Here is a 252549-nt window from a genome sequence, read left to right on the forward strand (position 1 = left end):
GATAACCAAGACGCTTACTTCTTAAAAAAAAAATATAATAAATGGTGCCTATAAACCATCCTGGAAGTTTACATTACATCAAAGTTCAGAAGAATGCATAACCATTTCATTCTGCTTCCAGTCTCTCGTGCACAGTTCTAGGTTATCCTTTCTATTTTAGGAAAACCTTTAAATATGATTCGGGGTGACATAAAACAACCTCGCTGACAGTGTGACAAAGATAGTGCCCCCTTTCAGAAAAATCATTGTGTCTATTTAAATATTAGGCTTCAGCTTGTTAGTGAAAAATGTGTCACACACAGCTTTTTCGGTGTGGGAAAATACAGTACAGATTTTGAAGTTTAAAAAGTCTGGCAAATTACAAATTAGGATAATAATTCATGGGGGTAATAAAATATCAGACTTTTATTGCACTATTGAGCAGGGCATTAAAAAGCATCTGGGAACTTGAGGTTTGGAAGGATGGGCTTTGAAAGAATTGGTGGGTTAAATATTAATGTAGAAAATATGGCATCTGTAAATGCCTGAAAATATGCTAATAGGGCTGGATTCAGCGAAGGATCGAGCATTCCTTTGGGGTGCAACAGCAGCCCTGGCGTCTCCAGCGAGCTGCAGGAGTGCTGGCCAGAAACACTGCTGGGCCCAGCCTGGTGGGACGGGGACACCTTTTCATCTGGGCCAGCAGGGCTGAAGCAGGACACCATCATGTGCTCCCCGTGTCCCCTCACTCTGGGTAGCAGCTATGGCAATCCTCTCATAATGTCGTGTTCTCTTTTTACCTTAATTCCAGCCAAATTTTTCAGTCTGTGATTGGTTTAGATGCGCTGGTCTCGGGGGAACTGAAGTCCTCACTTGGCAGCCTTTTATTGTTTGTGCTGAGGAAACCAGCCCTTGTTAGCAGTGGAAACCTCCAGAGACATGCGCTTTTCATGCTGGTTTTCAACGCGAAGAACCAGTCTGTGCAACTCACTGTCCTTTTGAAGATGCTGTGAGTGGAGGAGGACTGGTGAACTGGGACAAGACACCTTTCTGCTTCAGCCACCAGTGCCTGCCTGCAGTGGGCTGTCCTGGCCCCTCGCTTTGCTCCAGCAGTGGCGGGTTGGCAACCCCTGCTCTTGAAACACCTTGGTTTTATTTACATTATTATGTTCAACACCCAATTCTTTCTCTCTCCATGTTCCAACAGAGTTGGGGTTCAACCTAGAGAAAATAAGGCTTTGGGGAGACCTGATGGCAGCCTTTCTGTACTTACAAGGGGACTATAAGAACGATGGGGACAGACTTGTGCTAGGATAAGGGGTGATGGTTTTAAGCTAAAGGAGGGGAGATTCAGGCCGGGCATGGTTCTATGGTTTTTAGACTGCTGGAGGAGTTACTGCACCGTGTGCTCCACGTCATCTGCGTGTGGCAGCGGAGCGGTCGGTGGTGGTCGCAATGGTGACAGGTCCTGAGGCTCCACTGGTCACCGAGGAACCCTCAGGGCGTGCAGTGACACCAGGGGTGCCAGCACCGTCAGTGCAAGGTGCCGGGGAAGCCTTGGCGGTGCCATGGGCCTTTGTTAGCACTTGTCAGGGAGCGGAGCTGTGAGGGGGCTGCGGATTGCGTTTCCTGAGACAAAATGAATACGTCTCAGCTTTCTGGCATTGATTTTTGACAAAGGATTCAAGAAGCTGCAGCTGTGCCGGCTCCCTCATCCCTTCCCCCACTTTATTACAATGCGTGTTGTTCTGAAATACTCAATTCAGCTATAAACAATCTACTCTATCAACAACATGCTTTTGCACTTTTTGAAATGGTGCTTTGAGGCAGATAAATGAAAGTAAGTATGGCAGCTTGCCAGTAAAAATCCTGCAAACTGTATCATCACAGGGGCACTGACTAAGACAGCACATTATTTTATTTACTGTGGAAACTGAAAATCCATTTCTGCCCATACAATAGCTGTTTATTTCATCTTTGCTTGATGTTTGTTCTAATCTTTCTTGACACTTCTAGATAGTAATGGTTCACAAGCTGTTCACATCAGTGCTCGTAGGGCTCCATCAGCCAACGCTTCTTTCTGGTTTTGGAAGTCCAGCACGCTCTTTGCTGCCGTTCGGCCTCCAGCCGACAGCAGGGGCACCTGCGCAAGCCCTGGACACAGGCGAGGTGTTGGGGGGGTCCTGCAGCTCCCCGCGTCCACCCGCTGCTTAAATTAGCGCATTCACCTCTATGAGCCAAGATGTGCGCAGAAGCTTGTATTGTCCGTGCGTTGCAGTGGGCTGATCCCCCAGGACAAGGGGTGATGGTTTAAACTAAAGGAGGGAGGTTCAGGCCGGACGTGAGGAAGGAATTGTTGCCCTGAGGGTGGTGAGAGCCTGGCCCAGGTACCCAGAGAGGTGGTGGATGAACCATCCCTGCAGACATCCCAGGCCAGGCTGGACGGGGCTCTGAGCACCCTGAGCTGGTGAAGATGTCCCTGTCATGGCAGGGGGGGCACTGGGGGAGTTTTAATAGTCCCTTCCCACCCAAACCATTCTGTAATTCAGTGATTCTGTGACCCAGACAACAGAGTTCCTCAGGTTTTGAGTTTTTCTTTCTAACCACTCAGCCCATTGGATGCTTACATTGATAGTTATCTAAGTTATATCGCACATCCCATATTAGATAAAACTGATTTTGAAGCGCAGGAAGATGAGGTGACAGTGGGCAGTGTGTTCCTGCTGAGACCTGCGGGATTCCGCCCAGCCCTGGTGGTCACACAGGGTCACAGAATGTTAGGGATTGGAAGGGACCTGGAAAGACGTCTGTATCCCGGCGCTGTGTCCTCCGCTGGCATGGTGCAGCGGCTCCTCCAGCACCGCTCGGCACCATGGCTCGGAGGTGCATGGGTCATACAAAATTAAATTCCTGCAGGGTATTCCTCCTCCTGTGCAGAAGACAGGGATATCGGCAAATTTGTACCAGACTAACAAGAGTGGGGGCTTCACGGTTTTAACTGGACGTATAGTTTTAAATCAGTACATCCTTTCAAATAAACACAGCCTTAGCCCTTGGAAACCCGTGCTGCTTAAAACCCGGGGTAGGCAGAATTACTGTCTTAAGACTTACCCTAATAGCCTGGGGCCCAGTCATTACATGAGTTTATTCCAAAATGACTGGTAATGTTTTGACCGCTGCAGAGCCCAGGGTAAAACTATTGTGCACACGCAACTGTTTTGACAGCGAATAGAAAATAATGGCATGAAAGTGTCTTGGTGAGTACAGCTTCTGTCTGCTTCAGAAAGTGAAACAAGCCATGCCAGGCAAATACCAGCATGGAAGGAGTCGTCACCCTCGGAGCAGCTCCCACCTGGATGCTGCTCTAGCACAGGGGTTGCTTGTTCCCAACCTGTGCAATGCTCAAGCGAGTTCAGAGCTGGGGGGACCAGACAAGAGGGGATAGGAAATAAAGTATTAAGGAAATCCTACTAAAAATGCTCCTGGGCCAGGAATGCCTTTGCTTGTTTTCTTACTGAAAAGCAAATGGTTTAGAAGATGTGTCTTCTGGCCTGATATATCAAATATAGCCGTATTTTATCCCGTCAAGTACTGATAGCATTGCCAGCTGCTTCCAGAGGCTCGGAGAGCTTCCGTGGCAACGTGAGGGGTATCACCTCCCAACGGGGTGACAGAAGGGGTGTGCTCTGGGTGCCCCCCAGAGGGGACGTCTGACATCCCCTGGGGAGAATGCCGGTCAGTGGCACCCGTTATTTCAAAACAGGGACCTAGGGAGAAGTTTTCTGGGGGAAAGCAAAGTAAATGTAACTCCTGACCCCCATTCCTCCAAGGAGTGATTGCTCCCTCTGCCTGCAGTGGGAGTTTGGTACTAAACAACAACAACAAAAAAAAGCGGGATTTTCCACGCAACAGATACCGAATGTAACTGCTGGAGGAGAAAGCAGGTGGAGAAATTAGACATGCCTGATGCTGACAGAAAGCATGTTTGTGCCTAATACATCAGAGAAATTGTTCAGGAGCAATTCAGCCATGTGCAAACGCGACCCTTACAGTATCGCCAAGGTCAGAGGAGCCTAAGGAGATGTGCTGAGTTAAGTGCTGGTCCTGCAAGGAAACGCCGTCCCAAGGCAGCACGGCCGTTTGCTGAGGAAGTTCCCACCGCGTCCCTGAGGGGCAGGGACATGAGCTCCTGCTGCTTTTCTCTGTTCTTTCCTCACAAGGAAAACTCCTATGTCGAGGTCCACACCTGCTCAAGGTCAGCTGGCCGTTGGGTCTTTAATCACTTCCAAGTTGACTCTAAACAATCAGTCTGGTCCAGAAAGGTTCATGACACCTGTGGGAGTTGAGACTCCTATGGGTCCTGTTCCATGCGGTCGTCTTTTCCTTTTGCTCTGTTCTGAAAATAATGAGGTTTAATAACCTGTTTCCTTCCCTCTTGTCAGAGCCAGCTTGGGAAAGAGAGGGAATGATGACTTTTCATACCTGAAAACATGTCCCTGCTGGGAAAGTCCCTCTGCAAACCCATAAGAGCAGTTCGGGGCAGTCATGGCTTGCAACTAGACATAGGCTTTTACAGAAAAATGGCAGACATAGAGGCAGGAATATTGCTCCTCTGAAGTCCTCTCTTTCACCTCCTTAACGTTTTATATTAAAAGACCAATTTCTTATCTGCTAGTAGATTTGAGCTGAAGGGAAGCAACAGCCAAATGCTCTTCCCAGGCAACTACAAAGTGCCGTGGGTTGGATCTGTGTCCTGCCCTGACCAAGGGAGCTGCGCACGGGCACAACGGGCCTCACAGCCTCGCCAGAGGGATGTGCAGGAGGCAAATAGTTTTGTGTTGGCGCAGGCGGTTTTCCCAGTGCCAGCTTGGCGCTCTGTCACTCTCTGGGTAGTGTCTGGGGAGATGTTTGCAGGGAGAGCAGCTCTGGAGATCGTCTGAGGCTCTGGGAAGGAGGGGAAAAAAAGATGAACTGGCAAAAAGTTAATTAAAACTCTTCTGATTATGAAGTGGAATTTAATACTTTTAAAAATGCAGTGTGACACAGTGCAGCACTGCAGCTGAATTAATCATGAATCAGGGTAGTAATTTTTAATTTTGGTGTGCACGAGAAAAAACACTCAACAGATTTGACAATTAGAGCAGGGTAACAGCATTGCATGGCACAATGTGCAGGAGTTTTTCCCAGTGGTTTTTGAGAGGGAGCTAAACAGATGTGCTCAAATATTTACAAGTGCACAATATTCACATGCTTTTCAAATGCTGACCCTGCTGATTCGCAAAAGTCTGCTTCAATCTGGAGACCAGCTACTGCGGTGACACAGGCTATTTATCACCGGTAACACAGCGGCGCTGCCGCCAGCTCCCGGTGCGCTCATGTGCGCAGTTACCTTCCACTCTACCCACCGTGTTCCGACACCTCAGCAGCTCACCTGCATCACCAGTTTGTCCCACTGCAGTCCTGGCAGCAAACTGGGCCCTCCCGGGGCTGCAGCCTGTGGGGTCGGAGGGGTCCCTGCACCACAGCGAAGAGAAACAGGTTTGATTTCAGCCACAGCAAGAAAAATCAGAGCTGGAGTGACACGAGGGCAAAGCAGTCCTGTACGGGTCTAATATTACATGTTTACACTGTGTAGTTCAACAGGGTGAGCCATCAATTATCTGCGTCCAAGTGACCACCCAGTGTCTTTGGGCTCATCTGTCACTTAGCTGTCCCCTGTCACGCTTCAGTTAGGAGCTGAGAATGCCGGCTAACGTTGTCCGTGTCACCAGCAGTGCTGAGTGTTTCGTTGCCTTGTTTTCCTCAAAAGCAGCCCAAAGAAAAGTCAGGTTTGTTCAGCACAGGCTGTAGCTGGGGAGGATTCAGGTAAGCCAGATGGCAATGGCAGTGATGGATGGTACAGAAACCGTAGGGCTGTGCCGGAATATCCAAACTGGGAAAGCCGCTCTGGGCTGCGCCTCACTGAAATATTGACTATTGCAGCAGTTGCTTTACACTGTTCAATTGGCTGTGTAATTGCTTTCACAAATTAAAGAAAAACAATGGTGAAAATATGTAAAATGTCACCTGGGCTGAATTGTGGTTCCGATCCCCGGTGACTGAGGTTGGCAGCCTCTTCTCACTTCTTACCTGTTCGAGTTGAGCTTGGATGCCTCTGCTCCTAAGCCCAGGTCGGCGTTGCAGGTCGGGCTTTAGCTGCGCTGTGGTTGCTGTGTGTGAGAAGCCCTGCTTACCTGGCTCAAGCCGGGGTGATCAGCACCCCATTTTTTCCGAGCCATCCCACCCGTTTCGCGCCTTGGATACTTTTCAGTTTGCAGTACCTGCTCTCCTGGGTTTCATTACCTGGAAGGGCAAACATGCAACGCTGCACACTTCTCTTGAGCTCACAGCTCTTTTCCGTTACCCCTGTGAATATGATAGTCATTCATTTAGTGAAAGCAGCTGAGGGAATGAGAAGGGGTCAGAAGAGTCAACAGGTCCCATGGGTGCTGACTGCTGCTGTCCAAGCCCAGTGGCACAGACACAGTGGACAGTACGCCCAGCTCCATCCTCTCCCTCCCCTCTCCACCGAACAGCGGGGAGGAGGAATTAACCAGCTGGGGTTCTCCTCATGCCAAAGGGTCTCAGGCACATATGCATGTCACCGCTTTCTGCTGCACATTTGTGGGGGCTGCACTTGCTCCATTTTCTTTCTCTCGTTTTTCAGCCCGATTGTGTTACTGGTGCAGTGGCCTGTGTTCAGGAGCAGCGTGGAGCTGCTGCATCCAAAGAGAGCATCCAGAGATGCTGCCACGGACCTGCAGACAGTAAACGTGACTGCTGTGATGCATCTCATGGATTTTCAGGAACCAGAGGTTAGTTCACCCACTCCTGAGTGAGGAGAATGGCAAACTCTGCGCTCTGTCCCCTTGGAAATTATGATTATTCTCACGTTGCCTTTACCCATGGCTGTGAAGACCCCTAGCCAGTGTTAACCACTGTCTGGTCCTGGAGCCACAGAATAGCTTAGTTTTCTCTTCTTTAAGCAATTTAAACTGCAGAGCTTTTTTAAAGTACCAAGAAAATGAGATGTCTGCATTCAGCCTGAGGAGCAGAGGAACCCGGGTACCTGTAGGACAGTCTTCACTCTGTGAAACAGGGGAAGTTTCTGTACCGGTGAGAATCTGCATTGCCACAGCTGGAATCACCATCAGGCAGGCACAGAGATACTGTGTTTTCTGTCAGGCTGGAGAAGCCCATGCTTCTCATCAGATACATGTAGAAGTGCTTTTTAATACTTTTTAATAGTTTACAAAATTATTATAAGCTCTGCAAGGCCATTTAAAATGGATAATCTTCAAGTGGTATTAAGGATTAAAATGGGTCTGCCTCGTATGCCTTAATGGGCCCCTCACAGGCTGTTCAACGTTATCAAAAGGTGATTTTAAGAGTTTGTAATAAATACATTCCTTTGGGGAAGATTAGGAAACAGGGTGGGATTTGCCATCCTTCTGCTACCTCCAAATTGCTGTGCTCTAACCGAATTAATGATGGTGGGTCTGTCTTGAACTCCAGAGTGCCAGCTCACTTCTAATCTTCTGTTCAGCAAAGAGGTTTGTCCTTAGGGGGAAATGTTTGCTCCAAGAGGCAGGGCTATTTAGTGTTTGATTATCAGCCTAGGAGAAAGTAGTCAAATAAGGCTCAGCTTTGTGAACACTTAGGTGCGTGTTTAACCTTCCGTTCCTGAAGGTTCCTTTATATTTCAAAGTGCGGTAAAATACAGTGTGCCAGCAGAAATCTTATGGGGACCAGGGACTAGAAGAGATATTTATTCTCAAACCAGAAGTGAATAACTTCATTCAGAAAGTTCTCCTTGAGCAAGCCCTGCTTGTCCCCTTTCAGTGTCCAACTCCTTGTCTGCATTGCAAACCCAGCCTCTGTCCGTGCCACTGGCAAGGGTTAGGCCTGAAATTACCAGTATGAGAGTGAAAACGGATACAATTACTGAAGGTACCCTCCCTAAGCGTTTATTTGTCGTTTCACGCTTTTCCATATTGACAAAATCCATGTCCTTGGGCAACCAAGTTGTTAGAGTGGTACAAAACCCACAATAATAATCCTTCTTTGTGAACTTTCCGAGCTTTCTTTTTATATATAAATTCCATTATACATCAGTTAAAGGGTTTAAAGTATGATTATGAAACTTTCATATTCCACAAGATTTTGAAGGTTCAGAAAGCTTCTCATAACACCTACTGCCAGTGTCCTGCCAGCAATGTGCCTACTGCTATTTTCATCTGCCTACACTCAACTTGAACACACTGGAATTTACTGATTTGTTGAAAATTAACAGCTTTGGAGGAGACAGAGGTTTCTTTTGGTTTTACCAAATCCATTTTTTCTTTCCTGTTCCCGAAGGAGGTTTTTACCCCCTTGGTTCCCATGTCCCCTAAGCTTTGTGCTTTGGAGCCAGCATTCCCAGAGCTTTCATATTATCTGACTTTCAATTATTCTCTATGCTGAGATACTGAAAACCCATTAGGATTGAGATGGTCTGTGTTTTCATGGAGCTTGAGTGTCGTTTGGCGGCCTCAGTTCAGTCAGAGTGCCTTCAAAAGTCACAATATTTGTACATCACTGAAGGATTTATTACTGGAAGCTTCCTGCAGTGATGTGTGTGTTTGTTAATGTCACCCAAATAGATGCTGCGCACAGGATGTTCAATTTCTTATTATAGTTTGCTTAACCATTTGATTGCAGAATAATGAGACGTAAAACAAGAGCAGAAAACGTTAATGTAATAATTTGTATTAACCGCACAATATGATGAGAAATTAGCATCTCTATCTTCAGCTCACACTGATTTTGACCAAAAAATACCATAACTAGAGGTTGAGGGCTAGAAAACGTATGAAATTGGGCTGGTGATGGTTAATCTGAAGGAGTGCCGTGTACATGGGGCTGCAGCCCTGCTGCCCCTGTGCTGGCGGCGTTCCCAGTTCACACAGCACCCCGTCCCAGCTCTGCCTGCGTTTGCTCCTTTTATTGTGACTCCTCCGAGGATGTCGCTCAGCTAACTCAGCCCGAACAGACACACTTCCTGACTTTCAGATTGTACTTTCTGAGTCTGTGATCAGCGCCTAAAATCTGTCTCAGGAGTTAAACTCTGAGTCAAGAAATTGCAGTGGGCAAGTGGTCCTCTTGCCTTCTGCATTTCACACCCTTAATCCTGTTTTTAGGCATCTTGGTGAATCAACCTAACACCCTACTAATGAAAATGCTAAAGCAGATATTTTACTTTGAGCACATGAATAATCCTGCACCAATATTTGAAGTCCAGGACCTTTTAGATCCAAGAATAAGCTGGAGAATGCCAGTGAGGCATGTACTGCTTTCACCTTTACCCTACGGGACAGTGGCATTCACGTATTTTTGCCTGCAGGACCATGCTGGAGGACTGAAAGCGTGTGTGGAATCTGGAACATTTATGGTGCAAACATCATTTCAGCATTCTCCTACGCAAAGAGATGATGAAACTTCCTAAGATGAGAGCCTATGTAAATATGTGTTATGCATCAGCTCAGCAAACAGATGAGGGAATGTTCTTTTTAGAAGCTCCAGATGATGGCCGTGATCCTGTAATGCGGTTATTGTGAGCAGAGACATACATCCCTCTGCAGAGCCACCCATACCAGCTGTGATTCAGGAGAACCCAGCAAAGCCAAAAAGGCTGAACCTGTCACCCTGAAAGAGGTGACAAGGCATCGGAAGAGCAGGAACCCTGCCATCCATGCAGAGACAATACTTGTTCAATTAAGCATCTTCTGACCCCAGGTGAAAAACCATTAGAGCTGCCACACTGAGATAGTTATTAACAAACCTGTTCTTTTGCAGCAGTAGTACTTGTATGTATATTTACATATATATATGTAAAAGAACATAAAAAAAGACTACCCTCCATAAATTGCAATGACTTCTGTATTCTCATTAATGCTGAATTTAAACTTTGATGTCTACTCTTCTCGAGAATTCTCGACTAGGGAAATTAATTTATAGTTTGTTCTGAAAGCATATCAGCAAATGGGCGTCAGTGCAGATAGCCATTTATTGCTCCAGCAGCGAGGCTAAACAGCTTGTGCTTTTAACCGCTTGGTACAAAAGACATGAAACTGTTTACTTGAGATATTAATCCAGGATGACCTGATATAATGTGACAGTAAAAGTGCTTTTCCCAGGAAAGGGAAGGGAAATAGTGCTCCGCTCAGTTCCTCCTGCTCCAGGTGGATCAACTGAATTGTCCCAGGCAGGTGTGACCCAGGACCAAGCTGGCAGCATATCTTGGTGTCTGCTGATGTCACTTCTGACTCACACAAGTGGCCCAGCAGCAGCTCCGCATTCAAAATGCTTGCTCTGTTTTCTCAAATATCAACACAGCACAAAAAAAATCACCTGATCTAAATCTCTAAGGACAAAGCACCATGGTTTATACTGATATACAATGAAGTATCACATGCAAGAAGTGGTGTTTCAGGACTCGGCCACTGTAGATGAAATGGAAGCAAAAAGGGAAATCTTGCATGAAGCAGACAATAAATAATCTTAATGACAACTTGCAAAGTCTAATCTCTATAAAACTGTAGTGATCTGAATGGGAAGGGCTTATGTTGAAACATCTCATCTGAACTAACCTGCTTCTCAGAACATGGGAGCCACACTCAGTCTACAGCTGCCAAACTGTCCAGCAGGTCAGGCAAGGAGAATTGCTTGCCGAGTCTAAATATTTGTCCTGTACTTTTGTGTCCCAAGTTTAGCTCTGTGCCTTTATCTTTGCTCAGAAAGAACACCAAACACAGTTAAACTCAGCCCAACAGCTCAGGCTGCAAGAACACATCAGCTCTGGACGGTAAGATGCACACCTGGATTGGAAGAAGTCAACCTTGGTATGGTAATAAGGGAAAAGAGGGTTAACAAAAGATGTGGTCATATACCTAAGGATAAGGGAAGCTGGCTGATAGGTACCAGTGTCTGAACAGTCTTTCACAGGACTCAGCTCTCACAAAATAGAGGAAAAATCAAGCAACCTCATGGTTAATTGTTGTAATGAGATCCTGATAGCTGCCATTGGCTGAGAAAGAATCCACACATTTGGGATCCTCTAATTCACTGTGATCCTTCGGCTGTTAAGCTCTGAAGCGTTGCTGAGTTTGGCAAAGCGAGGACAAAACCCCGTTCCTATTTGAAGCATGTTGCTTTAGCGACTAGCTTTCATTCAAGAGAGGGATTTGTTGACAGCAAAATTATTTTCTTAGAAAAACACCAAATGAGAAGATGACAAATGCTGTTGTGAATGTTCACATGACTCCAGGAGCAATCAGCCATGATTATTCAGACAGGGCTCCTGCAGGAATGGATAGAACTAAAGTCTTGAAATGTGGCAAGAATATGGTCCTCAATAACGAGTAGCACTTAGAGTTGCTCTGGAGAAAATCTAGGTTCATTAGCCAGATCTGTGCTGATTTGAATTGACCACGTGCAGTAGAATATCTTGTCTGTATGGATGCAATTAAGAGATGCACAGTGAATAGCTGCCCTGCAGTTAGTGTCACATATGCTCCAGAAGTTCCAGACGTGACTACTGAAGCTGGTAGCAGAATCCTGATGTCTTCAACAAGGCCTCGGTGTTGGTCATAAAAAAACCTGCTACATGTGAAAGCAGCTGGAGATCTCTCCCTTCTTCGGAAAAATGTGAGAAAGGGAAGAGAAACCTGTGCTGAGGAACTGACGGAGAGGCTGGATCGGCCGGCAGCTAAAGCCCTGGCTCGTAGCATTAGGAGACAGAACGATACTGCTACCCAGACTGTGACCCACTGTTTGCCTGCTGACAGGTGCTTTTATCTCTCTAAACTTCGCTTTGGGCATCTCAGTAACAAATCCTCAGCCCATGCCCTGCTAAAGGCATTGGAGCACCCTTCCTTGGTCTCCATAAGCGCTGATGTGATGTGCTTAACTTTTAAATCCCAGGGCCATGTTACTGTACTCTCAGGAAGAAGAAAGGCTCGATCACTGTCCTGGAACACTGTTACAGCATCTTGGCCTCAGGGACTGAGCCCACTTGGTGAGTCAAGGCCTGTTTGATACAGGAGAGGGAGAGGCTGCGCCCTAATGAGTCAATGATCTGAGGAGAAGCAATCTTAGTCCCAGCAGCACCTGTGGGTCTGAAGGCTCCCTAGGTCCGTGGTGCCAAATATCCAGGGCTAAACTCTGCAAATCTCACGTATTTCGCCAGTGCCGGTTCCAAGCAGCCCCTGGTGGAACGGTGTCCGGTTCCCCGCAGAATCTGGCTGACATGAGCCCGTCTCATCACAACCAGCCCCACGGGTGGTGCCCTGGCTCATCCGGCACGCCCGTCCATCACCAGCCCTGCCGGTATCAGGACCGTGCGGAACCTTTAGACAGAATCCCAGGATGTCAGGGACTGGAAGGGCCCTGGAAAGCTCACCCAGTGCAATCCCCCCATGGAGCAGGAACACCCAGATGAGGTTACACAGGAAGGTGTCCAGGCGGGTTGGAATGTCTGCAGAGAAGGAGACTCCACAACCCCCCTGGGCAGCCTGGGCCAGGCTCTGCCACCCTCACCAGGAACAAGTTTCTTCTCAGATTTAACTGGAACCTCCTGTGTTCCAGTTTGCACCCATTGCCCCTTGTCCTGTCACTGGTTGTCACCCAGAAGAGCCTGGCTCCATCCTCCTGACACTCACCCTTAATATATTTGTAAATATTAATAAGGTCACCCCTCAGTCTCCTGGGCAAACAATTTCAGGCAAGATAAGGACAGACTAGATTTTTGCCCAACCAGTACTTATTTATGTGAGGTTTCTAGTAGTTCAGTAGTTTGCACTCCACTGCTGTGTGCTTTACTGCTGATTTCTGGACTCAGGAGAGGAAGTAACAAATTAACACGTGGGAAAGTGTTCTTGCAGCAACACCACGGTGGGAAAAAAGTCAGAAACTGCTGGAAGTCCACCCAAAAACATTCCTCTGATCTTCCAAGATTTTTAATCCCTCTTCCAGATCCAAGAGGTCTCTGATGCAACAATTTTGGATAGGCCCTGATGCCAAATTTGAAAAGGCGTTTTTGATGCTCTCTCCTGACTAGTTTCCTTTTCCCAAGGCCAAGGGTTGGAAGATTTCCCTCTCCACTCTGGGAGCGGATCTCCTGCTTTTAGCTGGGCTCTCCAGAACTAATTTGAACATCTGCATTTGACAGACCCAAGTTACATGGTTTAAAAGCAGATTCAACCTGCTCAACCACAACAGCCAGCAGGTAATTCAAGTGCAAACCCACAGCCTAGGCCATGGATTTGTACATATCACAAAAATAAATGTGAGCACCCCCTCGTCCTCGCTCCCGGGAAGGTTACAGAGAGCACTGTCTGGCATCTCCTCCGTGCAGCAGTTGTTAAAGCATCGCTGCAAGGTCATGGACATCATTCCAGCTCATCAAAACTGCAGATAAACACACTTCCTTCCCAAAGAGGGTATGAAAACAGCTGTTCAGCATTATAGTGTATTGCAAATGGTTTCTTGTCTCTTCAAAGGCAGTTTGTAGCTAATCCAAAGGTGGCAGCCTGAGAAGCACCCATCACCTGCACTGGTGGGAAAGGAAGCTGGAGCAGAGGAAAGGTGGTGATACCTCAGACCTACTGGTTTGCATCCCACATTAACATACTTCTGTGAATTAAGTGGGGGGGAAAATAATCAGGTGTTTAATGACCAGACTTCTGAGGCAGGCAATATGTCAAACATCCTGCAGTCTTACAGTAACACTCATTTCGCTTTCCTTGCTTCAAGCATGTAGGCAGAGCTCAACCCTGCAAGATTTGGGGCAACATGGACCTTATGGTCAAAACCCCAGCCAAGGCAACCTGTCCTGCACGGACCTGCTGGGGAAGCAGCCGCCATGCCCTGCGGAACCCCCTGGCAAGAGGTAGGAAAATACATTTAAAAAGCTGTGTTCTGGTACCGTCCTTGTCCTTTCTTTAGTTGTAAAGCTACCCAGGATAGTGTTTGTTTATCATCCTCAGCTTGCATGTGTAAATGGAGTGCTGACTTGCTGTTTAAAAGCCTCCGCAGTAGGCAAGCTTTCTAAAGCCAAATTAAAACCATTAGTTTGCTGCATGATCAATTGGGACAACTGACAATTGATGAAAATGCTTTAGTACAGACAGAACCCTCAGAAAGAAATAACTCAGTTCTTCCAAAGCGAAGGCAGCCCTCCATCCCCCCAAAATGTTTCTGTTGAGATACTGTTTACACAGATTTAATCAATGTTGTCACTGGGGCACAGCAAAACCTGCAATGTGACCTGCTGAGATTTAGCACCAGATTGCGATTTACAGTCAAGGCACCCAGAGTCACTGAAGTGCATAGCTCCTGCCCCAATTACTAATTAATCAGACCAAAAGAGGTCTCCATAAAAGGCATAGCAGTCAGCTGTGAGCCCTATAAATTCAAAGGGCTTCTCCATCTTTTATGTAGGAAAGGTGACCTGGCAAGTTCTGTATTGAGGAGCTGGTCCTGGGAGAAAACAAACTTTGTAAGAGTATTTTTGGTTTTGCTTTTGTTGTTGTTCCTTACCAAGAATGTAGCTAGCTTGTTTTCACTAAAGCATTGTTAAAAAGGCAGCGTGAGATGCTGGGGTGAAATGAGTTGGCTAACTTTTTTTCTTGAAAGGGTGTGAATGCTCACATGCTTTTGGTTGGGGCTTTTTGTGTTTGTGTTAGTTTGTGTGCTTTTTGTTTGTTTGCTTTAGTTTAATTTCCTTAAAAGCACTAACAAAATGGCATGTGAGTCCTCGGAGAGCACAGCTGCCGTTGTGGGGCAGCAGCCTCCCCCTCCCAAAAGGGGCAACGGGGCTTTGCCGCTGTATTGGGCTCCACTGACACTGGTGTATGTTGGGCTCAATGGGCTCGGCACCTCCATCATTCCTCACCATAGCTTTCAATTATTTCAAAGTGAAAGGGATAGTTCTGACATTTAAAAAAAAAAAAAAAAAATTAGGGAAGGAAATAAGAAACTACGATTTAGATCTTCCCATTTTATGTTTTAGGTCACTTTCTTGTGCTCTCAAACCTTTTACGGTCAGGACAATGCTTCTTCATGCTGACAGTCCAAAATGGAAACTTATGGGTTTTAATATAAAAATAATACAAGCTTTAAGATGCAACCATGAGATACTGTGAAAACAGGAAGACCGGTGTGTCATTAAGTGGGTTATTTAAGTATAAATATTCTATTTTTTTAAGAGTTGTGTCTATGTTGTAGGACATGATATAGAATTATTTTTGAGAGCTAGAAATAATAGGGTAAAAGCGCGCTGGTGGTGTTTTTCTAGTCATTTTGTCAAATGTACGGCTGTGCACATTACATGGGGGAAAGAAAAAGCCATCCCTCTTCTCACCCCTCAGCAACAGAACAGGGAACAGAACCGCACATCTGTAAATAAATGCATCATTAGATTCTCATCAATTTGTAAGCTTCACTTGATGTATGGCTAAAATAATCCCACAAGGATAACTGAGGAAGCGTTCGCTTTCGAGCACACACAACGCAGACCAGCAGAAACACTATTTCAGTTGAGTGGGGTGGTTTTGTTCTTCTTATTGGCCATTTTTTAATTACTTACAACAGTCCACATTGAAGAAATATTTTAGATGTATTGCTACCGATATATTCATTAGCTGAGTATCTCTGGACATATTAAAAGAACACAATAAAACAACTAATGGTGCACTTGAGCAGTAACAGGTTGTCATTAGAGCAGCATCTGCTCTCATCAGAGTTAATTATTCAGTTGCTTTGTTTTCCAAGTAGGTGTCTGGTAGAATTTAGCAGAATCTTAATTAAAACACATTTTCAAACTCCATGGATGCTCATCTCATCTAAAGAAATCAAGACAATTTCCACCATAAACATCAAGCTTCAGTTGAGCCATCAAACAGCAGAAGGATCTCAGCCAAGGTGGGTTTTTGGCATTAACCATTGCAGCGCCAGTGGGATGCGGGTTCCTGTGAGCTCGGTGCCCTGATGAACTCCCCCGATAAACTCTTCTTGTACCGATAACCAACACAGGCACACGGGTAAGTATCCAGAATACTAGTGCTGTGTATTTACTTGTGCAGGGAACTGGACAAACCCACGGCCCTGTGCTCCGCTCAGCTAGAAACTCTCTAAAGGAAACATCCCCCTCAGCTACACCAGCTTAAATTCAACCTGCTTCACTCCAGTGTTGTTATCTGTGGTCTCCTCTTTATTAGATTTCAGCAAGCACATACCAAAAAAGTTCAGTCTGTGGGTAAAAACTTCATTTCCCAATGGTCAGCACAGCATATGAGAATTGAGTATTAAGCTTGGACCTGTTTGCTGCAGTGTATTGACTTACACTTGGAGCTGGTCAGGAATTTTCTGTCACAAAAATCCTGCTTCATCAAAAGAAAATGTTTTGTGGAAATATTATTAGTATTATAAACAGGCTGAGACAGCTGGATTCAGCCTGGTACATGGGGATGGGAATGTTCTGATTTTTCATGTTGAAACTGGTTTTATAAAAACATTTTTATTAGTAATCTTATGAAGAGTTTTTGGAAACTATAGATGAAAGAAAAAAAAAATGGGATGTCTCCAGGGATGGTTCATCCACCACGTCTCTGCTCAACCTGGGCCAGGCTCTCACCACCCTCTGTCAAAAGTTCCTTCCGACACGAGCTCTGCCTCTCTGCGTGAACGCTCTGTGCGGCAGGAGCGCGTTTCCATGCTGAGTGAGATCAGATGGGCTGCAATAGCGGAGCAGGCAGCGAGGGGGGCGCGTAGCGAGCCCAGATCTGTGAGCGGGGAGCTACAGTGATGCAAATAGCTCGTTCCCAGAACTCACACTTTCGGCTCAGCGATATGATCTGAGCAAATTCGCAGAAAATCCGTTTTGAAAACCAAGACGCTTGCTGTGCTCTACAGTGCGTTGTTGCTGCCAGGGTTTGACCCACTTCTGTGCTCAGCTGGGCCGGCTGGTTCTGGGAAACTCCCTCTCCCATACTCCATACAGCATCAGCTCAATTAATGGGGCTCCATGCAGTGAAGCACTGAATGCCAAAAAGTCCTCTGTGACATTTATCTCTGCCTTTGTTCCTGGGGGAAAAAACACAGGCACACAAACCCCTCCTAATGAAAATCAGACAGTGTGAGCAAGTGGCTCTGAAGCAAAGTTTTTCTGCTCCTAAACTGTACTTCAAGTCATTACAAGCTTTGCTTGCCAACGTTACAGTAGCTGAAGCAGTATGTACAGCCTGTGATACGCAGACTGGAGTAAAACCTTCTTCATGACATTTTGTTGTATGGGAAAGCTTGAGTTTTTGGAAGATGCTCTGATAACACAATATGGAAAGCATGCTATCTTAGCATTTCCTACGCCGACTTGGAATGCCTTCTGTTTGGAGAAGATCCACTGGCAAGTGAGGGAAGGTCTGAACAGTCAATTTAGATTTTTCTTTTAAATGTATTCTGTATGCATATACTGTGGTTATTTTGAGATTTTTGCCTTCTGGAATGATTACTGTCTGATACCAGATAGAAAAGTCATTATGCATAAAACATAGGTGTACAACGAGTTCAATAGCATAAGGAAGCTGTGGATGAAACCAATTAGGTTTCGTTAGGAAGTACAGGCCTTATTTGTCTTTAAAACCCTATTCCACACCTGCAAAGCCATTACGATTTCTGTTCAGAAGTGAATAAGAAACGCTGCAATGAGCTCATTGCATCTACTTTCTTGACCGTGGAAATTACCGGAAAAATACAGTTAAATTACAGTTGGTTGTAGAGGCTACCTTTTTCTTTTTCTTTGAAGTATGTTTTTGCTGAGGACATCTAGACACCCTAAGAGAGGAGGGACATACAGTCCTGTCCCTGGGTCAAATGTGTGATCTCTTTGTGTCTCAGTCCCTTCTGTGGTTATGTCTTTCCATGCCCAGCTCAGGTGGGCTTGATGTAATTTTGCGGGGGCTAGTCAGAGTCCTAAACTCATCAAGTTAGACTGATATCAGTTTCCTCTGGGCTGCAAGGCTTGCCCAGAGGGGAAGGCTTGTGACTTCTGTCTGTGTTTGAGCTCATGAGGCCAGCTCGTGCCCTGCGGGATGTCTCCAGTGTGCAACAGGAGCATCGTGCTTCTCTCCCAAGGAGCCTGCAGGGTGCAGCAGGGCCAGCACATGGCCTTAGCCTAAGCCTGGCTCAAGTAAGCCCTGAAGCTGTAGCTCCAGCAGCCTGATCCAGCTCTGTGCACATCTGGGCAACACATCAAAACCATGGGCTGCTCAACTCTGCGGCGGCTTTGCGGATCCCTTAGTCACAGCCCACGTGGGAAGGGGAGGCAGCGACTGCCAGCACAGCCGCCTTTCCCGTGGCAGCACCGTCCTCGCATTGCTGCTGCCCAGTCGCTGCTCTTCATCTCTGCTCAAAAAGGCATTTGCTGACCAGGCTGTGAATGTATGGGTGTCGTTGCAGTGCCAGCATGGGGGATGTGCACGCTGCAGGCTGCCCCTTGGCGCTGCAGAGCATCCGTCGTGGACAGGGCAATGTCCAGGCCTGTCACCGAGCTCCTGGTTCATGCTGGTTCATGCTGGGCTGCTTGCAGGCAGCAGCAGCTAAAACCTGAGGCTGTGAACTAGCAGGGAGAGCAGCTTTTCCTCCTTTCCTCTCTGTGCAGCCACCAAAGTATCTGCTGACGCCTGCTCAGCCCCTGGCACTCGTGGATGCTGTGCAGCACAAAGCCAATAACCTCTGTGCTGTGTGCAAGCAGCTAGTGGAAGGCAGTCCAAAAAGAGCATGCGAACAGAAGGCTGGAAAAAGAGCCACTTGATTATTCAGTTCTTAAGAGGGGAAAGAAAATTGCTGCAAGAGCAGCAAAGCCTATGAATCTCGTTTTTTCTCTGGCATTCTCTCCCATGGCTTGATTATCTTGCATTCATCCTGATTAAAGCTTTTCCTGTGGCTGGAGTATTCATAGGGTTGTTTCCCATGTAGGATCGGTGGTATCTAATAGCATGGGTAATTTCACACTGCAGTCTCGTTCCTCAGAGGGGACAGCAGTTCAACTCTCTCTGCGTGTTTTCTTGAGACTTGTAGGAATTCGGTACATCTGAGATTCCTCCACAAAATTAAATTTGGCTGAAATCAGTCATTGGAGCACAGTGGCAGCAGAAAGGACTGGGTAGTATATAGTGCGGTTGTGTAAATCTTGCCTCCTCAAGAAATCGGACTAGGAAAAAATACACACGCTGAGAACATACACTATGGAATACCAGGTCACCTCCTACATGCCCAGCTGAAGGTGTACAGGGGTGTTTTGAGCATACCTGTTCTCTTACTAAGCTCTAATCCTGCAAACACTTAGTTTTGCTGCCTTGATAAGTGCCCTGGAAGCTGCAGAGCTCTGGCAGGACCAAGAAGAGGCATTAGGCTCGTTTGTGGTGGAGGGGGAACAGCCCGCACTCCTGAACCCGGATGAGTTTTCACCAAGTCCTGCTGCCGGGTGGCTGAATGTGCCAAATCACCGTTTCCATGGGCAGAGGGATCCGCACCCTCCTGCGAGGTGACACCGTGTCCCTGGTCCTTGTGGGTGACAAGGACAGTGTCCTAAACCGGAGGGTGCCGCTGATGTTGGTGTCCTGGCACGAGCACTGGGGCTGGCAGGAAGGGAAAATGTTGGGGTTTTTTGCGGGAACTGTGGCTTTTGATGTGAGCTGACATAGAAAATGAGCTGCCCATGGAAGGCACTGAATCCCAGCTTTGTTTGGGGGGGGAGGAACTCGAAGTTTAGCCAAAATCCAAGGCGCAGCCCGTTTCCGAGCCCCCGCCATTGGTGCCTCAGCATGGCCAAGCGCTGCTGGCAGGCGCCGCGGCTGCTCGGCGCTGCCGCCAGCCAGAAACACACAGGCAAAGTGCCACGCCAAAGAAAAGGGAAACATCTTACTCCTTATTTAATCAATATCAACAGACATATTAACAATTGCATATCAACACGCGCTATTATTTGTAACCCACCAGTAAACATGCTCTTTAGGCCAAATCTGGTGGTCCCCTGCGGAGGCGAGAAGGCAGGAGTGTGTTTAGGGGTGCACTGTCTCCCCCGGAGATGGGGACACGGGTGCCGGCAGGAGGAGAGCTGGAGCCCCTGGAGCACATGTTCCAGGCTGCTGTGTGTGGGTGACAAGGGCAAAGTCATCTCCTCTGCCCAGACCTGCCTGCAGCGACCACCACCTCTGCTCTGCACCCCACGGGTGTTTACAGAAACACACAATGGTTAGGGTTGGAAGGGACCTCTGGAGATCATCTAGTCCTACTCACAAACCTTTCACCCTTGTGCAAACTTTGCACAAAAGCCTGGAGCTTCATTTTTGTATGGCGATTCTGCAGCTCCATGTTACATAGTGCCACAGGCTAGAAAAAAATGGTGGTGTCTAACAAATGCTGGAGGCCAGACCTTGGTCTTCTAGAGTGATGGTGGCCTCAGTGCTTGGTCCCTGTTGCAGCCTGTGGCAGTGGCAGGGTGGCTTGCACCAGGGCTCCTGGGAGCCCGTGGTTGGTAGCCCACCAGGCACAGGTGTGGACGGGGAAGGACTCGCTTCTGGAGCACCTGCGGGAAGGTTGATGATGATGGGTGAGCCAGAGCACACCTGGGCCTTCAGGTTCTCCTGAAGGGTGATGCTGTTCCTGTGGCATTGGTTTAAGAATAAACTAAGCCTCAGTCCTCCTTATCCATGCGAACTGCATCTCTAGCAGGTGAAATGCAGACAATGCCCAGTGCCAGGCTGCTGGCATTTTGTGAGTCCCATTGGCTGCAACAAGAGGCAAAAATACAATAATCATTTGCTTTACTGTGAGGAATGCAAGAGCCTTTCTCTGGCAGTTAAAGCCCCCCCAGGTGAACGTGCTGTCAATGAGAGTGTGTGCAGGCAGGAGAGGCAGCGCAGCCCATTTGGGTGGTGACTTGGTGGGACACATGCTGCCACCCCTCTCCTGTGGCCAAGGGCAGCATGGCCATCCCGCCTGGGTGACACCAGCGGTGCCTTTCCTCAGCCCTCTCCATGTCAGCTCCAGGACCTGCAATACTTACAAATATATCTGCCCCTAAAATCTGCCCAAGTTTATCAACGAAACGGGAATAGCATTACCGAGCTGTGCGCACACATGTTCTGCATTCCGCCGGCAATAATTCCTTCCTCCAGTTATGCTATGTATTTAGTGCATTCCTCCAGTATGGTAATCATAAACATGCTTTCAGGAAAAAAAAAGCTATCAAGGTCAAAACAAATGGAGAAGCTAGCCAGACAGTGGTCTTCTGCTTCCATGTCATCCTTGGGCTCAAAACCCGCTTTGCCACAGTTTACCCGTGAAGCAGCGAGTGGTGCACGGCTGTCACCTGTGTCACAGGCTTGTGTTTGTTTTCAAAACTGATTGGAAGGCTGATGCTCAGATAACAATGAAATATGCTTGGGTTTCTGTGGCTGGTCTCTCCCCTTCGGCTTCTCCTGAGCAGAAGGCTGCTTCTCATCTGGCCCCAGCACAAAGCAATCACTGCTCCTTTTCCTCCATCCCACCTGCTCAGGGACAAGCACCCTGCGAGCACTGATGGTCCGAGTTCTCTCTCCTCCCTTTGCCATCATCAGATGGTGACACGTTGGCCCCAGGTTTGTGTTCTGATGGCCTCTGGCCTGCAGTATTGCTGAGAATGCTTTGGGCAGCATCTTCCAAGGCCTGCCTTGGCCAGGACTGACAGACAGATCTTTTAGGGGGGAGAAAAGTGGCGACAAGTGCCCCGTGTCTGTTCGCTCTCTGGTGAAACGGATGCTCGAGCGTCCCGATGGCAGCACGCTCCCTTCAGCCTCAGCTCATCACCTGCTTGCTGGTAACGAGGAGGAGCATTAACCATGACTGATGGTAAATTGCTTCAAAGGTGGCTTTTCACAGAAGGGTTTTCCAGGGCAAGGGCTGCTGGCTTTGGGGAAAACAGCCCTTCCAGGGCATGGCAGTGCTGAATGCTTCCCCAGACTCCTTTTATTTTTTCCTCTAAAGGCGACAGAGGTGTTTGGGAAAGACAGCAACTTTCTGCTTCCATCTCTTCCCAGTGCGCAGGCACTGACACTATTTTTGCTGATTTTTTCCATCGCCCAGGACAGTTTAATCACAGCATTTCAGCCAGGCAGCCTGCGCAAGCCCTGCTTCCCGGGGCAGGCAGAGCTCCGGGTGTGTGATGGCGAGGAGCACACGAAGCGGGGTCAGACAGGGTCCGGGACGAGGAGGAGGAGCAGGAGGAAGCTTGGGTTTAATGCCTGAAGCGCAGAGACTTGGCGAGTAGCGCGCGTGGCAGCGCGACCGAGCGTGCCTCTGTGTCTGTGCTCGTCTTTCAGGCAGCGAGCGGCAGCACATTATCGGGTGTGCGAATACATATTTACTACGGTAGGCCCAGAAGGGCTTTTCAACAACTTTCCCTGCATGTGTTGCTAACAAGTCACTCTACAGATTTACCAAGTGAGCAGAATCGCAAATGTTTCTCTTTACAATGAGAAGTAATCAGAGAAGGTCTAAATGGCAAACAGCGATCCAATATATACATTTGTCACAGATAGAATGTAAAGTCAGCTCAGCCTCTTTGATGTCACATAAACATGTCATTTTGAAGTGACTCAGTTTTGCTGGCGTTTCATCAGCGGGTGCACAACAAACAGTGCCAATTAAGCTCCGTCGCTGTTTATCATTTGCCTCCTTTAAAATGCCCACCCGTTCCCAGCAGAGCGGTTTGCAGTGTTTAGTCTCTGGTGGGGATGGTGTTCTGCAGCCCCGGGGCAGATTCTCCCTTTCGCTGTTTAACCCACTGCTTTAATTACTGTGTGGGTTCAAAAAAAAAACCCCAAAACACTACCACCAAAAAACTTTGAATTTTTTAAATTCTGTATTCCTATGTAATGTTTAGACAGCCTCTGGAAAAAAAGAGATGCTGCAGAGAGATGTGTTGGGAGTAGGATTTGTGTTTGAGGAGAAAGGGAAGGACACATCCTCATCTCCTCAGTGTCCCTGTTATTGATCTGGTTTCCTTCTCCCAAGCGCCCTTTCCCTGGGGAGATGGGGCTGTGAATTCACAACCAAGCGTCTGAATCCCAGCGCTTTTGCTTTAAAATACATCCTGGGTTAATTGAAGGAGGATGCGGTACGATCCATTGTGTATTAGCAAATGCATCGTTAGTAGCGTACGTCAACCCCCACACGTACATATGACGTTGTCGTCGGATCCTATATTGATGTTATTTCAAAGAGTGTGGGAGATGGGGTACTATAAATGTGGTGTTTGAAATACTAATGCTACCAGCTGCTGAACTCACCGAAATAATACAGTTATTCCGTTTGCTTCCCTGGTAGTAGTTAAAAAGTAATGAGTCCTTTTATGCTTTCTTTACATAATAGGCTCCAGCCAGAAAACTGGATGTTTCCTCGTCAATAAAATAAAAAAGAAATTCCCAATATTAAAGGAACAAAGATGAAATTGAGCAAGTCGTATGTTACTGTGGTTAACAGTCAATAAGGAAAACCAGAGTTTTGTTCTGCTGACTTAAAAAAACATTAAGCTGTAAATATCTAACTCCATCCTATTTTAGTGTTGTGTGTTTGGGAGTTTGTTTTTTTTTTTTCTTTAAATTTAATTCATGAAAAAAATGTCCTCCTGAAGATTTGGTGTTAGTTTGCTTCCCCCCGTCTTCTTTCTTGAAAGCGTCAACCAAATTACGTTTGAAGGCCTTGTCTTCTTCGAATCTACAAAACTTAACGGAAGCGGTCATTTTTCACCCTAAAACATAAGCACGCTCTGCTGACTTCTTAGCGGTGTTTTTGAGGATCGTTTGAACATCTGAAGATGTTCTTTGACGGATGCTCAGTCCTGCTGCAAGTGATTTTCCCATGTGGGGAAGCCCAGCAATCTCTGGCTGGCACTTTTCTCCCAGGCACAAGGGTATGTCCAGGGACACAAGCTGCACCAAAGGCTGCACATCCAGCGTGGTGTGGGGAACGCCTTAGGACTAATAACACATCTGAATAATTCCGAGCAATTTATAAACAAGCAAAGTTGGACACATACATAAATGAGTTGATCTGCAGATTGTGCTGTTCATTAAATAGAGCCGTGCTGTAAAGGGTGTGTGCGCAAATCCGCTCTATATATTCTAAGTGCCCCCACAAAGGCTTTGCTTGCAGTATTTAGAGGAAAAAACTCTTCTCTTTCCCCTGAGCCCAAACTGTTCCCAATGAATAATTTGTCCAGTTCTAATGTATAATTAACATCCAAAGGTGGAGAATGCTGTCGCCTATAAACATTACCATGTTTTTACTCTGCAGCTTACCCGGTTTTAAAAGGAACCTGCACATCTACACACAGAGGAGCGAAGCCGGTGACGCAGCAGCAGCGAGTGGTCACCAGGGACCCTCGCGCCCCCGCCCTTTGGCTTTGCAGCCCCATCACCTCCTTCCCAGGTGTTCTGTGCATTCCTCAAAAGCTTATTTAAAGGCTGGGGCTTGTGGGAAGCCGTGGGTTAACGCAGGTGCAGGTTCCGGGTAGGAACCGCGTGGGTGTGTGTGCCTGTGGTGGCCACACTGGGACTGCCCTGAACGCAGCTGCCAGTCCCTTCCCGCACGCTGTTAATGGGAACTAATTGCTGCCTACTGAAAACTTCCCAAGGATCCGTCCACAGAAACTATGGACAGGTTTGGGCTTGTCTGCAGAAGGTTGGTTTGTAATTTGGGCTTTATTTGTTAAATGGTTTGTCTTCCCCATACGTTATTCTAGTTCGCTTAACAGATCATAGAAACTTCTTCTTCTGACTTTTTTGGGGCTGGTACCATCCACTAGAATTAATCGCTTGAAGGCAAACAGAGCTTATTACTCAGGAAAGATGCATCGCAGAGGCCTCCACCTTGTCTGGAGCAGGACCGGAGCAGAGATGGGCGATGCTCTGCCCGGCGGGACACACGGCAGCTGCCGGCTGGTGGGGCTGTGTCTGGGCTCATAGAGCCATGAACCGATAGGACAAGGGGTGATGGTTTTAAACTAAAGGAGGGAGATTCAGGCTGGAGATGAGGAAGGAATTGTTGCCCTGAGGGTGGTGAGAGCCTGGCCCAGGTACCCAGAGAGGTGGTGGCTGAACCATCCCTGCAGACATCCCAGGCCAGGCTGGACGGGGCTCTGAGCAACCTGAGCTGGTGAAGATGTCCCTGCTCATGGCAGGGGGGGCACTGGGGGAGCTTTGGAGGTCCCTTTGACCCAAACTATCCTGTGATTCCATGTGTGGGATGGAGGAACCCACCATCAGCTCCATCCTCCCTGTGCCCAAGCCTTGTCCCTGTCCTGCTGTGGTGCGGGGGCTCTGGTTTGGCGCAGCCGTCGGCCGGGGCTGCGGGGTCTCTGCGCTGTGCTGCAGTGACTCTCTTTGCTCTGCGGCATGCAGCACATGGGAGCATATGGCTCTGTGTCTGGTTTGTTTGTTTGTTTTAGGTTTTTTTTGTTTCTTTCTATTTTGGTTTACTGTCACAAATAATTTAATTATCCCATGACTTGCCGTTTCAGTTATGCATTGTCTCTGTTCCTGTTTGACTTGGGGGCAGCTGTTGAGCTCTCCAGATTTAGGGCTCAAATCTGCTCATCATTATGTGTGAGCACAACACAGCCCATCTTGTAAAATCCGCAGCTCTGCGCAAGGTAGGCATGTGCGAGGGCTGATGTGCTGGGATGCAGCTCACATCCCGCACTGGGAGACAGGACCAGCCCTCGGCCCCCCAGTGACCCACAGAGCCCTGAGCACATCCCGCACCGGGAGACGGGACCAGCCCTCGGCCCCCCAGTGACCCACAGAGCCCTGAGCGCATCCCGCACCGGCAGACGGGACCAGCCCCTGGCCCCCCAGTGACCCACAGAGCCCTGAGCACATCCCGCACTGGGAGACGGGACCAGCCCTCGGCCCCCCAGTGACCCACAGAGCCCTGAGCACACACTGCGCGTTCATTAGCAGCCACCAAATGTGACCCACCTGAAGGTAGGCTGCAAAAATCAGCTCCGATTTTATTTTATTATTATTATTCTCAACAAAACCAGCTGTGAATTGTTCCTAATTTAGCCTTTTTTTTTTCTTTTTGTCAAAAGTCTTGAGTTTACAGTCCCTCGTGTTCTCAAAGTTGTTCCTCATAGCTCTGATACCCAGTCGTTTAACAGCAATCCCCCCTCATGCCACCTGTACAATGGGAGAGGTCAATGAGTACAAGAGATGTTCAAGGAATCCCTCGAATGGATTTCCTCAAGCCCAGGGCTTGAGGAAAAACGCCTTGCAATAAAACGCCAATTAACGTTGTGTTGGTGACTGATAAATTAGGTGCTGCAGCCCTTGCTCAGAAAATCAAATCAAACTGTGTGCTGGTCCATCACTTCTTATCACACAATCGGTGTTGGTATGTACATCCTGTAAATCCCAAGGAGTAGCTGTAGCCACTCTGCTGGAGCTGGATGGATGACTTGTGCCTACAAGCACGCGCCCAGAGGGGAACATTTGGTTGGCTTTTACCTATGTTTCTTCTCTCATGCAGTGGATTTAGGAGGCATGTCCTGTGGGAAGATAGGGAAGCAAACAATTCAACAATATCTCGCCGGAGCTCTGCAGACGTTTATAAGACATACAGCTGTTTCTCTTTTTAATTTGGAGGAATACAGGCCTCACAAACAGGGTGGTTGGTTGTTCCTGCAAATAAAAGCCCACAGCTCAAAGGCAAAATATTTTGAAGACAATGTACAATAAGAGCCTTTTCTTTTTTTTTAGCCATGTAAAAGCTGTTTTATGAAATTAAGCTGGAAATATCATAAGTGGGAAATGACCACAGAATAAATAGGAACCTTTTAGAGAGACAGCAAACATGTGTTATTTATTTTCCTAGTAAATGTAAGTGGCAGATTCAATCAGCAAGAAACATCAGATAGTTATGACCATTTTAATCACATAAAAAAAAAAGTTCATAAGTTTTGTTTATGGTACATTTAACAACATTTTCAGTTTAGTATGGGGGGAAGCGAGTGAGTCGTATTTACTTGTAAACTAGAGATAAGATGGGACCATTCCTTCAATAGAGGCAGAAAGGGGGCAAGAGGTAGAACACTGAAGTGTCTGTGCTGTTACCTTTTGCACTCCATGTACACATCTGCAAAGAATTATGACCCGTTGCATCAGGAATATTTTAAAACTATCAAACAGTTCCAAAGCATGCACTGTACCCCACGAAGAGAGCCAGCCTTCATGCCTGCCCTTTCGGGAGGCTTGTCAGCGGGCCAGGGAGACCTATTTTATATGGGTCTCTCTCTGCTTATATTCGCTTGAAAGCTTTAAAGTCACGTTCAAAAATGTTAATGCTAGATGTTAATTTTAGAGATGGGACAAGGGGAGGGTTATGAAATAGCCGGCTGAGATTAGATCCCTGGGTAATGACAAGGTGCTGGTGCGCATCGGTGGCTGCAGGAGGCTGGTGGAAGGGGGTGCGGGTGCCAGCACCGGCCAGAGCGACACCAAGCTGGGAGGAGTGGCTGACACACCAGAGGCTGTGCTGGCATCCAGAGACCTGGACAGGCTGGAGAGTTGGGTGGGGAAAAGTTAAATGAAATATAACAAGGGCAAGTGTAGAGTCTGTCATCTGGGCAGGAACAACCCCAGGTTCCAGTATAAGTTGGGGAATGACCTATTAGAGAGCAGTGTAGGGGAAAGGGACCTGGGGGTCCTGGGGACAGCAGGGTGACCATGAGCCAGCACTGGGCCCTTGTGGCCAGGAAGCCAATGGTACCTGGGGTGGGTTAAAAGGGGGTGGTCAGTAGGTCAGAGAGGTTCTCCTGCCCCTCTGCTCTGCCCTGGGGAGACCACACCTGGAATCTTGTGTCCAGTTGTGGCCCCTCAGTTCCAGCAGGACAGGGAACTGCTGGAGAGAGTCCAGCGCAGCCACCAAGATGCTGAAGGGAGTGGAGCATCTCCCGTGTGAGGAAAGGCTGAGGGAGCTGGGGCTCTGGAGCTGGACAAGAGGACACTGAGGGGGGACTCATTCCTGGGGATCGATATGGAAAGGGGGAGTGTCAGGAGGATGGAGCCAGGCTCTTCTCGGTGACAACCAATGACAGGACAAGGGGCAATGGCTACAAACTGGAACACAGGAGGTTCCACTGAAAGATGAGAAGAAACTTGTTCCTGGTGAGGGTGGCAGAGCCTGGCCCAGGCTGCCCAGGGGGGTTGTGGAGTCTCCTTCTCTGCAGACATTCCAACCCGCCTGGACACCTTCCTGTGTAACCTCATCTGGGTGTTCCTGCTCCATGGGGGGATTGCACTGGATAAGCTTTCCAGGGCCCTTCCAACCCCTGACATTCTGGGATTCTGTGATTATAAAGAGCATAGTCATAAGCAGACATGTTGAGATTTTTTGATGTTCCAAGGTCTCAATCTTCTGAGTGTTCCTGTAGCTAACGTGTGTCACTTGGTCAGCCTTTGCAGACCCCGCCACGTTGTCGTCACTTGGTGCACGTGTGTGGTCTGGGGGAGCTGGGCAGCTCCAGTTCCTCAGTGAAAAATGTTGATTTTCCTCTCAGCAAATGTTCCGTTACAGTAGAAGGGGAAGGCTGGTGTGTGAGGGACATAGAAGGAAGCTACACAAGCAACATAAATACAAGGGGTTGGTAACTGTGTGTGGAATAGACTGATTTGTAAGAGCATGGCAACACCAACAGACGGAGTGTAAGAGCATGTCTTTACTGCCCATCCTGAAAAGACCTTCTGTTACCAAATTAAATGGAATTTCTTGCTTTCACTCTCTAGCAGAGCAAGGGGGAAGAGGTTCTAAGATCCTCTGGTGCCCAAATCCTAAGAAGACCTTAGGGGTGAGAGGGGCAAAGGAATCTTCTTGTGGTTCAGCTCTACTTGTCTGAGGGCACGACAGAGCCATAAATCTTTTAAATAAACACAAGGCACTTTTTGGGCTTTAGAAGTCTGTGCAACTTCATACCACTCCATTTGCCTTTGCTTTAAAATAGCGTCTGTGAACAAAGTCGCAGAAGGTGCTAATAAATTAATTAAGACTGCAAAACCTCTTTGTTTTCTTTGGCCTGTGTGTCCCTAAATGTGTATTTATAGTGCGGGGAAAAAAGCTGTTGTCAAAAGCACAGTGGCTGTGCCGCATGTCCAGGACTGTCCCTTGCTGAAGGTCCATGTTTGGGTTGTCCAGCCTGGTGGATGCGCTCTTTTGCAGACTGCACGTAGGTGTCCGCTGACCTTGAGGGTTTTCTTGGTTTTGTGTATATCTGATACTGGTTTTGCATAGACATGGTGCTGTGTCAATGAGTGGTGACAGCCACGTTGCCTTGGTGTGACATTGGGAAGGTGGATGCGTGGTTAGCAAGCGAAGAAACACAAGGGAGCCGGTTGGTGGCATCAGCCTCCTCCGAGTGGAGGGGGTACGAGGTCCCCTGCCTGTCACCTCAAGTTGTCCCGGGTGGGAGAGCCTGGATGGGTAAGCTCAGGTGTCCTCTGGCCCATCAGCAGGTTCAGTGCTGGATCTGTCAGAGACTGGGGGGCTCTGGGCTCCCCAGAAGTTCGTCAGCAAAAAGCACGTGATACAGTTCTTCTGTCAGAGGAAGCCTCGTGTCACCTACAGAATGTGACAGCCGTGTTATTGTAGTTGTATGGAGCAAATACAGGCACTGAGCACCATGGTTTGACAGCTTGGCTTTTTGGTGGGGGTAAGAAGGAGCCCAGAAAGGCACAAAATGGTTGGGAGAGGCCAACTCTGCCCAGGCCTTGGGGAGCAAGGGCACAGCATGTGGCTGCCGGGGCTCGTCCCCGCTCGGAGATTTCTGCCGTGTCCTTCGGAGCACCAGGTCTGAGAGGACCGGAGGGAGATGGCTCCCTTCCCAGAGGGCTGGTTTTGGGGACAGACTTTCTGGGAGGCTCCTGACTCCCACTGCTTGGGCAGGGACCCAGAGTCGGCTCCCCAGGAGATGGAGAGAACACCGAGCAAGTGTTTGATATGCCGGGAAAGACGTTTCCACTGTGCTGAACCCCTAAACGCCGAAATGCGGTTACACCGTGGCCACTGCAGCAGCAGCCTCGGCATCGCCTGCTTTGGACAGGGCTGCTGATCTCCCAGTTCTCTCTATATGTACATATACATGTATAGCTTAAAATAAACAATGCCACACAGCTGCTGAGTCAGAGGCTGGGAGCCCGCAGCTTGGCATTGCCGCTCTTCCCTCGGGGGATTTCCAGCATAATTCAGCCTTGAGCTTGATTGAGACCTCGGGTTGCAGCAGCCAAATAAAGGCTTATAATAATCTGGAAGATTAAAAAAAAAGTCATAATGCTGTGTATGAGAAAAGTGAAGAACAAGGGTCATGTAGCAGAAGGAATGGTCACCATTCCATAGCGGTACAGCCTTGCACGTGGCGTGGCGATGGATCCTGGGCACAACGCTGCTGCGTCCAGTGCAGCAAGCATGGTACAGCAAAGCCATGCAGCGGGTGATGCCCCTTTCTTATGGCACCTGATATTTTGTAGAGGAAAAATAAAAAGGGAGGGTCCATGACACAACAAACACTCTTAGTTCAAATTACGCTGTAGAAATACTGAACCACACCAGTGAGGAACCTCAGGGCAGGGTCGTGCCACCCCAGTCCTGCCCAGCACGTGGAGCCAAGCCGTGGGCTTGGAAGATGCTTTGTGTGTTGACTTTGGGTTTGGAAGGTGGCACGCTTAGCCCATAGAGAGATAAAAAATGGGGTTCTCCTGGCCCACACACCAGCAGTGTCTCTGCATCAAAGCATGGGTGACAGTGTTGGTGGTGAGGTGCACGCGTGGGTGCGTGGGGAGGAGCCCCTCGCTGCCGCTCGGTGACCGGCGCTGCTGCAGTGATGTCTGCTCTGCGTTCAGGCTCACCTCTCTCTGCCCTGCCCCAAACACACACAACTGGGTAATTAAAGTCACCAAAATGTTCTAACGCAGAAAGGTAGTCTGCGTTTCGTCAGGAGGGGAAAAAAATAATAATTAAAAAAATGTTGGCTGCTGCGCAATGCTGCGGACAATAGCTGGAAAGAGCCGAGCTCTTTTCTCCCTCAGAAACAGATCTCCCTTGCTAAAATAGACCTTGGCTGTTGCATTCTTCTTAAACGGCTAAAAGAGACAATTTTAAAAGGAAACATAATCCAGGACATGATGCTAATTCTTCTTTGCATCTCAGGGGTCATTTGTCCCAGCACGCTGTCACCCCGTGCCAGCAGCATCTTTGGACAGGCGCGGTGGCACAGGCTGTCCTTGCGGGAGCAGAGCGGGATGGAGCCGGGTACGGCATCCATGGCAGCGACGGCGCCTCTCGCCTTGTAGAGCTAAGACTGACGCTTTGTACGTGGGACGGGTGCAGAGTCCCAGCACGGGACTGGTCACCAGCTGCGGGGAGCAGGAGGGCTCCTGGCAACCCTCTGCCATGTGGGAGCGATTACAGAAAGACTTGTGCTGGATAGATCCCAGATGAGTTAACTTAATAAAGTTGTGGCCTAATTAAACCACATCCTTTGCGTCTTATCTGTCTTCCCGCATGTCCAGAGCGGTGCTCGAAGACTGCACCAAACTTCACCTCGCGCTGCCACCCAATACCCGCTCCCCGCGCGCCCGGTCGCTGCGCTGAGCACTTACAAAATTGTTGGGGAGATGTAATCTGATTTCACATTCTTGTTACCCAGGGTCGTTACGTGCTGGTTGAGTGCCTGAGGGTTATCCCATCCTACAAATAGGGAGGCAGATGCATGTGACTCTTTCGAACGTGCCTATTTCTATTAAGTATATCCAATTAACCTTGAGTGGTACGGAGATCTGAGAGCCGGGAACAAAACTCATAATGTAAAGGCACATGGAGTCTTTGGTAACAAAGTAAAACGCCTGGGAGTTCAAAGGGCCCCTCCAGCTCACCCGGCACTTTGGAGGTTTATTACTGCCCAGCCTCTCAGCAGCCAGGCTGGAGATGTCACCCCTGGGTGACAAATCTGTGTCTGCTGCCAGTTAAACAAAGGAGGTGGCATTGGGTGGACCTGGCAAGGTGGTTTTGCAAGCAGAACCTCGCACCCACGCACCTGTATGTGCTGCTGGGCAGATGCAGAAGCTGCTGCTGCGCTTCACTGTGAGCAGATGTGAATTTGAACACAGATCTGCAAAAAACACCAAAGCTGGAGGGTGGCTGGGCTGCCCTGGGTGGCTCTGTCAGGAGCAGCGTTCTTGGCGTGTCCCCGATGCCTGTGTGTCCCACACGCTGCTCCTTGGTTCTGAGCTGGCACCGGGCGGCTTGGGGGACTGCTGGTGTGCAGACATCAAAACCAGTTGGTTTTTAAGGAAGCTAACTAATGGTGACCTGTGGGATGCCGCCACTAGCGCAGGTGGAAATCCTCTCCTGGAATTGGTGCCTGAGCTGTAAGAACACAACCGAAAGCTGCTCTGGAGGGAGCACGGGGTGTCTGCAGCGGGACCGGGCAGGTTGTTCCCTCTCTCTCGGCGCCGCCGTCACGGCTGCCTCGCTGGCTCCTGGCTCGCCGCACAGCCAGAAAGCTGATCCCCAAAATTACAGGCTGGTAAATGACTTGGGAGGAAAAAAACAAACGTATACTCGCAAGTCCTAATAGCACGGTTTATATTCTGCATATCTGGTCTATGTCTTGCTGCAGAAATAAACAGCCCTTAACTGAGAAGTCTCTGCGGACAGGAGCATAATAGATGAAGGAGAGATGGTCGTATCATTTTGCTCAGTTGGTCATTACGTGGAATTATACCTGTATTATCAATAAGCCTCAATGTCATTACCTCGCTGTACTTGGCAAACGCACACATGTGCTCGAATAAACATTCTCCGTTAGAAATATTGCAGCCCATGAGCTGACTCGGGCCAACTGTGCTGCTCACCTGGCCGGGGGACACCCGCAGCCCCCCAGGCTTTACTGGGATTTGGGCACCAGCAGCTGAAGTGTTTTGTGAGTCTGAAAGCCCTTCTTCAAAGGAAAAGGAATGTTAGCACTCACGTAGCCATATCAGCATGTGCGCCTGTGCAGTAAATCTTATTGCGAGTTTCAGGATATTTATTTTTAAAGGGAGAATTAATAATGATTGTTTCCTCCCTAATGAAGAGAAGTATCACAGGAGACTTGAGCTATTGTGTATTTCATGTATATGTTCTTGAATTCTTCTATATCCCTCTGCAATTTATTTTCACTCAATTAATTTTATTTTATGATAAAGTAAATGGCCCACAGTGCTGATGGGCAGGCATTAGCTGTGGAGCTATCACATTATGATGCGATCAGGTTAACTCCTAGCACTGTGAGTTAGCGCTCCCATCTGCCACACATGCCCCTAAAATTACCTTCTTTCTGGAAAAGTGGCAGTGACCTGCAGCTGCGATACCATCCCAAGCTGGAGGAGCTTGCATCCTGCAGCGGGACCTGCAGCGCTGCTCAAAAACACCAGAGTAGCTCAGGTGTGTTCACAATTCTTTACAGGATTCCTTCTTTTTTTTAATGAGGCTGCTCCCAGTGTGTTCAACTTCATGGATTTTGAGCAGCTATAGAAAAAGTTGGGTTTCATAGACTCATTTTGGTTGGAAGAGCCCCGCACGATCATTGGGTCCAACCGTTACCCCAGCACTGGCGCTAAACCGCATCACCAAGAACCTTGTCTATGAGCCTTTCAAACCCCTCCAGCAACGGTGACTCCAGCACTGCCCCAGGCAGCCTGTTCCAGTGCCCGACAGCCCTTTCCAGGATTCAGAGGCACTGGTTTTCTCACCCCATATGTACCTGAAGATCTGAAACCTTTCCTAGTACAGCTGGAAACCTTTTTTCATTAAAGTTGGCTGCAACACCCCAGCTCTGGTAGGTGAAGCTTGAGAGAATAACTCAGTGATAGTGACAAAAACGATTTAATCAATAATAAGATACCCCTAGAGTCTGTGCTGCTGGTTTGAACTCCTGGAGGGAATCCCAGCCTGTGTGCTGGGGGTCGCGTGGGGGGACACAGGTGACAGGGCCCTGTGCGGGGGCTTCGGCCCGAGTGAAATGGCAGTTTTACTGCTAAAGTGCAAACAACTAAAAATGCTTTCTTGATGAGCAGCCAATAAAACTGTATTATTACATCCTGTGAACAGCTCCGAAATCCTTAACTCGGGGATATCAGCAGCTCCTCAGTGAAACTAAGCTAATAAACAAGTAGATAATTAACAAAGGCAAACATGAATCTCGGTACCAGTGACTTCATATTAAGAAACCTTCTGGTTTTAATATTTGGCATGTATGCATGAAATAATTTATTGCTGTTTCAAAGCTATTTCAACTGCTAAACATTCATTGGTTTGCTGAAGGAAATAGTAAAAAAAAAATTCTTTCATGTGAACATTAGTTCTTAATTTTAACATTTCCTTATTTTCTATAGTGGGATTTGATGTGGCAAATAAGCTTTAGGAACAGATCTAGAGTGGGAAGATATTGTTAGCAGGTGAAGGTTCACTTAGCGAAGCAGGTTTGGGTGGTGGGAGGATGGCCCCACCGCTGCCCGGCTTTGGGAAATATCAATTTACTGGAGGTGCATGGGAATAAAGCGTGTGAGCTCCTGACTGTGTGAGCCCTGGGGGACCTGCGTATGGAACGGTGTTTCATCCTCCCCGTGGGGCTGCCAGCCCTTGGCAGCCCAAGCCTGGCCCTGCTTCCCCGTTTTGACCACGACTAGCGGTAACTTTGTCAAAAATTGAGTTGTATGTAGAAATCAGGCATTTTTGCACACAAATTCCGTGCCCTGCTATATCTGCTCTGTGTTTATGCTCTGATTGAAGAAAGAAGACGTTTTGCTTGACAGCCCTGTACAGCCAAGAGATAATAGACAGAAACGTCTCCAAAATACTTTCAGTCTATTTCTATTTTCAAGCAGTCCTGGATAATGTCAGGGCACGGTCCACCTTTAACTCGCTCTGGAAAAGGAAGCCCACGTGGGGCCCAGCATTGGGCACTTTATGATTCAGCCGGACAGGGTGCTGGGCCAGCTTGTCTAGACCGTGCTCGTGCCAAGGAAGCCTGGACCAGATGATCCTTGTGCTCCCTTCCAACCTGATACTCTGTGATTCCATGACCCACCGCCTCGCCGGTGCCATGTCCCAGGGCGACCTTGCGCTGCCGCCACCAAAACGTGCTGGGGTGGCCGCAACAGTGTCAGAGGAGCTTTGGCTGAAAGAAGAACCGATCAATTCTGGACACCCCACAAGCAACGTGCGTGGCACAAGCTCGCTGTCCTCGCCACAGCTCCCCGCCACCACATCGGAAGGGGTTTGTTTGATGGGGGCGTGGAAAAGCGATGATACGATTTTCTTTCCCGACCTTATTTTACTGCCAGTGCTGCGGGATGTCGAGAGGTGCGGATAGGCAGGAAAGCCATGGCAATGCTTTTGAACAGGAAATCTAGGGCTTGCTTAGAGGTGAGTTGTATCTCCTGCATTTTTCCCAGCTGGGTTTTCACTATGAGTAGGCGCAATTAAAAATCAGTAAAGCTGAAGTAAGAATTCAAGTTTATCATCACGTTTTCTCTCCATCCCGTGGTTAGCATGAGTTTGATGTCGATTTAGAAGGAAGAGTCGCTTTTGAGAATTAGGCAGTAGTGGAAAGTATTTGCTAAGTTAAGAAGAGTATGGCAAACCGTGGCTGTTTGCAGTGAAGGGTTAACTGTGCTCATTGCAGAGCCAGTGACAGATGCCGCTCGGTGTCGGTCTGGGATGCACTGGAGGTTCTTTCGCTCAGGGAGCTGCCCTGTGTCCAGCCACATCCCAGGCTCGGCTTCTCCTTTCGGTGCAAAAGTCAAATGGAACGACTCACGCCAAACCTTTTTCTCTCGTCGCTGCGACTGTCAGCGTAGCTGAACCTCCAATATGACTATACTTATTGGAAGGGTTATTTTTAAGTACTGAGCATATATTTATATGTGCAGCGATACTTCATCATTTTCAGCTGATTTGATCTACTGGAGCAGAATAGTCCCTCTTTATAATAATCTCCAACATGTTAACTCATTCATCTGGGTAAGGCAACAAGTTCAAGTGAGGCCTCCAATACGTTAATTATTCATGCATGAATCTTTTATTTCCTCTAGCTTCGTCCGCACCAGACTGCCTTTTCTAGGAAAGCTCTCTGCTGAGAAGAAAGCAACAAATACTGCACGGTGATTTGAGGGGAAAAAAGAAATCAGTTGCATATTCCGAACTATAAATTGCCTAGTCTCAGCCTTTTTTCTCTACTGCCATCTATTGTGCAGCAAAAAATGCATAGTTCACCGGCACAAAATCACCAGTTCTGGTTTAAATGAGAAGGGTCGTTCGGTGGTGGCTCCTGAGCGTTTGCAGTTGCTTCTGCTCATGAGAGAACCTATTAAGTTAATAAGGACAAGTAAAAACAACCAGGAAGCAGTAATTAAGAGGCCTCAGGAGCACCTAAGAATATAGACAGGATCTTGTAAAAATTTTTTTGTAAAAATTCCCCTGTAAATGGGGACTTTCCCCTCTGCTTGCTGCTCTCGTGGGCCATCTCCTCCCTGCAGAAAGGCACCGTGGCTCTGCAGAATGAATGGGTCGTGCCACTCGTGCGGAGGGCTCGAAGATGCTGTTGGTTGTCTGTAGCGATGGCACCCGGGCAAAGGCGCCTTCAGCGAGGCCAGTTGGTCTCTTCTGCCAAGCAGCAAGTGATAGGACAAGAGGAAATGGCCTCAAGTTGTGCCAGGGAAGGTTTAGATTGGATACTAGGAAAACATTCTTCACGGAAAGGGCTGTCGGGCAATGGAACAGGCTGCCCAGGGCAGTGGTGGAGTCACCATCCCTGGAGGGGTTTAAAAGGCATTTAGATGAGGTTCTTAGGGACATGGTTTAGTGCCAGAGTTGGGTTATGGTTGGACTTGATGATCCTGAGGGTCTTTTCCAACTGAAATGATTCTATGAGTGCTGTGGGCCAAGTGGGTTTTCCCTGTAGGATCAATTCAGGTGTATCCCAGGTGTTTTGTCTACTGCTCAGACTGGTCTTACACTAACCCTACTCATTGGAATGAAGTTACTCCTGGTTTACACCAACACCGTGGGAGAGCTCACACCCAAGGCCGTCCCCAGAGAGCCTGGGTTTGCAGAAACATGAGCTGGCTTCAAAACTAGGAACACGTGAGTCTCCCTCGTGCCTTGCTCCCACCCCAGCGACCAAACCAACAGGAGCCACCATGGCAGCAAGCCGCTCCTTGCACCACTGACGGGGTGCTGTGCTTGTGGCCCCCCGGTGCTGTAGGTTACTGGGGACCACTGGTTTTTAGGGACACTTAGGCTGTGTCAGCAAAGACAGACGTACCAGTAAAGCTGTGATTAGTGCTGCTGTGAGCTCAGGTGAGCCCCTCACCAGGGCTGCCGCAGCTGCTGGTCCCGCTGCAGGGATGGGGTCCCTTCCCCTCCATGGCTCTGTTTGCTTCGAATTTTTGTCAACCATTTCCTGGGCAGTAAAGTAAAACTACCTGGCAATAAAGATAAAGCCAGTCAAGGCCTCCTCCACGTAGGCTGCCTCTTGGGGTGTCCCACGGAAGGGAAGGATGTGGTCACGTCCCAGCTACCAACATAAACACACTTGTATGGCATCGAAAGCCCTGAATCCACAAAGCAGAGGGAATTCAGCAGCAAAATCAAGTGCGAGATGACCACAGTGATGATGCATGCTTAAAAAAAAACCCTAAAAGGTTACGACCAGAATATTTTCACTGGAAAGAAAGGTTAAGACAATGAAAAATAGGATTAAAGTAACAGAAAGCATATGAAAATTAACAACCATCCTTAATACATCTAGCATGAAAGACAGCTGAATGCCGGTTGCTAGCGGGGTGTGTATGACAGAGCATCGAATTGGTTTTGATGGTGTGAACGGTGTAATGCGCCGTGGCCCTCGGGCAGAAAGGGATCCGGCTATCGCGCCAGGCGCCGCTCCTGTCGCCGAGTGCCATCGCACTACCTGTTTTACAACTTTACAGATACTAAAGAGTCAGCCATCTATATCTAAACCAAAATGACATTACATATTTTCTCTGATTTATTAGTAAACTACTAAGTAGTAACATTAAGCTTTTAGGAAAAGATTAACAACACTGTTCAGTGGTAACCTGTCATCTTAATTTAAGGGGAAGCCGCTGAAAATGCTCACTCTTTGTGAGGGAACATGCAAAATCCTTTGCCTAATGGATGTGGAAATGGTATTAGATCCCTCTTGCATCAGGACATTAAAAGCATGTTATTTGTTCTTTATTTGTTGAAGTTTTGCACCGGTTTTCTTCGGGTGCAATTTTATCCTAGAGAAGGTGTGCGGGTCCTCATGCTGGTAAAATGTACAGGCCAGCATACATTTTATGGGGAAGATGCTCTGAAGTCAATGTTACAATTTACTAATTCATAGAACAGCTGGAAAAATAAATTTGCTTAGCTAGAATAGCACATCTATTTATTGAGCCTCCTTCCGAAGCTCTGCACATATCAACAGTAGGATTGGTCTCTAAAACACGGGGGAGGTGAGGAGGGGGGGATGTTGAATTCAAATTGATGCGCTACTTATTCCACACTAGTAATTCAATTAATGATTTTATAGACCCCGCGCTGTCTCACATTCCCCGTCATTCTCAGGCAAATGAGATGCGGAATCGAGCAATTAGCCGGGGTTGGCAACGCGGCGGGTTGAGCTTGAGCAAAGTGCCGCACAAAAGGCGATGGGGAGCGCGCCTGTGGTTTTGGGGAGCAGCAGCTTTGGTCCCCAGCAGCCAGGGACTGGCCAGCACTTCCATCTCATCACTCGTTTCCAGAACTTTTTTTGGTGGGGGGAAAAAAATAACCAAAAACCGTAACTGAGGTTTTCCATACTCAGTCTTTGCTGAGGGCTGATGACATAAGGAAATAGTTGTGTGTGATTTCTGAGTTATGAGCAAACTTTTGGTCAAAGCTACAGTGAAGCCAGGGCTTGAAACTTGATATGAATGTAAACTCGGTCCAGGAAATTGTTTAGGTACCTGCCTAATTTTAAGCAGTGAAATAGTCCTACTGCGTTCACCTGAATTACCGAAGTGCTTGAAGACAAATGTTTGCTGACGTCAGGCCACGAGCCCCGATCTGTGTTTCTCCCAGCCCCGCATGGAGCCGGGTAACAAACCGAGCGTCTCCCGTAAATCACACTTTGAGCATTTCATTTCTTTTGCTACTTCAATATTTGCTGATCTGCATGAGGCCTCGTATTGTGCTGCCACTGAGAAATGACTTTTGTATGTTCGTGTGCACCGGCCCTTTGTGGGTGTCCCTGCCCAGCCGGGGGTGTCACTGTTTAGTTTGAGGATGAAGGTCTCTCTGAAGACATCAAGCTGTGGTTTTGCTGGGGTGTGTGACAGGGACCAGCCCCGATGGCGGGGACGCTCTGCACCGGGTGGCCACGGGCGCTGCTGCAGGGGCACACGCTGCTTTTCCTCCTATGCAGCTAAATTACCTTTTTCCAAGAGGCCAGCGGAGGTCTCTTTATTTTATTCACATAATCCAGACCTTCAGTGTCAGTGCCTGAAACGAATTACTGTTTATATTAGAAACTTAGTTTAATAAATTAAGTCTGCTCTATGAACTGTCAAAGTTCCTATAGTCTGCAATTCATATAGAACAGATGCCTTTTCCATGACTCTCGACTAGAAGTGGCCAACTTGATTGCTTCCTTTTTGCCATTACTACATTCTGTAGGTTTAGTTATCTACTGCCTACAGAGAATTCAAAACAATTTAAAAGGGCATCTGGTATAAAGCACTCTCCAGGAAAAAAAAAAGCCCTTTCCATATACAATAACTTTCTGTTTAGGTCAGAGAATTATTCAATAATTGGCACTTGTTTAACTAGACCGTTCACATTCAGTTTGGCTTGGGTTTTCCAATTGTAGGTAGAGTTACAGGGATTTTTCTTTCCAAACAAGCAGGTTTGCGAGTCCTAATTTCCAACATATTTGTGGCACTGCCGTGATTAAGACCTAACAACTAATTTTTGTACAAGTAACAAACAATGTATTTCAAAAGTGCCATAAATAATTCAGTGATTTTTTTTTTCCCCAGATTGTTTATAAATTATAAATTTTCATTTACTCTGCCCTAGTTTTATATAATACTGATAAAAATGAATAGCTATAAGCAATAGTTTAATTGAAGAACAGAAAACAAGGGTAGGATGGCCAGAACAGGCCTCTTTGGCTTGTGTTCCAGTTTCCCAGCCACCATCATTTAAAGGCTGAACCCACTAATAGGGGCCAGTAGAAGTCCCCGCTTCCAATATTTATGTTTTGCGAAGCACTTTTAATGCACAAACAGTTGTCACATGAAAAGTTAATAATGAAGCACATCTAGGAGGATGAGAAGAGCAGGGCTGGTGCTCGTTGTGTCAGGAGTCGCACATCCAGGCGTTTCCAGGTAACCTTTCATCCACATTAAAACGAGTCCGGGCAGGGGAGGCTGCAGGACTCCCAGTGGCCGTGGTCCCTCTGTCTGGTCTCACAGCCCATGGCAAGAGCGACCTGGTGTAGAGGAAGGTGAGGGAAATCTTGTTCCGCCAAGTCTGAAATGAAACCTCTGCAAACGAGCAGCTATTTTGTATCCGGAGACATGTGGGCTCCACAACCCAAAGTTTATCTGTGTGGTTGTGATTCTTCTCCATCCCAGTTCAGCTGTGGCAGTTGGTAGCAGCCAAGGATCAGGCACACAAGCCTTAAAAACACCCAAAACCAAACCTACAAGAAGAGAGAAGGGACCGTACGGGTGGCAGATGAGAGGGGAGTGGGGCCAGATCAGAGGGGAGTGGGGCCCGCTCAGGGCTGGGGGGGTGTGGGGTTGATTGAAAATTGATCGTGACAACATGGATGATAATGTTACTCATTAGCCATAAAAGTTGCTTCCTCTGTGGAAAACGGAACTGCACAAGGATGGTTTTATATACATCTATGTGTTTATAGTAAGCGTACATCTGAATTATGTATACATGTGTAAGTAATATGTAGAAGCATAATTTTGCTAGTGCGGGAGAGAAACGTCTGTATTACTGTGTTTGTGTAGACCTGGGTTGTTTGTGCAAATACATTTTGTTGGATATTTAAACACAAAAGGAACAGCAACTAGAAATCAGGATCATGAAACCAGAATGTAAAGGGCAAACACGTTCCGGAGCTGGGAGCAGACTCACGCACAGCGTGGACGCACAGTTTGCTTTCGGACAGCAGGACAAACAGCTCCGGAACTCGGCAGCACCAGGAAAGTGTCGCCACTGCATCCACTTTAGTGTGGCCTCTAGTTTTTTATACAATAGTTACCTGCAGAACTTGTCCCATTGGATTTGCTGGCATAACTCCGGTTGGCTTGGGTGTTGTACAACATAGAGTCACCTCAGGTGCCCCGTGACAAGGGACACGGTGCTAAGCGGGGCTGGCAAGCCCGTCATTGTAGGGGTTGCTGGGTCTGTGCCGTGCACACGTTCGGACAGAGACTGGAGCCCTGGCTGAGCTGGGCGCAGACCTGGAGACATCGACTGAGCTGCTGCTGCTGCTGCAATGAAAGACTCATCAGTTTATATAACTGATATTTTTTTATTACCTGTCTTCTCCGGCTCCCTGTCAGGCCAAATGTGTGAGGATCAACTCAAAATGCAACTCAGAAGTAGTGATTTTCTTCTCTCATGCTTCCTCTTTGACTTCTAATTGAAATCCATTCAGAAACCTTGTGTAACTCCCAGCTGTGTTTTTCTCGGTGCTTCTGAATTCCTTTATTAATCTCAAATTGTTGGGAGGTTGGTCTTTTTTAACTTGGCGCGTGTCCTTTCCCTCCTCTACAAATGACACGACTGCAATCTGTTGGGTACGCCTTTCTCCTTCAATTATTCCATTCTGAAACTTTCTTCGTCTCTGTAATCCTTTTTTTATTGGCTTGTCTTTTTTTGTCTTCTACCCTTTATTTTACTGCCTCTCCTCTCCACAATGCTCTAATTATCTTGACTTTCCACAGCCATTTTGCAAGCCACTAGCCAAGGCAATTTTAATATATTTGAGCTTGCCAAAGTATTCTTGGATGGTCCCTTCAAGAGAATTATACCATGCTGGACCTAAATCCAACCCGCTGCTGCTCAGTTTATAGCCCTGCACCAAAAAACTCCAGCACTTTTAAAGAGACAGGTTTCCTATTACCTAAAGAGACAGCTGCCATCCTCCCTCATTACTGCTTTTTTTCCAATTAGCGGAATGGTGTCTGTCAAACCCACTCTTAGCAGTGATCTTTGCACTCTGTTTCTGAAGCTGAAATGCCATTGTCCCATCAAGCCCCAAGGTCCATTGCCATCAGCGGCTCGCTATGAAATGGAACAGTTTTCCAGCCAAATCCACATGTGCCTGGTTCATAGACCACTGGAACCAGACGGACTCTTTCCACTGGCTTCAGGGCTTTGGATCCCCGAAGCTTTCGGCATCGTCCTCTGACCCACAGCTTTACCTCTTACATCTCCCACTCCCAACAAGAAAAGCTGCTGTGTAGCTGCTGACCCTCGCTGCCCTCCCAGGGTTGTTCCCCGCTGCATTGCAGGACTTCTCAGCAAGCTCAACATCATGTTTTGCACTCACGTACTTGTCCCCTGAGGTTTTTGCCGTTTGCAGAGTTTGGTAGGAGGGCCCGGTTTCATGTAAGGAAAGGTTAATCCCGTGATGCCTGCTGAGGAGCTCTGGTTGGGTTTGAGGGATGTGCCTGAGGCACATCTGGCAGCGTTTGGCAACGAGCCGTGGGATTCCTGAGGCTGTTGTGCTGGCACTGCTGAATGCTGCCTAGTGCAATGCCTGCCGAGGTCAGCGGGAATGAATTTAGGGGAAAATCAGAATCATTTTGGTTGGAAGAGACCCTCAAGATCATCTAGGCCAATGGTTACCCCAACCCGTGCCCCTGAGAACCTCATCTCCATCTGTCCAACCCCTCCAGGGATGGTGACTCCAGCACCGCCCTGGGCAGCCTGTTCCAATGCCCCACAGCCGTTTGGGGAAGAAATTGTTCCAAATGAGCAGCTTTGAGAGCCCACGGCCCAGGTGTGCTGGAAACCCCCTGTGTCATGGTCAGAGGTGGAGACAACGTCTTGGGATAAAGAATCAATACCAGGATGATATTTCAACACTAGTCCTAAAACTGAATTATTTTAGCACTACCTATGCACATACCTGTCTGCCTTTAGGAGCGCTACTTCCTTCAAACTTCAACAGTCTGTTAATCCCTTTTTGACACCTCCTTCCTCCTCGCTCTTGGGACAAACCTTTTTTCCTAAAGCTACCTCACCGATACCTCTTCTTTGCTCTCTCTTTTAAAGGGTCTAAGAATTAACCGTGACTCTCCCAGCTATCTTCCTACAGTTATGCAGATCCACAGGTAATATTTAATTGGAGCTACCCAGTCTGCCTGATGAGCTCTGTGGAGCCGCCTTTTCCCCTTCGATTTCTCGGCTGCTCTCCATCTATTTCTGCTTGTCCACAGAAATGCACTTGAGGGTTGAATCCATAGGGGAGCCCCCAACCCTCCTCCATCCCTGCAAACTGCAGGGGATGGACCCCTCGGCGCCTCCCCGTTATTTCCCACCCGCCGTGAAGCTTTTCCAGGCATTGTTTTGGTGATCAATGGTGCCTCAGTGTTTTGCAAAAGGATTCTGCGTCCCCGTCCCTCGCCAGTGTTGTTGAGTCCCTACGTATTCGCTTCAAGGTCTCTGGTGACAGCAGATCGCAGGTGGCTCGGGTCCTTGGGTCCCTTTCTTTGTCCTTGGAAGCCTTGAAAGTTTTCCCCAGGTGGGAGGTGAAGAGACTGTTAATTTCACACTTCAAAATAATCTTTGCCCTCTCTTTCTCATTCTTAAATACAATTGTGTTACCCAAGGAGATGTTTTAGGGACTGGGGAACAATGTAGGGCCTTCTCTGGGTTTCTCATCCACTGCTCCCGTGATGCTTTTATTTCCATTGACTCGAAGCACTTCTTGCCATTCACAAGAGCCGACCACAATGCCCCGCGGGCTGCCACCCCTCCGGGTCCCTGCTTGGGGGCGGCCAGCCGGGCAAACTGGCGCTAAATACCGAAATCTTGGTAAGATAACTGAGCACGGAGCAACTACAAAATGTTTCTTTGCCTCTACCTTTGTGAAAGTCGCTTTTGCACAGCGAAGTGACAGAGCAATCGAAGCATGGTATCTTTGATTTGACTAATTAAATGAAGGCTGCAGTAAGTTCACAGCGTAGTAACTCGTGCTACCTGCTGGCTTCGGTGGCAGCTGATGACCTGGGGGGCAGGCGGCCCTTGCTGAGGAGCCCGCGGGGCCCGCGCTGGCTTTGTTCAGCGGGGGTTAAGTGCACTCCAGCCTGGCAGTCGCGGCGTGAGAGGCTCTCAGCCGGCGCGGGAGGGAGGGGAGGCACAGGCGGACAGCCTTGCATCAAACCGAGCACCGGAGGGACCACGGCTCTGCTTGGGAAGCAATTGCTTATACTTCGGACTCTCATTGTGCGTCTTCCCTTCACCTGGGGGGGCAGGCTGCCCCAAAATTGTCCTCTGGCTGCAGAGAACTTGGGAGCAAAGCCTCCCGTGGGTACAGGAATCTTTCCCAGATTCCTGCTGTGGCTGGACCCGTGAGCGGGCAACACCGCTGCATCATTTGTGCTTCAACTCCATTAATTACAGAGCAAATATGTGTTTTCCTCTATGCATTTCAGACAACTAGGGAGACAGTATTACTCTACCAACAGTACCCAGGGCTGTTTGCCTTTGCTTCCTGCTACAGGGTCCAAGCCCTGGGCTTAGTTTTAGCAAGGAAAGTCCATCCCGTGCAGCACACCGGTGTCAGGAGACCTGAGGCTCATTATTCTACGGAGCTTATTAATGGAAAACCCGGATGTTTAGTCTTCTCTTCCCCAAGGTTTTTAAAAAAATGTTTTCCAAATATTGTTGTGTGCCATAAGGTCTTTCCCCCACCGCCAGTCGCTTCTCCACTGCTTGGATGGAAGTCACGAATTTGCTGGCAGGCTGTGCAGCAAAACCGCCGCTCCTGTCTCCTGCCACCCTGCAACTGGCCCCTATGAGAAGAGAAATGGCCAGTAGTTTGTTTGCCACCCGTACGGCAGCCCTGATGGGGTGGGTGTCGGGGGACATCCCTTCCCCACCTGCTTCTCTCAAGCCCCTGCTCCCCCTGCATGTCCCTGCCACCCTTCCTCATTCTGGGTGTGAAAACAGGGCCTGTGAGGTAAATCTCATAAAACTCAGGACATGCCGGGATTCTGCTCCCCTTCGGGCTTCCCCATCTGCGGAGCATCACTCTTAACCTGCCAGCGGCGCGGTCCCTCCGTAACCCCCTTCTCCCGGCTTGTCTTCTTTGGAAAGCCTGTTGCTCCCGTGGTTGCTGACAAAGTTTCTCTCGGAGTGTCCCGCGGGCTGTCAGTGCCTCCTTCCCCGGCTAGGAGGTCTATCGCTAATGTGTGCCATTCATCAAAGCAAAATTACATGTGTCCCGAAAAAAAAAGGCAGCACGCAGACAAATTACAGCATGCAGCAAATTGCTTACTTGCAGAGGGGAAAAAAAAAATATACAGCGCGCTGCTTTCCTCCCCTCCCAGAGGTAGGTGTTTAATTCAACGTATCAAGACTGGGAAATCTAATTATAGCCGCGGGACGGGGGAAGCCCAATTGCAGCGGCCACGCTGTGAGCGGCTGGGGCGGGGGAGGGGGAGCTGGAAGGGACCCCCAGCCGGGTGCTGGCCATGTGTCCCCGGAGCCGGCGGTCGTCCCAGCACCCTGTGATCCTGGCACACCCCTGCCATGCACCCAGCGTGGCTCCTCCGGCCCCGAGGGAAGGGACGGAGGGGGGTCTGGCTCCCTGCTGCCCCACTGAGAGCCCCCCGGCAGAGCTCTGCTCCCCTGGTTTTAGCTTTGGGATTGCCAGAGCCCCTCTTACATACTTAATTGATTTTCATTAATCACAGTCTTCTCATCTACTTGTTTATATTCTTCCCTACTTCACAATCTAATCTGACATCTGATTTACAGATTTCAGAAATTAACCTTCCTCCAGTGTTTCTGTTTCGATGTATCTTTATTTATTTACGTTCCTGTCAAGTGCCTTTCAATAGGGATGATTTCTACTTTTGGCAAGCGGAGGACCCTCTTGTTTTCCACGGAAACGTACGCTTTTGCCAATGGGGTAGAACCCAAATGGGTAATTACGGGTCGAACTGTGACACCCTTGCTGCAGTTCAGCAGCACAGGGCTGTGAGGCATCCAGATCACTGGGCTGTGGTGCAGCCCCGGCATCCCCGGTGCCCCAGGAAGGGGGATCTGATGGCAGAGCCCCTGCCCCAGCATCCCTGGTGCCCCGGGAAGGGGGATCTGATGGCAGAGCCCCTGCCCTGGCAGCCCTGGTGCCCCGGGAAGGGGGATCTGATGGCAGAGCCCCTGCCCTGGCAGCCCTGGTGCCCCGGGAAGAGGGATCTGATGGCAGAGCCCCTGCCCCAGCATCCCCGGTGCCCCGGGAAGAGGGATCTGATGGCAGAGCCCCTGCCCCAGCATCCCCGGTGCCCCGGGAAGGGGGATCTGATGGCAGAGCCCCTGCCCTGGCAGCCCTGGTGTTCTGGGGAGGGGGATCTGATGCAGAGCCCCTGCCTCCCACCCTCAGGGCGCTCCCTCCAAGCTCAGCCCGACGCTTTAATTTGGTTCGCCACAGCGACCTGCGTGCTCCTCGATCAAACAGAGAACAGCTGCTCCAGGAATAGGGATTCTGCATTTCTGAAGCAACAGTTCACCTGGCAATGACATTATTTTCTTATTTGCAGAGGACGGTGTGTGCATTATAACTGAGGCACTGCAGAAATAAAGCTCTTTTGGCTCACTCTGCCTTTGAGAGCTATTGTCTTTTATAAAGCAGCATGCAAAGAGCAAGAGTAGCTTCTCCTGCAGCGGCTGCGGTAGACCTTGCGAAGGAAATTAAAACAAACCGTGAACAATTCTCTATCAGAAAGAAAACAAAAGGGGGAAAAAAGTGAGGGCACAATGCACCAAGGATTAAAGGTAATTTTGGAGCAGCACCAAAATAATTGCCTCGGTTTTCCCGGGAGATGGTGGTGCCGCGGGTGGGAGGGAGGCAGGGAGCGAGAGCTGACGGGTGGCATGGCACGGAGGCACAGAGCTGCGGCCGTGCTGGCAGCGCCGGCACGCACGCCTCGCCGGGCCAGCGCAGAGCAAACAGCTGCGCCTGAATAATACAGAGCGGGTTTTGCTAGAAATAATATTGGGGGGTAAATGGTAAATGCAATGTGCAATAAAATGCAGCCTGGGTTTACCAAAGGCAGTTGGTATCAGGCTAATCTAATTCCCTTATTTAGTGAATGATTTATCCAAAGCAGTGTTATCTGTTCCCTCTCATACAATGTCCTGTGGGAAACAATGAGCTCACCAGGTGATGATGGGAAACAGTATGGGAGCTGCGGGGTGGCGAGGGCAGCGAGCAGAGCAGAGATGACAACTTCATACGCTTCAAGGGGATGTGTTGCGTGATAACGTAGTTACTTGCCCAGTTTCTCAAGATTCCTTCTTGTGAGCAGATTGCTTCTGTGTTTTAACCATTTAACTTGACATACATGTGGTGATCTGCTGATGAAATGTGCTGGTGAAGACAGAGCAGGACATGGTGCTGGGGCAGCTGGATGGCCATGGGCAGGGTGCTGCCTGGAAGAGAATCACGGATGGTTTGTGTTGAAGGGACCTTTGAAGGTCCCCCAGTGCCCCCCCTGCCATGACAGGGACATCTTCACCAGCTCAGGTTGCTCAGAGCCCCGTCCAGCCTGGCCTGGGATGTCTGCAGCGATGGTTCATCCACCACCTCTCTGGGTACCTGGGCCAGGCTCTCACCACCCTCAGGGCAACAATTCCTTCCTCATCTCCAGCCTGAATCTCCCTCCTTTAGTTTAAACCATCACCCCTTGTCTTATGGCAACAGGCCCTGCTGAAAATTCTATCCCCATCTTTCTTATCAGCCCCTTTAACCGTCATACACTCAGGAACTCACAATTACCTCTGTCATTAGCCTGGAGGGCACTGCTCAGGAAGTGCGCAGGGGCTGACAGACCTGGCTGAATTAACCGAGCCCTGGGTGAGGCCCGCGCTGGGAGGTGGCCACGGGCCACCAGGGATGGGGCATATTGGTCCGGGCAGCCCTGGCAGAAGCCGCACCAGCCAGTTTGATGTCGAGGCAGCAGATAATCGTCCACCTTCCTGGTGAACTCGTGGGCAGCTCTGGCACCGCGAATGAATGTGACCCCAGCGTGGCCGCGCAGCCCTCCCTCACCCCTGGCTGCTCCCGCCGCAGACCACATCACAGCCAAATGGCGGAGCGGATAAAAAGCCATAACCTGAAATCACCAACCTGAAATAGCCCAGGGGACCTGTTCCTGACCCTGTGGCCTTCCTGCCTGTGTCTCTGCCTGCGGTAGCGCGGGCGGCAGCGGGTGCCAACAGCCCGGCGTGCACCCTGCACCTCTGGGGACCCCGGGCCACCCCCTCATTGGCAGGGTGGTGGAGAGCCATGTCCCCAAAACCCCAACGTGTTGGGGCGCTGAGAAAGCTGTGGGCAGAGCCTGTGTGTCCCCAGAGGCCGTGGCACCGTTTGGCTGCGCCGTGGTTACAAACCCAGCCGTGACCTTCCCTCCGTCATCCGGCCGCGTGGTAATGGAGGGGTTTCTATTCTTGCTGGGCTGAGCCCACTGGCACTGACCCATCCTGTAAACAGAACCAGCCCTCCGGAAGCCCACGGACGTCAAGGATGTAATTTAGTTTCTTAATAGCCTTGCTGAGGCTATTTCGGCACGCGGGCGCGATGGCGGCGCCGCGCTCCCCGCCGCTTCGGCCAGCGGTCAGGGCAGTGGGACAGGAGCCCGGCAGGACGCACGGATGGTCAGAGACCTTCAGCTGCAGCAGGAACGCTGTACTAGTCTTGCCTCATTACAATTATGTTGCTCAGGTGATCTCCTTCACTTCCTTGGCAGTTGCTGGAAGGTTATTGTACCAAGCACAAGCGCGTTGGCATTTCATTTCCCTCCGAAACGCAAGGGCAGGAGGTGCAAAGCCCAGTTTTCCCCACAGCAGTGTCCTCTTGGTGGTTTTACTCCATCGCAAACCATAAATTTGTTTCTACACTGGCTGTACTTTTGCCACGGTGTTGCTACGTGGCGCACTCTTAGCCTTGGTGGCAGTGCACTGTAAATCACTATTTATAAACATAAAATAAAGTGCATCCTATTTGAAGGCATTTGCATTAGTTTGGTTTTGGTCTACGGAGCGACGCGCGACTTTCAGAGCAGTGGGGCGGAAGGGCGTAATCAGAAATATATCCCTTTTGGGTACCTTTGAAAAGCAGCCAGGCAGCTGTAAAGGGAATCTTTCCTCTTCATAAAATATTAGAGGCAACAATTAATATCTTGTGTGCATTTCGTATTTCAGTCGCTCCCTCTTCTTTCCACCGACCATGAGCTGCGCAGCTTATTCGCCTGCGGCCACTGGGATTTGGGTGGTTCGGGCACCCTTCGGGAAAGCGTTCGTTGCCGTGAATCAAATGGCTCTGACAAAGCAGCTGAAATGCCGTCACCAGCATCACAAGGACCGCGGTGCCACCGTCCCACCCCCAGCGTGCTCCACTACAGCGACTCCCATCTCGCGGGCAGCCAGGTACACCAAATCGATTTATTTAAACTTCAGCCCTCTGAAACGCTTCTACACTAGAAACAAAGCCATTTTCTTTGGCCCTTCCTTCCTTCCCTACGTGTGCAAACTCATTCAAAACCCAAATTCCTTCTCTGAATTAACCTGTCAGCCTCCCACTCAGGCAGAGACATTAGCACCGACTGCGTAACATCAGCTCGGCTCTCTGTTATAACATATGAATAAGCCTTTTAAAAGGTGTATTCTGCCTTGCAGCATTTATCTCATATTTTGATTCTGATTTTTCTCTGCTAAAATGCCCGCTGGTCTATACAAGTGCCTTCATGGTTTACCTGCTTCTAATTTAGGGATCGTTTGGGACTTACCAGTTTTATGCTCGTTTGGTAACAGCTCATTCAGTTACTAATGCGTTCTCAAGGCGCGGATTATAAACCATTTCTGAAATTGTTAAAGGTAGCGACAAAGGACTTTTTCACATTTCAGGATGTGTAGATGTAGCAGTTTATATTTCTGAAGGGGAGATCTTAGTCACCATTTTAATTCTCTTTTTGAAAGAAAACGTTATTTAGAAGAAAAGACAGGTTTCAGGGGTAATTTTGAGAGTAGGGTGTAATAAGACACTTCAATTAATTAAAATAAAAAATCATATAGGCTAGAAAAATGTATGTCAATACATTACTCCAAAATTAGTGGAGAGTTGGTGCCTGCCACAGGTTAAAATGATTAAATGATTAAAAATAATACCTCTTATTTTCAGTAAATCGCTTCATCTCTTGCCTTCGTGAAATTCTTCACGAGCAGTCTGAGTTCCCAGCAAACCTTAAAGGCCAAGAAATAGCATCCTGGAGGCCGGGGATGTGACAAACTCTTGGAAAGCATTTTCTGCGTCCTGCTGGTTGTGGAGATGTTTTCCCCACAAAAAGCTGTCGAGATGCCGGAGGAAGTGGTGGTGGGTTGGCGACAGGTCGGGTGAATGTGGTGGATGAGGCAAAACTTCGTAGCCCAATTCATTCACGTTTTGCAGCGTTGGTTGCGCAATGTGCGGTCAGGCATTGTCTTGGGGAAGAGCTGGGCCCTTCCTGTTGACCAATGTGGGCTGCAGGTGTTGCAGTTTTCAGTGCATCTCATCGATTTGCTGAGCAGACTTCTCAGATGTAATGATTTCACCAGAATTGGCTTTGGGAAGCGCTTTGGAGGTTCTTCTCAGTCCAACCACCGAGCCAGGCATCACTGGTTGTCGGATGAAATCCACTTTTCATCGCACGTCACAATCCAACTGAGAAACGGCTAATTGTTGTTGCAAAGAATAAGATGACACTTCAAAACAACCACCTTTTGTATTTTCAGTCAGCTCCCAAGACACCCACTTCTTGAGCTTTCTCACCTTTCCAATTTGTTTCAAATGCTGAACAACCGTAGAATGGTCAATGTTGAGTTCTTCAGCAACTTCTCATGTAGCTTTAAGAGGATCAGCTTTGATGATTGCTCCAAGTTGGTCATTATCAACTACGTTCCTCATCTTCAAGGCTCTTGTCTCCTCTGCGAAACCACCACTGCACTGGATGTCCATTAGCAGCTCTTGGGCCAAAAGCATTGTTGATGTTGCTTTATGACCAATTTTCAACTGAAATAAGAAAATGGCTCGAATTTGCTTTTTGTCTAACATCATTTCCACAGTCTAAAATAAATACATAATGAACAGCAAGTAATAAGTCAGTAGCAAAAAAACCCCAGAAAGCAAGAAAATTGCATTAAAATGATGTGTAACATAGAATGCATTCTTAAATAAATGTGGTTAATATCAAACAGCAATTTTCAACGATGCAAAAACTGTCATTCCTTTTGCATCAACGTAATAACTAAAATAAGCATACGGGTTTTCAGCTGATATATGGCCACATCAGGGTTATCAATGGCATCTTCCTCCTGCTCCCTGTCTCGATTTGCTTACCCAACGGCATCGAAACTCGGCAAAATAAAAGGCGCCATGCTTCTATTGTGTGCCTACAACTGCGGCACTACCTTTTCCTTTTCTCAGAAATAAAAACGCAGATCGCCCTGCAATTAGCAGCGAAACCATGAATACTTTCTTCGTTAACCACAAATGGTTCTTTTCGCGACGAGCGGGCTCACATATGTTCTAAATATGTTCAGTTTCATTAGGCGGCGAAGCGCTGTGGATCTGCTATTTTATCCGGGAAGGCAAACAAGAGCTGCATATGTGCAACATAAGTTGAGGAGAATGGGAAAAAACTCGAGGCACTTGCAGAGAGCCCGAGATGCTCGGACGTGCTGGTTTAATACTCCCCACTCGTTCCCATCGCTAGCAGAGGTCGGTGTGCTCAGGCCAGTGATGCTCCTGCCCTCTTCAAGGGGCCACCTACAGAAAGGTGGATTTTAGTGCTGCAGGTGACCTGCTGTGTCCCCAGTTTGTCCCCATTGCCCGTGGGGTGGGGGTGAAGGGACAGACATCTGGGGGCTCCCACGGATCTTCTCCCATTTGGAGAATATTTGGAAAAATCCCTGCCAAATGTTCGTGCTTTTATTTTTGAGGGATTTCTTGCTCATTGCCCGCGTGTTTCTCTAGTTAGCTGGTCAAAACGTTTCAAGTATTGGAAATGTGTATTTTTTTTAATAACTGAGAAGCACGAACATTCTCTTTTTCTTCTTTTCTTCAAACTGTTGTAGGCACTGGAGGCAAAGCAGCACGACAAGCTGTGTGTGAGCAGCGGCCCCTACAACCAAACTTTGGACATCAATCCTGAGGCTGGATCCCACTCCCACGTCACTCCCACACCCCAGGTTTGTTCTGCCAAAGAAACCGGTGGGAGCCGGGACCTCGCTGTCGCTTTTTTGTCTTTTCCCTGAAAGCGTGACGGACTGTTTTTAATCTGTGTAGCAAGTTTATATAGCGTAGAAAATGAAGATTTGTGTAAATCACATTTCTTATGTAAACACATACAGTGTTAAAAATATTCACAGCCTTAAATGTTTCCCATCACGTGTGCACTAATGAGTGGATTAGGAAATATGTTTTCTCTGCCTCATACGTGGTCCTTCTGATCCGCTTTCTCCCACCAGCAGGGACCCCGGGGAGCTGGACGGACCCGCGGGCAGGGAAGTGCTGTGAGAAGCTTTTAAAAAAGGACCTTGTGCCACTGGTCCCCACCGAGAGCTGGAGGTGCCGCGTTACCGATGCCACACCATGGGAATTGGCGTTTGCCACAGGGAAAACTGTCTGCTAGGAACTCATGACCATGGCAGGTACAGGTGGGACTGCAGAGGCGGCGTGGAAAGAAGTTGTAAGAGATTATAAGAGGTATAATGCTTTAAATGCCCCATTCGCGGCAGAGAAGCGACTCTAAAGCGCCACATCAAATAGACCAGGGAGAGCTGCCGTGGTAGGAACAACCCGCCATCAATACGTATCCCAATATCCACGCTGGCTGAATTAATCTTCCTTCCCCTCAGCCCAGGGGTTGTGTTCATAAGCTCTTCAGCTGTGCTGGGCTGCTCCGGCGTCTTTGTGCAGCGTCCCCACCTCGGCACCGCGCCGGCTGCAGGAGCTCAGGAAGCAGGGAGTTAACTAAGTTTGCCTTCTCCTCCATCCCAACAATCGGAATCAGCAGTTTGCATTATTTTAAAAATGAATGTTCACAATCAGCAATTTTCTTCTTTCTTCTTTTTTTTTTTTTTAAAGATCTTGAGGGTTTTTTTTATTTAAAGTGGAAAACTACATTAAGTGCAAGGCACTCAACAAAGAAACAGTCATAAAGCCTAAGTATTCTTAGAGTTATAAAATATGTCCGTGGTGGCAATTCTACTGCCAACAATGAAGTTTTAAGCATTAATATGCCTTCATTGCAGTTTTAATGCCTTAATATTGACTCTATAGCTCTTTTGGGTAATTTTGCTTTCTCTGGTACTTGAAAGGTGATGATGTCAGCGTTCTTCGTACTGATTCATATGCAGGTTGATGAAGCTGAGTTATTTATTGAGTTCCATTATATTTTCTATAAACATTAGTTCTCAATAAACAGAGACATTTAGCCGAGGGTTTATTTATTAAATAGGTACTGTACAGATGGTTTTGCCACACATGATGTGCTGCAGAGGATATTACTCAGGAATAATCAGCTGTGTTATAGCTTGGCTAAATTAATAAGATGATAATGATGAAATTGATGCTTTTGAGCTAGGCTTGGTAAATGGTTTTTGCATAAACAAACTGATAAATTTGAGAAGCAATTACTTGCTTGTCAAAGATAAAAACACAACAGGGCCCATTTATAGTTAGGTCCTATTTATTTTTAAAGATTGTACCAGATTTTATGTTTAATACGCTGCAATTAAAAAATAATACTTAAATGAAGAATAATAAAAAACTAACTTTCTGAGCTCTCCTTCAAATTTGAAGATGCAGCGTTGCTTGGTTAGACATCAAGTAAACTTTTTCAAGGCTTTCACTACATGGAGAAAAAATATAATTGTTTTATGAAAGATGCTGTCTGGAGTTGTGCAACGCAGGCTCCGGCAGCACTTTCTGTAGCAGTGTGTGCTCTCAAATCAAGCTGCGTTTCGTGTAGAGAAATATAGTCTCCAGTTCTCTGTTTAGTGCTGGTTTTGCTGCCAGCAAACAAAACACCAACTTCATGTAACTCTCCAATAGGATGATGAATTGTGTGTGTATAGGTGTGTATGTGTGTACATATACATATACAACAAATATGGATTGCTGCAGCGGTTCAGCCTGGAGAACAGGAGGTGGAGGGGAGGGGAGACTTTCTCACTTGCTACAACTACTTGAAAGGAGGTTGTAGCATGGAGGGGGTTGGTTTCTTCTCCCCAGGAACAAGTGCCAGGAGCAAACGGCCTCAAGTTGCGCCAGGGGAGGTTGAGGTTGGATCTGGGGAACAATTTCTTCCCCAAAGGGCTGTGGGGCATTGGAACAGGCTGCCCAGGGCAGTGCTGGAGTCACCATCCCTGGAGGGTTGGACAGATGGAGATGAGGTTCTCAGGGACATGGGGCAGTGGGTTATGGTTGGACTCAGTGATCTTGAGGGGCTTTTCCAACCAAGATGATTCTATGACTTGCCAGCTAACAAATGTGTGTGTTATGTGGATTTATATACCAACCAGAGTAGCTTATTTATACAGGAAAACCAAATGGACAAGCGAGGGGCAGCCCTCACTTTACAGTGGCTGGTAGTTTCCATCAGAGGGTCTGAAGGCACCTCATGAACTTCTGTTTAGCTTTGTAATGTCCCTGGGATGTCAGTGTTATCACTCAAGTCACCGCCGTCTCCTCAGCGGGAACAGGCAGGTCCTGTGTGCACCAGCAGGACGATGATGCTCCCAACAATTTATTTTACCGTTTTGTGCACTGAAGGAGGGCTCAGGCCTTCAATTAATTCAAAAATACGGTGCAGATCAACCTGCTCAGCTGGGATAAGTGTGCAGGGACAGGGACTTCACCACACTACCCTTCCAGGAACAAACGTAGTGTGAACTGCCATCCTGCAGCTGAACTGAATTGTTTTTAGCAAGAAGGTGCTGAGCAGGGAAAGGCGAAGCCGTTTCCATGCTGTGGTGCCACTTACCCAGGCTGGGGGGGCGGTGTGAAATGGAGACGGTGCCTTTCGGCTGGACCGGTGGCTTCAGAGTGTATCTTGGCAAAAGATTTGGTTGAGATCTTTCTTGGAAGAGTCTCTTCTTTTGAGCATTGCCCAGTTTCTTGTGCTGAAAAGGGAAAAAACTGCAAAAAGTCAAAGTGCCTTCCTGCTTTCAAAATAAAATTACTTTTAAAGTATTCCGGGCAATTTAATGTAAAAAATTATAAGGTTTATTCAGTTGTTTTTTTTTTAGAAAATGCCATGTTCAAAGAAAATATTTCCTTTTAAGTAAAACAAGCTTGCTCTCAGTGAAGATTTTCTCCCCCTGCAGAGCTTTACAGCACCCAAAGATATTGTCGATCAACAAGAACAGAGGCAGAATTTTCCTAGAACATTGTTGAATTGCTTTAGACAAGGTCAGCACTGGACTTTGGGTTTGGTAAAAGAGTCAGCTCGGCGCTGCCATTGCACGAAAACAATTTACTTTGAATAGAGAGAAACCCGGAGGGGCAGCTGCAGATGCCTGGGCTGAGGAGTGCTGGCTGTGCCGCGCCAGCGTGGGCACCAAACTGCTTCAGTGTCTTGAGTCTGCCTTAAAACCCAGCGTATGGCAGCGCTTTAAATTAGAATCATCCATTAGTAATTAGGTCATCACAAAATAAAATCGTATGGATGCATTTGTGACGCCAAACGAGCCGGTCCCAAATAACACGGTTGTAATGAATTCCAAAGGAATAAATAATGACTGGCCATTAGCATAAAGTGCCAGCCACAGCTCTGCGCTGCCCGCCTGGCACCGCTGCCAAACCCACGCGGGGTTGGGGTCTGTCCCACTGTGTGGGGGACACTGCGGGGGTCACGGTGCTTCTGTGGCTTCCGCCAGTGGCATCACCCCAGCACGGCCACCTCAGAGCCAGCAGGACAATGTGGAAGCATGCAGGAAGATATTTTTGCACCTCTTGATGTAATCTATAATCAAAGATTTTGTTCCACGGCTTGCACAAGTAAATTAATTAGAAATGTATCATCTGACCAGAAGTTCAGTTCGGTGTGTGTTTAAGGCAGAGGCCACCCCTGCGTGTCTGTTTGCTCTCACCGTCACAGAACAATTATCTGCCCATTTAGGAAATGCAAAATTTGTTTCTATTTTAATAGATGCTCCTAATCACTAAAAAAACAATCAAGCCGCTTCTGATGGTAGCGTGCTTAACAACCTCCGAGAGGAAAACATCATCTGTAACCCCCCTTCCTCCCCAGGGCACGGCCCCGGGTGTTCCCAGGAGGCCATGGGGCAGGGACACGGGGACAGACAGACACAGGGTGATGGCACCCAGGTGAGTAAAGTCCCAACGGCAGGAAAATAAGCCAGGAGGAGGCCGGAGGAGGGGAAAGCGGTGTCGGGGTTTTTGGGGACAGAGCCGTGCTGGGGACACCGGCAAAGCCCTCCAGCAGCTTCACCAGGCACCCTGGCAGCTAAAATACAGAGACCAGGTAGCAGGGACGGCGGTGGGACCTGTTTTGTCAGCATCCCCATCCCTCCCAGCAGCTGAGCAGACAGGCGCGTCAGGTGCCTGTGCCCCCTCTTATGTCTGCTGTTCAAAAACCCAGCCAGGGAATGTCATTAGAAACAGCCACACCATCTGCCTTTTCCTCCCCTCCCCTTTAAATAAGGAAACACCTTGTCAAACACATCCCACTAAATATCCCTGACGCCCTCCCCGCGCGTGGTGCCGGGCGGTTCGCGGGATCGTGCACCATCTGGACCCGGCGCTGCGGCGCGGCCGCGCTCGGACCCGCCGGGGGCTCTGTCACCGGGGTCAGCAAAAGCAAGGACTGCACAAGGCAAAAATAAGATAAGAAGCCCAGCTACTCCGCTTCGTACTGTTAAACCTAGAAAATTAACCAAGGAGGACCTTAAACACAGACATTTATTAACATGTAAATGGACTGAGTCAGCAATTAGTCAACAGTCAGCATAACTGAATAGAATATAGTAATTAACTTGCCATTTAATTATTCCCATTTCGTTTAAGGTAAATATTTACTGCGGTCATGGGTTTTCCCGTTGTCTTTCGCATGGCAAAGCAGGTCTGTGCAGAGGGTCTGCGCCAAAGTTTCTCTGAACTTGGACAGGGCAGGTTGTGTCCTGATGCCGTGACCGCGGAGCATCGCCCGGCGCCTTGTGCCCCCTGTGCGTGGTTTGGGGCTCAGCCCGGCTCCCCCACGCACCCCCAGCGCGCCGGGGGCACACGCGTGTGCGCACACCCCCACGCACACCCCCCTGCTCGCTGCCCAAGCGAGTCTTTGTTCTTGGTGATTACTGTGCAGACAACACACTCACCCGGCTGCGCCGAGACACTGCGGACCAACCCAGCGATGTGCCGAGCAGTGAAACAGCGTCGAGAGGGCCTTAGGAGATGGACGAGCGGGATCTTTTAAATTATCTCGAACATAAAAAACAGCAAAGGGAGGATTTGGCAACCTTGCAGCAAAAATCTCAAAACCAGTTATTCCTTTTAAATAAAAACAAAAATGAGAAACAGTAACTATTAGAAATCCCACCTGGTGCTTTCTCTGTGTTAATGATGCTTCTTAAATTGCATGTGGGTAAATGGTAATTTTGTCTCACACCATTAAAAACTAATGGAACCCTTGATGATAAGAAATGCCATAGCTAGCTTGTTGGAAAACGTTTAATTAATAAAGTAATAAAATTATTGTAAACTAGTGCAGTTTCACAGAGGATTCAATGGGATATAAAACAGATAAAACATCCTTGAGAGTTGGTACAAGAAATAAATGCTCCTCTATAAAAAGCTGCACTGTAAAGTTAAGCTGGTCTGTGTCCGCCTGAGTTAAGACAAGCTATGGTGATAATTTAGGTATTCGGATGAGCCTTTCACGGAAAGCGGTGGGCAAACCCAACAAGGGCGGGCAGGGGGATTTTGGAGGAGTGTGAGCTGCCCCAGACACTGCTGGGCTCTACACGCCCCCGCCAGACTCCCTTACATCCTAAATATCTGCAAGTTTAGATTCGGGATGGGGGTAATAGAGCAGGCATTCCTGCCCGCCAGCTGCCAAAATTCAACTCATCTGTAAGTGGAAATAACGCCGGTCGATGGGAGCCGCAACGCTCTTTACGAGAGGAGGCGCAATAAACTGGAAGAACTGATCTTGCAGTACCTATAACTTGTACACTGATGCACCATAAAGGTCAATGCTTGCATTCATTCACCTCTTATGGCTTGGTAGTAACAAGCCCTTAGTGACAAAAAGTCCACTCTGCTCACCAAGTCCCCGCAGACATTGTTGTGCCCACTGATGCTCCAACAGCTTCTGGATAGTGTTTACAGCACATTTGAGTGTCTTTAGTTTCCTCCGCAGTCTCCATCTTGGTCCTTAGAAGCCATCCTGCATGAACACTAGTTTTAAAATAAAGTGGGCTTTTGTGTTTGTTGTTTTTTTTAGCACATCAGCATAAACAATAGTGCTGACAATACCACTGGCCCAGCTCCCCGGGTGCGATGATGCTCCACGGGGCTCTTACTCCCTTTGGCCTCGGTGCATGGACAGCCTGGCAGTGTGAGACCTTTTCCCCACCCAAAGCCTCTGGGAAAAATCCTGTGGTTTCCTCTTGGAGGCAGATTTATTTCTGAGGTAGCCTCAAAAATGCAGGCACATGGAGAAGGCTGCCGGTCTTTACTGACATGCGCTGTGACAATGTTTATGGGGCTCCAAAATCCAGCCCCACTGGCAATACCAGCAATCACTTTTTGCATCTCCTTGGAGTGCGAGAAATGAGAACATGAGAGGGAGTTCAGTAAAAAGCTGGCACGGCCAAGGCTGGGATGTTTGTTCCCTGGCGAACTGTGGTTGCTCTCGATGTAGCCACAGTTTCCCAGCTGATGTTTTTGCGGAGCCGCGGCTCTCCGGGCTGTGACAGCGCGGGCAGGGCTGGCAGCGCCGCCGCCGCGTCCCTGAGCGTGTTGCGGTCCCAGGACGCAGAGTTGCGGGGGCAGGTCGGGACGGAGGTTTCATCTTTTATTTTTCCCATCTGTCACAAGTATGTCATCAGATGATGACAAAATAATAACGAGTTGGTGGCTGCTTGAAACTTTTTTTTTTTTCAGCAGCTGTGTTTTTAGAATATTATAATTAATCATCCTTTTGACTTAATCACTTTAAGATTTCTCAAATAACTAGGAACTTACTGTACCCTCCCTTGACATGAAGTTTCCCCATGTGGGGACCATGACTTTATTTTCAGGAAGGGAGGGCAGAGCTAGAAGCACACGGTCAGATTTATCAGTAGAAATTACAGCATTAATTATTGAAAGTACTGTAATGATTTTAACTTACAGCCATTGTACTACAAGCAGGAAAAGAGGTGACATTGTATTTAATCTGCACAAAGAGTCACTTAGCCCAGGCTCGCTTTGGCAAAAATTTAAATTAAGTAAGCGCAGTATTTGTCGGAGAAAAAAGAAAGGGTGAACTGTGAGTCAAAAGAAAAATATTTGCCGGCTTGCCAGGGAGGAGCGTGATTAAAAGCTGGTTGTTAATGTAGCATGTGGGTGCCGGGGCTGTCTCCCCACGCGGTGCCTGGCGCAGGTAAAAGCAGGGGGCTGCAGCTCAACAACGCGCTCCTGTCTGTCAATGGGAGGGCTTTTCTTTTCTTTAAATGACATGTTTTCTTTTGGCAGATGGGAACAAGCCTTGAAGAATACATTTTTTTTGGAGGCAGACAAATTGGCTGCCTGGAAATCTCTGTCTGTAGGAAGGTGTCAGGTGGCTGTGAGTGTCAGCACCAGCCCAGCTCCGCGTCTCCCCGCAGACCCCTCGAACCCCCAGCCCACCCGAGCAAAAATGACAAAACCGATATAAGGTTTGCTCTGGATATTGCTGATATTGCTTTGTGCCTGCCTTATAAAACGTCCCCGCTGGCTGTTTCTCCAGCCAGGGGATTTGACCCAGATGAATGCGCTCGCCTCCCGCCCGCCGGCTGCCAAAACCCAACTCATCTGTAAGTGGAAATAACGCCGGTCGATGGGAGCCGCAACGCTCTTTACGAGAGGAGGCGAAATAAAACCGTTCCCTGTGTTAACAGCTGCGGAAGCCGGTGTGCCGAGAGGTTAAGTGATTTGCCGGGTGTGAAGGAGGATGGTTCCTGGCTCTTGGGAGCCTTGTTTCTGCGGTGGGGGGGGCAGCACAGGGGAACACAGACCCCCAGCATCGTCACCAACCCTGTATCACCTCCTTGTCGCCATCCTCACAACAGCAGCCTTGCCAGACTGGGCATAAACGACATTTCACCAGCAAAAAATATATATATTCTTCAAAAATCCCCCCAGCATTAGGTACTGAGTGTTGGGTTTTATGAGCCAGCATCAGAAAGCGGTGGCAGCTGGAAAGATTTTTTTACCGTCTCAGCAGCACCTAAATGTTGGACATAAGCGAAGGAAGAGGGAGATGAAGCCAAAGCCAAGATGCACACATGCCCAGCACATTCTTGTCTGCCTCGGGACACTGAGGCCTGTTCGCTCAACCAACAGAAACGGGCACTTCGTAAGAACAATTTGGGATGCCCAGATCAGAGCCTGGGTATCTATTGATACTTTCAATATAGGTGGTGTAGCATACACTAAAACAGCAGAATAGTGAATTTCTAGAAATGTAATATTTATTGCTGCTTTAGGTAGGTAATAAGGTAGGTAATAAGGGAGATGTGGTAAAAGACATGCTCAAAAACAGGCAGCGTTGTTCCCCGGCGTTGAGGGTCGGTGGAACTGGTGGCAGCTCACTAGCGGTGGCTTCATCTCCACACTTGCAGTGTGTGTTCTTAACACCTTCCTTCACTGCAAAACTGAAGTATTTAACCCAAAACACACAAACAAATCTGTTATTCTCCTCCTTTACTAACCTTCCGAGTCCTCGGAAGTCTCACACGAGGAGAAAGCTCTTCCCTTTTCCTTTGTCTAAGTGAAGAGGTTTAACTTAAAATACAAATAGACATGTGTGTACATGTAAAGCTACCCATGTAATCAGATACATGCAGTGGGCTCTTTCTCTATAAATATATATACACATATGTATATGCACAGATATACAGGCATGTGTGCATATGTGTGTGTACAAAGAGGGAGAAAAAAGACTCTTCGAAAATGAAAGACAAATGTTAGAGAATGATATTCCCAAGCCCTCAAATCCCTAATCATGAGTTTGATGCAATATTTGCCCTAATGGGAAATGATAACTGGCACTATTCCAAAGCAAACCTCGAAGAAAGGAGCAATAAAAAAGGAAAATGCTAGCTTGGCAGTTAAAGAAAGAGGAGCCGAAGCGAGAACTGCTGTCGGAGATAATAAAGAATTAACCACAAACCCCTTTTCTATTAAGCACAAAAAAGGATATTAAAATAACATGCCCCCCTCCCTAAATGTTTCAAGGCTTGTGTCACGCTTTGCTGCGCGGCCTCCCCGGGACGCTGGGGGCCGCAGCCGTGCAAACCTCTCGTGCGAGGGCGGCTGCGCGTGTGAAACGCGCCAGCCCCGACGTGCTCCTGGCCTTGCTGGTTTCGCTTGGGTTCTTTTGGTTCTTTTTAACTTACGCGGGACGTTCCAAATCTCGCCCTTTCCCACAAGTGGGAATATGGTCGCAGCCCGTGATCGCGTGGACCGTCAGGAATGGGCGTCCTATCCCCACAGGAGCACACGCTGCACGGCGCAGCTTCGCTGTGTTGTCCGTACCGTCCACAACATCTCACTTTAAAAATTGCATGCGATAAATTACATAGAAAGCGACATGGGTTTGGGGACCGAAAGAAAAAAAAGGGTGCAAAAAAAGTTGAATCAACAGCTGCTAGATATAGATATACATATAGATATAGATGAAAACTGAGGGGAGGGCTCTGACTCAGGAGGCACTTTTCCATCCAGCACCCCCCCTGGGAGCCTGTGGGGACATCTCAACTCACGGGGGGTTCCGGTCAAGGGGATTTTGCCCATTTCATGACTACCCAACCCATTTTAACAGCGAGATCCAACATAAACATCCCTTGAAATTTCCATCTCGCCTAAATGGCAGCTTCTAAATTTGCGAAAGCAGCTGTTCTCAGTGCCCCACAGACCCACCAGGCTGACATTCCCCCTTTTTATCAAGTCAAAGAAACCCTCAATAATATTATATTTCAAAGCTATTATGGACCTAACTTTGGTTCATTAACACATAGGGAGGCATTGATCACACAGAGTAATGATATATAACAGCTCCTTTGGTAATTTCGTATTATCTGGGTCTCTAATCCGCAGTTTGGCAGGAGCTGGGATTTTGCAGAAGCGGTGCTCACTTGTGCACCAGGAGCGCCCCAAACCCAAAATGACACCAGTCAAACAGATGAAGGTGCAGTAAGGAATCACTAAGAGTTCATCATAACTGTTAAATGAAGAACATCTGCCAGTAAGAGCTTGTTTAAAAAAAACAACAACAATTTGTATATCGCATGGATTTCAGCCACTCAGAGGGCAGAGCATTTGAAGAGGGGGAAAAAAAAAAGCCTACCTGTACAAGGCATTTTTGAAACCTAAATGTCTTACTCCACTAGACTTTTAATCTTGTTTCTGAAGAAGATATAATCCAAAACTTGGGAAACTACTAATGCAATCTATCTTTCAGAGACTCAAATCAAAGCTCCCTCCTGAGCTATGCCAGTGCAGAAGAGCAGAGTTAAACATCAGCTGCTTTTAGCCGAGTGCCTGAATTTCGACATACTTAACCAGGGTGATACCAACTATTACATGGTTTTAAAAAATGATCTTTTGTATGCCAGGATCAGCTTAAAGGAAAAGTAGGTGGAGAGATTTAAAAAATAACTACTGGAAATGGTGAGCCAAGATCTTGAGAACAACTTGTCTGTGGCTGAGGTACAGGCAGCCTGGTTTTCAGATCAATCCCCTACAAACTGGTGTCATGAAGTGGAAAAATATCACCGGGAGTCATTTTCAGCAAAGAACACCAACAGCTCCTCTCACATTTGCATCCAGTGAAACTCCATCCCGCTTAGATTCATTGCCAAATTATAAATTCTTATTTGATTTATCAATCACAATTTTATATTGTTAATTCATATGTTCATTAGACAAATCTGTCCCTCCAAGGTAATCACTTAAGGTACTGCTGGCATGTGAACATGCACAAATGGATAATTCGTAATGACCTTCCAAGTTGACATATTTTTGGCATCGGTTTTCTGTATCCTAATTTCAAGCTGCCTTCACTCGAGAAGGAGGACTTGCAATTGGAGGTCGCTTTTCAGATTGTTCCCGTCAGATATCGGCAGAACGAGGCACAATTAAAATGATCTCCTTGGGTGAACCCCCGTGTTTCTAGCTGGGGGGGGTTGGTGAGCAGACTTGGAACGAGGAGAAAACATTCCAATCATACAGTTTGACTGCTTTTCTGACCTTTTCAGTATTTCCACAGTAATTTTTTTTTTTTTTTTGCAGCATTACAGCAACCGGAGACCGTAGGAGTGTTTTCCATATTCTCAGTTGGGTAGCAGGGATTTGTCCATCATTCGCAGTGATACCCGGATGCCACGAGAGCAGCTCTTGCCATGCGGGCATTATCCCCGCCGTTCTCCAGCCAAGTCTTTATGTTCTTTACGTTAGTCCAGACATCAATCTGTGGCTGATCATGCTGCTTTTATCTGGACCTCATTTGTGGCCTCACACCATTACAGCTGCTCATCCAGCACCAGGAGAAGGAAGGAAAAAAAGCTTTAAACACAAGGTTTCCAGGACTGCCAGCGTTTTCCAAGAGCAGATCTGGGCAAGGAAAGAGTGATTTCTGGCATTTTCCAGAGGCTAAAAGAGATGGGAGGAAGAACTGTCAGGGGAAAAGCTGCGGTAGCCACGGAGCCGCTGTCCACTGAGGTTGGGCAAGTGGCTTCTATTGGTTGGTCTTGGAAGGGAACAAGACAAGAAGAGGCAGGAAAGAGCCTTTCCCCAACCGATGGCTACCCCGATGGCCACCCTGATGGCCACTGTGACCCTGGAGCGGGAGCCGCTGTCAGGATGTGCCCAGGAAAGTTGTAGAAAAGAGTTTGCATCCCTTCCTCAAAAGCACAGCTCGGGTTGCGAATCCAAATGTATGGACAAAATGTAAATGCATTGTGACAAGCTGTACGGAGAATCAAAACAAGGAACAAGGAGCGTATGTTTCTTTTAGAGAAATGTCCTTTATCTCGCAGGCAGAATGAAGCGTGTGGCATTCAAATGTTAAGATTTTTACACACTTTCATGAAATACTAAAGAGAAAAAAAAACACAACACACCAAGTCCGTGTCACTTCTCAGCTAGTTTGGTTATTGCTGCTCCTGAGTACTGTAACATATGCACTTTCCCTTTTGAAAATGTATCAAAGTTGTTATTTTGGGGGTGGGATAAACTCTTACCCATGCATATCTTATGTTTCGAAGCCAAGAATGCTTAAGGACCTGCTCTGGATCCGCACATCAGATGCATAAGTGATTAGTGACAAGTGACACAGAAACAGAGAATGTGCTGTGTTACGATGAATAATAAACACGCGCAATTTATGCAGGCGGAGTGAGCGGGGAGATGGCATCCTGCACTTTTTCCATATAAATAATGTGAATCTCTTGGCGATGGAGTTTCTGCGGCCCCAGCTCGAGCCGGCGGGGAGCAAAGGGGGACGGGCGAGGAGGAGTCGCCCGCCAACAGACCGATGGCAATTAGTTGCCTCTAAACTACAATCAACATGGGGAAAAGATTCACCATGGGCAAAATTTTTCAGTCTCTGGGACAAAGGAGCATTTCGATAAACAAAAAAATTCAGCGAAAAATATTCGAGTTGGGTTTTGGTTTCTGGAGAGCATCACTACAGTGGCCGCGTAAAAAAAAAGGATTGATGGCACCTACTTGAAAAAGCAAATAATCATTAATCGTTGAATGAACAAACTCATTTTTTAGATGAAGTTTCCCCAGGAAAGGTGAAAGGCTGGCAGCTTTCCTGAGGGCCGTGGTGTAGCTGGTGGCACCTCATCCCTCTTGGATTGTCCATTAACAAACCACATAACCCCTAAACACACAAATGCCAAAGCCAGACAGACATCCGTCCTTAGCCCGGCTCGTCATGGGGGGTCCTGCAACACCCCCACTTTGCCGCCTGCCTTCCTTCGCCCCATGCTGCCATCCTGCAGGGAAAAGTGAAATAAATAATACAAATTAAAAAGAAAAAACATATCCCAAATGCACCTGCTACTTAACTCTGCACATTTTTTTCCTGGCTGTCCCGGCCTGCCAACTCCGAGCAAGCTTTTCGCTCTCATTTTTACACTCTCTCTACACTTCCAGGAATGTACGCACTTGGATAAAAGTAGAACTGTGAGGAGAAAATGCATATTCTGTTAAATAAAAAAAAGTTGAAAAAAGTGTCTAAAAGATGGATGCGTAAAGAAATCATACTTCATCTCCGGGTTCGAGTTATATAAACTGAACCGTGGTAATTACCAAGCTCCTCCAGATTAATAAACAATTACCATAGTAACTACACCATCATATGAAACCTATGCTCATGAATTTTTAAAGCATAAATGGAAATACACGCCGGTTGAGAAAAGTCTCCTATTTATTTTGTTCCTGGAAGACGAGGGAGACAGATCCATTAAAGGATCCCGTCAAGTGATTTCTTCCTCCGCTGGTTCCTGCACCACACTCCGGACAAGTGCCATATATTATGTACTAACTAGGAAAGTCCATTACAGCCCGTGTGCTCTCATGCCTTGTTTCCCTGGGGGTTTTTACCTGGCGTGATGCACCTCTTGATTTGCCAAAATTTAAGGGGTTAGTTGGCAGAGCAAGTTCTCTCTGTTTGGCCAACGGGCACTGTTGATTTTTTTATGGGTAACATGCGAGAGAAGATTTCGGGTTGATGTTGCGTGGCCAAATGCGGGAAAGGCGTCTCCATCAAAGGTTTGGTTGCGCACAACCAAATGGAGCCTTCCACCACATGGGAGAGGTGGAGGTTGGATCTGGGGAACAGTTTCTTCCCAGAAGGGGTTTTTGGGCATTGGAACAGGCTGCCCAGGGCAGAGGTGGAGTCACCATCCCTGGAGGGTTGAACAGACGCAGAGATGAGGTGCATGATGAAACGCAATCTATGAGATGCACCTGAGGTCATTAACCGACGTCAACTCTCATATTTTACTATCACAGACAAAAATGTGGTTTGAAAGCTGCACCCGTATTTCAAAGCTTTAACGCTGGCTTTACCGCACTTTGCAATTTGTTTGTAACGTGTGAAAAGAAACAGCAAAATGCCATGGAACACAATTATATATCAACCTGTTGATAATTCTGACATAAAGCTGAAAAGCAGCCCTGAGTTAAAAAACACTGTTCAGCATTTGCAGTAATAGTCTAAAACATGAGGTGAGACCTCCATGCTTCAAGTTTGAGCCGCTTACTTTTGATAATTTTGATGAGCTGAAATAATATCCCCCTTTTGCAAGAAAGTATTTCTTCAGAGACTCCGAGAGTTAGGAAAGCCATTAAATCCTTGTGGATTGAAGGTAGAAAAATAAATTGTATGTATTTTAGACTTTGAATGATCTTCCTATAGCAATTTTCGGGAAAAAAACCTATGAAGAATTCTGCAATTTTAATCTCCTCAGTAGCTTCCCATTACTAAACAAGCAGAACGCCACAGTACAAATGTGGATGTTACATGTCATCTTGATCTGCTGTTTTTTTCTTTCATTAAAGCTTTAATGCAGCAATTATGGCTACGTTGCCCTATAAAAAAAGGAAAAGGCAGTTTACTTTAAAAAGTGAAATTGCATAGCCTACTATTTAATTATACACAAATGTAAATGGCCTATTTTTCCATAACTGGTTATTACAGCACTGTTTTACTTTCTGAGTTTTCACAATCTCTAAAACCTACAACGCTTCCTGCTATATAATTGTTTTGCTACATTATTGTTTTCATCTTATTTTTTCTTTTAATGTGAGTGCAGCGGGATAAATCTTGGTTTTAAGCCAGCCAGTACTTCATCTACTTAAGCTTTTATAGATGAAGATTGCTGTAATTATCAGAATACCCGCTTATTTCTGAAGTATTATCTTGGCAACCTGCTGGCATTTACAACCAATTAACAAGCTTTGCCCATTAGTTGCATAAGGGGTATCACAGAGTAAAGCCATTGTGTGCTAATTTTCTATTTTAGATAATCAGTTTGGCCATCCAAAATGGAAAGGGGAAGAAAAGAAAGGTTTGACACCCAGTGGCAGACATGTAAAAATGACTACATGCCTCCCAGAGACAAAGGTATCCAGCGACTGCATGATTGCTTCACTGTCGTCACCACTGGGTTTTAAGTATTTATTCCCTTTGTCTCTTTTGGAAGAGAAAATAGAAAGTACGGCTTCAGCAAAGTAATCATGTCCTCTTTTTATTTTTTAAACAGACTGGCTTCTCCCTCTGTCCTCTCGGGCTTGTAATTTCGCCAAATTGTACAAGTGTTAAACACGATTTCTGGGGAAAAAAAAAAAAAGGAAGAGAAAGCAAGCGAGAGAAAGAAACCTGGCCCTGGTGAAATCACAGCCTTCCTGTCCTAACGAGGGGGCCACGCGCAGCCCTGGTGCCCAAGGCAGCCCCTCGCCGGCCGTGCCACCCCTGGGGTTAACCAGCCGCTGCTGCTCCAATGGGCTACCAGCCATCGCCATGTGGCTACCGAGCTGTGTGCCAGCCCTGGGCGGGAGAACGGTCCTGCCTGTGGTCATGGTGCTGCGTCCTCACACCATCCGTCCTGGAGTCACTTCTGGGGTCCATACATCCCTGCACATCATGTTTCATTTATTGGCTTTACCAAAGGCTTTGTTTGCGAACACCCAGCTAGAAAAACAGGAGAGTCACCCCAGGAACAAGCGCCAGGAGCAGAGGAAACGGCCTCAAGTTGCGCCAGGGGAGGTTGAGGTTGGATGTGGGGAACAATTTCTTCCCCAAAGGGCTGTGGGGCATTGGAACAGGCTGCCCACGGCAGTGCTGGAGTCACCATCCCTGGAGGGCTGGACAGACGGACATGAGGTTCTCAGGGACATGGGGCAGTGCCAGGGGTGGGGGAACGGTTGGACTCAATGAGCTTGAGGGTCTCTTTGAACCAAGATGATTCTACAATTCTATGAAATCACCAGTTTTCCATCCCAGACCTTGCACCACACCAGCCTTTCCCTCCACCTTCCCAGCCCATCCCCACCACCTCGGTCTCCTGCTGACCCAGGGCCCTGAACTTGGCCCTTCTCAGCGTCACTGTCCCCTTGGGACCATCGGGGCTCCCTCCACGCTGAGGTTTGTCCCGCAATGGGCAACACGAGGCTCTGATCCTGCCCAGGGAGCTGCAAGGTAAATAATGCCGATGAAGTGATTATGCTAGAGGCAGCAGGGCTTGCCTGTTTAATTGTATATAAAATTAGATGTTAGACCTGGTATAGAAGCCTGCATTTTGTAATAAGGATAGAAACTAATCAGTTTAAAGATGAGCACGGTCCTTAAAGCATGGTTAGATCCCATTTACTCCATTGAACAGAACGGGTGGATGGCTCATGTTGTAAAATGGTTTTATAAAACGTAGCGAACTGTACAATGACGTGTTTTATTTGCCTCCTGTGGTTTAGATTCATATTTTGCTTTAGCATAAGTTAAACAAAATTAAGACTATGATTATGCTAAGAGGATGTAGCCAGTAAAGTAAAGATAGAAAATGTTGAACTCCTCGAAGTCATAAAGTATTATCAACTGTGCAATTAGTAAAGACTGAACATATACACTGAAGTCTATTAAGTCATAAATGAATGAGAAAAATGTTGTGCTTGGCAATTTGGTGTGTATATTTGTCTTAATTATTTTAAATTAATTGCTCTTGGCTACCATAATTAGAAAATTTAAGATTTCAGTAAGGTATGGCATAAACCCCCTCCCATAAAATGAATCTAGTTATATAGCCCAATCGGATTTTTAATTATGTAGGCTACTCTTGTACGACGTAAGGACTGTTCCAGTGCAGCAGCTTACCCAGAGGCTGCGGACACCGTGGGGCCAGCGTCAGGAACCGTCTTCTTGGTGGGGGTTTCAAGGTGCTACAACTAGCCAAGGGTAGGAACGAAATGAAGCAAAACCAAGCATTTCAGAAAAGCCAACATGTTTGTTTGTTGGTTTCTGATGTTTTGTAAGTTAAGAGTTTCTGTTTCCCGTTCTGAAATGTGTTTTGGAGATTAGTGGCGTTTCGTTTCCTTTTAAGAATAAAGATGGCTAAAACCCTAAGACAGATATCAGAAGGTATGCCCTTTTCCCCAGGTTTCCATTTTGCTAACAAGAAAAGAAGGGAAACCTGTGTTTTTGAGGAGTTTCTTTCAAAGCCCCGGGTGCGGAAAGCAGTTATTTGCCCTGTTCTAATTGAGCCATTCCCAGTCAAGGTTAGCGTGTCCCAATAGCCTTACCAAGATGACAACAGGGACAACTGGAAAGTAGATGAGCAGAGAAACTCTCACCAGAGAAATCAAACAGTACAAAAAACCCTTTATATGTTCTGCATCTGCAAGAGACAAGTTCCTCCAGGACTCTAATCTCCATCACTAATATTATTATTAAATATTTATGTGCCACCCTAAGTTTGCATGACACTTTAGAGAGATAAAAGATGCTCTCTTTGCACTGAAGATCTTACAGCCTACGTCAGACAAAGAAAAAAAGCAAAGTTAGCAGAAGGAAGATATGATGAAGATTAAGAAATGGATCTAAGGCTGGTGACCCAAAAGCATTTTTAATTTGTGGCAGAGCATGGGGCCAGGGCTGAGGAAAGCTGGCGGCTTCGGGGCCCGTTTTGCTTTCAGTAGCCAGCCAACTGCTTTTCCAACTCATGTGGTCATGTGGGCTATTTCACCACGGCTTTGACCCAAACAAAGGAAACACCGGCATCCTGTAACCCCTCGAAAAAATACAGATTTTATCCGACTTGTCTGAGGAATAGAGACGCTGAGGCATCACGCGGGGGAAGCAGCATCACTTACCCGACACAATGGGCAGGATGGTTAAGTGCAGTCTAAGGCATAGAGCAATATATCGACACACGCGTGCACGCACACATACATACATATGCACACATATATATGTATACACACATACACACGCTCCTAGCAATTCAATTAGATTAATCTGCCTTGGCTATTCCATTATTTTACTGTAGTCCTTGTATAGTACTTAAAAATCAGGTTAAGCGTTCTGCATTAGATACACAAACAATGCTGCTTTACCTCCACATGGATGTTGTGAGACTTTAATTAATGTTTGTAAAGTGCTTTCAGATCCCCAGAAGAAAGGCACTATAGAAGTGTGAAGTCTGATTATTTCACAGCATACAAAAGTAGAGGTGAAAAGAAATATTCTCCTCCTTACACATAAAACTACTGATCTCAACTCCTGCATTTAAAAAACCAAGATGTTAAGAAAGAAAAGAATTCTGACCATGAACCTACTTCAGGCTTCCCCTTTGCCTTTTTCATCTGATTTCTGGTTGAGTGAAATAATAAACTATTGTATTGCTGTAAACTCTTTGTAAGTAGATTTGACTAAGACAACAGAGTTCAGTGCCAGCAGCTACTCTGATCATTCTTTTAAATGGAAATTTACCGTCTGCTGCATCACATGGAAAAAATATAGAACTATTTTTCACAGCTTGTTCACTGAACAGATTATTGGAGGGAAGAAAAAATAAAAAGGCTTCATTTTCTACAGATCCCAAATCTCAGCGTAGAAAGTCTTGGCAATTTCCTTTTGAGAGGAGACAGATTTCACTTTCACATTGACTTAACAATGAGAAGTGCGTCCAAAATGAGGGCCTGATTCTGAACAGTTACATGGTTGGCCATGGCTGATTCAACAGCTTATCTCTGGGAGCAAAATCACTCACATCCGTAAGTCTATGTGGGATCTGGTCCTAATATAGAACCAGTTCTTGATGTCATAAAATCTTTTTTAACAGCATCTTGTGTTACATTTAATTTATTTCACATGGCCTCATAAAATAAGATAAAAGCTTATAAGTCTAAAAGTCATATAAAGAGGGTGGAAAAAAAAAAAAAAAAGAAGTCCTACCATGTATTCATGTTTATTAAGTATTATCTTCATGCAACGTATAGAGTTTTAACTCCAGAATTTCTAGATTTTTTTTCTAATCCTAATAGCAGTCAGCAAGAGCTGGCAGTGTGTAATATAAACAGATTACAACACACAGGGTTTCTGGAGAAGAAAATCCTTCCCAAACTCTCTCCCAGAGGGATCCTCCCTTTTCGGCTTGTCCTGGCACAGGGGTAAGTGGGTTGAGGGATGCGAGGCAAGAGGCGAATCTCAATCAGCGTTTGGGGTGTGCGCCCCTCTGTGCTCCTCCAGGCTGGCCATGGGGCAACTAAATGCCAAATCGGGGGGGGGGAACTTCTAATTCACAGTATGGGTCCTTTACTTGTCCAAGTGTGTAATAGAAATCTTTATAGAAGTGCCAACAGCATCTCAGAGCATGTCAGTAACATCACAGGGCTACTGGTATGATTACTTATTTGCCAATAAGAATAAAAAGTTTAAAAAACAAACAAACAAAACACAAAGCAAACAACCACCACCAAAAACCAAACCAAACCAAACCAAACCACAACAACAAAATACCAAAACCAACCCAGCGCCCTGGCTGTGGTGCCCAGTAGTGGGCCATCCCAGCCCATCTCTGTTTAAGGAACAATACAATTAAATTAAACAGTACTCCCTGAAAATAAAATGAACAGTTTCCAAACAAATATGAGGCCTTGGTACTTATGTTTAAAATGTTCTTTAAGGTTCAGGCCCCTTTCGGAACCAGCCGCAGAGCCATCTCCTTTCCCCGGGAGGCAGAAGCCAGAGGGCTGAGCAAACACCACGCTGCCTACCCACGCCCTGGAACAGAAAAAAGTTACTTTTGATGAAGTACAGGGACTCCTGAGGACAACTTTCAGTAGAGAGAAACTTTTAAGCACAATCCAACACAACTGTCAATAAATAGCTTCAAGATAATCGCACGTACCTCGTTGGTAGGCAGTGGTCTAACCCAGGCAGAGATGCTTTTAGAACATGGCTGTTCTCACCAGCCCTTGATGTTTTTCTTGCGATCCAAGCAACATCCACGTTGAAAAACCTACGCCACAGCTGTCAGGGCTTCTCTCCAGCAGATAATTGAATTCCAACTCTATTGCCATTGTGACAAGTGAGCTGGAGTTTAGTGATACCATCTCTGCCAACCAAAAAAGGAGAGCCATCAGCTGCACGTCGTTAATGGCTCTGCTGCAAGAAGAGGTGCCTGCGGTACTTGGAGACACCTGACAGCGAGACGAGTGCGTCTCGAGGGGCATTGCGGTGGGCTCCATGTGCTCAGGCAGGCCTGGCAAGAGTGGAGAGTCAACAAGTTTAAAGGACTTTCAAGATCTCTTCCAAGCCGGAGAAAGGCAGGGTTTAGCTTGGATGGGCACAGGGTAGGGGGTTGCTAAATACATATGATGAAGCCATTGGCATTTTCTCTTGTGGATTGCCCTCTCAAGTTGTTCTTCTAGGTAAAGAGTTTATTTTTTTTCCTCTCCTACAACACGCACATCCTATGTTTCTTCATATATGTCTGTTTTCCTTAGAATATAGCTTTCAAACTGAGCTTATCCATTAAAAATCAGACTGCACATCAGTTAGGACCTACTTAACTCTCTAATAACTGCTTTTCCATAGCTGTTTTGCTTCATGTGTATATTCCAGGCTAGTTATTGAACTATCAGCATCAGCAGCTGGGTGGGGAGCTCTGAGGCTTGACAGCACCTAAACGCTGGGTGTAGAGACTTAAAAATGTGAGTAAATAGGTTGGCCCCTTTCTAGATCTCAGCCTAGACCCTCGAAGGCTGAGTTTATTCATCACCCTATGTGCTTTGCTTGCAGCACTGGCTTCCCTGCTTGTCAACACGCCGAATTCTGAATTCTCAGTGCAAAGGAAGCCTTTCATGGTTTGGCATCCTCTTATATGCTTATGCTTCTCAAGATACATTCTCTAGCCAAGTCTTTAAGTTCTTACATTAGTCCCCAAGCCCAGACATCAATCTGTTGCTGATCAGGTCTTTTCACATCATGCTGCTTTTATCTGGAATGCTGTTTTTGATGCTTCCAGGGAAGCTCTGGCTGATGTTTTTAAGAATGTGGTTAATTTTTTTTCCTTTTTGTTTAAAATGACACTTGAGCACAGCTATTTCTTTTAACCTTTTGCTTTTACTGTAAGACTTTAGCAAGAAATTTGCCTTATAAATGCTATTATACCAGGAAGGTCCTGATTTGCATCTTTGTCCTTGGATAGTGTAGAGGCAGCACAGGGGTCCACAAACGGAGAGAGATTGATTTTTTTTTTTCCTTTTATAGTCTACAATAAAAAGTTTCTTTAAAGGGGAAGAAAAGAGAGGCACATGCTTAATATCGAAGAAAAGCCTGCTTGTGCTTGATACATCAGAGAAGCAGTTCAAGAACACTCCATCCTCCTGCAACTATTTCCCGCACTTGTGCCAAGGTTAGGGAAACCTTGGCTTAGCTGCTGTCTGAATAACACGGGCTGGTATCAGTCTGAACAAGTTCAGCTGACTGCTTAGAAGATTTTCGTCTTTATTCTTCCTCCTGTTGTCTCCCCACTTGGGCAAACAGAAATCACCTTTGTCTTTGGGGGAGGCCTCGGCCTGAAAGCGCCCAACAAAGAGAATTCCCTGCGAGATGCTGGCGGGGGGTCAAGGTCCCTCCATTGAGTCCCGGCCACGTGCTGGTGATCAGCCGGCTCTCATGAAAACAGCACTGGAGATCAGCGTGGTCTGGGACCAGGTGGGGCAGAAAACACAACAGCACAGCCTGATAAATTACTGAAAAATTAGAAAAACAACAACAACACGGCAAGAAAGATCCACCCAGCCATATGTAAACTCCCATTTTTTCACAAGAAACAAAGTGGCAGAATGAAGTATGACAAACTTTACCTTATATTTCATTTGACTTTAAATGAAAAACACTGCTGGCCAAAACAAGCCTTGGATGCCCATTGTTTTTGTGCACACAGCTCCTGATGTGCAAACCAGGAGAGGAGCAGCGCTGTGACGTGAACACACCGAGAGGTGATCCCTGCTTAACCAGAGACAACAACTGAAGTTTAAATTTAAACTTTCAAAATTAAATTTAAAAAAACAACCCCAAACACAAAACTAACAGATAGATCTGGAGTGTCTCATGCAGAAATGGCTTGGGCCAGATCATTACACTGTGGAGTAGATGCTCAAATGGGCTTTGCCAGAGTTATGACTGTTCTTATCCCCCAGCATTTGTGCAGAGACAACAATGCTTTCTTCTGAATGCTTTCTGTGTATCTTATAGAGAGAACCACCTGGGTAAACCTGACGTGCTGGTTCATGGAGAATAAGACAAAAATACAGCAAATTCCTCCTCTAATGGTTGTCTTCTGTGTAATAAGGATCATGCCAATCGCAGCTTTCTCTCCCAGGACTGTGGCCTGGGCTTCAATGAAAGACCTGCAATCATTTAGAGATGGGAAACGGAGAACACAGGGATGGGGAGGAGCTTGAGCCCTTCAGCAGATAACGGAGAGCGTCTCCTTGTCCTGTCTCCTCCCATGGGGAAGCTGCTGAAGACACATTACCATGGCTACCTTCCTCGGCAGACAACTCTTTTTCCCAATATTTTGTGGCAGCAGAAGGGACCGTAGAATCACAGAAGGGTTTGGGTTGGAAGGGACCTTCCAAAGCCATTCAGTCCGACCCCTGTCCCCATCTTTGCTATAAGCCCAAGGTCTCCCAGTTAAAGCTTTATTTTTCTTCTCTCTTCCATGAGGAGATGGCAACGGCGGTTCCTGCTGGCCAGCCCATGTCTTCCCGCCATGCCTGCACCCCCAAAAGAGCCAGAGGATGGGGGAAGAGCAGAGGTTTAGTGGGGGGAGTGGGGTGCACTTAGCGATTGTCACATCTATTTTATGATACCTGCTGGGTTCCTCCCAACACCGCCCAACTCATCTGCAAAGAGGGGTCATAAACCCCCCCTGTGTCCCCTAAGGCGGCAGGTGGGGACACGGGAGATTCCCCCCACACCCAGAGACCTCATCAAACACACACTCATTGCAGGATTGCTCTAAAATTGCTCATTTCTAGGTCAATTATTGACTCGAATCACGTTAAAGTTTAACATAAATATGCTCCTATATCACCTGTACATATATTACGATAATTATATGGTTACAAAATTCTTTTAAAATGCTAAGGAAACTAGCTACTGCTGGCAAGGAAAGGCTCACGGCTCTGAAGCCCATGCAAAGAAATACAAAGATTCCCATTACCTTTGCATCAGCTTCAAAAGGAAAAATCTATTTAGATTATTAAACACGCCTACAAATTAATTACTCTCCGATTAAAAACTTTGCTTCCTACAAATGTTTCCTCTAAGCTTATCAGAGATGAATGGAGATAGAGGGTGAGCAGAGAAAGGGAAAGCATCGTATCATCAGCAGCTTGAAAAGCTACAAAAAACATGTGAATAATCTTAAAAGAGAAAAAAACCCAACAAACCAACAATGCTAACTTTTTCACATTTTAGCAAACTTTTCAATTAGGATTTCTTCCTGGCTATTTAAATATGCTTAAAGTAATGATTTTCTGTAATTTGTCTTTTTCCTTTGGAAACATACCGTGCTATTGTCAGCTTTGAAAAAGAAGCAATTTTCTGACTTTTGAGATTGAGCAGGTCATGGAAAAATTACTACTGTGGGAACCTATAATTAAATAGAAAATGCAGCTGCACTTACGAAAAACTAAAATTAAGTTTATTCTATTAATACTTGATTCTAGAATGGTATTTGACTCTTTGGACCCAGGTCTGAGCTGGGTGTTCCTTACCTGCAGAACATCCCCAGCAGCACAGGGACTTGCACGAGCAGACATGATATAATACGTGCAAACATATCACCAGTTATTCACCATTCATCTAAATCAGATTCCATATAGCACGATAGTCATTTACACCTGGAGTCCCTTTCTTTCCTCTTTTCCTCGTAGTGGCACTTCATGTTGGGTGTGTGGTTTTGGTTTTGTTTTTGAAGGAACTCAGTTAAAATAAATCCACATAAAATCAGTCATGTTGATTATAAATTTAACTAGAAAAAAAGAGGTGCAGAAAGGGACTTTTGAAGAAAATTATGCAGTATATCTGAAGTAAATAAAGATCTCTTCCCAGGATTTGACCAGGCATGAAATGGAGACAAGATTCTACATGACACCATGATACAAACCCAGGCTTCACGTGTATGTAAAGATCATTTATCATAGTTGCTGACTGAATGTTTAGAGAGTACCAGGTATAAATTTTGAATTAAATTCTAAATTAAAATATTGAAAAGATATTTTGGTGATCCACAATAAATTTTAAATGACCTAAAATATGTAAGGTTAACAAAAACCTCATTGAGCAAATAAGGTACAGGTGCGCTGACTAACCATTCATGAGACTTGTTCTGATGTCTGATGATAAAAAATACTTGCAGAGAAATCTTAAAAGAACTATATAAAATTAAAAGCAGGACAAATCAGCCTAGAATAACAATATTATTTTTACTTAACAATAATAATAAAAATAACATTGTTTAAATAATTGCATTTAGGATTACTACCTCTCATGATTTTCTAGGATAATAAAAGGTAAGATTCCACAACCCGTCCTTATTGCAGGACATTATAGAAATTACTAAATGCAAATACTCTTCTATACACAACGCAATAATTTGTAAAACTGTATTTCCTTTAAGCCAGCACTAATTCACTAAGTTTAGGGGTTGTTTTTTTCTTTTAATAAACAGGAAGAAAATTTTCAATCCTCTTTTCGTCAGTCATTTTCACATACCCAGCTTTCTGTGCTATTATAAAGAATATATTATTATATATTCTAAAGAGTATAACTAAACCCATATAGTTTGTCTATAGCCATTTAGAACATATAAGCTGAAATCCTTTCTTCACGTGCAAAAATCAACCTCACTATTTTTAATACCCTTATGTATTATATCTAATACAGCTCTCCATAACTACTGTGAGAATGAAAACAGCACATCAAAAATGGTTAAAAAAATAGTGTAGAAACATTGTACACAACCCAGAATATTTTTCCCCCCTTTCAGAAACAACTTGTGCGCAACAGCATCTTCACAAAGAAAAACCACGAGATCGTCATGTACACTGCTTGACTAAGATGCCCAGAAGTGAAACAGCAATCTTTGGATTATTTTGATGTCCCACCTATGCCTTGCTTTCACTCGCCTGCCTCTTTGGTCAGTGGCATGGTTTTTGGTTTCATTTCTTTGTTTTTTTCGCTCCATGCCGTGGAGCTGGATTTCTATTTTCCAGCTGCTTATATTCCACGGAGGAAAGGAAAACTGATCCATGAAGTGCCTTATTTGCATAAAGCGCAGAAACATCTGTCACAAGATTCTTGGTGGTGGATTGGAGCATCAGGAGATACTGTGCTGATCTTGATATAATATTGAATTCTTTTTCTGTCAATAGACTAAGGGTATTTCAGGAGGCACAGAAAAGAGAGGATTTGCTCAGACATATTCTTACTATCACTTGATACGAGTGATGGGTTACATGCCGCCTCACAGAAACACTCACAAACAGGCTCTGCCCCAAGATCAGCGAATGCCCCATTTCATCTGAAATCAGTTCTTTGCACATACAGACCTTTTAAAGGTACACGACGATTTAATCGGCGTCCTGCCGTTGCCTACAATGCACAGTAGCTTTTTTCGGTTAAACTTTCCGCAATGAATGATCCATGGTAGCAGGGCTAATATTGGAAAGCGTTCAATCTGCAGTGCTGGTTTGAGTTTTGATTTTGGTTTATGGAATCAAATAAAAAAATCTCAAGGAAGATTTATCGGTGTCTTTGATCAGGAAAATTTTCATTCTGTTTCTCTCTACATATATAAGGCATGTCTCCAATCATAAATATCAGGTAGAGCAGCCAGTTTGTTTATACAGAATACATAAATAGTATAGAAACTGAGCAAAATATAATAGCAACTATTTAAAAACCAGAATTACTATGCCAGGTCAAGTGTTATTTTTAATATCACTAAAAGTACTTTTGGTAATAGACAAGATTCATATTTCTGCATTACATATTGCTCTTTTTTTAAATTATAGACTATTTTAAAACATTTGCTATCTCTGTTGATGTGATTGTACAAACAGATTTCAGGCTGGCCTGCTCTCACCCCACTGGGAGTCAGAAATCGGTCTAACCTATGGTATGTACTGCAGAGCTCCTCTCAGCTCGCATGTTTGGTGGAGTTTAACAAGCAGACTGAGAGGAGTTTCTTCACATTTACTGTCTGCTTATCTCAGAAATAGCAAGAAGGTGATCAACACAGCACACACGGTTCTCTCTGTTCTCTGCCAATAGCACCAAGATCGCCAGCTTCCTAAACCGGGTCAGCAGAGATTAATATCACATTAGTAACGTCTCATTCGTCATCGCCTTTGTGAAACAAAAAGGCTTTAGACATTTCTCATTCGGTGCAGGCAATACCTGCTCAGGAGCGCAGCACAACAGGCGTCCAGCCAGAGCAACCGGATCCTGCGAAATAAACAATTGTAAAAATAACACAAAAAAAATGCAACGGGGATGATCTTTGCTCCCAAGCACTTATTTGTGTAAGAAGTTTCTTTGGCAGCGGTTCACTAGCAGCCAGTAATCAGCTCAGATACTTCTTTGTAATTTTTCTGTTTCATAAATAATACAGGAGTTTACTAACAGGAAGTTTGTGGGAAGCAACAGTAAACAGTCTAGCAATCCATCTGTTATTGCGGAGTGCAGGAAAGCTGAATCAGGTTCCCTGCAAGTGGACTATTTTGGTTGTTTGTGCTAGCAAAGATGTGTGGGAAACGGGCATTTAGAGTCATCACTAACATGAACTCTTGCAGACCTCCGTGGAAAGGGATGGCTGGGTGTGATTCCAGCCAGCAGCTCGAGTGGCTACAGGGCAGCTCGGAATAAACCTGAGCAAAAAAAAACCCAGACAAGGCAGTTGTATCAGGTACGAAATATTCAGGTGATGGTTACAAAGAGATTTTTGCTTCCTCTAAATCAATCTCAGAAAGTGACTTCCAAATTAAAACACACACAAACTCCTGTTAGCACCTTCCTCAGTGTATTTATCAGGGGGAAAGTAAAGGTTTGGAGGGACCTGGAGGGGGAGGACAGGAAACGAGGAGAAATGAGGTAACAATGGAGGTTGTACTGACAGTCTGCCTGTGCCAGCACAAGTAGAGAGTCAAGCAAGGGTGAAAAAAAGCTCGTATCTCTGCCGAAGACAGGCTGTTCTGCTGGCGTTCAGCCACCCTTGGTATGCTGCTTATGAATAGAAAGCTAGAAAGAGAGCGGGGGCAGGCGTGTAAATTAGTCACTACTACTACAAAAGCAAGGTTTCCGTGCCAGCAGCAATGCAGCGTCTCACCCCAGAGATTGATTTGCAGCATCCAAAGGGTGTGTGCAAGGTAAAAAGTTGTGCCTACAAATAAATGAGCATCAGAAGGCTAAGTACAGGATACTCTTTGCTAAGTAGGAATCATTTCATTTTAACAAGATAACAAATTCTGCTTATTCACAATATGTCTGAATATTACACATGGCGCTTGGTTTAGATGAGACAGTGAATATAGAGAAAACCTCTATCCAAAACAAAACCTACTAAAAAGATAGAGGAGGCTGTCAAGAAACAAAAATGTCAAATTACTGGGCATGATATCAGCTGGTTGTTGCACATTTGACAAACTGGTGACAGCCGTGCAAAACTGCACGGCAGTAAGAACGATTTTCAGCAGAACGAGCGTCAGAGTTTTAATCTTCGCGGAGCCTTTCGCTGGCAATGCAACGAGCGCTGGGTGCAGTGCAAACCTGCGTGTGTGCAGCGCAAACCTGCGTGTGTGCGACCCGGCGGAGCTGCCGGCACACGGAGCGGAGCAACGGGAGCGACTGCGGACCGGGGCCCCGGTGCCGGGCAGGGCCGCCATCTGCTGGCTGCCCCGGGAACTGCGCCGGGGAGCACCGGAGCATCTCCCGTGTGAGGAAAGGCTGAGGGAGCTGGGGCTCTGGAGCTGGACAACAGGAGACTGAGGGGGGACTCATTCATAGGGATCAATATGGAAAGGGGGAGTGTCACGAGGATGGAGCCAGGCTCTTCTGGGTGACAACCAGTGATAGGACAAGGGGCAATGGGTGCAAACTGGAACACAAGAGCTTCCACTTAAATATGAGAAGAAACTTCATCTCAGTAAGGGTAACAGAACACTGGAGCCTCCTTCTCTGCAGACATTCCAACCCGCCTGGACACCTTCCTGTGTAACCTCATCTGGGTGTTCCTGCTCCATGGGGGGATTGCACTGGATGAGCTTTCCAGGTCCCTTCCGACCCCTGACATTCTGTATTTTTTCTGTCTGTATTTCTGAGTCCAACCCACCCCCGGCACTGCCCCGTGTCCTGAGACCCTCATCTCAGGTCTGTCCAACCCTCCAAGGATGGTGACTCCAGCACTGCCCTGGGCAGCCTGTTCCAATGCCCAACAGCCCTTTGGGGAAGAAATTGTTCCCCAGATCCAACCTCAACCTCCCCTGGGCAACCTGAGGCCGTTTCCTCTGCTCCTGGCGCTTGTTCCTGGGGAGCAGAGCCCGACCCCCCTGGCTCCAAGCTCCTTTCAGGCACTTCAGAGATCAGAAGGTCTCCCCTCAGCTCCTGTTCTCCAGCTGAACCCCCCAGGTCCCTCAGCCGCTCCCATCACACTTGTGCTCCAGCCCCTCACCAGCTCCGTTCCCTTCTCTCAACTCGCTCCAGCACCTCAGGGTCTTTCTTGTGAGGTGATCCCACCACCCCTCTGGCCACCATTTTGAGCCCTGAGGTGATTCTGGTGCCCCTGGGGCCACCATTTTGAGCCCTGACGTGAGGGGCCCAAAACTGCCCCCAGGATTCAAGGTTTTTCCTCCCCAGTGCCCAGCACAGGGACGCTTACTGCCCTGGGCCTGCTGGCCACACCAGTGCTGGTACCAGCCAGGATGCCAGTGGCTGTTTTGGTGATGTTCCGGCCAGAAAAGCTCACGCACTAACACTCTCTCAAATAAGGGTCTTGCTAACAGAACAGCAGCCCCTCTTTCCGGAGGAGCAGGCAGGCCGTGCCTGCAGGTGCCGGGGGGCTGGCTGGGGCTTTGCTCCCCTACCTGCACACGCTGGGAGCAGCTGAGCCTGTGGGCCGGAGTGATGGAGAGGCCGGGGCGGGCAGCACACGGCAGGAGCCAGAAATTGGGGCCTGAGCGCCCGGGGGCGGGAGCGCGGGCTCGGCCCACGGCGGCGGCTGCGAAGGGCTCTGCTGCCCCCTGCCGGCCGCGCGCTGCGGCCGTTAGCGCTGCGGGGTCCCGTGACCGGCTCCGTGGGGCCGTGACCGGCTCCGTGGGGCTCGTTACCGGCTCCGTGGAGGCTGCGCTGCCTCCCCAGCGAGCCAGGCGAGCAGAAACCCGCTTCCCACCCCTGTATCCCCTCGGTAAGGGGTAGCCCATGTGGCCGGCATGATTTTTTTTGTCACTCCAGGCTTCAAAAAGGGCAGGAAGGAGGACCCGGGTAACTATGGACCGGTCAGCCTCATCTCCATCCCTGGGAAACTGATGGAACAACTTCTCCTTGGTGCCATCTCAAGGCATATCAGGGATAAGAGGGTCATTAGGGGCAGGCAGCATGGCTTCACCAAGGGGAAGTCGTGCTTGACCAACCTCATTGACTTTTATGAGGACATAACAAGATGGATGGATGATGGCAGAGCGGTGGACGTGGTCTACCTTGACTTGAGTGAGGCATTTGACACAGTCTCCCACAGCATCCTCACAGCTAAACTGAGGGAGTGCGGTCTGGACGATCGGGTAGTGAGGTGACTGTGAACTGGCTGAAGGGAAGAAGCCAGAGAGTCGTGGTCAATGGGGCAGAGTCCAGTTGAGGCCTGTATCTAGTGCAGTGCCTCAGGGGGCAGTGCTGGGGCCTGTATTGTTCAATATATTCATTAATGACTTGGACAAGGGAATAGAGTGACTGTCAGCAAGTTTGCTGATGACACCAAGCTGGAAGGAGTGGCTGACACGGCAGAGGCTGTGCTGCCATCAGAGACCTGGACAGGCTGGAGAGTTGGGCAGGGAAAAATTTAATGAAATATAACAAGGGCAAGTGTAGAGTCTGTCATCTGGGCAGGAACAACCCCAGGTTCCAGTATAAGTTGGGGAATGACCTATTAGAGAGCAGCGTAGGGGAAAGGGACCTGGGGGTCCTGGGGACAGCAGGGTGACCATGAGCCAGCACTGGGCCCTTGTGGCCAGGAAGCCAATGGTACCTGGGGTGGGTTAAAAGGGGGTGGTCAGTAGGTCAGAGAGGTTCTCCTGCCCCTCTGCTCTGCCCTGGGGAGACCACACCTGGAATCTTGTGTCCAGTTGTGGCCCTTCAGTTCCAGCAGGACAGAGAACTGCTGGAGAGAGTCCAGCGCAGCCACCAAGATGCTGAAGGGAGTGGAGCATCTCCCGTGTGAGGAAAGGCTGAGGGAGCTGGGGCTCTGGAGCTGGACAAGAGGAGACTGAGGGGGGACTCATTCCTGGGATCAATATGGAAAGGGGGAGTGTCAGGAGGATGGAGCCAGGCTCTTCTGGGTGACAACCAGTGACAGGACAAGGGGCAATGGGTACAAACTGGAACACAGGAGGTTCCACTTTAATTTGAGAAGAAACTTCTTCCTGGTGAGGGTGCCAGAGCCCGGACCAGGCTGCCCAGGGGGGTTGTGGAGTCTCCTTCTGTGCAGACATTCCAACCCGCCTGGACACCTTCCTGTGTAACCTCATCTGGGTGTTCCTGCTCCATGGGGGGATTGCACTGGATGAGCTTTCCAGGTCCCTTCCAACCCCTGACATTCTGGATTCTGTGATTTTTCCACAGAAAAAAACCACCTGAATGGCTGCAGTGTTCATGTTGCCTTACTGGGATGGACACTGAGGGATCAGACGCTGTTTGCAAATGAGGACTTGGGGCCCCGACATTTCTGACAACCTGAAACTCTTGGAGATGCCAATAGAAGTAAAAGGGGCTGAGCATGTTACTAGAGGTGCACAGAACCCCACTACAGCAAGTCAGAAGACAACTCAGTGTTGCTTGACTCCAGAGCCTCTTGTATGGAGCAGAGAATGAGCAAAAGAGAGGAAACACAAATGCCTTTGTGCCTACAAAGGAAGATCTTGTCAGATCTTGTCCAAATGCCGCCTCAGCGTAACACAGCCTGAATGATCCCATGGACTTCTGCAAGCACAGGCTCTTTTGTCCCCTACAGAAAGCCAGGGAGTTTAGATTCTCTGGTCATCTGTCCTCTTCGGCAAACCATGAATTGCAAGGCTTAAAACAAGCAGAAAATGTAACAGCTAAAAGAGGTTAACTTCAAGATTAAGTGGCTGAAGACCCAGTACATAGTAACAAACAACAGAGACAAACCAAATATGTTTTTCCCAGGCATTCTTGGTTCCTAAAGGCACCAGAAGCTGTTTGATGCTTTTGTATCCCTTGTAAAATTAAGCTCAGCACAGATTTAGATGGTCCTAACTAGCCCGACCTCAATCCCACCCACTAACCCTCCAGCTCTGGAGACCTTTCTGCTCTCATGTGCCAAGGAGTTTTCATCTGACAGGTTTTGGGAAGACATTCACCACAGCAAGGCCCCACGGCCAGAGATCAGCTCTTCCTCGCGTCGCCCTTGTCCGCTCAGCTTGCTGTCACATCCTCTCTGAGGTCAGCTTGTCCCCAACACAGCTGCCCACATCTCTTTGCTAGAGATTTAAAATTGCTGGAAATTTTTAAGATGTCCAAGACAAACAGTCACAGAAAAAAAAGGAACTGGGAAGGGCAAACTACTGGCACGCTTGCTGACAGATACTATATTTTCTTCAGAAGGAGAAATATGCTGATTCCAGTTTGGTTACTCACAGAAAGTACTGCTGGGAGCATGCCAGAAATACATACCTACTCATTCGTTACTCTTGAACAATGACAAGTGGAACTAGCGCTAGAGATGCTGAGCACTGCTGTGTATTTTCTCCTGTTGGCGGTATAGCTCTGCAATAGGAAAAATTAATGTTGAAAATTCAAGGCATCTAAGAAGCTCAGTGCTTATTAAAGACATCGTGTTTTATTAATGATGAACAAATGGGTGCGTCCCTAAAGAACAAGCTTAGGTCGCAAATGTAGTGACTCTATGTGCGGTCTTTATAACAAAGTTAACACAGGACAGGGTTAAGGACCTACTGCTTGGCCAGAATGTGCATAACTACCTACAATCAACAGTTACCAAAAACTGTGTTCTGAAACAAAGAAATAATTACCTGGGAAACTGAAACACAGTAGCAATAATTTTCAATGTTAATCTAAGCAATATTTAACATTAATTTTGTTTTAAAGTGTTCTGACATTACCAATACAGAGTTCCATACAGAGTTAAAAAAATTGCCAGATCTAGCAAAGGCCACCATGAGGTCAGTCTTTGTGATGGCCTCCCTGGAGATTTCTGTCTGCCCTGCTCTCCGGATGTGTTTTTCTGTCTTGGGTCAGCTTTTCTTCCCAGGCTCTCTCGTTACACACAATAATACATCTTCTGTTTCAGCTTGTGTCATGTCCTCTAAGTCGCATCTCAGAACTAGAGTGCTCAGCTTTCTTCTGCTGCCTTTTTCCCCGCTGTCTGCCCGGAGCGCAGAGAGGTTTACCAATAGTTCTTTCTTGAAATATTCCTGGTTTTCGCCTATTTCACGCCTTCTCTGTCTACATGACAGCAGCAATACCAGCATCTCTGAGCGATGTCCCTCTGCAGTACCTTGTACGTTCTCAATTCTTAGTTCTGCTGCTCCCCACCTTCTGCAAGGTACCACGGAGACCTGCTGGAGATGTGATGCTCCTGCGGGTAACACCGTGTGCCTTTGTAAAACTAAACGTTTTACAACACGGGGAAAACCTGCCACTAACAACGTGCAAGTATCGGGGGGTTCCTCCTCAGAATGAGCACTTCAGGGTACACAGATAAAAATGAGTGGACAAGCTACGGTTATAAATAAGATGCAAGATGCACACGATGATGAACCAAAGCTCTGCTAAGGCATCTCCAATCCGCCTCTCGCAGAATCCAGTTGCAAGGCTGGGCGTGGATTCCACAGAACACAAGGGCAGTGAGACTGAAACGACCATACCTTGTGTTTCAGGATTTCAACCAAAATGCAGATTTAGCAAGCAGTCTTCATGCTCACCCCACGCAATCCTGGAAAATTCTGGAATTTTCAAGGGACTGATTGAAAAATTTCTCTTAAGAGCTTTAAACAAGTCATCTTCATTACTTGAAATCCAAAAACCTCCTTTTTAGTATCTATGTGGAATCTAGGCATATATTTTCTCCATGCTGCAACCCCCAAAATACACAAAACAATTGTTTCTGATTTCAACATTAAAGCTTTATTAATTCCATGACTTGGCAATAATGTATAAACCTCAAGTCAATAGCTGTAAGTGAACCACGTATTTTTGTCACAGTACATTCAATTAAGCTCTCAAAAGTTTTGATTTTAAAAAGACTTTTAAATAAGTTTTTATCCTGCTATTTATTTCATAATATAGACAGGAAGAGTTCCATCTTCAGAGGCTTCAGGACCAGGCTGAACGCAGGACAAGTGAGAAAAACCCATCATGGGGTGTAACACAAGCACAATGTTCCTCAAAGGGAACCTGCTCCAGCCAGCAGTCGAACATCCACTACTTTCTTCAGGCTATATTTTCCCAAGGTCATCATTAATGGGTGTTTTGCCTGTTAGATGGACATTTCTTGAGAAAATGTATACTTTGCAAGAGGCCAAGTTAGCTGTTACTGTTACAGTGACCTACAGTCTCATTTATGAGCTCTAATTATTTTGGAATAATTTTTCTGTCAGTGAAAAGCAGCCAGAATGCTTGGAATTTGGCTCCACTGATTAAAGTAGCAAACATTCCCTTTGTATTCCATTTTCTGGGGAAAAAAAGCTTCATTTTGAAAAGGTCAGAATTTACAGGGGGAAAAGGTAGGTTTAAATTCCCAAAATGCAGCAGGTTTAGCTCTGTCCCCTTTAATCATCTGGATTATTGGAGCTTGGCTGACACTAAATCAAGGCAAACTGAAAGCAGATGGTGTAGTTGCAGGAGTTTCCTATACTGATCTTTTAAAGCAGTGCTGACACACGTAAAACACGATTATGTCAGGAACCAACGTACTAGAACCTACTAGTGAGAAATTTAAAAGCATTGAGATCTTTGCTGGCTGCATGACAACAGTAACGGGCAAACACAGTGTACAATGAAAATACATTCCTTTCTCCGTTATCCTGATTTTTTCACTCTCTTCTCTTCCCCTTTCCACCAGCAGGAGTCTCACAGACACCAGGGCAGAGTAAGAACTGATCAAAGACTTATAAATACATGGGATGGTTTTTTTTCTATTCAGAGTCAAGGAAAAATCTTCCATTTCAAGCCACCATAAAGCTATTTCAGAGATATTCCTCTATCAATAGCAAGTTGGCCCTATTTAATGGAAAGTACACTGTCAACTTGAATTTGTACCCACATTAAAAAAAAAAAGTTTAGAAACCCATAAAACTGGTAGGAATGTTTATACAATCTAAAAACATTCCAGTAAGGACTGTAGCTATTAAACAAATCAGCATGTTCCAGAGTGTTTGAAGCGCAAACACTAAACACTAAGTGCCAAGGAGTATAATTTGCCTTCAAACACTTAAAAATGCACTTTATTGTCAACAGAAGTTCCAGCAGAAAAAGGCAGGGACAGAAGAGTCCCATGAGTGAGTGCTGAGTGTGGTACAGACAGAGGGTTACAGGTTTGCAGGAGTGGTGCTGGTTGTTGTGTCAACTGGGGACTGTGATTACGAATCATCAATTTGCAGCAGCCCTTTTAAGGGCACTCTAGGCCTTTGGGATGTGGATCTGGTGAAGAATCATGGCTCCAGCGAAGCCAACAGCAAAAATTCTTCAGCGCACGCAACCCCACTTCTTTTGTTTCAAAGACTGCCAGTACTCACATACAGAGACTCTACCAAATTGCTTGCATACCACAGCCAAAATATGTTGTAATAGGTGATGAATTCTTCTCCTTTTTTGGCAAAGTGTCTGTTGAGGAGCACAGCAACTCCAAACTGGCCCGTGCCAGCGCACAGTGACTGCAAGCCCTTTTTCAATGACAGCACTAAGTATCCCGAGCCGTGGGTCACCCAGTCCCTCAACACAGGGCTGAAGATGAGATGCTGCTCTGAAAAGTCTCTCTCACAGTGTCCCTTTTTTCCTCATGGTGGCAGCAGGACGGTTTCCTGCCTAATGGTCGAGCCTGAAAATCAGCCAAGATCCTTTTTTTCCAGCCCTACTGCAGCTTTTTTACAAAGAAAATGTGATACCAGTTCCATTGATGATTAAGAGAACACACCTCAGCTTCTCTTAGTGTTGTTATTAGATTTATGAACTAGGGCCTTTAAAAACTCGGTTAGATTCAGCATACGCCAGAAGGTCAAGAGAGAGAACAAGAAAGGGGTTTTCATCTATCATAATCGCCATCTGCATAGCAGGAATTGTATTTGTGATCTCTCCCATCACAGTGCAATGCAGAAGGAATGGAGAGAACGGCACTGCGTCCATTCACGATACCAGCTCACACCAATGCAGTTACCAGATGTAATGTTCTATTTTCTGGCTCTTCCCAACTGTGTTCTTCGGGAGACAGTGTTGCCATCCAGTTGAACTCGAGAAATCCTTGTGTAGTATGAATGACTCTCAGGTTTAGGTGTGGACGATTCTCTGCATTTGCCTCCTGAGAAAAAGAAGGATGGAAACATGAGAAAGACAAGATACACTTCACTGAATTCCCTTCACTCCGCTTTCTCTGAGTCCAGAAGTCAATACGTTTATGCTCAAGAGAGGATGATAAGGCAGCTCCTTGTCTTTCTGTCCCTTATGCCCTATTAAACTGCCGCTCCTGTTCCACTTCACCACATATAGGAAGAGCATCTGCACAAATGGGAAGGTGCTCTGTAGTACTTCACAAGTGCGGGCGTAGATGAAATAATAAATACCATATATTGTCCTGATTAACGCACGCTTGTCATATTCTTTTATTTTCCTACAGGACTGCCTGGGCCTCGCGCAGGGCCGCAGTGGGGACCTGAGGAGCTCCAGAGGAGCCAGCATGGGGTGAGTGTATTTGGGATGGACGGGCAGGCCACAGGAGGGCACCTGCTTCTAAAACACTATGCCAACTATGAATTGCAAACACTATGAATTTACCACACAAATCCAAACATTCTCCTCCCCATGGGAATTCCAGAGCATACCTCCAGGCTGGAAGTCTGTGTGGTGGATTCGTCTTGGTCGTACGTGACTTGTCCCAAGAAGTAAATACCTTCCTCTTCAGAAGCATCTTTCATAGCCTTAAAAAAGAAAAGACATTTCCACCACTCCAGAGAGAAAAACTATAACAATGTCCCCAGTGGCCCAGTCACAAGTCTCAGGGCTGTGCTTGGACATGCGAGCAAGAGGAAACAGCAGCCTGACTAGAGAGGACCAAAAAAGGAGCCTTCCAAAGTGACTCATTACAAAGGATAAAAAAAGGAACTTGCACAGATAACTAAGTTCTTTGGAGCACTCCTGATCTCCCGTTTGCAGTTTTGCTTTGGAGATGTGAGCCAGCATCACGGTACGTGGGCAGATGACTCTGGCCGGCTTCCTCACGACATGTCCCTGCAATCCATCCGTGGCTCAGCAGTTTCCACGCTCATTATCCCACTGGAACACGGCACGAGAGGGAACGCTGAGCCGTGTTCCAGATAACAAGATGCAGGCTCTGCACAAACTGCTCCTGTGGCAGAGAAATCCCAAGATTCAAGGCCACCAACAAAACAGGGTGAAGACTTCTTGGCAAGCAGGTCTTGGCTGCTTTTTGATATGGAGGACACAGATTAAACATGTTTCTGTACTGCTTAAGACAATTATGGAACAGTGCTAGAAACGTAGCTCAAAGTCCACATAGGAACGTCCATCATGGATATATTTGACACCAGATTATCGACAAAGGGATATTTTTCTACAAATAAACGCCTTTGGAGCAAAGATACATGTGTTTGTGGGTAACTCAAGTACGTACCAAACCTATACATACCTCTCGTGCAATGGGAATGAAATCAAACAGGCCTGTGCAAGAGCTAACATTAGCTGGGTCTCGACTACTCGATACTTTAATAAAAATCAATTTAAAAGCAGTTTTTTCATTTAAACATGCAACATAAAATAAACTGTCAGCTAATGTTACTAAAGGACAAAAATGTGACTTTCATAACTTCAAAAATCTCAAGTACTTAAAAGCCACAAAATGCATCTCTAAAGACATCAGTTCTCACAAAAAAAAAAAACCACACATTCTTGAAAGCTATAAAAAGCACATATTTCCTCACAACAGTAATGGTATTTGCACACAATTTTATCAAAACTCAACACTACACACTTTCTTTGCTGTGAAGCGCAAGCAAACTCTGAAGAAGCAGCAACTATCAGCACTTTGAAAAAACCATTGGTCTGAGGGTATCACATCTCTAAAAGCAACTTGCTAAATCCACTAGTCAGAGTTGTAAGTCAACAGCAACAGTCGTTTAGAGGTCCGGCACTTGTTCTCCCGTGTTTGTAATGTAATAGGGACCGCACTGGCACTTGAGCAGCTATAATTGTTTGTTTGGGTACTATTAACCTACCCCAACTTCATCCACATTCACAGCTCCTCTGGAATTTGTTGCAGCTTTCCTTTTTGACCTCCAAAAGAGCAAGGTGCTGCTTCTTTACACCCCGCTGCCAAGATCAGTGGTTGGTGTGTTTCCCTGGTAACAGCCGGTGCTGTCAGACATCACAGGGACCGCGGGGGACTCTGCCCAGTGCTGTGTCACACAGGACTATGTTGGCAAATGGGGAAACAAAGAGAGCAGGTGTAACACCCCGATTTCTGACATCCAGAAAACGCGTGTTTCCCAGGAGAATCCAAACGCACACAAATGCGCTACGAGTTTCACTTTGTTTCACAACCTACAAACATTACAGCATATGCACGAGAGAAAAAAAATGCTTTCCCATCATTGAACACTAGGAGATAAAAGGAATAATCACAGAATTACATCTATAAAAATTCTATTGTTTATGTGCTGCAATCACTTTCTAGCATATACAGGCAATGTAACTGGCATTCCAATCCTGAGATACGGCTCACGACTACACTGAACAGAAACAGGTCTGCATTTGACTCTTCCAGATGAAGCTAAAAGCTATTTATTGCAATTCAGGGCATTACTCTTTGAGGAAGAGGCCAAAGGAAGAGAGTCAGGTGTGTTACAGAATTATCAGTGTGGTACGAATCTGATTTACCTAATGATTTCAAAGCGAGATCCTCCTTGACACAGTTCCTTGTCATGCTTCAGCTGGATGCTTTGAAGAAGATACAACATAAAAGAATTCCTGAGGCAGGTGGACAAACATATTTCCCCAGGACTGAGTGACAAAAGAGTTCTAATATTTTTCAAGGTCTGTCCTCCTGGTAGGCTAAAAACAAGCCTACCAGAAGATACAGAACTTCTGCAGAAGTTTCATCAGCGCTCTACAAAGATAACTTGCCTCTCTAGTTTTATGCCCGCTTTGTATTTCTGACAGATCCAGGGTGAGGAAGCACCTGCGCACCGTACTGCAAAACCCAGCTCAGGTGTCACCTTAAAGTCAGCCAGGGCTTTACTATGGGAGCCGGACCTACTAACAAATACTGTTCTTGTCTACGTTGGCTGTTCCTTTCAGTTTGGTCTAAAGCGTTTTTGAAAGGTTCTCCACCTGCCAGCTGGTGCCTCTTTAACTCTTCCTTCTTACCCTCAACTTGCCAAATAATGAGTTTGCTTGCGATTCCACCAGCACCAACAATTAATAAAGTAAAATCACTTCCAGAGGTAAGACCCCTGTTATTTCCCTTTTCATTTTTTTAATGTGATTCTGTGAAACGAAAAACAAAAGAATGAACCCACCCCAACTCAAACCCCAAAGTCCCTAGACAAATAAGAGGAATTCAGAACACAGTGATGAACTCTACAGCACTCCCTAGAAAAGATGCCTAGGAAGAATATTACTGCTAGAAAAGCAATTGCCCTCACTACTGGTACACGGTGAGGGGAAGAAAGCCCAAGCTGAAATTGCTATCAAGCTTATTTTATTTATGTCTGTTATTAAATCACATAACCCTTGAAATCATTAAGAGGCCAAACTGCGCGGCTGAGACCATTTATTCAGGAAAACATACTATGGGAGAGGAGAGCTCTCCCGAATATCAGCATGAACCATGGAGAAGTGCCCATATGGAGGCATTGTTGGTATTTCGGCGTTTTCAGCAGTCACGGCTAATGGACATCGCTAAACAGAAAGCAATTAGGATTTGAGGGCTCACCAAAACGTTTTGTTAGCTTCTACAATAAGCATCAAAGCACCTGGAGCTTGGACTCAAGAGTCAAATAAATATATAAGGATATCATTCACTATAAGAAAGAGTGCACTGTATCTGCTAATAGAGCATTAAGAGCAATAAAACATGAAGTGCATCACCACGTTAGGCTTAGAACTAGGTAATGGCATATTTTAACAGCAAGTGTCCTTGCAAGAGGTTAACGAAGTCAGATTGTGGTGTTCAAAATAATTGTCACGTTAATCTTTAACAGTCTGACACTGGTGACATTGGAATGCAAGAATAAGAGGTCACGCGACATTAGACAGCTGACTAAGGCATATTAGTTGTAGCATAAGATGTGGAAGCAATGCATAAAATCTACAAAATATATGTGTATTTTATGTTTTAAAGATGATACAGGCATACCTAACGGTGTATAGGGAAAACAAGCTGTTTTTCTAAGAACTCCATAACTGGTTTATCCTTCCTGCTTCCACCAAGCACAGGAGATTTTAATTCTCAGCCAATTAAGAGTGTTCTCCTTCAGAAGGTGATGCAGAATTCTTGCATGATTTTAGTATAAACTTCAACCCTTAAACTTTTCTTGTGCCAACTACAAGATTTCCAGTAATAATTGTAATTGGTGTCTTGTGGCTTTTTAGAACAGCAAACCCCAGATATTAAACGGTGCTGTCTTCACCTTTATGTAACAGGTAACAGCCTGATAGATGGGGCAGAAAAGAGGGAGTCCATCTTCCTTCTCAGCTGCAATATTTGTGGAACGTGCAGAACACAGATATGTTCTCTACTGGCCACAGAGCTGCCAAAAGTATTTCTACATTGGAGCTCAATTACTTTTTACTGTTCTGAATGAGAGAGATTTTAAAGCTCCTATCCCAAATAATGGTGACAAGTGGATGGAAGCCCCCTGAAAAATACCATCTTGGAAAAGTTCTGATTTGGTCTCTTGAGGTTTCTGAAGCTGAGAAATGCTTCAGAACTACACTAAACCAAGGGATAAGTGCCAGATGTACTTAAAGCTTGAATTTCCCTATTTCTATGTTTTTCTTTAGTAAGCAGTGCCGCTACCTTTGCAATCCAGAACTTAACTCTTTGCTTTGCTCGCATAAACTGCATTTCTTCAGGCGTTGTGCCTGGTATGAAGACTGATAGCAGCACAACATAGCCTGCTTTGTTAGCAGCTATTCTGTCCAAAGAGGTCCCCTTAGCCGAGCCAAATGCTGCGATAAAAATGGAAATCTCTTCCTGAAGAGGCAGGTGTTGGTTGAAGTGATACCATTCCCATTGGGAGCCTCATATCATCCCGAGATGTCTCCTCAAAAGAGATTTCGCTGTTACTCATTCATGGGCCTGTCTGCCTTCTCCCTCTCTCCCATCTTTCATCTCTCATGCACCACAGTTCTTGACACTGAGATTATTCCATCAGGCATAAAATTACCCTCTTGTCTATGGACATGCATGTGCGTTCAACAGCTTAAAGAGCTTCGAAGCCCTTACCTTGCAAGGAAGTCCAGGTCTTGAGGCTCTATAAATCATGAGCCAAGTTCACACAGGCAGGCAAGTTGAGGCTCTCCATCCTTCAGCGACCTACAAAGATGAAAGGAGCTTTTCTGTAAACTTCATTCATACTTTCTCTCTCACTTCAAATGGCTTTAGCCATTCAGCCGATGAAAGCCGCTGGTGCTCCAAAGCAGCAGATGCTGAAGATGTGCAGGGGCCTGGAGTCGTGGGCTCCAGTGAGCAGGTTCAGGTGCTCCCGGTGCCGTGTTACACAAGCTGACCTTGCCGAACACCTCATACTTATAACGAAGCCATCAGTCACAGCAATTTTTAAACAACCAAAATACAGTTAAACCTCACTAATTCCCAGTTGTGTCTGGAAAACTTAATTTTGTTAATTAGCAAGTAACAACTGAGTTGCAATGGGAGCCTGTACTTTACCATGTACTAAAAAACGATTTCATAAGGTTGTATTACATCTCGCTGTATCATCAGCATTCACAGACACATGAACATTAATGAAAGATGAGTTCGTGTTTATATGTGTGTATATATCTATTTGTGTGTGTATTGATATACACATTTCTTTGAAACTCTGTGTTCTTAGATTAGAAAAGCTCCACTCTGAAACCTCAGGAGTGGAAGACGAAGAGCTTTTTGCACAGGGTAGAAGATATCAGCATCATCTGTTGCCGTGCCATTCAGACACCAGAAGAGACACTTGACAAACCAAAACCGGTAAATATCAGTAAAGACAAAAGGTAAAGCAGGGCAGTGCTGCTGCCTGGGGAAAGTGGCTTTCACCACTAATTGTCACCAACTTCCAGCCTTAGGTCTCTGCAAGGAGGAACCAGCTCTCAGCTATTTCGTTTTTAAGTGCTGGGGTACATTTTCCCTGGGGTTCTCGCCCTTCCCTCATGCCTGCCACCGTGAATCGGGATTTACTTCACTCAAGCAAAACCGGGGAGAAGAAAAGCAGGCGTTCCATTTGTTTTTCATGAAGAACATTTGCAGTCACTCTTTACCCTTTTATGATGGCAAAGCAATCTCAGAATTTAACTTCACCAGCTCCTCCACCTTCTTCAAATAGTGACATTTGGCACAATTACCATAAGGCAGTTTAAAGAAGAACAACAGCCGCAATAACAACCATATCCTGAATTTGCCTGTTCTGATTAGGAGAATGTCTTGTAGCTGTCACCGGCTAAGAAATTCATGCAGATTTAACACTTTGCTTAACTGGAGACCTCAAAAGGCTGCATCCATGACAAAATCAGCACATCATGAATGTGCTGAACGAGACACAGTCAAATCCTAAGGCTGTTTTGAAGCAGACATGGTTTTGTAGAAACAGCAACGTTATTAAGTCCTGATTTCCATTTTATCTTAAAGAGTATTGATATGGCTTTTCTTGCAATGTTCAAATATTACTGTGATAAAGCTCTAACACCAGCGAAATGAAATCTATTATAGATTTGTTGTTGACTCTTGCGTAACAAATTGCTGTATTTCTAGGTTGCTGCTACTACTATACCAAGAGTTTATTTAAAATAAGAAATAAATCTTCTGAGCAACAACGTATTCGTGTAATGGGAAAAAAAAAAAAGAAAAATAGGAGAGCGAAAGATTGTGAAGTGATAGCTGTGATCAGTTGCCAGCAATTTGACGTGAATATATTCTTAACTATAATTTGAAAAACCCTTATCACACACACACCAAAATACCTTACTAGAGGTGTCTATCTTTACCAGCATCCAGTGGCTGACAGAGGCAGATTTCATCCTCACCTTTCACATACAGTGAGGATGAGGAAGACAAGAAAGTAAAAGGAAGAAAAAAAGCAGAGAAGCAGCAGACACATTTAGTGTCCCCTTGACCGAAATAAAGCTTAGCTTATTTGTACCTGTTGGCTTCTAGCCTTTCCTGCTAAGCTGACTGAATTCTTCATGTGGGGAGGTTTCCAGGCAGTTGTGCTGTGGAACTGAAGGCTCCCAGGAGAGCGATGATAAGATGAAATGATGGTATGATAGGAGGCATGGCAGATACACCAGGAAGAACAAACCAGCTTCAGCTAAACACAGCCAAAATGCACAAGCCTGAAACGACTCGCCGGGGCAAGCAGCCCCTTTAGGACGCTTTGATCAGGACTTCCCCACTGCTGCACTGTAGCTGGTGCTCCTGGCAGCGTTACGCACTTGGCTGCCCATCACGCTTGTCTCTCGGCCTTCTGACTGGGCACCAGCAGGCTCTGGTTTCATTCTTGCTGGTTACTCAGATTTATAAGGCAGCAGCCTTCCAGCTGCATGACATATGCAGCCCACAGACGTATACTTTAACATACGCTGCACTTTGTCCTTCACACTGTTCCTAGTAAGCCGACACAAACCGAGGAGATTGGGACTGCTCTGGCCTCTAAGCAGTCAGTACATCCAGAAGCAAGAGCAGAAAAGCTGAATCCTGAAGGATTAGGAACAGTAAGGATTAAATTGCCATGTGTTTAACAAGGCCCTCACACTGAGCGTTCTTGCCTTGACTTTTCCTTGTAACTTATCTTTCTTCTAACATATTTTCTGCTTTCAAATGGAGAACTGCTCTGGAGCACTGTTGTAAAACCCAATCTGAATAAATCCTCCATGACACTTCAAATTAGATCACATCACCGCTGAGCTCATGAGACTTACCAGGAGGCAAAGTACAGGTGTAACAACCATATGAGCTACTTCTGATCTATATCCATCTAAGTGACAACTGAATCAGAGCAGCATTTTTACTGCAGACTGAGATCAAAGACTTGACTGTTTTACCTGGCTAACTAAAGAAATTCTACCATTCCCTTGGTCATTCACAGTCAGTTTTGAATTTGAGGTTCAGCCTCTTGCATTCTGCTGGATACCAGAAATAAGCCTTTGCTTGTGCAGAAACTCTGTTAGTCCTCCCATGGGTCGTGCAGGAAGCTCCTAATCCCACCATCCAGTACTTACTGCATTCTTAGCTTCAGGTGAAGCAGCTATGAAGATCTCTAGTTTACAGAAATAAGAAGTGGAAGTAGGTAGTCAACCCAAGCTTTTTCTCACTAACATACACACCACATAAATACGTACCCACACAACAGAATCCGCTGCATTCAAAACACAGATGACCCTGTGAGTCACAACCATGTACTGGGAGGTTTAAAACAGAACTCTGATTTCCTGAATCGGCAGGTCATGAAGCACGTTCCAAACCACTTTGCGCTCATGGAGTTGGTGGTTCTCCACTTATATCTATGCGTAGCCTGCACATGGAAGGGAGCAATACGTAGAAGGAAATTAAGATGACAGACTACGCTAAAAAAGCTTTAGAGGAAAAGAAGAGTTGCTCTCCTACCTCTCTGGTTGTCTTCCTCACAAAGGTGCACACTGTGGTGCTCCATTTCATGAAATGCTGCGGTTTCATTCTCGACAGAGCAGAGTGCACAGGCTCAGCATGACTTACGAGAGTCAGTCTTGGCAAAAGGGGAGAAAAAAATAGGCTTTCAATAACTGACATTCTTTTTTAGCAACTTCAGAAGGGCTGGGAACAAAAGATCCAGCCTGGCTGTACAATTGTAAAACTGGAAAGCAATTTATGAAAGTCTGCTCTCATCAGGAGCTCAGAGTCTCCTCTTGAAGGGCTAAAGTTCTCTAAGTGCTGGCGACAAGCAGCTCTTTTTCTTTTTCCAGTGTCTCTTGGCACTCTTCGCTTCCTATGTGAACCTGGGATTAATGCCAGGCCGTGCCTGGAGCTGTCAGACCTGCAGACCATTTATCAACCCTCTGAACCAGAGGACGGCCGCAGTGCAGAGGAGGAGGGTAAATCAGCCTGTGCAGAGAAGGAGGGTAAATCAGCCTGTGCCAAGTCCTGTGGCTGGATTTCTCTGTGATATACAGTGCACTTCATTTGAAACTAGCTCAGGAACTTCTATACGCCACCGCAACTCAGGCAAACTCTCCGCAGACACAATGCCTCTTTAAAGGGGAGTCTGGCGCTTTTGATGAAAAATCATAAAGCAAGAAACATACGCGTCCTTAGTGTTCCCTTTAGCCTCCGATTTTTGTGGATGAATCTTTTATGGCAGCATGGAAGTGAAGCCACACGCTCTTGGGGCCACCACAGAGGCAGGACTGTGCGGCTGCCTGACACTTCGCTGTACCCATATTCCAAAGTTTTAAAACACAATGAAGAAAAAATTACATACAGGAAATGAAGAGGCATTTTGGTTATGTTTTTGGGTATTTTTTGTTTTTTCATTTGGCAGGCAGAGGGCATACTCAGCCTAGACCTAAATACAGCCTTCTGTCTGCTTAGGGACTATTTAGTCTTTCTGTCTCCTGACACTGGTACGCACAAAATGTATTTAACATTCAGCAGATGCTGCACTCATGCAAAACCATACAGTGCGTTCCTGAGAAATCAGCAGTCATTTTCAGAAGCCATCACCATGCTGGGGGTGGAGGAGCATCCAGCAGCACCACGACAGTCACCCATTCCCAACAAGGAACCACTGTTCTCCCCTACACACCTGAAACCCGTCCTGGGAGTCAGGAAATAAGACGGTCAGAACCAGTTGAGGCAACGACCAATCAAGAGTTTTTCACCTGACTGATTTTTCCAATAAAAAGTAACAGAGCGCGCTCACCTCCAAAATCACTTTTTTCTGTCATCAAATTCAGACCTGTGGCTCCTTGCCCAGCAGCCTCTAAAGCTTTTGTGGTTTTCGTTCTGCCTCCAGGAAAATGGCCTTGTCTGGATCCCTGCAGGTACGCTAACCACATGGAAAAACCAGTAGCAATGAAAGCTTCAATGCAAAAGCATTATTTCCCATACGCAGAGACTCTGCTGCCATTGATTAAATGAGCGTCCTTAACCTCAGCTCATATATCCATCAAAGAGTTTCATTATATAATAAATAGTGCAGTGCACGTGTCCTCACTTAATTTCATAACCATTTGTCTGGTGGATCTTTAACTATTAGAAATGAACTATTTCACACAAAAGACTTCATGGAATCATCAAATCATTTTGGTTGGAAGAGACGCTCAGGATCATCGAGTCCATCCAATTTTGTCCATTTGCTGGTAAAACACGTTACTGAATGCAGTCAGTAAATTTAAATATATACGGTATGCATCACACAGAAACATTATTCAATGCAATATTTACGAATATCCTTTTTATCTTTGCAATATCAAGTTTTTCTAGAAAAAGACACACTGTTAAAAACAAGCTGCACAATTAGGTCTCTAGGGGTGGGGTGGGTGCCTCAGGTGACTGGGTCCCTGGGGTCCCCACATGTCAATGGGTTTCTTAGACAGCTGGGTTCCTGTGGGTTGGTGGGTGCCCCAGATGCTGGGGTCCCCCTGGCATCCCCAAATCCTCAGTCCTGGGAGTCTCCATGGGTTCGCCGTACCCATTGCCAGGGTGCTCAGCCTTCCCGGACACCAAGGTCCTTGCCCCTAGAACGCGGTGGTGATGCTGACGCAGCTGTGGGATGAGCCCAGCCCCAACATCGCCCTTGCAAGGCTGAAGGGGACAGGGTGACACGGGGACACTGAGGCACCCAGGCGATGCTGCAGCAGCAGCATCATCCCATCAGTCAGCAAATCATCCTTTGCTGATTACTCAGGTTTTTTCTGCCCTTTTAGCAGACAAGTCGGGACTTCACCTTGCTGAGTCTGGGTCCCGCTGGCTCTAGCGGTCTGGAATTACGGGTGTCTACGTGCACGGGCTGCACCACAGCATGTGCCTTCTCATCCGCTTCCCCTTCCATTGAAGATCACAACACACATCCATGGCAACTGCAACTCCTGCTTACAAGAAAACAGAGGCATGAGGAAATGTCTAGAATCTCCTACCGCAGTTTGGCATCGAAACATGGGATGTAGATCCAATGTCTCTCCTTCCATGGTCTCCTCCAGCGACCCCAGAGCGTCACAGTTACCCTAAATACACAGCTGCAATCAAGAACAGCTTGAAGAGAACCATTTCCTGCTTGAAGGAAATGCAATGTAGAAAAGACGTGACAGTACAAGGAAGAGAGCGTAGGAAAATAATTAGTTCATTATACAGGAGTGAGATACGAAATAGCAAGCAGCTTGCACTTCATATGGGCAGAAAGGTGAGGTCTAGAAGAAAAAAAGACGACGTGTTGGAACAGTCTGTTCCAGCGAAGCACAAAGCTAAATGTGGCACAGAGACATGCTATTCACCCACAAACTCCAGACCTACAGGGGAAGCATACGCCTGTCAACATTTCCACTTATAATAGAATTAGCCTCACATTACAGCAAAACCAAAAAAGGCTTTAGAAGAGGACCCTGAAATGGAAGAGAAAAATGAAGGTAGTGAAAGGGCTTGTTATATTGAGCTGATCCTGGCAGGCGGGTACAGAACAAAGAGGTTAGAGGGGCTGAGGCTGTCAGGGTAAAATCCTTTTGCAGCAATGAGGCTTTGAGGAGACTGGGCCCTCGAGGATTTTCACACCAGAAATGGGATGCAAAGAGCAAGAAATGTCAATGATCCTCCAAGGTTTATAGGCCTCCTGCTCCCACTGAGTGCCAAGAGATGATTTTGCCCTCCACGCATCCTGCTCTAAAGCTCTTCAGAGCCCAATGGAAATTTATTGAAGGGTCACTGTTTAACTTGGAATTCATTCCAGTTAGTCTGGCTTTTTATTTAACCGCATTAGCCCATCAGACCTCCTCTCTGGTGTGCCCTAGCACTGGGAAAACTCTACACGGCTGATTTATAGCGAGCTTTTATTAGGCCTGAGGAAGAGAGGGCAAGCCGAGCGATGGAAATGTAGCTCTGTCACACCAAGTTCTGAGAAAGCAAGAAAGTGGAGCGCACATGAATAAGCAATAGTATGCGAACAGTAATATGAGGCTATAGATTTACATGTTTTCTGGACATAACAGAACTCTTTAAACGCCTGGTAAAACCAAACGTTTTCTTAGAAAGGAGCTACAGCCCATCTGTATTTACATCAGGAGTCGGGGGAAGGTGAGTAGTGTGAATCCCTAGGGGAAGCTCTACTCCAAATATATACATATATATATATATATATATACACACACACACTGTACAAAGGCTGCAAGCATGGTGGGAAAACCCTGCAGAACTGCAAAGCCAAGGCAGGAGCGCCAGCGTGTGCATGGCTCCATTTCAAACCAAACAGGGACAATATTTGTTGTTGTTAGCCGGTTTCTTAGCGTTCATGAAATCAAACGCTGCACTGTTCTTTACTTTACGCTTGGTGTTTAGGAGGCCAGCGCTACCTGTTAGGGAATTTTAAGGGGGTTTCTTAACAGATTTTACCTTTTCTGAGAAATAACTTCAACGATTTGCTGTGAAAGTGAATCTGCTTGATACAAAATTCGCAAAGTTGACTAGATCCTGGAAAGCTGACAAGCTCGTGAAGCCTTTACACTGGTTTCAGTGGGAACAAGCTCTAATCCAACAGATTTCACACAAGGCTGTTTAGACCAGATTGGAAAACAAAACCAAAAGAAAAAGCTTTTCAATTAAAATAATCAGCTGTTTGTAACATACAGAAGAAAATTGGTTTTCCCTGCAATCTGCCACTGCTCCTTTAAACAAGTTTGGCTTGTGATGATCTGCTTTATTTGGCAAGCGAGACAAGAGGATTCGGTCACTGTCCAGTAGAGCTTTCAAGCAGGAACAGCCAGGAAGTCAGTGCAAGAAGGAAAAAACAAACAAAACCCAAGGATTCTCCAACCCTAAAACAAGGCAGAATTCTTTCTGAAGAATATCTTGGCAAGAAGAAGTGGAAATTTAGAAGCACTTTTGGCTTCACCCAGATGATCTCCATCAAGGCCACCATCTTCTTCCTTTGTACAGGTGGTTACTGATGATGTGTTAATAGGGGACATATGAACCTTGTTCGCCAACACCAGGGTGACGGTACCACAGGGAGCAGTGCTGGGCCCCATCCATAAGAAGCAGAAGGTAGGGGCAATGGAAACACCACAGACAGCCTGCAAAGCCAAGGTCACCGCGAGCCCCCAAAAGGAGCCCTTGGCAAGCGGGCGCTCAGGCTGCCCCGCGCTCTGGCTCAGCAGCATGAGAAAGAAGCGAAAAATTCAGTGTCTGCTTCAGACACAGATGCACACAGACAGAATTTTATGCGCTTAGACTAGTTTTCCCCTTGGGACTGGGGCTGTGACGGAGCCGCTGGCCACCTGTGTCCCTTGCAGCTTTTTTCAGACAACCCCGGGAGAAGAAATGCAGATATATTTCTGGAAACTCCGCAGTGACCGGTAGGGCTGGAACACCCTCCACGCAGCCAGCAGAGCCGCTGCCTTCAGCCTCTGCGGGTTTATTCCAGCTCCGGCAATGTGGGGCGGCAGAGCCATCGCTCCCGCCCTGGTGCTGCGGGTACCAGCCGGGCCGCTCGAGGGTTCGGGAGGGCTCAAACTGAGCTTTAGGCTTTAGAGGGCCAAGGCAGCACCTCCCCTCCAGGCAGTTCTTCCTCTCTTGAACACCACAGGGAGATATTACAAAGCTGCAGCACAATTTTCTGTGGGTTCTGAGCGATGAGTAAAATCGCCCGGCCAGTGGCCACTCAGCGGGAAAGCAAACACTACCAGTGGGCTGTTCTCCGTCTCTTCAGATCTTCTGCCATTTCAGTAGCGGTGTCAGCAGGGCACGGGAAATCTCAGCAGTACGGAAAATAAAGAAACCTAGAAGCCCTTTATTGCAATACACAACTCTGAGTCATTAGCGGAGCCTGCGCTCGGCTCAGTTTCCCCATCAAAACAAGCCCGCTGAAACCAGCTGTGATCACAGGGTCTTTGTCCTGCCTCCCATTCACCCTCTCAAAGCCGCTCCATCTGCGGCTCGGCGGGGCAGACAGAGCCAGCGCCCTGTGATTCCACCTCCTGTCAGACCCCCTGTGCCCCGCTGAAGGTGACAGACACAAGATCTGCTGTAACATCCAACAACTAACTGTTACTGCGCCTTAGGAGCAACACTTAGTTCACCATCTCCCTGCTTTATTCCAACTTAGGTGGAAGCAGGATAGGTTTTATCACTGAACTTGTCAAAGTTCTCTGCTGTTCTGTTCATTTTTGCCATATAGAGACACAACATTTCCCCTGAACGTCTCTAAATATTGGAGGAAAATGCTGGCTCTTCGGGTACCTCTGTCTGCATCTGATCAGATGTAGTCTTTGAGTTCGGAGTGGTTGTGATGCTATTTCTACTGCACTTCAAAAGAGCGATGCTTCTCGTCTGTCAGAAATTCTTCTCAGAAAAGTGTAAAGCAAACTTACTATTTTACATAGTGCATTCTCAGCAGCCAAGCTTTTGAAGAGTAAAAAAGCCCGAAGTTTTCTGAATAGTCTGACTGCTCAAATGACTTCTATTAATAATTTGCCAGAAGGATTTAGGACGAGCTTCTTGAAGGCACATTGATCACTTTGAATCAACGCACAAGATAATAGCTCTGGAACAGCACGTACGAAGCTGCCAAGCGAAGGTCATCCTTTCAGATAATCACATTCATGAGGTCAGCAGAGTACAGTAACTCTCAGCACTTTGCTCAGTTTCCACATGATCTCTTCTCCCTGGGGGTATGAGATTAGACTGAGAGAGAAAAAACAGTTACCTCTCATCTCCCAACCAGTCACCAGCAGTTTTGCCTGGGCCACCACATTCACCCGACCTCTCATCAACCGGCTGCCGCTTCCTCCAGCACCTCCACAGCTTTTGGCAGGGAAAATGCTTCCCCGACCAGCAGGATGCAGAAAATGCTTTCCAAGAGTTCATCGGATCCCAAAGCACGGATTGTTACACTATGGGAATAAACAGACTTATGTGTTAATCGTAATGGTTCCTATTTTAATTAATAAAGATGCGTTTGAGCGTAATTGTAACGATTTAAAATCCACGGTCCAAAACCGCAATTACTTTTGCACCAACCTAATATCTCTATGGCAACTGCCGGGGAGCCGCACCGTGCTCACTGCTGGGGAGAAGGGAAGAAAGGGAGAGGGGAGAATACAAACCAGAAAGCACAGAAGCTGGAAAAACCAAGTAAAACTCTGTAACTGAAGCATTTTGGGCGACTCTCCATATGAGCACCAGCACAGCATGAGGGAAGATGTCCGTGGCTTCTGCCGACAGGACAGCACCAGCTCCTGACATGATGGAAGCAGCTCAGGTGCTGCAAACAGTTCCAAATCCCCTTCACATGACAAGTGAACCCCGCAACCTCTCTTGTATAACCTGTATTACTTTCCTTCTTACAAAAAGATTCGTTGACCTGAAAGAAGGATTACTAACTGAAAGATATTAGATTTAGGCTGCCAAGCAGAAATCCTTACTAATCTTGGCTAATCTTGTGCCTGCTTAAACCCTGCTTTCAAAATTTTCTGTTCAATCGGTTACAAAACAACCTACATTCAAAAGGCAGACTCGTGTCGTTAATTAACTTTATACCTCATCACATCTCTCTCATCTGTCTTAAAGAAAAGATTAACCATCGGTTAAAGTTTTCCTTGGACGCGGTGGTTGCTGGAGGACGGGGAGGAGCGGCCTGCGCTGCGTTCCCAGGGAGAACCTCGGTTCCCTCTCTTCCCGGGTCCTCATTATCCCACCCCCTGTGCTTTCTGTCCCCACGTCCCCGCAGTGAGAACACGCTGCCTCAGCCGACGGACGTGGGAGTGACAGTGTTAAAATAATGACCCTCCACCCCGGCTCGGCCCCGGCTCTCTGGCAGACATCACCACACGGGCAATGGTGCTAAATCCCCGTCTGACGTCTCAGGCCTTCTGGACGCCGTTAGAGGCAATTCTCTGTCCAGCCGCCCGTTTTAATGGGATGTGCAGTTAAACAGATTCATCCTTTCAGCTTCGCTCTGCGGAGCCTTCACTCTCCCGCCGCCGCCGCTCCCGTTCCTGGGGAATTACAGGGCTCTGTGTTTCTCTCTTGCAGGCAGGCACGTTGCTCAGAGAAGCAGCTCTTGCCAAGAAAAGTGTATAATCTAGAAAGCCACCTGCTCAGCTTTCATTCGCTGAGCTCCCTACAATCCATTTGCCTTTCCCAGGAGAAGGTGCGACTGTCTGCAGTGTAGGAGGAAACGGGGGATTCATGATGTGCTATAAAAGCACAGCCAGTCCCGGCAAAAAGGTTAATTTGCCTCACTGAGAGGGCTGAAACCTGTTCTGTGGGAGCAGCAGCGACACCCTAGGACCCCTGATGCTGACCTTCCAAATGCATGGCACTGTCCCCGTGCCTGCTTCAGTCTCTCAAAGATCATCTTCATGTTCCCACCAGGCCAGGTTGCAATGTTAGTACCGCTCTGCTCGGGGCAGAGGTGTCTGGTGTTTGCTACAGGGGGTTCTCTTGGCTGGTCAACCTGGTTCACCAGGCCTAAGGCTCTTTCCCATGCACGTTGTTACTGAATAACTAGTGAATTTTCACTTCCAATTCATACAAATAATGGCAGAAATCAAAACTGGTGCCATTCTGTCTTCATTAATGTTGTCAAATGACTCCACATCAGACACTTTCATCTGTCCTTAATTTGACACCTGGTAGAAACATTTTTTCTGGGGACATTAGTGTTCAGTTGATGTTAATTATGACCTTTAAGCACTAACAAAAGAAATCCCCTGGCAACAGCCTCTGTGCACAAAGAGAGCGTGACAGGCCATGGTGTGACAGAGCACGGTGTCAGTTTTCGCATAACACATCTCCTCAATACCTGGGAGAGACGATCCCAACTGAATCACAGCTACAGATTATTGCAATCACCTTCCTACAAAATATCAAGTCAGAATCCATAAGAACAACAACAAAATTATCATCTACGGAACGGGCACATCCTTCAATACCGTTTCTGCCTCTCCAGCACACTCTATTTCTTAATTCTTCACTATGAAACACAGCAGCGACCGACGCTTCGGCCCATTTGCTTTGTGCGGGATGGAGGAGCAGTGCCGCCCGCCTTCTCCTCCACGCACGGCATGCAAACCTGCAACACTCCCCCTGCGCTTTGCCGCTACCTTTCTCCATCCATCAGCATCATAAATAATCACAGCTGCTGCCCGAATCATAATTTGTACCGTGTTTCTAATTGTATTATGTGTAACTGGTCCACCAGACCCTATCTGAGGATGCATACAAATAATTCATCTGTATTCCGCCGTTCTCCCCATATGTGCTTCCAGACAAGCCAGATAGATACTGATCTTTGTCTACTTCTAATCACATCTCCATGTCGTATACCTAGTATCTTATTTAGCCGCATTTCCATCTGAAAATAGTGCTTCACCTAGCATATTCAATCTCTTCCCATATTCTAAACTCTTGATCAAGCACACTTCAGAGACTGTAGGCATTCAGTTGGGTTGACTTTGAGGACTGATACGTTCTGGGTCAAAAAAGATCACCACTGTTAACTCAAACTTGCCTTTTCAATCAGTGATTTCCAGAGTAGGGGGGTCGAGGTCCCTTCCAATCCCTAACATTCTGTGATTCTGTGTGCGGACTGTGCACAGCAAACAGCTGTCAGACATAACACCGCCTCCCACTCCTCGTGCGCTGTCTGCACAGATTCTGTTTGCTGCACATTTTCTTGAAATTCCTCCATGAGTATTTTCTGCAAAAAACAATTTATTCATGAACTGTTTCAAACAATGGAAGTGAGTAGAAAATGCTGGTGTAAAACATGACCTGTTTGATGGGGGCATGTTCACGCAGAGGAACAGCTGGTGGGACAGCACTTGCACCACGTGCCTAGCCTGGTCGCTCACATCCCGGTTACTGAACTCACATATTCGTCAACATTATTTTAAAAAGGAAGCTTTTTTTTTTTTCAGGGATCGGCTGTGCAAAGCAAATGCAAGACCCTTCAGCCCCAGCCTGTGCAAAGGCAACTCGAAGGGACCGTGCCAGAACAGATTTAAACAGCACAATCATACAGGTACAATATCATGGAAATCTTTGTATTTTCATGCCTCCCAGGGAGGTGAGAAGGGCTGACAAGGGAGGGCGGTGGGGTGCCCGTTGTTTGCTCCATTCCCCAGCGCACATTCACTATGCCCAGACGTTTTCATCCTTCACAATCACCTTTCCCCATCGAGTGCTGCACTTTGCACGAAGTAAATCTTGGATTTATTGAGTGTGTACATCACCCGCTGCTGCTGCTGCGATACGAGCCGTGCCCACGATGCTCAGTCCCACAGCAAGCGGTGGAAACAAGAAGAGATTTCTGCACAACCCCTGACTTTGGTCTGTTCTGAAGCTTCCCCAGTTCGTCCCCTTCACAAGGCTGGTCTGCGGCGCTGTGGGAACGGGACGGAGGCCAAGGAGGCCACGACCTAATGTTTTAGTCTGAACAGAGAGATGGAAGAGATGGATTATCATACAGCAAAGCTCACTCCGTGCATGCAATTATCTGATAATGATATATTTTGGGAGCTGAACCTCGGAGGGAGGAACATGCAACACTCCCACCTTGTTTGCACCAGGAAGCTGCATTATCCCTTTAAAAACAGGGCATAAAATGTATGAAAAATGAAAGCAGCAGAACAGCATGGTGCTTTAACTCGTGCTGAGCCCAGGAGAGGGAGGTGGGACACCAGGCAAATCATCCCAGCACAGGGCCCAGAGAAGGCTCTGGTGCCACTGCAAGGAGCCGGGCACGTCACGAAACGCTTCCTCAAAGGCCGGGCAGGCGTACCCCTGTGTTCTTGCTGTTGATGTTGGATATGATTTTTCCACGTGTTCTCCTTCAAGGCTGAATTAATTTTTATGAGGCCGACTGCTGCTTTATCATCCACTCCCACTCCCGGTGAGTTCAAAGGGCTGGCAAGCTGAGCTCTCGCTGCCAGCCAGCCCTCTCCGGCCCAAGGTTTCTGCTCCATCTCTTGGCACAGAAACCCGGGCAGCGTGACCTTGGCACAGGACGCGACATAAATGCTGAAGATCGTACGCATGCGATGGGATTTCAGTCCAGCCATCATCTTCTGGTTCTGCAAATACACATGGAGTGAGAGCTATGCGGTAGCCCTTTCCACACAGGCACAGAAAGCAAGCCCTTCTCTGTGTAATTTTACAGTCATTTGTTTATAACATCAGAGAAGAAAGGAAGACCAGAAGGTATTTTGCCAGCAGTTCCTGTACAGACATTCAGAGAGCCTTTTAAATTGAGCAAACCCCGCTATTTCTAGGTTTAAATGAAGCACTCACCCGTCCTGAAGGCACCTCCTTTCCCAGAGAGATGCTTTCCCAAGGCTGATCCTTCACAACCGACGCTGCTCGGTTAGCACTTTCCATCCTCTGTAACTGTAAATACTGACGGGCAGTTGCTGTTTTTCACATAAACACAACCCGTGATGAAATCAGGATGGCAAAACGTGACCGCGCACACTGCACCACCGATCTGGGCTTTAAGCCTCGCATGAAACACCAAGGCCAGCCCTCTCCAGACCTCAGTGAAGGGTGAACAGACACCCACAATCTGATGGAGAGATAAATAGAGGACTTAAGCCTGGATCTGAACAAGTACGGCAAGTTTTACTGGCATGGTATTTAAGGCATCTGAGTTATAACCTTTGCAATAATACAGTTCCTATTAGAGCAGGACCTTCTCTCAAGCAACTTACCCGCTCTAACCCACCTTTATCCAGGTCTCACTGGTTATCTAATGTGTTAAATCACATTAAAAACATGGGTCAAAGTTGTTTCATAGCTTTACTCTCTCAGTAATGTGCAACATGAACATAATAGTGTTATCAAGAAGTCAAAAATAACTTAACACAATAGCTATATAAGATTCTCCAACGGTCAAACTTTCAGCAATTACTTTTTGTTAAGTTCAGAAAATTAGCATATTTGTTAATCAAATTAATTTTAAAAGTAGCTTTTCAAAATAAAAGCAATGCTTTAAATAAATATAGTCTTTTTTTATAACCATAAACCACATAGTCCTGTTAAAGGTAACACAAATACTACACTCAAGCACAGTACTTAAACGATTGAAATGAATGTTGTGAGCACACATGAGCTGGACACTGGGAGGGACGAGGACACATTGCATCGTGACATTCTCCGTCTCCTTAAGAGCAGCACAAAGAGGCACCCGACTCGCAGAACTACCCTAAACCTGTGCCGTGTGTCAGGATATTTGTCACTGCTCTAAAAAACGCTGGTACCCTGTTGTTTTCCCCAAGCTATTTTCACCTGTGGCAGTTCCGCAGCCTCTCTTCACGCTTCTAGCAGAGCATGATTCTTTGCCACAACGTAAGGCCAGATCCTGCTCGCTCCATCCAGCCGACTTCAGCATCTAAGCAGAAGGTGGAAAGCAAGACCTGACCTCTCGCAGCTCCTGCAGTAAAGCTCGGAGTTGGGGAGATCCGTAAAACCTTCTGATTCTGGTGATCACCGAAGGATGTTCACGCTCTCCTCGTCACCGCGGGGCTGACTCGCTGTGCTCCTTACTACACGAGTTAATGCCTATCAGCAAAGACTAGAGCTGTCCTGCAGATCTACCAGGTAGCAAAGATTTACTGGAATGAAATAAATCAGCTAGTTCTTACGTTAGGATGTGCTATCTGGGTGTATCCTGAGGAGCAGATTGCTAAAGTTCAGTGAAATGTACACCTCAAATTTAATCATAATCTATCCAGCAACTCTGGCCATTTAATATCTCTTTTACTTGGTTTGAATTGTTCATTAAAAATAACGTTCAGGATCTGCAGTAAACCGCTGGTTTTGCCCTCACAAAAACAGCTGACAGTGACATTTGTTGTATTTTAACAGCGTAATGTAGCCTGTAAGTTAAATGGTAAAAGCTGGAGAGCAAAATAAAGCACAAAACTGATACCAGTACTATTTGTTTTGATCTTCAGAATGAACAGGCCTATTCAGAGATGACAAAGGAATAAATTAGCAAATGGCTAATGCAACGCACAAATGGGCGTCTAGGGGATCTGCATGTGCGCACACAGCTCGGCCTCGACAGAAACTGAACAGAGTTGAACTTAGATAAATTAACCGCATTAAAATACTGACGTTGTGAGGATTTTAATACTACAGACACCCTGTAGAGGGCATTCCTGTGTGAATTTTTAAATGCTTTAAAAAAATAGTTCGGAGTTATTGAAATCTGTGACAACAGCGAGGGCTCCGGCTGCCCTCACAGCCTCCCGTTCTCATCGCCGGTGTCCTTCTCCTGGATGGCCTCCAGGCCCCGTTTCGCCTTGGCGTCCGTCTGCCCGCTCTTGCTCAGCCCGCAGGACCCGCATGCCAGCTGGATCTGCTTCATGTTCTCCAGGGCTTGGCTCTTGGCGTTCTTCAGGAGATCCCCTTGGCCCTGAGGAGGCACAGACAGAGTGAGGATCGCACGCACCGCTCGGGACACAGCGCCGCTCCGGTGTCTCTGCTGCGGGATGCGTCCCAGGCCCTCTCCCAAATCCTCTCTGCCCCCGGAGCCCCGGGATAGGCACTGGTCACCCCTGGGGAGGGAACCTGGAGAATGGGAACGCGAGACTTCACAAGCAAAGTCCTGCTTCTGTATCTAGCTTCTCAGAGCACTGAAAGGTGAGGCGACCAGCAGGATGGCAATCCAGTCTGTAACTATCAGGAAAAATGTGTTGCATTAAGTTTGTATCAGGGGGCTCGTGTTCAGAAATGCCAAAATGAATATTTATGCAGTATTGATATCTCAAGATTCTGGTGCTGGAGGATACATAAATAAAAGCCAGGAGATGCATCTGGTTATTGAAATTCAGTATCACTAAGAACTTGAGCTGCTGTTCTGCTAATCACAGAATCACAGAATCGACTGGGTTGGAAAAGACCTCAGAGATCATCCAGTCCAACCCTTGGTCCAACTCCAGTCCATTGACCAGATCACAGCACTAAGTGCCATGTCCAATCTCAGTTTACAAACCTCCAGGGATGGCGAGTCCAGCACCTCCCTGGGCAGCCATTCCAATGCCTGGCCACTCTCTCTGCACAGAATTGCTTTCTAATCTCCAGCCTAAATTTCCCCTGGCAGAGTTGAAGCCCATGGCCCCTTGTCCTATTGCTGACTGCCTGGGAGAAGAGACCAAACCCCACCTGGCTATAACTTCCCTTCAGGTAGTTCTAGAGAGTGCTGAGCTCATCTCTAAGCCTCCTCTTCTCCAGACTCAGCCTCTCCCCATAGGTCTTATGTTCAAGTCCCTTCACCAGTCGTGTTGCTCTTCTCTGGACCCGCTCCAGCACTTCAAGCCTGAAGCACCCCCCAGGGTCACACACATATTCCCAAGCAAAACCTCCACTGGCCGCAATATCACACTCGCATCCCTGCCCCAAAGAGCATCTCCCCGCTCCCCAGAGCTCCCAGGAAGGATTGATCCCACACCCACGGGCACGGTGCCCTTTTTGCCAGCGCCTGGCACCGTCACACTGCCTGAGAGCCCGTAAATAACGATCGCACGAAGAAACAATAATGGCTTGTAAGTGCTGCTGCCCTGGTAAACACCACGTGGGGAAGCGCATCAGCCAGAACGGGGATGCCTCACCGCCCGGTGACAGGATCAGTCCCTGCCCAACAATGCCAACCCCTGCCCAGATGCGCCAGGAAAACAAAAAGACTGCGTGAGCGGCTCTGTGCTGTTTGGTACGAAGCTCTTTTGAAGAGGTTTGTATCTCGGCAGCGTGACGCTTACAGGACTGTTATGTTAAACAAATAACACACAAATAACTCAGGAGCCAGCAAAAAGACATAGTTTGAAAAAAACAGGAATGATTTATCCAGGATTTATTGCCATAGCAGTTAAAGGTGGCAGGAAGACGCCAGGAGCACCCAGTCCCCCTCCCCAACAGCAGCATCATGAACAACACAATAACGTTATCAAAAAGGGCGGAAGGTTCTTCTCTACACAAACGCAGTTTTAAACCATTAGGCTTCCGGATGAAACAGCCAGCTGCAGCTTTTCCTCATCACACACACGGGGCTGAAGACACCAAAGGCTGCACCAACATGCCGACAAAATCAGTGTGATGATGCTCTGTGGCCTGAACCTCTCTAAGACAAAACCTGGTGCTGTGTATTCACGCAAAAGAACAGAACAATCCCCTCGCCGCAAGAAACAACTCAAAATAGACATCCCTGCACCACCAAGAACAACTGCGCCCAAAACCTGGGACAGCCAGTGCCACAGAGAGGTAAAGTGGTGATGGTGGTGATGCTCTCCCTTATACATATTCTGATTTCACAGGCAATCCAGATCGTGGGTTTCATAAGGCAACGCACGACACACCTTCGGGTTCCAAGAAGAAAAACACTCCTCCTGAGCACACCTCCGATATTTTGCAGGCATTCTTATTTTACAGTGATCTAAAACCAGAAATGGATTTATTAAAATAGTGCAATTCCATTCATGTACAGACCAGCTGATTTATGTCTTAGTCTCCCTGTATTTTTTATTTTTAAACAGCTGGTTCATGTGAGCAAGCTGAAGGAGGAAAAACGATTTTGAATCATCTGTCACACGAAAATTAACAACAAAGCAGCCCCCTGTGACAGAGCTGTCATAGTTCTAGAGGCACCACCAAACACAACAATCTGTGGGCATGCTCTGTTTGAAAAGCCATCTGTTTGATTTAAAAAACTGGCTGCAAGCATAATCCACTTTAAAAAAAAAAGTCGGCAGAATTGTGGCAATACCTTAACAAACTACACTGGAGTAAACTTTAAAAGCACGATTGCATTGAACCAGTCTTCCTAAGTCAGCCATTGTGATGATCTCTGTGCGCAGAACAACCCTCTTTGCCCTTACAAAGCATCTCTCTTCCACACAAAGAGACGATGATGACCCATCTCAGCATCTCTCCATCTCTCTCCCTCCTGCTATTGATGGCATCAGCCCTCCTGGACATAAATACTCGTAAAAAAGGCTAAACTCAGCAGTTGGCAGGACACTCAATTAAGCCAGAAGAGATTCATCGAGTGTTCTACTTGAAAAACTGATCAAGGGGCCCGTTTTTATTTAGACTTAGGGAACGTTAAATGTCAAGTTTCACACACCAAACTACAACTAACCACGGAGCCTCAGCACCAATTGACATTACAGTGCAAATAACACAGCTTGCCAAGCAAGCCTAAGATTATAAGTCTTTACCTTGATGGGCTAATACCCCTTAGAAAACAGGGATATTCTGACACGACTTTAAATATTGCTCAGTTGCAGCAACAACCCCTGAAAGGCTTTAAGAAGCGTAAGGGGCTCTAGACAGGCAATGACAATGGCCACAGATGGGATGAATTCTGAATGCTGGTTTGGTTTGGTGTTTGTTCCTTTTTCCAAATCAAACTCCTAAGTTTTTAAGAGTCAAGCTGACAGTTCATTATACCCAACAACAACCCAGGTGCTGAGGTTGGGGAAATGCAATGAGAAGGCAGCTTAGGCAACTGGTATCACTCTGTGTTCAACTCCAAAATATATATATCTTTTTAATCTGTTGCACGTATCTTTCGACATAAATATATGGGTATGTATAATACATTATTATTTCATCACAAAGTAAGTTTTCCAGAGGCTGAAAAAGCCAGACATAGCCAAATAAAACAAGGAGCATCATATCACTCCTCATTTTGGGGGTAACGCGGGGAAGGAAACGGCACCAAGGGACTGGGAAAGCAGAAAAGCTGGAGAGCTGCTGGGATATTGGGATACGCTGTGGGGAGGTGGCATTTCAAAGTGTCATAGTGCAACTTTAATTGCATTTAATATTAATAAGGAGGCACATGATTAAATGATAGCACATGGCTTTGAAAATGTAACCCCGAGGAGGAAATCATTAATGAAGTGATTGGACTGTTATGTTAAACAAAAGGCAGATATTTTTTCATGCCTCCTCCAAAGTTAAGTGTGGGAACGATTGATATGGATTTGATTATGATACATCCACATTTCAGAACAGAGCACTGCAAAAACAAACAGCGGATTGCTGTATCAATGCAGCCTTTTAAAACCCGCCCTTTTCAGTATGACTGCGTACAGTTTGTCAAGAGCTTTGCTTTATTCTCCGTGATAGGGATCATAGTGCACATGTTGGCATGAAAAATTGCCGTACACAAAGATTACACACAAAGCATATAACCACTTCTTGCACACCGAAAAATAAAGGGCTGCAAAAATGAGTTACCCCACAGGAAAATCAAACCTTACTTGCCAAACTATTTTAAACCCTTGCATAGCAGAATTTCATATACACATGGAGAACAGATCTGAGATGACTGAAAAACAAAATATCCCCCCAGGGAGCAGCACTGACCATTACACAGAGTGTTAAATCTCTGTAAGCAAGAGCAGGAAAGAGAAACTATTGTGGAATAGACGGTCGTGCAGCTTTGACACAAGGTTACGCAATAAAAACAAGGCGAACAGGAGCTTTTAAGGTGCGTGTTGGAATGGAATCAAAGATTGTTCCAGGAAAGGTCAGAAGCCCCAGGGCTGATGTGCCCAACACACCGTAGCCAGAAGCGTGGACACGTAGGACAGCAAGGATGAGGAAGAAGTGAACAGGAACAATCTCCTAATACTTCTGTATCTAACCCAGATTACTCCTCACTTCACCCTTTCTCCGCTTACTTCATGAACCAGCCATATGGATGGCTCCAGGTTCTCCTGCCTGTCTTTCCTTACACAGAATCCCAGAATGTCAGGGGTTGGAAGGGACCTGGAAAGCTCATCCAGTGCAATCCCCCCATGGAGCAGGAACACCCAGATGAGGTTACACAGGAAGGTGTCCAGGCGGGTTGGAATGTCTGCACAGAAGGAGACTCCACAACCCCCCTGGGCAGCCTGGGCCAGGCTCTGCCACCCTCACCAGGAACAAGTTTCTTCTCAAATTTAAGTGGAACCTCCTGTGTTCCAGTTTGTACCCACTGCCCCTTGTCCTGTCACTGGTTGTCACCCAGAAGAGCCTGGCTCTATCCTCCTGACACTCCCCCTTTCCATATTGATCCCCAGGAATGAGTCCCCCCTCAGTCTCCTCTTGTCCAGCTCCAGAGCCCCAGCTCCCTCAGCCTTTCCTCACACGGGAGATGCTCCACTCCCTTCAGCATCTTGGTGGCTGCGCTGGACTCTCTCCAGCAGTTCCCTGTCCTGCTGGAACTGAGGGGCCACAACTGGACACAAGATTCCAGGTGTGGTCTCCCCAGGGCAGAGCAGAGGGGCAGGAGAACCTCTCTGACCTACTGACCACCCCCTTCTAACCCACCCCAGGTACCATTGGCTTCCTGGCCACAAGGGCCCAGTGCTGGCTCATGGTCACCCTGCTGTCCCCAGGACCCCCAGGTCGCTTTCCCCTACGCTGCTCTCTAATAGGTCATTCCCCAGCCTATACTGGAACCTGGGGTTGTTCCTGCCCAGATGACAGACTCTACACTTCCCCTTGTTATATTTCATTAAATTTTTCCCGATGGTTTTGTGACTGCAGATGGGTATGCTGACACTAAGTAAATGTGCTGTGCTAAGAACACTACCCAGACCACCCGAAAAACAGTTCCATCTCGTAACTACTCCCATTTAAACTCTCAACGCAGACCAATCTGCCAGTTGTTCATCGGGCTGCCCCCCGCGAACCTCAAAACTTTTGAACGGATTTCATCTGCCATTTGGGTCTGCATTGGAGAGGATGATTCAATGGGGATCAAGAGTGGTGTCCAGCATCAGCCTGGCTGGTTTTCTAGGACCTAAACAGCTGTGCTGGAAATGGAGAGCACGTATCGGTACCGCACAGGGCAACGCTCTCCAGTTCTTACAAATCCACCATCCCACCTCTTGTACGTTCCTGAAATCGCGCGGTACAGCCGAACGCAGACCTCAAGGGCAGCCTGGGAGGTGCAAATGAACACAGCACCTCTGCCACACAAGGAGAACCTTAAAACGAGCCATGCAATTAGCAAAAAAGTAAATAGAGAAACGTCTGATTGTGGCTGCTGGTCTTGTCAGCGCGAGTATGTCACTGCCCTGCGCAGGCACGGCAACTTAGGAATATATTTGTAATTCTCCTACAGGATTTGCCTAATGAAATAAAGGTGAGGGGTTCAGGTGGCCAGTTTGCTCTCTGAAACACAGCCAAGCGCCCTCCCAAACCCACCTTGTCCCACAATGAAGATGAGAAGGAATTAACGCCAACCATTTGCTCGAATGCCCAAGTGGCAAAAGCGCTCAGGCCGTAGCGAGCCACATCGATCTGCAAACAGAGCTCTCCACCAAAATCCAGGGCCTCTTGCAAATCAATCATGCTGTACTAATCTATTCCTTCAAGCAGGCATTTTATGTATTAAAAGAGTGGGCTATTTCCCCTTTTTATTTTTTTTTGTCTCATCTGGGGCATTTAAATTAAATTACCTTATATCAGGCTGTCAAAAGCAATGAATGTGAACATCGACTGTCTAAGTGTGCTGCAGCAGGAATTTGCTTTCAGGAATAACGGCATTAATTTGACGTTGGCCATGTGCTGAGCGGCTCGGCTGCTCGCGCGTCTCTCGGGCGCTGCATCGAGCAGACAGTTTGCAAGCACAGACGCGAGTGTACGGATCCTTGCTGTCACCCCTCTGCGCCAGGAGCCTGCCTTGCTTCTGCTGATAAGTCCCCAATCAAAGGGTTGGCTGGAAGCCCAGGAGTGCACAATCAGTACTAACAAAACCCCGCACCGGTGAAGAAATGGAGGCATTGCTTATTTTTGATACACAGCCATGAGATGGAAATCAAATGCATGTCCGGGTATTTATTTCTTAGTCCTCCTTTGGTCACTAAACCCGATTCCCCACATGTCCCAGCACCTGCTGGGAGCTCCAGTAAAGTCCAGCAAAAAACAAAACAGGGGGAAGAGAAATAAGGCAGAGAGGGCAGACTTCTTCTGAGTAGAAGGACCAGCTGCAGGAAAAGGTCTGTTTTGCAGCTGAATCTAACCCAGATTACTCCTTACTTCACCCTTTCTCCTCTTCATGAACCAGCCATACGGATGGCTCCAGGTTCTCCTGCCCATCTCTCCTTACACAGAATCCCAGAATGTCAGGGGTTGGAAGGGACCTGGAAAGCTCACCCAGTGCAATCCCCCCATGGAGCAGGAACACCCAGATGAGGTTACACAGGAAGGTGTCCAGGCGGGTTGGAATGTCTGCAGAGAAGGAGACTCCACAACCCCCCTGGGCAGCCTGGGCCAGGCTCTGCCACCTGTGCCAGGCAAGCCCTGAGCAAAACCCTTGTCTGGGGAGAGCTGGCACCCGCCTAGGCTGCAAGCCACACAGTTCACTCCAAAATCATGTCCTTCATTGCAAACGGTGACAGCAGAACGTCTATTTACTTCGTCAGAAGCTGGAAAGGCTTTACTGGCCATCCCTAAGTTGATTCTGTCTTGGCTTTTTTTTGTTGTTTGGTTGGTGTTCGGGTTATTCTTGGGCAGGGAGTGCTACAGGAGATGTGGCACAAATACTCACTGCTCTTCTTAGACCACTGCTTAGGGTAATAGCTAAAATAATTAAACAATAATACCTGCAGCTGTGCTTAACGCTAACCGCAATAACCTAACGAAGACGGGGCAGGTAAGGGAGCGCTCAGGCGGCGCTTGCTCCTGGTGCAGCTCCTTGCGCTCTCGTCCCTCTGAGTGACCGCTCGGCACCAACACTAATTCCTTCGCAATTCTACCCTTTGCAAATCCTCCTGCTGCAGTGGCAAGCTGGCAAACGCCTGCAGTGCAGGTCCCCAGCTCCCCAGGATGGGACACGACACCCCCCGGCCTTGGCTGCTCCTCTCCCTCCGTGCCAGGTGCTGTGGGCAGCGGTTGAACCTATTCACAAGCAGCACAGACCGCAAACGCCTTTGTGCGGAAGCTGAAAGCTTTGAGAGCAAAACATTCCCTGTCCAGGGACCAGCCTGTCACTCGGGTCAGCCAAAGTTGGGTTTGCTGGTAAAAGCAGAGCTGAGCTGCCTCCTCCGCTCGCCTTCCCACAAGTGGAGGATGAAGGATGCTCCGTGGAGCCTGTTTCCCTTGGGGAACCCCACCCGCCCCCCAGGGAAACTGAGGACAAGGAGGAGCAGAGATGGTTATTTGGGTGAGCACCACGCTGGCAGGGATCCACCAAAACAAAGTGACTGCGCAGGCAGGAGAAAACTCGGCGGGGTCAGACACGGGCATGGCTGGAGGTGAGAAGTCTCCGTGAAGGACGGGAATGGAGACGCCACGCAAACCGAGTGAACCGAGTACAAAGTGGTGCGGGACGGGGACTGTATTACTTGTTGAGACGTTGGTTGTCCCAATATCCAATCTAAACCTCCCCTGGCACAACGTGAGGCCATTACGCACATCCCGAAAGGATTCCTGTCTATGGGAGGGAGAGAGGAAGGACCTGGCCTTCACACACAGGCACGAGCCCTGAGCTTCAACAAAGCATAAGGGATTTGACCAAGGATACTGACAGTGCTGGGGAAAACCCAACCACCATCTCAGCAATGGCGGAGAGGAGGTTTCGATGGAGCAACCGGCAGCTTTCATCACCTCCCGAGCTCCCGCGGGGAATTGGCTTCGATCAGACACCTGTCCCCCTGCGGGGAGCGCGGTTTTGTGGATGCTGGCATGTAATCCACATGACAAAAGGGGCAATCAACTTCACATCATTTATAAGCACTCGGAAACCATATGCAATCTGCTGACAGTAGCTGTAACTAGCTCAAAATACACCACAAAGGTAATTTTTAGAAGACGTTAAACCTCTTGGCACAAAGCTTACATTTGAAAGCAACTGCTGCAGGCTAGCACCAGTGTACAGATCCCAGAGAATGGCATGATTCAGATTTAACAATAAGCAAACGTCAGAGAAAAAACAATGTACAAGGAATCCTCTCTTCGTGTCCTCCCCGTGTACAAATCAGCAACCCGGTCTCTCCCTGGTACTCCACGGCCCTACGCAAATGCAGAAAAGATGATGTGGCTGGAGGCTTCAGGCAGCAATTCCCTCTTGCTCTGTCCCGCCACAGACCACCAGAAATGGGGCCCAAGGGTTGGACTTGATGGTCTCTGAGGTCTTTTCCAACCCAGTCGATTCTGTGATTCTGTGAACTGTTTAAAACACAAGGAAGACCAAACCACCACTGTCATCTCCAGGTGGGCCAGAAGTGGGAAGGGATGAGTTGAGCCCAGCAGAGGCCAGTTCTAGGTTGTAAAGTAGATCTGCTAAATCATGGAGATTAAAATATGACAATTTAAAAGTGTAACGTGTCTTTTCAATAATAACAACCATGCAATTGAATCTCTCCTCTCATATATTATTTAAGGGATATTATTTAAGGAATTGTCCAAGTTGTATGAAGAGGTAAGTGGAGTTTCCTAAGCAATATTCAGTCCTTGAGTCCAAGAAAAAGCCATCAGTTTTATAATAACTACTGACCCCACGGCCTGTGTGGGGAAATGGCAGGGACAAAAGGCTCTGGCACCCCCAGCATCCTGTCCCACTGGATGCTTGTTTGGGGTTATAACACAAAGCTGCTCATTTTCTGCCTTTGTTAGTAGAGTCATTGAGAGAGAAAAGCAAAGTAATGTGTGAATTTCTGCTGAAACTCATCCTTTCAGCACAGCCCTTTTAATTCCCCTGAATGAGGTCATGTTGTCAGACTGGCACAAATAGGATTCCCAACTTCCACGTTGCGTTAATTGACTCCACCGCAGTACGGCAGCCTTTGATATCCCTGTCTCAGATGAAACTGTCACCGTCGCAGGGGAGGGGACGGTGGCAGAAGCTGCTGAAGTTCCTGCGTCACTTGCAGTTCCTGCCTTTGCTGTCTCCTCCTCCAAGGGATGGGAGGCGACACTGACCCAGTTTTTACACCCAAACAACCCTCCTTTAGGGGGGAATAGTCTATAAGCGTTATTCCATTCAGTCATCTTCTCCTCACGCCCTTTCTACTACCCGCTTCCCAGCCCCGTTCTGCTCAGACACCCACGCACACGGGAGTAGCTTTTTCCTCAAAGGACAAGTCCCTTCAAGGAACCTGTAATCCCACCCACTCATTTTGCAAATAACCTCCTCATAGGTGCTGATTTGTCTCTTCACTCAGAACAACAGGTCAGATCACAGGACTGCTTGCCATCTACCTCTGGCTTACTTTAGTTAAACACAGGGAACACAAAGGTGGCTAAACAAGGTGGCTTTTCACACCATCTTTCATTTCTCTAATGTGCTCTTTTTGTCCCAAAGTTACTGTTCTGCATATATATTTGACAGGCTGGTCTCATCTCCTATCTACATACATGTGTTTGCACACACACAGACCCATCCTGGTAGAACCAAAGGAATAATATTTACATCCGAAATGCCAAACTTTGGATTGCAGCCTAAAAAAACCAAACAAGACAACACAAAAAAAAAGGCTTTAGAGCAGAGGAAGGCCGCTCACAGCACCTGTTTTCTGGATGAACTTTGGTGACTGGCACTGAAGGAGGAAGAAAAATGGCAGAGACCTACATTTCTGCTCAGCCGACTCTGGTCACCAGCTCGGACACGGGGTGTCACCATGGAGAGCACCTCAGCCTCACACCAAGCACCACGCCAAGGATTTGAGCAGGGTTTGAATTCGCAGCAGCTAATTATTCAGGTTGATCCTGCTGGACAATCGCTTCTTACCAGTCAGTGAAACGCTCCTGCTGTGCCAGTGTTGGACAAAACACTAATACAGGGCAAAGCCACCCGGGGGCTCTGAGCCCTCACACATCTCTGATTTGCCCCAAGAGACTGGGATTACACTCCTTTTACCCTGATACACGCTGCTGAAGTAACTCGAGAAGTTTCCATCACAACTGACCAAATCCACCGAGATTAAGTGTCTTTTATAGAGGTTTGGGTCCTGCCTTCGGGCTTGGGCAAGGAAAGCAAAGCCGGAGGAGTTTGCGAACGGAGTCATCGGAGAACAGCACGCTGTGGGGTACAAGGACCCACCTACCGCATAGTTACACCGGATGGTTCTGCTGCTTACAAAACACGCTGATCCAAACAGCTTTGCGAGTGAATCACACTCCTTATCTAGTAATTCAGTATCACGTAAAGGACTCTCAATCTCCCTATCCCAGGAAGATGTTGAAACAGCTCCCCAGAGCACGGCCCAAGGGCCAGGAGCACTGGCTTTGCTGTCCCACAGCTCCAGCTCCTCCAGATCCTTCACACGCTAAGGAACAACCTCAACCCATCTCCTTCCTCACCTTCCCCTCTGCTTCTCAATAAACCGCTTCAAGCTAAGAAGGTTGGTATTTACAGGATGTTGAGCCTGTTGGACCTTTTCACCTTCTCTTTAGCACCCTGTCAGAAAAGCCACATGGTTTGTCTTGGGTCTTTTTTGCCTTTTTGTCCTTCAGTTCACGTGTCAGAGACCAACCCATCAGGTAACTACATGAATAATGAGAGCAGGTGCATTTCCTCGCAGGTTTGTAAGATCTGTCAGCTGAGCTGGTGTGGGAGGAAGGCAGCAGACCCTTCAAAAGCAGCAAGGGGAAAAGTTCTGGAGAGGTTTAAAAGGCAGGAACACCCCTCTGCACTGCATCAGCAAAGCAAACGCAAACATGGGGATTAGACAGCAGGAGAAGCATCGAGCCTCTCTGGAAAAAGAGCCTTTGGGGTAACCACATTCAAAATACATTTACCTAGGGAGATGTGGAAACAAGTAGGCGTGGAATAATACAAGGAGCCCTTCATGCAGAGGAACGCGTGGAGCCTCCGTGCCACGCAAACCGCTCCTGCCGCTGCTCTCGCTGGACTCGCGCTGTCACAAGATGACAGCAAATCACAAGAATTGGTTGCTAAGCCACTATGGCTTATATTTCATCTATTTTTGCTGTTTCACAAATTGAGCATCAATGTGCTTGTGTCCACAGAGAGACGCTGCGAAAAGGAGGGATGTAGGTATGAGGAATACTGAGGGGCAGGATTTATTTCACTTACAGGGAAAGAAATATATGTTACATGGAACGCTGCAGCTTTACAGGGGCTCATGAGTTCACTGCGCTCTCACTGAAGATCTAGGTAGTGTAAATTGTGCAAATCCTTTGGCAGCAACTATATGACATATGGTAGGATATAGTGTCACCATCGTGTTTAATGACATGAAATGTCCCCAAGATACTGCCATGCCGCTCTGTTGTCTACTCTGTAGAATGCCAGGGAGCGAAGCCGTGGTTCTTGCCCAACTACAGGAAAAAAGACTGATGTGAAAAGACGCAAATAAATCCTACTTACAAGATGGTACAAAGTACTGTACAGTATCCGTTAAAAAAACCCATATAGTGCACTATAATAACCCTTAAATGAAGGCTGGGAGTGGACCTAGACCTCCCAAGGATCAGCAGCAACTCCTTGAGGTACCACTGCGCACAAGGTGCTTCAGAATAAAAATCACAGTCTGATATATTGCTTTTCTTCTGTAAGAAAACTGATACCTTGTAGTGATGCTAAATTCAGTTCAGTTTAGGTAAGGCCAGATAAGTATAAGGCTGTATGTATGTATATCTTTCAGAAATCCGGCTTTTGTCTCTCCGAGGAGCCTCAAAGTTCACACGTGGGGCTCTGGTACCGCAGTGAGAGGTCTGGATGCTGCAGATCACAGCACACAAATGACCGGGAGAAAGGAACTTGTGAACACAATCCTCCAAAAGTGCGTTTTGTGCACAGTTTTGCTGCATAAAACCACTTACACCAGAGCTAACGCTGATCAAGACTACACCATAAAATTGTGGATTTCTGCCCCAAAGAGAGAACCGCGTTAGCAATTTAATAATTGTGCACGTTCTGCATTCGGCAACCTCTCTCTTTATACAACTCATCAGCGTTAATTTGAATGAGGGATAATTAGGAGATACACTCAAAGATCATCAAATTCACCCAGCACCGCCACATCTAAACAGCATCCTTTAGAACCTCATCTCTGCATCTTTTAAACTCCTCCAGGGATGGAGGACTAAATTTGGATCATAACCTTTCCTGTAATTACACTGTGAGAACATGATTCTCCTGTCTATTGTATTGACATTGTGCCTCTCACTATTACTGACTGCGAGCCTGACAGTATTTTACATGATGTGGGACTAAATAGGAAGATGTGACATTTTAAAAATACGTATATATGTCAAAGTTGACTGTCAGCACGTTATAATGTCTCTGTTCTTACTAAGGTTTTCATGTGCTGGCAAACAGTTTGTCCTCCTAGTGGGTATAACTAATATGTAATTAAGTTTTTACGAATTAAGGAAGAAACTGACATATTATTTCGATTCATTCTCATTAGGTACGTCCTAAAAGTACCCCAGGGCATTTTTAAACATCAAGAATGCCCAAAAGAATGCTCTTTATAAAATACACTTTAATCTCGCACTCTGTGACTATTTAATGATTTTGCCAGTAGCAATTCCTTATTGCACGTAGCTGTGGCTTAGAAATGAAACATGTCAATTATTCCTTGACCTTGACGAGCTGTTTGAAATGCTCTTCAATATGTTGACAATATGTGCCAGGCAGCAATTATTTTCCATGGAAAAGGTTTCTCTGATATTCTACTTGCACCTTTATTAATCATAGGTCACCCGCAGAGCTCTGAACTTCTCTATTTGACAAACATCTGAAAATGGAAAAGTTTAGAGTTGCCCTGACTGTGTTTAGAGTGACTCTGAGCACGAGGCATTTATTCTACCTACCACAGGGAAATTCCATTCTATGCTTCCAAACCAGAGCAGTAATTAGATATATTGAGCGAATCTCAATAATATAGGATAGTTTATACATCCCACTAAAGCAAAATATTGCTTCAGTATTACTAAGACAGTACAAATAGACGAGCTAAAAGAGCAAAGGTTTGCTAATGGGAGACGCAAGGGGGTGGTTTCTGTGCTTACCTTCAGCACTGTGATATTCCACGCAAAACTCTCAATGGCTTTGCTTAATTTTCTTCCTTTCAAACCTTCTTTTGTCCCGAGGTTATGAAGCTCTTCGTGGAATTCCATCCCTAAAAAAAACCCCAGATTTTTATATCACCCAGTGCAGCATTTCCCCTATAAAACCTTCAGTGAGCATTCCGCTGGTACTTCCTACAACCCCTTGTGTTTCCCCCCCGCTTTCCATGTTATGACCCCATCCTGGAAAGCACCTTCCAGAACCAAAAGCCATGTGCAACCTTGTGGTTCTGCTTTCACTTCATATGCAACTCTCCTTTCCACAAACCCAACTCCAGCGCTTCTACTCAGTGTGCAGTGCTGGCAATATTGCGACAAAACCATCACGCTCCTTCCAAAGATGATTTTGTACCTTGGAAGGCAGTTTGACAGACAAAGATACCTGTTCAGCATAGCAAATACAGACTCAAATGCACAGCTCCTCATTAATCTTAATCAGGGTCAGACAGAAAAGCCCTGGTACTGCACAATGATAAATTATGTCAGAAACGCACACCGCTAAGCACAAGATTGCTGTTCCTGCAGCCGGGAGAACTGACACTTCCAGCCACACGCCTGGGAATTGTCACGTTTTGTTGCCGGTTTCTGTGGCAAATGTCTGCAAATCTGTTGCTAGATACAAGAATTCAGGAAATCTGGGAGCAGAATAAAAACCTGAGCGATTCCAATTAACCCACCGATTCTGCAAGATTTGCACAGTGTATGCAAACATTTCTGCTGTGGATTAAGAGACAAAATAGAGAGCGAGCTGCCTGTATTGCCTTAATTTGTACCTTACAAAGGCCAAATTGGTGCTAAATCGCTCCGAAACGCCTGAAGCCGATCCTGGCTGAACAAGTTCCACCTCCAGTTGTTTCACAGCTCTCCCTCCCCTAATGTTTTAAGGCAAATGTCACTCGTAAATTTGAGCTTCGTGGAAACCACATCAAAGAAATGCCCATGGAGAGAACACCTGGAGAGAACAGCCGAGGGCTGCTGAGCTGGTTGCGGAAGGAGTCCTTGGGTAGCCCAGGGCGGCTGGCACTCTAACAATAGGCTTCTTCTTGCCTTGCACCGGCTCCAGGAGCTCGGTAACAGTGAGGCAGCTCGACCTCGCCCAATGCAAGATCTCTCTGCTGTTTAGTTTGCAAAACTTCGCCCACTCGCAAGTTTTGCCTGTCTGGGATAACAGCGCTTCCCTTGGAAAACACTCTAAATAACTGCACCCCAAGCCAGATTCCCCTGCAACTGTGCCTTGTGCCAAGCCACGTGCAAATCATTTCACTTCCCCAAGTGACAGAAAGCCTTCAAATTACTGGCTTTGTCTTAAAAAAAACCCACAAAGGCTGATGCTGCTCAGCTCCATGTGGACATTATGCAGCATTCTTTTAGTTATTACGCTGCCCCCAGCTGTAACTTGGAGACTGTTCTGCCCCGGCAAGAGGGAGCCACAAGCATTTGTCAGGCTGAGGGTAGGAGCCCCAAGGCAAACATTTAGCACTTTGCTCCTCCAAGCTGCTGCTGAGCAGGGCTGCACATGAAATCAAATGAGAAGTCATCCGGGTACCTCTGACACCTCTTCATTTTAAGTGGTTCACCTCGCCACGTTATTGAACAATTTGGCTGGGTAACACTTGCAACTAACTGATTGGCAATTGAGCGCGGTGAAGGATCCTCTCTCTCCTACTCCTTTCCTCCATCTAAACCCTGAGGCTTCAGAAGAGCACTTCATCCCTTCTCCAGCCTGCTTCTCAATCAGAAATGATATTTTTAAGGCTAAAAAAGCAAAACAAATGAAAACACAAGTAGGCACAGCAGCAAAGAGAACAAACTTGAGAAATCAATCTGGGGGAAGGAAGGAAGGAGAGGGGAACTCGGTGGTGCCTCGGTCCTGCGCCGTGTTCTCGGCACACACCTCCAGCCCTCCGCTCCCATTTGCTACAAAACATTCGCTTCATTCATTATTTAGATTTAATAGAAGCGAATGGGTGGAGACTGTGTCACTTGCCAAACCCCAAAACGCCTATCAATCAGAAACAAAACTATTTACGATTGTTGTGGTCCCAAGAACACAAATTAAACACGGTAGCAAGTGTTGGCATTACTGACCTTCAAGGCTTGTTGCAGGTTAGGAAAGGTGCAGCTGTACAACTAAATGAACTGAGAAGAGATGTAAGTTCTGCAGTGTAAACCTCTAATAGAAACACACTGCGTGGATTTATTCAGCATGGTTTCCGATACAGGCAAGCTGACGGATTTAGTTGTAGAGGATTAGCACCACCAAACACCTTACCTCTCCAGCAGGGCTTATTCCTGTGCATCAGTGGAAACAGCAACGTATGATCTATGTTAAGCCTACTTACGGTGGTTTGCACCCGTAAACCTGATGTACATAATGCACAGTCACATAGATTCACTGTGACATAAGGGAATTATATGGGTGTAGCATCCAAGGTGTAAAGCAAACCTAAACAGCAATAAGTAAGTAAAGACAGGCAGCGGAGCTCGGTCCTGTGGGTTTCAAAGCCTTTCGCCTCCTGTGTTTAAGGGAATGATTGTGGTAGAAAACAGAGCTCAGCAAAGGCAGCACGCCTTCTCACTCCCTCTTTTTAGCTGAATGCCTTTCTAGTCCATTTGACTAATTTAAATGCTATCGGACATTTCAGAGCTGAAGAGCAGCTGGAGAAGTAGCTTTTAAGGCGAAAGCTGAGGATTTTTCCCTGATCCCATGCCTGCATTACTGCTGGAGGCTGAGCCTTCAGGAGGCTGGAATCTGCAGGGCAAGACCGGGATGCTCGCTTGAACACCAGGGGAGAGATGCTGCATTAGTCACAACCTATTCTGGCACATTGTTTCCCTTCTCCCACCCAGAACCGCGCAATGAAGGATTACCTGCTTTTTGGCACTGAACGATCTTGTCGTGAGTGATGTCTGCTGTCTCGATGAGAACCCTGCTCTCTTGAATCATCTGTCAGAAAATAAACAGAAGAATAAAAAGCGGCATTACTAGAGTGTCCTGCAACATGTAGTCTGGAGAAAAGCACACAGGTTCAAAATTAGAAAGAGCTCTGCAAGCAACACCATAAAGACCAGATCATTCCTTCACATCAGGGCTCCCAAGTCTGGATCAAGCTAAGTGATGGTTCCTTAGAAAATGTTTTGCTCCAGAAGTTAAAGAACAGCTGGTTTACATCAGTGAGACAGGGAATAAAGTGATGGAAACAGAAACGATCTGGGAAGAAAGCAGAGTTAGCACGCAAACAGAATCCACTCTGTGTGAAACCGAGCCCTTTCTAATTAGTACTTTTCTTACAACAAAAGGAGAAACAAGCATAGTCCTTGAGATAAGTGGTTATCAGAAATGTTACCCAGCCATGAATAGCGCTGATTTCAAGAGGCACTTCAGCATGTGCTGAACTTTACGCACCATGGTGGATCAGACAGCTACAGCTTTTCTTTGGGGACATTCAGATCCAAATCCTATCTTATCCGCAACATTCCCATCCAAGTTTAAAAGAAAAATAAAATTTAAAAAAAAGACAAAAGAGACAGGCAGTGTCAACAAGCCCACTCACAAGTTCCAAGAGATATTCGTATTTATGTGTCTTCTAGAGTAGCCCATTAAGAGCAAGCAGATGAAGTGTCATTCCATGACAAATTTCCTGCGCGTCCCATCTTGCAAATGCTCTTCTCCTTTGATGGCAACAAACCTTCCAAAGCCTTTCAGGAACTGAGGCAAGCAAGCAAATTGTTCCTATGCTACATCCTGTGAAAGCGCAAAAGGTGGCACGTGCTACAGAAGGCGAGAAACACGCTGTGTAACAACCTGTGCCTGAGAATCATCTCGCTCTCCCGGGACGTCCACGGCAAATCCCAACCAAATCCCAGCAGATCCCAATTAAAAATGGTGCGAACCGAATCCTGCCTCGTGTTACATCCCAAACTTACAGCAGCCTGAAGGCTTTGCCAAAATGCTACAGCTACTAAAAGCCTTCCTACTTTCAATCACACTAAATATGAAAACATAACCAGCAGGTTTCGGTGATTTGAGTGGAAAACAATGTAACAGTATTAAACTAACATTTGCAAACTAGCGCATCATATTGTTTGAATAAGGTACAAGGGAGAAGAGATGCTTGCAGTTGTCACACCTGAACTTCCAAATTCTGGAGAAATTCAGATCCAGATTGTGCACCTCGTGCCATCTTCATTTCTAATTAAACCTCTTCATACAGGCTTCATTCCACGAAAATATCTATGCCTTCGCTTTGATATAAACAAGAGCATTAGGAAAAGAAATCCATTACCAGTTTCACAGGCAGAAACAAAAAGGCCTGCTACATCTGCAGAGTGCAAAGCTGTTTTTCAAGAGAACATACCCAGTGGATACGCCTGAGATTGAAATGACTTTTGATAGCACCCTTTGCCTTTCATTCCTATTACCTGCTTGTTCAGGCACCATGCTGATTTTTGACTCTTCGGTATTTTCGCTTGTCATCCACAAAGAAACGACGATTTCTCCCCATCCTCTGGCTTCTCTGTACCACAGCACATGGTCGTTTTGTGCAGAAGGGGCCGATGGGACGGGATGTCCAAAGCTCCTGATGCTCAGGTCTCCCAAGCAGAACTTGATTTGGGACAGGGTTTTTTTAACATATATACAAATATATATATATATATGTGTGTGTGTGTGTGGCCACGGAAATTATCCTACCACACACCAAAAAAGCGAGCTTGCGAACCATGCAATTTGGTAACCTACGTTTGACCGCATCTTCATCCAACCACTGGCCCCAGTGTCAGGAGTTTCTGGCACGCCTGCTTCAGGGTTCTCAGATGTGAAGGAATCACATTCATTTTTTAAGAGAAAAGTGGCAATAGGATGTCAATTTTCCCTTAATGCAGAGTGGGTAGAGCGGCCCTTCGCTCCTTTGATGCTGACATCAAAGTCTCAGCTCTCAGCTCAGCAAGAACAAATAATTAAAAACCGATCTCAGAGCAGAAATTAACCTGTTCCTGTCTTCCTGCACGGCAGCGATCTCGACAAGAATCAGCAGCTTTTGTCCCATGACAGATCCTGAGAGTGGATTCCGAGCTCCTCAGCTCGGTGATAGGGTTCAGAGGATGCCCTTAGCGCTACCCCAGCATCCTGCCTCACAGGCTCCTCTAGAAAATAATGGACCAGGGAGAAATAAATAATACACCCTGGGCTAAACATGAGAGATGATTTGGGCTGGTCTATAGTGTCTTTGTCACCTGTGATAACACAGCGTGCAGGACCCGGTATCTCTTCAAGACAGAAATCCTGTTCCCATCCTTAACCGCGGCATTAGGAGCAACGTGCTATGGTGAGGACAAAGTCTGAGTGTTCGCTGTGAGGAACCAGAGACTGATTCATACAGATAAGAGTATAAACTGATCTGAAAACCCACTCTTTATCTTTTTTTTTAAAGTTTTCCCCTATCATACGTTTTCACTTACACACAAGGTAGCACCTCAGGGGATACTTACTAAGTAAATATTGTAAAGGTCACCAAAAAAGCTTGGCAACTACTAACTGTTTGTGGGAATTAATGTTAAGAGCTTTCAACAGGCTTACAGTAAAACAGAGTATCTAAAGTACCCAACTGGAACTTCATTCTGTAAGAAAAGCTCCAATCTGACCTGTTTTAGAAGGGACAAAGGGACATGGCTTTCAGAGACCAAGATAGAATGGTGGGTAAATAAGAGAGAGGATTATAAGAAGTGGAGAAAGAAACAGGAGAATCACTTTCCCAGTCTGTGCCTGATTTGGGTTGAAAACTCTTTAAAACACATAGGAATTCAAGGCAACATCCATGTCCTGGGCTGTTGACGTCAGCGCATGGTGACACTTCCTTGGCAGAGGATGCTCCACTCTGTAACATCTCTTGTCTTCAGCCGCTCAGACAATTGTGAAAAACGTCCCTTTGGGGACAACTCTGTCCAATCTGTTATTGTGATTCAAGACATGTAAGGATACTTGGGGAGCCGCTTTTATTTTTCTAGAAAAAATTCCGTATATGCACACAAGCCAAGAGCCCGGGTAAAATCAAGAACATTTATTATCACTTGTTTATCGCTTTTGATCTGCAAATGATTCAATCATTTGATCTTGGAGGAAAAATAATGCTGAACCAATAACTGAGAAGCAAAGTGCACAAGTGTCCCTCGGTTCACACATGCCTGCAACAGCAAATTAATGTATCGTGCAGACAGCAAAACCACAATCTGTTTCTGAACAATTCGCAACCCCAAAAAACAGAAAAAAAATCTAATTTCACAGGATAACTGTTTGCAGTGAATAATTCAACCATCTGTCAGGCCCAGCTGGGCCCCATCCCTTCTCTTCACATTGAGTATCTCCTTTTTTTCGGTGTGATCAATGAACACCGACACCATTATGAGGGGTTACAAGGCGCTGCCCACCTGAGCGAGCATCTCCCAGCGCCAGCCACCGAGCAGGGGGACAGAGGGACAGGGGGACAGACGGACAGTCCTTCCCAGGAAAGGCGATGCCCAGACAGCAGCTCTGTGAGCACCATGTCGTGCCATCCTGGGGTGTACGTGTGGGAATCAACAACACTAGGGAGATCCATTCGTTGTACTCTCTGTGTGGTATTGACCAAAGCTCCAAGTCAAAATAAACCGTTCTAAACTGTATTTCTGGTAGTTGACGCACTTCTCAAATGTGTTCTGTGTATAGAATCATAGAATGGCTTTGGTGGGAAGAGATCCTCAAGGCCATCGAGTCCAACCATAACCCAGCCCTGGCACTGCCCCATGTCCTGAGAACCTCATGTCCGTCTGTTCAACCCTCCAGGGGTGGTGACTCCAGCACTGCCCTGGGCAGCCTGTTCCAATGCCCCACAGCCCTCTGGGGAAGAAATTGTTCCCAGATCCAACCTCAACCTCCCCTGGTGCAACTTGAGGCCGTTTCCTCTGCTCGTGGTGCTTTTTCTTCTCTGAACTCACTCCAGCACCTCAAGGCCTTTCTTGTCGTGAGGGGCCCAAAACTTCCCCTGGGAATCGAGGTTTGGCTTCCCAAGGCCACAGCACAGGGACGGTCACTGCTCTGGGCCTGCTGGCCACACCAGTGCTGCTACCAGCCAGGATGCCGGTGGCCTTTTTGGCTGTATTGTCACTGTATTGTCACCGGTCCAACTTATTTTCTTGGTTTTGGCAAATGCCATTCCCTGCTCTGCTCTGCAGAGACCCCCACACAACCCAGGACACCCCCACGGAATCCTCTTGCTCCACCAGACAAGGCCACAGTCAATTCCACTAAACCACTGCAGTGCGACCATAAAATACATAAACAGAGTATTGAAAAATCGTTCCGGTTCCTTCAACAAAGCACACTAAATTTTATTCTATAAAGGCCTTTCTTGAAAGAAAATATTGAATGCAGAACACAATGGTGAAATTAATTGGAAAAAAGCAAACAATCCGCACAAGCCGGGCTTTGTCTATGGGCCCGTGAGCGGGGGAACAGACAGTTAATTGTTTTCCAGATCATGGGGCAGGTCTCCAAGCACTCTCACCTCCACTTGCCCGGACTGTCAGTGCTGTCCATGGCCCATTAAACACACGGGCAGAGTTCATACTTCTAAACAGATCTTGATATTCTGCTGCTGGAGTTGCCTCAGAAGGCAAATATCCAAAACGCAGCAAAAACATTTATTAAAGCTGGCTTTTGCCTTTTCAGAAGCAAATTGTTTTAGCGAAGGGGCAATCCCAGCCAGCCAAAGTGGGTAAGAATAATTCAAATAACAGGTTCTCATTACATCTCAAATCAACACTTACATAGGCAGGGAAGAATTCCCTTTTCTCAGCCCTCTGATTTTAAACTCCTTGTGCTGTCTCTTGACGTTGGAGGAACATCTTCCTCCATCAGAGACAAATGTGAGAGCAAACATTATTTAAAACAGTTATACAAGTGCTTTTGTCTTCATCAGGAAGCGGTCTTTCACCTTTTAAAATTGAAAAACTGTTCCCAAAACATGAGGAGGCCTTGAAATGTCCCATGTGTGCTCCTCAGTATATAATTACAAAGATAAGAGGTGACACATTCATTTTGGTAAAACTCCACCGAGCAGGCTCCCAAAGACAGAAAAATCTCTTATTTATGTGTTTGTTTTTTCAACAGACATCACACCACGTATCAAATCTATGCCAGAAACGTCCAATCTAAAATATGGCAATCAATAGGACGTACAAATCGTCATTCTGGAATTGTTACAGCTGGTATTTTATTACCGCAACTTAATCAACTTCAAGTAATATAAATTACTCTGGAAAGGACTCAAAGGTTATTTCAGAGTATTTTTAGTATTTCTCTTTTAATCAACATCAGTGCCTCCATCTTCCCCTCAAGCTGATTTTCTCACAGAAAGCATGTTAAAACAGCAAAAAAGGAGAAGAGGCAAGTGTTTGGCACTCTGATTAACTGGTTGAAGACGTGATCGCTCTTTGCAACACTTCAGGGTCTCTGGAAGCAATTTCACACCCCCAAATCATAGAATCAATCTCAGAATAGTTTGTGTTGAAGGGACCTTCAAAGCTCCCCCAGTGCCCCCCCTGCCATGAGCAGGGACATCTTCACCAGCTCAGGTTGCTCAGAGCCCCGGCCACCTTTTTTTCACCTTTTTATTCCTTCCAAACACAAGCTGCAGAAACAAGTGCCGTGCACCCAGGGTTCATCGTGGCTCAGCCTGGTTGCCACAGCGTAATAGTTAAGCCAGGGTTTGCAAACTGTGCAGTTTGCTATGGGTTGCTGCACAACAGGAGGGGCAGCCACGGGCAGACTCGTAGCCCGAGGGGCATGAAGTGACAGCAACTTCTGCTGCTGGAAGCCACACGCAGCTGTTGCTCCATCACCCACGGCAGTGACATCTGTCATACTGGGCTGAGCAGCAGCGTTCACCTGGAATGACTTCAGCTCGTCTCTTTGGACCTTTTGGCAAGTATTTCTGTATCATATTGACTTCTCTTCCCCCATACAAAACCAAAAAAAAGCATTTTAAAGTTCCCAGTGCCCTTCCCAATGGCAACGCTGACTGGGCAGGGACACGGGCACCACTTATAGCGCTGTGGAAAAGCGCGGGGAGGGCTCAGCTGCAGCTCCCTGTCTGTCCTTGATTAAAGGACAATTTAGCACGGCCTAAGTCACCTGAAGAGCCTCATTCACTTAAATGAAACACCAGGGCTGTGTGCGCAAGGGTGTGGGAAGGCAGAGGTAGCGGTGCTGAGCGCCTACCAGGTCATAGGCGGCCAGGAGCTTTTTCTGCACGTCGGGCAGGGTCCCCAGCGGCTCGAGGTACGGAAAGGCGTCCTTCATGCAGAGGGTGACGGAGGGCGCGTTGTCGCTGCCCACCAGGCGCGAGGACAGGGTGAGGATGCACTGCTTCAGGCTGGCCATGGGCGGCAGACCGCACAGCTCCTTCACAGACACCATGGCGTTCTGCGGGAAAAGAGATAACACTTTGAGCACGTCATGTTGCCGCTCGCCACCCGGTCCCCCCCGTGCCCGCAGGGGCCACGTCAGCGCCTGCGTCTCCCTGCGACGTGGGGCAGCGCTGACCCGCTCCTGATGCTGTTTTGACGTCTCATTCTCCCGTCATCATCATCCTCCAGGAAGAGCAAGCTTGATACATCTCGTATTTCCCATGGGAAAGGAAAGCAGGGAAAAAAAGCCACTTTGTTCTCAGCCTTGCATTACCACATCATAAAGAAGCACAAATACTCTTTCCCCTTCACGGGTAACACATAAGAAAATCAATACTGGGTATACAGGTCAAACCAAACTAACGCGCCAGGGTTTATTTATTTATCAAGTCAGTGGATGTACAGCTGACATGCCTTCAACATTTAGCTTCTCCAGCCATACAATGAATGACCAAGATGCATGAAATGTAAGTAAGCGAGTATTACAACAACCCATACCTTGTGAATGTTCCCCTACAACATCTCGCTGAAAAAACAGCCATCAGAAAATGCCCAGCAAATTAACAGAGGTTTTCCTCATCGATATAATACATTAGCATGCAGCTAAATCTAATGACTCTGTCTTTACAAAGCATTCCCCAGAACAAGATCTTGTGCTGAAGTTCTGTTTGGAAGGCACATTGATGCTGTTTCTGAGTCAGATTCGGACTATTTTCTCTCATATAGTTCAATACATAAGCCTGACCTAGACAGAAGGTGGAGTCAGCAGTTCCAACCAGCAGGAAAGGAAATGCTGGGAAGAGTTTCCCATTCTTAAAAATATGCTTAGACTATTCCTTTGGGAGTGATTTAAAACTTATGTCACTTTGTAAACTTTTCCAGCTGCCAGCATTTAATTTGTTTTAGACCCTGTCCAGAAGAGTGGGGTCAATGAAGTGCTACGCGTTTTTCTATTGTTTTTGAGAAAGAAAAACGAATTGTTTCCGTATCTTTACCAAGGAGATAGTTATGGGTGATTTCAGCTATTTATTCAAGAGAAGTCGTTGTTTATTGCTACTCAGTTTTGTTTCTAGGCAGCGCCTGGAGCTCTGGACGGAGCTGCGCTGGGCGGGCTGGTTCTGGTTCTTCATCTCCTGCCCACCAGCAAGCGGCTGTGACAGCGATGTGCTCCTGGGCCTTGACATTGAGCAGGGAGAAAACCGCAATCCAAGTGGTTCTGGGTGCGCAGGTTGAACACGTGCAGCCCTTGGGCAAACGGTGGCAACACATGCCCTGGGAAACGTGCACAGTGTTTCTCTGAGGTGGACAGCACTTTAATGACACATCCACTGACTGGCTCCTCTGCTCACCCAGACAGGGAAAATCAAGGGTATAAGCCTTACTCAGTTAGCAAAACAAAAGCTTGCTGATGTTTTCCAGGACCAGAGAGCAAATGAAGTCTTTGAGACCTGAGGCCTGGGGACCCTCACTTCTGCTTTCTCAGACAAATACAACCAGAAAAACGTCTTTAGAAAGAGCATAAAAATTACAGAATGGTTTGTGTTGAAGGGCCCTTCCCAGCCCACCCAGTGCCCCCCCTGCCATGAGCAGGGACATCTTCACCAGCTCAGGGTGCTCAGAGCCCCGTCCAGCCTGGCCTGGGATGTCTCCAGGGATGGTTCATCCACCACCTCTCTGGCCAACCTGGGCCAGGCTCTCACCGCCCTCATATTGAGTTTTAAAACATTTCTGCTTGTTGGCTAACACCTGTAATCATCAGCCTTCTAAAGTCAGGTTAAAGGTTGACAACAGCTGTGGGTCTGAAGCTTCACCAGCTTCCACTTACTTCAGCAAGCTTGCCCTACCAAGCTCACCCAAGACCTTTGCTTCCACCAACGCACACAACCCAAGTGACATACCTGCATATTTTCCCTCAGGTCCGTGGCCTCTCGTAGCGGATGCACTGCCAGCTTGAAGATATCATCGATGGTCTTGAGGCCGGTGTTCCTCAGCATGGTGTACTCCCGTGCTTTCTTTCCTATCCGCACCGAGAGGCTGCGCTTCTGGGCCTTCCCACCTCCACTCCGGTTGGTTATTGCGATGTGGACAAAGAGGGTAACGTGTTCCATGATGTCGCCGACAAAAGACCGCAGCGGTATGTGCCTGTATCCGGGCTGCAAGCACTCCAGCGGGATGGTGTACTGCCCTATGAACTCATCCCCAATGTAGTCATCATCCAACACCACAAAACGGATCATGGCCAGCTCCGGCAGATTGATCTGGAACTCAAAGCTTTCATCAAAAATGGGGTTATCACTGTTTTGCTGAACAGTTTTAGTTCTTTGTTCGGTGCAGTCTGCAGGAATCCCGTGTATTTCTATGCAGACATAGGGGTCTATGACATCCCCTTTTGCACATGCACCCTTGGGCTTTGGGAAGTTCTGTCCACTAATTATTTTGACATGTAGGACTTGGGGAGAGACCCCCGGAACAATGCCCTTGGTGTTAGCGCTGAAGTAAGACACTTCGTCACGCATCACCGAAGGCCTGAGGACATACCCACATCCCCCGTTCTGCAGAAACCAGCCGGTGTGTAGGTCCATCATGGGGCCCGGGGTCTGGTAGTTCATTGCCACTATCTGGCAACCACAATTCCAAAAATCTTGAGGATTTAAGTTACTGGAGTCTATCCTCATAGCGCTTGGGTACACCCTGGACAGAAACCTTTTGTTGTAGTTGACGAAATCTTCAGGGTTTTCATTTGCAATCCGACTGGCTTCCGCCTCACTGAAGGAGCACATTTCCCAATAATTTTGAGCTTTCGTGGACGTCTTGAAGTCTCTGTATCGGACAGATTTGCACAGGGACACCAAGTCGGACAATTCCCTGCAGAGCCAGATCAGCTTCGGTTCCCTCGAGAAGTCCTCTGAGAGTCTCCGCGATATTTCAGCCTCTTCGTCTTCGTCTGTGACTTCTCCTTCTAATATATCCTGGTCGCAGGGCAGCTTCTTCCCCTTCACAATGATCTTCATTTTCAGTTTCTCGGGTGATGGGAGGTAGACTTCTGAGGATAAAGGTGCCTCTGTGTAGAGTTTGTTTCCAAAGATCCTTTTCATGTGTTGTACCATGACCTTCTGCTGTTGTACCGAGCAGTGGTTCCCCAAGCAGAGAATAAGGGGGTATTCTGAAGCAAAGAAAGCCAATTTATTTATTACCTCAATAACATTCTGAAAGGCAAGAGGCGATGTCATGTTGTTACGGTTACAAATAATGGGTTCATTATCTGGGCCGTCGCAGACGTCTAGTTCAATACTCCGACAACTCATCTTTAAAGCTCTGACATAACCATTGATATCAGCCGGCCCTCTGAGCTGGTCTTCTATGAGATACGTGTTGTGGGACGCATTGATGTAGTAATGTGACAAAGGCTGTGTCATGTCTTGGACAATTTTTTTGTGCTCCGGGTCAAAAATGTCACATTCTGGGGACAACAAGTATTGAGTAAATCCGTCAATCGCAAGAAAACCTTTCAAACGCCCTTCTTGAGAAAGCTCATACCTACGTATAATATCTAGACACATTTCTTCCGTTATGTGGGTCACTCCTTGCTCAGCCTCTAAAAACAGCATGAGGTCATTGGCATCTAGATACTCTTTGTTTTTAGAGATCTGCACGAGCAAGAAATAAACTTCGGGTCTTGTGCAAAGTTCGCAGAATGCTTCACAAAATTCCTCCTCTGTGACTCGCGTTGTCAGCTTCTCTTTGCTCTTCTGGATTTCCTTAAATTTTAATCTAATCTTTGATTCCTTTAAGGTGGGGTTAAGTTTCTTTATTAGCTCCACAGATGTGTCTTCTAACATGATGCCGTTACCGTCAACATCTGCTGCTTCAAATACAGTTTTCAGCCAGGCAAACCGTGGGGTATTATGGCTGCTTTCCATCAAATCCAAGGGCTGTTTGCTACGAGAAACCAGGTACCTTAATCCTGATACCCAAATATTGGCCACATCAGCTGAATTAGCAACCAAGTCAAGCGACTCGTAGTTCTCCCCGTGGATTATCGACAGCGCACAGTCCTCAGAAATCTGGTCTGCAAGTCCATTATTCCTGAACGTTTCTGTGTTCTTCCCTAGTCTGATTTCTTTTATAGCAGAAATATCAAGCTTGGCTTTCTCGAGGTCCTTCTTGGAAGGCTCCCAACGAAGAGCTTGCAGGTCAGGATCCAGAGTGAAAAAACGGTTGTAAATCCGGGAATTTGGACGAACTTTCTTGAGTTCGCACCCAGCCTGCATAAAGCTGATACAGTCGCTGGCGCTGCTGATCTTCTTCTCTGACGGCATGCTGCTGAACGACACTGTTTTCTTTCTTCCACACTTTTGGTTTGAAGGATCCTGTGGAATAATTAATAAAAATGAATAAGTTTTCTTCAGCCATTCCACAAATGCATAAATAATAGAGAAGATACGTTTATGTAAAGATAATCCTTGTTCTTCTGAACCTCAAAACACAGCATCTTATCCCTTTCCACAATTCAGTTCCTTACTGAGCTATAAAATATACACAGCGCCTTGGTTGTTTGCAGCGTTGGAGACACCAAGTTTTCACGAGTGACATTCGCGTCTATTAAACTGCCTTCCAGATCTCAGTGACGGTTGTGACAAGTTGGTATCTGGTTGTGTCACCAAACAGTTTTGGTTTGGGAAGCTTTCTGCAATTTTAGTGCAGCAACCACACTGAAATCTTTCCCCACATATTAGCAACTCAAAACACTTCACAATAATTATAAACTGCAAATAATTTCTTTCTGTGCATGATTTCCATCTACTCCGTTAGTGTATAAACCATCCAACAGATACCAAAAACATTTTTAAAACATCATTCAAAGCTGCAATTAATAGTCAAACACTTGTTCAAGTTGCTTTTTCCCTGGGCACCAGCAACACTTTTCCAGTTCTCTGCCTTCTGCTGTTGAAGGGAGTTTTGGTGCCTGGATCACAGTATCACAGTATCACAGTATGTTTGGGATTGGAAGGGACCTCAAAAGATCATCCAGTCCAATCCCCCTGCTGGAGCAGGAACGCCCAGGTGAGGTCGCACAGGAACATGTCCAGGTGGGTTTTGAATGTCTCCAGAGAAGGAGACTCCACAACCCCCCTGGGCAGCCTGTTCCAGTGTTCTGTCACCCTTACTGAGAAGAAGTTTCTTCTCAAATTTAAGTGGAACCTCTTGTGTTCTAGCTTGATCCCATTACCCCTTGTCCTATCATTGTTTGCCACCGAGAAGAGCCTGGCTCCATCCTCATGGCACTCACCCTTTATATATTTATAAACATTAATAAGGTCCCCCCTTAGTCTCCTCTTCTCCAAACTAAAGACCCCCAGCTCCCTCAGCCTTTCCTCACACAGGAGATGCTCCACTCCCTTAATCATCTTCGTTGCCCTACGCTGGACCCTCTCCAGCAGTTCCCTGTCCTGCTGGAACTGAGGGGCCCAGAACTGGACACAATATTCCAGATGTGGTCTCACCAGGGAGGAGTAGAGGGGAAGGAGGACCTCTCTGACCTACTGACCACCCCCCTTCTAATCCACCCCAGGTACCATTGGCCTTCCTGGCCACAAGGGCACAGTGTTGGCTCATGGTCATCCTGTTGTCCACCAGGACCCCCAGGTCCCTTTCCCCTACGCTGCTCTCTAATATGTAATCTCCCAACCTATACTGGAACCTGGGGTTGTTCCTGCCCAGGTGCAGGACTCTACACTTGCCCTTGTTACATTTCATCAGGTTATTCCCCGCCCAGCTCTCCAGCCTGTCCAGGTCTCTGATGGCAGCACAGCCTCTGGCGTGTCAGCCACTCCTCCCAGCTTGGTGTCATCAGCAAACTTGCTGATAGTGCACTCAATTCCCTCGTCCAAATCGTTAATGAATATATTGAATAATACTGGATGTGGAGCAGAAGAGGAGACCCAAGGAGAGGAAAGGTCTGGAGAGCTGGGAATTGTTATGTTACTGATCTTTTCTTCTGCAGAAAAATAAAAGCCATTTATTTTTAGTACCAAGATACCTGTGCTTTTTGATGAAAATAGGCCACGGAATTAATCAGGGTTTTTTCAGGTGGAAAAGAAACCTAATTGCCCTCATGAAGAATCCACCAAAGTTGCTTTTTAACATTCAGCCTTAATCTCTCAAGGATTTGGAGGGAATCCTCTGTGCCCTCCTTCCCTGCTTTTATTTAGATGGCTGCTCCTGGGTTCGTACTGTTGCATAGGGAGCATCAGAATACATACAACAGCAGTTCTTTATCTCTGGGTAAGACTTTCCCATGTCTTTCAATCAACTGAATCAAATCCAAGTCTAATTCATGGACTGATAGCCTAAAATTAGCAAGATGTGAGTATTATTGACATTGATAGGATTATTTTAACTGCTATTAACAACCTCCCCAATCTGCCGTGCAATACACACAAACCCCGCAAAACCGCAATTGCTATTAGAGCTGAGCTAGGGAATGCACTCAGCCTTTCAAAGCTGAGAGCTGCCAATTTAGATGTAATGAGACAGCTTCCATTGACAATTACCAAGAAGGTATTCATCGCAAAAGCTTCAAATGTGCTCCTGGAAGCTCAAGGGCTGCTTTCTCAGCCTGAAGAACCTGTTTTCTAAAGGTTTCTGAAGGAGGGACTGGGAGGTTTGGGCTCAGCACGCTCCTAAAAGAGAACTTCTGCTGTTGAACTCATCAGAGGGACTGAGTTTGGAAACAGTGGGACCAATAAGTCATCGGCAGCTGTGGGAAAACTCCACCCCATCCACCCTGACCTTTGACTACTCCATCTTCTGCTGTTTAAATCAAAGAGCTAACAGAAATAAATACGTGGGACTAAAAGAAAAATAGGAATAAACATGCTCTTCACCTCACCCCACCCCCTTTGTCAAAAGTCTAGGACATATATCGCTGATCTGAAGTTAAGAAGCAGGGCAGTTTTAAGAGCTGTAGAGCAGCCCTGCACACAGAGGTCAAGCTTGTGGATTATTATTTGTCTGAAATTAAGTTACCTGAAGGGCCTCTAAAGCATCGACATTCTCCCAGGATTCTGCTAAGGAGGATGAGGAGGGCAGAAAGCATCACTTACCCAAACACCGGGAGCCCTTAAAGAGCAGCATGGCTTCTGTGAAACAAGGTGAAGTTCCAATGATGTGAGAGCTAAGAGCTGCTTCCCCACAAAACTATTCACGTTTTCACCCTTGCTAAAAGAGCTTTATCCTGATCTTTGCCATTTCCCATGAACCTGGCGCTAAGAAATCAATACCAGACAGCTTAGTCTGTCCTCACTAATCGATCAGCGGTGCATCCTAAAAGCCATCTGCTCTGGAAACTCCACATGAGCCACTTCATTGGCCAAACCATTACCTGGTTGGTTTGTTTGGTTTTTTCTTTTTCCAGGAGAAACTAATGAGCTCTGTGGGGTAAGGTACCCTGTCCTTGAAAATCTGGAAGCTCGTGGTGGGAAAATCACAGAATCCCAGAATGTCAGGGATCGGAAGGGACCTGGAAAGCTCATCCAGTGCAGTCCCCCCATGGAGCAGGAACACCCAGATGAGGTTACACAGGAAGGTGTCCAGGCGGGTTGGAATGTCTGCAGAGAAGGAGACTCCACAACCTCCCTGGGCAGCCTGGGCCAGGCTCTGCCACCCTCACCAGGAAGAAGTTTCTTCTCATCTTTCAGTGGAACCTCCTGTGTTCCAGTTTGCACCCATTACCCCTTGTCCTACCATTGGCTGTCACTGAGAAGAGCCTGGCTCCATCCTCCTGACACTCACCCTTTACATATTTGTAAACATTAATGAGGTCACCCCTCAGTCTCCTCTTGTCCAGCTCCAGAGCCCCAGCTCCCTCAGCCTTTCCTCACACGGGAGATGCTCCACTCCCTCCAGCATCTTGGTGGCTGCGCTGGACTCTCTCCAGCAGTTCCCTGTCCTGCTGGAACTGAGGGGCCACAACTGGACACAAGATTCCAGGTGTGGTCTCCCCAGGGCAGAGCAGAGGGGCAGGAGAACCTCTCTGACCTACTGACCACCCCCTTCTAACCCACCCCAGGTACCATTGGCTTCCTGGCCACAAGGGCCCAGTGCTGGCTCATGGTCACCCTGCTGTCCCCAGGACCCCCAGGTCCCTTTCCCCTACGCTGCTCTCTAATAGGTCATTCCCCAACTTATACTGGAACCTGGGGTTTTTCCTGCCCAGATTCAAGACTCTACACTTGCCCTTGTTATATTTCATTAAATTTTTACCCGCCCAACTCTCCAGCCTGTCCAGGTCTCTGGATGGCAGCACAGCCTCTGCCGTGTCAGCCACTCCTCCCAGCTTGGTGTCACCAGCAAACTTGCTGACAGTCACTCTATTCCCTCATCCAAATCACTGATGAATATATTGAATAATACAGGCCCCAGCACTGCCCCCTGAGGCACTGCACTGGATACAGGCCTCAACTGGACTCTGCCCCATTGACCACGACTCTCTGGCTTCTTTCCTTCAGCCAGTTCACAGTCACCTCACTACCCGCTCATCCAGACCGCACTCCCTCAGTTTAGCTGTGAGGATGCTGTGGAGACTGTGTCAAATGCCTTACTGAAGTCGAGATAGACCACATCCACTGCTTTGCCAAAACGTACCTTTAAACATTAAATGAAGTCAGCGAGTCACTTGTGGCACTCAAAGCACCGTGCGGCAAGTTGACAAATAATGGTGTAATTTTTCTATAATGAAGTAAGCCAGCGCAGAGAAGGTTTACATAAACTGAGAGAACAGAGAAAGTCAATGTAGGGGCCAGGGCTGCGACAGGAAATGGGAAAAAAATGGGAAAGCTGAAAAAACAATTTGATTAAGAAAGAATAAAAAGATGATTAGCATTAACTGTTTCCAACATTATGGAAAACAGAGCTTGCCAGACTAAGCTGATATTCCTTCTTTTATAAGATTAAAAGTTTGGTTGATACACATAATAAAATCGTAATATATTTAGACTCTGTAATACATAATACACTTAGACGCTAATATATTGTGGTTTCTGCAATGCGTTTGACTTGGTACTGAATTACATTTTGATTAAGAAGATGATACAACAACAAAAACAAACTCAGAAGACATTAAATGGATCAAACACGAGATAGATCACGTGTCTCGAATGCAACAGTAAATGCGAAACGCTCATTGAGTGGATCTGCTTCAAACAGGATCCTGCTGGGACCCGTTCGCAGCCCAATGCTATTTAGCATTTTTAGAGTGACCTGGAAGAAAGCATAAGATCAATATACATGGAGACTGGAGATGATATAAAGCCAAGATGTGAATAGTGATGAATAACAAATACTATGGGTCAGTGACCGAAAGTCAAAAGGACATGAAACACAAGGGCAGGCCTTATCTATAGGACTCTGACTGAGGAACCAACCCCAACTTTGTCATCACAGATGATCAGCACAGAATATAACACAAAGATCACAACGGTATACTGGGTTGTATAAGCATAACATCTACTCAAAATCAAAAAGTTTTAATATCTTTATATTAGTGATACCCTCGGTTGAGAAAATACCTTGAAAACTGGAGGGAGTTCACAAGAGCCACAAGAATCAGGAAGATTTTGGAAAACACACTCAAGAAAGAGATTCTGGATTCTTTCTGTTCTATACACACGCGGTCTGGTCAGAGCAACCGCAGGAGCCCAAATTAATATATGGAATAACTTCAAGGGACAATTCTTATGCCCTAATAAAGGCATATCTGGGCACTTTTATTCAGAATGTAATGGTTTCAGTTGAGTAGTTTAATTAAATAGTGAATCAATGTATTTTTAAAAGATCCTTTAAATTACGTTTCCTTATGGACACCATAGCCACTCAAGATGTAGACTGACATTGTCATAGATTATAGGTGATTATATAAAGATCGGTACCATCGGGGGGTACATCCTCTCGATATCTGAAACAAAAACCAAACCAACCAACCAAACAAAAAACAAAGAAGCCAAAACCAACAAACCCACAGGAAAAAAGATGCTGTAGTATCACGGCTCTGGTATCACCAGCCACTCAGGGCCCAAAGTACTGTGGCCAATTTAATTTCATTCTGAATCTTACAACAATCCTCCAGGAATAAAACGTGTAATCCAATAAGCCACCCAAATCTCCACAGCCTAATCACATTATTTTAAGCCCTTTTTAATCAACTTAAATGATTTCTTCGTTAATCACACTTATGCTGATTCAGATCCACCCGAATCCTTAGATTTTGCAATGAGGTTATGAAAATCAATAAATAAAGGTAATGAGCCTGGTTTAATGGGAATATTTTTTTAAAATTCTGATAAAGTGTATATAATATATTCAATATCCTTAGGCTGAAAAGCCGGGTTATAGGTATAAATTATGCTGCTGATATAAGAGCAGACTACATCAAACCATGAAATATTCCACCACAGCGACAGCAGAGCTGACGGGGCTAAAACCAACATAAAGTGAAACAAGGATATCGATGGTCTACTTGGCGACAGGAGAACAAATTAAACGGCTCCTTTAAAAGCAAAACACAGATTTCCCCAATAATACAAAGGAAATAAATATTCGACACAGCTGTGGCAGCCTCATTAAATCACATTATGTGAATCTAATAAATAGGGGTATTCAAAATTTTTCCCGGTGCTGATGCTGGATGTTTGTGCGACTCATCAAACCCACGAGTGACCGATGTAGGTTACAGGAGCTTTGAGAAGCCTTCACAGCAACCTGCGGCATCATAAGCATCCCATTTATTTAAAGAATCACTGCCTTGCCATGGTGCTGTGCCACAATCTTTATCACATTTCTTCACACCATTCCTGAATATTTTTTTTCCAGTAGACTGCTTGGGATACCTTCAGGACAAGCAGACTATATATCCGAAACACAATCCTTTTCATTTCTGACCACAAAGGGCAGGTAAGAGAAATAGATTTGAAACCTCTTCACCTCAACTACGACCCTTTGACCACGAGTTCCCCAATAATTAAGCACGATGTAAGAAACAGTTGGGATAATACCAAATGTGGGTTTCTTACCTAAAAGCTTCAGTGTTATTGCTTTTCCTTTTTGTGTTTGAGAGTTCTTGGTCATGCAGCGCCAGAGAAGATCCACAGGAGTGCCCATTACCTCCAGCCTTTCCATTGTATACACTTTAAACAGCGATGACATGAAAAGAAGCCTATTTTGGCAGAGTTTTGTGAAGAGCTGGCCCAGAATAAAAGCAAACCCAAGTTCACAAGCAGTCCATAGGCACAACCTCACTGAGAAAATGACACACTGCCCATAGTTTAACCAGAATTTTCAGAGAAGGACAATGTCTCTTATGAGATGCAGGTGTTTATGCTACAGGCCTGGAAGAATCTTCCCTTGTTTTCCTATTTAAGCCTGTGCAGAGAGACAATGTCTGGCAAATAAAGGTATTTTAAATACACGTCCTAGACATGTTTATACTCCGTTTGTGAATAACGCAGGGAATGGAGAATAAAGCTGCATTCGCATGGTTAGACACGCACCCAAGACGGGGCCGTGAGCCGTTTCACCACCTCCCTTCCAAGAGAAACCTGTAAAATTATCTAAAAACATATTCTGAGCCATTCCAAGAGCAAACATCTCCCACACAAATAGCTCCTTGAAGCCTAGAGAGCAATTGTGTTTTGCCGGGGTGATCCAGAACTCCAGCAGAGAGAAACTGGGAAAACCAGCACAATTACTGTGCTAGAATAATGGCAGAATTATACAAACGGAGCAACCGGAGCCCCTTCCATTGCTACCGCTTGGATTAATCAGATAGAGCTCTTCTTGAAACCGATACATAAACTGATATTAGTTCAGTCTGCGTGTATAATTTCAATTCGCTCTCATTTGTCACAGCGAATGATGTCAGATTTTAATTAAAATCTTTAAACTGAAAATTAAAATGTCAGTGGTGATGCACAGATGCTGCTGAACAGATTTATCTCCCCACTAATGTAAATTAAAAAAAGAGGGAACACCTCAGAGCAAGAGTTTCAAGGCATTCTCTGCTCAGCCACCGAATCAAGTCCCGGACCTGTATTTTCTTTCTATAAACACCTCTTGCACTCTTGCAGGATCAGGGACTACCCAGCTCAAGTCTATAAATGAAATAGCGCTGGGAATGTAAAAGCAAATCGCTCCTCAGCGCGGCGTATCAGTGCGGTGAGTGACTAACGTGTGACTTGGGAAAATCCAGTGTCACTCATCAGACAGAATTGGACAAACCCACAGCCTTGAGCTCCACCTGGGGTACGGCCCTTTTAGCCCCATGATTACCATCCAGCTCGCAGGTATTTATATCAACAGCCTGTGCAATCTACAGTGGCACAAAGCAGCTCTTTCTTTTCTCCAAAGCTGATGGAGATGCTTCCAGAGGTTGTTCTGTTTGGTCCAAAGGAGGCAGAGTTAAGAACTTTGTTTGTGGCCACCACCTTCAGCCTGAATATCTGAGTTTACACTGGTTTGGATAAGCCCATCATCACATGCAGCCAGGCCCTACTGATGCTGCACAAACGCCTTCTCTGACTCCGCTAGTAAAGCCCATTTCATGGCTTAACTTAACTGCCTACAAATTAAACGAAAGAGACAATAAAACGTTGCATATTGCAATGTACTCTTACAGCGAACAGCAAGATTTGGGTTTCTGCTGGTTCGATGAGGGTCTGCTGCTCAAGCTGCTCATGGTTTCACCCTGATTTTCTGTCTCTGTGTTCTCAGTGACTGCACTTATCAACCTTTCCTCACTGCTGAGGGATCAACGTATCTACCAGGCGCCGGGAAGGGAAAATTATATCTCTGCAGTATTAAAAAGGCTGAAAAAATAAAATGGTATTGCTAATGGGCAGCTCCAGTGCTGCTGTTTGTACAGGATGTGCCAGCTCCACGGAGCTGAATTTCATTACATATTTGCACATGGCAATTTGCGCTGGCCAGGAAATACTCTTCTCCTTAACTGAGTCTTGCTGCTAAAACAGAACAGCCAGAAAAAAGAGACCAGAGGTCAATTTCTTCTTCATGTCCAGCCTGAATCTCCCTGCTTTAGTTTAAACCATCAGTCCTGCTCTCCTAGTTTACGGTTAAAACTTTTACCTTGGTTCTGCTGCTCATGTGGGGCCGGCAATTGGAGGCACATTTGGGGGGCCAGAGCTCAACAGCCAGCACGTGCCCCAGACACCCCGCAGTGATTCACAGCATCTGTTTCAATTGCCAAAACTATTTAATAAACCACTAGTAGACTTGAGGCTCGAAATCTCGCAGGGATGTTTAGACTGAGAGCTCGTGCAGTGACAAACTCCTGGCTTTGAAGAAATGCTGTTAAAGCCTATCTTTGGGCGTTTACACATCCTCCCGTTCGGTGCGAGACCCGCCATCTGCGTACCACGATTTGCCAGTGATGCTGACGTACCGCCCGCCACCGCGCTGCTGCCACAACGCAGACAACAACCTCTCCTGGTGTTGTCACCTGCACGCTGCTCACAGCCAAATTCTTCCTCCTCGCGTCAGTCCATCACCTGCAAGAACCCAAACTCCCTCCGCAGAAGGCGAGCAGCACGTGAAACAGCAGTGTGTTCAAACATGGGGCTGCTATCTAGATTGAATTAGGTAATTTGAGTTAGATTGTAGTCCTAACCCATTGCAGGAACGTTCCTGAAAAGCAGGCATTTGGATTTATCGTATTTAAACGCCCAGCTCTGCTCTCGCCTTGCCACAGTGATTCAGTTCCCGCTGTGGGGGGCTATTTATCTCATATTCCCCTTGCAACGTAGAAGCCATTGCTCCAGTCAAACCTCGCATTACAGATGGTTATTTTCTCCTTTATCATCACCCCGCTAATAGTCTGTCTCGCAAGGAGGCAAAGCAGGGAGCTGAATGATGCCGGCGGCAGCCGAGACGCGATGCTGCTGGCGCAGGGGAGCTCTCCCAGGGCTTTCAGCGGTTTGCGAAGGGCTGACTCCAGTGCCTCGCTGGCTGCGTGTCACCGCGATTACACTGACCGGGTTATTCTGATTTACTGGGCAGAGACACAGAGAGGCAGGAAATTGGCCCAGCAATGATGTACTAATGTATACTCCTCTCCAGAAGCTCAGTGCTTCTAAACATGAAAACGTTAAAACCATGGTTTTGATAAGCATGACAAATCACATAAAGTCATTACGGTTTTATTAGAGGAAACATTTTCAAATACATTGATTAAATTTAGGAATAATGACTTGGACCTAAAGATATAAACCTCTAATCTCATCAGCCCTAATGATCTCCTGAAATAGAAGGGAGGAAGTCAGTGTCTTCGGGGCCAGGACATAAAGCACACAATGCACAACAGCAGCCCTTTATCGGCCTCACTGCAATGGGTAAAACTGGGCGGGAAGATAAAGACTGCGGAGAGCCAGATCACAATCCATACATTAAATAGCTTCAGCTACCTGCAATTTTAACCACTGTTTAAAATCACTTAGTTCTCGAGCTCCAACAACCATCAAGACATTATCGTAATCAAAAAGCAGCAGTTAGTGTTACTCTGTGCATATTCACAATGTGGCATATGGAAAAATGAATGTGTTCAACCTGTGGTTGTCTCCGCAATGCAAATGGTTCCTGGTGTGCACTCTCCGATGTATAAGTTGCATGCAAACAACCCACAGGCCAACCTGCTAACTCCTCAGTTTCAATCCGATTGCCCCTCACCTCCCTGATGTGGACGGACAAAGAAAAAACATCGCCACAAATAAACCGGGGGAAACAATTATCATCATCTTACATGTTTGCCGAAACACCAGCAAACATAAGAAACTGCTGAGGCTATAACAACTGTTCTTCCAAAGGTTGTACCCTTAAATTTAACATTGCTAGGGAAGAATAAAATAGCAAACAGTGCATCTTTGTGGAAAACCAGAAGAATTATTTGAGTGCTTTCCCTCACCCTCCCTCTTCTATGCAGTTTGGAGATTCATGTACTTCTCTTTCTCACAAGGACTACATCACAGGATAACAAATGATTTTGTTAAACTGTAATTCCAGATTCAAGGTATGAGTTTGGTTGCGTTTTCTTCCCTTTTACTTTATTACAGGAATAAACTTTCTATCATTCGTCTGTATTTGGCATTAAATCAAATCTGTAGAGTGTACAAACACCGATGGGTGTTTGCTCTATCAATCTCTGTTCTAACAACTGGGAACTACATCTTATACTGCATTACACATATGAACTATTTAGAATAAACAAAAAGAGAAAAACAGGCTACCCACACACACTAAATATCTGATAGTAAAGTGAAAATAATCCATGTGGTAGCACAGCTGCACATTAAGATAACTGAGTCTGTCCTCCACCACTCAAGCCACTGAGTTTCAGCCTTTTTCAGTATTCTTGAGTTATTCTTTTTTTATCGCTGTAAATAAAAAGACTTAATTTCCAAGCTCTTCCCATCTTTATTTCTTCCCTTGAACTCACCTCTGAGAGACTTAATGAGGACAGAAAATTGATCGGCAAGTACATTTTATGCCTTATTTGAAAGCACATGATGTTTCGCACAAGTCCTCTTATGTAGGGAAGATATTTCTGGCAAGTCCTTCTCTTCCATAAAAATATTAAGGAAGAAAAAGAGAGATGTGGCAGCCCAGGACTTGTGTTTAACATTCACATGCAAACCCCACCTTCACTTCATCGCTTTATGGACCATTATTTCTATGTGGGTTTTTTGTCTCCTAGAGCTGTCTAATTCAAAATGAATGTACAGCTGTGTCTTGAGAAGCACAACACTAACCACAGAGTGACAGGACGGGGGAAATAACCAACCTTTGCAGAACACACTGGGTGCAAATGAGCTAACATGCAGCTACAGGAGGAGCAGGAAAAACACCCCACCTCTCTGGGTACCTGGGCCAGGCTCTCACCACCCTCAGGGCCAACAATTCCTTCCTCATGTCCAGCCTGAATGTCCACTCCTTTAGTTTAAACCATCACCCCTTGTCCTATCGCAAAAGGCCCTGCTCCAAAGTCTGTTCCCATCTTTCTTATGGGCCCTTTTAAGTACAGAAAGACCACACGAAGGTCTCCACGGAGCTTCAGGTCTGGACATGAGGAGATCTTTTACAGTGAGGGTGGTGAGAGCCTGGCCCAGGGTGCCCAGAGAGGTGGTGGATGAACCATCCCTGGAGACATCCCAGGCCAGGCTGGACGGGGCTCTGAGCAACCTCAGCTGGTGAAGATGTCCCTGCTCATGGCAGGGGGGGCACTGGGGGAGCTGGGAAGGTCCTTCAACCCAAACTCTTCTATGATGCTATGAAAGCTCATTCCATGTGTCAAAGAGCCGAGGGCAGGAGCGGGAGGCCCATCGCCCAGGGCAGCACCTCGCCTGCTGGTCACGCTGCAGCACCAACGGCCCAGCCGGACCCAGGGCAAGTCCCGGCCCGAGGACTGCGGTTCCACAGCCATGGGCGGTGACGGCAGGAGGGGTGAGGGAGGTGAGAGGCAGACAAGAACATGCCGTTTCCCTCCCTACAGGGTTAAACACAACCCACGCTCAACAGGGAGTTCATCAGGCTGCGGTGATAGCACCTGCGGAAAACACCGGCACCGCTCCTGCCCATCTGCCATGGGTGTACAGGGCCTGCAAGGAGCGGGAGGAGAATCCCAGAATGTCAGGGGTTAGAAGGGACCTGGAAAGCTCATGCAGTGCAATCCCCCCATGGAGCAGGAACACCCAGATGAGGTTACACAGGAAGGTGTCCAGGCGGGTTGGAATGTCTGCACAGAAGGAGACTCCACAACCCCCCTGGGCAGCCTGGGCCAGGCTCTGCCACCCTCACCAGGAAGAAGATTCTTCTCATATTTAAGTGGAACCTCCTGTGTTCCAGTTTGCACCCATTGCCCCTTGTCCTACCGTAGGCTGTCACCGAGAAGAGCCTGGCTCCATCCTCCTGACACTCCCCCTTTCCATATTGATCCCCAGGAATGAGTCACCCCTCAGTCTCCTCTTGTCCAGCTCCAGAGCCCCAGCTCCCTCAGCCTTTCCTCACACGGGAGATGCTCCACTCCCTTCAGCATCTTGGTGGCTGCACTGGACTCTCTCCAGCAGTTCCCTGTCCTGCCGGAACTGAGGGGCCACAACTGGACACAAGATTCCAGGTGTGGTCTCCCCAGGGCAGAGCAGAGGGGCAGGAGAACCTCTCTGACCTACTGACCACCCCCTTCTAACCCACCCCAGGTACCGTTGGCTTCCTGGCCACAAGGGCCCAGTGCTGGCTCATGGTCACCCTGCTGTCCCCAGGACCCCCAGTCCCTTTCCCCTACGCTGCTCTCTAATAGGTCATTCCCCAACTTATACTGGAACCTGGGGTTGTTCCTGCCCAGATGACAGACTCTACACTTGCCCTTGTTATATTCCATTAAGCCACAGCCTGGCAGAATCCACAGCCCGGCCCCACCGCGCTGCAGCATCTGCTGCTGTGTCTCCCGGGGCTGGGTCCAGCCGCACACAGCGAGACACCCTGCCCCGGGCTCTGCTACCGGGGAGCGGTGCCAAGGGGAGGGCAGCTGGCAAAAGCCAGTAAATCCTTCAGCTCAAGCCAGCAGAGATCCTGCTGGGCCCCCGCCAGCCCTAGCGGCGGGTCAGATAAAGAGCAGTGCGCTCCAGGTAGCTCATAAAAAGAGATTAAGGCAATGCAGTCAATGAGACAGTTTCCTTCTGTTTGCCCACTCAGGCAGAATGATTTCCCCTCCCGATTAATCTCTGCCTTCCTCCGCTCAGGGGAGGGGGCTGTAAATTGGCCCTGGTGGGGAGACACCAGGGCGCACAGGTGGGGACATGGCAGAGCCGCGTCCAGAACGGCCCCGCGTCCCCCCAGGCACCGGGCCATTTCTTTGGGAACACAGGTGTAAAAGAGTGTTCATCAAAAGGAATTTTAAAAGCATTCAGTTGTCATATAACTAAACAATCATTTCCACGGCGCTAGCCATGCCCTAGCCAAGCTTCAGGGATGTCATCTCTCAGGTCAGCATTCCTGTCTTCCCCAAGAAGGGCAAGGCTGGCTCCTCAAAGCTCAGTGTCCCTTAAACATCTCCATTAGAATGGATAAAAGAGAAAAAAAGAAGTGACAGAACAATATCGTACAGCAGCCATGCAATTACTGACTGTACGTGAAGTCCATGTTGGCTACGATTTTCCCTGAAATTCATAGAACACCACCCAAGTAATATCTACATGGACAAAAAGCACTTGGCCACCCAGCAAATCCACCGAGCCAGCCTCGGGTACAGGTCTGCACAAACAGTTTGGAAAGATGGAGACCTGCAAAGGAACAAACACACCCGCTCCCTCATCCACGTGCCCAACGTCTGTCCTGTACTTCATTCCAGGTACCGAAACGCAGCAGGACAAAAACAGCAGCACCCTGATTAACCAGCTACTCAATCAAGGTTTTGTGTGGGTTGGTTGACATTTGTAGGGAAACACAACATAATAATGAAAAACAGCGCATAACAGGGTTCTCTTCAATAGTATTCAGTTTGTTTTTCCAAGCTCAACAACTGATAGGTTAAATACCTTTAATGCACTGAAAATATTTGCTGTGTAATCCCCAGGAACCCCTACCCCCTTTAGCTGCCCTACTCTTTGTAGTCTGAGGTTTCTGTTAACTGTACCACAGGTCTCAAGGAAACGGGAAGATAAAGAATCCACATTCTTGCTTCTGCAGCATCTCTACTGAAGTGCCGCTCACCATACCCTTGTGCGGTGCCTCCACATACTCACACCTGCGCTTGCACTTACTCCAAGTTCTTGACAGATAGTAATTTTGAACCTTGTTCCCTGTGGAGAAACTTTCATCTCTCCATCTGATTCAAGCTTCTACCACATGACGGTTAAGCACAACATCCGAGCCCTGAGGTCAGATTATTACAATTTATTTCAACATTGTGCGTAAGAGAAAGAATCAGCTCGCAGCGGGAATCCATGTGAACAATTAAAACCACAACAGAGGTGCCTTTCTCAGCTGTCAAGTGGCCATTCATGTTTTATTTAGTCAGTTAGGCATATTGCTGATGGTTTAAAAGGAAGAGTAACACAGTTTGTGGACAAAGTTTTATTGTGGAACTGCACAGGTGTGACACAATAGGTTTGGCCTCGCCCCGCGACAAAAATGGGCTGTTCTACCCCAATTTCTACCCAACGCCTTTGTCTTCTGCCACGCACTTCACCATTGGCCGCACATTCTGGGAAGAGCTATAGTGTTATTAATATACTTATTATACTTTATATATATATATACCTGGAGCTGCTGCGGTGCCACTCAGCTGCAAAACAGCCCACAGACAAGAAGGTCACTGTAATTAGCGGGTGACACTGAGATGGTTTCAGAAATGGAGAAGTCTTTCCTCTGTCATTTTCTGTTTCGCAGCCTGTCCCCGAGTCTCTAATGATATGTATTCACACCTCCACATAGAATTTAATGGCAGTGGAAAGAGATTGTTCACCTGCAAGCAACACATCATTTTCCTCTAAAAGGTGGAAATGTCACTAGGAAAGGAATCCCAAGTGTCTTCGGATTATTTAACTGTCCACACAAAGTCTGCGCGTACACCTTGAAATCAAAGGTTCCTTTCCGTTTAAAAAGCACATACAATTTTAAGACTTTAAGTACAGAAAGGCCGCACCAAGGTCTCCCCAGAGCTTCTCTTCTCCAGGCTGAACACCCCAACTCTCTCAGCTTGTCCCACAGCAGAGCTGGAAAACACCGAGGGGCTGAAAGACTGTGATTTATCCTTCGGAAGATCTCAACATCTATGGGATTTCCATTAATTTGCCCCACAAAAATTCCTCCTCTGGTTCCAACTCCAACACGGAAGATAGGGAAAGACTGAATATGGAAAGGAAGGAAGGATTTTAAAAAAGAAATATGAGACACAGGGAAAACCCGTCATTAAATTTAACTTAAGATGAAAAGGAGCTTAATTAGTGAAAACAACAATAGGAGGAGATTTTCCCTGTGACCAAAGCACGTCTCCAAAAGATGCCTCCTACAGACACCGGGAAGCAACAGAGCAGCTGCCAAGGCTGTTCTGACATTGTAATCACTCCCTTAACCACAAATCCCCCTGACATCTCTTTGCTACAGAATTTTGTTGTTGTTGTTAAAGAAGCTTTAGAAATAAAGACCTTTTCCATTTGGTCTACATGGTATTTTAGTTCAACTGATGAGTCTGGTATTGTAATTCCTACACTCACTACTGCAGCCTGCATTCAAAACCAAAACCTGCTCTAGAAGCCATGGTTCCTGTCTATCTGGGAGCTGTGTCTACCACAAGAATGCTGGGAAGAGGAATAAATTTAAACCTTTCTGTATTCATTAAAACACCTAATGAGAAAATTGCTGCCTAGAGCAGTAAAAGGTAACTTGTTGTGGCTGATGAAGGCAGCAGAGCTCATTTGTAAATACAGTAAGTGCTATTTCAGCTACCCTGGCCTTGAATCAAAGAGTCCGGCTGCTGTTCATTCACAAAGTGATGGGATTCCTGCAGTCTGGAAGGGCCCCAGCGTTGGGTATTGATCCCACCAAAGTGCAAAGCTGCAAAGAACAGGATCCTCTGCTCACTGAGGCCGGGACAGCTTAAGGGACGCAAATTAAACACTGGTGCCTCGGAGCTGCTGGACCAGTCCAGAGCAACCATTGCATCCGGAGCTTTAGGAGCAAAAATAAAGCAACCCGCACTGAAAAAACAGGAGGGAAGCACGATGTTGTGTTAATAGCCACGGTTAGTTCTGGAACTGCCCAAACCAGCAGGGAATAACCTCTCCCCCACCTTTGTAATCAGAAACAAAACACAGGAATATTTCCTCACCGCCTCGCATCACCAAACAAACAGTAACACTCTTCATCCTGCAAACAAATGATGCCACAGGAAACTATGGAGTCAGCAGGGCAATGGGAGGAAAATATCCCCAGGCAGCTCCTCAGTCTGTCGGTGGAGTCGGGAGCTTCATAGAATCATCAAATAATCCAGGACCTTCAAAGGCCATTGAGTCCAATCCATATTTGGGCTCCTCAGGCACAGACACAGCCCCTACTCCTGGCACCACACCAGTGCTGGTACATTCAATATTGCATATGGCTCTTTGTAACTGATGCATCCCGATAGATCCATTGCCATTCAGACCGCTACAGGCAGCAACTGGAGCCACCAAGCCCTAAATGGGACTTTGATCTGCTGTTCCATCTGTACCTTTGTAGCAAAATCCATCATAACCAGTTTGGTACAAACTAGCAGGTGACGGCAGAGGAACATCCGTACGAACCCAAACGCAGACAAAGACATTTATTACTATTTCACCACGCTGAGTTTAACACGTTGCCTTTCACCTATTACATTAGGCAAGGGCAAGGCACTTTCCCACACTCACAGCAGCGGAGTCAAATTATGCATTCAGAGCTAATTATCTGATATGCTGTTTAAACCCTGTCATTATGCATGTTGAATAAGGAGAACGCAAAATGTAGCTGCCAGGCAAGTAAGACGGACACAGAAATCCTGAGAAAGAGCGATTTAAGACCTAGAAAAGTTTGTCAAGAAACGATGGCAAAAGCATCATCTGTGCTTAACAGTCACGACTGGCAAGGCCAGATCATGACAGTGAGTACTAAGAGTCCAAAAGGATGTTGTACCTCCAAAATGACATCTTTTTAAGCCATAAAAAGCCCAGAAAATGTCTGCTGCTTTGTCACGGCAAATATGTACTTGATTCAAAAGCTGCCCAAGCGCCGGGACACCAGAATTCTTTGCTCCATCCTGGTTTGTGCTACAGAGAGCGCGAGTGTGGATGGTCCACAGGGCACCAGGCGCCGCGCAGAGGTAAAGCTGCCAAGCAGCAAAAGTAGCCAAGCTCCATTAATCACTGACAAAGCATCCTGATGCTAAACGCTTCACGTTCATCCTTGCCTGAGCTTTTCCCTTCGCAGTGTATTATAAACAAGAGCTTGGCTCCAGAACCTCAGCGAAACCCCCCCCACAAAGCGGCATTTTTCAAACTGTCATCCCCAGCAGTCCTGATCATCCTCAAATGTTCCTCCGTATTGACATTATGTACATTAAGAACATTTTAAACTATTCTTCCAGCCCAACAAACGAGCGCTGACAATAATTTGGATGCTGGCACTATCTGTGGCAGGCAGACGCTACCGTGCTCCATAGACGAGGGAGCTATTTTTATATTGAGCATGTGGGCAGGCAAAGCTTTTCAGAACAGGCAGACACTAGAGAAACGTTTGCTCCTTTTTTCTGCTGCTCCCTGCAGGAACGGCATGTTTTAACCAAGAACAGATAAGAAACCTGTGGCCCTCCACAGAGTGCCACCATCTCAACAAGGGCTTGAGTGTTTTTTATATAACAGTCCCTGACAGGAAAAGCTTCCTGTTGATGTTAGATTAGGCCAAATTCTTCCTTAGGGTAACTCTGAACTGCAAAATGGAATTGAACTAGAGATTGTATATTAATGTTTACAAATATACAAAGGGTGAGTGTCAGGAGGATGGAGCCAGGCTCTTCTCGGTGACAAACAATGGTAGGACAAGGGGTAATGGGTTTAAGCTGGAACATAAAAGGTTCCACTTAAACTTGAGAAGAAACTTCTTCTCAGTGAGTGTAACAGAACACTGGCCCAGGCTGTCGAGGGGGGTTGTGGAGTCTCCTTCTCTGCAGACATTCCAACCCGCCTGGACACCTTCCTGTGTAACCTCATCTGGGTGTTCCTGCTCCATGGGGGGATTGCACTGGATGAGCTTTCCAGGTCCCTTCCAACCCCTGACATTCTGTGATTCTGTGATTGACTTGCTGTGGTCATTGTTTTTAGCTACACTTTGGCTTATCCTCTTCCCAGGACTTCAGCCCCCCAGTGGAAGAGAAGGCCATTAGAGCTGGGAGAACATGACATGCCTTATGACAAATCTGTCTGCAGGCCTTTCTGGTGAGAAAGGCTTAAATTCTGGCGCTTCTGTCATAAAAACTACCAGGGACCCAGCACAGGGCAGTTCAACAGACGAGCCACATTTCTGTGCCGGCGTTCAGAGGCTGATAGGATGCTGAAAGCTCTTGCAATTTTCTTGCCATTCAAACGGAAGCCTCAGCTGTGCAAATTCCAAATCAGCAGAGTGCAGCAACTGGAGATAAGAGAGTCAATGTACCTCGGCTTCCAAGTCGGGGCTCTTTAAGTCATTACTCGGTAAAATACTCGTGCACTCAGCATCTCGCAATGCAGCGGGCTGCCTGCTCTCTTAAAAATCAGTGCTTCTCCAGAAACAGCCTCCAACTTCCAGAGCGGATGGGAGGCAAATCTCCTGTTTGCTCAGCTCCATAGAGACCAAAAACCCTCTTAAAACAATCACTACTTCTTCCAGGCTACAGCTGAACATCAGGCCTTTAAATTGCTCTCAGAAAAATCACTGCAGGGCACAGTCCAACGCTCTCTGCTAAAAGACCACGGGCATCCTGCACTGGTGACAAGTGGGTTCTAAAGAGTCACTTCACCTACTCACCGCCTGTGCATTGACGATGCTCGGTGTCTATCCAGGCTGGAGCTTCAACGCCTGTAGTAACAAGCTGTAAAAACATGTCAGCAGAATTTGAGCTGCAGTTGCCAAGTGTCAAAATAGGATAGCATTTAAACATTTGCAAATTTTGCTTACGATACAGCAGCACAAGGCAAATATACCACCATTAGCATTTCAAAAATAGCTTCTGAGTGAAGGGAAGCTTTAAAAATAACTTTGTTTTCTCCTGGCATCCCTGTGCTAATAGATTCTACTTTTAATTTTAAAAGTCTCTTGTACCCAGGCACAAGGCGTCACCATCTCCTTATGCAATTTAAGTTCCTCCGGCAAAGCAGATCAGACTGTGGTTCACCCCTCGCTTCTCTTCCGCAAACCCGGGAGGTTTTGTGCCCAGGTTGGTGGCTCGTGCCACTCCAGGTGTCCCTGTCCCACCCACAGGTGACAGTGAGCTCACAGTGATACTGTTCGGAGGGAGCTCTTCCAAGTGAACTGCATCACGTCACCAAGAAATATCATTAACTTCTCATATAGATAAAGCAGCTGAGCCAGATAAATAAATTCGTTTATCTAAAGTCAGCAAATCACCTCTTGTACCATCATTAGTACCGCAGCAGACAGGAAAGTACTAAAGCGACAGGAAAGTACTAAAGCAACAGGAATCAACACAAAACTATAAGGTAGAAAAAACTGAGATTCCTACTGAAAAAAAAGAGTGTAATTATGTGATAAACAACAGTACTGTAATGTATAACTGCAGGGGCAGTGAATTCTATTTACACAGGCTGTCCTTATCCATAGGATGCTTTGCTGTGCAACGCCAACATTTTTCCAGACCTTTTTATGCGTGTGTTGCAAAACACACTGAGCTGTTTAATCTATCTGTCAGTACATGGTTTTTTCCCCCTTTTCCTTTCATTATCTTCTCAGGTTTCCAACCCAGGTCTGTGGTTTGTAAACACCGCTAACTAATTCAAGAATGATCTACCCAGAAATCTCCTTAGCTATGATAGAGAAAGCATTACTAACACAGATAAAGATGATTCATTTTGTTTCTGTTAGCCACAAGGACACGACAAACAGCTGAGAAGATCTAAAATTACACACTCAACGTGAAGCAACGCTAAATTTGAGTACGGTGCTGGAACAACAACACTGTGTAAGCAAGAATTCTGTAAGTAAGGGTCCTCCGGAAAGCAAGTTATTAACCTGACTTTTAATCTCCTTGGCCCAATACAGCTCCAGTGGTCGATATATTAATACTCGATATATTAATACTCAGCAAGCTCTGGGCAGCTCAGAGACCTAATGCACTTTTTGGTAAAGTAAATATGAAGGTAAAAAGTTATTCTCTTCCTGTGAAGAAAATTTCTGCTGATCTTGATTGTTCAAAGAGAGAACAAATGTGATTAACTGAATTTTAGTCTAAACTTGCCACTGCGCAGGAGCAGTTCTGGCTCCTGTGTTTCTTAACATAATAAAACAGCGCTTTGCTTTATTTACCTTCTTCACACAGTACAATTATGACAACATATTATCTTCAAATTGTGGTTACACGCAGTATTTGTTCCCTCATTGTTTTTGACCTTTTCTTTAACACGGGAGGCAAAATGGCTATAAGCTATCTGATTAATTTCTACAGAAGGAATACAAGTTATTATTAAAACGACATAATCAGTCATTTTTAGTCCAAATATTTTAAAGACTACTACATTTCCAAATAAGAGTTTTTAATGTGTGGGGTTTTTTTCCATATGCATTTTAGAATCCTAATCTTAAAAGAAACAAACCCAAAAAGTCTTTCCAGGACTATTTTAGTATCTCAGCAAATAGGAGTGGAATAGCTCAAACTGACAGTAAATTCAGTTGTGTTGGCAACCTTTCCATTTTGGCAGTGTTAGCGTTACAGCTGAGCTGGATGATCTTGAAGCTTTTTTCCAGCCTCAATGATTCTGTGATTCTGTGCCAAAGCCCCTGTGCACCCAACGCTCATCTCCAAACACCGACCAACTCATTTGGAAAAAGAAATATAAGGAGGAAAACATGAATTTAAATCAAATCAGGCGGGCAGACTGCACAAACGCAGAGAGATGAGGGAAACATAGAGTGCAAATGTTGTCAGAAATCCATCAGCACATGCTGCCAGTTTTCCATTTCACTCCTAACCCAGGCGAGCGCCAACCCTATAGCAACACGGTAAAGCTCAGCTTTGCCAGCTTAGTGTGTGCCAAAATATATATAATTATTGATGGTGCAAACTTGTACGTAAGAATCAGCAACCACCCTGAGGTCCAGGGAACACTTTACCTCACAAAACCAACAGAATTTCTTTAGGAGTTTCAGGAAAGGTTCACCTGTTGGTACATTATCTTCCCAGTTATTAACACTCACAAAACACATCGCCAATATTTATCAACAGATCACAGAATCCCAGAATGTCAGGGATTGGAAGGGACCTGGAAAGCTCATCCAGTGCAATCCCCCCATGGAGCAGGAACACCCAGATGAGGTTACACAGGAAGGTGTCCAGGCGGGTTGGAATGTCTGCAGAGAAGGAGACTCCACAACCGCCCTGGGCAGCCTGGGCCAGGCTCTGCCACCCTCACCAGGAAGAAGTTTCTTCTCATCTTTCAGTGGAACCTCCTGTGTTCCAGTTTGCACCCATTACCCCTTGTCCTATCATTGTTTGCCACTGAGAAGAGCCTGGCTCCGTCCTCCTGACACTCCCCCTTTCCATATTGATCCCCAGGAATGAGTCCCCCCTCAGTCTCCTCTTGTCCAGCTCCAGAGCCCCAGCTCCCTCAGCCTTTCCTCACACGGGAGATGCTCCACTCCCTCCAGCATCTTGGTGGCTGCGCTGGACTCTCTCCAGCAGTTCCCTGTCCTGCTGGAACTGAGGGGCCACAACTGGACACAAGATTCCAGGTGTGGTCTCCCCAGGGCAGAGCAGAGGGGCAGGAGAACCTCTCTGACCTACTGACCACCCCCTTCTAACCCACCCCAGGTACCATTGGCTTCCTGGCCACAAGGGCCCAGTGCTGGCTCATGGTCACCCTGCTGTCCCCAGGACCCCCAGGTCCCTCTCCCCTACACTGCTATGTGGCAGTCCCTCCCTGAAGCTGTCAGAAATCATTATTGCCATCTTTCAGGAATTAGTATGAGGTATAATAAAAGAAGTCCTGCGCGGCACTCGGACTGCGGCCCTCACTTCAGCGGAGGCGGGCGAAGGGCCCAAGGGCCTGGAGCGTTACCTTCAACATACATAAAACCACAATATTTATGTTGTGCTGTACAACTGTACATGGCTTAGATAATAATAAATAGATGCGATTCAGCCTGAGGATTACAGCACTGATTTCATGTCTGGCCTTTAAAGGTCCCCAGACAACACCCGCAGCCTCACAAATGTAACCGCTGAACGCATTTCATGGGCATCATTCCCAGGGCCTCGGAAAACAATGTGTTTTGTGAAAATAGCATCCGAACTACACAGGCTCTTTAACCACCAACAAAGCCCCGTCTGATGCGCCACATTCCAGGAAGCACAGCTCAATATGATTTTATCTGTCTGTTGTCAGGCCCCTTGTGCCTTTTGTTGAAAAACTAACACAGCTCCGCAACAGGGGAGAAAATATTCCCTGCTAATAAACTATGCAGCCAGAAAATAGTTGATATTAAAAAAGGAACGGCCGTACCAAGTTTCTCTAGTATTACGCTGTTTTCTTCCTTCAATGACCTAAATGCTCACCTCCCAGAATTAGGGTCTTTCTTCGGGCCACCTGTATTGACCAAAGCATTTGTACTAATCCAGCTCGTAAGGCTAAAACAAGAACATGTTCAGATGCACCCCCTTCAATTTCCAATATCTGTGCATCGCCCAGTTTGCTTTTAATTCATTAGTCAAGATGATCATCTCGCTGCAGTCAGTGGGAGGCCTCACAAAAGAGAAAGATGCTTCCTTCCTCCCAAGGGCAGAATGCTTATGTCTCAGCATAAATCTCATTTTCCATATGCATGTAGGCCCACACAAGCAAATCAAGTACGTTCTGCTCTAATGACAGCGCACATCCAGGAGGAGAAAGTCTTTGCTTGCACTTCCATATGCAAACTCGACCAACAATACGTACGAGAAGACAGGAACAGGGCTCATTGTTCGTAAGTACATGTTAGCAAATTAACGTCAAAATCTCGGGTTTTAAATCCACTTGGCAGGTTAATTCAATACAGTGGGAGTTTTTCGGATTTTGCTTTTAATCAAAAAGACGCGTATTACTAGTTCAAGCAATTTAGAGAAATCTGAGTGTATTATATAACCACTGGTTTTTAATCATGAAAGCATATAACCCTATCAAAACAAAAAGCAAGCTGACAAATCTACCACTGGTTAAAACATACTAAGTAGGAATTATATTTTTAGCCTTTAATACTTTGGAGTATTAAATTAATACAGAGTCCTAAACAAACCGTCCTGTTAGGCTGTAGCCAGCATCAAATCAACCTGCCCTACTAACCAGGGTTACACTTTAGGGCCCATTTTAAACACTGGAAGGGTCTGAGAGTCCCACAGGCCTTTGGAATTTCCCCAGTTCCCCAAGATTTGTTAAAAATGAAGGTGATTATTTCAGAGAGAGCTGCAGCCATCCTGCCCTTTGGCTCAAGAGAAATAACCCCTGAGCATCTCTGCTGCTGCTGCATCCGTAATTATATCAAGAATCGCCCCTCACATGTTAATTAGCTCTCTGGAAAGTGTCATTTAGCCTGTTCTCTCTGGAGACTGAGTCACCTGTTCCAAATCCCCATCTTGTGTTCACAGACAACAAAACAGTTTTGAATAAGCCATTTTTATAAATACTACCTCACAGATGCAGCTACTTGTGCACTGGCACATCACGTAAATCTGTGAGTGAATATATAGTCCTGTGCATATATCAACAGGCAATTGTGGTTTCTCACATATGAGATTAACCCAGTGTTCCTCAAACAAGGGACTGCTTTGAAGGATTTCATAAACATATTTAGTATACAGCACTTTGCATCCTGAGCGGGGCTTCTGGAAATGACCAGAATATAAATAATATCAAGCAGGCGCTGGGCTGGGGTGTCAGCGAGCAGAGGTGACCCCACGCAGGGCTGGACACTGATGTCCCCGAGGGACAGGGGACCTTGCCCAGCTAAGCTGGACCTGCCCGCTCAACTATTTCGAGCTCATTGTGCCTCCTCCCTTCGCACGAGCTACTGCTGCTTATGCACATAGATGATGTTGCCTCATGCCTTTAATGGTCATTTGTGGCCCCCAAAAATTTTAAAGGCAGCTAGAATGGCGACAGATGCCCTTCTGTTAGTTTTACAGAGGAATAAATATAGTAAATTATCTATCATATTTCAGACCCGTATTTTGCATTGTGTAAGCAACCAGACTCCTTCCTCATTCCAGAAAACTTCCAGTCTCCCTTCCACGCTCCAGAATAGCAAGGGGTATACAATTAAATCTGAAAAGTTGCAGCACAAACTTTCTACATCTCTGCTCTCACCTACATACACAGGGATATTTGTCATGTCCAAGAAGGCAAAGCAGCCTGCACGTACAGCTATCATTAACTAAATCTGTGCCTCCTGATACTCCTCACTTTCCACCCTCATCTATTATTGTCCTTCCTCTCACTTGCAGGAGCACACTCAGGCTCCCTGAGGTGCTGGGGTAAAGCTGAAAAACAGGCTGTATTTCATAAGCAAAACTGTGTCTATTTTATTTATCTAGGCAGTTTCTCTGAACTCACTGATCATATTTGCATGAGAGCTCCTCATCTGGACTAACCTGATGCTACAGGAAGAAAAAAAAGACACCACAACTCATAAATAATTGAAATTTCATGAAAAACTTACACTTTGGGAGCTATTCTGCTCCTCGACACTTTGCTGCTAATCTTTCAAAAAATGTCCACTACTTGTTGGCCAGTAAGTACCAGTGCCATTACAATGAAAAATGTTGTCATCTGCAAAATGTTACTTGCTTTATTTCTGATGATAACAGCTGTCTTCACACACATGACACACAAACTAGACTTGGACTTATCTAGGTTTTTAAACAGTTTTATTTTAACTACAGAATTTAGCTTTTACTCTAGAGGTTTTTTGTCTGGTAGTTAAGCACTTGCAATTCAATTTCCTTAATTTATGAACTCACAGAATCCCAGAATGTCAGGGGTTGGAAGGGCCCTGGAAAGCTCATCCAGTGCAATCCCCCCATGGAGCAGGAACACCCAGATGAGGTTACACAGGAAGGTGTCCAGGTGGGTTGGAATGTCTGCAGAGAAGGAGACTCCACAACCCCCCTGGGCAGCCTGGGCCAGGCTCTGGCACCCTCACCGGGAACAAGTTTCTTCTCAATTTAAGTGGAACCTCCTGTGTTCCAGTTTGTACCCATTACCCCTTGTCCTGTCACTGGTTGTCACCGAGAAGAGCCTGGCTCCATCCTCCTGACACTCCCCCTTTCCATATTGATCCCCAGGAATGAGTCCCCCCTCAGTCTCCTCTTGTCCAGCTCCAGAGCCCCAGCTCCCTCAGCCTTTCCTCACACGGGAGATGCTCCACTCCCTTCAGCATCTTGGTGGCTGCGCTGGACTCTCTCCAGCAGTTCCCTGTCCTGCTGGAACTGAGGGGCCACAACTGGACACAAGATTCCAGGTGTGGTCTCCCCAGGGCAGAGCAGAGGGGCAGGAGAACCTCTCTGACCTACTGACCACCCCCTTCTAACCCACCCCAGGTACCATCGGCTTCCTGGCCACAAGGGCCCAGTGCTGGCTCATGGTCACCCTGCTGTCCCCAGGACCCCCAGGTCCCTTTCCCCTACGCTGCTCTCTAATAGGTCATTCCCCAACTTATACTGGAACCTGGGGTTGTTCCTGCCCAGATGACAGACTCTACACTTGCCCTTGTTCTATTTCATAAAATTTCTCCCCGCCCAACTCTCCAGCCTGTCCAGGTCTCTGATGGCAGCACAGCCTCTGGTGTGTCAGCCACTCCTCCCAGCTTGGTGTCATCAGCAAACTTGCTGATAGTGCACTCTAGTCCCAGAAACAGCTGTTCAGGACGTACTCTTTGCCTCAGGACCTTTACTCCATTGTGTTCATCCCGAGCACGACCGCACTGGCACTGCAGCGCTGATTTGATCCACTCTCATACATCTCCAGCATCCCACCTATACTCACCCCAGGGTCAGGGATGGCTTTACACTCCTAGGAAGAGACACTTTATGTGGGTAATCACCAGGATAGCTGGAATTCCCCACATAAGCGGCGGGCAGCAGTGGGGAGAAGGGAACAGGCTGAGAGGCAGAGGTGATGGTGTATTTGCAGGAGTCTCAATTATCTCGTGGAGTTGGCTGCGTCTCTCTCAGATCCTTGTAAAGGTATTATACTGTCCAACCGGCACAAAAAAACCCAACCAAACAACCAACCAAATGCAGAAAATGAAACGGAAAGAACTGGAACACATGATGCAACTAGTGGGAAATTACTGACTCCCTGACATGTACATCTTTCAGGGGATTACTGATAACTCTTCTGAAGTCTGAAAGAACCGACACACACTCGGCTTAAAAAACACGTATTTCCTTGGAGAAAAAAAGATAAAAAATATCACCTTCTCATCCATTCACCTCCCTTTTCCATGTTAGTAAGACAGAGAGGAAACATAGCTGTCTGACAATTCATTTGCTCCAGTTTATTGATTTCTCACATGGAGCCATGCTCCCCAGACCGTGATGTCATTTATTGCCATGGCAACTGTATAACATCAGAGGACTAGAGCTAAGCAGGTGGAGGAAAAGCTTGAGAAGCAAGAAGCAGAATTTACCTTTCCAGATTAATATTTAAAACATAAGTGATGCCATCGGTGCCAGCCGTCCCCGTCCTTTGCAGGATGAGCCTCTGGCCACACAGCTGGCTCGGAAGATCCTTGTTCTGCAAAGGAGATAGCATGGAAGTGGTCCAGGGACAGAAGGATTTGATTGCATTAATTACTAAGTACACTCATCCAAAGCACCAGAGCTTCAGGTCTAGACGTGAGGAGGAGATCTTTTACATTCAAATTTATTACACCCATGCAGGTGACTCGATGCAATCAGCTCTTCCTACCATCAGTAAATATAAAGCAACTCTACTTCTATCCCTGGAAAATACTTCTGTGTACTGATCAGGTATTCAAGGCTGATTTCTGCTTGGTATAAAAAAAAAAGGAGAAATAAGCCGCTTTAGATGGCAAATAAAAGCAGAACAAAAAGCAAAAAAATAGTGGTTATTACGTCTTTTTTCTTTTGTGAAAGTTGACAGATAAACACCTTGAATGAGGTTCAGCGAAAGAATTTCTCATACAACAAAAGCACTAGACAGTAAATGTTGCCTGTTCAGCAGGTTGTTAATCTATTGCCATCAATTCCCAATCCAGTGCATTTGAGCAGCACAGAAACTGAGGGGTTTGATTTGAAAAACTTCAGACCGCCACAAGAAACGGGTCTTTTCCTATTAGCAAAGTATATAAACTGAGAAGCTTTGGGTAAATTAAAGACTTTAATTATTCATTAGCTTGACTGATTAATTTGCAGTGGTAATATTTTCTTTAAAGTCGCCACAGAACTCATGAAGACAGAGCAACAACTGACAGTGCTAATAGATTTTTCTTCGTCCCTATTACCATCACATTGGGCTGTGCGCAAAACTTGCTTCCGACATGCGAGTACTTTCCCATTGAGGTCACACAGTATGAGTTCAGATTACTGCTGCCCATGACCAATCTTTTCCATTTTTATGATCTCTGTGCCCTTCAGAGGCTTCTCTCCGCTTCATAACTCCATTGCCCATCCATTCTCAGTTCTCTCCAGTATTTGCAACCTGTTGCCAAGCGTGATTTGATTTGCTTTGACGGCAATGCCCCTTCAGTCTGTGCTTAAATGTAAGTTATATTGACAGCTAGAGAGACTTGACTGTTTAATAAGAAAGGTGGGGGGAAGAGCACCCCAAGAAGCTGTTCAGCTGGGAGCAGAGTCGGACAGAAAGCACAGTTGCCCCTTTGAAGAGCTGTTATGGAAAGACACCGACGGCTGTTCCTGCAGAAAAGCTCGTGCAGAAATCCCTGCCAGACAATGGGGAACATCCTCCTGGCTTCCAGAGCATCGCTGAAGACGTTGGCACTGATGATATTCACATGTACCAAAAGACCCCGATTCTCCAAAGCAGAAGCATACACCTGGACAAGCAGTTCTTTATCCGACCAGATTTTGCAGCTCAGTTCCCATTAGCCCTTTTGACTTGAAACTTCAGCTTTGCTGCCCCGTGGTCTCGCAGCTCCGCGCTCCATCCCTGCCGGGCCTCCCACTCGCTCCACCTTCACAAATCATTACTTGACAGCTTATTCCATAGGAAATATCAGAAATCAACTCATTTTTCCTTGCAATTCAATTCAAATTTAATTAGACGTAATTAATTTGGAATGCGAGAACATGCTACCTTTTCCCAACTACTATCTCCCTCTTACATATCTTGTAAATATCAAAATAAACTGGAAGCTCATTCTAACCCCAGCTGACATTCATATCCACCACCGGAATACACTCTGTCCAGGTGTTCCAAGAGCATAATGAATATTGCAGTCTGTAAGATCGTGCTGACATTACCTACAGTGGGAAAGTGGAGCATTTAAAAAGTATTTTCAGTTCTCCATTTAAACTTCGCATGTGGAAAACTATTTTCATCTGCGCCATTAGCTTCAACCCCCAGAATATTTTCCGACTATATTCGCTTGGGTAAGAGCGAGAGCTCAGCCAAAACAGGAGCAGAAACAAGCTGAATCAAGCCCATTTATGTCGAGTTCTGCTCCTCTGTCTTTGGTGAGCAGAAGGCCCACATCTGATGGACAGCTACCAGCCTCTCCAAATCAAATCAGCTTCTTCCAAAGAATAGCTGTATTTTGTAAACCGATTAAACCGCATGAATAGCACGAGCATGAATAGGCCTTTGTTTTCTTCAAATTAAGAGATTTTGGATTTGTGAGGATGCAAACAGATATGACAAAAAAGGTAACAAGGGTACAATAGAAAATTATGGAGCAGGGAGAAATTTAATTACAAGTTCAAGGTTCTTTTCATATTGCCTCAAATTTAAAAATGCACAGATCCCTCTGCTTTCCAAATATGTTCAGGAAAATCAGTTGGTTGAATTTGTCCTTCCATGGCTTTTTATTTCTGTTGCTTGCTATTTAGATCCTTCTATTTCAGTGGAAATGCAAGACCAGTTCCAAGCCATTAACTAACACGCTTCCTTTTAATGAAGATCAAAATCTGCAGCCATTCCACAACAGAAAACTCCTGCAGAACTTAAAAGTGCACGATAACCCTTCTAATAAAAAGTGTACAGAAAATCTAAGCCAGCCAGCTCTATGACACTGTATTCACTGATTGAAAGAAGCAGCTCTTCATCAAATATTGGAGGTTTTTAAAGCAGTTTTTTAAGAACACACTTACACAGGATTTCAAGCAGAAACTCCTACTGACACCAGTGCTGCATTAGGACTTCAGTCACCTCAACACTCTCCCATGAAATCCAACAGGAGTTTGTGTCAGTTTTACTTTGTGACACTGCTGGGGGGAGAAGACACCTCTGGAAAAAGGCAAAATTAAAATTAACTCCTTGTGTGGTGGGTTCTAAACGGGGACACAGCCGCACAGGCTGCTCTTACTGGAAGGCCGCTCAGTGTAGGCCTCCACATATTAATTGCCCCTCCGCATATTAATTACCCCTCCACATATTAATTACCCCTCCACGTGACAGAAAGAAACTGTTTGTAAGGACCATGACTCACATCCAGAGAGGATCTGCACTTTAAATAAATTAAACCAGAGGAAAAGCGAGAGCACTGGGAAGCTCTCTAGCCCACCGGCCTGCACAAGGCAGCAGCTTTAAAATAGCTCTTGCAGGGTAATAAATGTGCTGTCATTAATGCCAATGAACCTTGGAGTATATTGAAGCACATTTGGAGTGAGTTAAAGCTGGCAGCGCAAGGAAAGGTGCTGGTTTTAGACAACCGCCTTTAAAATTTAAACTACAGCTGAGGGTTTGGCCCAGCAGGCGCAAAGAAAACTCAACCAAAATCCATCATCTGAGGCTTCGCAACAGACGTTTGTGGGGTGGAACAGCTGCAGTTCAATTTTCCCTCTGAATTTTTACTGGATAAAACTGATCTAACAATTCTAACGGGATAAATTCAAGGCCGTGAGGAGGTGTCGCGCTAGAAATGCTGCAGCTCTCAGTAGTGGCCTAAAAGCCACCTCAAGAAATTCACTTCAACACATTCATTCAGGCTCCAAGACTGTTTTAAGCTTTCATAAAAGCAAAATTAATGGACATTGCTGAAACAATAAGTATGATTTGATCTTTACAATAGTAACTAAAAAGCTTTGCAAAGCACAAGAGCGAGCAGCAATGAGGCTGGAAACTGGAAAGCATCAGGCTTCCTGTTACACTCAATTAAATTGTTAATCATGTCATGTACTCACTTTTTAATCTCTTTAAACTAATACAGCAGTATGATAAGTAATAAATTTGTTTTTATGAGAAAGCTTCAGATGTATCCTTATTTGCCAGGAATGAAAACTGTTTATGACAAAGTAATTTACTGCAAAATTTTATACGAAGCATAGAGCTTCATGGACATCAAGCCATATGAACAACAATTCAGAGCAGACGGGAACATAAATATGCTAAACTTTAAGATTAATTCCCCACATTTCTGGGACCTTGAATCTACAGTTTGTAAAGCTTATATTTATATTACAGTTTCTACTGTTTCATACTACTTTATATCTTCTCAGTTTTTCCAGGATTGCAAACTTGACCTCGCTTCTTTTATCACACCTTTTCTCTTAATTGAATATGAATCTAATTCCTAACTAAATCACCAATACCTTCGCAAAATGATACACACAGCATTGGTGTTTGACATTACTGGCATTCACATTATCAGTATGATCCACGTAGGGTTCAAAATTATATTGAACTGCTTATCCCCCCCACAAGCCCTTGTCTTCCCAACCACAACTCTGAACTCTGTCTGGGATAAAAAGCACAACCGCCATTCATTTACAAAGGTGACATTCGCAGCTGCCACCCATCTCCTCGCCCACTCCAGACAGAGAAAAACTGAACAATCCTCTCACCCAAAACTGTACCGAAAAAAATGTATGTTGTTAGACATAATCGAGTGATTATTACCTGCAAGAAAAATGATAAAAAGCACATTTTCCCGAGTCAAACCAGCCCACGCCACAGCTCTGGGTCCTGTTACTTTTACAATTGCTCATCCTCTTTTAACAAGAATGTCAATGTAATAAACGCCCAAATCGCTCATCAGGGCTGACTTCACTGACAAAGTGTAACATGGCTCTTCTTCCCAATTCAACCCACATCCCAAGGCTGAGGACCATGGAAGACGCAGCAGGAGACACAAAGCGTCACTCCTGTGTTTTCAAAACGTGACCTCACCAAACCCTAAGTCCAGCCTTAAGGCGCTGGGGCCACCAGCAGCTCTGCTGAAGATAAACTGGCACGTTCTTCCCCAGCTCCATCTCCATGCACAGCGGCGGTTCCTTGAAGATACGGGAAGAAAGTGGCCTCTGCTCTTTCCTCACCATCACTGCGTCAATGTCCAACCTCCCACAAGCCGAAACACCCCGCGCTCTGTCTTGTCAAAGCCACCGCTCGTGCCACGCTCACTGCTTCTGGACGGGATTCGGCAAGAAACCCATTGTTGCCTTCTCCAGAGGAAGGAAAAAAGGGGGACTTTGATGAATTTGTCATTGCTTCAAACCTAAAAACCAAGTGTCAGAGCCCTCCGTGCTGGCTGTTGGGAAGGTCTGGTAATTCTGCCTGCATTTCCCAAGGCAGGATGATTAATAACCTCCTCTGTACCAACGGGGAGATGATGACAGTGACAGATCACTGTGGCCGAGGCTCCCGGTTGCCTTTGGCGCGTTCTAAATGCTGGGATATCTTTATCGCGCGGCTCAGGTGTGTCAGCATCCCTGCCTCTGGCCAGAGCCCGCGACTGCAGCCTCCTGCATGGAACTCACAGCTGAGCAAACAACTTCAACAGTCTGGAAAAGCACTGGCCAGGGTAAGACAGCTAGAAGATTCTCAATCACCAAATCATTACATTTCCATTAAAAAAAACCTTCTAATTTTTTTCATTAACAGCGAGTGTGTGGGACAGATCTGCTTGTTCAGTAAGGCCTGAGAGCCTGTTGCTTTCTTCCCAGTGCATCCCCTCATGATCCTCAAAAGCCACCCAATCTGAACTCCTAGGGGCATCCTGCTAACTAACAAAGGCAAGTCCTTCATGCTACCCTCTAGAAGACCCAGGCTTGCTTTCAGATATCTCCCCTGCTCTGAAACCCTTGCAAATTCAATCTGCACGCCTAATTAGCACCTCTGCCCTCGCTGTTTACAAGCAGCAGTCCCCATTACAAAGCTACACATCTATATTTCCTCTGCTTCTGAGTATACATTGTGCATTTTAATTCTTGAATCTGTTTCTCTTGCTGCTTTGGATGCGGAAGACACATCAACACCATGAAGAGCCAGCCTACCACCTTTATTCCTGTTTCACTCGGTTGTATGTGTGACCCAGCTCCTGAAATTCCTCTCCATGGAGCTTTTCTGAAATACCTGAAATCCACCACAGCTTCACCTGTGCAACTGTGAAAAGCCTTTTGATCTCGGAAGCCGAAACGACCCTAGAAGCTTGTGCAAACTTGAAAGGTAACACAGCAACGGATGGAGGGTAGGGCAGCTGAAATCTGAGAGCTGCATCAAAAGAATGAGTTGATTTGATTTTTAATGAGCATTTGTACTTGTTTTCTACCATTTCTATTTGTCTCTGCTCAGCCGCCTGTGCCCTCTCATATGTACACGGGTCAGGCGTGCAAGGGAAACGCCACCTTGTAGATGGGGAATGGGACAAACACACACAAAGGTGCTGGAAGAACTAAAGATATCACACAAGTAATGCAGTAATGTATTGCGAGAGGCAATTAAGAGCGCCATTAACGTATTCTCCTATGTGTATATTAGTCGGCTATTTGCGGCCACAATGGATGAACGAAAGTTGTCTGGGAAACAGGTTTAACAGAGTCTGCAAACGGCCCAGATGCGGCACAGCAGGGTCACGTTCCATCATGGTATAGACCATGGGTGATAAACACTTGGGAAAAAAATCCCTTTGTCTAGCCTACACCTACACCCAGCCTCAAGCACTTGACAGGGGAATGAGGAAACGTGGCAAAAGGAAGGGACATGGACCAACAGAATTGATACAGCATCATGTCAGGAGGGTGTCTGCTCTCATGGCCAAGCACCCCGCTATTCCCAGCTTTTAAAGCACAAGCCTTCAGACCTGCCTGTCCCGTGGTCCCTGCCATGCCAGCACGGTAAGCCACACCTTCACATGAATGATTCCCCTCTCTAAATCCCTCTTTTCTTTTGCTTGCAACGCTATTGTTTCCCATGAGATCTCATTACATATTAATAACCATTCACCCGTTCATTCCGATTCCAGAAGGGAAACACCAGCTACATAAGCACTGACAAAACGCGACTTTATTCACAGGTCTTAACATTTCTCTCCCTCTTGTTTCCAACTTGGTTATTGAAGCAAAGGAAAGAAACAGCCTGGCACACAGCCATGCTTAACATCTGCCTGACTTTTTCCAGGACTACAATCTCACTCTGTGCCTGCCTACATGAAGAGTTTGACTCTTTAATTGTCACCTCGTCCCTCGTTTTCCAGCCGCTGCCCCTTCCCGTTGTGTCGTCTGCTCCCAACCAAGGCAGCGGCTCCGGCATGACGAACCCTCCACAATTAACAGCCAGGGAGCTCGGATCAGGATAGCGATGATAAGCATATTAACCACCGTGTGAGAAGTTTAATCGTTTCACAACCTTCTGCATCGGGGCTCCGCTTGGCATCTCGCAGCAAAACAGCGGCCGCAGACTTAACTGCAAACACCAAATACAAACGCAATTCTATACAGTATCTTATTCCTTCTTCCTCTTTCCCTGTCCTGTGAGCCTGGTAGTCACTCAGTGAAAACAAACAGTATTTAGAGTTTAAGCTCTTTGACCTGAGTCTTATTATTACCTGCTTGTAGAACCCCCGACTGCCTGATTTCTCTCTCTTTGGAAACAGATTGATAATATATACTCAACAAGAGGAAAGGTAAGGCTGTGGAAACTCAAATATCTATGTCCATATCACATGGCAACGATGCCAATTTAGCGCCTCAGGTCCCCAGGCAAGTTTCCTATCTGATAATAAGAAAAGCTCATTACTAGCCAAGTTTGAACATACTTACACCTTAGCTGTAAAAACAACCATTCTGAATTGACATGCTCTATTAAAACAAAACAACTTGAAAAATTTAGTTAGCAGGACAAAAGGGTTATTTGTGTAGCAAATCACATCTTCTATATTTATTTTGAAATCGAATGTTGCTGTGATGTTAAGCAGGATAAGGCGTGCATGCAAACAAGATCGTACTTATGGGTATGTGAGAGGCACACGTGCAAACACACGCACAATAAAAAGAAGATTCAGTTACAGATAGAAATATTTGCCATATATAATTGATTTTTATTAGCATCTCTTGAAATTCAGGCTTGAACAGAATGTATTTTCTTGCATATATATTTTAAGGAAAGCCTAGTACATCCCTTACAACAGCTTTCCATCCTTCAGTGGCCTGCAGGGTTTATTTGATAGTTCATTATTAAGGCGATCACAAAAGGCATCTTCATTCTCCCAGAATTCAACCAGAAGACCAAAATCTCTCTAATATCTAAACTGTAAATATTGCTCACACTGAAAAATACACGAAGGACACAAAGTGGGCTACGAAGGTTGCGTGTTCAAGAAAGTTCCCCTTGAACAGAAGCACTTTCTCAATTACCTGGGCCTGGGAAGCTTCCTTTAAGCAAGGCTGTGGTTTTTGCTTATTTCTGCAGAATTGAGACTCTCTGCAAAACATGAGTTAATAAATGACAGTTTCCAGATATTAAAAAACGTTGGGATTCTTGCAGAGACTGCTGGTGTCTCTGGTACCACCAATAGAGTAAAATTGGGATGGGGGCGACGCGACACACAGAAATAACCAAAAACCACATCAACCTCAAGCTTGTGAGAATATCGAGTGGTAGGTGAGGGCAGACACAGAAAAACTGCAAAATTTAAAAAATCACAAGACCAGCCCTTTCTGTTGAAAGGTTCCAGTGTTTTGCATGCAAACATTCCACCTTCAGCAAAGTTTTCAGCCGGGACGTTTCTGCATTAGAAAGCACACAAACAGCGGGTGCATTTTAAACAGAGCTGTGAGCACCTGGAGATGAAGACGCCTCTTCTGTCCTTGCGATAACTGAGCAGTCGACACCAACAGGCACAGAAAAAGACATGAAAAATGCCAGTGTAATAACTGACATGGATGCAACATGAGCTCTTCGACCCCTCTCGACATTCAGTGGACGGGCAAAGCGTTTACCAGAGGATTAGCGGAAAATCACCTTTCAGCGGGTGTTGACCACCAGGGCTCTGGTACATGGGCTTTCAGCACTTGCTCGCAGGTTTTCTAGCCAACAGTACTTCATACTGTCTGTGCAAGCGCGTGTAAAAAGCAACAGGTAGAGGAATCTACAACTGTCAACAGCGGCGTCAATATTTCTTTTAAAATATTATTTCCTACTGGAGCAACATTTGCTTTCCCCCCCACAATGTGTTATGCTCTTCAGAAACTCAAGTTCAGTCATTTACATCTACTGAAAATCCACTTTAAGACTAAAATCCACTTTATCTACTGGAATAAAAACAAATAATCCAGCTTCAGTGACGTGTGCCCAGTCTTCTGTATACTCTTAAAAAAAGAAAAAATGAAGCTATTTAATACTTAGGTCCACTGGGACTTGTATACAAATAAATCCATCAGAAAGCATCATCCTTATTTTCCTTCTTCCTTATGCTGGGCCATCTGTGCAACCCACCGCACAGCTAGAGAGGGAAAAGAATAGAAGTAGATACTCTAACATGAAAGGAAAACAGTTATTTGAGAGAAGAGTGTTTTGGCAGTGGGAGCATCTTCAGCAGACAACACTTCTGGACTCGATGGTCCTTGGGGGTCCCTTCCAGTTCAGGATGTTCTATGATTCTATGACCACACTCTGTTATCCCAAACTCTTTCAGTAAATAGAGTGGAAAATTTGGGCAGGGAAAAATTTAATGAAATATAACAAGGGCAAGTGTAGAGTCTGTCATCTGGGCAGGAACAACCCCAGGTTCCAGTATAAGTTGGGGAACGAGCTGTTGGAGAGCAGCGTAAGGGAAAGGGACCTGGGGGTCCTGGGGACAGCAGGGTGACCATGAGCCAGCACTGGGCCCTTGTGGCCAGGAAGCCAATGGTACCTGGGGTGGGTTAGAAGGGGGTGGTCAGTAGGTCAGAGAGGTTCTCCTGCCCCTCTGCTCTGCCCTGGGGAGACCACACCCGGAATCTTGTGTCCAGTTGTGGCCCCTCAGTTCCAGCAGGACAGGGAACTGCTGGAGAGAGTCCAGCGCAGCCACCAAGATGCTGAAGGGAGTGGAGCATCTCCCGTGTGAGGAAAGGCTGAGGGAGCTGGGGCTCTGGAGCTGGACAAGAGGAGACTGAGGGGGGACTCATTCCTGGGGATCAATATGGAAAGGGGGAGTGTCAGGAGGATGGAGCCAGGCTCTTCTCGGTGACAACCAGTGACAGGACAAGGGGTAATGGGTGCAAACTGGAACACAAAAGGTTCCACTTAAATATGAGAAGAAACTTGTTCCCGGTGAGGGTGGCAGAGCCTGGCCCAGGCTGCCCAGGGGGGTTGTGGAGTCTCCTTCTCTGCAGACATTCCAACCCGCCTGGACACCTTCCTGTGTAACCTCATCTGGGTGTTCCTGCTCCATGGGGGGATTGCACTGGATGAGCTTTCCAGGGCCCTTCCAACCCCTGACATTCTGGGATTCTGTCATTCTGTGAAATACCCATCAGCCAGACCCCCAAGTCCTCCATGGGAAGACTGGAACATTTGCTGACTACCCTGTAATTACTGATGTCAAACGGGTGCTTCATTCAGGCTCACCAGCCACGATCAGTCCCTACAGAAACAGCGTCTGCTTCCCATTTATAATAAATCAATAAATGAAAATTACAGCACATGAACAACACGCCACCTGCGGCACTTTTGATTCTAAATAACAATCAATTTAAGGCACTCCAAAAACAAGCCCTCTCCCTCGTATAATAAGAAGGGGAAAGGAGCAGTAGAGACTTATGCTTTGGTCCATATTATTTTTCAAACTGCTTTTCCAAACAAGCCAACCATATGGACATAATTTGTAAAAGCTTGAGTCATGCTGTCACACACTGTTCAGCATGACCTGCGACAACAAATGGAAATCACTTTCAATTGAACAAGAGTTAGGTCTTTTTTTCCAAAAAGTGAGAGACAAGAAATTGTTGGCTCTATAAACAACATCACCCAAATACTGCATTCACCTGTCTGAAGGCTTCTTTTCCCTTAATTCTATTAGAAGGAAGAGGTTCATGCATATCCCTATAAAGATGGGTTTCAAATATAAAAAATTGTCTTGTCTTCTGATCAAAGCAAACAAGACCCCAGCTGTTCAACTGGCTAGAGTATCTCAGTCAAAATACAGGTTTTCCCTCCCCATTAATACGAGGTCCAGGGGCCAGAAATATCAGGTATTACCAGGAGCTATCGGAGGTGTTGCAGTATTTCTGCACACCAGGAACGCAATAATTACGATATGCCAGACTGAAGAGGACTCTGTGGTTATTCTGTCCTTTCTACTCCTGGTGCTGCATCCTTCCTGACAGGGTTTATTCCTGTACTTCATCCAGTTTAGTTTCCGATGCCCCTAGATGGAATGTGATTATTCGGCTTGGGATAACCCCCAAGCTGAAGGTGTCTCTGTGTTTAAGGAGAAATTAATCCTGATGAGCACTAAGAGGAATTCAACCTGGCTTCCTGCTTTTTTTAATTTCACCTAATCAGTCTTAGCCAGAGCCCCTTGTAAGTATAACCTGATTGTGGCCGATGCTTTCATGATAAAGCTTGTAATCCATTAGAAACTCATCCACGACCACAAAACTCAATTTACGTATGACCTTTTAAGCCGTCCCATCAAAATTATCCCGAGTTGCTTTGGTTAACGTCGGGTCTGACCTGCGAGACTAAGGAAGCTTATTAAGCGACAAACTCAAAGCATACGCTGACGTTTCTCCCCGAAGAGGGAGACTATTTCTCAGGGGTTCCTCTGCTGTTCCCATGTGAAACACACGTTAACCCCCGTGTTTTCTCTGCAGCTGTCAGCTGCTTCCCAATCGCAGCATCAGGACACACAGTCAAGGACACACGCAGGAATTAAAACATCCCCCTAAGCCAATTTGTGGGAAGAAGCGGCTCCTCTGTGATAACGAGCACACCGTGGCTTCTTGTGAAAAGTCAGAAAATAACATGGAGGCAAACTGAGTCTGACCTTAGGACCACAGAGAGAATCCACTGGACCGGTTTATCACCATCACTGCAACGTGATCCACCATCTTTATCTAACCTTACATCAAATACATCAGACCGATCAATTATCCAACAGCGTTCCTAAATTAACCTCCTTCAAAGACACGATTTTCTTTTTCAACATACCAATTTGTGCTTGTTTTAAGAGCCCAAAGCAAGCTGCTCACATTCAGTCCAGTTAAATAATGGCCTAAAATGTCATTAGCAGGTTAAGTGTCTATAGGGGCTGCAGGGTTCATAATACTAAAACAATCTCCGAGAGCGGATCACTGTATAGTCTGGGAAGAATGAGTTATTGTCATTCTGCCCCATTTGCTAAGAAAGGCTCTTCTGCTTGGATAAACCCCGAACGGACACAATTTAACTATCTGGGCACTTTCTTATCTCATCCAGCCACATCCAAATGACTTCAGAATTTCCCAAAGTGAAAAAGGGCAGCCAGTTAACTACTGGGAGGGACACCGAAATATATTCCAAACCAAAGTAAGGATTAAGGAATTCCCAAGGGAAGGTTTTGCATCTGAAAAAGACCCACAGCTGAGCTGGAAGCCCAGAAGGAAGCCAAGGCTCCCCAGATCCCCATCATCTTCTGCACGGAAATAAAACCCAGGAAGACCTGAACATGCTGCGAGGAGCCTGTGGAGCTAACCCCAAACATACAGATAAGAGGATTACTGCACAGCCTTTTTAATTTCTGTTTATCCCTGCCTTCGTAAAAGTGTTGCCTCCTTTAAACTTCATAAGCATCTATATTTCCTTCTCGCCACTTGAAGGTACAGTGGATTTCTGCTTACTGTCAAAGCCTTCCGGGCAAGGCCAGAAATTGGGGAATTTCCAACCTGTATGGCAAGGGCACAAGAAGAAAAACCCAGATCGAACAGCACGCAGAAATGGTTATTAGGAGAGCTTGGCACAGCTGTAACGAGACACGGCAATCACACACTGCAAGTAACAGCAAAACGCTAAGCCAGCCGGCTGGAGGGGAATTTGCACACTCTCTAAACACAAAAGGAGTTTGCACCATGTTCAAAGTCTTCAAAGAACATGTTCCCACCTCATCCTGGGACAGGGATACCCTGGGGTTAAAGCCTGCCCCAACGGGGTAAGCGTCAATTTGGATAAAGCAGAAGAGGATGTTTTTTGAGGCTCACCAGTGCTTGTGGAGGACAGGAGGTGCATTTGCCTTAATTAAAACAGTCTGAAAAGCAGGGCTATGGGAAGTCTAAACACAGCCCTTCACAATGGGAACAATCCCTGGTGAGACCACACCTGGAATATTGTGTCCAGTTGTGGCCCCTCAGTTCCAGCAGGACAGGGAACTGCTGGAGAGAGTCCAGCGCAGGGCAACAAAGATGATTAAGGGAGTGGAGCATCTCCCTTATGAAGAAAGGCTGAGGGAGCTGGGGCTCTTTAGTTTGGAGAAGAGGAGGCTAAGGGGGGACCTTATTAATGTTTATAAGTATATAAAAGGTGAGTGCCATGAGGATGGAGCCAGGCTCTTCTCGGTGGCAAACAATGACAGGACAAGGGGTAATGGGTTCAAGCTGGAACACAAGAGGTTCCACTTAAATTTGAGAAAAAACTTCTTCTCATTGAGGGTGACAGACACTGGAACAGGCTGCCCAGGGGGGTTGTGGAGTCTCCATCTCTGGAGACATTCCAACCCGCCTGGACATGTTCCTGTGCGACCTCACCCAGGCGTTCCTGCTCCAGCAGGGGGACTGGACTGGATGATCTTTTGAGGTCCCTTCCAATCCCAAACATACTGTGATACTGTAATCCCGGCCCAGGCTGGCTGGAGAGCGCCTCCCCTCTCACTGCAGCATCCTCGGGATTCATTCCTTTTATCTAATTACCACCAACAGGCATCTGCTGCTGTTTGCATCCCTGCTCTAATGAGCAGAAGCAGCAGCCAGCGCTGGCTGGAGCTGGGGAGGAGGAATGTGAGCGCTGAGATTGTTTTTCCTGAAGCTCATCAGAAGCACCGGTGTCCTGAAACTGGGAAAAGGAGGGGGAAGTGCAAAGAGATTAAAGTAAGAAGAGCTTAAAAGGAGGTAGTGAGGGGAAAAAGTACATCTAGGGCTAATTCCTAACCCCCAGCGCTCACTGGGGACAGGTATTTTGGTAGGGCCCAAAAGCAACCGCTGCCTTTTTTAAGACTTCCAAATTCAAGCGGGGTAAGGTCACACACACAGCAGAATCTGAATTGTCTTTTCTAGCGCCCCACAAGGGAGCTGTATCCTATTTCTCATGCAAACATGGGACGCGGCACTCCAATTAAAGATGTCTCTAGCCCATAATATAACTCGCAAGTGACATTTCTGGTTTACCAGATTTAACAAAGCCTCACAATGCACAAGGTGCTCTGGGAATAATCTCTCTCAGATGGCAAAGAAGCAAAGAAAAGATGGTTAGAGTCACTCATTCAAAAAATCTGGTTTTTAACTTTGCAAAAACAGACGTAGAAAAAAATGCAAACCTGCCTTTTAAAAAAATGCAGCAACTACCCCATAATTTTGTTTGAAATGTATATGTATTAAGGTTACTTACCTTGCAGGGAAAACAGATCCCTCTAAAAAATAAATGCTTAGGAAAAGCTATTACTCTAACAAAAAGGCACAGATGGTGGATTCAGTTCCAATGAGTCTGATAGAATACAGCGCAGAGTCAATAGAGGGAATTATTCTTTTTCCATTTCACGTCATTTAGACCGTCCGCCATAGACGACAGATGTAAAACATTCGCCTCAAAAGACAATCACTTGTAATACATGTCCGGAGGAAAACACAGACGGGGGTTTTAGGGTAAGTATGGGGTTTTCTCTTTTATTTATTAGAAGTATAAACCTGAATAATGTGAGGTATTTCCTCCATGTTCTGAGGAGCTCATACAGTCCTTCCTTAGCAGGAGTTTGAGTCGTTCAGCTACCTTGCGCAGGATTATTTCCATGCTTATGGGGATTGTCAACCTCCCTCTCAATATTATAAACATTTTCCATATAGTTTAGAATCACAGAATCATTTCAGTTGGAAGAGACCCTCAGGATCATCAAGTCCAACCATAACCTAACACTGTCACTAAACCACATCCCTAAGAACCTCATCTAAATGCCTTTTACTCACCAAGCCCATCATCATTAAATTTCTTTGTGCAGGAGCCCTGCAGAATTAAGCTTGACCACAAGTACCAATCCGAAACGCTTTGCTTTTATTTATTGATGCCTTTCAGTCACACTGATAGCTTCTCAGCAGCAAGTCGAGAGTAAAAGCAGCTGGAACGCGCTCCTCAGAACTCTGCTGGACTGCAGAGCTGGCGCTTTGGTGTTTTAAACTGAGATTACTGTTCATACTGATCATAGACTTTCCTGTCCTGCCTCCCCAAGTCACGCTTACCACCCAAAAAGAAAAAAATACTTTATCTTATTGCCGTGTCTAAAAATCTAATAGCTTGGGCTGAACCACTTCGCTGAAATAACCCTTCCCTGCACGGTGAATCCATTCCCTGCTTCCCAATGGCAACACGTGTGACTGCTGAGTGTAAGGAACATCCGCAATCACAGCTGGACTGCGGCCATGCCCTTCGGATGCGTTCTTCTCTGCTCGTCAGAACCGCTACGGCTCTCAAATCAGAAGCTTGGAAGACTCTTGTTATGTTTCTAACCACTTCACGCTTCCATTTAAATGCCTGTTTCACACTAACCACACAGTATGCAATTTGGATGCAAAAGCATTAGTATCCGCTTTTTTGCTCTACTTAACATAGCTGAGGCCCTCTCCTCAAACAGTAACAAGCTGTAGGCCAGACGCTTCTCCAAGACAAATAAGATCTATTATAAAAATGAAAACTTCAAAAGCGCTCTTTACACAGTTCGCAAATGGATTGGTACCTGATTTTTAAAGACCTGACCCACAAAGCTCCTCAGATGTACCAGTTAAACACGCTCAGGTTTGACCGCCATGCACCAACCACAGCACCAAGGAGTTGCCTTAAGACCTCAATATTTTCAGTTGCCCCAGTCTAGTTATAGAGCAAAACCTGACTCTGCCATTCCTGCCATTCTGATTCTACAACCTGGACGCTGTCAGTGAAACAAATCAAAACAAAGCTTGGGTTTTTTTTTTAAACAGAGCCGGGAGGTATTTTTCTACCAACAGCCCACTCATTAAAACAATATTTTGAAATATGCGAAATCCGAATTTTAAAATCATCTTTCCTTGCTAATCTTGGGAGAGCGTCTGGCTTATGGCAGGGTGATCCAGAGTCCCACTGGCAACCTGGCCACCCTTTCCTAGATACACCGAGCGCTTTGTCACCTACTTGCGTCACTTGATCCGAAGTTTTGATCAAACCTGCCTGGCAGAATTTGTCCTCTGCGAACTGATGCTGTTTATTGCTCATTGATCTTCATCAAACTTCCAATAGAAAATTACAAACACTGAAAAGGACAATTCCAGGAGTAATGCCACAAAATACCCACGCGGCTTGAGCGTTAATTAAGTGTGGCTCGTTCTGAGTGTCAGGTTAGTGTGATATCTATGTGTCCTGGTTTTGTTAAAAACAAGTTTCTTTTTTAGTGAATTTGCCTGTCAGCTAAAGCTTCATATCAGCTGCATTTTCTTGAAGAACCAGATACATGTTTTGGTAAACAGAGCAATGGAATGTGAAGTTATTGGTAAGCATGGATGGACATCTCGTGAGAGGGACAAGAAACAGGTGACCAAGGAACTGACCAACAGAGTATAACATTCCATTCACCTGATACTTCATATAAAAGTGGGAGATCACGAGGATCTCGTCCCTTTTCCTTGTGGCCGACATTAGGAGGGGACCTTGTGAGTCGTCCCTGCGAACTGAGGCCAGTGACAGACTGAATCCAGCTCCGGTTGGCTGCAGAGTCCAGTCCAGGACTTCGGGTGCCGGCTCTGCAGTTGCTGGGACTTTCAAGATTGGTTTTGTATAGTTTGTATTATTTTCTCTATTCTTATTAGTAGCATTAGTAAAATATTTTTAATTTTTACAGCTCTCTTCTCTCTGTCCTTCTGTCCCTCCCGATCGCCTGTGCTGAGTGGGAAGGGGGGAGAGGGATGGACTGAAGGGGAAAGAGAGGGGAGAGGAGGTGAACAATACATCTGCCAGGGTTTTATTGTCACCCCACAATCAAAACCCTTGACACTATGTCACATTTTCATTTTTCCTGATGAACAAGGTCAGGACAGACCATTCAACTATTATAGTAGCTGGAATATTTCACCAAATAGCTGGGCTATTTTCAGTGGTTTCGAGACCAAAATAAGTGAAGAATATGTATTTTTGTTCACAAAACAGTCATCTTTAGGGGCTCTGGTTTGTTTCTGAGATTACTGCCCACATCCCCAGTACAAACCAATGGAACTACGCGGCTTTACTCCTGCTAAAATTCCCACATTGGCTGTGCTATGTATTTTATTGGCTAGCGTTTATTGCCTTGGATTAATCACACCAAAACAGAACGAGGAAATGTGTTATCACTGTTGAAAAGAATCCCACGTCCTCAACATCCCCTATCGCATGGTTCTATTGATCATATGGAATCTGAGCATTCCATTGCTCAGAGCTCACTCACAGCATCTGTTCTGGCCATTTTCTTCCAAAAACGTATGAAAACTACATTCGTCGGTTTATACAGTGAAGAGGATCACATGAAATGTTGCAATTTCTATATAATGACAGCTGTGCCATCTTTTTCCTGGAATATTAATGCTTTCTAATCCACGCTTATCTGAATCACAAGATTCAATCTAACAATTTATGCCTGCTGATAGCAGTTACTTGGAAAGGAATGACTTCAGCAAAGCTGGTATAATTAATTACTAATGATCTTATGACTAGCTACTCTCTTCAGATGCTTAGTAAACCATCCATAAACTCATCCCACCTACTATGTGTTTATCTTGTCAGGCAAGCGAGAACGAGAACGGCTTTTGAAAGGACAGAACCAAACCAAACACACACGCCTTTGCCCCAAGGGATAAACAACAGTATCAAGCCAAAAACCCTTTGAATCCAATTGTTGTGCCTGCAGCAACATCGGCATTGCTCCAAATAAGTGTGTGGCCGCATGCAACACGGAATCACGGAATCATTTTGGTGGGAAGAGACCCTCAAGAGCATCAAGTCCAACCACAACCCACCCCATGTCCTGAGAACCTCATCTCCCTCTGTTCAACCCTCCAGGGATGGCAACTCCACCACTCCACATGCAAAGTAGTTGAAGTCAGTGGGGTTTTCCCCCTTTTTCTTCTTCTTTTTTCTGTTTTTTCCTCAAACTTGGCTCATTCCCTGCTCTGCCTCTTTGACCTGTCCCTCTTTTTGCCTTTCCTTGGCTCCGCAGCGCTGGCAGCTCCTCCAGAGCAGGGAGCCAGAACTCTCCTGCAATACAAGCTGCAAGCTGCTTCTCCCCAGCTCCTACCAGACAGAGCGGATGAAGCCAATTAACAACAATCTGCTCTTCCCCGATCCATTTAAACACTCGCTGAACTTCTTTAAACTTTCCCACAGCTCTGCTGGAGGATACAACCCGCTTTGACAACCGCAAGCCCGAGGCAATTTTGCTCACAAAGCAAAGCCGCAGCACTCGCGGGGCGGCAGAGTAAAACCACCTTCTCCACCAATGCCTCGCTTACGGGTCCTGCCCTTCTGTCGTGCTCCAGAAACACTTGGCGCCGCTGCTCTTCCAAACACAAGCTGACGTGTGATCTAAAACCGGGTTCTGGTAGGAAACAGCAGCTCCCAAAGAAGTCAAGTGTGGTGTTTGCAGTTGAGCTGCTTCAAGACGAGGAAAATCCAATTGCTTCTGCACCTCAAAACCAGTCCCATGGCAATCATGTTTGGTTTTAAATAGACTTAAGCCTAATCTTGTACATACTGTTCTAAACAGACTATAACCATCACTTATGCGCTCCCGCAAGCTGCCTGAGTTTTACAGCTATCAAAAGCCCTTTAATATTTTAGTTGTTTGGATTCCATACTCTTTTGTGTTTATTTTTTAATAATTCAAAGGAAAGTTCCACGGCAGGGAGTTACCTTTATAGAGTCCTAAAATTACATTTGGCCCTTTGGAGGCAACCGCGAGGCTGATGTGGCCCTGGTGAAAATGACTTTGACACCCCCAGGGGTTGGAGGTTTTGTTGTTTGGTGGGTTGTTTTTCATTGTGTTTTGTTGTTGTTGTGGGTTTATTTTGTTGTGTTTTTTATAAATCACCAATGATTTTGCTCCAAGAATTATGCCAGAAAATGAGCAGCCCACTGTGACTGTCTTCTGAGTATTTTGCAGCACTTTCTCAATGCCATCATGCAATCGTTGCATTAGGCTCAACTGCTTCATTTGGCATTATAAAATGATGTAATCTCTTGGAAAATATAGAAATCAGAGGAAGTGGCAGTTTCAGGGGTACACAAACCCTAAAACCACAGCCGCGTGGAATTCAGAAATCCCCATTTGTATACCTGTTCCCTCTCTTTTTCCCCAATCAGCCACATCATCACATCGCGGTTATCAAACACATCCAGAGCTACAGAGTTGCTCCCACCACCACCCCAAAAAAGACACATTTTGGACCCTCATTTTGAGAACCTTTTGGGCTACCTGAGGTGAACTCAGACCCATTTCAGCACCCAAGGCAAAGCAATGACACGAGGATGCTCCTCATGATTGCAGGATGACATGATGTGCACAAGTCACCAGACAGTAACAAAGCACAGTTTGTCACCACCTTGCCACCCAGCAATTGTATTGAGAGGGTTTTACTCCACAAATAAAGACTTCCAGAAGCCTGAATGCAGGACACACATCTTATTCTCACCTCAAGTCACCCAGTGGTTCCTGGAAAGCCAAATGTTTGCAGAGCAATGGAAATTCAGCGGATGGAAAGCGCTGTTTCTGGAGCTGAGGGTCTCCTCCTCCCCATGTACCAGGTGGGATCCTCTCTTTAGGGGCTGCAGAAAAGTGGCAAACCTGTTCAATTCTGACATTTGCCCACCACGAGGGTCACTTGCCTGTTATCCTGGGACAGATGCTCCACAATCCAGGAGTCCAACCTGGGAAAATGGGTGATCACGCAAACCATCTCAATGAACAGGGTCCCCCAATTCTCAGTGAATTCCTGGGTAGCTTTCCATTAACTTATTAACCCCTCACCACAGTCCTCATGATGATTTTATAAGCAAAGAGCAATTAGAACAACACATAATACCCAGCGGAGCACAGAATTGCTGACAAAAGCGATTTCATCAATATACGTCAATATTTCCTGACAAATATCGAGAGGAGACTCAATAAACTGCCGTCAGAATGAAATATGCCATAAACAAGAATTCACACTTTTAAACAATGTCACTGAAATGAAATACCATACATCAAGTGGATAAATATTGTTCAGGGAATCTACAAGCAAAATTTGCAGGGTAAAGGCAAAGCAGTCAAATCAATGCCTCATTTTTGCAGCTAGAAGGAACTATTGTTCTTTTTTTCAATGGCTGCATTCCATTTTTAACATGTTAGACGTGAAGAAGAAATGATCCTGAAAGCCTTTACAAATAAAGTGGAGCTAATATTTGTACTATTCCTCTGAGCCGAGCTCTGCGAGCGCTACCATAAGTATTTAATTGCAGTGCCATGCATAAATCAAAGTCACTGGGAGCACAAATACCTGCAAGGACCACAAATCAGAGCATGACAAAAATGTACAGCACTACAATAGCATTGTTTTTTTTTGTTTTAATACTAAAACAGCACTGGATGACCGGTCTGCACTTCCAGTGCCTGTTGCACCACAGGAGTCACTGCCACATCTGCCATAGTGATGCATTCAGTGCATACGCTGACCTGGATTTTCTTCTTCAAACTTGATCGTTTTGCCTTCAGGGCATTTCACTTTAAGCACTGTTCAGCAACCTACTCAGGTGAGCATCTTTGCCAGTGTTTTACATAATAAACGCCCAAAGGAGAGCAGAGCGACATCCTGAGCCTGGGCAACGGAGTCAGAAATGGGGACCAGGGGGTTACATGGAGTAGAAACAGAAATGAGGGAAGGAAGAGCCCCCAAAATACTTCTCAGACCCTGCTCCTCAGGCCTCTCTGTTCAGGATTCATGTAAATGGAGCCAGGCACCTCTCCGCGCCCCCAGCTCTGATGAGCTCTCGCAGTCTGGTTGCTCCAATAAAGCACAGAAACAAAGAGCGAGTTGGCCTTTATTACGGCACCACGCGGGACGCCATAAATAACTGCTTAGGAAGAACAACTAGACAAACACTTCAGACTCTATTTGTCAGATGAAACGGGTAGAATACATCTGGTGATCCCACCAGCCTCGCTTTTGTATTTATGAACTTGCTTTTTAATCCAGCAAGCAACCGCGCTGACAGCAGGTCTCTCAGCCATTAATGGAGTCTAATTATTCTTTTGACTCCTCATCCCCACACTGAAAAGAACAGGGCATTAGGGAGGGGAGAGCTGGCTAACCCTGCGAATGGGGAGCCAGACAGAGTCAGGCTTATCTCAAAGCTGGGCTTATCTGAGTTATTCAAATTCAAAAATGTGAACTAACAAATTCCCTGCCCTGACCATGAGCAACGCGCTGGGATCCTGCAAACACCGCTTGTTCCTATTAGAAAGCCTTTCCCTCAGACTTTTTGGGGGGTCTGTACCCTCCTATGAAGGATCTGGGTTGTGGTTCCCCCTGCACAAATGCAGGGCAGTGGGTGGGCTGCACCCCATGTGGATCCTTCAATACTCCATGTTTGCAGAAACCCCCGGACCCCCTCAGCTTACAAATCATCCTCAACAGTTTTTAGATCACGCACACGCTTAGTTTATTGGATTAAGTGTGAGTATCTGTGCCTGTGCCTCTGCACAGATGGGACATTTTCTGTGGGATTTACTTTGGGCAAAATTCCTAAGCTTTTGCACGGAGGTTTTTTCCCCTGTGCTGTCCAATAAGAGTAAACTGTACAACAGGGTACATAAACCATTTCTTCCTCCTTCCCCTCAGTCACCTTGCAAATCCAAAAAACATCTGTTCCAACAGGCACAAGTTTGGTTTTCTTTTTTAATTGCAAATATTTGTTTAGGCGGCCTATCCAGATTTGGGATGATTTCTATGTGATACAATCCTCTTCACCTCTGGTCTCTGCCAACATTATCTTCCGTTGCTATTTTGCTTCCACCAAAGCAAGTATTTAAACGAAAAGCACGCTCGTCGTCTTCTGCTCTAAAATACACACATCTATTATAAATTGCTCGCCCTTCTGGAACACGCACCCTCCAAATACACATTTCACACAACCCAACATGCCTGAATTTCTGCTCGGCAACACGCGGCAAACCAAAGTGAACAAAGCTGCTCCTACCACGGGAAGCTGTAGTAAACAGAAATGTTCGCGATCTTGAGTTTGTTCTCGGCAGTTTCATCAGTTTGAACTTCTTACACCCACTGAATAAGTCAGAGCTTGCCAAATAGCAACACGCATTTTCGAAAGTCTCGCAGAGTCTGTCGGGGTGAAACAACATCCTGAGGTCACATAACTGCTCTGGTTCTGAGAAATGTGAGGGGAAAAAACCAAGCAACATAAACTACTTTAACCCACGCTATTAATGACGTATCATTTATCAGCATAAATGATATGCCGTTCTGCAAGCTCCTGGTTGTCAAATCTCTCTGTGCATAATCACAACTGTGACTGTTATTTCAAAATAAGTGAACTGACGCGTTAGCTCTGGATGTCAGGAAAACAAACGGCTTTGGGAAAAGGCCAAGCCAGCTCTCCTGTGTGCACAGAGGACACGTAACACCCCAGCGAACGTGCGGGCGAAGGGATCCACGCTTTGTGTCACTGTCAGTTTGTCTGTAAGCCATGAGAACCCCATCCAACCTCACTCAGAACTGCTGGTCCTTTCATCAATAACGGGAAGGCGACACCAAATACCACGTTCTTTGCGTTTCGCCGATCTTTCCACAAATACGGTGAGGTGGTTGAGGTTTACAGTGTCTTGATGTCCCCAAGGTGTCATTCGTTGTACCCATCGCAGACTCATCCATGGGTTACCTAGAGGTGGTTTCCCACCAAACACCCTGCAGATCCTCATTTTGCGTTGTGACATTCACTGGAAGCCTCTCCAGACCACCAGTTTTGAGGAATCACACTGTCCTCAGATTAATCCCGACAATGTTTTTGCTCAAGGACACCTTTTCAGTGGTAATTCTACTTCAGTTTGTGTGGGTCAGGTCCCCACAAGACCAGAATAACTTGCACAGCTGCAGCAAAGGGACAGATGATTGATGCTCAAAGCCACTGTCTGTTCCTCCTTCCACTCGCCCAATCAAGCACCCAAGGAATCACAGAATCCCAGAATGTCAGGGGTTGGAAGGGCCCTGGAAAGCTCATCCAGTGCAATCCCCCCATGGAGCAGGAACACCCAGATGAGGTTACACAGGAAGGTGTCCAGGCGGGTTGGAATGGCTGCAGAGAAGGAGACTCCACAACCTCCCTGGGCAACCTGGGCCAGGCTCTGCCACCCTCACCAGGAAGAAGTTTCTTCTCATATTTAAGTGGAACCTTTTGTGTTCCAGTTTGCACCCATTGCCCCTTGTCCTGTCACTGGTTGTCACCAGAAGAGCCTGGCTCCATCCTCCTGACACTCCCCCTTTCCATATTGATCCCCAGGAATGAGTCCCCCCTCAGTCTCCTCTTGTCCAGCTCCAGAGCCCCAGCTCCCTCAGCCTTTCCTCACACGGGAGATGCTCCACTCCCTTCAGCATCTTGGGGGCTGCGCTGGACTCTCTCCAGCAGTTCCCTGTCCTGCTGGAACTGAGGGGCCACAACTGGACACAAGATTCCAGGTATGGTCTCCCCAGGGCAGAGCAGAGGGGCAGGAGAACCTCTCTGACCTACTGACCACCCCCTTCTAACCCACCCCAGGTACCGTTGGCTTCCTGGCCACAAGGGCCCAGTGCTGGCTCATGGTCACCCTGCTGTCCCCAGGACCCCCAGGTCCCTTTCCCCTACGCTGCTCTCTAATAGGTCATTCCCCAACTTATACTGGAACCTGGGGTTGTTCCTGCCCAGATGACAGACTCTACACTTGCCCTTGTTATATTTCATTCAATTTTTCTCTGCCCAAAAGGCCGGGTAGCGGTGGAATGCATTACTTTCAGTTGAATTGGTAAATATACAATATGAAGTCTTATTTCTACATATGTCTTACAGCAGATAACACACAATCTCAGGCTGTGCAGCTGAGTACTCAGTGTGGCTATTCAGATTTGTACAGCGCTTCTCTCTGTTTTTTTTTCCAAAACGCTTGTTTTACTTCTCTTTCCTTTATTCTTTATCAATGCCACCAGAGGCTGGGACAGACCAACAGATGGGTGTCGCGGTTTGCTCCAAAAATGGTCAGGCTTTGAGTCAGTCTTATCTTGCATAAGCTCAGCCCAGGGTCAGTGCCTGTGGCAGGAAAACCCAGTTCAAGCCCCGCTCTCACCAGCTCAATTCCAGCTGAGTAATAAGACCTGGTTCTCAATCACTGAAGCCGCTCGTTGTCTTCACCTCGACAGCAGGCGAGCGGAAAGTTCTCCGAGGTTCACATATATCATGAGTCTATAGGTGAGGCAGTGTTAGTCATACGGTATTTCTATGGAGTTGGACTTCTTTCCTGCTTTGTTTGTTAGGAAACAAGTTAAAACCTTCCTAGAGGCAAATGATGCAAAGCACAGAAAACCTCTCGTGCTGCCTCAAGACTCGCAGTCTCCACAGCAGAAAGAGCTTTCAAGTCAAGGTTACTTAAACTGCTAATTTCAATCAAGATTTACTGCAGCGTAATAGTTTTTAAAAGGAGATTTAAATCACTGCACTGTTTTCTGCTTCTTTCCTTAATTACTTTCCTAAGAAAAAGCCCATTCAGTCTGCAGGAGCACAGCTCATTTCAGTAATGAAATTGCAGCTCTGCACATTCAGTCTCGCTCTGTCCATTTTCCAGCTTGAAAAAAACCAAACAAAAAACCAAAACCAAACATAAAAACATCCCCAAGTAATATTTCCTATGGTACCACGTGCCATTCCTACAATTGTCTCCATGCAGAATAGTAAAAACTACAATCTACCTCCTTCATTTCCCAGTTTCTACTTTTTATTTTAATCCTACGTGATTCTTCTTAATATCTGGTATCTTATCATGCTCCCTCTAGCCTAATTCCAAGCTAAACCATTTCTAAACAGTGGAATCATTCTTGTTTCACCCCCTAGCAGCTGAGGTGCAGATTTATAGCTTCCCATAGTCTACACTTTGCCAGATTCAGTCTGTACTTGCTGCTTTCTTCAGACTTCCCTCCAGCGTTTTAATTATTTATTGCTGTCTTATCTGAACTCCTCGCAGTTTGCCCGTGTCATTCTGACACTGAAAAAGCACCAAAATAAAACGGCGTGTTAAACGCGGGCACCAGAGCTTTACAAGCAGGTCTGTAACCTACAGGCAGAGTCTCATTTGACCCAAGTCTCCTTTGCCATTGTATCTCGGCAGGTGTCTTGCCCCAGTTAAGTATCTGGTTTAGTTCTACTCAGTACACTTACTTATATACAAGGCTGAATTTCACTGTTTTGTACTTGTGATGCATTCGTGGAAGCCTCTGGCACTTCTTTCTTGGGGAATAATTACTTTCCAATGTAGGATACAAAGCATTTATGTCTCAATAATAGCAGTTTCTCACATCTTATCTCTTCCATTTTTTGCTTCTCATCTCCACAACTTACTTTATTAATAAACTTAATGGCAATGCTGTGATTTTAATTTCAGTCGGAATATATCCAAGCGGCTAAATCTACTCTGGAGACCTACTGATTTATGGTCATCTTTTAATAAGTTGCTATTGGGTTTATTGAAGCACCTCTGAGTGCTATTGCGGTGGAGCTCTTTGCAATTGCAAATGAACAATGAGGCAGATTTTCTAAGGAAAGAAATCCAGAGGGCTGGGGCAAATACACACAAGAGAAAGAGCTTTATCTACATGATCGCATATAATGCAGTGAAATGCCAAATTGCTAGGTACTGTTTTTTAAATGAGACTATAACAGCTCTTAAGAAGAAATGTGGTATTTTGATTGCTTCCATAGACAACTCTGGACAAACCTGTGTCAGAGATGCATTATTCATGATATAGCAGAATTATAATACCCTTCCCATCCCAGCATCTTCTCTCAAACCACAAGCAGAAAATAATACAGGAAAGAGGAAATAAACATAGAAAAAGAAATAGCAAAAAACCCCACACCATGGATTGATTAGGCCTATTGTGTACTCCAGGGCTTTTGCTTTTTTCCTCCTTTTTGTCATGATTAATTCTCCTGCAGACACTCAGTTGCATATTATGGTACAAAGGGGGTTTTAGAATGAAAGACAAACTGTTGTTATAACCAAGTAACCACTGAATGGGCTCACTCTAGCTTACTGTATTGTGAGACTGCAAAACCGAGACGACCAACCCAGAAAAACAGTGAGGATGTTGGACAAATACGTAGGAAGTAAAAGCCACAAGCTGCCCTATAGGCTAACCATTAATATTAACTTTGATCCTTCTCTATAAAACAAAAAATCCAAGGGACAGAACTGCTTATCACCTCCAGACGCCTTTGCAGCCACATTCTGACCTCAGTTCACCTGCTGCTTCCCGCGGTGAATAAAGGTGGTTTGTAAATTATTATGATTTCTACCAAAACCGGGATCTCAAAAGGTGTAGAGCATGGGAGGGGGAAATCTACCAGGAATTCAAGTTCAGGTCTCTTTTCAACATTCACTGTAGCATTTGAATGCCCTGTCGTGTTCAGCAGGGACAACCACATCCACAATACAGTCGTTCTTAGCCAGCGGAACAATTTAATGCTTGACACAGGTGTCCAAAAACATCTTAAATGCTAAATTAAGTAGCGCAGAAATTAAGTCTAAACGCGACGCATTGCTCAGAGCATAAACCAGATGCCTGGCGGGGGGATGGAGAGAGTGAGAACATCATTAGAAATAAAACCGCTGATTCAGGTCGAGCTTTAATTCCAGTGAAGCAAAAGCTGATTGCGCCTTGGCATGGACCCCAGCAGCCCCTCGGCAAGGGGAACAGATTTATCCAGATGACAAGAAGCAGGGACACGTAGAAACGGCATCTCCGCTCCCCTCCCACAGCCACACGTCCCATTGAAGCAGAAAAGGGGTTTGGATGCTGATCGGGAAGCATCGGGCAGAACAACTTTGTATGAACAGCGGGATTCAACATTTTTTTAACACCGGGACTCTGGTATTTTTTCTAGTGAAGTGCTCTGAAGTGTCTTTGAGTAGGAAACTTGCTTTTCCTTTCGGCAGATCCCTCACAAATACTGGGATGTCTGTGGTCCATGTGCCACAGAACCATTGCTCAGGGGGAAACAGCACAGCTCAGTGATCAAAGGAGAGGTTTGAAAGGTCTGTTTCCATCTCCACCCAGTTCATACATACTCTATTTGCTCTAGGACAACATTTAGAAACCTGTTCTATGTAATTCTCATGAGTTCTGTGGAACACCAAACCACAGACTGGACCCGTGTGGACTCCTCCAAATCCACAACATCTCACCAGTACGACAAATGCTGACGGCAACACCCCATGTCCTTATTTAAAGCAATAACCCCCATGGATGCAGAACATTACATAAAAGACTGTTTCAATTTCATTGTGGCTCTCATAGAAAGGCTTTGGATAATTGTTGCCCACTAATCCCTCTAATCTTTAATTTCCATTTCATGGAAGACCGACTGTTTCATCCTAAAACATGAAGTGTCTCTAATTCTTCAGCTCACGGTGTTGGGTACACGAAACCCTGAAAAGACAACGATGCAACAACAGCACAGGCAGAAGCAGCATCTTCTTCATGACAAACTCACCCCAGAAACACAAACTTTTGGTGCTTTTCTCCTTCTTTCAGGTTCTGACTGCAACAACAAACCACATTTAGGGGACTGAATCCTTCTGTATACGGAGAGTAATTTAATTCCAGGTACTAAGCTGAGTTTGGGCATTCACTTCTTAAAAAAACAAGATTACTAATTTCTCAAGAAAAACAAAGTAATCTGGATATACAAGATGTGCCAAAGATATAAAGCCACAGCCAAACATGTTGATTTTTCCTCCCTCTCCCAGACTACATGGATACTCAGTTATGGATCAACATTTATAAGCAAATTCACACACACACAGACCCTGGAAGAGACTTAAGATACACAGGACTCCACAGGGTGAGCGTAATGGTGATTACAAGAGAGTTAACAACCTCTGCACCTTCATTTATGCTGAAAAGAAGGCAAGACTTTCTTACTTCATGCCCATTTTTATATATCAAGCTCCAAGCAGCAAATATTCTAATAAACTTAAAAAATTGCAAAACAAAAGCTATGTTTATTTTGGAGCGCTGTTTGTTTTCATAACATTATCTCCACTTCGAGCCAACTTCAATTTCTAGAATGCAGGTACAGAGGCAAAACTCCAGTAAGGTGCTCCAAAATAAAAAACCAAACATAATTTCCTCTGTTGCTCCTAAGAGAGGAGCCCAAACAAGCCCTTATACCCAGTGGGAATCCTGGTCTGACAGGCAGGGATAAATATAAAAATCAGGCAATGCCTGGGGTTATAAACACAGTGTGCAACTGCTGCTTGAAGCGCCGGACACCGACCATTATCTCTGTGCTTTATTTTCCCCATGTGCCATCTGCGAAGTGAGATAAACCAAAACCAGGCCAAAACAGGTGTGATGTCTTCGAGGACAGGTTAAATCAAACCACGCCATGAAAGCAGCGTTTTCTGAAATGTAGTTTTAGTATAATCCCAAGGATGCGGTTTTATCTTGCTCCCACACGGCGACTTCTTATGGAGTCCCGCGGTCTGTGTTATAATTCGGGGCAAACTGCTGCGTTCTGCTGCCACCAAGAAGAGCCAGCGCTGTTTCCTGCCTCTGAAGCACCACCTACAAATGAACTGCATTGCTCGTACGGAAATGGTACCAAAAATACTCTTAGACCGTTTCACTTGTATTCCAAACAGGAGAGAAGTCACTTCAAACCAATATAAATTGAGAAGAGGAGGAAGACTCCTGCAAGGTGATGTTTGTGGAGGCAAGACACACTTGTTTTATTTTGGGGTAAACTAAGTTAGGCGAGCGCTCAGGCCTAACTGAGCAGCTGCCTTCAATGGAGATGTAAATGGTTTGCCTTTAGTCACGATTTCACAGTGAGGTTTCTATCATGTTTCTTACCTTGTGTCCTGGGTTTGTTAAAAAACAAGTTTCTCTTTCAGTGAATTTGCCTGTCAGCTAAAGCTTCATATCAGCTGCATTTTCCTGGAGAACCAGATACATGTTTTGGTGAACAGAGCAATGGAATGAGAAGTTATTGATAAACATGGATGGACATCTCGTGAGAGGGGCAACGAGAAACTGGTGACCAAGGAACTGACCAACTCAGCATAACATCCCATTCACGTGAATACTTCATGTAAAAGTGGGAGATCACGAGGATCTCGTCCCTTTTCCTTATGGCGACATTAGGAGGGGACCTTGCGAGTCGCCCCTGCGAACTGAGGCCAGTGACAGACTGAATCCAGCTCCGGTTGGCTGCAGAGTCCAGTCCAGGACTTCGGGTGCCGGCTCTGCAGTTGCTGAGACTTTCAAGATTGGTTTTGTATAGTTTGTATTATTTTCTCTATTCTCATTAGTAGCATTAGTAAAACATTTTTAATTTTTCCAACTCTCTTCTCTCTGTCCTTCTGTCCCTCCCGATCGCCTGTGCTGAGTGGGAAGGGGGGAGAGGGAGGGACTGAAGGGGGAAGTGGGGGGAAGAGGAGGTGAACAATACATCTGCCAGGGTTTTCTTGTCACCCCACAATCTAAACCCTCGACACCTTATTAAAAGGTTTTAAAGAAAATCAACTATTCGAAGCCAAAGGGTTATAAATTCAGCAGCTCAAAGGAGCTGTTTGTGGAATAACCCTCCCAGCATTCCCATCATACAACAAATGTCCTAAGATAGCTGGAAGGATCCTTTTTGTGGATCCTTCTCTGTTACCGCTCTTGTGCATCCTCACAAGACTGAGCTATTGTAGTTGGGACTTGGAATAAAACCTTTTCTTAAGCATCCTTGGCCTGAGATATTGGCCCAGCAAGAAGAAACTGACCCCAAGTGCTTAAAGTCCAGAGAAAAAAAGAAGAAAATCTCCATCCGGCTAAAGCACAACCTTTGGTTGCTTTGTGGGGTTTTTTTGTTTGTTTTCTTGTTTAGTTGAGGGTTTTTTTAAGAAGGAAATGTAGTACCCTGTGCCTTAAAAAAGGAGGTATGGCTTTAGAATACACAAGCAAGCAACAGCTTTAAACAGTCTTAACCTTTACTAATCTACAACTTGATTAAAATCTCCCCATGAAGATAAAAGTCTGGTTTTCGTTAGGAGGCCTCTCAGCTGTAAATTTTCCTGCCAAGAGGAATGCTTGTGATATTGCCTATCAACAACTTGATCTACTTTCTCTTCCTGCTGTCAAGAAAAATTAAATCATTTTATTATTTTACAAAGATTAGCATCATCACTATGGCAACAAACCTGTGACCTGGAGAATACCATAAAATAATGTTGCAAGAAAAAGCAAGACAAGGAAACACAACAAAGAGTAGAGAACAATTCTGGAAGCATTAATCTGTCTGAAAATACTCCTTTTTTGGGAAACTCGATTCAGGAAATCTGCAGGTCCGCTTTGTAATGAAACAAACATGAAGTGACTTCAATGAAGTTTATAGGCCCCAAGTGCAGCCCAGGATTTCAGCCCAGGCCAGGCTTTGCTCTTCAGCAGGGCCTAAGACATTTCTGCTGGGACAACTCACGTACTGGTGTTATTTTGCACACAAGAATGATTGAAGGCCCACAAGGAACTCAGCTTAACATTGCTCAAATACCCAGTTTTGGCAGCCCATTAATGCTAGCGACTGTCTAATAAGACAGTATGGCTTACTCTGTGGCCTACCGTGTAATGAATCACACAGAATCCCAGAATCCCAGAATGTCAGGGGTTGGAAGGGCCCTGGAAAGCTCATCCAGTGCAATCCCCCCATGGAGCAGGAACACCCAGATGAGGTTACACAGGAAGGTGTCCAGGCGGGTTGGAATGTCTGCAGAGGAGGAGACTCCACAACTCCCCTGGGCAGCCTGGGCCAGGCTCTGCCACCCTCACCGGGAACAAGTTTCTTCTCATATTTAAGTGGAACCTTTTGTGTTCCAGTTTGTACCCATTACCCCTTGTCCTACCATTGGTTGTCACCCAGAAGAGCCTGACTCCATCCTCCTGACACTCCCCCTTTCCATATTGATCCCCAGGAATGAGTCCCCCCTCAGTCTCCTCTTGTCCAGCTCCAGAGCCCCAGCTCCCTCAGCCTTTCCTCACACGGGAGATGCTCCACTCCCTTCAGCATCTTGGGGGCTGCGCTGGACTCTCTCCAGCAGTTCCCTGTCCTGCTGGAACTGAGGGGCCACAACTGGACACAAGATTCCAGGTGTGGTCTCCCCAGGGCAGAGCAGAGGGGCAGGAGAACCTCTCTGACCTACTGACCACCCCCTTCTAACCCACCCCAGGTACCATTTGCCTTCCTGGCCACAAGGGCCCAGTGCTGGCTCATGGTCATCCTGCTGTCCCCAGGACCCCCAGGTCCCTTTCCCCTACGCTGCTCTCCAACGGGTTGCTCCCAGCTTATACTGGAACCTGGATTTGTTCCTGCCCAGATGACAGACTCTACACTTGCCCTTGTTATATTTCATTAAATTTCTCCCCGCCCAGCTCTCCAGCCTGTCCAGGTCTCTGATGGCAGCACAGCCTCTGGCGTGCCAGCCACTCCTCCCAGCTTGGTGTCATCAGCAAACTTGCTGACAGTCACTCTATTCCCTCGTCCAAATCATTGATGAATATATTGAACAATACAGGCCCCAGCACTGCCCCCTGAGGCACTGCACTAGATACAGGCCTCAACTGGACTCTGCCCCATTGACCACGACTCTCTGGCTTCTTCCCTTCAGCCAGTTCACAGTCACCTCACTACCCGCTCATCCAGACTGCACTCCCTCAGTTTAGCTCTGAGGATGCTGTGGGAGACTGTGTCAAATGCTTTATTCAAGTCAAGGTAGACCACGTCCACCGCTCTCCCATCATCCATCCATCTTGTTATGTCCTCATAAAAGTCACTGAGGTTGGTCAAGCACGACTTCCCCTTGGTGAAGCCATGAGAACTGTTAAAACAACACAAACAACCAGCAGTTTCAATCGTGCGCTGCAGCATTCAACAGAGTCCAAGAGCAACTACAAAATAACTTGGCTAGAAAATAACTCGCCTTGAAAGCAGCCAAGGACTCCAAAGGTCACTGTGAGTCACGCTGGGCCCGCAGCTCAAACATTTCTGTGCACCGCAGCAAAACAGAGCCTGGGCTTTACATCGGCACTTTCCTACTCAGGGTAATGACTCCTTGACTTAGAAAGAAATCCAGTCGCATTTCCTTTTCATCCAGAATGGGCTTTGACTCCGTTATGTAAATGTAGAGCGGAATTTGGCCCTACTTTATATACTCTGAACCCCAGTTCACTTCATGTTCAACACTTTTACTGTTCATAACTTAAAACCTTTTCATAATGATTTTTTTTAATTGGCAGACAGAAATATATCCTAAGGCCATCCAGGGGTAATAAAGCATCTTTATCATCTTGAGCAATCCCACTTATTAAATGTTAAGCCAGTGTCAAATTAATATTTATGAAAGAAGTGGGTTTCCATGAGTATTTCACAGCCAACTCCATAAATGTCATTCCCACCCCATATTTCTAACTCATCGGTCTCAGCTACTTAGCGAATGAAAATCAGTTCACTGCTGCTGCTGTTCGTACTACAATCAAGGAAATGCAACGGAGATTAAAAGGTTTTTTAATATCATCACAAAGCTTTATGCTCGCAGACGGTCTTATTTTTAATTCATGTAACCACTGAATTCATTTATAAAACACAGAGCCGGTAGAAAAGGCAGTCGGCATTTGTCTGTGAGATGAGAACCAGACTTCATCTTTTTCAGCTTTTGTTTCAGACAATTCATTTTGCCAGGACTGGTACTTCGGGGTAACCAAAACAACAGGTATATACAGGTGAATTTTGCTGAACACTTTGGCTGCAATGAAAGAAAAATAGCACTCCTTAGGTATTTTCATGTCAACTAAACTTGGGATCCCCTGGACACCCGTCCAATATTGAAGTGACAGCTGGGGAAAATCACTTATTATTTTATTCGCTTTGCATTACACAATCAAAGAATAATCCTCACGTGAATAACCTGCACGTGAATAAAGAACCTAAGGGTAGCAAATCTGCAGTTTAAGTTACTTGAAAGAAAGGGACGTGCGATTGCACGGGTTGAGAAAGCACAGATCAGAGTTTGTCTTCAATAAAGAGCAGCAACGAGGTTGGGAGTGTTTGACTTAAAAGCAGTTTAACCTCTTACTGAACTTTTTCATGCTCATTTTCATTGAGCGATGAGGAGAAAAACATTAATACAAACCTAAGTTCACTTACAGATATTCAGAGAGGCAACACGAACATTTCAGGGTCTCTTTCAGCTCTATTTATCCAGCTTTAATTTTGTGAGATGTGTTTATGGCAATTTCTCAAAGTTCTGTTAATTTTACAAGTAAACAATGCTGCCTATTTATAAATACATCTCTGACTAAAGCAGCACTCACTTGATATTTAACAGGAAGCAACCAATTTTCTCCTCAGCCAGAAAACTGTTCTACAGCCAGGAACTTCTTTTATAAATATACATTGATGCTGCTACTAATCATTAAACACAGCTTCTAACACAATCAAACATTCATCATTAATGACATTAATTGCCAGTTTGTCACAGACTCGGTAGTCTCTTAAGTGAGCAAAAGCCTCATTTATTGTAGACTCCAGGCACTGATTCCCTGGGTGATGAATGCAAAGTTTTCCTATTACACTAGTGAGAGCATCATCAAGGTCTTCACTGACAACTGTCTTCTCTGAAGATGATAAACCAAATGTATCTTGCATTTTTTTTCCCCCCTGAAAAGAGAATTGTTTGGTTTTGGTTCACTCAATTGGGTGCACAACACATTAAGAAACCCTGAGGTATGTTATTTCTTATGGAAAATAAAATAATAACAGAACAGTCTGCAGCTCTGCTGCATAAACAGTAACTTTGGAAGAGGAAAATTGTTGCAAATTCTATCTTTATGTCAGAAAAACAGAAGAGCTAGAAGGACCGGAGAACATTTGCAATGGGACCAAATGTTAACCCACCTAATTAACACACAGTTATTTGGGAGCCAGTTGGTAACAACAGAACAACATCCTTCCCACTCCCCAGCACAGGACATAGAAAAAAATCCAGCCTGAACCACACTGGAAACCAAGGGTCTCCACTTAATTCACAGGGAGCTCCCATTTAAACCAGAAAACTAGGCAGAACAGGTAGTGACTTGAATATTAAGAGAAGGGCAAAGCACATCAACAACATCGTATGTAACAACAAGGTAAAACTGGGAAATGGGGGAAAAAAAGCGTTGTTGTTAAAGGTTCCTTTCCCCCCCCCACTTTATACAACAAAGTATCAGATGAGGTCTTAAAGAAGTATGTTTTTTTCCCCACACAGTTACCCAATCAGGCTTCAATTTAAAAAAGCATCCATATTCAGAATGGAATAGGACATGCTAAAGCTCAAACAGGGGATAAAGTCCAGTTCTCGTGGGGTTTAACACCAGGAAAATATTAAAAGGCTTGTCTTGAATAACAATATCCTGAAGATTAATATTTAACTGCTTAGTTGAACAGGGGTCACGAAGGAACTGTAACCCTGAGACTGGGTGGGTGGAGTGGGGACTTAGTAGTAATGTACAACTGGTTTTTTACCAAGATCAGTGCCCGCAGGAATGTAATAGCGTATTTTGGTTTGGTACTTGAACTATGTTTTGCTGACTTAGAAATCTAGAGGTAGGCAATTCCTGCCCTTCCACCACGTGAAATAGCTCCTGATTGCACCCCAATAACAGTTTTCATCCACACACCAACTCCAGCACCACAGAGCTCACCCATGCAGGAAGGGGCAGAACAACCCATCTAAATTCATGGTGTTCCAAGGCCACCTAATACATCCAATGTTTAATTTACTGTTTCATCTGTCAGAAAACCTATTTTATTCAGCGGCTGCAGGACTGCTTAAATCATTTGGGGACAAAAAAAACCTTGTAAACGCTCCTGCCAGGAGACCCAACTTCAAGACTGCAGCCCAAGCCACCAGTCTGCCCAGTTGCCACCTGCTCCTACCACTGGGAGGGTGGGACATGGAGTTTCCAGTCATCACCAGATGCCTCTCCCAGCCCAAAACCAGCACTGATCACCGCCATTTGCAATAAAGCAACCCTGCAACACAAGGTATTTTGGGTCCATCTTTTTGAAACACGCTGTATTTCTTATCAGAGATGGGATGGACCATAGCATATTGTACTGAAAAAAGAAAACTCCCTTTCCTGTGGCTTCCTCTCGGTCATTTATGCTTTAGATTTTCTTTTCTTCGACTTCTGTACATTTTCTTGACATTTGTGGTCTCTTCAATTTACTTATTTTTTCTGTATTCACTGCTTATAAAGGGATCAAAAAAACAAATGTCAGAGAGTTACAAAAAACAGATGCTAAGTACACATCCAACAGCGTTTCATAGGTAGAGGTGCTGTGAAATATTGACAAGATACAAATCCAGGATATAAGCAAGGCCAAGGAGCACAGCACAGCATCAGACAGCTCCACCACAGCCCTCAAATACGGCTTTTCTTTCATTAGCGTAACAGGAACGATGGAATATCATCAACAACCCAAACCTGTTCTGCAAGACTGAACGGCATCCAATACAGAACAGAGTAATTTTTGCAGTGGATTAACCCCCACCTCGAAAGAGGGGTCAGACAAAGCTCAGGCAATAAATGAAATGAATTTGAGCATCTGGTAATCCTCACCAGGCATAAGGAAGCCCTAAGCAGCAATATTAACTTTACTTTTAGCTTTCCCAAAACGTTGCTTATAATTCCTCTTTTTAAAAGCTTCAAAGAAAGTTATTTTAAACAATTGCAAACGCAAAGAAAAGAATCCATGTTTACCCATTCCTCCTGAGAAGCAAAATCATTTATAGATTCCCACAGCTTATAATAATTGGTGGTTAAGATACATATCTGATTCACCAGAGCCATATAAAGCCACTATACAATCGCACATCCAAGGAAAAGTAATCCACGCCTTATAATAGAAATTTAAGGTAAAGTCCCTTGGAAGAAGGAATTCATTCAAAATCCAGCCCAAATTAATTACAATAAGATTCTTCTGATTGACTTGAATTGACTTGGGATTCACTATTTTCTAGCTGCGCTCTTGGAAACCAGCGGTGAAGATCAAATAACAAATGTGTTTTGATTTAGAGCCCTCACATTTCCAGTGTTCAGCTCCATTGCACTGTTCCCCCATGAGCACTTACAACCAATTTTACACTTGAACTCATCAACAACCAGCACTTCCCCACTTAGGAGAACTTCAAAGTCTTTCGGCCAGTTAAATATTTTTAAATCCTAGGAAGGAAAACAAAACGGAAGAAACAAACAAAACGCCAAGGACCAAACAAGTAATTAGGAAGCACGCAGGATTCAAACAGCCCCTCCAATTTTGAGAAGCAAACAAAGTGGCCACACAAAGGTTCTCAGTTTCCCATTCATCTCCCTCAGCACCGCTGGCTGCCCCCACAATAACTTATAGAGCAACCCAGGTTTGAATATTGTCCTTCGCACGTATGGGATGAAATCACAAGGACCGTGGAGGTGACAGTGCCATGCTATTTTTTTGTTATCACAGAATCCCAGAGTGTCAGGGGTTGGAAGGGCCCTGGAAAGCTCATCCAGTGCAATCCCCGCATGGAGCAGGAACACCCAGATGAGGTTACACAGGAAGGTGTCCAGGCGGGTTGGAATGTCTGCAGAGGAGGAGACTCCACAGCTCCCCTGGGCAGCCTCTTCCAGTGTTCTGGCACCCTCACCAGGAAGAAGTTTCTTCTCATATTTAAGTGGAACCTTTTGTGTTCCAGTTTGAACCCATTACCCCTTGTCCTATAATTGGCTGTCACCCAGAAGAGCCTGGCTCCATCCTCCTGACACTCCCCCTTTCCATATTGATCCCCATGAATGAGTCCCCCCTCAGTCTCCTCTTGTCCAGCTCCAGAGCCCCAGCTCCCTCAGCCTTTCCTCACACGGGAGATGCTCCACTCCCTTCAGCATCTTGGGGGCTGCGCTGGACTCTCTCCAGCAGTTCCCTGTCCTGCTGGAACTGAGGGGCCACAACTGGACACAAGATTCCAGGTGTGGTCTCCCCAGGGCAGAGCAGAGGGGCAGGAGAACCTCTCTGACCTACTGACCACCCCCTTCTAACCCACCCCAGGTACCGTTGGCTTCCTGGCCACAAGGGCCCAGTGCTGGCTCATGGTCACCCTGCTGTCCCCAGGACCCCCAGGTCCCTTTCCCCTACACTGCCCTCTAATAGGTCACTCCTCAACTTATATTGGAACCTGGGGTTCATAGCTTTTTATGAAACAAACAAAAAGTTTACAAGCCCTCTTTCCTTTACCCAAGGTGAAAAGGAAAACTAGAACTGAAAGGGAACTGAACTGATTTAACAAACACAGAGCTGGAAATGCTTTCTATGGGTCTTTGGCTGGGCTGAACCACAGTTTTACCTCAGATATCCTGAACAGAGCCACAAAAGCAACATTAAGGATAGTTATTGCACCCGGGTTTGGAGCCGGTCCTAAACCACCACGCCTCAGTATATACACTCCCTCTGCCAGGCTCCAAATAAACAAAATATTGGTATTTCAGCCTCTGCAGCTGGGAGAAATCCCCAAATTAAAGACCTGCTGCATCCGACCCATCTATAATAAGTAAGAGTAAGAAAAGACAGGATGCTCATGCATTGCTGATGGAGACAATGCTATCGGCTGTGAACTCCTGCCTCTTTTGGGACAGGTCTCGTCGCTATTATCACAGGTTTTCCTTCCGACCTCACTGACAAAGAACCGTCAGGCAGGTGGAAATCTGAAATTTTCAATTTGTTTACATTCTACATTTGACAACAGGTATTTTCCAGAGCCAGAACTAATCCCCTGAGGAGCGTTAATCAATTTCCTTTGCTCTATATGGATTTTTCACACAGCTTGCAGGCAGAAAAAAAATAGTTTTAAATGAGATAAAGCGATTGCAAGAAAACCCACAAAAAATCAGAGGGATTAATTTAGATGTTTTACCTCTTTTTTTTCCTAGAAAGGAGGAAAGAAACTTCGGACAACATGTTGCTATACACCGATTTCCTTCTATCCCAGCATTTTAAAGGGTAAGAATGTAATAAGACAGGACAAGAATAACAGAAGTAAATAGGTCTCTTAAATGTTTGGGGTTTTCTTCCATTAAGGACACTCAGTAAGGACTTGACTAAACCACCTTCCTGTCTATGTGTACAATACGAGTAACTCAGCAGAATGTTACCAAAAAACAGGCTTGATGTCCTGTTAGCGCTTCACCCACTATAGCACATTTTTCTTTAAATTCTTCTGCGATTGTGATTCTTACACACAAGAAGAATCAGATTGTCTTCATTTAGATTTCTGGGAGTTTTGCTCACTTCACCACCCACCTCTTTTCTCCTCCTTCAGCAGATGGACACACAGGAGTTAACAGTTAACATTTATTCTTTAAACATCACAAAATAGCCAATTGCAGCCACCGCATCAATCTCCTCCCTGGAAATGGGTGGATGTGGGCACACAACTCAGTTTGAAACTAAAGAGCAGCACAAGAGTAGAAATACTATTATATTTTCCCTTTCCCTACTGACCTTAAGCACGGGGTAGAGTTCTCTGTATTTTGGCTTTGCTGGTGTTGCTTAAGTTTAGTGGTAAGATTTATTGTCTCCGTGTTAGTCATCTTTGCTACGGATTCTGAAAATTCTATAAGAACTCTATTTCACCTAAACAATACGTACTTCTGAAAACACGCTGCCCTTGGGGCATGCTGTGACGAAGTACTATCTAAAAGTCCTATTTTTGTACCCAAACCATTAAGAAGAAACAACTGTATCCTTAAGAAGACAGCTCCATTTACAGGGTGACACTCTGTTCAGTAGAAACCAGAATTTTGCAGAGACAATAAGATCTAACAGAGCCACAAATACTCCGTAATGCTGAGACGATGAAGTGGCTTCTTGCAGTTGGGTTTAGATGCTTTTTAATTCATATTTTCATCATGTAAAAGCTTTATAATATTAATGCAAATACATTACTCACAAAAGAGAGAATGCAAGGGTATCAGCCTGACCTACACAGGTTGTGAGCAAACAGAGAGAAAACAAACAACTGCTTTCTTGAGACTGTCATCAGGATTTTTTTGCGCGGATTAGACTGCTGATAGGTAAATGCTGACTAAATATAGAGTGCTGAGGAAATGTTTCTAGCTGTCTTAGAACTCTATGTTAAGAAGTCGTGCATGTTGAAGGCCAGGACGATGAAACCATCTACTGCTAATTTGACTCGCTCTCAAGAGCTTGCCCTTTTTCAGTTGCTCATGCACTTGCCAGCTGAGATTTGCCATGTCAGGTGCCTGCCTTTAAAAAAAAGAGGGGAAGGAGAAGAAGAAGAAGAAGAAGAGGGGAAGGAGAAGAAGAAGAAGAAGAAGAGGGGAAGGAGAAGAAGAAGAAGAAGAAGAGGGGAAGGAGAAGAAGAAGAAGAAGAAGAGGGGAAGGAGAAGAAGAAGAAGAAGAAGAGGGGAAGGAGAAGAAGAAGAAGAAGAAGAGGGGAAGGAGAAGAAGAAGAAGAAGAAGAGGGGAAGGAGAAGAAGAAGAAGAAGAAGAGGGGAAGGAGAAGAAGAAGAAGAAGAAGAGGGGAAGGAGAAGAAGAAGAAGAAGAAGAGGGGAAGGAGAAGAAGAAGAAGAAGAAGAGGGGAAGGAGAAGAAGAAGAAGAAGAAGAGGGGAAGGAGAAGAAGAAGAAGAAGAAGAGGGGAAGGAGAAGAAGAAGAAGAAGAAGAGGGGAAGGAGAAGAAGAAGAAGAAGAAGAGGGGAAGGAGAAGAAGAAGAAGAAGAAGAGGGGAAGGAGAAGAAGAAGAAGAAGAAGAGGGGAAGGAGAAGAAGAAGAAGAAGAAGAGGGGAAGGAGAAGAAGAAGAAGAAGAAGAGGGGAAGGAGAAGAAGAAGAAGAAGAAGAGGGGAAGGAGAAGAAGAAGAAGAAGAAGAGGGGAAGGAGAAGAAGAAGAAGAAGAAGAGGGGAAGGAGAAGAAGAAGAAGAAGAAGAGGGGAAGGAGAAGAAGAAGAAGAAGAAGAAGAGGGGAAGGAGAAATAATTCAGCAGTTCCAAAAGCAAAGCTAGGAAAAAACTAAGTTGTCTTGCCAACATTTGAAGAGCAGTCAGGAGAAGGTTTAAAAGACATAATTGCACATAAGCCCCTGCACTTTGAGTGGCTGACTTTGCCACCTTTCCCAAAGTGCATTTGAAAGAGCTTTTTGTGTGTAACGTACTATCAGATGGGAACTCGTGTATCAGGTAAGCTCACCTCAACTTGCAGTTTAAATGTGAAAATACATGCTACTGTTCTTGCATACTCCCATAGAAGTGGATGGTGGGGCGATTGCTTGTAGAAAGCTGGTAAGGATCGGGGCCTGGAGCATTTGTGTTTTCTTTCTGGAGCCTGTTTCTATGGAAAAACATTTATTAAGCATATAGCCAAGAGCTGAAGAACTCCCTGGTTATCCATGTTACCCGGTTGATACGCACCCACAACCCAACGACACAAAGCAGAGTGTCCATCTCTGATTTCTGCCCTTCCCTCCAGCCCCCCAAAATCATCACTATGAAATTATGTTCTTGCCAAGCACGAACAGCAACGCAATGGCCAGGGACGTGAAGAATCAGCTCTGCGAACCCCCGTGCTGTAGCAAACCCAGCAGAAGCTGAGCGTGGCAAGAAACAGAATGAGTAAGCAATGAGTGGGTGGCTCAATATGTTCATTTTCCTCCACTATTTCCATTTCAAGTGTCAGCTTCCCAAAATGTATTTAATTTGTACTATAAATCTTGATTCCCAAACTCTTGCCATGCTGTTCAACAAAACAGTCCGCACGTACGCACGTAAAAGGAAATATTGCACAAAACCCTAGCGACAGCAAGGGCCCTTGTATAAAATCTGCTGCAGACACATTTGCTTCTAGATCTGAAATAAAAAAGGTAAAAGGTTTTTATGGCTCTATGGCAAATCCCCCTTCCATTCTTGCTTCACTCAGCAGTTTGCACCGAGCTTTAATCCATCAGCAAACTGCTGAACATGTTATCAAAGAGCTTCCTGTGGGCTTTTCATCACGGTTGTAGCCTCTATCATCATAATATCCTCCTAAGTCCTCATTAAAGCCCAGCATTATGTTGGAATAACAACATTCTACTACTGCTGTTATTTAATCTTTAGTATCTCCTGTAAGTGCAATAGAAATAAGGAAAAGACCATTCTGGAGGTGTCCTTCATTGTAACATGCAGCACTCAAAGAAAAGCTCCATGTTGTAAAAGCCAGTTGAAAAAATCACTTCCCACAGCCCAAAAAGGAACGAGAGCATCTTTAAATCACTGTCCTACATTGTCTCCTACCTTGGCAATGTGTATCAACTACTTTAATCAAAGTGTTGTAACTAACAGTAGAGCAATATTTAGTGAAAGGCAGGAAAACCTACTGATACAAAAGGGGGAAAAATATCCATAATGATAAATTATATACCCATCAAAGCTCATTACTCACTCCAGCTGAGTGGGAGAGGGGAATTTTGCAAGCTTGTCACAGAGCGGGGTTTACTGTGTCAGCTCTAATTTTAATTGTCACTTTGCTCCGGAAACGCGATACAATTGACAAATAAATATTAAATAATGGATTCCAGACTTAACACTGTTATAATTGCAACACCTGTTAAGCTCCTTGTACTTATATTAGAAACCTACGGTCTCTGTGCCCATCCAAATACTGGTGAATTATTTGCAAATGTGCATGAAGCAGGCAGGCAAAGCCTGGAATTATTACTTATTATCAATACTGCGGTCAGTCCTTCAGGTGATTTTCCAGCTCAGGAATGTGCTGTTTGTATGAAAACTGGACATTTAACGGCAATTGGTATGGAGATGAGCCCAACAGCTCACATTTTGCTTTCATTCTAATTCTAACCTGCCGCTCATTCCTAAAAGCTTTGCCATTTCATTGCCTGAATTTCCTCACCAAGCCTATTCCACCCTTAAGATCACTGACAGTGGGAAATAGCTAAGACTGAAGCAATCACTCTAATTATTTTTATTTGTAAAGAAAAAGTTACTTCTCTTACATCTCTTGCAAAGTCCTGACCCAAGGGATGGCAAAGATCACACAAGATCTCCCATTTTTCTGCTAAATCGCTTGTTTGTGTCGATCTCAGTGAAGGGCTAAAGAAACGCGGCTGCTTGGTTGTAACTGGATGTTTGTGTAAGGCAGCTCAGCCTCACACCCTTTCTTTCCTCATTGCACATCTTCTGAAATATTCGCACATACAGAACCGCTTCACTGCCGAACGTGTGCTGTCAATTCACAAAAACTGTGACGGTTTTTATCCTGAGAGTATTAAACTCACCCAACTCAAAATCAGTTTTCACTGGAGCGCATCATGTTCATTTTATCTCTACAAAAACAGGCTTCTTGCCAAACGTGCGCAAGATCAAGATTATCAAGTTGCACGAAATCGTGTATATTTTCATCCTTTACACGGCATTTCCTGTATATATTTGTGCACGTGCAGCCACTTTTTTGACCAACCGAGAAAACGAGCTTCACAAAGGTAAATCCAAATAGAATCACAGAATCATTAGGTTGGGAAAGACCTTTAAGATCATTCACCGGGGCACAGGGAAGAGTCTCTTAACATGAACCATCGTGACCCTGGAGCCAAAGACATTTCTAATCCAACATTAGAACTGACCAGTAAAACTGACAGTTGAGATAGAAGCAACCTAAATATGACATTAAGCATCCAAATGGTTTCAATGCTCTGTCTCACTCTTATTTTAATAACTGCCCCATCCGGGAGCTCGCGGAGATAAAGGAAAGCAGGATCTGGCTCAGTCTGCTTCCATAGCCATTTACATCAAATTCTGTGCGTTGACGCTGAGGGCAAAGAACAAACACACACGTACTAAAGCGCTGCTTTAAAGTCCATTGCCGTGATTAGAATGAGTAATCCAAGTGCTAAGCCTCTCATTCCTCAGAGTACTCCAGTCCATGCTGCATCACGCCTCAGCAAAACATACTAAGCTTTGGTTTACGTTACAGGAATTGCTTGGGTAGAAATAAAACTATTGATGAGCTCTTTTTGTATGTGCAGACTAACACCCCTGTGTGTCAGTGGCAACGTTTGCTTCTTCACTGGGACAAATCCTGGATCGACGTGGTACCGACGTTTTGCAGCAGAGAAGCATCATTTGGGAGAATTGTTTCACCTTCTTTTTATAACACATTTACCTCCCCAAAAAACATATATCTAGTCCAAACTGACTTTTAGAGCAACGCAATTTAATACCCCAGGCTTAGCTTTCTCTCCAAGGCTAGACACTGCTACTACAGCAGGGCCAGCGCACTGAGGTCTTTGCTACCTTATATGACTTTGTTTCCCACATTTTAAAAATCGTTAGCATCATTATTATTGTTGAGAGAGCCATGAGGAGACTAAAAGTCAATCAGAAGTGTAATGAGCGGACCCAGCATCTCTTGCAGCCAGCGATCCTGAGGATGCTTCAGCGCAGGAGTTATCCCTCACTGGTGCCACAAGAAACCATCCTTCAGACTCAATCTCTAATTCCTCTTAGGTCAAAATACATCAACATTTTGTTAAATCACTCTCAAAAGGCCCAACTAATCATTTAAACACCTTCCTTGGGTTAACAGCCCCAAAGCAAGGTTTTGCTAAACAGGAGTATTTTAATACAAACAACATTTAATCCATGAAAAGCCTGGAGGATTTAATTTGTAAGCAAGCCTGCAGTTATCTCCACCTCCCACTTCCACAACTAAATTGACAAAATGAAGACAGCAAGGGGAAATAATAATTCATCCATCAGCTCTGAGACCTCTCCAGGCCTTGGAAGAGTCACTGGGACAGTGTTTAGAGGAAGGTCCCAGCCAGCACAGGAAAACTGGCCTCTCCAACCCCTCTAAAAACAGAGAGAATAGGAAAAGCAATCAGTTTCCATTGATGTTTACAAGATAAACTGAGAAATAGAGCATTTTGTGTTTCCAGTTAGTTGGATTTTTAAAATGTATTAATATGGAATATTAAGCTAGAATACACCTTACCTAAATTATATCTGTGTAAGAGAACTATTAATGGCATCTAAACTTAATTTGACCCAATGGTTTCTATCGGACAGGGAAGGAATTACCAGTAAACAAACCCAAGGGAGGGTGTTTGTTCTAAACCATCGCGCTCCATTAAATTAATGGTCGCGCTGGCCAGGAAAGCAGCGCGTTGCTTTACGATACCGCTATGCAGGGCATTTGACACCCCAAGTGTTGTAGCTCCCAGGGAAAAGGGGAAAGCGCCATTAGTGTCCTTTACGTGGAATTGAGAGACTGCCATGAAATGTTCTGCACCAACACACTGCTTAACAAAGAGGCAATAAAAATATTTACAGGGTCTACTATATCAAGGCTGGGTTGATGGGAAAACGGCTCTCATAAAATGAAGCATCTGGAGGGACAGGGAGCATAAGGACATTTCGGTACATAAACACAGCAGCTCTGGAGCGAGAAGAAAATTGAGGCGACTGGGATGGTCATTATAAGTCAGTGCGATATAAATTAGCATGAGAAAGATAAGAAATCATGCTTTTGAATAAACACCCTCTGAAAATTAGAGGGGGGGGGGGTCACTTAAGATCCCAGCAAGCAAATCCTGCCAGAAGGATCATGCAATACCCAACCTGCTTTTCCTTAGTGAGCCAATGTGGTAATTAGAGGTGAGAAAACACAGCTCCCCAAATGAAACCCTCCAGAAAACACGTCCCCCTTGATTACCCAAATTGTTCCAACAGCCACTTTGGGCAGGAATCAAGAAATTGCAGCTAGGACTTAAGGATTTCTCGGTGCTAGTGGCAAAAGGAAAGCGATAGGAAATTAGTTATGAATAACTCATCTTTGTAAAAAGTGCCACAGTTACGGCTCTGTCAAATAGCAGTTAAAGCTTTTTTAAGATGCTCTAAGCTCATACCTGCACCATTTGCTTCTTCAAAGGAAGAAAAGAACTATTTTTACTAGTTCCATGTCATCCCTGGAATAGAAGGGGGTGGGTGCTTAAGAGAGGGGGTTGTTTTAGCTGATATTTCTGCACCTTTTAAAAAAAAGACATGAGAGCTTTTGCATGCAAAATACACTCAGAATGAGCGTCAGGAAGAGATTAAACCAGGCTCAACTGCAGAATTTTCAATTCTCACGCTCAACTTTAACCTCCAGACCTGGGGTTTGATTTATGTGGAAAAAAAGAACATGTGCATATAGGCTTAAACATCTCTGTGTGCTGCCCACTATGTACATATAGAGTACAACTTGCTATTGAAGGCCATCGATACCCAAAATAGACTTGCAAAGGTGATGAACACAGAGAATTCGGGCTTATTTAGATGTGACAACGCACTAAAATAAAGGTTTTACGGTAAATCAGACCCTCTCATAGCTAAAAGAATCATTGGAGAATAAAACAGGTTACAAATTCTGGCAGAATACAAATTTTTCTGCAATACATAATATACAATATCCAGTATAATGGCTGTTTGGTGCCCAACACTAAGGGTATTTCTCTTGGTGGTCTCTCTTGGGGGAGAAGGAGGTTTCATCACCCTGAATGTCTTGAGAGTGTTGAGAAAGTAATCTGCTTTTTCTGTAGAAATCCACATGTCAAAGTATTTGGTAAAACAGCAGGAATAGCCATTTCATAGACAGCACATTTCCGTTCCCATGGCTGTAACCTTATAAAACAAGATATATTTGAAAAATAAAAGAACTACACAGATTTTAAGTGGAATAATAACTCACTGGCTTTTGCCAACAGTAGCCTCTAAGGAATGATATTTTTGCTTGGCTGCAGAAGTGATCATTCTGAAATCCCTTTCCATTTGTTTCCAAGTAAACCCCTTGGCAAAGTTTATTTCCCTTCCTAAGAACGGCAGGGTGAGAATTTTTTTACTAATTATTTACTTATTATTCCAATAATTTAGTACATTGTTCAATCACTGCAGCTCTTGCCGTTATTTTCTATAAAACTGATTAGCATATGCTACCTGTACCCTTCAGTTGTTTTCCTCATCCATGAAAATATGGATAATTGAAATCTGAAAATATTTTCAGCCTGGCGTTTTTCTTTATGGTCGGAAATTACAATTTCGAAGACCCATAAAAGACAAACCGGTTTGGAAGCTTCTTTCCAAAATAATGGAACACCAGCAAATTTCAAAGGGAATGTGGGAAGAAAACTAAACCCACGTTTGGTGCAGCCCTAAAGGACAGAGCAGGAAAGAATGAAACGATGGGTAATTTTGCTTCCCTAGACTGGAAAAACATATATATATATATATATATATATATATATATATATATATATAAACTTTTCCAGTAAGATGATGGAGAACAAATGGAAAATTCTGGTGCAAAAGCAATTCCATCAATCTGGAAAAATAAGAAACCTTAATAGCTGTGGGACACAGTTCAGCAAAACGTGAATACCAAATACTTGGATTATCATCCGAGGCTCTTCAGGTTTCCGTGTTAGTCGGGAGAGTAACGTCTATATAATCTCCATCCTTATATGTCTCTTCTGTGCCTTCTCATTTCTTCCTCCAACCTTCTAATATTGAATAATTGAATCTAATATTTCTTATAAGAAAAATAAAGCAGCGCTGAAATGTTGTCATGCTGAATAATACGCTTGTAAATGTTAAAATTAGGGGGTGTCGTATCATCCATCTTAAATGCACACAAAGCATTTCATCTGTGTCCAACGCCTTGTATTCCTTCCCAAAAAGACAAAGCATGGGGGTTTCATATCTGAAATTATCCTAACACACTTGAACTAAAGAATCACCACTATATTATTGTGGCAACAAAACCAATACAGCTTCAAGTGGGATTTAATCCGGACTTCTCTGTGTTGGTTTTGCGTCTTTAGTCAATTTGTGTTGCGTTTCCCAAGAATTTCCCAGTGTAGTCAAGGCCACAGACCAAAATCAGGGAGCAGGGTTATAATGGATAATAAATTGAAAAATAACAGATCAAAAAACCACGTGCCTGAGTTGAAATTCACAGGTTGATCAACCCCGCTGTGGCTTGACCAGCCATTTCCAAACCAGCACACGCTCCTATAGGTTCACAGCAGCACCGATTTAGTTCCAACATACTGGGCAAAAACATTACTACGTGGACAAAAGGTTGCAGATTATGGGGTTTTTAACTTGACAATTGTAATTAATGATCTTCACCGTTAACTGATGACCGTTTGCTTTGCAATAAAACAAAATGTTCTATTTTTAAGTGACGAGATAAGATGGAAAAAATAGGAAAGAGCAAGCGGGTTTGAGCATAAAACGAGGTAAAGCAGCTATTTTTAAGTGGCTGGCAGACTCTGGCAAAGGTTAGAAACCCTTAATCAAGGCCTTGCTAAGTCCCACTGAGCCTTCTGCCCCACTCCCCTGCTCCACACATCCATGTTCTGTGACGCCAGTCTCCTCTGTTCCCAACTTTTAGCACCAGATATCGGCTTCACAGAATGGACACAGGGTGAAGCTTTCACACACAAATTATCCTTGCTTATAGAAGAATGAAGAAATTTTATTAAAAAATTCAACCTGGGTTTATGGCACATTTCCCCCTTTGCCGTGCCCCAGTCCAAGGGCAGGATTCTGTAGGTCCATCACTTTGTAGTTTATATTAACAGATACTCCAAAAACCTCCTGTATCTGCCTGTGTTTCGGCAATAACAGACACTCCGATACCATCCTGACTCCCGCTGTGTTTTGGCACCAAGCACACACTGCAGTAATTAACACCAGCAGCACCTTCTCCAGCAGAATATTTGTATATTGTGCAATTAACTCTGTACAAGCTCTGCTTTCTCTCTCCTGTCCATACAGCCCTTCCCCTGCAAGCACGATATTGCACAACAGGCTTTAAAGCGAGCAAGAGAAGGGAATTACTTCCTAGATGTTCTCCTTCGACTCTTTGAATGTTTCTAGGTGCAGTTTCTTGGCAGTTAATGCTTCCTTCTTGCTTTTCACACCTCCCAGCAGAACGCCCAGTGGTGTCCTCGGGGAAGGAGGCACTCACACTGATCTGTAAAACCAAACATGAATCCGTCATCCTAACGAGTCAATTAATTAGGCAGCCAGGCATGGCTGGACGTGACCACGACACTGAAAGTGGTTTCCATAGGTGGCATTTATCAGTCCTACCCGGAAAGATGCCATTCATTTACAACCACCATTTGCTTGAGTTTATTTTAATTAAAAACTAATGCAAATCTTGACATAGACAACCTAGTACCGGCTTTAATTTTAGCTAAAACTCCCAATGGCTTTCTGTTTAAAAAAATCAAGACTTGTCTATACGCAATTTCTTTTTAAAGAAATCCTTTTGAATAAACCATTGAAATTTGTAGAGTAGGAGATAACTAAAAAAGAAGTTCTTGCCATATAGGCTAGTTATTTGGCAGTGTAAACCCTCCTCTTATACATATATCTCTGCTGCAATGCTGAATTAAAACAGTCTTCTTTTGCTTTTGGAAAAAAGTTGTATTTCACAATAGTTACCCAGTTTAGCTCTCGGCTTCACTAAAGGAAACAACATTACCATTTTCTGCTGCTAAAATTATGTAATAATGCAAAATTTAGCCTAAAAAGTCAATTTAACGTGTTCTGGGAGTTTCTATTAGCATGCAAAGAATAGGATACATACAAAGATAGATGGGTGGGGAGATAATAAACTGAGCAACTGGAACTATGTTCTATAGAGCCCACAGATACCCAGACATGTGAACAGTGTTTTCCTTGAATGATATTTGGAGAACAGTGCAATATGTGCTTCTGGCTGCAATACATCACAGCACAAGCCAGAGACATTCTGTGATCCCTCAGTAAGTGTGCAGAGAGGTAAACAAATTACACGACGTTTCAAATGAAATAAGAAATGTCTGGATTATACCACACCTGCACCACATAAACGGTCATGTCTTCTGCCCCACAACTGCCCAAAAAGAAGATAGAAAATGCCGCAATCATTTTAGGTTAGAAAGCAAATCTTTAGTCTCCTTGCCCAGGGAACGGAACGTGGTGCCCACACTGTTCCTTTCACATCCTCACATTTCTAAAAACGATGCCAAAGGCGCTTGCAATAGGATATAGCTCCATTTATTCCAGCTGAGAGCTGAGCATCTTTGGCAAAGTTAAAAGCCGGTCTGAGGGAAATATGCAGCTTTGCAGAGAGGGCTAAGTGGAAGCCAGACAGCAGCTACACGCCAGTTTTCTTAAGAAAGCTAAGAAAAATGTACAGTCCTCTCCTATTTGGGAGGCAAGGCACTGCTGTAGAGTCTGAATGTGCTCTTCAGCTCCGGGGTTTTTACTTGACAAAGTGGTAAATGGCATCATCCACCCTAAATTAGCTCGGATTGAACTGCGAGTTGGGGCATTCGCCCTCAGAAAGGTAGGCCAAGGGACATGGATTTCACCACCACACATGAAGGTGGGCCCCGTTGGGCCCTGTCAGGCCCTGTGCCTCCCTCTCATCCAGAAAGACGTAGCAAAAAAGCCTTGAATATGAGCAGAATGGGTGACATTCAGCACACAGACCCCACAGCCAGGCAAGCAGCTCACAAGTGCATCTGTTTATTAAGCTATCTCTTCTTTCTTCTCAGCTCTAATAGCAACTTAACTTTTTTTTCGGTGTGTTTCTAATAAGGGCAACTGTTATCTGGAAATAATCCCCTAAAAGTCATTCTTCAGCAGGAATGTTGCTCGGGTTTAAAGTAATACAGTTTTGACGAACAAACCTCACCTAGGTCAACGTAGGATCAGCATAATTAAATTAACAACTGGTTAGTGGTTAGTGATCGGGTATTTGTGTTCAACCCAATCCTTCCTCTGTCGATGGCAATGGGAAAATTGCCACTGATTTCGGAGACTGCAGAATCCTTGTTTCCACTCAAAATCTGCATCGCTTCAGGGAGCAAGTGCCACCGTGAATCATAACACTCGCAGAAAGAAATTTGCAGGCTATATATACTGTGACTTGCATTTGCAAATCACACAACTGATTTTACATAACACTGGAAGCCGAGACTCCCTTCAGGGTCCATCCACCCGGATCGCCCAGAACAAATCCGTCCTCACCCCAGCACCAACACTCGGGCCTGGGCTCCATCACCACAGAACACAAAACCTCCGTGCAATGTCCTTTTTCAGACATTTAATGAGCTCCAATGTCTATTTTTTAGACAGCGCCCACAGAATTTTTTGTTGCAGTATTTATATGAGGTAGCCTGGAGGTGTGTCATACTTCAACGGAATAGAGTTCTTCTATTAAACTGTTACATTTGTTAAATTAATTTAATATGCTCCTACATAATCTCATTTGGAAAACGAAAAGAGATCTTGCAGTGATTCATAGTGCTCTCTCCTGATAGCTCTGGCTTGAAGAGATCAGCAGTTACTCTGCCTGAGCAAAATACAACTTCTAATCGGGTATTTATGAAAATGGTTATAAAAATAATTTAAAAGAACAACAAAGAATAGAATCGCGTGGCTCTTCCAAGCAGAAGTACAGCTTGTAAAGGTATTTAATGCAAGAACTCATCTACATTTACCACGAGTTGCCTATATTTTGAAAACATCTAAGGAGGAAATCCTGTGCATTTTATTCAAGCAACTCCTTTTCTGTTGTCTTCCCCAAACAGTACCTGAAAGAGCTACATAAGATAAACATTTTTTTGCATCTTACAATCAATCCAGATTAGCAATCCATCAAAACTGTCTGATGAACTCAAACCAGGCGATGCCCACCCATGATACGATACACAGAACTAGATCCAAATTACACTGAAGGATCATGGCTCAACACAGCTTGACAGGCTTCGGGTACATAAAACTATAAACCACGAGCACTATACAGCTCAGGAGGAGAATCAAACCTTCACGCTATACATTTACAGCTAGAATATTTTTTAAATCCTCTCAGTACAGTAGCAAAGTAACAATATTGTGATGTCGGTTACCTTGCATACTTCGATGCTTCTTTAAATAGGCCCTGCCTGATGAACGCTGCCCAAAATAAACCCACGGTTAATTTTCTTCATGCAAGTGTCTCTGGAACTAGAATACTTATCTCTGTTTGATTCCAGTTAATTACTTAAATTAGGACCTGCACACAATCTTAATGGTTGGAGACTTTCAACTTAATAAATACATGTGTTAACAATGAACCACAACTAATCATTATAATAATCTCAGTAATTTAAGCACGCTTCAGAAAGGGGCTCAATAATCACTAAAACTGCAACTTTCTGACATAAACACACCCTACCCAGAAGACAGTATGTACATAAGTAGACTTCAAAACCAAAAATGTTTATGATACATAAAGATTTAAGAACAAGGTTTTGACTGTAAATACACTTCTACATCAATACGTACAAAGATATCGGTCTTCAGAACTTGTTAGTCTTTGGTAAAGTCATTTAGTCTTTTGCATAACTTCACTTTTTGATCAAGTCCCAATAGCTCCTAAACTGTTTTGCATGTCAAAACCTCCAAGTCATATTGGGTGAAAGAAAAAAATATAAGCTAGAATACACGTGTAATGAAAAGCTATATTAATCAGCATTCCCCATTTCTTAGAAAAATCAGCGAGGTACTACCAAAAATTAGACCTACCAGGTGCATCCTGCAAAGCAAAAACTGTACCGGTTGGGTTACGAGCATCACCACAGAGGCTGCAATATTGGTTCTACAGAAACTGCATTTTCACACCTACTGTGGGGAACAGCACAAAACCAAAATGCCATTAGCTCAACTCAACCATTTTTATTACAGGTGGAGCTGATCTCATGGGAACTACAAAATGAATAACGTATTACCATAAGGAACAGGGTTTGCATCTCTGCACGGATAGGAAAACTGGGTTTTATTAACAGCTGCTGAACCTATTTGGAAAGCAGCAGAAAGCATTCCTCACTGCCGCTCTGCCCACCAGCACCAGTGCGCCAACACAACATCATTTTTCATCGTTATTTATGTCCTTCTGCAAAACAGTGCACATAGCATACTTGAGAAACAAATCAACCAGTATCACCCAGTTCATCGCTTATTCCTGACCAAAACAGCTCCCACGTCTTACCTAGAAAACCTATCAAACAACTGCCAGAACCTGTGGTTGCAGATCCCTGGACTCGCTGGCATCCTACAGAAAAGATACTGTCCCTCTAGTTTGAAAAAGGTCACCTTTAGGTGGAAGATACACACAAATAATCTGGACTATTATGGCCCTACGTGGAAGGGCACCACAAATGCAACACTATTGTCCATCTCTACCCACACGTTTAATGAGATCACCGGTCATGTGTCACATTATATGGAATGGACTGACGAGAAAATGACTCCAGAGTTAGCAGTCGGCATAACAGACAAATTCGCAATGTGCCCTGCATGTAGGTTGTTGAGGTTCGGGGTTTTGAAAGTATTAACTCAAGTCAGTGTAAAGGCTCCAAGTCCTCCTTGAGCAGAAGTTCACTTAAATAACTTTTTAGTTGAGCGCAGAGATGGCTGGGAATTGAAATTATTGTGTTCTGTGGCAAATCCAACCATCAGAAACAGAAGGTCTAAATTAAACATGAAAAATTCCAAGAAATCTAATGGAAAGAAGCCTTCAGCTATTATTAGTAGACTGGCTTGGCCACGAGGTACATGTTAAAAGGCTCAGCAGCATGTGTGAGTGACTCTGGGCCTGCACCGGAGAAAAATACCTGTAAGAAACTTCTCTGGCAAAACTCAGATCCCTAAAAAGCGTAAGATGTTGGGTTTTTTTAATCTTAATTCCATCTAAAATTTGCATTCGACACTTGATGAACATGTCCTAGGACATCAGAAATCCCTGAAGGTTGCAGACAAATACATTTTTTAATTCCTATCCAAAGTTTAAAGTGTTATCCATTCACTAGTATAATGCCAAAGGAAAACTGAAATTCAAAACACTTTTGTACATCACTGAGACAACCTTGTGGGAAAATAAACATAATATTCTGTCTGGGGTCCCGACAATGTGCCTGAGAGACGCATAATGCACAAATTCTCAAGTTTGTGTACTTGCTGTCAGACACAACCATGTTAGCTAACTTAATTCACCATCTTAATAACTAAATTTAAGATGTTTTTCATTCCATTTCTACCATAACACCATTCCAGACACTTATTGTGATTAACTGTCTAGTTTCCAGACTGGATCTGTGCGCAGGCGTTCTTTGTTCTAAAGGTGATGCTGTACCAGAAATCAAGTTTTCCCTCATATAGTATTCAATCCATTGCCCTTATCAGCCCCCCCTAGTTATCTTGCTTTGCACCCACTCCAGTTTGAACGCCGCATTCCTAAGCACAGGAAACTGAGTTCACCCCATGGTTTCAGATGAGGCTTTACCAGTTCCTTAGATAACAACATCAATACTTTCTTATCTCTATCAGAAATCTCTCTGCGGATAAACACCACCCCAGGATGGGTCATTATCACTCCCCATAGTATTGCTAAACATCAACCAGTAGTAAAAATGCTACCCACTCATCAACACTTATCTACCATTTGTGGCATTAAAACGTATCTACCACTCAGCACTGGTACAGTCTGTAAAAACAATGATATGTCCTCTAATTTAAATCCATGATTGTGTCTTTACAATTTTGAAACCTTCAAACAATTCCAAGGGAAAATACCATTTCCATACCAGAACACTTAGAGAACTTTAGCCCCGATTTAGTAAAGCATTTATGTAACGTCAGATTGGAGGCATTCCCATCACATCCAGTGGATGCCTTTAGAAGACTAAAACCACGCTTCAATGCTTCGTTGGCCTTAATGGGTTAATATTTCAAGGTGGAAATTTCAAAGGATCCTCGAGGCTCTTTTGCACTGGTCTCCTCTGAATGTTAAAGCTTTAAAATGCAAAACAAAAAGCAAATAATCTTGTTTACGCGTTCCTCCTTTGAATGGATACACCGAGCATGTGTTCCCTGCTCCTTGCCGTGAGCCAGAGCGCTGCCTTCGCACATTTACACAAGCGAAATCTCGTTTTCCCGATGCCTTCCAACTGCAAATCACTACACGGGGACCACGTGTGACCATATGCTAAATTAAGTTTCCCAGGAGACTTCATTCATCATCTCCCGAGAAACTACCGATGAGCCTACGCACTTGCAAGGAGATACCATTTCATTCGAAAACACATAGTTTATTCTTAAAAATTACACTGGGGGGAGAAGGGGATGTAAAAATAATCATAAGGCTATTTTCCTTACCAGATTGTAACAAAGACGGAGGCTTTTAAGGTCACGCTCGACCTGTTAATGTCACACAGAGGGTGTTAAACACACGGTTTGCTCCGTAGCAATCTGTACTACATCCAGCCTCCAAACACGCCTTCTGTTAATTTGTGACACTGCATATTTTGCTACTCGAGAGCAAAGAAACCCATCGCTGCAGAAGCTATTCTGCCTCCAGGTGCTTCACAAATATTAAATCAGCACAGACACGAGCTGCTACACAAAAACTTTGCAAGTCCTTGGGAGCTGCGAAATCCCCGAGGCAAGCGGGAGCGCGGGGGGGACCCGGACATCCCCGCACAGCCCCGCTCCCCCGGGACCGACCGGCCGCTCCGCGCCCTCGGCAGCCCCTGGGAGCTCCGGGGGGACAGCGCCGTAGCCCCGTTCGGTCGGCACAGCTGCTTCACCTGCCGCTCCCCGGCGGGCTCCCACCCCGGAGCATCCCCAGCCGCCCCGCCCCGGAGAACGGCTCCAGCCCGGGCAACCCGGCGGCGGCGGGACCCGCGGGAAGCTCCCTGGCGGGGCAGCCCGCCCTCACCTTGATGATGCTGCTCCTCCGCGGGGTGGCCTTGGCCGCCTCCAGCAGGCAGGCGTCGGGGTCGGGCGCTGCCGGTGCTCCCAGGCTGCTGCCGGCCAAGCGCTCGGCGGCACCGACGGCCGAGACGCCGCTGCGGCGCTCCCGCCTTCTGCCCGGGGCGTCCAGCGCAGCCGGCTCGGGCTCCTCCTCGGCACTGGGAGCGGCACGGCCCGCCGGCGCCGGCTCCCTGCTGCCGGCAGCCTCTGCCATCGCCCCGCCGAGCGGCGGCAACTTCTCCGGGGCGCGCACACACACACACACACACACACACGGACGGCGTCCCGCGGCGCTCCCCTCACGGCACGGCGGCGGGGGCGCCAACTTTCCCCGGAGGGGCCATCCCCGACCGCCGCCGCTGCTGCTGCTGCTGCTGAGCGTGCCCGCGCGGGGCTCCGCAGCCCCCCGGTGCTGCAGCCACGGGGAGAGCGACTGCGCCGAGTGCCGGGGCGGCGGGGCCGTGCGCCCAGCGGGCGCGGCCGCGGGCAGCGCGCAGGAAATGCCGCCGCGGCACCGCTGTGTTGTGACAGGAGCCGGGCGTGTTTTGACTGGCGGCGTTGACGGACGGGGCGCCGGGCCACTCAGCACTGCGGCTGCCCCCCGGGGCTGCGGCGGCGGCCAATAGGCGTGGCGGGGGGCGTGTCCGCGGGACGCCTGGATACGCGCTCTGGGCGGCCCGCGGCGGCAGGTAGGGCTGTGGAACAGCACCCATCGCAGCGCCGGGCAAAGCGGGGCGGATCGGGCTGTCCCGTACGCTCTCTTCTGTCTGTGAGGGGCGTGTGGAGACGGCCCCGTGTGTGTTTTGGGAAGGTTTGGGCTGCGCCCGCGTCAGGGTAAAAACCGCGTGTGAAGAAAGGGGATGCAGGTTACCTCCCCTGCTGCGGCGGTTGTGCGGAGGCACCGGCTGAGGAGCGGCAGGGACTGCGGTCAGCGAGGGAGCGCGGCCCCGGCAGCCGCGGTGTGAGCGGAACGCCGCGCTCAGGCCCCAGTTGCTGAGGGTGGGCGAGCAGAGCGGGTGCGAGGCGTGAGGGGTGTGTCGCAAAAAAAAAAAAAACAGCAAAGGCTCACGCTGGGATCCCGCATCGCTTGAAAATGAAGCCAAAACCCCCCGAATCACGCGGGGCTGCGATTTCGCCCCCATCTCCCCTCAGCTCGCTGCCCTGACGGCCGCCGGCCCGGGGCGCGTCCCGCACCCGCCGCGCCCCGCACGGCCCCCGCCGCACAGCCAACACCGCCCCCTGGCGGCGCGGGGCGGCAGGGCCGGTTCCCCGCGCTTCGCTCCCGCCGGTTCCCGCGCTTCGCTCCCGCCGGTTCCCGCGCTTCGCCCCCCCGGCGGGAGAGCTCAGGAGAAGGGAAAAACCAAAAGAAAGCAGGCTGCTGATGAAGAGGTTACATAGAAAGGTGAAATAAAGGTGGGGTGGGGCTGGAGCAGCTGTTAGACGCTGGAGATGTCAGTCTTCAAAAACTACAGCTGTTGGCTTGAAGGGCAGTAAGACTCAGTGGAAAACCTCATTTCTTTCTGATTTCTAAAGTAATATATTGTGCTGGGTACCTGTTGGTAGTCAGTGATGAAGGAGGAAAGGGTAAGAAAACCATCTTACAGCAGGCAGTCATTAGCTACTAACAAATGCCTAGCTACGGGACATAATTACCACTTAAAAGACATGAACTTTCATATATATACCCAAAATATATATAATATTTGTAATTCCATGTAAAACAGAACTTCTGTCAAGGTTACCACGTCATTTATCGCGTTCAACACAAAAAATTGCTAATTGAAGGACAGTTAAATACCACTGAACTTTTTTTATTAGGCTGCATCTACATTTGATGTAAAAAATATGATGTAATACTTGTATACAACAGTTGTTTTGTTTGTTTGTTTTTCAGTGAGAAAGGCCTCAAAATAAGTAACCCTAAAAAAAAAATATGCGAAACATTCACATTGAAGAAACTTTTATCTTAAAAAATACTGGAGAGAAAAGACTGGAAAGGGACTGGAGGACTCAACCCCATTGTACAAGAGAGAGAACATGATACCAGGTCATTGCAACAAATGGGGGAAAAAATAAAGAAGAAAAAAAGCTGATGGTTACATATCCACATACTGTCCCGTAGACCGACTTATGACCAGTTTAAAGACAATGGAAAAGGTAATTACCATGCAGTATGTTATCAGAGGGAATTATTACTTCATGTAGAAATACACTGAAGCTTTTTCATATATTGTGTGAGATCATATGAAGTTTAACCACTGATTTTACACTAAAAGTGCTTGGGTAGAAAGTAAAAAAAAAATCATGATTGCTTGGTGATAAGTGCATTTAACAGGTTTCCATATTCGGTTTTGAAACAATCTGATGCAGCCCACTGTACAAAGACACCGCAGTGTCCTCTACAATTACTTGAGACAGATTTTCAAGAACAGTCAAGGAAAGGCAAGATGGTAGATAAAAAAATCTATTTGTGTTTGCCTGAACACATGAGTCAGCAAGTGCCTGCAGTGTCTATTTTAATGTGGTTTTTTGTACGCTCAACTTACTCCATCCACGAGGCACACAATTGTTCCTGAGTGGGTGTATTTTGTATCATAAAGCAGCAGAAAACGCAGTTGTCTTGGAGCCGTGCTGGAGTACAGCTTACATAAGCCATTAGTTTCCATCTAGATGGGGCATTTTGGGAAGCTCTTCAAATCAAGTGTTGTGCTGGGAGTGGTGCTCCTGCACCGACTAACCGTGGCTGATGAAGTGTAAAAACCAACATGTTTTCCTGTGTCGGAAACAGCTAATTTGCAAGACCAGGAAAAAGCAACGGGGAACAAGTTGTGATTTCTTCAAGTGTGCATTCGCAATTACAGCAAATCATAATTAATTTTAGAATTTATGAGGTTTATGCAAAGCTATTGATAAGAAAGTGTATTGCTAGGTAATTCTTCAAGTCTCAGTGGTTATCATGTCTCATTTTGCTTTTATATCCTGCATATGATATTACAAAACAAAAAAGCATATTAATGGTATCATTTATTTATACAAAGCTGTACTTGTTGCTAAGCTTCACTCAGGTTTTGGCAAAACAACCCCAAGTCATATCTTGCCTGTAAAACTATTATTAAGCTTTTAAGCTGGAAAGAAGAAAAGAAAGGCAAATTACAGTCAGTATGAAGTAAATATAGTCAAAAGGTCATAATATTTAATTTCAAACCTACTGCATATGTTTTCAAGTTTTGTACGATTTTAAAAATATTTGCACTAATTGAATCAATGCCTCCTAATTTTTTTGTTAATTCTCATTTTCTCTTGCCTCCGACTTTGTTGAAAAAGCCTCACTATACTTACAGAACTTATTTTCTAGGTAGTATAATTGTTCATTGTGGTTTAACCCCAGCTGGCAACTCAGCCCCACGCAGCCGCTCGCTCAGTCCTTCCTGGTGCGATGGGGGAGAGAATCAGAAGAGTGAAAGTGAGAAAACTCACTTGTTGAGATAAAGACAGTTTAATAGGTAAAGCAAAAGCCACGCACACAAGCAAAGCATAACAAGGGATTCAGTCCCTGCTCCCCATGTCAGTCTCAGCCATCTCCAGGAAAGCCAGGATACATCACACATAATGGTGACTGAGAAGACAAACATCACCCCCTTCCTTCTTCTCCCCCCCAAATATAAACTGAGCACGACGTCACATGGGATGGAATGTCCCCTTGGCCAGTTTGGGTCACCCGTCCTGGCTGTGTCCCCTCACAGCTCCTTGTGCACTTGGTGCACCCTGAGAAGCTGAGAAGTCCTTGACCACTACCCAGCAACAACTAAAATGTCAGCGTATTATTAACATTATTCTCATTCTGGATCTCAAACACAGCATCATGCCAGCTACTAGGAATAAAATTAACTCTATCCCAGCCAAAACCATGACAATTCATCTTCTCTAAATTAGCAAGATGTACTTCTGTGATATGACTCAGTCTTAATGTTTTTCTTCCAGCTGAAGTCACTAATTAATTCTTTTCACCACCTGATAGTACTTTCAGGCTAATCCAGTGGTTTTAATAACCACAGTTATGGAAGATTTTTGCCAATTCTTAGCTCTGAGGGATAATCCTTTATTTTAGCAGCACTGTTTGCCCAAATAGATGTGCCAATTAAGTATGAGAAAGGGTAAAATCAGAACCTCAGTTAGGTCGTGTTTAATCCTATTTCACAGCCACTACTTCCTATCTAGACACATGCCCAAGCCCTTGGAGTGGAATGTATTGATTTCCAAGTGGTGATCAGTGCATGTGGCAAGCACTACAAAGTTAGTGAACACCAGAATTAACGTTAGTGGTCCCAGTGCATCAGGATTTTTCTATGGGAAGATGGTAAAATGCCATGTGTTGCCTTGTTTTTGTAAACAATTTTTTAAAAAATGTTTTTTCCCTATTCTGATTTTTCAAGGGTAGATGTTTGACAAGAATCCATTTCCCTTACATAAGCAAAGAACCACAACATGAGTTGTGATTCACATTTTTGGCCGTCTTCAAATTTTTGGCCAAAGTGATTGAAGCTTGGGAAGTTAACAAATCACTGAAAATGAAGTTTTTAATGGACAGCTAATGCCAGAAGTGGTGCTACAACCTGGGCAAAACAGAGTTTATTCATTCATGCAACTAGTGAATTTTGCTCAAGTTCCAAATGTTTAGTTACTGGTTGCTTAAGCTGGGAGGGCAGAGAAGGTGTGTGCTATGCATTAGAACAGAAATTGTCTTGAGGATTTGGAGGAGTCTTAAAGATCCACTCTTATTCAAGTGTAATAATAATGGCTCTTGTTTGAGGTAGGTGGTAATTCCACTTAATTAGAACATTTACCAATGACTGTCTTTTCCACAGAGCTCTTTTTAACTCTTGTGATCAGTGCTTTTAGTATTTCTTTGGCTGTGACACATGTAGTTGTTGCTGCCTTTCAGGCTACGTGAACTTACTCGTTAACTACTAGGAACAGGATGATCTAATAGGTGTATGCTGTTTCCTCCTTTCTTTGGCCATTATCTATCAACGGGGACAATTTCATGCCAGCGTACTACGTTATAGCTTTTCACATCCTTGCTGGCTCAGTGTTAGAAATATAAATGGATATATTCAGTGTTAGAAATATATGTGGTGCCAAGGTTCCCTTGCACTTACATGCAATTTTGGGGGAACATTGGGATTATCGTGAACTGTGCAGCTGGTGGGGAAGCAGCACTAGTGTTATATGATACCAGGATTTGTTCTTACTGAGGAGAGAAAGCATTCTGGTAATATCCCAATTAAAAAGCTACTGTTACAGCCTAATTTTGCCACCTCAGAAGAAAATTGCTAGCAATGTCACCGGTAGCCATATTTATACTTATTTTGCAGGCTTTGGAGGAAATGCGGTCAGTTTACCAAGCATGGAATCTTGGCTATTCTGCATTATTATCTACAGATAAGTAATAGAAGCAAAAAGCCTTTTCCGAGGTCAGGGGATCAATCAGCAGTCTTTTGCCAGGCCCACATATTGCTCATAAAATCATCCTTGTCTTTTTGTGCCTGGAGGATTATTTTCCTCTTTTCTCCTCCCAAACGATTTTTTCTCCCCATTTTTCTCTCTTGCCTTTTTTTTTTTTTCCCCAGTTTATCTTTCCTCACTTAACCTCTGACTTTCTCTGATGCTCTAAGGAGAGCCAGTTCCTCACCAGGAGACTCTTCCCTTAATGAACCCACCACACAGCAACTTTTGTTGTAACATTTAAATCCTAAATGCACAGCATTTTTTTTTCCCAGCCCTGCTAGTAATCTTGTCAAATTTCTAGAGGTGTTGGCTTTTCAGGTTTTCAGTTTTTAAATTACCAGAATACAAAAATAGCTCAGTCTTTCTCATTTATTTGCAACAGTCCTATTTTTGTCATAACTGCCTTATTTTAAATGTAAATGTCCCAGATTTAGGTTTTTTAACTTGAAGAGGAGGTGTAATGTAGAAGATCCAGCAATTAAAACTATGCAAAATACACTTTCATGTCTCTCAATGTTTCTGTATTCTCTCAGCTGTTCTGACTTCAAATTCCCCACGTCAAGATATGAAGTGCATGAAAGGCTTGGCCTATTCTGTCTTTCATATAATTAAAATGTGTTGCTGTTCTTAGGATAAGCTTTGTTGTCATCTGATAAATATTCATAAAAGTCAGTGAATGCATTTCAGCAGAGTTCTGTAATCTCACAAAAAAAGAGAAACTACTTCTAAAAATCTCATCAGCTCTGCTAAAATTGCCTTTACTCTTATCCAGTTTGCTCAGACAGCTAAAAATATGTCACTACTAAGAGTTAAGCATTATATTGTTACAAGCACAGAATTATTAGAAAGTCTCTTTGAGGTTTGTGGGGGGGTTCTGTTGGTTTGGGGGTTTGGTTTTTGTTTTGGAGTGGGAGTTTTGCTGGGGGGTTTTTTGTGGTTTTGTTGTTGTTGTCGTCGTCTTTTGTTAGTTTGTTTGTTTAATTCCATGTGGTAACAATAATGTTGCAGAAGTTGGTAGATGTTGAAGCAACACCAGAAACTAAGGGAGCAGCGCAGGGTCCTGTGAGGACAGCAGGTCTGGCCCTGCCTGCGCTCGGTGAGTTAAGTGATGAAATTTATGTGGAAAGTGGGTTTAGGTTGGATCAGTATAATTTGCACAAAGCAAACTGAAGCAGGATTATTTTCAGAGCAGGGGAACAGGTTGTAGTGCTGTTCATTAAATGACTGGAGAAGTACACCTGAAACAAGCGTTACTCTCAGTGCATCTCCTCCAGTTCAGTAAGGGCTGAAAAAAAATCTGGAATATTTTAAGAAGTGCATATGAGGGTGAGTGATATTTTCTAGTCATCTCTGCTCATGGACTAATTGCCTGAGGTTATCCCATGTCTGGAGTTGCACAGCAACTTCCCTCATTATGAAAATATAAGATAAGGTTAGTACAAGTCCTCATTAAATAATGGATTTACTGTGTTGTGTACTCTTTAGATTTATCATGGTCAATGAATCGGATGGCTCAAAAGACCATAAGTACTATTTTTTTCAATTTGCAATGAACAAATTAGATCAGAGTGCTCACTTCTGGCTTTAAAATAAGACACACACGTGGATTCTGACTGACACATCTGCTTGGTCAAACTGCCAGAAACGTGGAGCTAAGACAGCAGAGAGTAAAATCAATATAAGAAAACTTAGAAAGTTGTAAAAGTATTCCTCAGGTTTAAGTATAAATCATAGAATATTAGTTTTCAGTACCAGGTTGACTTGAAGTGCTGCACTGACTAAAATTAAGGTAAAAGCATAAATAGACAAAGACCTGTTCCACATAAAATCACTAATAACACACAGTTTGTAGTGAGAAACTACAAACAAAGAGTTCTTACTAATCGAAAAATATCTATACAGTTGCACAGCGGTTTCCAGCGCAGCGTGCCCGAGTGAGGGTCTCTGGGAACCTCAGGAAGCCTCTTTGACTTGAAGGACTTTCACCTCCTCATGCTGACGGTCATAAAGTCTGAACCAAGTTTTCTGGTGAGTCAGAGCTGGGGAAGAGCCTCACTGGGCATTCCTGTATTTCTCCCGCCGAGGCCACAGCTCAGGTGACATGCAGGGACCCATTTAGAGGAAGAGACTGAGGGGTGACTCATTCATGGGATCAATATGGAAAGGGGGAGTGTCAGGAGGATGGAGCCAGGCTCTTCTCGGTGACAACCAGTGACAGGACAAGGGGCAATGGGTGCAAACTGGAACACAGAAGGTTCCACTTAAATATGAGAAGAAACTTCTTCCCAGTGAGGGTAACAGAACACTGGCCCAGGCTGCCCAGGGAGGTTGTGGAGTCTCCTTCTGTGCAGACATTCCAACCCGCCTGGACACCTTCCTGTGTAACCTCATCTGGGTGTTCCTGCTCCATGGGGGGATTGCACTGGATGAGATTTCCGGGTCCCTTCCAACCCCTGACATGCTGGGATCCTGTGATTTAACTCCCTGGCTGAGGGGATAAAACCACGGCGCAAATTCACCACTTACCTCTTAAGGCGTGAGGGCAGAGTTAGAGGAAGGGGCAGAACCGCCAGCCTCCTCCTGCCCCGGCCCCCCCGGGGCGGGCCCGGCACAGACCCCCGCCCGCCCCCCCTCAGCACCGCCGGCCGTTGCTGGTGCCCGCCGGCCGGGAGGCGGGGCCGCGGGGCGCGTGCCGGCAACGTGCCCGGGCTGAGGCGGCGGCGGCGAGGGGACAGATGGAGCCCGGCTGCGACGGACACACGGAGCCCGACGGCGCGGTGAGGAACGCGGGGGGGGCCGGGACGCCTCCCGGGGAGTCGCTGCGGGGGGCGCGGCGGCGGGGGGAGCGCGGCCTTCCCGCCGCAGCGGCCCGGGCGGGCGGTTGCGGCCTCACCCCCCCCCCCCCCGGTGCGGCCATTTTCTGTGGTAATGCGCTCCCTTGGGCGTGGGGCTGCGGCCCCGCATCACCCTGGGAAACAGGGAGGACTCATTTTTGACCTTGCGGAACTGTAAAAAGATGGTTGTTTGTAAGGTGGGATTAATCCTCAGGCCTTTGTAGCGTCTGGTTGGTTGGCGGTGGATGTGTTCAACATAAAGATGAAAAACCATCAATTGTGGTAAAGAGCAGTTGTCAGACATGATAAATACCACATTAAAATACTGATGAATATATATATCCATACTGTTCATTAAAAAAATTTATAAAAAGTGATTTTAAAAGCCTGTAGAAACACAAACGGTTAGGCCAGTGACATGCAGTTAGCACATACTTCGTTGAGGTTTTTGTAAATACTCTTTTCTCCCTGCTACACGCATCAAAGAGGGAAAACGTTGAGATAGGTATCAGAATACAGATTTCGATGTTTTAAAATTTATTGAGGTTTACTATATTGTGAGTTCACTAGTTGTGTGTTCAGTTTCTCATTCCACTTGGGGTTTGGGTGGTTGGTTTTTGGGTGTGTTTTTTAAATAAGTCTTTTAAATAGACTTTTAAATAACTCTTTCAACTTGTGTGGAGAAAATGAAATTTGAGATCTTTGAGGTAAGAAATGTATTTTGGCTGTGGAGTCGACTGTTAGTGGTGACTTTATAGTTAAATTCAGGTATTTCAGTGCAGTACACAATGGCCAGATGGTTATATGAATAGGATATTTTGTTTGCTGTGAGAGATGAAGAGGTAACCTGTTCCATCAGCCTCCAAAAGTTGTTCTCGGCAGAAAACTCTCCTCCTCCTCAAGTCTGTGGGACTGTAGGGATAATGATTGTTCTTGGCCTGTGAGCGCTGGGTGGTTTTTTCAGGTTAGCAGCTATTCCAGGGTAGTGTTCCCCGGAGGAGGAATGGACACTTTCTCCTCAATAGATCAGGTTGAAGGCTTCGGTTTTTCTTCAGCCGAAAATCTGTATGTTTTAGTAAATTTGGAGAGGATTTTTGTCTTCCTTAAAACTAAAAAGGCGTGGGCTAAGCCGGATTTGTTGTCTTTAAGGTATCCAAAACAGGGCTTGCAGGGCAAACAAAAAGACAGCTTTCCTCCTAATGCTCTTCATTATTGATCTTCCATTCCTCACTGCACTTTAACTGTCAGTCTTCATTTTTATGTATTCTCCCAAAGATAAGGGATTTGTTTTCACCTGGGAATGCTTAAGGGCGAATATGAGAAAATGCTGTCCATGTGGACAGAATACTCTCCTGTGGATAAGAGAGAGGCAAAATCAGGATGTAAAACACATGGTGTAAATGAAAGGGTGATTCTTTGAGGAGGACTGTTCAAGAGCATTTAATTTTCTGCTCTAGTTTTTGAGAAGCTAGGAGATGCAGATACCACAGGAAGTAAAAGAACTTTCTACCGGATACAGGAGCTATTTTAAAAATATGCTTGCCAATTGTAAGGGTTGTGCAATGGTAAGAAAAAACACATTTTTTTTTTGAATGAAAGGTTGGAGGCTGAGTTTCCTACTTAAAGTTTTCACTACCCTGCTGACAATTAGTTTTGTTACCTGCAGCAGCTGTTTGTCTTTCACTTGGGGCTCTTTCCTCAGTGGTACTGTCAGGGCACAAAAGGGTTTCTAGTGGGATCCAAGCCTAGATTGTCTCACAGTTTACAGGTGTAAGCATGGTAGAAGTTAAAACATCAGACAGACTTCGCTATAATAAATAATAGTTTCTATGATGTTCCCCCTGTACTGCATTCCCCTCCTTTACTGGGGCAGGAGCGATCTGGTGGTTGTCTTGCAGAGAATTTCTGGTAGGATCGCTGTGTGCTGTGTTTGTGGGCCAAGGGAGTGTTGAATTAAAAGACTGGTTTTCAAGTGCTGTTCTCATCAGTTGTAATGGGCTTGTTGATTTTGTGTGGTGCGTGCTCGGCGTTTAGAAAATCAAGCAGAAGCTGTTGCAAAGAGTTTGGTAGATGTGTGTGAGAGTGCAGGTTGAGTTGAAAAGGTACTTTATATAGACTAAACTAAGGAGCTTCTAATAGGTATAAATTAAGCTCTGAAATAGAATTAGTAATTTGGGATGCATGCAGTAAGGTGCTGTCCAAAAAGAAAAACTATGATTTAGGGCTTAGGCCCCAAATGTCTAATTCAGAAAGGTATTAAAATAGAAGCCAAACTTCAGACCGTAGTGTATTCACTATTCAGTAACTTACTGGATGGCTTAAAACTAAGCTTATGATGAAATATTTTGAACTACATTCTAAATAAAAAGATGTGGTACACATTCAGTTGCTCAGCATTTGCTGAGCCTCCCAAAAAATTCCGTATGTATTTTCTGTTGAGAATTTTTTTTTTTATTTAATAGCTTATAACATGTAAGATATTGACAATATTTTCTTTCGATCAGCAGACCACAAATCAGATGCAAACAGAATCTTTATCTTCATCTCCAAACGCTGTGTCACCGGTGCCGTTAAATAATCTGATCAGTGTTCCAGGGGTTGGAAGAATTACTCCAAACCGCATCTTTGTAGGAGGAATTGGTTTTAAGGTATTTCTTCCTCATTTTGCTACTAATGATGACTTATAACCCTATAAAAATCAGTAAGAAAATGCCAGTGCCATATAATCATATGTACATTTGTTTAGGTGATAAGTGTCCTTCACTATAATGTTCAAATCAATAGCAGAGATTAAAGCTTGGCTCTTTGTACACCTGGCTGCTAGAAGCTTTTGCCATACTGGTTCTTCAGAATTTTCTGAGAAGGTGGCTTTTGTAATCAGCTGAGGTTATGGTAGAAAAGTATGTAGAAGGTTTTTTTATTTGTATAACACTTGGTGTAATTTTTCTTTCTTACCCCTTTAGAGGGTGAGTTAAGTCACTGGCTCCCGTGAAACATTCTCAGTCTGCTTAGCTGTTTTTGTTCCCAATAGTATCTCTTCTGCTTTAATCCTCCAAGGCTGAGGACCTCTTGAGCACTGACTCAGATGAAGAGGAAGAAGGACAATTCACTTAGACTATTTTGCATAATAACTACAAGGAATTCCAGCATCTTCTGGCTCATTTGCCTGAGATAATCTGGATGGAGCTGTTCATAATTGGAGAGATGTTGTGCAATATCTTCAGTATATTTGGGCTTTAGCAAAAAGGCACAGTAGTTTTTTGCATTAGTAGTAAGCAAATTCCTAGGGCTGTAAAAAGACCTGTCTCATGCTGTTCTTTCTTCACTGCAGTTTCAAAGCTTAACACACTTCTCTGCATAACATACCAATATTCTTGTTAATTGTCATACTTATTGTTCTTTGTGAAGCATCCCTTGACTTTTTGGTTCAGTCACTGGTAGGTCAAAATAAATTGTGAATCTTAATTTCAACAACAGAGGGATTGTGTTTGTATCTGTAAGTATAAAAAAGATGGATTTTGTTGGGAAAGGAAATAGAAGAGAGAGAACCTCTGTAGACACTTGAGCTACTATTCCATTTCCTATGACTGCTGATAAATTTCTGGTCATAGGAGATATATGTCAGTCTTGGATCATTTTTTATTGGGAATCTTATGGCCAAAATGCTTTTTTTTTTTGTAGTTTAGTGGAAATTTTTTACATATTTGACCTGTGCAAGTCCCACAAACAGCCATTTTGAAGTCTGAAAACATTGCAGTGGTGTTTCATGTTGCAAACAGTGGTCTAGTGTGTAATTCACAGACACTAAAATTCAAATCTAGTAAACCTGCTTCAGTGGTCTGACGCAAATCCCGCTAAAAGAGGAATTTGAATGTTGATTAGTGGCTTTCTAGCATTATTGCTGAGTATGAAAATGCAGCAATTAAACAGAGATGCCATTCTCTTGCTGTGAGGCTCATACGTGCTCATTCTCTCTTCCTCTCCAGGGTTATAATTAGATTATAGCAAACTTTATCCAAACTATATCCATTAAAAGTCTTATGGTAAATATTCATTGAATAACTATGAAAACCATTTTTTCTTGTCTCCTCTCTTGATTTACCATACTAGACTAAAGAAAGTGATCTGAGGAAGTTTTTTGCTCAGTATGGCAGTGTGAAAGAAGTGAAGATAGTAAATGACAGAGCTGGAGTATCAAAAGGGTTGGTATAGTAGAATAAGCATATTGTGGGTATTGAAAATAACAAAGCTGACTGACTATAGTAAATTTGATTATAATTTTTGTAGTTGGAGTATTAATTTTATGTCATTGTTCCCAGTTATTCCATGTGCACAAGAATCTGCTCTTGCCCTTGGACATCTACATATAAATGGCTCTGTAGTTAGTATAACTGTCAAACTCTCTAGTCCTGTTATTGTAAGATGAAGCTGTGTGCAACTAGGGAAAAATCAGTCCTTTCAGGTTTTTTAATGTCAATGATAATTTATTACAAAAATAATCCTAAAAAGATAGATTAAACATATTTATTTCTACTACTGAAAGCCAATGTGGAAAGGAGCCTAAGGATGGAGGAAGAGGCGAGATACACTTGGTTGTGGTGAAGTGCATGGCAATAACAGAGATTTTGTGTGAAGATTTTTGGAACAAGAACATAGGGGACAAATCTGTGTAGAAAGCCTGTTGGATTTGTTGGAGTATTTAGAGGAGTTGTGGAGAAAGGGGCGTACTGTGTCACAAAGTATGAGAACAACCTTGATCACCACGAAAGTCTTGTTTGATGCTAGGAATTTCCAGAATGATGAGTAATTTGCAGATAAACACTATCTCTGCATTGCTGCTTTTTCTGAGAATTTGATTTAATATCGTGGATAGCGCTTGTGGAAGCGTGGAGTGTTCACAGTTGTCACTGAAGTATGTGGGAGCTGTGCTGTGCAGTATAATAAAAATATCCCAAGTGTCTTATCTTGGACACCTGTAATGAGCAAGGAGAGCTTCAAATCAAAATGCTTGTTTAATAGCAGTGAAGGAACTAAAGAGCTGTGCTGAGTAACAAGGACGATACAGAGGGTTTTGCACAGCTCTCTATGTGGGCTACTCATTCACTGCACAGAGCAGTAATATATGACTATGTGCTTAAATATATTAATAAGCAGACTGTAACAGGGATGTTAAATTAAGGTTAGTTGCTACTACAGTCTTTATTTCTGCTTTTTTTTTTTGCCATTAGTTTTCCTTTTAGTGTCCTATATATCTGGGTCTCTTTAGCTTGGAGGAGACTGAGGGGTGACCTCATTAATGTTTACAGATATATAAAGGGTGATTGTCAGGAGGATGGAGCCAGGCTCTTCTTGGTGACAACCAATGATAGGACAAGGGGTAATGGGTACAAACTTCAACACAGGAGGTTCCACTTGAATATGAGAAGAAACTTCTCAGTGAGGGTGGCAGAGCCTGGCCCAGGCTGCCCAGGGGGGTTGTGGAGTCTCCTTCTCTGCAGACATTCCAACCCGCCTGGACACCTTCCTGTGTAACCTCATCTGGTGTTCCTGCTCCGGCGGGGGGATTGAACTAGATGATCTTTCGAGGTCCCTTCCAATCCCTGACATTCTGTGATATCAAGTAATAACGTGCAAGGCATGTAAATATGGATAGCAGAGGTTCAACATCTGTTCTTTTTGTTTAGGTATGGCTTTGTTACTTTTGAAACCCAAGAAGATGCGCAGAAGATTTTACAAGAGGTAAGTGATAGTCCCCATTATGATTATCTCTTAAATGAAATACTTCATTATGTAGTAGACACTAAGTAGCCGTGGTCGTCTGGTCCTCTTCAATTTGCCAGCTTGCACTTGAAGATCTGTTAAGTTTGGTCTCTGCAGTTAAGAAGATGGCTTAGAGAGATCTATGATAAGATTTATACTGAGATCTGCTGGAACTAGGGAAGGGGAGTTTCCAGCTCATAGTAGAGCTCTTGACTTTGACATACAGTCTTTACTTTCCTAGTCTATATGTGGTCTGTAGTACCTGTAGAGCTCTAAAGTCTTTATCCTTCAAAATTGCTTTTGTTTGCTTTACTAGAGAAAGATTTTATGGCAAGTTGGGAAAGATAACTGCTGTCTTTTATTCTGATATGTTTGTCAGAGCTGACGTAATTATTTTCAGGAATAATTAGATTCACTTGAAGTCTTAACTAATGAAGCTTGCTTTATGTTATGTAATTTTTGCTTCTCCTTTTAGCTAATTACTGTTCTTGATGCTTCTTGTAGAACCTCCCTTGAGACACGGTTACCTCTTCAGCTGTGTGTTAGCTCTTTGGGTTGTTTTGTATTGGTTTTAAATATGTGCTTCATGTTCTGGTTGGAATGTATTGGAGAAGTCGGAATCTTGGCAGGCATGTGAAAATGGGGGGGAACGGGGGAGAATGGGAACGGGACTCAGAACCCACGCAGGAAATAGTACCCAGGACTTGGAAATTGCCCACTCCCAAACGTAAAGCTGGTTAAAATGATCAAATCTGAAAGTTGGTTGGAAAATAATATATTAGAGTATTTTCAAGAAATATGGTTATGTGGTGCCAGAATAGCATGCAGACAGGAACTTCTTGAGTCAAATATTTTTCTCCACCCTAATTTTTTGGTTTTATTTCTGTGAACTAGGAAGAATATCAGTGGTACTGAGTACCGTTGGGGAACTGGCTTAGGATTTTTGCCTCTGGTGTAGCTGAAAGGCTGCTCTGTGTGAGGTGTTACTGGTGTCTCATTCAGTGATACTAATGCATTATTTGTCTACTATAAGTGCTTGAATTTAGATGTTCTGCAATTCTGTTTTCTTTTTCATCCTTGCATCTACTATCTCATGTTCATCTTAAGATCAAGTAGCATTTTGGTCTTTCTCTGACATCTTAACTGAGAGTTTGTAGGCTTTAATAATTTGTGTATGAAATGAATGTTTTTTTCATTTTGTACTATTGAATTTCTTCTCACTTATATGATACACTGATCATCCTTTGCACTGATTTTGGTTTTGCTTGTGTGGGGTTTTTAATCCTACTTTTTTATCTTGAGTAGAGTCTCCAGAAATTTCTTTGTCTATGTTGCAGTCTTCAAAAGTATTAAATTGCATTAATAGTTAGAAGAGACCTTGAGGTTTCACCAGGATCCTCTTTCCCGTCATGTGCTATAAATACTAATGCTCCCTCTTCCCATCTTTCCAAAGTATAAAAGCAGTGAACACATGAAAAAAAGTAAAACTAAAAAGAACCTGACAGATATAGGTATCAGTTCTTAGTCAAGAGGTTCCATGGGTAATAAGTAATATTTGAAATGACTGATGATTAATTTTGTGGATGTGGAAGCTCTGGTTAGGATAGAAAAGGAATTAGTGTAGCTTTCGGTGGTTTTGAGATGCAATGTAAATAAAAAGCTGGAGAGAGTAAAACAAGCACCTTGTCTACTTCTGATTTTTGTTTCTTGGATGCCTAGATATGTGTAGAAAATACACGTACTGAATGTCTTTTTCATTCATTCTAGGCTAAAAACCTTAATTATAGGGATAAGAAATTGGATATTGGCCCAGCAATAAGAAAACAACATATACGAAGTTCTGGTATGTATTTTTATTTACATTTACCTGTTATGTAAGTGACATTATGATTGTAGGTTTTTAACCAAGATGTGCCTGGTCGTCCACTGCATTAAAAAGTTATCTTTTGTTTTCTATATGACCTACACATCTAAAAAAAATTACTGGTAAGTAAACTTTAAAATATTAATTCTAGGTTCTGCTGTATCACCAGAAGCTGGTACAATGTACTTAACTACTTCAAGTGGATATCCTTACATTTACCATAATGGAGTGGCTTATTTTGATATGCCTGAGGTTGCTTCTGTTCCACAGTCATTGCCAGTAAGTAATTTATTTTTGTGTATATGCTTTTCTGTGTACCAGGGTGAGTGCAGTGTTATGGCTGGGCCTTGTGTTTGATGTTTAAATAGCTTCCTTAGATTAGACTGTTTATTTTGTGGTTGGTCGGTGGGGTTTTTTGTTAGTTAGTTTGTTTGTTTGTTTTTTTCATATTACTTAAGTTTATTGTTCTTCTGCAGGTGACTTTTGGTTTGATGTGCCTTGTAGTTCATAATCAGTGTGGGCACTACCTCAGTAGAAGTTTTACTAAGGAGTTATTGGTGTTAAAACTTGGTAAACCCATTTTCAAAAGGGAGGGGATGTGGTTCAGCATTTTAATACTTTAGAACTGTTCTTAATAGAAGTGGCAATTTATGAAATTGCTGCATTAAGACTTGTAACATTTTTCTTTTTAAGTTGCGCTCTGCTTCCAGTTCACCGATGATGGTAGCTCAACCAGTTTATCAGTCTCCTGCATACCACTATCAGGTATCTGTTTGTGCTTCAGATTGTCCATGTTCCTTTCAGTTATGCAGTTTTACTTGCAGCACTGTCTCAGGTCTGTCTGTTCTTAGGAAGTAAAAAGACTGTTCAAAATAACCATAAAACAAATTTTAATTTCATCAAACACTTTCTTTTTACTAGAATACGACTTATTCTGCCTACGTAACTACATGGAAATGTAATAAATGACAATTTTCTTTGATATTGCTAGACAACTGGCTTAGTACAATCCTTAACTTTGATAATCTAAGCCAAACTCCTGCTCAGTGCAGGGCTGGCTAGATCAGGCTTCTCAGGAATTTTTCCAGTTGAATTCTAAGTATCTCCAGTGATGGAGAGTCCACAACTTTTCTGGATAGCTTCTTCCATATTTGTCCCTTCTCATGGTATGAGACTTTCTTCCTTTTCACTAGTTAGAATTTTCAGTGCTCCAGCCTGTGTCCATCGACTCTTGTGCTTGGAACACCTCTCACAAGAATATGGCTCAGTCATATTTATGCCCCATACGTAGTCGTAGCCAACAATAATTATAACCTCCCACCTTTATCCTTCTCATGGATGAACAAACCCAATTCTCTCAGCATCCTGATGTGTCTGTTCTCCACTCCCTTGTGGCCCACTACTGGATTTCTGCAGTATGTCTGTGGTTTTAATGTGTATTTGAAATCATAATTATATCCAATTATATGAAAATCATATTTCTTCGTTTTAATTAAGAATTGATTATCAATTTGAGATGGCTTTGATTATAGTATGTTGAGAATTCTAGTATCTGCGTGCATATGTTCTTAATCACTTAAGTAATATCTTTTTTTGTTTGAATTTAGGCATCAACCCAGTTACTTCCAAGCCAGTGGCAGTGGTCTGTTCCCCAGGTAAATACAGTTCAGAGTTGCAGCATTTTACCATTAGTTTGCATCCAGTTTAAATGTACGGTGCACTTACCTAACAGCAAAATTTCACGCTATTCAGAACACTGTTGAAATAAATATTAATTTCTATATTTTAGCAATGCATTTGCAACACTTACTGATACAATAGAAGGCATAAACCAGCATTTACTGAAATATCAAATGCCAATCTGATGCAAAGAAAGCATCTTGCCCTCCCCTCTTCCTCTGGCAAGAAGTTTGTATTAAATTAGATAGGAAGTTCTCAGAAACAGGTAAAAACTGCCATGTTTACCCTGATGGTTAAAATGAGTGTTAACTAGTTCATTAACTGATACCAACTGTGATGTTTCATTGGAGTTAGACCCAGACCCTTGAAATACGAGGAAGAATTTGAAATGCCTGAGTAATTTTGAGTAGAAACTATTGCGTTTGATTCTGTACCAGGGGACCTTGATATGGAAATGGTGTCACTCAAGGCACTGGAAGAGGTTGAAGCTAAAAGGAGGACAATGTACCTGAAGCTCAAACTATTATGATGTGTCCTTATTGCTTTGGTAGCAGCCAGCCCTGTCCAGTTATGGTCAGGTCCACTCTATTAAGAGATGTCAGTCTGCTGCTGAGTTAGAGAAATACCGTGGAGTTTGTTTTAAAACAAAAATACTTGATTTCTAATGTAACATTTTTGCACAAGAAAATGAAGCTGTGTTATGTGTCTGATCTTCAGAGTGTCAGTTTCATAAAGTTCAGGATTTATCTAATAATGCTCTCCAAAATGTATATAAATCTGAAAAATGGACATTTTTGTTTTATCCTTCTACCTGACCTTTCTACCCACTACCCCCTCACTTAGATTCTTTAGGCTATCAAAGATGAATTTGACACTTCCTTTTAAAGCTTTATCTTTGTTTATAAGTAGCAAAGACTGTAAAATAAACTTTAGTGTTCATAGTGCATGAATCATACCATTTATGACAATAATATGTTTTATTTCAGTCTCCTGCCTCTTCACCTTCATTCTTGTATCTGCAACCGTCTGAAGTTGTTTATCAGCCGGTAGGGATCACCCAGGACAGTGGCTGCATACCTACTCTTGTTCTGGTGGAAGCTGCAGTTCCTGAGGTATTTTCCTAAAAATTTACTTAAAACTGAAGTGTTTCTCTGTAATTGAAAAACATAATCTTTTTGTTTAAGCACAGGCAGCTCAGAGCACTTATGTCAACTGTTGCCTGTACTTAACCCCGCACCCATGCTGATGCTGTTAAATTGTTTCAGGTGTCCTCAAGCTAGAGTATTTCTTGCAGTTTTCTAGGAGGATGCTTTGATTCTGAAATATTTTAGAGTATAGAGACTAGTCAGTTTGTTTGGTTTGAAAATAACATTGAAATAAAATGGGAATCAGACTCTTTCAAATGCTGCATTAGTCTACCTCAGCTATAACAGTCTCCTGAAGCAGATATCCTTCAGTGTGAGTAGAAGCTGGTTCCTAAATATTCTGAAGATCAAAATTAATTAAGAGTAGTTGAATGACTAAATAATGGATTTTTCTCTGTGTTTTTTTTGCTTCTGTATCAATAGCATTTCTAATGTTCCTTAAGAGATTCTGAATGTACAGTGAGGCTATTTCTTCTTAACTGGATATTAAAAATCACAGTAAATAATTGGCTACAGAAAAACTTACTATACCATTGAAAATGTGTTAGAATTAATTGGCACTTTTCCTCTTTGATAATTCACTCCTCATTAACAGTAATGCCAAAATTAGAACAGTAGTCAAGTCTTTTTACAAAAGTTGAAGAGGAAGTAGTTAGGCAATCTGGACATCCCTAAATCCATGGGTCCGGATGGGATGCACCCACAGGTGCTGAGGGAGCTGGCTGAGGTCATTGCTGGGCCACTCTCCATCATCTTTGCCAAGTCTTGGGAAACGGGAGAGGTGCCTGAGGACTGGAGGAAAGCAAATGTCACTGCAGTCTTCAAAAAGGGCAAGAAGGAGGACCTGGGTAACTATAGACCGGTCAGCCTCACCTCCATCCCTGGGAAACTGATGGAACGACTTCTCCTTGGTGCTGTCTCAAGGCATATCAAGGATAGGAGGGTCATTAGGGGCAGTAAACATGGCTTCACCGAGGAGAAGTCGTGCTTGACCAACCTCAGTGACTTTTATGAGGACATAACAAGGTGGATGGATGATGGCAGAGCAATGGACATGATCTACCTTGACTTGAGTAAGGCATTTGACACAGTCTCCCACAGCATCCTCACAGCTAAACTGAGGGAGTGTGGTCTGGATGAGCGGGTAGTGAGGTGACTGTGAACTGGCTGAAGGGATGGAGCCAGAGAGTCGTGGTCAATGGGGCAGAGTCAGTTGGAGGCCTGTATCTAGTGCAGTGCCTCAGGGGGCAGTGCTGGGGCCTGTATTGTTCAATATATTCATCAATGATTTGAACGAGGGAATAGAGTGACTGTCAGCAAGTTTGCTGATGACACCAAGCTGGGAGGAGTGGCTGACACGCCAGAGGCTGTGCTGCCATCAGAGACCTGGACAGGCTGGAGAGTTGGGTGAGGAAAAATTGAATTGTCAGAGAGGTTCTCCTGCCCCTCTACTCTGCCCTGGTGAGACCACACCTGCAATATTGTGTCCAGTTCTGGGCCCCTCAGTTCCAGAAGGACAGGGAACTGCTGGAGAGAGTCCAGCGCAGGGCAACAAAGATGCTGAAGGGAGCGGAGCATCTCCCGTGTGAGGAAAGGCTGAGGGAGCTGGGGCTCTGGAGCTGGAGAAGAGGACACTGAGGGGTGACTCATTCATGGGGATCAATATGGAAAGGGGCAGTGTCAGGAGGATGGAGCCAGGCTCTTCTGGGTGACAACCAGTGATAGGACAAGTGGCAATGGGTGCAAACTGGAACACAGGAGGTTCCACTTAAATATGAGAAGAAACTTGTTCCTGGTGAGGGTGGCAGAGCCTGGCCCAGGCTGCCCAGGGAGGTTGTGGAGTCTCCTTCTCTGCAGACATTCCAACCTGCCTGGACACCTTCCTGTGTAACCTCATCTGGGTGTTCCTGCTCCATGGGGGGATTGCACTGGATGAGCTTTCCAGGTCCCTTCCAATCCCTAACATTTTGTGATTCTGTGAGTATTTTATTGCTACAAGAAAAGTTCCAAAACTGGGATTTCTGACATCTTAAGTAGGAAATCCTGACATAGCTGAGTAATACAATTTCTCTAAATAATACAAATCTTTGCTTGTTGAATGCTTTTTTCTATTTTTTTAAAGTGCATAAATCTCAGTATTTATTGTGTAGTCATAAATCTTATTATAAATGTTACTTTTACCTTTTTTGTTTCATAAATCGCTTATCAGTTTATACAGTGAAATCTGAAATCTGTGAGCACTAAGAAAAAACATGAAATTAGTTAAGGAATATTGGGATGTAACATGCTCTCAGTTCACAGGTACTTAAGTATGTGGAAATTCAGGCGATGTAAAACTCAAAGTAAAGCCTGTGTATTATTTGTATGTAAATATCTTGTAAGAGCAATAATGCTGGAAATTGCGTTTTGATGTGCTAATCTATACATTTAAACACTTCCAATTGCAGCTGAGTGAAATGGATTTGTAATAGAGAAGCACGCTAATTCTGACAAGGAAAATGCTTTTTGACACTGCTCTAGATAAACTGATTTACCAAACTTTGGTACAGTAGGGAAAACCTAGAATTAAATATTGACATTTGATTTTTAAAGAAGAAGTAGTTTAGATAAACACAGCCCATATTTTGAAGTTTTAACTAATCTAAATACATGTGAAGGATTTGCAAAAGCATAAAACTGTGGAACAAGCTTCTGGGCTCATTTTTTGTATCTTGTTTTCTTGTGTCCTAGCTGTATTCTGATCATGGTGTTCAAGCCCCGTATCAGCCCTATGCCCAGAATGCCATAGCTATGCCTGTACCTGTGAGTATGAAACCAGGAGGTCACATACGCGCCGGAGCCTTAATGTCCCCTTCCTGAGGGGGAACAGTCAGAGAAGAGGGGTGGGGATGGAAAAGGCTTCTATTAATGGATTAATAAATAAGGAACACAGAAACATTGCAGAGAAACTAATTTTTCTTTACTTCGAGCTTTGTTACAGAGCTAATAATTATTACTAATTTGGAACTATTTGGAGATACTAAAAAAAAAGCTATTTTAAAGCTTGAGGTACAAAGAGAACTGCAAACGTAAAGTATGTTTTGAGAGAAAACAGTGAACCTTGTTCAGTTATTTGAAATGGTGGTTACGGATCTTTGGCTCTCTGGATCTTGAAGTTGAATTCATTGCTTGCAGCCTTAGACAAGCACCTCGTGTTGTGGGGACGTGGCGTTTTGGAACATGGACCATGAAAAACTGTCCCGGTTTGCCATCTCTGCATGTTTTTTCTCTCCAGTTCTGATTTTTGAATGGCCATTCGAAAATGTGATTCTTCCATGTCACCAAGTTATTGGGGGTTTTTAGGTCCCAGTTTAAGGTCCTTTTGCCTAAATTAATACGGTTGTTAACATATGAAATAATGTCTAAACTCGATTAGCCAGGATTTGCCTAGTAATGAAGGACTAAAGGTATCAGTAGTTTGACTTGATGTTACAGCACTTACTCTTCTGTGAAAGGTGCTTACTCAACTACAACTGACAGGCTAAATGTGAATGAATCAAAGCCACATTATTGGCTCTTTTCTGTGTATTTTTTTCATCTTTTTTACAGTTATTTTAAGAATCTTTTTTTTCCAGACTATTGTGTAAAAAGATGACTGAATATTTCCAGTAGATGGGGCTGTAACATTAAATGTCATCTTCGCATAAAATGTAAAGACTCCTTTTAAAATAACAGAAGCTGAGCATGAATTTGAGAATACTAATCCTGAGTGATTCAAGAAATACTTAAAAGGGACTTGATGTAACACAGTGATCTTAATATCCAGTTTATTTTCCGTTTTCTGACAGTGTATGAAAACATTAAAAATGGTAATAGTAGTCTCAGAATCAAAGCCAAGTGCATACTTACTCTTATCAAATAGAGAAACAAGCTTTTTCACCTTGAAGCTTGACTTTTATTATCTTTCCTAGGACCAAGGCTGACATGAAGTAAGTTACAAGGTCCATCTAGAGCACAATAAGCTCTTCATTTTCTGCAGTAATTGCCACAGCACCATGTTTTGCATTATAGCAGAGGCCAAGTTGTTTCTTCTTGTGCTGAGCAGTGATGTGTTCATTTACAGCAGAATATGTGCATGTATGGTAAAAACATGTTTGGTTGCTGTGGCATAGAAAAGAATCTGCAAATTTAGACTCTGTTATCTCCTGATATTTTTCTAGGCTTCTTCATAGCCTTAGTGATTTCACACACAGCCAAAGCTGGTGTAACCCAGCAAGTCATTCTGCTTTCCATACCACCCATTTCCTGGGCTGGTAGAGGTTTTTGGGAGGCAATACAGTAAAGGAGCTCAGGGAACTGATGTAGTTAAGATGAAGCCCCACTCCCACCACCTCAAAAGAGCCAATTTAAACTTAGATTAGTTCCTCAGACCAGTTTGTCAAGCAACTGCACAAACTCTTGCACCTATACAAAAAGTTTGGGGTAGGATAGTGGAAGTAAGGCTTGTGTTAGCAGCGCAGATTTAAACTTGATGAAACTGAGCATGAAATCGCTAATGCTGTCCATTCCTGCACAGGAATTCTTGCTCATTCTTATCCATTTTCTTAGAAGTCTTTTGTTATCCATAATTGAAACTGCTCTGTTCAGGTGTCAAGTAGATTCACAGGTACACTTAAGCCTTTACAAAGACTTGCTGAATTCTCATAATTTTATTCATTACAAGATGATGCCAAATAGTTTTTTGTCAGATTTGGGTTTTTATTTATTTAGTTAGCTTCATTCAGTAGTAACTAGTAGTTTTGGAATGTAATTCTTGCTTTCCACATTTCACCTTACCTTTTCACATACCAGGTTAAAGTTTCAACTATATTCCATGTGCAATGAATATTATTTGCTTGTAGTGTGTCTGTCATGGTGGCTGAGCACTCAACAATGACTTTAAAGAAGAGCAAGTGGCTGTGTCATTACCACCTGATCCCCAGCTGCAGAAAAATGCCATCTCCAGGCTGTAGTCTTGTTAAAATACCTGAACAAATGTATCTGCTGCTTGAAAATTGTGTACGTGTTTGTATATCCACACATGCATGTATATATGCATAGACTGTGGGTTTTATAAGGGGAAGTCTTGGTGTCATCATTTTGGGAAAAGTACAGTCATTTTATTGTGTGCTGTTGTATGATAATCTATCTGGAACAAAAAAAAACCTTACAACCTGTTTTCAGTATAGGTAAGTATTTTTTTAATTGATCCATGAAGAGAAATTGAAAGAGAAAATAAACCTTTTATTTAAAGTCAGACTCAGAAACAGGAATATAAACTTATGGTTGTTATCGTATGTGAATAACAAGGCCCTGTCCCTAGCTGTAGCAGGGTCTGTTGCCTGCAAAAGAGGTCTTTTCAACTCCACCCAAACCATATTTGTTAATTGGATATTAACATGGTAAAGCGCAGATAGCGTGTTCTTTTTTCTTGCGTTGTTTCTATGTTCTCTTTACAATCTCATTTTCTATTCTTGGAGTTTGTTCTCATTCCAGTTCAGTGTTTTGTTGTGTTTTTGTTTTCTTTTGCTTTCCGTGATCTGTATGTTCTCTCTCTTTACTTGACAGACACTATGGAACGTTCACTATTAAGCCATTTGGGCGGCTCTACTCTACCTGTCCTGATTTTCTTGTCCAGTCCTTGAATGTGACTGAGATCCATCCTCACCATACCAGCCACCAGCCACCTCTTGGGAAACTTGAGGTCAGTTGTTTCATTGCAACGCTTGCTGCTTACAAATTGGTAACAAGAAGTGCTCAGATAGAATTTAGCATAGTCTGCAATATGACTTAGCTGATTCCTGCTTGTCTGTACCTTTTCTTATAATTTTCTTATGTAAAAGAAAACTTCATACAATCCACGTCATTCATTCCTGGGATAATCATGTGTATATTAATTTCATCACTATTTATTTTCTAGTTCAACTTCCTAAGTTCTGTGTGTGTTTGGATTATTTTCCTTCAACAGGGAGGGATTTTTTTTGTTTCTGAAACTGTTTCTATTCCGTTATTGACAACTCAACTTTTTCCTCTTTTCTCCATATTTTGTGTGATTTTTACAGTGGTTTGTGTTTATGAAAGAATATTCTGGCAGGTGCTTCCCCGTGCTTTTTATTGAGAAAAAGGTGCTGCTTTTAGTTGTTTACACTTCTTTAAAAAAATAGTATTTTAATAAAACAAAGCTAGGGAAGGATACGTGTTTTCCACATGTTAAAGTTTGTGTCCATTTCTTATTTGATAGACTTTAAACAGCCATGGGATTTGTAGCAGAGGTTTGCAGCTTAAGGTGTGACTTGTCTGTCTGTGTCTGTGTGATTTATACCCAGATTTAAAAAAAAAAAAAACACATTAGAAGTTTGCCAGGAGTTAAAATAAAGAGTAAAGTAAATATGTTGGGACTAAGGCCCTGTGAGGCTGGTGTAACAAAAGCTGAAGTGGCACTAGATGGCTGTGGAACCTAAAAATTCAGGAAAGCAATGCCCAGCGTGATGTGGAGCTGGCAGATGATGCAAAGAAACTGAAATCTCAACATTAAAGAGCCAGAAGGGAGGGAAAAAGATGAGTAAGTTTAACAAAACAGAGTGATGAAAAGGCCTGAGCTGAGAAGATCCAGTTAGAAAACAAAGGTAGTTTGAGTCTGTCATATGGCATAGTAGGAGTGGGAAGAAAGGACTCAGATTGGCTAAATAAAGAGAATAAAACAGGTGGGAGTCCCACAAATGAGCTACAAAGCAGCTGAGATACAAAGGGAGGCTGTAAGAGCATTGGATCTTAGGAAGAATAAGCAGAATGGTAGAAGTATGCTAAAAACTGCTCTTGGCAGCACCTCAGATGGTGTTTTCTGGGTCTTGCTGTCCTTTTGTCAGCAGCTCAGTGGCCTCCATTGACAAGTTACTTAATCACAGTCCTTTGCCTGTTTGTTAGTTTACAAATAAGACAGCTGTCAGTTATTAAGCTCTGGCATTTAAAATCTGAGTTTTAGGTGCTTAAAATAAAAGCAAGCATTATTTATTATAAGTTCCCGTAGTAATGCTTTGCTCTAATCTACATTACAGAGAATGCAAAAGTAAAAATAGAACTGGTTGACTAGTTTTGCACTGTGACATATTCTAAAACAATCTTTCCTACCCAATTAGAAAGATAATACAATTGCTATAATAACTTGACATACTTTACTAAGGCTGTATGATCAATGAACAAAAGTTTGGGGTTTTTTTCCAAGTTAATTCTGAGCTTATTCCGAGATGCCATTCTTGTAAATGAAGGAAGATGTATCTTGCCGTTATTGACTTCGCCTATGTACATAATGGAAATCTGATTTTCCTTCTTGAACTAAGTCTGTCTAGCTGGTGCAATATCAAAATGGCCTGTGACTTTTGGTTGAAGCATTATTAATGTAGTAAATGGGATGCACTTTGAAATAGAGGAAACAACATGGCATTTTTCCCTCTCTTTAGGAATTGAGGTCACGTTCTGTGAGAAGAAATTTTTCACAACCTTTGTCTGTGAGTCTGAAACATCGATATACATGAGGTCCCCATTTTCATCCTGGAAAAGATGATAGAATGGAAGATCCAATTCTTACAGCACCTTCTTCTACAGATTCTGTAAAACAGATTTTTAGCTATCTGCTTTGTTGCCATACCTATCATGTGGAGGGTGTTCTTCCTGACATCTAACATTTCCCTGAAAATGCTCAAGTTAAAATACCACTCCCTTTTGTAAAGAGACACAATGAAATTTTGTCTTTTGGACAGGTGAAAGCACAGGAAACCATTATTTTGTCCTGCATTTCCTTGCCTCATCAAACATAGTGTTACAGGACAAAATGATGATTTCTGATCCGCAGCTTACTGTATAACTTTGTTACTACCAGGTTGAAAACCAGCATACTTCTATTAGAGGGAATATTTAATGCTCAATTTCTGGATTACACAAACTTAAAAGATCCATTAATTACAAAGTGAAAGGCATTTCCCCCACATACTGACTGTGGTTTAAAATCTGGTTATTTAAATCTATATGCATTTTGTTTCAATTCCAATAGAATTTTTCTCCTTTTGCCATAAGTATTCTCTACTTTTATAACGTGTTCTACTTATGTGTCATTTTAGTGTGGGGGAATAATAACTTTTTAAAATGTGGGTTTTAATTTAATAATTTCTTATCCTCATAAGAGGCTGTCATTTTTCTTGCAATAAACTTGGTTTTATGGTAAGTTTTTAGCTGTAGAAGAAGGCAAGAATTGACTTCTTACCATTACAAGACCATTGAACCCTTCTACTTCTTTGACCTTTTCTGTTGTCTGTGCAGAACCTGGGAACTCCTTGGCAGTATGAGGAGCTGAGTTGAAATGTTACTTTCTCCTCAACTGCAGGAAGGCAATTTTCTTTCCTTGCTTCTCCTCGCATTTCCCCTTGGCTACAATTCCCTCTATGTTTTATAGATGTCAGATTCCTCAAAAGTTAAAATGCAGCCTCTGTAATTAATAGGAGTGCAAGTTATTGCTTATGTAGCACTGAGGTCTTTATTTATGCAAAATAACCTTCAGCTTTTCAGGTTTTTTATCTGCTCTGTAGTAATGTGGGGATTTTATTTTTGTGTGTGTGATTGTTTTTTTTCTTTTAGTTATTCAGGGATCTTAGAGTGGGCATTATAGTCAATAAATAATTGATGCATAATATGTAGATGTATTTAAGGCTGGTTCTAGCAGTCAATAGCATTATTTCATGTTGTACAGGAGGAGAGGTGGAATCTGGTTCTGTTCTCATGCTGGTTTGAAATTGTTGTGCAAGGACACGCCATGTACTATATCTTGGTTCCAAGTTTCCTTGGTCACGAGTTTCTACCTTTTGCTAAGTAGAAAAATCTACACCAATAGGATTTAATAGTTTCTGTGTTTAAAAACTTGTTACCATAGCAGCTGTGGGGGATTGTTTTACCAATAACTATCAAAAAATACATATAGCTTGCTGGATACATGGGGATCTTAGCCTGTTTTTGAGTTGGGGAATACACATCTGCTGGAGACTGTTGTGGTTGTGAACCAGTCTGTGTCAGTAAAAACATCTGTCCAGTTGTTCTTCAGTTTGATTTCGAGATTTCAGAATTCATCTATATAAATGTATTACTCAAGTCTTGGCACATGGTAACAACAATTTCCATGGAAGAATTATTACATAGTAAATACTTTTTAAGATGAAGTCGTGTTTCTGAAGTTGCCAAAGAAAGTTTGTATGTTCTGTTAGAGCCGCATTTCTTGTATCATGAAACAAACATGCATTTGACCCAGGGTTCAAGACACCTACTCCTAAGTGCTTCTTTTTACAATTCATAATTTACCGAATGTCACTTCCCTGTTTTCCAAATGCTTTAGAGATCAAAGAAGTAAACTCTACAGCAAGTACTATAGTAAAAAAAAAAGTGTTTAAAGGGAAGTATTTTGAAGGAATTGCTTGGAACTGTACAAGTACTGTGCAGCCACTTACGTGTCATCAGATTGTGGCTCTGGTCCAGATACTCACAAAATGTAGTTGATTTTCCATTAGTTGGTACAGATGTGAGATTGTTGCTAATGAGCTGATCCCATGGTCTTTGCTTCAAAGAACAATTGTCTTTACTTGGATGTGAACTTGATGGTCTGGCAGGATGTTCAGCGTTGGGCACAGTACACCTGTGGTGTTCTGCTGCCTGGAACTCCAGTCTGGAGCTACTCTTGGTTAGAGTTTTATCACCAGGTCTTAACAAAGCTTCGCTTTGATTTGAGAGACCTAGAAGAGACCAAGACAAAGCTCTGAGTGTTGGCTTTTCTCCATGGGCCGCAGGTTGCTGTTGAAATACTGAAGGACTGTTGATGTTGCTCATCTTTGCTCAGAATGCTTGCCAAGAACAACGGCATAACATCCATCAGTAGTAACTGAACCTTTGAGCTTCCAGGACTTGAATCCTTCCATAGACACAGCTGAAGCACAATAATTAACTTCTGTAACTCTGTTACAGGGAGACACAAATGATATGCACTGAGAAAGAACTATGTCATTTCCTCAGGTAGTGCCTAAAATTGCCTTCTCTTGGCATTCTAGTATTCATGACTTTGAATCTCTTGCACTACACAGCATTATTCTCATGCCACTTAAAATGTCTGTAATACCAAATTCCTGTGTGTTTATAGAGAAGCCATTTAGTTACCTGCAGGTGTTAAGATGCTGATCCCTCTCTGATTTGGTGAGCTGGCGAAGGGGAGTGTTCTCTTTGACCTTCTGCAATTTCCCGTTGATAGTTGTGGGGCTTTACACATGTGCTATAGGGAGGGAACACAGCAGAATAGGATGGCAAAATCATCATCTTTGTCTTGGTGCTGCTTGTCCCATTCATGTATTAGCAAACTAAATTAATTTTCCGTCTTCCACCCTCTAGAACCTAAAGACCCTACTGATATCTTCTATTTTCTACAGAGCTAGCAGTTAGTGTTTCTAGCAAACCTTGTCTACTTAATGTTATATTTATATGGCAAAACGTTAGTTTTAACATTCTCTGTTAGATAACACCGGATTAAAAACCTGTAGACAGGCAGAGAAGTTACTAAAGTTATCTCCTTTATTTTTATGTGTTTGATCAAGGGCTATTTGCTTGCATTAAGTAGAGTTCTGCTTCCCTGTCATTTTTGGTTCCTGCTACTTCTGATCTTAAGCATCACAAGTCCATTCATCATCCCTGAAAAACTGTTGACATTTTCATATTGATTTGGCAATTCTTTGCATTCTGCTACTCATCTTTCAAAACAGCTAATACTAAATCAATAGTAACTGAGCACAATCTAGTGGAACACATGGGTCTCTTGACATGTGTTTCTCTGTTTAACATAGTTCTAAAATGTGAGGAGTGGTATGGTTGTAAAATAGTTTTTTGCGATAAAATAGGTTTGTGTCTTTGTAATGTTGAGGTACTACAGTAGCTTCAGTTCACCTGGTGTAAAAGTTTCTTACATTTCCTATTTATGTAAAAAATACAGTTTACATCAGTATTTTAAGGATCCAAAATACAGTGCTGTTGTCTTGATAGATGTGTGCGGTCCTGTACACAAAGCCTTACAAGCTGTTCTGCAGAAAATCCAAATAGAAATACAGGAAGCAGAACAGTAATAGGTAGCTCTCATTTTAACCACATTTAATAATGTAGCTGAGATATAACAGGGAAGGGTAGCTTTGGTAAGGCCTTCATAGACTTGACGTAGTTTTGAGGGTATCGCATGGTCACTTTGTACCTGTGTCGGTAGAGCTGCTGCCTACCTAAGTGTCTACAGAAAAGTGAACAGAATACTGGTCATCATATTTCCAATGGATTTTAATCAGATAAACCAGAACATCCAGTTTCATTCCAGAGCGCCTGATTTTAGGTGCTCACACGGCCGTGTTCTTTGAGGCTGTGGCGCAGATACAGATTGCTGCAGCCTTGATAAGCGCAATACTGTGGATGTGCGTAGGGAACAGCTTAATACATTTGCAGATCTCATTTTAGAGAACTGTTACCAAGTTTGTAAATCAGATGCTCTTTCCGTTTAAACTACTGTAAACCAGCAATAATAAAGTTCATGTAGTTTGTAACTTCTAGGAATGTTCTGTGTGGGTAGCTAAAAGTTTAATTCAGATGGGTCTTTATCTACTGTTTGGATTGTAGCTTTTGTTTATTGTGGCATTGAGGAGTTTAAATAGGGGTTTAGAAAAATGTGAAAAATGGAATTGATGAACTTTTATCATTAAACTGTGCTTTTGCAGTCATTAAAACAAACTACTGTTGTCACCTCTGTGTTAATTATTTTTGGAACCTGAAGTTAGTATTATTTCAGAAAAGCTGGTTTTTTTTGCTCAAGTTAACATGTTGTGTTCGTGTTACGTTCACAAAATTATTCCTTCAAAGGAGAAAAAAATGGGCAAAATGAAATATAACTTGCCAAACCAAGGAGCCTTCAGAATGGAACACTGCTACTTTCATAAAATCTTTAAACTATGGACAAAACAGTTTAAATGAAATAATTCTACAGAAAAAAATAACTACATGGCAGTGTTTTGTTTTAATTAAGTAATAGTTGTAGACAATGGGGATGTGAAAAATATTTCGCAACCGAATTGCAGAATTTTTCTGATGGATTTTTTTTTGTCATCCTGTCCCACGCAAAATCTTTATATTTGCCTTGAGTAAACAACGTAAACCTAAGAAGAAGTTCAGAGAGGAACTGTGAAATTCTAAAGTGTTGCAATTCGAGGTGATGAGTATTTAGGGGGTTTTTAATGCATTGGGTTTGTGTCCTGTGGCTGTTCAGATAGACTCAGCTTCTGGGGAAGTCTGACTAACTCAGCTTGTTTGTAACTTGCCCCCTTGGATCTGACTTTCCATGTCTGTTAAAAACTTTCTGTGTCAGTGATAACTGACCTATAGCTGATCATAACGCTGATTTTATTTTTTTATTATTTAGTGGTGCTCTTTTATGCCTTTGTAAGCTGCAAACCTGGGTGGTTATGACCCCAAGTGGGAAACATATTTGGTCTAAATTATTTTATGTTTTGACTTTGTCAGAGGAACTGAGAGTTATCCCTTCTGTTTCTTGTTAGTTGAGTCAGTTTTGGTCCTACTGAAATTTTTCTAAATAGCCAGAATTTATTCTTTAGGTAATGGGTATGATTTTAAGGTATTTGTATTTGTGATGCTAACTGCTCTTTAACCTTGAGAACAGGAATGGATCTTTAAAGGCTCTGCAGCTTGTGATAGTGAATTATTCCAGGTAAGCTCATTAAAATGTTGGGAGTGAATAACCTGCCCGCACACGTCCGGCCAGCAATGGGTTTGTGCCAAAATGAGATGTTCTCCTCTCGAAGCTTCATCCAGTTTGAAATCACGTCAATGAGCGGGAATCCAATTTTATAGCCCTTCTTATGAAGTCCTTTGTATATATTTTAAAATTTAAAATACTGCTTTTGAAGCTTTTTGAAGTTAACGTAATGTTGAAGCAGTATGAGTCGTGCTTTTAACACAGTAGCCCTTAATCAGAAAGAGAGATGTCTTTAAGGAAATACTTACTCTGGATCCTGCTATAGCTGGCTCTCTGAATCGCAAATTCAGTGGCTTATGATCTTTCTTGACCTTCAGTATCCATGAAAAATTAAATGCTTATAGTCAATTTCCCTGTATTTTTATTTATTATTTTTAGCTTTTATTTTGATCATCTTGTTTGGGAGCAATTTCTGTGTAAGCCGACATGCAGGGAACTGAAGCATTTTGCTGATTTGGTATGTTTTCCTGGGTTTTAATCAAGACGGCGACGCTGAGGGATTTACTCTTGTTTTCAGCACCTGGGAGTTTGTTTTAAAGACTGTAGGACTGAAGTTGTAATTATTGTATGGAGTCTGCACTCAGTCATTTTTAAATTCTTCCAAAGTTCACTAACTTTATAATGTGGATTTCAAAGGGGATATAGTCTGCAAACTTAGCATTCTAGGTAAGCTGCTTAAATAAAAGCTAGATCACTGCGCTTGCAGGACAGGACGAAACCCACAGTGGTCAACACCTACCTTGCAGTGATTGATTATGGAAAATGGGGGCATTTTTTCTAAGATTAATGTATTTTTTTCCCCATGCGTTACCAGAATCTGCATCAGGTGTAACACAGTTACCAGTGACTTGCGGTAGTTAATGTAAGAGTAACGAGAGCCCTTAAAATCATACTAAATTTTCAGGACTTAAAATATTCATAGGAAACAGTGTAGTGAGGTCATCCTGACAGAGGAGGATTTCACTTGTTCAATACCCCCGAAAAATGGGGAACAAAGTCTTGTTACTGTATTAATCTATAACTTTGAAAGGCCTTCTGAGTTGAAATGAGGAATATTTCAGTGTCATTTTTCAGTCTTTACCAAACCCAATTATATAAGTTGATTTTAGCAATGTAGATGCTTATTGTAATCACACATTATTTTCTTGTTAAGAAATTTCTTTATTGCATATTTTTACGTTATTATTATAAATATTTTACATTATTATTATTATTATTTATTATTATTATTATTA

General features: G+C 45.1%; 3 protein-coding genes and 2 long non-coding RNA genes across 12 annotated transcripts; 2 read left to right on the forward strand and 3 right to left on the reverse strand.

The window, feature by feature from the left end:
- Positions 1–48887: 48887 nt before the first annotated feature.
- LOC309440916 (uncharacterized protein) lies at positions 48888–63364 on the forward strand. 4 transcript variants are annotated; one of them, XR_014184288.1, is made up of 5 exons: positions 48888–49156; positions 49636–49860; positions 52543–52656; positions 52936–53563; positions 63352–63364. XR_014184288.1 is itself a non-coding variant. In XM_082055152.1 (4 exons), exons 1-4 carry the CDS (start codon positions 49013–49015, stop codon positions 52993–52995), a joined length of 543 nt encoding a protein of 180 aa, XP_081911278.1. In that variant the 5' UTR covers positions 48888–49012; the 3' UTR covers positions 52996–53909. The 4 variants fall into 4 exon arrangements, 2 of the variants coding, with proteins under 2 accessions (XP_081911278.1, XP_081911279.1); XM_082055152.1 differs by lacking the exon at positions 63352–63364 and having other exon boundaries at positions 52936–53909; XM_082055153.1 differs by lacking the exon at positions 63352–63364 and having other exon boundaries at positions 52939–53909.
- On the reverse strand, positions 53522–58835 carry LOC309440917. Its single transcript, XR_014184290.1, has 2 exons — positions 58757–58835; positions 53522–57910 (listed from the first exon to the last, which is right to left on the reverse strand). It is a non-coding gene; the product is annotated as an uncharacterized lncRNA (long non-coding RNA).
- An 8738-nt stretch (positions 63365–72102) lies between the features above and the next one.
- LOC309441705 lies at positions 72103–77936 on the reverse strand. The gene is made up of 3 exons (XR_014184453.1): positions 77867–77936; positions 72592–72798; positions 72103–72464 (listed from the first exon to the last, which is right to left on the reverse strand). It is a non-coding gene; the product is annotated as an uncharacterized lncRNA (long non-coding RNA).
- Positions 77937–89240: 11304 nt separating this feature from the next.
- PLCL1 (phospholipase C like 1 (inactive)) lies at positions 89241–220157 on the reverse strand. 5 transcript variants are annotated; one of them, XM_082055416.1, is made up of 7 exons: positions 219645–220157; positions 135006–137477; positions 132920–133123; positions 126535–126610; positions 123607–123716; positions 93685–93774; positions 89241–89565 (listed from the first exon to the last, which is right to left on the reverse strand). In XM_082055416.1, the coding sequence occupies exons 1-6, from the start codon at positions 219891–219893 to the stop codon at positions 93733–93735; spliced, it is 3153 nt and encodes a 1050-aa protein (XP_081911542.1). In that variant the 5' UTR covers positions 219894–220157; the 3' UTR covers positions 89241–89565; positions 93685–93732. The 5 variants fall into 5 exon arrangements, with proteins under 5 accessions (XP_081911542.1, XP_081911540.1, XP_081911541.1 ...); XM_082055414.1 differs by lacking the exons at positions 89241–89565; positions 93685–93774 and adding an exon at positions 108419–110047; XM_082055418.1 differs by lacking the exons at positions 89241–89565; positions 93685–93774 and adding an exon at positions 111685–112060.
- A 10383-nt stretch (positions 220158–230540) lies between these two features.
- On the forward strand, positions 230541–246840 carry BOLL (boule homolog, RNA binding protein; the record flags this gene model as incomplete). Its single annotated transcript, XM_082055963.1, has 10 exons — positions 230541–230669; positions 232132–232223; positions 233706–233760; positions 235549–235624; positions 235797–235924; positions 236339–236410; positions 237253–237300; positions 238312–238437; positions 241201–241272; positions 246802–246840. The coding sequence occupies 10 exons, from the start codon at positions 230541–230543 to the stop codon at positions 246838–246840; spliced, it is 837 nt and encodes a 278-aa protein (XP_081912089.1).
- Positions 246841–252549: the final 5709 nt, after the last annotated feature.

Source organism: Streptopelia decaocto, assembly GCF_964273445.1.
Source record: "Streptopelia decaocto genome assembly, chromosome: 6".
Classification (NCBI taxonomy): Eukaryota; Metazoa; Chordata; class Aves; order Columbiformes; family Columbidae; genus Streptopelia; species Streptopelia decaocto.

Coding starts and splice junctions, on each gene's coding strand:
- LOC309440916 (XM_082055152.1), top strand. CDS start 49,013: ATGGCGGCGCCGCGCTCCCCGCCGCTTCGGCCAGCGGTCAGGGCAGTG. Junction 49,157..49,635: donor ATTACAATTATGTTGCTCAG/GTGATCTCCTTC, acceptor TTCGTATTTCAG/TCGCTCCCTCTTCTTTCCAC. Junction 52,657..52,935: donor ACGTCACTCCCACACCCCAG/GTTTGTTCTGCC, acceptor TTCTCCCACCAG/CAGGGACCCCGGGGAGCTGG.
- PLCL1 (XM_082055414.1), bottom strand. CDS start 219,893: ATGGCAGAGGCTGCCGGCAGCAGGGAGCCGGCGCCGGCGGGCCGTGCC. Junction 133,124..135,005: donor ACCTGAGGGAAAATATGCAG/GTATGTCACTTG, acceptor CTTTTCCCGCAG/AACGCCATGGTGTCTGTGAA. Junction 126,611..132,919: donor TCCTGGCCGCCTATGACCTG/GTAGGCGCTCAG, acceptor ATTTTCTGACAG/ATGATTCAAGAGAGCAGGGT.